The sequence below is a fragment of the Ascaphus truei genome, chromosome 2 (assembly GCF_040206685.1).
Source record: "Ascaphus truei isolate aAscTru1 chromosome 2, aAscTru1.hap1, whole genome shotgun sequence".
Lineage (NCBI taxonomy): Eukaryota > Metazoa > Chordata > Amphibia > Anura > Ascaphidae > Ascaphus > Ascaphus truei.
Window position 1 is genome coordinate 19,548,836 of NC_134484.1, and position 278,482 is coordinate 19,827,317.

Genomic DNA, 278,482 nt, shown 5'->3' on the forward strand with positions numbered 1-278,482 from the left:
GAGAGCGGGTTTGCATGTTTTTTGTTTTGAAATCCATTAGATTTAGTCCTGTTCTACAATAATGTTGGTGGGAATTAAAAGTATACTAAGCGGACATTGGACCCAAGCTGCAGTAACGGTACCAGTACCACTGCATAGTCTGCTGCTTGAGAGGAACCTTTGCATTGGCTCTTTAATAGCGTTGTGATTTTGATCTTGAAACTCTATGCAGACGTCAGAAACATAAAGTAACGTATGTAGTTTATGGAAATGGAGCTTTGTAAGCAATGATACACAGGAGAACGGATCAATTGTCACTATTGTCCCTTTTCTAAGAAAAAGCTTTCCAACTTAACCCCAATTACTGGAATCACCAGAGCATTTTTACTGTTGGTTATGAGCACCCTAAGAAGCCTTTTAATAAACACAGTATTTGTATAATCCAAATTTCTTGTGCATTTTTTTTTCTGGCTTCAATTCAAATGGCAGTGAAACCTCTTCTGTTACTCATGGTAAATATTTTAGAGTAATGCATGGGTGTTGGATTCCAACAATGAGTATGTGTTTTACGGTTACACCTTTTTTTTTTTTTTTAATGAACAGACTTGAGTTCTGTATAGATACCATTATAGTGTGCCTGGCATTGGGAACTTCGCAGGTTTCTTCTTCATGGAGTAAACATAACATCCAAGTGTTTTCCATGATGAAGAGACCTATGAAGGTTCAAAAGCGCTATACACTGCAATGTCTCATCAATTATTCGTGTTTGTCCATTACATGGTGTTACAACCTACACAACAAGTGCAAATACGTCTAATGAAACGATTTATTAAAAAGTACCTCTCAAACGAAGAACTTTTACGAACTGTCATTTGATACTTTAACCGTTGCTCCGATTTATCTATTTTGTTCATGGACACATGGCTAAAATATTGGTGCATACTAAATACCAACAATATTACAATATTGACGAGCCTTTTAAAGTTTGGTGTTCTACATGGCTTCTCTATTACTTGGGGCAAAAGGGCATCTCCTTTAGTTAAACATCTGTGCAGTATGTAGAGCAGTACAATGGGCTAAATACAACTACAGTACCGGTACATATTACATGTCATATCTAAAATAAAAAAAATCACAATTAGCAGAGGCCAATGTGTAACTTTTTTGTATTCTCCCCCCCCCCCCCCCTGGTTGCCACATTGAAAATATATGTAATGAAGATTTTTTTAGTTTCCTTTAAAGCTCTGTAGTTATAAATGTAAAAATGGCTGTATTGAAATTAACTTGGATTTGCCATGTTTTTTTTTTTTTTACAATATTTTACTTAAACCCATTTGATTCTATTTGCTTTTGTTCCAAAGACTTTAAAAAAGTGACCTTTATTACACAATTACGAATTTTTTTTTTCCCCCCAATTAAACACAAGCTGCACAGTATTGTAACTAGGCTGTCTTCAGTGAGAGCTGTAGCATGTTGAGAAACATTTAACTTGGCTTCACGTTCGAACAAAACAAATCCCAGTTATTTTTCACCGGTGCAAAATTAAAAGTTTTTAGTTATTTACAGACCGAATTAAAAAAAAAAAAAAAGGTTCTAAAAACAGATGCAGCAGAATGAAGGTTTGTTAATAACCGTGTGTCACAAAGATGCGAAGTGTATTTAAAAATGGGTGCACAGCTCCGTCAGATAAGTATGAAAGCGCCAAGCCGTAGACTAAAATGCTTTGCTTTTAGTGCACATTTTCTTGTCGCCATATGGTTTTCCGTTACCTACCAATCAAACGGCAAAGGAGATCAGAAGAGGACTTCTGGAAAATCCTGCATGGAAGTTAACTGAGTGATTTGAATGCACAAAGTTTTAACCTGTTCTAAGTAGGGAACGTGTGTTGTTGCTGTGTCCCCTCTGGCACTATTAGGGTTGGACTATCCAGGCCTGTGTTGTGTGTGGTATCAGCTACAGTACATGAGTCTTCCATCACTTAATCTCCTGACCTTTTTTTAAGGCTTTCCCCTTACTGTTGCTTTTTTCCCCTGGAGCTCTGATCCGGATCCTTACCTAACATTCTTCCTCTCCTAGAAGATCATTAAGCCTGTAAAGTAGCTGGACATCTGGTGAAACTTGAGCCATGTCATGTAGGCATCTGATGCAGCCCAGCCTCCATTCTGGTACACACATTCAATGCCCTACGGTTGCCTTCAGACGAGAAAAATCAAACCCAGAGATCGATGTAACTTTGGTCTCCAGTAGTTTTTTTTATTTTATTTGGATATTTATTGTTTTAGTATTGGGGGAAAAAACTGAATTATTTTTTTTGACTATATTAGAGCAATAATGGATCAACCTTTATTGCCGGATTACCTCCTAATCTGTACCGGGAGCACATGTACTGTATGGCCAGGATAGCGTTTAAATGTTCACTGGGTAAACCCTTCAGTCACAGGTCTTGATGACCATGCTATAAATTAGGTATGTGTTAAAAGGTGTTCTAGGGCAGAGGTTCACAAGGCAAGTCCTCAAGGAGCAGTAACAGTGCAGGTTTTAAGTGTACCCCTGCATGAGCACAGGTAGTTCAGCCAAAATTATTGACACAGGTGGCCCCATGAGAGGATAGCCTTAAATCCTGCACTGTTCATGGTCCTTTAGGACGAGTTGGGAACCTCTGTTCTAGACTATTTGCTTGATGGTTGCTCTTAGGTTAAACTCGAGGCTGTATTTTGCTGCTTATGTCATAATCCATGTATATTGCTTTTAGATCATTGGACATGGAATATAGCTGCATTTTCTGTGCTTTTTTTTTTGTGCGTTGAATAATTTCATTTGAACTTTTTTACCATTTTTGACAGTTTTGGAAAATAAAACCACAATATTTTGTCTGAGCCATCTCTAAACCTGTACTTTATCGGTAAACAGTGTCACTTTGAATATGCAAATAAGATGTAGGATTCTATCACTAACTTTTTTAAATGTCTAGCGCGTCTTCTGTACAATTATTTTTTTTTATTGTTTAGTAATTGCATTTGTGTTTATGGAATCCTTAATTGGTAGTACTGTAACTTGATTTTTGCCTAAAATAAAAAAATAAATTCACGGTTTTCTATACTCGTGCTGTCTTTATTTTTTTGCTTTTTACATTGCAATTAACTTTTTGGGTTAAAGCATTAAAATCTTATGTTGTTTTTTTTTTGTATGTTTTTTGTTTTTACATATTGTTACTTTAGTTCTGCAATATAGTATTAGATAATGGTGACTTTTTTTAAAATTTAATAATGCCATGGGGCATTGAGGTTTAATATACTGAGCACTCTATGATTTCTATAGCCGGTTTTAGCACACATACCCAGCAGTGCAAGATCTTTGTAACACTTTCTTGCTCGTGAAAAATTGTGGCCAATATTTCCAGCTGTTTTAGCTGCAAACGGTAAAAATAGATAGTTACCCTAACCATTTTAAGGATACATTGTAGCTGCTGAGTTACACTGACAAGGATTGATTGAAAGTGAAAGGCGGCAATTTCGGTAGGCACAAAATCAGGATTTAGAACCAGAGCACCAAATGATTGCCAGCTTAGGTAAGAATGTAGCATTATACACGTCACATGCTTTACATACAGAAATGGGTGGGGCAGGGAGGACAGAGAAACGTTGGACATTTGCACTTTATTTTGAAGTGTGCAAGGTAAATATTGTTCGGGGAAAAGGGAGACCAAAAAGCGCACCAGCACAAACGGAGCAGGAAGAAACCAGGACAAAAAAATGATTAAAAGGGCACTTTAATGTGGCAAAAGACCCATCCAATGCATTTCGAACGTCGCAGCGTTCTTTTTCAAGGATAAAACACAATGTGATAACATCCATTATATACCCTCCTTGAAAAAGAACGCTGCGACGTTTGAAATGCATTGGATGGGTCTTTTGCCACATTAAAGTGCCCTTTTAATCATTTTTTTGTCCTGGTTTCTTCCTGCTCCGTTTGTGCTGGTGCGCTTTTTGGTCTCCCTTTTCCCTGTATTGCATTGAGTAGCTGCACAGCCTGCCTGCCTGCCCTACCAGGATGTGAGTATTTGCATATTTTTCAGGGGAACCTGCCAATGAGACTGATGGTGAGTGGGTTGCACCACACACCACCTGTCTTCAGGAGGATAGTACCCATTATATGACACAATAGGTACTATATCAATTGTTAGTACCCTGGTACAGTGGTCTGGCTTATTATCATTTTGAGATATACCTGCATTTGAGCGCTTCAGCTATTTTCCATATATAAATATTGTTCGGGCCTGGCGCTAGCGTATTTGCAGTCACGTGACCAGGTTTTGCCCCCCCTCCGCCCCTCCCTGACGGTAATGGAAGAGAAACCCCTCCATGTCCACAGTTCTCAGAGTGCTACGGAGTCGAGCTACTGCACCCGTGCTACAAATGATTAAGCTGTTCGAAGAATGGCACTATATGGGGCACGAAGAGGGTAAAAGTCCTCCCCATCATTCGTTTCTTAGGTCCTAAGTGGAGCTGGCCACTTAATTTTGAGATATGGACTGTACTATTGTGCAAAGACCGTGCCATCAGATTTAAAGCAGCCATTCCCTCCATAAACCTACAGGAGATTCACCCCCTAATGTTAGCACCTTCCTCCCTGGGCATGTCCTGCTCCTTTACGTACTTCTAAAAGAGATAGATACTGTATATCTCTATCTTTTTTTTTATTATTATTTTTAGCTTTTGAGGTTATCAGGGTAACCTTTTAGACTGCATTGGGCTCCAGGGAGCGCTCCATTTTATCCTCCCGGGTATGTAATATTTCAAACGCTTGTATCTGCTGAACAAACCATCAACTTGGAAAAATAATTAATTTAAAAAAAAAAAAGAAGCTTGGGAAAGATCTCAAAAAAAAAATAGCGACTAGTGCGCATTACTGTTTTACGTGATGAAACGGCAGGTAAGGGGATAGGACGCAAGACTGCATTTCAGTCCAATTAACTTTCAGAGCAGCCAAACTACATTTCACAATGAGATCGTCATCCTGTTTCATGATCCCTCTTGCAACTACTCATCCCAGAGAGATTGACTGCTGTATTGTCATTTTTAGCAACTGCCCTAAGTTTAATTAAGAGTTTGTTTGAATAAAAAAAATTCTGCCCTAGACTGAAGGCTGCCAACAACGAATACCATTCTAACCCAAGAACCACATCTGTCCAACCATAACACAGGCTTATTATTATAAATCTAACATTGGTGCTGTCAAAAGTGCATGTTCCCACTGGAACCCAGCCTTGGTTACAATGCAACATTCTGATTTTGCAAGTATGGTAAAATACTCTCCATGTGTTGTTGATGCTATTTGTTTAAGGAACCGCCCCATTCGATAATTTGCATGCTTTTAAATAGTTTATTTGTTTACATCCAACTCAAACAAGAACCTTCCCATCTGTTCGGATAGGTGTAATTCCATTGTGGTTAGAAACCTCATGCCAGAGGTTTCCCTTCAACCTCAGAAGAGGAAGTACAATAGTTCTGTGTAATGTCGTGTGTACATTCCGCGCGTTTGCTTCTTGCCATATCAAAAATAGGTTTATAGGCCTGGCTTAAAATAGTTGTGGCAATTGTCCCAGGAGGAAACTTGTGTATAATTAGTATTTCTTCATTATGCACGGCCTATATTCACCCTCCGAAACCCAAGGCCTCAATCTCCACTTCACATTCTACATCAATTTAAAATAAAATAAGGCACCTGGGTTTTCTAAATGATGGGAATCCCTGAAAGTCTGCATTCTTTGTGCAGCAGGACATACAGATGCAGTGGTCATTATTGAAACACTTCACGCGGTGCATAATAGGGTGACCAGATTATCAAAATGAAAAACCGGGACACATTTATAAATACATTTTTTTTTTAAAACAAATTGCATCACGTGACGCAACCCGTTGCCATGACAACGCGACACTGACGTTAGGCGGTAACATGTTGCCATGACAATGTGGCATCACGTGATGCCTCGGCGCCATAATGCGTCCCGTTGTCATGTCAACTTGACGCCGCGTGACGTCATGGAGCGTCTCGTTGTATGGCAATGTGCATTACGTGACGTCGCGCAGCCATGTTGATGGAATTTGGAGGGGAGGATACAGCCAAAGGCAAGATAAATATATAATAAAAAGATCTAAAAATTGTTATCTCCGGGTTAGCCTTCAATAGAAGGTGGCGTGTGTGTGTGTGTGTGTGTGTGTGTGTCCTGCAGTGTATGTTTGTGTGTGTATAGAGGTGGGCCCTGCAGTGTGCGTTTGTGTGTAGAGTTGGGGGCTGCAGTGTGTGTTTGTGTGTATAGAGGTGGGGGCTTTGCTTGGGCCCTTCAACTCTTACAGCTAGGGCATTATTGGCCAAGAATGCCCAGTTCGGAGGGGATGATTACTACTTCAAAAATGTATTTATTGTTGATTCTTAACATAACACAAACTCTCGTCTCCCCCCCTTCCCTCCCTTTCTCGCTGTCTCTGCTCCCTCACCGTGTATGTGTGTATGTGTCTCTAAAACAGTTTTAAAAAAGAATGAAAAGAAACATATTATTTTAAATTATTTTTTATTATTTTCTGGACTGACCTGAGGTCTGTATGGATCAGTGGTGGTTTGTCAAAACGTGTCCTCGTGGCTGGCACGACAACATCCGTGAGTGCCCACGCTGCAGGAAAAAGGGTGCACAAATATGAATTTGAAATCAGCATTTAAATGCAATACATTTACATTTCTAGAGAGCAGCAGAAAAAAAACCACAAACCACCTTTTTTAAAGTTTAACTTCAACATAACAAATTCTATTAAGTAAAGGGATTTCACTATCAGAAATAAAACAAACCACTTTGCAGCCTGAAATCTGAAATGTACTTTCTCTACTCTACTTTAATTGCAATTAAATAAATATTGAAGACATTAAAATAATGAACAAATTAAAATCAAATAATTAATTGACATAAATTAAAATGTAAAAAAATGTAGGCATTAATTAAAATTAAGAGATTTAAAAAATGTGACATTCCTGACCTTGTGTGTGTATATTACACTTTGCAAAATAGGGTCTCTTGCTCTCCTCGTGGCAGTCAGTGACATCACTGCCATGCAGGGCCGCAGACAGCATTCCCGGGGCCCAGGACCAACGTTTCCACTGGGGTCCCCTACCCACGTTACAGCGGCCTTGCGAGAACCCCCCTTCTCACACACCTCCTCACTCTCACCAAACCTCACATTCCCCAGTCTCCCTTTCCTCCCCCCTCTCTCTCTTACACCCCCACCCGATGTATTTTTCTCCCCTCCCCACACTCAACCTCCCTTCCCAATATACGTGCACACACAGTGACACACACACAGCCACTTACCTACACACAGCCCCTCCCCTCCTCATATTTCCCCCTGCCCTCCTCATATCTTCTTCTCATGTCATATCTCCCCCTAACCGCCTCATAACTCCCCTCATATCTTCCCCTCCCCTCCTCATATCTCCTAATATCTCCCCCATCCCTCCTCATATCTCCCCCTCATACCTTCCCCTCCCCTCCTCATATCTCCCCCTCCCCACCTCATACCTCCCCTCCTCATTTCTCCCCTCCTCATATCTCCTAATATCTCCCCCATCCCTCCTCATGTCTCCCCCTCCTCATCTCCTAATATCTCCCCTTCCCCTCCTCATACCTTCCCCTCCCCTTCTCATACCTTTACTTCCCCCTCTCCCACCCCTCCCCTCTCAATACCTCCCCTCCCCTCATACTTTCCCCTCCCCTCCTCATACCCTCCCCTCCTCATACCTTACCTCCCCTCCTCATACCTTCCCCTCCTCATACCTCCCCCTCCTCTCCTCCTATGACACATTGACAGGACACACACACACACACAAAAACTCTGAGAAGCAGCTCAGCTCACAACATCCGCCCCCCCCTCCCCCCAGCATCCTCTGACTTCCAACCAATCCCCTGCTTCTACTCTAAAGTCCAACCCCCGGCATTCTACCATTGAAAAAAATACTCAGCGGCTGCCGCATCCTCCTCACCACGCCGCCGCCTCCCCTACGCACCGCAGCCGACTCGCGCACGGGGCATGGTGCACAAACCGGGACATTTCCAGGATGGACCAGCAACCGGGACATTTCCGGTCCGGAAAAAAACGGGACATCTGGTCACCCGTTGTATACCTCGGAATACCCATGTCGTGGCGCGGGATTTCTTCCAACCGTACCACCTTAAGACGCGAGTGCAGGCGAGTGCAGAAAATGGCATTTTAGTGTTCTGGCTTTTAAACACCTGGAATTGACACAGTAGCACAGTACTGTACACATTGCAATTCATTCATTGCATTGCACACAGTCCATGAAATTCAAACAAAGCAACTGCGATAAACACGTGTGCCTGGGGTGATTGGCGGCGTTACTGCCGCGTGGAGTACAGCAGCGCACACGAAAACAGCACCGTGATCTGTACCAATTCACAATAGAGTAGGGTTTCTAATAATTAAAGGGGAAATCCTGGGAAGAAAGAAGGTGGTCTTGCAAAAAAAAGGTTTAAGTAGAACAGAAGTACACAGATCAACGTTTCGGTGCTTGTGTAGACCTTTGTCTTGATATGTCCACACTAGGACCGAAATGTTGATTTTTGAACTTTTGCACTAAAACATTTTTTTGCCTTGACCACTGGAGCAGCATCTTCTTTCTTCCCAGGATCTGCTATACGCCCAACTCACAGGGGCTTTCTGAGCACCTGTGGTAGCTCTTCACTGGAATTGTGACTCTACCTACCTTTCTTCTTTAACTGAAGGGGCCACATACCCATGAAAATCGTTCCATTCAAGCTATGGTTTATACTGCTGATGGAGTGACACACACACACTCACTCACTCACTCTCGCACTCGCTGTCCAGGAGGGATGTATTCTCATTTTCTTATGTCTTTTCCAAATAAGATGAAGGATTCTATCACTAACTTTTTAAATGTCTAGCGCGTCTTCTGTACAATTTTTTTTTTTTATTGTTTAGTAATTGCATTTGTGTTTATGGAATCCTTAATTGGTAGTACTGTAACTTGATTTTTGCCTAAAATAAAAAATAAATTCACGGTTTCCTATACTCGTGCTGTCTTTATTTTTTGCTTTTTACATTGCAATTAACTTTTTGGGTTAAAGCATTAAAATCTTATGTTTTTTTGTTTGTTTGTTTTTTGTTTTTACATATTGTTACTTCAGTTCTGCAATATAGTATTAGATAATGGTGACTTTTTTAAAATTGAATAATGCCATGGGGCATTGAGGTTTAATATACTGAGCACTCTATGATTTCTATAGCCGGTTTTAGCACACATACCCAGCAGTGCAAGATCTTTGTAACACTTTCCTGCTCGTGAAAAATTGTGGCCAATATTTCGAGCTGTTTTAGCTGCAAACGGTAAAAATAGATAATGTTACCCTAACAATTTTAAGGATACATTGTAGCTGCTGAGTTACACTGACAAGGATTGATTGAAAGTGAAAGGCGGCCATTTCGGTAGGCACAAAATCAGGATTTAGAACCAGAGCACCAAATGATTGCCAGCTTAGGTAAGAATGTAGCATTATACACGTCACATGCTTTACATACAGAAATGGGTGGGGCAGGGAGGACAGAGAAATGTTGGACATTTGCACTTTATTTTGAAGTGTGCAAGGTAAAAATTGTTCGGGCCTGGCACTAGCGTATTTGCGGTCACGTGACCTAGGTTTGCCCCCCCCCCCCCGGTTTGCCCCCCCCCCACCCCCTGACGGTAATGGAAGAGAAACCCCTCCATGTCCACAGTTCTCAGAGTGCTGCGGAGTCGAGCTACTGCACCCGTGCTACAAATGATTAAGCTGTTCGAAGAATGGCACTATATGGGGCACGAAGAGGGTAAAAGTCCTCCCCATCATTCGTTTCTTAGGTCCTAAGTGGAGCTGGCCACTTAATTTTGAGATATGGACTGTACTATTGTGCAAAGACCGTGCCATCAGATTTAAAGCAGCCATTCCCTCCATAAACCTACAGGAGATTCACCCCCTAATGTTAGCACCTTCCTCCCTGGGCATGTCCTGCTCCTTTACGTACTTCTAAAAGAGATAGATACTGTATATCTCTATCTTTTTTTTTATTATTATTTTTAGCTTTTGAGGTTATCAGGGTAACCTTTTAGACTGCATTGGGCTCCAGGGAGCGCTCCATTTTATCCTCCCGGGTATGTAATATTTCAAACGCTTGTATCTGCTGAACAAACCATCAACTTGGAAAAATAATTAATTTAAAAAAAAAAAAGAAGCTTGGGAAAGATCTCAAAAAAAAAATGGCGACTAGTGCGCATTACTGTTTTACGTGATGAAACGTAAAGGGGATAGGACGCAAGACTGCATTTCAGTCCAATTAACTTTCAGAGCAGCCAAACTACATTTCACAATGAGATCGTCATCCTGTTTCATGATCCCTCTTGCAACTACTCATCCCAGAGAGATTGACTGCTGTGTTGTCATTTTTAGCAACTGCCCTAAGTTTAATTAAGAGTTTGTTTGATAAAAAAAATTCTGCCCTAGACTGAAGGCTGCCAACAACGAATACCATTCTAACCCAAGAACCACATCTGTCCAACCATAACACAGGCTTATTATTATAAATCTAACATTGGTGCTGTCAAAAGTGCATGTTCCCACTGGAACCCAGCCTTGGTTACAATGCAACATTCTGATTTTGCAAGTATGGTAAAATACTCTCCATGTGTTGTTGATGCTATTTGTTTAAGGAACCGCCCCATTCGATAATTTGCATGCTTTTAAATAGTTTATTTGTTTACATCCAACTCAAACAAGAACCTTCCCATCTGTTCGGATAGGTGTAATTCCATTGTGGTTAGAAACCTCATGCCAGAGGTTTCCCTTCAACCTCAGAAGAGGAAGTACAATAGTTCTGTGTAATGTCGTGTGTACATTCCGCGCGTTTGCTTCTTGCCATATCAAAAATAGGTTTATAGGCCTGGCTTAAAATAGTTGTGGCAATTGTCCCAGGAGGAAACTTGTGTATAATTAGTATTTCTTCATTATGCACGGCCTATATTCACCCTCCGAAACCCAAGGCCTCAATCTCCACTTCACATTCTACATCAATTTAAAATAAAATAAGGCACCTGGGTTTTCTAAATGATGGGAATCCCTGAAAGTCTGCATTCTTTGTGCAGCAGGACATACAGATGCAGTGGTCATTATTGAAACACTTCACGCGGTGCATAATAGGGTGACCAGATTATCAAAATGAAAAACCGGGACACATTTATAAATACATTTTTTTTTTAAAACAAATTGCATCACGTGACGCAACCCGTTGCCATGACAACGCGACACTGACGTTAGGCGGTAACATGTTGCCATGACAATGTGGCATCACGTGATGCCTCGGCGCCATAATGCGTCCCGTTGTCATGTCAACTTGACGCCGCGTGACGTCATGGAGCGTCTCGTTGTATGGCAATGTGCATTACGTGACGTCGCGCAGCCATGTTGATGGAATTTGGAGGGGAGGATACAGCCAAAGGCAAGATAAATATATAATAAAAAGATCTAAAAATTGTTATCTCCGGGTTAGCCTTCAATAGAAGGTGGCATGTGTGTGTGTGTGTGTGTGTGTGTGTCCTGCAGTGTATGTTTGTGTGTGTATAGAGGTGGGCCCTGCAGTGTGCGTTTGTGTGTAGAGTTGGGGGCTGCAGTGTGTGTTTGTGTGTATAGAGGTGGGGGCTTTGCTTGGGCCCTTCAACTCTTACAGCTAGGGCATTATTGGCCAAGAATGCCCAGTTCGGAGGGGATGATTACTACTTCAAAAATGTATTTATTGTTGATTCTTAACATAACACAAACTCTCGTCTCCCCCCCTTCCCTCCCTTTCTCGCTGTCTCTGCTCCCTCACCGTGTATGTGTGGATGTGTCTCTAAAACAGTTTTAAAAAAGAATGAAAAGAAACATATTATTTTAAATTATTTTTTATTATTTTCTGGACTGACCTGAGGTCTGTATGGATCAGTGGTGGTTTGTCAAAACGTGTCCTCGTGGCTGGCACGACAACATCCGTGAGTGCCCACGCTGCAGGAAAAAGGGTGCACAAATATGAATTTGAAATCAGCATTTAAATGCAATACATTTACATTTCTAGAGAGCAGCAGAAAAAAAACCACAAACCACCTTTTTTAAAGTTTAACTTCAACATAACAAATTCTATTAAGTAAAGGGATTTCACTATCAGAAATAAAACAAACCACTTTGCAGCCTGAAATCTGAAATGTACTTTCTCTACTCTACTTTAATTGCAATTAAATAAATATTGAAGACATTAAAATAATGAACAAATTAAAATCAAATAATTAATTGACATAAATTAAAATGTAAAAAAATGTAGGCATTAATTAAAATTAAGAGATTTAAAAAATGTGACATTCCTGACCTTGTGTGTGTATATTACACTTTGCAAAATAGGGTCTCTTGCTCTCCTCGTGGCAGTCAGTGACATCACTGCCATGCAGGGCCGCAGACAGCATTCCCGGGGCCCAGGACCAACGTTTCCACTGGGGTCCCCTACCCACGTTACAGCGGCCTTGCGAGAACCCCCCTTCTCACACACCTCCTCACTCTCACCAAACCTCACATTCCCCAGTCTCCCTTTCCTCCCCCCTCTCTCTCTTACACCCCCACCCGATGTATTTTTCTCCCCTCCCCACACTCAACCTCCCTTCCCAATATACGTGCACACACAGTGACACACACACAGCCACTTACCTACACACAGCCCCTCCCCTCCTCATATTTCCCCCTGCCCTCCTCATATCTTCTTCTCATGTCATATCTCCCCCTAACCGCCTCATAACTCCCCTCATATCTTCCCCTCCCCTCCTCATATCTCCTAATATCTCCCCCATCCCTCCTCATATCTCCCCCTCATACCTTCCCCTCCCCTCCTCATATCTCCCCCTCCCCACCTCATACCTCCCCTCCTCATTTCTCCCCTCCTCATATCTCCTAATATCTCCCCCATCCCTCCTCATGTCTCCCCCTCCTCATCTCCTAATATCTCCCCTTCCCCTCCTCATACCTTCCCCTCCCCTTCTCATACCTTTACTTCCCCCTCTCCCACCCCTCCCCTCTCAATACCTCCCCTCCCCTCATACTTTCCCCTCCCCTCCTCATACCCTCCACTCCTCATACCTTACCTCCCCTCCTCATACCTTCCCCTCCTCATACCTCCCCCTCCTCTCCTCCTATGACACATTGACAGGACACACACACACACACAAAAACTCTGAGAAGCAGCTCAGCTCACAACATCCGCCCCCCCCTCCCCCCAGCATCCTCTGACTTCCAACCAATCCCCTGCTTCTACTCTAAAGTCCAACCCCCGGCATTCTACCATTGAAAAAAATACTCAGCGGCTGCCGCATCCTCCTCACCACGCCGCCGCCTCCCCTACGCACAGCAGCCGACTCGCGCACGGGGCATGGTGCACAAACCGGGACATTTCCAGGATGGACCAGCAACCGGGACATTTCCGGTCCGGAAAAAAACGGGACATCTGGTCACCCGTTGTATACCTCGGAATACCCATGTCGTGGCGCGGGATTTCTTCCAACCGTACCACCTTAAGACGCGAGTGCAGGCGAGTGCAGAAAATGGCATTTTAGTGTTCTGGCTTTTAAACACCTGGAATTGACACAGTAGCACAGTACTGTACACATTGCAATTCATTCATTGCATTGCACACAGTCCATGAAATTCAAACAAAGCAACTGCGATAAACACGTGTGCCTGGGGTGATTGGCGGCGTTACTGCCGCGTGGAGTACAGCAGCGCACACGAAAACAGCACCGTGATCTGTACCAATTCACAATAGAGTAGGGTTTCTAATAATTAAAGGGGAAATCCTGGGAAGAAAGAAGGTGGTCTTGCAAAAAAAAGGTTTAAGTAGAACAGAAGTACACAGATCAACGTTTCGGTGCTTGTGTAGACCTTTGTCTTGATATGTCCACACTAGGACCGAAATGTTGATTTTTGAACTTTTGCACTAAAACATTTTTTTGCCTTGACCACTGGAGCAGCATCTTCTTTCTTCCCAGGATCTGCTATACGCCCAACTCACAGGGGCTTTCTGAGCACCTGTGGTAGCTCTTCACTGGAATTGTGACTCTACCTACCTTTCTTCTTTAACTGAAGGGGCCACATACCCATGAAAATCGTTCCATTCAAGCTATGGTTTATACTGCTGATGGAGTGACACACACACACTCACTCACTCTCGCACTCGCTGTCCAGGAGGGATGTATTCTCATTTTCTTATGTCTTTTCCAAATAAGATGAAGGATTCTATCACTAACTTTTTAAATGTCTAGCGCGTCTTCTGTACAATTTTTTTTTTTTATTGTTTAGTAATTGCATTTGTGTTTATGGAATCCTTAATTGGTAGTACTGTAACTTGATTTTTGCCTAAAATAAAAAATAAATTCACGGTTTCCTATACTCGTGCTGTCTTTATTTTTTGCTTTTTACATTGCAATTAACTTTTTGGGTTAAAGCATTAAAATCTTATGTTTTTTTTGTTTGTTTGTTTTTTGTTTTTACATATTGTTACTTCAGTTCTGCAATATAGTATTAGATAATGGTGACTTTTTTAAAATTGAATAATGCCATGGGGCATTGAGGTTTAATATACTGAGCACTCTATGATTTCTATAGCCGGTTTTAGCACACATACCCAGCAGTGCAAGATCTTTGTAACACTTTCCTGCTCGTGAAAAATTGTGGCCAATATTTCGAGCTGTTTTAGCTGCAAACGGTAAAAATAGATAATGTTACCCTAACAATTTTAAGGATACATTGTAGCTGCTGAGTTACACTGACAAGGATTGATTGAAAGTGAAAGGCGGCCATTTCGGTAGGCACAAAATCAGGATTTAGAACCAGAGCACCAAATGATTGCCAGCTTAGGTAAGAATGTAGCATTATACACGTCACATGCTTTACATACAGAAATGGGTGGGGCAGGGAGGACAGAGAAATGTTGGACATTTGCACTTTATTTTGAAGTGTGCAAGGTAAAAATTGTTCGGGCCTGGCACTAGCGTATTTGCAGTCACGTGACCTGGGTTTGCCCCCCCCCCCCCCCCGGTTCGCCCCCCCCCCACCCCCTGACGGTAATGGAAGAGAAACCCCTCCATGTCCACAGTTCTCAGAGTGCTGCGGAGTCGAGCTACTGCACCCGTGCTACAAATGATTAAGCTGTTCGAAGAATGGCACTATATGGGGCACGAAGAGGGTAAAAGTCCTCCCCATCATTCGTTTCTTAGGTCCTAAGTGGAGCTGGCCACTTAATTTTGAGATATGGACTGTACTATTGTGCAAAGACCGTGCCATCAGATTTAAAGCAGCCATTCCCTCCATAAACCTACAGGAGATTCACCCCCTAATGTTAGCACCTTCCTCCCTGGGCATGTCCTGCTCCTTTACGTACTTCTAAAAGAGATAGATACTGTATATCTCTATCTTTTTTTTTATTATTATTTTTAGCTTTTGAGGTTATCAGGGTAACCTTTTAGACTGCATTGGGCTCCAGGGAGCGCTCCATTTTATCCTCCCGGGTATGTAATATTTCAAACGCTTGTATCTGCTGAACAAACCATCAACTTGGAAAAATAATTAATTTAAAAAAAAAAAAAGAAGCTTGGGAAAGATCTCAAAAAAAAAATGGCGACTAGTGCGCATTACTGTTTTACGTGATGAAACGTAAAGGGGATAGGACGCAAGACTGCATTTCAGTCCAATTAACTTTCAGAGCAGCCAAACTACATTTCACAATGAGATCGTCATCCTGTTTCATGATCCCTCTTGCAACTACTCATCCCAGAGAGATTGACTGCTGTGTTGTCATTTTTAGCAACTGCCCTAAGTTTAATTAAGAGTTTGTTTGATAAAAAAAATTCTGCCCTAGACTGAAGGCTGCCAACAACGAATACCATTCTAACCCAAGAACCACATCTGTCCAACCATAACACAGGCTTATTATTATAAATCTAACATTGGTGCTGTCAAAAGTGCATGTTCCCACTGGAACCCAGCCTTGGTTACAATGCAACATTCTGATTTTGCAAGTATGGTAAAATACTCTCCATGTGTTGTTGATGCTATTTGTTTAAGGAACCGCCCCATTCGATAATTTGCATGCTTTTAAATAGTTTATTTGTTTACATCCAACTCAAACAAGAACCTTCCCATCTGTTCGGATAGGTGTAATTCCATTGTGGTTAGAAACCTCATGCCAGAGGTTTCCCTTCAACCTCAGAAGAGGAAGCACAATAGTTCTGTGTAATGTCGTGTGTACATTCCGCGCGTTTGCTTCTTGCCATATCAAAAATAGGTTTATAGGCCTGGCTTAAAATAGTTGTGGCAATTGTCCCAGGAGGAAACTTGTGTATAATTAGTATTTCTTCATTATGCACGGCATATAGTCACCCTCCGAAACCCAAGGCCTCAATCTCCACTTCACATTCTACATTAATTTAAAATAAAATAAGGCACCTGGGTTTTCTAAATGATGGGAATCCCTGAAAGCCTGCATTCTTTGTGCAGCAGGACATACAGATGCAGTGGTCATTATTGAAACACTTCACGCGGTGCATAATAGGGTGACCAGATTATCAAAATGAAAAACCGGGACACATTTATAAATACATTTTTTTTTTAAAACAAATTGCATCACGTGACGCAACCCGTTGCCATGACAACGCGACACTGACGTCAGGCGGTAACATGTTGCCATGACAATGTGGCATCACGTGATGCCCCGGCGCCATAATGCGTCCCGTTGTCATGTCAACGACGCCGCGTGACGTCATGGAGCGTCTTGTTGTTATGGCAATGTGCATTACGTGACGTCGCGCAGCCATGTTGACGGAATTTGGAGGGGAGGATACAGCCAAAGGCAAGATAAATATATAATAAAAAGATCTAAAAATTGTTGTTATCTCCGGGTTAGCCTTCAATAGAAGGTGGCAACCTTGGCTGCAGTGTGTGTGTGTGTGTGTGTGTGTGTGTGTGTGTGTGTGTGTGTGTGTGTGTGTGTGTGTGTGTGTATAGAGGTGGGGGCAGCAGTGTATGTTTGTGTGTATAGAGGTGGGCCCTGCAGTGTGCGTTTGTGTGTAGAGTTGGGGGCTGCAGTGTGTGTTTGTGTGTATAGAGGTGGGGGCTTTGCTTGGGCCCTTCAACTCTTACAGCTAGGGCATTATTGGCCAAGAATGCCCAGTTCGGAGGGGATGATTACTACTTCAAAAATGTATTTATTGTTGATTCTTAACATAACACAAACTCTCGTCTCCCCCCCTTCCCTCCCTTTCTCGCTGTCTCTGCTCCCTCACCGTGTATGTGTGGATGTGTCTCTAAAACAGTTTTAAAAAAGAATGAAAAGAAACATATTATTTTAAATAATTTTTATTATTTTCTGGACTGACCTGAGGTCTGTATGGATCAGTGGTGGTTTGTCAAAACGTGTCCTCGTGGCTGGCACGACAACATCCGTGAGTGCCCACGCTGCAGGAAAAAGGGTGCACAAATTTGAAATCAGCATTTAAATGCAATACATTTACATTTCTAGAGAGCAGCAGAAAAAAAACCACAAACCACCTTTTTTAAAGTTTAACTTCAACATAACAAATTCTATTAAGTAAAGGGATTTCACTATCAGAAATAAAACAAACCACTTTGCAGCCTGAAATCTGAAATGTACTTTCTCTACTCTACTTTAATTGCAATTAAATAAATATTGAAGACATTAAAATAATAAACAAATTAAAATCAAATAATTAATTGACATACCTAAATTAAAATGTAAAAAAAATGTAGGCATTAATTAAAATTAAGAGATTTAAAAAATGTGACATTCCTGACCTTGTGTGTGTATATTACACTTTGCAAAATAGGGTCTCTTGCTCTCCTCGTGGCAGTCAGTGACATCACTGCCATGCAGGGCCGCAGACAGCATTCCCGGGGCCCAGGACCAACGTTTCCACTGGGGTCCCCTACCCACGTTACAGCGGCCTTGCGAGAACCCCCCTTCTCACACACCTCACTCTCACCCCACCTCAGATTCCCCAGTCTCCCTTTCCTCCCCCCTCTCTCTCTTACACCCCCATCCCCATGTATTTTTCTCCCCTCCCCACACTCAACCTCCCTTCCCAATATACGTGCACACACAGTGATACACACACACAGCCACTTACCTACACACAGCCCCTCCCCTCCTCATAACCTCCCCCTCCTCTCCTCATATCTCCCCCTCCCCTCCTCATATCTCCCCCTCCCCTCCTCATATCTTCTTCTCATGTCATATCTCCCCCTAACCACCTCATAACTTCCCTCATATCTTCCCCTCCCCTCCCCTCCTAATATCTCCTAATATCTCCCCCATCCCTCCTCATATCTCCCCCTCATACCTTCCCCTCCCCTCCTCATATCTCCCCCTCCCCACCTCATACCTCCCCTCCTCATTTCTCCCCTCCTCATATCTCCTAATATCTCCCCCATCCCTCCTCATATCTCCCCCTCCTCATCTCCTAATATCTCCCCCTCCCCTCCTCATACCTTCCCCTCCCCTTCTCATACCTTTACTTCCCCCTCTCCCACCCCTCCCCTCTCAATACCTCCCCTCCCCTCATACTTTCCCCTCCCCTCCCCTCATACTTTCCCCTCCCCTCCTCATACCCTCCCCTCCTCATACCTTACCTCCCCTCCTCATACCTTCCCTCCTCACATCTCCCCCTCCTCATACCTCCCCCTCCTCTCCTCCTATGACACATTGACAGGACACACACACACACAAAAACTCTGAGAAGCAGCTCAGCTCACAACATCCGCCCCCCCCTCCCCCAAGCATCCTCTGACTTCCAACCAATCCCCTGCTTCTACTCTAAAGCCCAACCCCCCGGCATTCTACCATTGAAAAAAATACTCAGCGGCTGCCGCATCCTCCTCACCACGCCGCCGCCTCCCCTACGCACCGCAGCCGACTCGCGCACGGGGCATGGTGCACAAACCGGGACATTTCCAGGATGGACCAGCAACCGGGACATTTCCGGTCCGGAAAAAAACGGGACATCTGGTCACCCGTTGTATACCTCGGAATACCCATGTCGTGGCGCGGGATTTCTTCCAACCGTACCACCTTTAGACGCGAGTGCAGGCGAGTGCAGAAAATGGCATTTTAGTGTTCTGGCTTTTAAACACCTGGAATTGACACAGTAGCACAGTACAGTACACATTGCAATTCATTCATTGCATTGCATTTAATTGCACACAGTCCATGAAATTCAAACAAAGCAACTGCGATAAACATGTGTGCCTGGGGTGATTGGCGGCGTTAATGCCGCGTGGAGTATAGCAGCGCACACGAAAACAGCGCCGTGATCTGTACCAATTCACAATAGAGTAGGGTTTCTAATAATTAAAGGGGAAATCCTGGGAAGAAAGAAGGTGGTCTTGCAAAAAAAAAGGTTTAAGTAGAACAGAAGTACACAGATCAACATTTCGGTGCTTGTGTAGACCTTTGTCTTGATATGTCCACACTAGGACCGAAACGTTGATTTTTGAACTTTTGCACTAAAACATTTTTTTGCCTTGACCACTGGAGCAGCATCTTCTTTCTTCCCAGGATCTGCTATACGCCCAACTCACAGGGGCTTTCTGAGCACCTGGGGCAGCTCTTCACTGGAATTGTGACTCTACCTACCTTTCTTCTTTAACTGAAGGGGCCACATACCCATGAAAATCGTTCCAGTCAAGCTACGGTTTATACTGCTGATGGAGTGACACACACACACACACACACTCACTCGTTGTCCAGGAGGGATGTATTCTCATTTTCTTATGGTCTTTTCTTGCTTTGTACTAGTCATTTCCATTTTTTTCTTTCAAATGGCTTTGTCGGCTGCATTCACATAACCGCATCACCATTTCCCTATTTGTATTTCTATATCCTTCCTGTCCTCAAGGCCAGTGTCACGCTGCATGTCAGTGCATGACCCGGAGAGCCGGGAGGGAGGCTGCTGTAGTCTTGCAATGTTTTGCCATTAGTGGTGGAACTCTGCCTCACAAAGGAAAATGGAACAACTGCAGTCTTATGTGCAAGGCATTAAAAACAGAATGAGGTTAAACACACTCTTTGTAAACACATACTATGAATGAAAAAATGTATAACTTAGACCATGTATTGTTAACAAGAAACCAGGTGCACAATGTTTTGGAAATACACACAACCCCTTCCTCAGTGTTGACACACTCTCTCTCTCTCTCTCTCTCTGGAAACTCACACTCTCACATTCTCTCTGACTGACACCGGCACCCACTCACTGTCTGACTGGCATTCACTCACTCTCTGGCACACACTCACTCTGACTGGCACACTCTCTTACTGGCACACACACACAAACACTCTCTCACAGACATGCACACACACTCATGCACACTCTCTCTCTCTTGCACACTCACTCTCTGACTGGCACACACACACGTGCTCTCTGACTGGCACACACTCACTCTCTCTCTCTGACTAGCACACACACACACACCCTCTATCTCTCTGACTGTCACTCTCTCTGACTGGCACACACACACACACACGCTCTCTCTGACTGGCACACACGCACTCTCTCTCTCACTGGCACTCTCTCTCTCTGGCGCACACACACTCTCTCTCTGACTGCACAAACACTCACTCTCTGACTGGCGCACACACACCCTGTTACGCCGGTGCTGCCCGCAGACCAGACCCGTCCCCTGTGCTGAGGTGGGACGTAGGGATACACGCACCCGCAGCAAAGGGAGTGCGTCCAGAGTGTGGTGTTAGTGTTGCCAGGCCAGGTATAGTAAGGAAGACAATACTTGCCGGTACCGGTAGTAGAGGAGGAGTAGTTATTGCCGTTGCCAAGATCAGGGATTGGAGAGTTGCGGATGGTCGAAGGTATAAGCCGTGTTACAGGGATGCCAGAAGTCACAAAGTCCAAGTAGAGCCGAAGTCGAGAGCCAGAGGGGGTAGTCGTCCAATCCGCGTCAATACCTGAGGAGTCACTGAGAGAGTAGTCAAATGCTTCCATACAGAACTATGTCGAGCGACAAGTGATGGGAAGCACAGGCATAATAAAGCTGGGCAGGCCAATGGGAAAAGGGGGCAGGCCTGGAGGACTGCAAGGAGTCCTCCCTGATAGGAGGGAGGTGTTACAGCCCAGCTGAGTGTAATCATTGATTTGCATGGAACTGTGTGATGCTTGGGGGCGACGCCTCACTGCAGGAGCAGTGGTTAAAAGTGCTCTGTTAGGCGTGTGCTCTGTAAGCTGGGAATGCATGCACATAACGTCTGGGGCTGGCGTGCGTGTGTGCGTGGATTCGGTGACTGATGCGCGTATGCGCATGGGGACAGAGACAGATGCACGTGTGCACATACAGCGCGGAGCTGGGGACACACGCAGAGGCTGCGGTTCAACAGGCACCTCTTCGGTTGGTGCAATCCTGTGATGGCGAGGAGCCAGAGTGCCAGTGGCAGACAACGGAGGTATGTGGGAATTGCGCTGCAGACGCTTGGACGCCTGAGTACCGACGGGAGGTGAGTAATGGTCGCGCTGACGGCACTTAGACACCAGATTCCTTACAGTACCCCCCCCTTCAGGAACGGCCTCAGGATGGTCCTTAAATGGTTGGTTTGGAAACTTCTTCCTGAAAGTCTTCAGAAGAACCGGAGCGTGGATATCACGAAGTGGAACCCAAGACCTTTCTTCTAGGCCGAAACCCTTCCAGTGCACGAGGAACTGCAGTTGACCCCTGGATATGCGAGAATCGAACAGGGACTGGACCTCATATTCTTCCCTATTCTGGGTAATAACCGGATCAGGCCTACGGTTATGGTTGGGGAAGAAATGACTGGATACGAATGGCTTGAGTAGAGATGTGTGAAACACGTTTGGTATCTTCATGCTGTCGGGAAGTTGAAGCTGGAATGCTACCGGATTAATCTGTTCAGTTATCGGAAAAGGGCCCAGGAACCTCGGCGCCAATTTTGGGGAAGGTACCTTCAAATAAATGTTTCTTGAGGACAGCCATACCATATCCCTTGGCTTGTATCTGGGTGCCGGACGGCGGTGGCGATCTGCCTGATGTTTGGCCCGTTGAGAGGCGGTAAGAAGAGCAGACTGAATCTTGGGCCATGCTGATTGCAGAGATTTGACACGGTCGTCTACAGCCGGGACTCCGGAAGGAATGTTGGAGACGGGAAGACATGGGGGATGAAAACCGTAATTGATGAAAAATGGCGACTCTCGGGTGGACTCGTTGGTAGCGGAGTTAAAAGCATATTCGGCCCATAGCAAAAGTTGTGCCCAATCATCCTGAGAATTGGAAATGAAACACCTCAGGTATTTTTCCAGGGACTGATTGACCCTTTCTGTTTGACCATTGGACTGAGGATGGTAAGCTGAGGAAAAAGAAGAAGAGATCCCTAGTCTTTTGGTAAAAGTTCTCCAAAATCTGGATACGAACTGTGACCCTCTGTCAGACACGATGGACGAAGGAATACCATGAATGCAAAAGATGTGATCAGTGAAGATATCAGCAAGGGCGGGTGAGGTGAGAAGTCCTTTGAGCGGGATAAAGTGAGCCATCTTAGAAAAACGATCCACCACTACTAAAATCTTATTCATCCCTTTGGACCTTGGCAACTCCACAATAAAATCCATTGATATGTGTGACCACGGACGTTCTGGGATGGGCAGAGGAAGGAGAAGACCGTGAGGCCTTTGATGAATTGTCTTGTTTTGCACACAGACCGGACAAGCGTGCGTATATTCGAAAATGTCTTTGGACATCTTGGGCCACCAAAAGTTGCGACGTATAAGGTCCAAAGTCTTTTTGTAGCCAGGATGACCAGCTGCTCTCGAGGCATGTCCCCAATCCAGAACCTCGGGTATGAAATTAGGTCTCACGAAGAGCTTGCCCCTGGGGACCTTCAGGTTTTTTGGAATGGACCTTTGTGACTTGACGATCTTGTCAAAGCTTCTGAAGGAAGATGCGGCGAAAATCTTCTCGTGAGGTAAAATGGTCTCCATGGAATCTTCTGGTCTCTCTTCGGAAGAATGTTGTCTTGAGAGAGCATCGGCTTTGACAGTTTTAGTCCCAGGAATATATGACAGTTGGAAATTAAATCTGGAAAAGAACAAAGACCAGCGGGCTTGCCGTGGACTCAGATGGCGAGCGTTCTCTATATATAATAAATTCTTATGGTCTGTGAGGATGGTGAACGGTTCCCTCGACCCTTCCAGGAGATGCCTCCATTCTTGAAGTGCCATTTTAACGGCCAGTAACTCTCTGTTCCCCACGTCGTAATTCCTCTCCGCTGAGGTAAATCTCTTCGAAAAGAATGCGCAGGGATGCAATTTTTCTTGGGGTGAAGGTCTCTGGGATAGAATGGCACCGGCGCCAGAATCAGAGGCGTGCACCTCCAACACGAAAGGGAGATCAGTGTTGGGGTAATGGAGAACCGGTGCGGACACAAAAGCCTCCTTAAGTGTGTTGAAGGTGGTATTGGCCTCTGTTGACCAAACCGACGGATCGGCCCCTTCTTCGTAAGGACTGTGATAGGTGCAACAATTCTGGAGAAATCACGGATAAACTTGCGGTAGTGGTTCGCAAATCCCAGAAAGCGCTGGACGGATTTAAGAGAGTCGGGTCTAGGCCAGTTAGTAACGGCTTTTAATTTGTCCGGATCCATCATGAAACCATCGCTGGAAATAATGTAGCCTAGAAACTGGGTCGAAGTCTGATGGAAGGTACATTTCTCCATCTTGGCATATAAGCGATGTTCACGAAGGCGAGAGAGCACGTAAGATGTATGAAAGATGTGGTCCTGTAAATTCTTCCAAAAAATCAGGATATCATCCAGATAGACTATGACGAAGTCGTTGAGTACTTTGCGGAAGACATCGTTAATGAAATCTTGAAAAACGGCTGGAGCATTACACAGTCCGAAAGGCATCACAAGGTATTCGTAGTGGCCACTACGCGTGTTGAAGGCCGTTTTCCATTCGTCTCCTTGATGTATGCATACAAGATTATAAGCTCCCCTGAGGTCCAGCTTGGAGAAGACTTTGGCACCTTGCAACCTATCAAAAAGTTCAGTGATAAGGGGGAGTGGGTAGCGATTCTTTACGGTGATGCGGTTAAGCCCTCTATAATCAATACAAGGTCTTAAAGTTCCATCCTTCTTCTTTACGAAGAAGAACCCTGCTCCAGCTGGTGAAGTAGATGGACGAATAAAACCTTTCTTCAGGTTCTCCTGGATGTACTCGTCCATAGCCTTAGTTTTGGGGAGAGACAGATGATAAGTCTTGGACTTAGGTAATGTGTAACCAGGAATCAGGTCAATAGGACAGTCATATGACATGTGTGGGGGTAGAAGGTCAGATTGTACCTTATTAAATACGTCCAGAAACTGGTGGTAAACCGTAGGGAGGTTCGTCTCAGGAACGGTGGTATTCGCTAGGAGTCGCTGTGGTTCACCTGACCTTGGTTCCCAAGTGATGGGGTTGGTGGATGTCCAATTGATCCGTGGGTTGTGTAGTTGTAACCATGGCAAACCTAGGGTTATGGGTGTTCCCGGAGCCTGAATTACGTCGAGGGTCAGGGTTTCCTTGTGATTATCAGAGGAAAGTACAACCGGAACCGTCTCTAATGAGATAAATGCCGGCGTGAGTGGATGCCCATCAATTCCGACCAAGGCGATGGGGATCTTTTTCTCCACGAGCGGTATCTGGTAGTGTTTGGCGAACTCTTGATCCACGAAATTGCCTCCGACTCCGGAGTCTATGAAGGCTACTGTGGAGACGCGGAACTTACGGCCTGAGAGGCACACGGGTATAGTGAGTTTCTTAGGGAATCCTTTTTGGGGAAGGGGACGAGGACACCCACAAAGAGCCCCTTCATACTCACTGGGTGTTCCCGTTTTCCTGAGATGGAGGACATTCTTGGGTCAGATGTTTTTGCAGGTCCGCAATAATAGCACAATTCCCCGGCGAGGCGGAATTGCCGTATTGGTGTGCGAACCCGTTGAACCCCCAACAGCATCGCTTCGGACGAGTCCAAGGAAGGACGGAGCGGTGAAGTGGACCTGGGGACTGTAGTAGTGCTGAGAGAGAGAGACAAAGAGGTTACCGAGCGAGTGCGCTGGCGCTCCGTGCGACGTACCTGAATACGTTGGTCCACTCTAATCGTCAGAGTGATGAGATCCTCCAAAAGACCTGGCCTGGGTTGGAGAGCAAGTACATCCTTGATGCTGTCTGACAGTCCTTGCCAGAATACGGCGACGTAGGCCTCCTGTTCCCAGTTGGTCTCTGCTACAAGGGTCCGGAACTCTATGGCATATTCAGTCACCAGTCTTCGCCCTTGAGTAATCTGTAAAAGAGAAGAAGACGCCACCTCCCGACGTGCGGGGGAATCAAACACTTGCCTGAATTCCGTCTTGAAGGCTGAGTAATTCTGGGTAAGGTCATCTCGCCGCTCCCAGATGGGGGAGGCCCAAGCCAGTGCGCTACCCATCAACAGATTATAAACGTAGGCCACCTTCTTTCGGCCAGTAGAAAACTGGTGGGGGGCCATTTCAAATTGTACTTCACATTGATTAATGAAGCCCCGAAAATCTTGAGATTCACCTGCGTAAGGTTTGGGATTAGGAATCCTCATATCTAATTCAGTCTGGTCTGCGTCTTGTGGGCTCGACATAATGTTATGCCGGTGCTGCCCGCAGACCAGACCTGTCCCCTGTGCTGAGGTGGGACGTAGGGATACACGCACCCACAGCAAAGGGAGCACGTCCGGAGTGTGGTGTTAGTGTTGCCAGGCCAGGTATAGTAAGGAAGACAATACTTGCCGGTACCGGTAGTAGAGGAGGAGTAGTTATTGCCGTTGCCAAGATCAGGGATTGGAGAGTTGCGGATGGTCGAAGGTATAAGCCGTGTTACAGGGATGCCAGAAGTCACGAAGTCCAAGTAGAGCCGAAGTCGAGAGCCAGAGGGGGTAGTCGTCCAATCCGCGTCAATACCTGAGGAGTCACTGAGAGAGTAGTCAAATGCTTCCATACAGAACTATGTCGAGTGACGAGTGATGGGAAGCACACGCATAATAAAGCTGGGCAGGCCAATGGGAAAAGGGTGCAGGCCTGGAGGACTGCAAGGAGTCCTCCCTGATAGGAGGGAGGTGTTACAGCCCAGCTGAGTGTAATCATTGATTTGCATGGAACTGTGTGATGCTTGGGGGCGACGCCTCACTGCAGGAGCAGTGGTTAAAAGTGCTCTGTTAGGCGTGTGCTCTGTAAGCTGGGAATGCTTGCACATAACGTCTGGGGCTGGCGTGCGTGTGCGCGTGGATTCGGTGACTGATGCGCGTATGCGCATGGGGACAGAGACAGACGCACGTGTGCGCATAGAGCGCGGAGCTGGGGACACACGCAGAGGCTGCGGTTCAACAGGCACCTCTTCGGTTGGTGCAATCCTGTGATGGGGAGGGGCCAGAGTGCCAGTGGCAGACAACGGAGGTATGTGGAAATTGCGCTGCAGATGCTTGGACGCCTGAGTACCGACGGGAGGTGAGTAATGGTCGCGCTGATGACGCTTAGACACCAGATTCCTTACACACACTCTCTGACTGGCGCACACACATACACACTCTCTCTCTCTCTGACTGGTGCGCGCGCGCACCCACACACTCTCTCTGACTGGCGCACACACACTCTGACTGGCGCACACACACACTATCTCTGACTGGCGCACACACACACTCTCTGGTGCACGCACTCTCTCTCTGACTGGTGCGCGTGCGCACCCACACTCTCTCTCTGACTGGCGCACACACACAATCTGACTGGCGCACACACACTCTCTCTGACTGGTGCACACACACTCTCTTTCTCTCTCTCACTCTCTCTGACTGGCACACACACACACTCTCTCTCTCTCTCTCTCTCTGACTGGCACACACAAATTTTGACTGACTTACTCAGACACACACTTTGAAAGACTCTCTCTGTCACTCTCTGTCACTCTCTCTCTCTCTGTCTCTCTGTCACTCTCTCTCTCTCTCTCTCTCTCTCTGTCACTCTCCCTCTGTCACTCTCTCTCTCCCTCTGTCACTCTCTCTCTCCCTCTGTCACTCTCTCTCTCCCTCTGTCACTCTCTCTCTCCCTCTGTCACTCTCTCTCTCACTCCCTCTCTCGCTGTCACCAACCAGTACACCTCACCTAGTGGGCAGCCCTGTCTCACACGTGGGTGGGGGACTCTTGGTACACGGTTTTGGGGGAATAAGGTGGGCGATCGAGCAGTTATATATATATATATATATATATATATATATATATATATATATATATATATATATATATATATGTAGAGGTATCAGTACCGTGTTAGCCGAGCTTCAATAATCAAAAAATAAATAGATGATACCGTTCTGTGGCTAACGAAATGCTTTTATTTGTGCGAGCTTTCGAGATACACTGATCTCTTCTTCCGGCGATGTTACAATGAATGAAGCAAGGATAACTATATACTATATATATATAATACACTCTGGTGTATGTAGTTACTGTGTATGAGGTCCTGTCTCAGGAGTTATTCTACACTTAGAATCCTGCACAGGTGGAGGCACTGTTATTGTGAAGATCGTTCCAGGATACACCCCAGGTTCCCATCAGCGGAGGCTCAGGCCTCCTGTGAGCCTGACAGGTTTTGCACCACAGACGACAGAGAAGCCCAATGCTACATCCAACATGACAAAAATACACAGTAAAATACTTATATATTCTCTTGAAAAAGGGTCATTATTATTAAAGAGAATATATAAGTATTTTACTGTGTATTTTTGTCATGTTGGATGTAGCATTGGGCTTCTCTGTCGTCTGTTTCACTCCTTTTTGACACATATACACATATATTGTGACAGAGTCACTGACTCAGTAGGCTGTGACAGTGAATGGAGAGATGCTGCAGCCAGATCACTGAGTGTTAATCTCCTCAGACAGAGAAAGCACAGCTGCAGTCTAATTAAAAAGGGGCTGAACTATCAGTGAAACAAGTGCTTTAAAAAGCAGGAAGTTGCTCACACAAGGTGAGCTTGTTTTTCCACAGGAAGGTGGAGAGAACTCTCCCGGCTTGGAAGCCGTAGCAGCTGCTGCTTCTCTGGTCCCGCAGTCCTGCGAGGAGCTCTGCTGCTGGGACCAGCTGGGACCCCAACCCAGGGTAAAGATACAGATTGCTGCGAGGCTGGACAAAGCCTGCTCCCCGGAACCGTGTTCCTGTTTGCTGCTGGAGCTGCTATACAGATAAGACTTTATTCTTATACGTATCGGTTAACCTTTGTGTAGCATGTTTTGGGCATGACCAGATAAGCTGGCTGTCTTGTTAGTAAGGGCTCAAGAAGTGAGTTAGTTTCCCTAAAGGGAACAGGCTTTAAATTTCAAGAAAGTAGTTTCTTAAAGGGACAGTGCACCCGTACTTTATTTTGGTTGTGGCTAATAAACCACTATAGTTGAAAGTTTCCCATCGTGTCAAGCGTCTTACTGACCCCGCCGCGAGGCCGTCCTGCCACAATATATATATTTTGTGGGGGCTCAAGAGTTCTCAAAAAGAGCTTGCAGGGTTTTTTTGTTGTTATTCTGAAGCCAGGGTCACGTTGGTATGAATGGCTCCCGATAGCATTAACACAGTTCCCTTTTAAATCACTCCAAGTCCTGTAATATTTCCTCCACTTTATTGGGAAAAGGTAGCAGGGTACAGATGCTTGTGGATGGTGTGTATTGGTGATTATTAGTTAGGAACCGGTAAAAAGAGATGGCCTCACCAAGGGGGATAAACAGAGAAGGGTTCTTTACTCACTGTCTCCAGGGTTGAAAAGGAAGTGAGGTGCTGTGTGGGCAAAGGAATAGTCTAGGGGCAGACCATGTCTGAACAAACAGGAGGGGGGCAGACTAGCCCATTCTGGTGAGGATCTCAGAAACTGCTGTAGCAGCTCACTGATGTCATGCTCGCAGGCAAGGAATGCAACATTGTTGCAAGCCACACAGGCACAGTATGTGTCTGCAGACTCCATGCAGCTGGGAATAAAATCTGACAGGCAGAAACTGCAAAGGAGAGAGGGGGGTGAGTCAGAAATGTGGCTCTTGTTCCATAACACTCCCCGTCTGGTATCTGTAGATACCACTATATAACAAGCTATGTGGAACATATGTGCAATACATACAACATAACGATATACTGCAAAGGTCCATATTTCCATAGCAACGTGATACCGGCCGGTACCACTGGCATCAAAGTCCTTTGGCCAGGCTTTCCAGTAAGGGAAGCCAGGTGGGTGCACAGCTCTTGGTTAGCATGACGCACCACAATGTCTCTTAAAAGACCACGGCACTGGTAACCAGTTTTTCCCCATCACAGTCCGATTTGGGCATTAGAAGGATAGTCTCTGTAATGGGTCTTAGGAAGGTTTTAACGATCCCATTCTGGGCCACTCGTACTTCCACTTTGCGAACCTTTTCGTCTTCGCTTGGGATAGTTCTGATTATAAGTCCCATGGGCCATTCATTTCTTGCCACCTGTTTATCTTTCAACAAGACCACATCCCCCACTTGGATATTTGCTTTCACTGTTTGCCATTTGTGGCGTTCTTGGAGTGTCACCAGATACTCACGTCTCCAGCGATCCCAAAATGTGTTGGCCAAGTACTGCACCTGTCTCCACTGTCGTTTGTGCATATCCTTAGAGTGGAAGCCTTCGACAGGGGTGGGGACGTTCCCTACTTTCTGGGTCAGCAGCATTGCTGGTGTCAAAACGCTTGGCGATTCTGGATCTGTTGACACTGGGATTAAGGGCCTAGCATTGACTATTGCTGATATTTCGGCCATGAATGTGGTTAGCACTTCGTGAGTGAGTCGAGTCAGGTCGGTTTTTAGCATTATAGAATCCAAGATACGCCTAACCACTCCGATCATGCGTTCCCATGCTCCGCCCATGTGAGAGGAGTGAGGAGGGTTGAATGTCCACGTGCACTCTTGGTCGCGCAGGTATCTTTGGATACTATTGTCTCTATTGTCCTTAGTGTTTATTTGTATTTCCTTGCATGCTCCAACGAAATTGGTACCACAATCGGAGCGTATTTGTTTAACTGGTCCTCTGACTGCAAAGAACCTTCTGAGGGCATTTATGAAGCTTGAAGCATCCATAGATTCTATAACCTCGATGTGTATCGCTCGCATACTCATGCAGGTGAAGAGTACCGCCCATCGTTTGCTATTTGCTAGTCCGCCCCTAGTTCTACGCGAGATGACCATCCAGGGCCCAAATACATCAAGTCCTACATAGGTAAAGGGGGGTTCTGTATTAAGTCTGTCGACAGGTAGATCCGCCATCCTTTGATCTTGGCTTTTGCCTCTCAGCATTCGGCACCTAACACATTTGTGGAGATTACTGGCCACTCACCTTTTCATGCCAACGACCCAAATGCCCACTGCCCTAATAGCGCCTTCGGTGAAGTGTCACCCCTGATGCATGACTTGTTCGTGGTAGTGGCGCACCAACAAAGTAGCGATGTGATGCCGGCCAGGGATGATGAGAGGGTTGCTTTCCTCCCTGCTCAGTTGGGACTTATTGAGACGGCCTCCTACTCTCATGAGGCCGTCGTTGTCGATGAAGGGATTCAACTTCCAGAGTGGACTGTTTTTGTGAACACTCTTCTTTCCGCGAATGCAATTGATCTCTTCCGCATACGTTTCTCTTTGAACATGACTGAGAACAGTTTCCTTAGCCTTTGTAATTTCCTCTACGGTGCGCAGCTCTCTACAGATGTGCCAGCCGTGGCAGCCGGTAGTTTTACCATCTGGTGTCTGGCGGAAGGTGGAGGCTATATGCCCGAGATGGGCTACTGCCCGCAGAAGGGCCGTCCATCTTGAGAAGCGTTGGAATCGGTGTGATCCGAATGCGTTTTTGTGCGATACATTGGTGAGTACCACGGATACTTGTGGGGGCCTTATCTCCGTATCCTTTTCGGGATCCACGAGTTCAAAATCGCCAACTGGGGTTGGTAGCGTTTCCGCAGGCTGCGCAAGAAACGTTGGTCCTGTGAGCCACGACGTATTCTGCAGTTGAGATGCGGGTACTGATCTGGTAGCATGATCTGCGGGATTTTGATCTGTGGGCACGTGGTGCCATTGTTCTGGTTGAGTTGATTTCCTGATTCTTTCTACACGGTTAGCTACGTATACGTAGAATCTCCTCTTCTTGTTGTATATGTATCCCAGCACCACCTTGCTATCTGTGTAGAGTTTGACGGCATCTGGTTTGCTGTCCATCTCATTCTCGATAAGCTCCACCAGTTCTACTGCTAACACTGCACCACACAGCTCTAGTCTGGGTATAGTATGGTCGGGTTGTGGCGCCAGCTTAGCTTTGCCAAGGATGAACCTGATGTGGCAACTTCCATCCACGTTCGTGGTTTTTAGGTAGGCCACCGCTGCTATAGCTTTGGTGGAGGCATCTGAGAACACGCAAAGCTCTTTGCTGTGTGCGGCGGTGAGAGATATAGGTGAATAGGGGCGTGGGATTTGAAGTTGCTCGAGGGCCTTCAAGGAGTGTTTCCACGTTTCCCACTCTTTCCGTTTTTCTGGAGGTAGTAGGGTGTCCCATTCCTGTTTTTCGAAGGACATTTCTCTGAGGAGAGACTTCCCTTGTATAGTGACAGGGGCCACGAATCCTAGCGGGTCGTAGAGACTGTTAACGGTGGACAGGACTCTGCGACGTGTGAAGGGTTTTTCTTCGATGGCTACCTGGAACGTAAAGGTGTCTGTTTTAAGGTTCCAGCTTATCCCTAGGCTCCGCTGTATGGGAGGCGTGTCGGTCCTCAGATCCAAATTCTTGAGATCTGGTGCTTGATCATCTGCGTGGAACGCCTTCATCACTGTGGCACTGTTGGAAGCTATTTTGTGCAACCTTAGGTTGGCCTTTGCTAACATCTTTTGTGTCCTCTTGAGTAGATCTACGGCTTCTTCTTCGGTGGGAACTGATTTTAATCCGTCATCCACATAGAAGTCTCTTTCGACGAAGCTCCTGGCGTCTTTCCCGAACTCTGCTTCTCCGTCTTGGGCCGTTCTTCTGAGGCCGTAGGCTGCCACTGCAGGTGATGGGCTGTTCCCGAAGACATGTACTTTCATGCGGTACTCCGTGATTTCCTTTTCTATGTCGTCATCTTGGTACCACAGGAATCTTAGGTAGTTACGGTTGTCTTCTCGCACAAGGAAGCAGTGGAACATCTGTTGAATGTCTGCGGTTACGGCGATAGGTTCCTTGCGGAAGCGGATCAGCACTCCCAGAAGACTGTTTGTCAGATCCGGCCCGGTGAGGAGAACATCGTTTAGGGAGACTCCCTGATGCTGAGCGCTGGAGTCGAATACCACTCGGATTTGGCCAGGTTTCTGGGGGTGGTAGATGCCAAACGACGGGAGGTACCAGAATTCTTCGCCTTCTTTCAGTGGGGGCGCCGACTCTGCATGGCCACTGTGGAAGATTTTTTGCATGAAGGCCACAAAGTGTTCCTTGGTCTCCGGTTTCCTTTGTAGGTTACGGCGGAGCGAAGCGAGCCTAGACATAGCATGGTCTCTGTTGTTTGGGAGGCGTCTTCTTGGCGAGCGGAAAGGTAGTGGGGCCACCCAACTGCCCAATTCGTCCTTGAAGAGCTCCTTATCCATTAACCTCAAGAATTCTTTGTCTTCCATTGATGGCGCCTGTTTGTCGTCGTCCTTTGTTGTCTGGAACACTGTACTCCCTAGGTTGTTGGGGTATTTTCTTGCCACAGGCACGTCTCCATAGTTTGAAGTGGGATATACGACCGTTCTCCAACGAGTTTGTCCGTAGGGCGCCTACGTTGTCGGGTCCTCGTATCCTGTCTATGCATACTTCTCCAACTACCACCCATCCTAGATCGAGCCTTTGAGCGCTTGGGCCGTTGTGGTCCCCATTTCGCTGTTCGCGGATCTTGTGTGCTCTCATGATGTCTCTGCCAAGTAGCAGCAGGATCTGGGCATCTTCGTCTAGTGGTGGGATATGATCGGCAATGGTTTTTAGATGGGGATGGTGTCGCGCCACGTCTGGCGTGGGGATCTCAGTCCTATCTTCTGCCATGTGATTGCACTCGATGAGTGTGGGAAGGGGCATGCTCACTTTGCCGTCTATTGAGCATATGGTGTAGCCATTCACTCTTCTCCCTGTAGTCTCCATTCGCCCTGCGCACGTTCTGAGAGTGTAAGGAGAAGTACTGTCTTGTATGCCGAACATATCGAAGAATTCTGACCTGACCAGCGATCGGTTGCTCTGGTCGTCGATGATTGCATACATCCGTTTGGCTCTCTGGGGTTGTCCCTCTGGGTGCACTGCTACCAGACATATTTTAGAGCAAGATCTACCGTCGTTTCCTTCTCCGCATACTTCTGTGCATTTGGATGCTACTGACGTCGGGGGGGGTGTGTCTCCCACTTCTTCCTCCCCGCCCTGCTTTGTCGGAGGGTTAGGGGCTTTGCTTGCTTTGGGCTTCATAGCTTCCGGGTGTAGAGCGGCTATGTGCCTGTCGCTATCGCACTCTGTGCATTTCATAGCTTCTTTGCAGTCCTTGAATAAATGAGTTGTGGAAGCACAACATTTGAAACAGGCTCCCCATTCCCTGAGTAGGTTCTTTCGCTCCTCTATGGGTTTCATCCTGAATCCGAAGCACTTGTTAAGTGGATGCGGCTTTTTGTGGATAGGGCATTCTTTGTTAAGGTCCCTTGGTTTTTTGTCCCTGTCGGCCGTCTGGCTGGGACTCGCGTGCGTCGTAGGGGGCACGTCCGTCCTGTGGACCGAGATGGGTGTTCTGGAGTCCTTGTGCCTTGCTGTTGGCCTTTCGTTCCTCGGGTGGCTGGCGCTGGATGTGGTTTGTGCCCCTAAGATGAAGCTGGGGTCGTTTCTTGTCCTTGCCGCTTCGCGGATGAAGCTCACGAAGAATGAGAATGGGGGGAAGACAACCTGCTTCTCCCTTTTGTATTTGGAACCTTGTGAAAGCCACCTTTCTTGGAGGTTGAAGGGTAGCTTCTCCAGGATGGGTCTCACTCCACGAGCTGAATCTAGGGCATTGAGACCTATTAAGGAGTGGTCTTTCCTTGCGAACTCCAGTTCTTGCAGCAGGTCTCCAAAATCTCGTAACTTCGAGTAGTCTTTATTCGTGATCTTGGGGAAGCTCTCGATTCTTTTGAAGAGTGAATCCTCGACTGCTTCGGGGCTGCCATAGGACTGTTCTAGCCTTTCCCACACTAGGTCAAGACCTACTTGGGGTTGATGCGCGTTTGCCGTCCGAAGTCTCTGCGCTTGCTCCCTGGATACGTTCCCCAGGAACTTGACTAACAGGTTGAGCTCTTCCCTTGCTGAGAAGTCCAAGCTGTCGATTGCGTCTTTGAACGTGAACTTCCATGTCCGGTAGTTCTCAGGGCGGTCGTCGAAGCTGATGAGTCCTGCGTGCATCAAGTCGCGCCGGATCATGTACTTGGCTATGTCTGTCAGACCTGAGACATCGCCGCGTTTGTCCCGTTCTGAAGTAGTTGCTGGGAGGGTCCGTGCGGTCGCCTCTTCCTTGGCGTGGACGTGTGATGACTGCTGGCCTGTGTGAGGGGCTGTTTTCTCCCGCGTGGGTGTACCTGGATTGCGAGCCTGTGGTGCTTCCGTGTGCGCGCTGGCGTGTGGATCACTATTGTGGCTGTGGCTATCCCAGGCAGCATGTACCATTGCAGGAACGGCATTTTATCCTCGTGGGCCTAGCAAGTCTTCGTTGTCTGTGGAGTCGCTCCATCCGTGTTGCGATGGTGCACTGGTGTTTGCACTGAAGAGGCTCCTTACGTAGTCTTCGGTGCGTTGGGCTGGATCCTCTGAGGCAATCCGTCTGTACGGTTGCTCCCCGCCGTCCTGTTGCGCGGCTGCTTCTAGGACTTCAGCTTGGGCTATGGCGGCGGCGGCTTCCTTCTCTTGATTAAGCGCCTCTAGTTCCGCATCAAATTCGGCTTTCCTACGCGCAGTGGCTGCGGCAGTAGCGGCGGTAGCAGTGGCGGCGGCGGCATTAGCGGCGGCTGTCTGTTCCTCCTCCTCTATGCGCGCTCTTCCTGCTTTTATGGCTGCCTCTCTGCGACTATATTCGGCCCTGGCACGTGCGGCCTCTGCGGTGGCTCGCGCCTTAGTAGCGTTTGAGCTTGCGCTGGACACGTTGGATTGCGCTGATTTTGCTGACCTTGATGAGTGCCTGGATGTGCTTGAGCGCTGCGATGCAGTCTCCAGGAGGAGCTCTTTTCTCTCGCTTTGGGCGTCTGAGATGGCGGTCTGCACGACGCCATCGCGCTCCAGGTCAATCGCCTTTTGCAGATCGCGTTCCCGCGTGCTGTCTTCTGTGTTAGTTCTTGTCAGATAGGTGAAATATGCCTGTGACAGCGTTACGTAACGTCTATGGCTTGACTTAATCTGAGTGATAGCTTGCTTAATCTGGGTTTCTTGATTGCTAGCACTTGCGACATTACTTATCTCACGATCAGTGTCCTCCCAGGCCTTCTCTAATTTAGCGCGGTGCACTTCAACGTCAGTTTCGTATTTTTCGCGGGCCTTTTGTGTCAGTGCGACTGCCCGTTTGGGCCTTGTGCCTGCCTGCGCCTGTTGCAGTTGCGCGGCGGTCTCTGTGTCTGAGTGATCGCTCTCCTGCGTGATGTCTGGTGAGGTTCTGAGTTCTGCCATGCTGTAGGTGTGTGTAGGCCTTTGCCAGTGCGTGTGGCGTGCGGTCTTTTACCTTGTCAGCGAAGGGCGTCTGTCTCTGATGGTGCCGAGCGGTGTCCTGCAGCGTGCAGCGTTGGGGTAGCTGTACTTACAGGTGTCCGTGGGCTCCTCACTGTGGGGCTGAGCAGCGGGTGGACTCAGACAGAGAAAAAGGCAGTTAGTAATTGTGAGAGAAGCACTGTTTGTTGCAAGGCTGCTGTGCAGTTTGAGCTACTGGTTGTCTGTGAAAGCTGCAGACTGTTCGCAGTTTTAGCTACTTGGTGCTTCCTTTGTGTACTATTAGCAAAGTAAGGCTGCTCACTGTCTTTGCATAAAGCTGTGGTAGTTTGCTGTGTAGAGGCTTGTGGCTCTGTGTAGCAATGTGCTTGTGCAATGTGGTGAGAGACTGCTGATTATTTGCTATGTAAGCTGCTTGCTTGTTTCTTTAGCATAAAGGCTGTGGGTAGCAGCTCCTCTGTGTGTATTTCCCAAGGCACACGGTCCTCTTTTTACTATTCTGAAGCCAGGGTCACGTTGGTATGAATGGCTCCCGATAGCATTAACACAGTTCCCTTTTAAATCACTCCAAGTCCTGTAATATTTCCTCCACTTTATTGGGAAAAGGTAGCAGGGTACAGATGCTTGTGGATGGTGTGTATTGGTGATTATTAGTTAGGAACCGGTAAAAAGAGATGGCCTCACCAAGGGGGATAAACAGAGAAGGGGTTCTTTACTCACTGTCTCCAGGGTTGAAAAGGAAGTGAGGTGCTGTGTGGGCAAAGGAATAGTCTAGGGGCAGACCATGTCTGAACAAACAGGAGGGGGGGCAGACTAGCCCATTCTGGTGAGGATCTCAGAAACTGCTGTAGCAGCTCACTGATTCCATGCTCGCAGGCAAGGAATGCAACATTGTTGCAAGCCACACAGGCACAGTATGTGTGTGCAAGCTCCATGCAGCTGGGAATAAAATCTGACAGGCAGAAGCTGCAAAGGAGAGAGGGGGGTGAGTCAGAAATGTGGCTCTTGTTCCATAACAGTTGTGTTAAGGTATTTCACCACAACTGGTAATATGTGTAGTACTCACACAAAGGTCCCTAGATGAGATCAGGGGGGGATACATGTGTTACAATTAGAATTAAAATTTTGGTATCACTCACAACCCCAGCAATCTCAGAACTCAAATCCACCACTAATATATATATATATATATATACTGTAAGGAATTGGGGAACACTTCCTTGCGACGTGTTCCCTCCTTACCTGTCATATCTCAGACCTCCACTCTGGCACCAGCGCGTGCCCGCACCCCCGCTCTGCTTACAGAGCGCGCGTGCACGCACATGCAGCTCTTCTAGTGTGCCACGGAGCTTAGCTCTGCCCACTCGGACGCGCCGCGCTTCTCGTGTGCGGCGCACACACGTGAAGACGTGCACAGCTCCCCAGCTGCGTGGCAAGTACTTGTTTAGCCCACTTGTCTCCTGCAGCCAATCCTTGCCTCCGCGGAGGCCGCACCTCTGCTCCGCTTCCTGTTCCTGTTAAATACCCTTTAGTTCCTCTCATACCTTGCTGAGCATAACTTATTGTAGTCTTGAGCTCCTACGTCTGTTGTGCCTTGCTCCTGGTCCTGTGTTTTCTTGCAGTTAACCCTTCGTGTACCGACTCGGCTTATCTTTGGAATCTCTCTGGCTATTGACCCCGGCTTACCCTTGACTCTGCTGATTTCTCCAACCCAGACTACGGCTATACGGACATCTACTATTCTGACCTCTCCAACCTCAGACCACGGCTATACGGACTCCACGATTCTGATCTCCCCAACCGCAGACCACGGCTATACAGACTTCCACGATTCTGATCTCTCCAACCCCAGACCACGGCTAACGGACTTTGACTATTCTTAACTCTATACTCCAAGACCTCGGCAAGTATCGACTAACCCACTCTCTCCAACCCAGACCCGGCTACGTTTGACAATCCGCCCGCCAGGAATGCTTCCGCTGCTGTGGGTGCGTGGTTTACTTCTTGCCCATCTCAGTACCGGGGACCTGTCTTGCTCGTGGGCAGCGCAAGCGTTACATACACACACCATAAGGAGTGCTACTGGGTGTGTGACCTCATTTATACATCAAGAGACAAAAAGCTACATCCAATATGACAAGTTAAATACTTCTCTGTCTTTTCATAACTGATGGTCATTTAGCCAGATTTTTTGGCCAAAGTATTTTTATGCCTGTAACCCCGCCAAAGTGTACCATTTTTGCAGGTCCTAACACTGTCAATTTCAATTGGTAAACAATTTGGAAGTTTGTGACACCTCCTCCCTGGGGTTAAGTTCGCCCAGCCCACTTTTAAATAGTATGTCTTGTGATGCACCTATGAATGCCAGTCTATTAAGACTTCTTCCTCCATCAGAGACGTGAGGAGAACGTTTAGAGATAGTGTTAGGGCCTGTAAAAATGGTTCACCTTGGCGTGATTACAGGCTTAAAAATACTTTGGCCAAAGAATTTGGCTTAATGACCCTTACTTATTAGAAGAAAGATAACTATTTAACTATATCATTTGTCATATTGGACGTTACATTAGGGTTTCTTGTATTTAGTTTGAATCTAATTGTAATGCCTGTGGCACAGGGAATTTAAGAAAATTGCCCAATATCACAAGGAGCAGAGACTGGGATTTGAAAAGCAGGGGAAGTGTGTGTGTGTGTGTGTGTGTGTGTGTACGCGCGTGCACGCACAAAAGACAGGAAAAAGAATAAATGGGGTTGAAAGCAAAAAAAATAAATCAGACATATTGCAAGAAGAAAGGACCATCGTTGGATTAAGATGCACCTCAACTGAATTCCAAGGCTGATTAAAAGACCAGAGACAATGGGAAAAAGTAAGATGGGAGGATGAACCAGAACATTTGTTGGAACAATGTGGAGAAGAGAGGCTGCAACCACTATACCAGGAAGATCATTGGGGAGGCATGTCCCAATTTGAACATCTCAGGGGAGTGTCTCTAACTCTGACTCATTACAAGCCAAAGCCGGATACAGATTGGCCCACACACTGCAGGGGGCGTTCCAACCAATATCCACCCCTTTGATTGACAACCTCAGAGTTGCAAGGCCCGCCCTCGAATATTGCTACAACATTCAAGGCTGAAATACACATACAGACCTCTTGAATGAATTAACCTTTCCACTGCCATCTCTAACAGGACTGACAGAGGAAAAGCCCAGAAAAAGAAGTAACTGCCGGGAGGCTATGTTACACGTACTTACAGTATATTGATCCAGAGGAAGGCAAACAAAAATCCTGTGACATATCATCCAATGATATCTCATAAAGGGAAGAATAAATTCCTACCTGACTCCAAGAATTGGCAATCAGATTACTCCCTGTATTATACTGTATACTGTACAAAGTAAGCAATATCCCACATAGAGTACTGTACGAGGTATATAGTATAACAATAAGGAGAACTGCTAAGTTCAAACTTATAAAAGGTACATCATCCAATCAGTGAGAATAAAATCACATAATAATAATAATAACAACACAATGACGTGTATATAAGAGGTATTCTTCTCAATATGTGTCCCACATCGGCAACAAGCTGATCTGTTATTGCCTGGCAATATAGGGTCCATTCCTTATTTAAAAAGATATTCATATAGTATGGAGAGAAGGGTGGGTATATATACACTTTCCTCATCATGAGTAACCCATCTCAGGACCAGGATAATGTTGTAGTTGTCGGGCCAGGTGATTGCCCATACTTTTATTAAGAAAATAATGTCCATTTGTTAAAGGGTATATATAATCGTGTAGCACACATAGTTATTGAGTTAGTGAGAGCGCGCCCTAGGAGTTAAGTGTAAAAATAAGACAAAGTATCTTTTAAAATGAAACAACTTTAGGCACCTTAATATGTTAATATAACCCATGCAATATTTTTCGGTCATTATTTCGCTTTGGTCATAAATATGTATGTATGCCTTTATTTATATAGCGCCATTAATGTACTGTCACGCTGTGCAGCCCGCAGACCAGACCAGTCCCCTGTACTGAGGTGGGATGTAGAGTATACGCACCGACAGCAGAGGGGGCGTGTCCGGGATGTGGCAAAGTAGCGTGGCCAGGCCTGGATGTAGATAAAGAATGGTCAAGTACTTGCCGAGTCCGAGGATATAGAAAGTTCCGTAATCAAAATTCGTAGCTTAGTCCGAGGGTCTTAGAGGTTAGAGTAGCCTGTAGGAAAGCCGAGTTCAGGAGCCAGATGGGGTATTCAGACGAGCCGGGTCAATAGCTGTAGGAAATAAACACAAAGAGAGCACGACACAGGTTCCAGGCAACACAGGTAGCACGGAGTTATGCAAAGCAAGGAAGTGAAAGCAAAGCAGGATATTTAAAGCGGCAGTGACCAATCCGGATGAGGGGCATGGCGGAGACGTGTCGAGGAGCTGCTTGTGAGTGGCTGAGAGACCAGGAAGTAGTAGGGCACAGCTGAGAGTGCTGGAGACGTGGTGAAGACTCCCACGCCGAGCGGGGAGCGGAGACAGGCAGAATGCGTGCGCTATAAATCCTAGAAGGAAGCGCACGCTCTGTAACACCAGCGCCAGAATCCAAGATGGCGGCTGCGGCGGAGTTCAAAGTATGCGCTGGGCGGCGGCATGGGTAGCGATGGGGGGCGGGGACAGCAGCCGCTGCAGTACTGGTAGTGGGTAAGGAGGGGTCACGCCGCAAGGGACGTGGCCCCCAATTCCTTACATGTACATAGTGCTTCACAGCAGTGATACATGTGACAATCATATAAATAACAAATAATACAAATAACAGATAATGGGTATAAATGCTTCAGACATTAAAGTAACATTTAGGAAGAGGAGTCCCTGCTCCGAAGAGCTTGCAATCGAATTGGTAGGTAGGAAGAACGTACAGAGACAGTAGGAGGGTAAGTGCGTCTGCAGGGGTCCAAGCTTCATGTATCGTGTATAGTATTAGCCACGGTCCTACTCACATGCTTCTTTAAGCAAGTGGGTCTTGAAGGTGGGTCCTTCGAACCTTAATTCCCATGGACCATATGGAGAGGGCAAGATGTTCACTGTAATACAGACGGCTCTGACAGTGAAAGGATTCCATTTACAGGCAAGCGAACTCCATCCTTTCCGTCATGGTCAGGATGCTTTATGTGGGATTTAAAGTGTATAATACGCAAATAACGGAATACTACATAACAGGTTCCCATACTGATGGGAGCCATCTCTGTATTAGGATGCGAGCAAAGAAAACGAGCCTCGCCCTTCTCATGGGAAAATAACCAGACCGAACAGAAGCGCCTGTGACTGAGGGCGACCTGACCTCAATCTTCCTTTCAAGAAAACATTATCCACGTAGGCAGCAAGGGAACCTCCCGTCTGTGGGGATAACACGTTGGATTCTTGGCAAGTCAGAGCAGTTGTGGTTTTCGGTCTAAAAAGGTCATGATCTGTCATCTGTTTTATTTATGTAACGGGGGTTTAAAGGAGCAATCCCATGTAGTTGCCAAGTGACATTTCTTGGGGGCATCTGAATGGGTAAGTGTTTGTCAATCAAGTATTTTCCTTTCCATTATCCCAGCCTGTCCTTAGAAGAGAACTAACCAAGATAATGGGAGGTAGGTAGGGAGAGGGGTCTCTGGCTGTACACACAGTGACATCATACACAAAAGGGAGCAGCCAGAGCGAATGAAACCCCTCCCAAGTCTAACTTTCATTTTTTATTTGGGTCAGATTTTGGTAAAATGTTTCAACCATTGCCCAGATGAGAACCCCTTAAAAAGCACAGGAATCATTTTACTTTGGTACTAGGATGTATTGTCTCTTTGAGACCCCACGGTTAACCTCTTCAGTGCCAAAGTGGCCTGCAATGCATTACCAGCCCATTTGCCGGGTTGATTTTCCTGATTAACGGGGTCGAATTTCTATTGTTGAAGTCACTTTATCTTGGTAGAAAGTTGCCACATCACATACTTTCTTGAAGTTGCATTCTTTGAATCTTCAGTCAAAATGGATATGAATCAAAAGGTGGCCCTGTGTGCTCCTTTGCTTGTCATTTCCCAGAATCCCTTGCTGCAGTGGAAGCACTGTATGCTAGGAGATAACGGTGAAAAGCCGGGTTGCAGGCCTGTGCTCACAAGTGATATTTTTATTTGCTACGTTCAGTGACAAATTGGTCCAACATCTAGTAAACAGCAACTTGACCTAATCTCAGTATACGTAGTCTGTTATTATAAAGTAATATTGTTTAGAAAGTCTTATCAACACATCTGTAACGAACACGTTAAAAAAAAGAAACGAATACAAAAGCAGACAACATTCACAACACAATTAAACATATACAATCTTGGCAAGATCAAAACCCAGACCCGCAATATTATATATTTATATATTTGTTCGTGTCAGTTAGGAGGACCACTGGGAAAGTGACCACGTTCTGTATACAGGAGGGCCCGGGTATTTTTTGTTTATTTATTTATAAAAGTGTTTTACCAGGAAGTAATACACTGAGAGATACCTCTCGTTTTCAAGTATGTCCTGGGCACAGAGTTATAAAAAATACATGGTTACAATAAAAGAACAGGGTTATACAGGGAATTCACAGACATTTCATGGACAGATAAAGTAGGAAAATTGGGTACAGGGGATAAAGGGCTTGTGAGTTTCAGATAGAAATAGAGCAGCTTTAACATCAACTAACATAAGCGAAGGGCAGCAAACGGCTCACGCCCTTTGGCTGCGCCAAAGGCTGTGCGCCTTTGGGGCAACACAGATGTACGCTGGAGTGGGTGAGGTTGAATCTGATGCATCTGTGAACAAAAAGATCTTTCCTTTGTGTCCCCATGGCTCATTAAAATTCCAGTGGGAAAATTGCCAATTCAACAAAGAACAAGCACATGTTAACCCTTAGCACGCTGGTCCTGTACAGAGGGGAGCAGTTCTTGGAGGGGCCCCATCAGGCTGTGTGCCTTCCGGGCAACGCAGATGTACGCTGGAGTGGGTGAGGTTGACATGAGAGAATGCAGCAGATATTTGGGACATCAGAACATACTGTCAGACCAGGACTGTCCCCGGGCAAACGGGTCAGCCTCACACAGAGAAGCTATAGCCCATAACGGTATACGGCGGGTTCCGTTCCAGGGGCCCGCCGTATAGTGAAAATCGGCGGATAGCGGATCCGGCGATTTTCATGTTATGTGCATGCGCAGACCGGCGGTCTCGCCTTTCTGCGCATGCGCGGCCTATGGTCTGCGCATGCAGGCTACAGTATGCGCGCGCAGACTATGGTCTGCGCATGTGCGCTGGGTGCACCCGCCCGTTCTGCTCATGCGCGGCGTATTATCCAACATGGCGGCCCCCTTCTCGGTGCCGGCGGATCGACGATAAGCGAAGCGGCGAGAAGCGGTGCCCTGCTGTACTACAATGAACAAAGAAACCCCAGTGCACATCCAATATGGCAAATAATTTAGTACAGTGCCATGTATTTTTTTCTTGATAAGTATGGGTCATTTAGTTCAAACATTTGTCCGTAAATGACACGTCTGCAACCACTTCATGTGCAGGTGGTCAATGTTTCCGTATTGGACCCACTAGAGCATTAATCCTCTCTTGCCATGCCCACTCGTGGTCAGATAATCGCGGTTGGGCCTGGCACCGAAGACAGTTTGTGGAAGCCCAAACAAGCCAGCTCTCATACAGCATTGCAAGCCACAGATGTGACATCCATGTTGGTACAGTTCTGGGCGTGTTCCATGTATGTCCTGTTTTATCTGTGACACAAGTGTGTGAGAGAGAGCCCATCGATATACAGTATTTATTTGATTGACATTTTTCCCCTGTAAATAACTTGTCATTGTACAGGGTACTATGTTTTGTGTGACTGTTGTCAATGCAGCAGGGCCTGGTGGGGGAAATTAAATTAGAAGTGAGAGTCTGATGGAGACTTACGCGCTAATCTGTGGGTAGCTGAGCTGACTGACTGAATCAGAGTGTCTCTTTCGCTCCTCTCCCCAGAGCATGTCTCTCTCTTTCTCATCTTCCCCACATGTCTCTCTCCTCCCCACTGCATGTCTCTCCCTCCTCTCCAACCAGGAGGTCTCTCTCTCCTCTCCCTCCCAGCATGTCTTTCTATCTCTTCCCTCTCCCCAAGCATGTGTCATCTCACCCCTGCATGTCTCTATCCTCCCCCATCATGTCTCTCCCTCACTTCTTAACTCCCCTCACCCCTCCTGCATGTCTCTCCCTCCTCTCCCACCAGCAGGTCTCATCCTCCTCTCCCCCTCCCCCTGAATGTCTTTCTATCTCTCCCCTCTCCCCCAGAGTCTCATCTCCCTCTGCATGTCTCTCTCATATCCCCTCTGCATGTCTCCCCCTCTCCGCCCATGTCTCTCTCTCCTTTCCCCAGCATCTTTACTTCTTCCCTACTTGAATGTGTTTATCGATTTCATTTCCCTCTTATCTATTTCTTTTCTCCAATGACTTTATCTCCCCCTCGACTCTCTTATTTTCCCCTTCATGTCATTCTCTTTAACCTTCAAGTTTCTCTATCTCAAATCTCTCTCCTCTCCCCCAACATGTCTCTCTCCACTCCCCCCGCACATCTATCTCCTCTTCCCTAAGCATGTCTAACTCCCCTTTCCACTGCATGTTTTTTCTTCTCTCCAACAGCATGTCTTTCTCTCTACCCACCCCTCCAGCATATCTCGCTCCTCTCCCCCAGCATGTCTCTCTCTCTCACCCCAGCATATCTCTTTCTCCTCTACCCCAGCATGTCCGTTTCTTCTCCCTCCCAGCATGTATTGCTCTCTCTCCCCCCCCCAGTAGGTCTCTCTTTCTCCTCTCCCCCACAGCATGTCTCTCTCTCCAATCCCCTCCAGCGTGTCTCTCCCCCTCCCCTGCATTTCTCTGTCCCATCCAGCTTGTCTCACTTCTCCTCCCCCAGTATGTCTTTCTCTCTCTCCTCTCCCTCCCCCACATGTATCTCTCTCTCTTCTCCTCCAAGCATCTTTCTCCTCCCCCTTGCATGTCTCTTTCTCATCACCCCAGAGCATGTCTCTCTCTCTTTCCCCCCAACATGTCTTTCACTCTTCCCCAGCACGTCTTTATCTTTGCCCCCAAGCATATCTCTCCTCTCATCCAGCATATCTCTCCTCTCCCCCCACCATGTCTCTCTCCTCTCCCACACTGCATGTCTTTCCCTCCCCCCCAGCATCTCTCCCCCTCAGCATGCCTCTCTCTTCTTACACTGTTCATCTCATTCTTTCTCTCTGTTCTCCCCTCATGTATTTATCTTATTTCCCCTTTATGTCTCTTTTCCTCCCTCTTTTCTCTCACATGCCATTCTCTTTACTAGACCCCCCATGTTTCTCTCCCCTCTCCCCCGTGTATTTTCCCATGTGTCAGCCTCTCTCTAACAATCTGATGTATCTTCTCCCCAGCATCTTTTTCTCTTTTCCTTTCCCTTTGTCACTATTTCCCCCTCATGTCTTTCACTCATCTCTCCCCCTCATGTCTTTCACTCATCTCTCCCCCTCATGTCTTTCACTCATCTCTCCCCCTCATGTCTTTCACTCATCCCTCCCCCTCATGTCTTTCACTCATCTCTCCCCCTCATGTCTTTCACTCATCTCTCCCCCTCATGTCTTTCACTCATCTCTCCCCCTCATGTCTTTCACTCATCTCTCCCCCTCATGTCTTTCACTCATCCCTCCCCCTCATGTCTTTCACTCATCTCTCCCCCTCATGTCTTTCACTCATCTCTCCCCCTCATGTCTTTCACTCATCTCTCCCCCTCATGTCTTTCACTCATCTCTCCCCCTCATGTCTTTCACTCATCTCTCCCCCTCATGTCTTTCACTCATCTCTCCCCCTCATGTCTTTCACTCATCCCTCCCCCTCATGTCTTTCACTCATCTCTCCCCCTCATGTCTTTCACTCATCTCTCCCCCTCATGTCTTTCACTCATCTCTCCCCCTCATGTCTTTCACTCATCTCTCCCCCTCATGTCTTTCACTCATCTCTCCCCCTCATGTCTTTCACTCATCTCTCCCCCTCATATCTTTCACTCATCTCTCCCCCTCATGCCTTTCACTCATCTCTCCCCCTCATGTCTTTCAGTCATCTCTCCCCCCATGTCTTTCACTCATCTCTCCCCCTCATGTCTTTCTCTCATCTCTCCCCCTCATGTCTTTCACTCATCTCTCCCCCTCATGTCTTTCAGTCATCTCTCCCCCCATGTCTTTCACTCATCTCTCCCCCTCATGTCTTTCTCTCATCTCTCCCCCTCATGTCTTTCACTCCTCTCTCCCCCTCATGTCTTTCACTCATCTCTCCCCCTCATGTCTTTCACTCATCTCTCCCCCTCATGTCTTTCTCTCATCTCTCCCCCTCATGTCTTTCACTCATCTCTCCCCCTCATGTCTTTCTCTCATCTCTCCCCCTCATGTCTTTCACTCCTCTCTCCCCCTCATGTCTTTCACTCATCTCTCCCCCTCATGTCTTTCACTCATCTCTCCCCCTCATGTCTTTCTCTCATCCCCCTTGCATGTCATCTCTATCTATCATGTCATGCTCTCTTTTCTCCCCCTCATGTCTTTCCTTCTTTTCTCCCCCTCATGTCTTTCCTTCTTTTCTCCCCCTCTTGTCTTTCTCTCTTTTCTCCCCCTCATATCTTTCACTCATCTCTCCCCCTCATGTCTTACACTCATCTCTCCCCCTTATGTCTTTCTCTCTTTTCTCCCCCTCATGTCTTTCCTTCTTTTCTCCCCCTCATGTCTTTCCCTCTTTTCTCCCCCTCTTGTCTTTCTCTCATTTCTCCCTCTCATGTCTTTCCCTCTTTCCCCCGACCCATGTCTTTCCCTCTTTTCTCCCCCTCTTTTCTTTCTCTCTTTTCTCCCCCTCATGTCTGTCTCTCTTTTCTCCCCCTCATGTCTTTCTCTCTTTCCCCCGACCCATGTCTTTCCCTCTTTTCTCCCCCTCTTGTCTTTCTCTCTTTTCTCCCCCTCATGTCTGTCTCTCTTTTCTCCCCCTCGTGTCTTTCTCTCTTTCCCCCGACCCATGTCTTTCCCTCTTTTCTCCCCTCTTGTCTTTCTCTCTTTTCTCCCCCTCATGTCTGTCTCTCTTTCCCTCGACCCGTGTCTTTTCCTCTTTTCTCCCCTTATTTCTTTCTCTTCTCCCCTCTCAGGTCTTTCTTGTCCCTCTTATATGTTTTTCTCTCTTGTACTTTATTTTCTCTTTGTGTTCCTCTATCTTCCTTTCTATGTCTTCTTCCCTTTCATGTCATTTTTTTATCCCCATGATTTAACCCTTCCCTCTCCCCTTTCTCAGCCTGTCTCCATCACATGCTGCAGCTCCAGCCCCACGTTGCTCTCCTTGATGCCCCTGCCCCCACCTGCAGAGGAAGGGATTTCCCTCTGCCTGCTTCCTGCATTTCAGAGCCCCCCAGAGAATTAATGTGCGGGCAGAGTGCCAGTGTGAGGATTGGGCTTTGCCCCGCCCCCGTGAAGCGTACTGTGACGAGACGGCTGACGTATGCCACACTACCAGGCTGGGGGACACCATGCGCACTGCACATAGGCTCCACCCCTGTGATGTCACGGGTGATGTGCGTCAGACGCAGGCTACGCACAGGCGCCGCACGGCTCTGAGAAGTCTGGCTCTAAATAATTATTCCTCACCTGCCCTTCTCCCCGCCACTGCCTATCAGTGGACTGAATATGTCTGAGGGGGCGGTTCTCATTCCTCACCCTGCAACCTTGTACTAACCAGCTATTGGCTACCTGTTCCTTAAATGCTCAGTCAACCCTGCTGCAAATTGGCTGAGTATGTGATGAAGTGCTTGCCCGAAGCATCCTGCTGCTTTGCTATTGCCTTGTTAACCCTTGCCTTCCTTGTTCCGGAATTCTATGTTCTCTACTCCTGGACCCCGTCTCTACACTATGACTATCCAATTTCTCCAACCCTAGACCACGGCAAGTTCCACGACCATCCCGACATCTCCTACCCTGACCTGGCTACACGACCTTCACTCTGCACTCGGGACTTGGTTGCTCGGTTGCAGGTGGGTGGTTACCATCATCCCCACCACAGCCTCGCGGTCCTGTCCTGTTTGTGGTGAGCACCTGTTAAAGCAGGGACAGTAATCCTGGCTGTCCTCTGCTGTTAGGGGCCCTGAACTCCAACCTTTTAGAGGGGCCATACTTGTTGCAAAGCGGAACTCCTGATAATAGTAGAAGATGCAGTTATGCGTCTATTAAGAGAGGGTATTAATTCTAACTCAAGCCAAGGCATGTGGAAAGGCCATGATGGTGGTGTTACTAGAAGCTAAGGTAGGTCTCTCCGGGACATGTTGCCACATTATGGTTTGGTGCAAGAGAGGTTTAAGAGAGGAGGTGAAGCAAGATAAGCTAACATGGTGTGGGCAAAAGTGAATGACAACTTATGACTGCCCTAACTCTGACCGTCTAAATTACTGGGTGAACAAAATAAAGAAATAATGCCTGAGCAGGCATTCGGGGCATCACAATACATTAGCTGGCCATCACCCAGCATTCTATCTAAACGAGTTTCAGCACCGCTGGATCCATCATAATAGGTCGTAGAATAAATCGGTATTGTAGCAGTTTAGAAAAGGCTTACAGCACATTCATTAAAATGAATGAACACCTTATTTGCCAAGACTATGTTATGCCGGTCTCCATGTCACCGGCTTCCGAGAAGGAAGCAAATTAAATCACACGTTATGTGTAATTGCTGTTTTGGACTACTGTAAGTAGATTCCAAATGGAATTAGAATTGAATACCTGGCTGGTGGTGTGCTGAGCTTACTGAAGTGACAGGCTACCAGTACCTTCCCAGCCGTGGCATATTACCACCACCCACTAATATCTGCCACCGCTGCTGCTACAACAGCTCCTGCAGTGAGAGAAGTAAAAGCCAGGCACAGACTTACAAGCTGAGCTACCTCTGCTGACTGAGAGAAAGAGGACTCTCGTGACGAGTATTTTTCTAAATCTGGACAGGTGTCAAGCTCTGGGTGTGCAAGGGCACTGGCAGAACAAGTTGTGAGGGAAGGGTCAAAGTCAAGGACATATTTCTCAGCAAAACGTTCAGGGAGGAATGCTGAACTGGCTCTTATACAGCAAGGTTCTCTGTGGAGGTGTTGGCTGTGGTTGTAGGAGTAGATAAGGGAGAGATTGTTTGGTGCAATATTATAATGTATCACAGTTTACATCTGTAATTTCAGTTGTTGTTTGTTTCATTTTCTGTTTCCATTGTTGAGTGTTGAGGAGGGGATGGCAGGGCTATGGCCTAGGCCTGGACAGTTGTTCAGTAAAGGAAGTACAGTACAGTAGGGATGGCGAGAACTATGGCTGCATCAGGTGGATTTTCTAGTGAAGAAGACCCCTCAGTGCCCAACAGTTTGGGGACTATAGGAGCAGTTAGCAAGTTATAGAGAGTAGCTATAGGAGCAGTCGGGAGAAGCAATACTATAGTTAGGGGTTATAAAAGTAGATAGGGGAAGGATTTCTGCCTGCAGCATAATAATAAATCACAATCTGTAAGTGCCGCTGTTTACCAGAGCCCCCAACAGCATCGCTGTGGCTCGTGACTTCCACTACTACCCATATCCATAGTTGTTCCAACTAGCCCCAATGAGGACATCATTATAGCAGGTATCCTTATACCTCTTAGTCTCTCCAAGCCTGGCAGGCCCACCACCGGCCACGCCCAAGGACATCTACTCCCTAAATTGTCCTGGGCACCACCATAGCAATAGCCTGCTCTATGTCCTTCTGCTTGTTCATGTTAAATATATATCGTTGCCTGATATCCGACAGGTGTATCCAACTTTTCTAAAACCAATCTGGTAGTTCCTTATGTAACTCAAAGTGCCTTACCCCACCACAGAATAATTTCCGCCACGTGTATGATCGCCCCATCTGTCTTGCAACGTACCTTCAGTTATCTTACCAGTTTCGGCATCCCTTGGCTCTGACACCAAACGTTGTTGACCAACTTGCCCTGTGTGGAATCTGAGCCAACAGTGATATAGTCGCTCCTGTGACTGGCCCAGAAGGCTAGACAATGCCGCGGCATGCCGCTCCACTCCCTACTAGAACTAAAGAAATAACAGTTAACACAAACCCGTGCCTGTTATCTGATGCCCGTTATGTCGATGGCCAAAAAACCCCAGCCAGTTCACATACCATGTTGCCTTAATAAAAAAAGAGAGTATGGGGAGAGCAAGCCCCTCCCATGCTAGCGTTCCGCACACCAATGGCGTGACTCCATTAGTCCACTAACCATATCTGGCGCTATCCCTACCTAAGGCGACGTGGGCACGTTAGACCTGTGGCATTTGCCTTAGGCACGTCTCGCCTAAACGCTGTCCAATTGAAATGCGATACGGCGTCCACTATCACTTTTAATCTCCCTGGAACATGTTTGGCTTTAATGTTTATGCTGCTGCACATGCAGAACAGCACCAGCCTCCACAACAGCCGTATCACCGGGCTTGATGTTGCTCAGAGGCTGTTCACTGCTCTTACCACCCCCAGGTTGTCAGACCAGAATATTATGTGCTTGTTACTGAGCTCCTTAGCCAAAAGATCTACTGACACTATGGTGGGGAAAGCTTTATGATCAGATTGTGTATGGGCAGTGAGTGAAATGGCCCTGCCATGCGTCCCAGGCTTACCTCCTTGTGGATTTTTTCCCGAACGACGTGCGAGTAGGTAATGGCTGACTTAAGATTGTGACCCGCCCGTCCAAATTGGACTCAACTGGGATGTCACCTGCAGCCTTTGCTTCTTTCTTCGCCAGTGACCCTTCAGTAGAAAGGTCGTTTACGTCCGTGAACTTTCCTTTTATTATTGCTTTTCTCACTGTGGACGTCACCCGACTGGAGAGAGAGGTCATAGTGCAGGCGTACGTGTCCTTCCCTTTCATCGTCACGCTGGCGCTGATGCTGTCGGCCTTTATAGTTGGGCCCTTACTCTCTGCTGCTGCCTCCCACGTTACCCCGCTTGGCCTAGCTTTAACTGTAGGTTAATCAATGCTTGCTGTTTCTTTAGGAATGTATATAGTGGGTTTTGTGTAATTGCGCCTTGCTCTCTGACTCCGAAATATCACTGTCACTGGCCGAATCACTATCATCTGTACTCGAAATAGGATTTACTTCCTTACCAGGTATCTCATCGCTCAGGTCGGCACCCGGCACTGACCTGGAACAAAATGCCCCCTGAAAACCACAATGGCCACTTTCACCATCCATCGTTTACGAACCTCGGCTAATTTAATAACCATTAACATCACCAGCTCTTAGCATACGGCTTCCCCTCAAAATAGATTTGCCAGATCCTTCATTCTCTGAAAATCCAACCTGGCGTTTAGTAAAATTGTATTTGGATATTATAAAAAGGGGGTCATAAGCTAATACATTCTGAGCAATTTAGCTCTATAGCACCGCCGCTGCTTTTCAGGCGGGTGACCTTATTAATATCCCATTCCTTCACTATAAATTAGGGCTGTGGCATATTGCAGGATACATGCCTCATGTCAGTGCAATGAAGCACAACAAAATTGGTAAAATGGCTGCTCATTGAGGGATGGAATATACCTCTGGTTGAAGTATAGTCCAGTCTGCCAGCTGATCCCATGGATCACACATACATTTAACACCCATTACATCTGTATATAGAATTTTATGGCAGCATTGCGCTGCATTGCTACCAGCTATAACTCCCACCTTTATCCAAGGGATCCCTTCCTCTCCCTGTCAGACATGGAGTGGCATTAATGTGTGTGCTTAAAACAAAATGGGGTACTACAACTACGCGTGCTGCTGTCACCTGTGAGGCTAACAGGAGGCCTGAACCTCCGCCACTGGGAGCCTGGGGTATACTTATACACGGTGCAGCTCCTCCACCGATGAGGGATCCCAACGTGGTGGGAGTGTTTCCTCACAAGAACCCACATACACAGTAAATACACTTGCAGTTGAATAAGAACAGTATTTACTAAGCATAATAATAATAACCTCTTTACATAGACATCATTGCATCATTCATAATGTTAACCATGGTACCACCCCACTTATCAATCATTGTAACACCCTCAGTCCTTTCCGTAGCAATGTGCTTGGGCACTTAACCTCTGAGTGTCCACAAACAATAAGGTGAGTGTGAGTGTGAGGGACAGCGCTTCCCTGTGTTGGGGCCCGGTGGTGCACTTATTATAATACCTTCCTGGTCATAGTCCTGACCAGGATAATCAGCAACACTCAGCAACACTGCAATGTGGTCCAGCTGCGCGACGCGCTGCTCCTTGCAGGAATGATTCCACTGTCTAACTCCTCTGGGGAGGGATCCCCAGCCAGATGATCCTTTAAGAACAGTCTCTACTCTTGAGTCCAGATCTCATTTCAACTACCAGCTGCACTGGCATTCAGGCAATGTCCTGCAGCACATCTCTCTCTCTCTGTTGCTATAGTGAAAAGATTCCTATCTTAAGGCCTTTCCCTATCATGCACATAGAACACTTCTACAGAGGCTCAGGGAACTAACTGGGCCCTGGGGGAAGTACCTCTGGAGCACTGCTCTGTGGACAAATCTGCACCTTTAGGGTCCAGGTCTTGACTCTCTGCTTCCTGTCCCAGCATGCAGTACTCTTGCCTCATCCTCCAGAGGAATCTTGCAGCCCTACTGGCTCCCTGGTGTCAGGTGATATATCTGCCCCTGAGAATCATGGGGTTTGTAGTCCTGTCTGCACCCTCTAACATAAGCAGCCTTGTGCACTCCCTCTAATGGCCGCCGCTGTGCCCCTAGCTCTTGCGCAACCCTGTAATGGCCGCTCTGAGTCCCACTGTGCATATGTGAGCCCTGCGAGCGCATGTGCAACCCAAAATGGCGGCACCCTACGGAGGGAGCCGCCGGCGAACCCGTCGCCCTGCCTGCAACATCCCCACATGAGAAAGGGTGAGGAGCGGGAAACGGGAGAGCGGGGAGACCGGAGGGGACCTGGATACATCCTCCCCCTGGTGAAAACCTCAACGCCCCGCTTGAAACAACACATGCACACACAACAGTATATAATAAAAATGCAGTTTCTATGTATAACTTAACGACCAACTTTAAACGAGATTGTACATTTCTACAAACATATTTATCACTGAGGCTAGCTTAGCTTTTGCTGGCTGCTGAGACTCATAATGAGGTGCCCCTAATGAATCTAGTTGGAGGGCGTCTCACTCTCTGGCTTCTGCGAGTATCAGTCTCCATCTCTTCATCTTGGGAGAGACCATCATAGGCTTGGGGCCTGGACTCTCGGACAGAGGGTGAACCATTTTGGGGAAAGTCTAAGTGACTGAACATTGTCTCTGTCTGGCACAAAACTCGGGCTATGATGATTTAATGGTTGACTTGGTGACTCGCCTGCTGCCGGTACTTGAGGCGCAGGCCCTTTACCCGTTGCTCCTTCGGGAGGTCCCCACCAATCTCTGTTGGAAGTTCCTTCCAGAGGATCTTGAATCATCTCAGCTGTTGAATCTGAATTCTCTGTCCTCTAAAGGCTCACTATCGTTTACTACTGTTTCTGTATCACTTTCTCCCAGTTGTGGGATAGGCAACAAGTGGTTTCGGTGCCATTCACGTCGCGTATGCGATAGACAGGGAGGCCCGGCATGTGGGACTCTACTTGGAAGGGTTCCTCACTTCAGCGATCAGCCAGCTTGTGCTTGCCGGGAATCCCTAAGTTGCGTAGGAGAACTGCGTCTCCAGGTCGGAACTCTCGATAACGTACTTTGTGGTGGTATCTCCTCTTGTTTTTGGCATTCAGTTTAGCTGTGGCTCCTTCTGCTTGCTGATAGGCGCGGTGCAGACTATCTTGGAGTCTTCTCACATATCAATAATGAGCTATATTGGGTACCCCATCGGTAGATACCCACAGGCGGATGTCGACCGGCAATCTGGTTTCTCTCCCAAACATCATGAAGTACGGCGCATACCCTGTGGACTCGTGCATAGTGCAATTGTAGGCATGCACCAAGGCCTCCACATGTTTGCTCCATTCTCCTTTTTGGGAATATTTCAGAGTGCCTAGCATATCTAGCAATGTACAATTAAATCTTTCAGGGAGCGCATCTCCCTCAGGATGGTAAGGGGTGGTCCTTGATTTCTGAATATTAAAAGCGTTAGCAATTCTTTGATAAGCTTGCTCTCGAAATCTCGTCCCTGATCAGAGTGCATTCTATTTGGTAGACCATAGTGCACAAAATACTTCTCCCACAGCACTTTGGCCACGGTGGTAGCTTTCTGATCTTTGGTTGGGAATGCTTGTGCATAGCGTGTATAGTGGTCTGTCACTACTAGCACGTTGCCTTGAGTCTGGCTCTATACACAAAAAGTCCATGCAGACTAAATCCATCGGGCCAGAGCTTTTGAGATGGCCCATTGGGGCAGCACGGGTGGGCAGTGTCTTTCTCTGAATACACCGTACGCACTTCTTGCAATGTTGTTTCACTGACTCTCGCATTTTAGGCCAGAAGAATCGATCTCTTACTAATCTGAGAGTCTTATCTACCCCCAGGTGTCCGTGATCATCATGTAAGGATCGTAAGACAAGTAGTTGTAGGTGCCTGGGCAGGAACAATTGTCGTTGATCAGGATGATTGTGGTATGGAACAATCCGGAATAAAGGAGGCCACGATCAATTTCAAATTTGTCCCATTCTCTCACGAGGATTGCAAATATGTCTTTAGGGACCGTTTTCATCATAGAAGGGTCATTTTTGTGGTGAGCCTCATGGACCGTGTTAGCCACTGGATCACTGGTTTCAGCTAGAACCATTTCCTTCCAAGTGAAGATGACATTTTGAGTAAGACCCATGCCATCAGGGTGGCAGGATGCATCCGGAAGGGCCTGGGGTCGGCATCCTAATGTATCCACTACTCGCAACTCTGAGAACGCCACCTTATCTTCCACTATCGCTGCGGTAGAGCACATTACCTTCATTCTTGGTCCTGGAATCTCTTCCCAAGGTCCATCATCAGACATGGTGCTCAGCCCCGGTCTTCTAGATAGTGCGTCTGCTCCTATGTTCAGAGGCCCGGGTTTGTATTTTAAGATGAACTGGTAGTGGCATAATATGGCCAACCACCTGTGACCAGAGGCATCCAGCTTGGCAGTTGTTAGGATGTAAGTCAATGGTTTGTTGTCTGTTCTCACTTCAAAGGAGACCCTGTACAGATAATCGTGGAGCTTTTCCACTATTGCCCACTTGAGGGCGATAAATTCTAATTTGTGAACCGGATAGTTCTTCTCACTAGGAGTTACGCTTTGACTGACATATGCCACTGGATGCAGACCAGCCGGGTACTTCTGATGTAACACCGCTCCCAGCCCACTGAAGCTAGCATCCACATGCAGGACGTAGGGTTTCTCTGGGTCAGCATAGGCCAATACAGGAGCTTCCGTCAGACTTTTCTTCAGTCCCAGGTACGCCTTCACACAGTCGTAGGTCCATTTATCTCAAAAGGATGTTCGGGGAGACGTAGCTTTCTGTCGAGGCTCCTCTGGGTAGATCTTGAGTAGACTATTGAGAACCTTGGCTTTGCTAGAGTATCCTTTGACGAATCTTCGGTAATAGCCACAGAACACTTAGAACGATCGTAACTCCATCACATTGTCGGGTCTGGGCCAGTTAACCACGGCTTCTACCTTGGCAGAATCGGTGGCCACTCCTTCGACAGAAACTATGTGGCCTATGTAGGAGACGGAGGTTCGGCAAAACCGGCACTTACTGTATCTATAGATAGCTTCAGGCCTTCCTTACCCAACCTACCCAAAACCTTCAGAAGACGGGCCTCGTGTTCTTCAAGGGTCTTCCCAAACACGATTATGTCATCCAGATAGACGAGACACTCGAGCGGGTTCATGTCCCCGATCGTCTTCTCCATCAGCCTCTGGAACATCGCAGGAGCACCACAAATACCTTGAGGCATACAGATGAACTGGTAAAACCCCAGAGGGCAGATGAAGGCCGTTTTTTCTTGGTCAGACGGGCTCATGGGGACTAGATAGTAGCCTGAGCGCAGATCCAACACGCTGAACTACTGGCTGCCCGACAGCGCATTAAGGATCTCCTTGATCCGGGGTAGTGTTTACTGATCGGGGATGGTACGTTGATTCAAAGTACGATAGTCAACCCACAGGCGGACAGATCCATTCTTCTTCCTTAATATCACTATTGGAGAAGCGTAGGGACTTCGTGACAACATCACTATGCCGGCCGTTTCCATCTCGTTGATGATATTCCTTACATCATCCACGTCCCTGGGTGCAATTTGCCTGGACCGCTCTCGGAATGGAGTGGCATCATTCAATCTGATCGTGTGTTGAGCATTATGGCTACAGCTCACATCCAACTCACTATTAGAGAACACTTCTCGGCGTTCATTCAGCTGGGCACTCAGCCGCTTCTTCCACTCTTCAGAGATGGTTGAATCTCTAAAATCAAACGGCAACCCTTCGGGCTCTTCCTGGGCGGTAGCAGCCTTGACATGCACTACTGTCTCCATGGTTGTCACCGGGTATATCCTGCCCAGTCTCTGTCCAAATTCAAACGGCACCAGATGTAGGGAGACGTTTTGCATGGACACCGTGATTTTCTCAGGAATACCAGCCCCAGTATCTGACCACGGCGGTCATGTGTCTCACTCCCCCTTGTGGAATCTCTATTAATCCTTTCTCGTGATTAAAGATCTCCCTGTTTTCTTCCTGGGAAGCGACTCATAAGCATTCATCCCTGAGGGCTGGAGGGAGCTGCAGTTTAGACAGAGGTAATTCACCTGTCTCCTGAAGATAGGTTTGGATCACTGACCTTACTACATCCGAGTTCTCCCAATATGATGGGAGAACTCAGGTGTTCTTGGGGCTCGGGACAGACCAAGGCTTCCACTCATTGGGTGAGTCCAATTGGTGTTCAACTGTGATATGTTGATCTGCACGGCTATCACTCCGTCGATGGGATAATCCTCATTGCTGAGGCCCCACAACTTCATCTTTTCAGCCGACTGTAGGGGCAGATGGCTGAGGTGGTGGTTGTAGAATGTCAGATAAATAATGGTTACCTGAGACCCAGTGTCCATCAAAGTTGAGGCATAGACGCCTTCCACGACGACTCTTATTATAGCAGTGGGCCCTACCCTGCTGTAGGCATCTGGTGGAAGGGCCTCTTCCATGGGGGTCTCCGATTTTTCTTCATCTGCCTCGGGTAGAGGATGTAGATGGAGATCCTTGGAGTAGCGTGCACCTGATAATAATCACGATATGATGAGTGGGGATGTCCCCTCGGAGAAATTGCTTGCGTCGGTATTCATCCCACCGTGGAGGTGAGGATGAGATCCCGTGTTCGCATCTTCCACAGCACCAATTGAATCCTTTGCAAGAAGTCAGACACATCTTCCTGATCTTTTTGTCTAAGACCGAAATACTTGAACCACAGCTCACTTTCTTCTTCATCCTTGCTGTAGATCTGTACTAGTAGATCCACTATCTGATGAGCGGAAAGATCAGGGTCCTGATCGCGCTGCGCACTGATCATGGTGGAGGCCGGAGGTCTAAGACTTTCCATTATCCACTGACGTCTTACTGATTCGGAGCAGGGCCATTCGTCAATCACCTTGAGGGTGTGTTCCCTCCAGGACTTTATTCCTTCTTCGCCCACAGGAATAGGTAGTGTTCCTGAAAAGGCCTTCAGCTTCCTATAATTTTTGTGCTTGTGAGGCCAGGGTTAGTGCTTCCACTAATTGAGGCATGGTTGACCCTCCTATTGCATTCCCTGGGTGTTGACTGGGGTGGGAATCAGGTCTAGGCGTAGGGATGAGTTCTAGCCTGGCCCGACCCTCTGCAGGAGAGTAAAGTGACCGTGGAGCCTCAGTTCGTAGAGGGGGCTGCTGCGGAGTCTCAGGGCTGAAAATCACTCTGGGCAAGAGCGGGTCAGAATAGAGTAGCGAACTCCCCGAGAGTAGAGCGTCATACTTCCCTTTGAAGTGGGAAGAACTCAGAGTTTCTGCTGGTGAGGGCACTTTGTATGAGTGTGTACGGACAGGAATTGCTACTGGCAGTGACATTTCAGGTTAGACAAGCGGACAGCCTGGAGGTAGGGCTCCAGGAAGGTGAAAGGCCCTAGGGGTTTCGTCTTCTTGGACCTCATGGTCCGAGCGGGGGGACCGGAGGGGACCTGGCTACAAATAAATGTGACGCAACTACACACTGACCCCTATAAACTTCTGATTGGTCAAATTAAACTAAGGGGCAGAGCCAAAATGAAGTTCTGCATGCAACTGCACCACACTGATATATAACACCACTGCATATTACCATGTCAACATATCGGTGCATGAAGCCTACAGTATATATGCCCCACATAATGCACTATAATAAATTATTCTAGTAATCTTCTTATCTATCATGCCCCGGAGCGTACAAAATATGGCACCTTAATTCTTTGTTTAGCAATATTACACATATAGCCCATAACTGTAGAGGTATATTGTGTCATATGTCATATTTGGCAAGTCATAGATTTTGTGTATCATTTATTTGAAGCCTATCTCACTCCTTTTAATGATCTTATATCTGGATATGTAACCAGAAATGGTATATGACTTACTAGCAGGCTTATCTGAATCACTCAGTCCTTGATCCCTTATATCTCTCTGTCTGTCCTGTGGGGACCCCAGCTGAGCAAGGATCATGCTGTCTGGGTGCAGAATCAATCCTGGCTACAGCAGTTCTTTAATCTTATGTACTTTAACACATGTATCCTCCACCCTCCGTGAGGTGATGTGACTACAGTGTGTGTGGTGCAATACCTGTGACTCACATGAGATCGGAGCCTTCGCTGCAGGGAGCCTGAGGTGAATCTGTAAACAAGGTTCGTCAGCGCCTCCACCTGTAACGGATCCTATGATGTGGATTTGCCCGTTACAGGACCCATATGTATGTACATATATATATATTCACACAATAACCACACTCTTGGTAACATACAGTAAAATAACAGTTTACTATAGCAATTATATGTTCTGGCTACTGGTTACAGCTACCCACTGGCCTCACATGGCCGTAACCACCCACCAACTTTCCCCACTCTTGTCCACAGTCCCCACAATACTTTATGAGGCCCTTGGGCACTCTACCACCTTAGTGTCCACAAGGTTCTAGCCCCCACCCTTTATATGTGGTCAGCACTGCCCCTGTACAGTGTGTGTTGGTGCACTTGATGAAGGTACCTGCCGGGTGTGTCCACACCCGGGCGCGCTGATGCTATCTTGGGGATGATGGAATCCACTGATCCTGGTATTATAACCCGCGACGCCTCCGCCTCCACGTTAGGTGGGTCCCGCGTGGATGGTGCCACCTTAGTAGTGTCTTTGCAATAGGTGTCTGGTCCCAGATCACCTGTGAACAGGAGACCGCTGTGTCCTGTCTGTGTCTCTCACTTAGACTGGTACTACAGGACCGTGTCACTATACTATGGGCCGGTCCCTACAGCAACCACAAGCTGAGAGGGAGTCAGGGCCTAGCTGTGGCCTAACAGGCTGATCCTGGCCTAGTGCAGGAGTCACAGACCCCTGCACATACCTCCTACCCTACCTGTGTCCCAGCACCAACTGCCTTGGCTTCCCCAGTGCGCCAAATGTATCTATCTCCTTGCAGGAGATCTCTGCAGCCCTATTGGCTGATACATGCCATGTGACCTCTTGCCCATATGCCTTTGGGGGCTGTAGTTCCCAACAGAGCCTTGAACTGCTTCTGCACATGCGTGAACTCTGTAATGGCCACCGTGCTAGTCATCTCCATTGCGCATGCGCAACATACCAAAATGGCGGCGCCCTGACGGAGCACCGGAGAGCTCCTTGCACTTCTTGGAAACTTGCCCGACTAGCCTGGCACTCCCGAAAGCGCGCGCACCCTGCGCCGGCACACACGTGCCCCCGCAACAGGCGCAGAGATAAGGGAAATACTAGGAGCCCCAAGGGGGACTGGGGCTACATTTATTTTAAAAAGTGCTCCATTATTGAGGGCTGCCCCTGCACTAAGAGGGACCCCCAAGCCCCCTATGCACTTTATTCCCCTTATTGCTCCACTGTGGAGCAAATAGAAGGTCCACTTACAGTATCTTCTCTGCATCACCATCACTATTTGGGCTGCTGGGTCCTATTAAATTCTACACAAAAGTTACCTGCCCCAGGATAGGAAACCGGCACCTCACACACAGAGCAGCTGCACTAGCTGATGAGCCACCAAGAGTCGATACAACTGCCCTGCTCGCTGGCGATTTCAGCCGCCATTTGCTTCTGGAGCTCCACTGAGAGGCACACACCAAATGACTCCCACAACCAGGTCCACTGCTCCGTCCCATCGGGTAGGAGCTACAGCACAGAAGAAGATTACACACACACGGGGTTGGTGATTTTTGGAAGTTGTTTCTTATGTATCCATGGCTGCTCCAGCTACCTCTCTGCCCCTGTCATGGAAGTCCTTTCTAGCTACAGACCCTGGCAGGCTATGCTGGGGCACTGCTCCCCCCTCATGCTGACTCTCTGAGTTACCGAAGTGGTGGTGACTCGGGGTCTGTGTGCAGCCAATCATGGTAGAGACCTTGTGCCCTCCCCTTTTGGAGTCTCAGAGAGGAAGTTCTAAATTGTAGTGAGTCCAGGTCTCCCCCTCCAAGGGGTGAGACGTGTGAGTTCTGCTCCTCCCAGCTGGGAGTGAGCCAGGCCAGTCAGTCCCTCCTGGGCTGGCATAGCCAAGAGAGATCAGAGGCCTCAATATAACAGAGAGCCCAGCACCATCCAGAGGCCTGGGACCCTCTGTTATCAATCTGCATCCGCTGTACACCATCTGCAGTGACTGCCAAATAAAGCATCCCTTTTCATATACTCCTGCCTGAGTCTACAGTCTATTGGGCAGGGGTGTGAAAAAAGTCTGCTTTGGTGGGGACTGTCTCTGGGAATACTGGAGCCCACTGAAGCTAGAGGCACTGACAACTTGCGCTGAACATCAAGATCATCAAAAGCCTGTCCTGTTTTCCACACCATCACGGACCACTCAGCTTTCCTGGACGCTCACAGGTATGACCACACCACAAACGGCAGTAACCAGTAGTACATCTTCCAGAGAGGGCGGGGGGGGGGGGGGGGGAACTGTGTTATACTTAGCAGATGGATTTGTCCTGCTAACCAGGGCTGAGACTCTGACATCGCTAAGGGGGCTCAGAAATGCTGGGTCTAGTATTCCCACATTGTACAGACCATGGACTCACACACTGAAGTGACACGTCTAAGTCCATGCCCAGCGACGTGGGAAAGACCTGTGAGACCAGAAAAGGTAAAAAACCGTCAGGTATGTTTAACCCCATCAGTAAAACGCTGATAACTCTGCATGATCTTCACCCTCCGGTGGGTCACGTGGAAAGAGGCCCACTGCCCAGCAAACCTCCTTCATATAGCCTCCCTCCATTATTACATCACTAGCTCCTTCTCTGGGCTTAACTCCATGGCTGCCGGCGGGGAGGAGTGGAGAACAGGGAAAGTCCCATCAAAAAACGGGACAAATGTCGCCCACACAGTCATGATCGTCAAGTGCCAACTACGCATATGCGAACGGCGGGTGCCGACTACGCATGCACAATGAGCGCTTTCCGGTCGCTTATGCGCATACACGTTCAACACTTGCTGACTGCTTGTGCGCAGATGTCACCGGAAAATAAAATATAAAAACACAAAAATAGTGCAGATAGTCTGGAATCTGTGGTTAATTTGCTAGAGATGATCTATGAGATGGGAACCCACATTTCACTGATAGATTAAAGCAGTTCCAAAGACTCTGTTTGGTAAGCTGGTGTTGTTGTGATGGAATGTGGGTTGATCAGAAAATGTAAAATGTAAAACAAATGAGTGCACTCACAAACAACTATCTTGAGTTATGTGCAGGTAAATACAATGCTATTCAGCAAACCACTGCTTGTCCTCCTCGTTATGTCGGAGTTCATGAGGGGTTGGTAGATGGATCAGTCCCGTTTTTCCACCTCTACAGGTCTTGGGGGCACTGATCCCCTCCCCTCAACTTCAAAGTTAGGTGTCACGAAAGGTGCTTGGTGTTTTTTTTCTCTTTGCTAGCTCCGAAGAGGCTTTTTCTCTTTTTCCTTTTTCTCTCCCCTGATCTATGCACCAGAGAATATCTTCTGCATTTCTTCAATATAAGGACTTGGAAAACCCTTCGAACTCCGGCTGCAAGATTGGATAACTCTTTTTGGAAATTTTTTTATTCAAAACATTTGGGACTTCCTGAGACACCATCTGTAGGCACAATATTAAAGCTTTAGGCTTTTCACGTTGTATACACATGTAACGGGTATTCCCCCCACCCCCAATCGCAGATAGAGTGCATGTGAGGGGGAACCTATATGTTACCAGGTGTGGTGCAATATACCTATTAGGCTCACAGGAGGCCTGAGCCTCCGCCAGTGAGAGCCTGGGGTGAATCCTCTGGAACGATCTTACTTACAGCGCCTCCACCTGTGTAGGATTCTAGGAGTGTAGAATTTTCCCTACACAGGACCCACATACACAGTAAGCACATACACCGAAGTGTATATATAAGAACAGTTTACTGTATAGGAAACATAACCATAACATCACATGTCATCAACAGTACTTCAGTGTCACCCTGTAACACTGCTCCTCATGGGTGATAACCCCAGGCCATATACCAAAAGTCCCAAGTGTCCCCAGAGTCCCCTCCCACCCAAGTGTGAGACAGCGCTGCCCACTAGATGAGATGAGGTTGGTGCACTTGGTGTATGATGCAGATACCTGCCGGGTATGTCCACACCCAGGCGCTCAGATGCTTGCTTGGAATCCCTTGCTTCAGGAGATGATCCAAGACGCCTCCGCCTTTTCCTCAATGGTGGGTGGCTCCCACATGGAGTGATCCACCTTAAGACAGTCTCTTATCTCTGCAGCCGCAGAGAGTGATTCACTATTGCTACCAAGGGCCAGGATGTAACGCTTCATGGCTGTAACCCACACTATGCTGGTTCTAAAGGACCCTGTCCCTATCCTAAGGGGAGTCCCTGCAGCAAACCACAAGCTGAGGTGAGTAGGGCCTAGCTGGGGCCTGGGGGAAACTTCTGGCATAGTGCAGAAGGCTACTTTCCTTCCTGCACAAACACACCCTCCCCTCTCTATGTCCCAGCTCCTACTGACTGCCATGGTCTGTGCGCAACATTGTATCTTTCTCCAGCAGGAGAAGCTGCAAACTCTACTGGCTGTCTGGCTGCATGTGAACACAAAATCCAGGGGGAGCATGGGGAAGAAACAGAAATAAATTTAAGTGCAGCAGAATAGCAATGTGGAAAAAATGTCTCCAAACGACTAGGCTCTTATAGAATGACTACTTACAGGATGTAAGAGTCAAAACAGCGGGGTTGACTCACACAGTCAGTGGTTTAAAAAGTGGTAAAGTTGTCATCTGGGTGGATCAGGTTCTCAGAAGGATTTGGCCCGATAACAAGAGAAAGAAACTGGCATAGCGCAGATCAACCAAGGTATAAAAAGTTTATCACAATAAAAGTAATGTACTCACAATATAACAGTAAAAAACGGGCATGTCACACTGCAATAGTGTAAAAGAGGATATCTGCAGCAAGCTGGCTCACCGTCCCACAACTCTCCCCACTCGTCTGTCTCTGCCTCCGGTCAGCTGTGACACTGCTCCGCCCGGCGTCTGACGTCAGATCCGGGTCCGTCGCTGGGTAACGGCTGGACATCCTGGGACTCCTCTTCTGATGGCTCCGCTCAGGTAAGACTCCCACTCTACGCGTTTCGCCACGTGTTAGCGTCGGCTTCGTCAGGAGTGTGGAGTCTCAGGGTGCAGTTCTAACTTAAATAGCTTGGTTGCCTAATTGGTAATAGGGAACATACTATTCCTTAAAGTGCTACTGGCGTGAATGATAATAAAGGTAATGCTGTGTTTCACTACAATAGGAATACAGGCGTTAGTGGGTTTATGTCCCAAATGGACAAACTGGAATAAACAAACAGAGGCAAACACATATATAGAAGCATAGAATCAAAATCAACAAATGTTGAAAGGGGAACCTATTAGAGGGACAATGTATCACCCTGTAATACATATAGAGTACAGGCATTAAGGGATTAGTGTCCCAAATGGACAGATATCAATGAATACTGGGATATACACATATAAAAATATTAAAAGAAAGACCCATTCAAGGAAAATATACTCAATAACACAGTTCATGATAGACACATGGCCTGTGGGGGAAGGACCTGGGGCGGACCTGGTACTCTGGCACCGTTTCATCGATGATGTGTTTTTAATTTGGAAGGCAAGTGAACAGGACTTGAATTTATTTTTTGAGTATATTAACATGAACACATGCAATCTGAACTTTACAAGTACTTATAGTACAAATAAGATCAATTTTCTAGATCTTGAGATATATATAGAGGAAAATCTAATAAAGACTAAAACCTTCTTTAAAGAAATTGACAAAAACAACTATATTTTGAGAACCAGTGGCCATTTACCCCGATGGATGGACAATGTGCCACTAGGGCAATTTAGCAGACTCAAAAGAAATTGCACAGATCAAGATAAATTTTTGGAACAGGCAGATTTTATTAAACATAGATTTTTGGAGAAGGAATATGATGAGAGGTTGTTGGATAGAGCTATTGCTGAAGCAGATAGTAGAAATAGAAGTGATCTGCTGAAACCTAAAATCAAGAAGAAAAAAGATCAGTCAGATTTTGCATTTATTACAGGCAAAAAAGATCTTAAAGATTCTTAATAAACACTGGGTTATTTTAAGAAATGATTCCATACTAGGAAAAGTAATTCCAGAAAAACCCAATGTATTGTTTAGAAAAGCCGACAATTTGAAAAGTAAACTGGCACCCAGTGCACTAAGACAAAGAAAACCGAGCCAGAATAATTGGCTGAGTCAAAATATGGGATTTTACGGGTGTAAAACCGGCGGGGCGTGCCAGTTTACATCTCAAAATGCTGTGAATTTCAGCTCTAATGTCACAAATGAAAGCTTCAATATAAAAACTAGTCTCAACTGTAGATCAGACCACGTCATATATTTATTAGAGTGCCCATGTAAATTACAATACGTGGGCAAAACTGCTCGACCCATCAGAACCAGGATCCTAGAACACCTTAGCAGCATTAAAAGACAAAATTAAGACACATAGTGGGTCTGACCATTTCTCATTATTCCATAAAGGAGATCCTACAGGTCTGACTTATACAGTCATCAAACAGGTCAAACAACATTGGAGAGGGGGGGGGACAGAGAGAATGAGCTACTTAGGAGGGAATCTTTTTGGATTCACTGTCTAGGGAGTCTTACACCAAGGGGGTTAAATATGGAGTTGGACATTATGCCATTTTTGAAATAAATTTGTTCCTAACTTTGGCTTTGTCTCCCCTCTAGGCATTTTCTTTGCTCATCCAACTTCTCTTTCCTTTGCAAGTGTCCTTACATTCTGTGCTATTTAGGTCTTATGGTATATTCTTTCTTTATTAATTAGTTCAGTCAGCATGTGTCATACATTCACTCCCATATCCTTTGGTATTATCACCATCCAATTATAGGATTTTATAATTAATTTGTATAACTTTCTGCTAGTTTGCTGCATGTATTTTATAATTAATTTGTATAACTCTCTGCAAATTTGTTGCATGTATTAACAACCAGATATTAAGTATCCAGTGAGTGTGTCCATTGAGTTTGTTTCCATATAAGATATTTGCGATGACAGATTGGATCACATTCCCACTATATATTTATATATCCATATGTATGCATCCATGTGTCTATCATGAACTGTGTTATTGAGTATATTTTCCTTGAATGGGTCTTTCTTTTAATATTTTTATATGTGTATATCCCCATTATTCATTGATATCTGTCCATTTGGGACACTAATCCCTTAATGCCTGTACTCTATATGTATTACAGGGTGATACATTGTCCCTCTAATAGGTTCCCCTTTCAACATTTGTTGATTTTAATTCTATGCTTCTATATATGTGTTTGCCTCTGTTTGTTTATTCCAGTTTGTCCATTTGGGACATTAACCCACTAATGCCTGTATTCCTATTGTAGTGAAACACAGCATTACCTTTATTATCATTCACGCCAGTAGCGCTTTAAGGAATAGTATGTTCCCTATTACCAATTAGGCAACCAAGCTATTTAAGTTAGAACTGCACCCTGAGACTCCACACTCCTGACGAAGCCGACGCTAACACGTGGCGAAACGCATAGAGTGGGAGCCTTACCTGAGCGGAGCCATCAGAAGAGGAGTCCCAGAAGGTCCAGCCCTTACCCAGCGATGGACCCGGATCTGACGTCAGACGCCGGGCGGAGCAGTGTCACAGCTGACCGGAGGCAGAGACAGACGAGTGGGGAGAGTTGCGGGACGGTGAGCCAGCTGGCTGCAGATATCCTCTTTTACACTATTGCAGTGTGACATGTTACAGTGTTACAGTTTTACAGTTTGCCTCGGGAGAGGGGGCGGGGGTAAGAAGTTGCATTAATTCATTAGGATGACAAAAGGCTTATGAAATGATTTGGTGGCGTGGCAGTCTTTTCTTCACTCATTCAATGGGAGGACCTTGTGGCTGCAGCCAGAAGTGCCAAACAGCACTCTTTGTACGGATGTGTCTGGATCTTGGAGTTTGGGGGGATTTTTTCATGGTTGGTGGTGTGCAGAGAGCTGGTCTCAAGTGTGGGGGGAGGAAGGATTAGTCTGTAATGTGACATTTGAAGTTTTTTTCTGGTGGTGGGGGTCAATCTGGGACAATTGTCTTGTGAGCCTTTTGTAGGCCCAGGAGTTCCAAGGTTTTCTTCTCCCAGTTGTGGGGGTCACTGCTGCGCAATGAAAGGGTATTATTAAGATCTGATAACATGGCTGGAGGGTGGAGGCGGGGAAGGGGTTGATGGCCAGCTTTCCCCTGGGTGTGCATTTGTTGAGAAGATTAGTGCTACTCTGTCTAACAGGGAACATCTATTTTAGGGCCAAGGTGGGGTTGTTGGCACAAAAAGCAGATGCAGAGGGGCGCATGTGCCCGGATCATTTATGGACTCTGGGGTTAGAGGAATGATGGATGTAATAAGAAAGTCTTTGAACCCAGCAAATTGGACGTGATACGTGGGGGCTTGAGGGGAGTGGTGTGAATTTATTAAATACTTGGGAGCACTGCTGGTGTATGAAGATTAAGTTAGGAGTATGGTGGTATATGTGTGGGGGCTAGCGGCTCCATGATTGGTGGATATATTCTTTTTCTTTAAATTATATGAGGTATGGCAGGTAATATATATATATATATATATATTTATTTTTTTATAAAACAGATGCTTTTGGAATGGAGAAGGGTAACGTTTTCTGGGGGTAGAAGACAGACGGGCATCCTTCTTGATAGCATTGTTTGGGGAACTGAGGGTTGGAGAGTTCATTCCGGCTTCAACATTGAGGCATAGGGGTTTGTGGTGCAATGTAGTGGTGCTTGAGCAAGCAGCTGTGAGGTTTTTGGAGATCAGATTGGATGGATCAGCTGGGGTCTGTTTTTTTGGTCTTCTTAGCGGCTATAAGATTTGTCCAGTAAGTGTTGGTAGGTATTTTATGGTTAGTAGGTCACAGTTCCAGGGTCTGTTTTTTTATTAATTATGATGGTGCCCTCCTTACGCGCTTCCAGTTCACCCAAGGTTTTAGGAAAGTTTGCAGCAGTTAGGAATTGACTTGGCGGGGTTTGCGCCTCACTTTTTTAGGATAGGTGTGGCTAGGCTGGCTTTAGGGGACCAAGTGATGAGGAAAAGTGGTAGGTGGGAGTCGCAGTGCCTTAAGAGTTACATTTGTGGTGACTGGGAGGTGTACTAAATACTCGTAACATGTTGTCCCTTTGTCTAGGTTTTTTTCTCCTGTAGAGTCTGGGTATGCAATGACTCTTACTTCAAATTGGCTGAGCAGAGCGTGGCTTGTAGGCCATAAGGAAAGCAGCTGGTCTATCAGGGTCTTTGGCTGTGGTATCATGGTTGGGCCTTTGGGTAAAGTATGTATTGGACTCAAACGTTTCTGGAGCTGCTAAGGAGGAAGAGGTCACTTGCAGATTTAGCTGTGTTAATATTACATGCAGTGGGAAATGATCTGGTCAGGGATCAGACGTGTTGATTTTGTTTTTCGCAAAAAAGAAGGACATAGCTCAGATTTATTTGGAGTTTAGTCCTTCAGTGGTGGTTTGGTCTAAAGTAGTGGCTAGGCAGGTGTGTCAGGGAGCAAGGGAGGTCAGGCATGTGGAGAAAGGAAGGAGGAAGTTGAATAAAGGGGTGGTCAATTTTGTCAGGAGTTTGGGGGGAATCTCTTTGAGGCACAGGAATCTGGAGAGCGAGTGGTCTGGTTTGTACAGGGAGGATGGTATTCATCTATCGGACATAGTCCTTGACATCTTTAATATGGGTCTCCAGGATAGGGTGGAAAGAGCTTTGGGTTTGGTGGAGGATCAGGCAAATTGTAGGGGTTACAATTTCCCAGCATGTGGCGATGGGGTAGTGCTCAGATTGCACGTGGTAAGGCTGGGTCAGCGATCCAGTTTAAAAAAGGTGGGGAGCGTGTTGCTGGACTGTGCTAAGGCGGCCAGCCTAGTAATGTCCTTCTGGTTTGGCTGGTCATATTTATATATATTTCCTGCTAGGCTTGTATGGCCGCTGGGTTCGTGTGCGTGATAGGCAACGCACGTGGATTATCAGGTGTGGGTGCAATCTGACGCTGCTCTTATTTTGGCTATGTTATTCAATAAAAGCTGTGGCCATTTTATCGCAATTTTCGAGCGCATTTTATTGGGTTGCCGATTAGGTGGTTAAGGGACCTGTGAGAACTCGAGACGTCATGTACTGTAAGTAGACTAGCTTTCTATTAATACCCATAAGCATAACCTTAAATGTATCTATAATAAACCCTACCTTCTATCCATATGCCTAGTGATCCTAACATATTCATATTCTTTTGCAGAGAAATTGCATCTAGCTTTCATTCTATAACCTTACACTGTGTGATCAGCCAACGATGAAGGTTCTTGATGCTCAGTTATTAACAAACAAGTTAAGGTAGACAACCGTATGCCATCGCATTTACAACAGTAGCTCAATCTAAATATGGCCCATTAATGACTACTTTCTGATACCTATCTTGCCTAGCCATATCTTAACACGGTGTAAATATTTGCACCCTGGCTAATGTAAAACCTCTTTTTATAAAATCTTAATTATATCACTGAATCAAAAGCCTTTGCAACATTCAAATGAGTTACATCTACTGCACTGCTTCTGTATGTAAAATATGTCATAAAATTCTAGCACTGCCAATGCCTCCGAAAATATATTATGTCATGGGTGTTTACCAAAGTGTATTATTGGCAGTGACATGTATAAGTGGTTGAATTTTGGCGATTAACGCCTTTTTTTTTTTTTACACTAAAATCCAATACCTATATGTATTTATAATTATTTTTCTTAAAGTTAGCTTTAATAATAAAAACACAAGACCAAAGTACATCCTAATTCCCTGAAACTCAACATTTCATCATTAAAAAATCCTTTCTTGTTACTTAGAAATAGCAAGAAAACTTTGTAATGATAAAATGTTGGGTTTCAGTAAATTTGAATGTGTTGATAGGGTTTATTTATTATAAAAAAATTTTATCACTATTTTGGTCACTTCTCAACAGCCCTCCAGTAAATCAGAAACGTGTATAATTGCAAGTGCTGTTTGTGCAGGGTGATCTCTAAGGCCTCGGCCAGGGTTCCTGCTGGTGTGCGGAGGCGCGCTGAGGCTCAGGGATAGCGAGTGCTTTCCCTGGCCTTAGACAGCACGCCGTCCGGGGGCGTGTCAGGGGCGTGTCGGCGGGCGGGCCAGTGACGTCACGGAGCTGGTTTGCCCTCTTGATTTTAAAATTTACCTAAGACCTACGCTTCTGCGCGCTTGCGGAAGCGTAGGCGAGCCCCTACTAAAGCCGCTCTCATTGCGGCTGTAGGGGCTCACAGGTAAGTACAAGCACGCCTGAAGCACGGTTACGCGCTGACCATGCCCGAGGCCTTACAATAACACATGGAACTTGATTACTATTTTTGGAAGAATGGAGACCACCTTTTTAATGGTTTAAGTTCCCCACCCATCTACTTCCGGGTATTCTGCTAATAGCAAGGTATAAAAGAGACATCATTTGGTAAGTCAGAGAGTCTTCCGCCATGAAAGTGAAATAGAGAAGCAAAGGGGTATTTCATTTCAGGGAACATGGTGAGAAAAACTAATTCAATTATAAGTTAGGACTTGACTGATTTAAGGTTACCTAAACCTAAAACCCCAATTTACATGAAATATGAGAAATAACAGAAAAAGTGCATGTCTTTATGCAGCATGATATAAGCAGTAAAAAAAATTATACAGTGGAATGTCAAGTTCAGATTAATGATTTTGTATGTGCATTGATCTTCTATTTTTGGCTTCTTTAGTCCCACCTCAACACCTCTCCAGTAAATTATAAAGAAGTAGTATTTGTGCAGACATGTTGAGTTACCTTTATTGGCTAACTGATCTGGACAGGCTAAGGTTAAAGAAAACACTTCATTGACAAACACTCCCCCAGACCGAGAAGTAAAGGGAAGTAAAGGGATTTGTACTTCATTTCCAAATCGGTCAAATTTTTTGCTTTAAGTATGGTTACATTTGCTTAAGGAGACCATGAAATCAGAGTCAGATAACCCGAGCAGTTTCATCGTTTTTCAATACTAAAACCAAACAAATTACATTTTGGCAAATCACACACACACACACACACCTTTCTACTGTAACTCACAAAAACATTGTTTCTAATACATAGCAACCAGTTTCGTACATGAGCCTAATACTGTGTGATCTAATCACAGCAAAAAATGTTCTAAATATTAATCTTTTTTTTTTTTAAACCGGTTTGTTTAGTTCACACAACGTTCCATTACTAGACATATTGTATTGCATTTCTACTTCATGTTGGGTATGAAGATGATGCCTGAAGAAAAGAAACCAGTGATATTGGAATGCTTGTACAGAATACTAGTAACAAACTTGTTGTTGGTCCAATAAAGTATCAAACTATCTATTTCTCTTAGTTCTCTTTCAAATGCAAATTGTGCATGTCATATCTCAATGTGAATTTTCTTCTTTTGCTATAAAATTAAACTCATTTTTTAAATGAAAAAATGAAGACATCAGTGTATTTTAAGTAGGGTATATTTCTTAAGAATGTGTTTGAAAACTCCTTTATATTCAAGAGTTAACCTTTTGAATCTGAAGAGAAAATCCTTTCAAAGTGCAAGAAAATGCCAAATTGCCTCCACCCCCCATTACAAGAAGCTGATGCCAAGGAAACAGGGATACAAAGGAGGAGTTAGAAAAGTCTAGCCAGAGCCAGGGCTGATGTGTCCCCACTGATTGGACGTCTGTGTAAATAGAGTGAGAAAAAAAAAAGCTGTTTCTACCTCCTACTAAGAGAGAGGGAGATAGAATTGACATCAATCACACAGGCAAACAGCTTAAGTGAGAGACGGGCAAAAATATATATACTGTATAGAACAATAATTCAGCATGATCTCACTTTCCACCAGGACAACTGGGTGAATTGGGTAAAATACTTTACAAAAAAAACAAGGGTAAAAAAAATAAAAAATCCAGAAGATGTCAGAACTGGAGAGGAATTCCAGCAATAATTTGGATTGTGGCAGTAAAATCGTGCAGCTGGCCAGCAGAGGGGACTGGATAACACTGGAGCAAACGCTTAAAGGCATCGAGAGAGGGGATCTTGGCACCTTGGAAACTGATCAAGTGGGTGATGTAACTAACCTTTTACTAAATGGATTAACGTAGCGATTATGTCGCGTTGTTCTACCGTTTGGCTGTAACCTGTATGTGGCTTCTGAGAATAACCACTTATGCTACGGGAGAAACCTGCTAACAGTTTATTTTATGTTGAACATAAATAGTTTGAGGTTTCTGGTATTTTTTTAAATCTGTGCATTAACAGTTAGTAATGTCTGGAAATTGTATCACTTTGCTACGGCAGAGAGAAGGCTTTTCCCTTTTTGTTACTCACCTTGTGTTGAGCAACTTCTTGCTGGTGTGAGTGGGGGGGGGGGGGGGGTACTGAAAAATGGGGGTTAGGCACGAGAGAGCCATCCTGAGGAGCGCAGGGGCCGGGCGGAGGAAGGACAGGAGGTAGCCACCCAGAAGAACAGAGGGTGGGCAGGAGAGAGAGCAATCCGGAAGAGGTGAGGGGCGAGCGGTGGGTGACAGAGAGACACTCAACTGGAGGAGCAGGAGAGAAAGAGCCATCCACAGGGCAGGGGGCTAAAGGGAGAAAGTCATTTGGAGGAGTTGGGGATGAGTGGTAGAGAGCCATTTGAAGGAGCTGGGGGTGAGTGGTAGGGAGCCATTTGGAGGAGCTGGGGATGAGTAGTAGAGAGCCATTTGGAGGAGCTGGGGGTGAGTGGTAGAGAGCCATTTGGAGGAGCTGGGGATGAGTGGTAGAGAGCCATTTGGAGGAGCTGGGGATGGGTGGTAGAGAGTAATTCGCAAGGGATAGGTGAAAGAGAGCTATTCGGAGGAGCTGGGATGGGTGATTGAGAGCCGTCTGAAGGAGTTGCGTGTGGTGGCTTTTTTGGTTGTCTGATTGAGTGTGACTGGGGTTATGCCATTGGTAGAGAAATGGAGATGTCTGCCGTGTGCCATTTGTAGAACAAGAGAGGGGGAGTAGAGCTTTGGTAATTTTTGTATTATAACAAATGACAAAATGTTGCCTATAATAGTAATAATTCCTTCCGGACATGGTATGATGTGGCCATTAATGCCAGGGTTGGTTAAATGCCCGCGGTAACCTCCACCATCCTGGGCTTTAATGGCATACCTCTGTCCTGCGGGTTTATTACTTAATTAAAAAGTCTTTAAAACCAGAGACAGAACATAAAACACAGACAAAGCTCAGTTTTAGCACATCCAGTGAGACTCATACACGGTACAGTGCCTAAATATATATGTATAAATATCTAATAAGTAAAATGGTCTTTTAGTTTGACATTTTTGGCCAAAATTGTTGTAAGCCCCTGAGCCAACGGCACGGCAGACCACATTTCAGGGGTTCCTAACGCTAATATAAATTCTTAATAACCTGTGTAATAACAGGAAGAATGATTTATTGTAAATCTGTCAATATTAGTTGCAAAGTTCTAAGTTCTGACTGAAGCTTTTATTAACCTGTACATTACCAGGAAAAGCACTCTGTATTAGAGATGTCACAGCCAAACTGCAAGCAGGCAAGTTCCCCTGAGTGGAAGATGCTATGGAGTGAGCCCATAACCATTTAAATGTGGGAGGGGGTGAGCTTCAATTAGGAAGGAGGTTGCCACCCTCCAATCAGCCATGACTAGCTGGACAAGAATTGTAAAACATACTGGACACCTAACAAGCTCCTATTAAACCCCCAAAATAACCACAACATATATATATAAGCATATGAGTGTCACAGAGGAGTGCTACTGAGCATGGCAATATATATTTAAAACCAGAGACAGAACATAAAACATAGACAAAGCTCAGTTTTAGCACATCCAGTGAGACTCATACACGGTACAGTGCCTAAATATATATGTATATGTTAGGTGTCCAGTATGTTAATTAAAAAGTCTACAGGTTTCAGAATGCTCGAAAAATCTCAAAGCTGTAAACTCCAACTCAAGTAGCAGCAAAAACAGGACTGCAGGTAAGGAAGAAGCCCTAAAACTTTTCAATTTCAGATTCAGACTCAGAATTTGCATCCGTAATAACATACAGTAATATTAATTGAATTGCAAGCCTTTTGTGTTCAGTGTACAGTTATTAGTTGACGCATACAGTATATGTGATCTCTAATGTCCGGGGCAAACATTACCTCTTTGTATATGTTTGTACATGTCCGTCCTCATTTGTATGTGACATACATAACTCTGTACTCCCATTGTACCGCACTGCGGAATATGTTGGCGCTTTATAAATAAATGATAACAATATTTGACATACTCCTTTGCATGTATGTTAACATAACTGGGCTAATAAACACACAAAATCCCAGCAAGCTCAAGAAACCCCAAAACCCACAACATAATATATGTGTCCAAAAGGAGGGCTACAGAGTGTGGCCAAATGTATACAACAAAACACGAAGAAGCCCAATGCTACATCAAATATGACAAAATTACACAGTGAAATACTTAGATATTCTCTTGAAAACGGATCATTTAGTTAAACCCTTTGGCCAAAGCGTTATAAGCAGGCAAGCCACATCAAAACATGACCATTAGCAGGCCCTAACACTACCTGATCCCCCCAAATAGAGGTAAATGAGAATTTTAATCAGGTAGTGTTAGGACCATGACCAATGGTCATGCCTTGATGTGGCTTGCAGGCCTATAATGCTTTGGCCAAAGGGTTTAACTAAATTACCCCTTTTCACGAGAATATATAAGTATCTCACTGTATATTTTTGTCATATTGGATGTAGCATTGGGCTTTTCTGTCTTTTGTTGTAAACGTAACTGTGCTGACAGCAAATATGACCGGCGGTTTAACATCAATTTTGTTGTTAGGTAAACACTGTTCAACCAACCACTGATCGAAAATGTTTTTTATTCATACGGTGTGTGCTGGACGCGGAATGCACAGGGGCAAAGATTCCTGGAACAGACGGCTATTGTGCTGGGAGGCTGACAATAGATAGGGTGAGGGAAAAATTGACCCATTCAGTTATTGTAATCGGACCTGAAGAATATAATTTTTTTTGGTCCTTGGAGTCTAGCCATTTCCCATTGCATTAAGCTTAGCACCTTTTGCGAGCTCCGCGGAATCCTATTGTAATTCGTTTCAGGGCAAGAAGCCCATGCAACATGTTGCTTTATTCAACAATGCATTGCACGCCCATATATATTGATCCTTGCCAATGCATAACAAATAGAAGTGAATATTTATGGCTTGTGCAGAATCATGGAGGTGAAGCTTTCATATAAATATTTGTTTTACTCTGTGCCCAGGACATACTTGAAAACGAGAGGTAACTCTCAATGTATTACTTCCTGGTAAAATATTTTATAAATAAAAGAAAGAAAGAAATAAAAATATATATTTTCAACCTGTGTTTCTGTGGAATGCAGGAGGTTACGAAAGGTTCCCTGAGGGAAAAAAAGATAATGTCTGACAATTCAAGAGACAATCATTGTATTGTTTCCTCATAACTTTTCGAAATGGTTAAATTAAAAATAAAAATAAAACTAGCAAATGTTATACTAAATTGTTAGCTAGTATAGAAAGCTGTTACAGTATAAAAATAATATCAACTATTAGCACAGCATTAGTATTTCTCCATGCATAGGAGAAGCAGGCTGGGGGTCTGCAAAGTCACACTACATTTTTAAGGCTGTAGTGTTACTACAATACATTTTTAACCCTGCGAGTGCTGGCAGCACTTTTTGACCAGAATGTCACGCTGTGATGCTGCATAATGTAACTGTTACACAATAGGAGGGGAGAGTCTACGAGCCTATCCCAACACTTGTAAAGGTTATACTGGGGTGCCTCCTTCTGAAACTAATAGGGGAGACTGCATTTAGAAACTGGGTCAAAGATACCCTCTGTGAAATCCCAAATGTACCTGATTTCTATTCTTACTCTCGCATGACATAATACAAATCTCTATGTCAGCACCTGTAGGTGATAGAGCTAACATTGGGAATGTGGTTTAAGATGAGGAAATACCCTCTTTCAATCCGCCCCCTTCCCCTCTCCCCTCTCCCCCCTCCCCCCCAATTTTTTTTTTTATCATAATCCCTTTCTGGTATAGTATTTTCCCCATGGAAATGTAAAAACTGCCACTGGCTCCACAGATAGAGGTGTCACTGACAATGACTTCAGGCTTTGGAATGGTACACGGTAAGGCTGCGTTTATTGTGTCGGCGCCCGTGCCGAAGAAGAAGAATGGGGTGCACAGTCGGAGATAATACACAGAAGGCTAGTAAGTTTATGGGCACATGTGGTACAGGGTAAAACACACTCTTACGCGTTTCACACCGGATGATAAAGAGCAACCCGGCGTGAAACGCGTAAGAGTGTGTTTTACCCTGTACCACGTGTGCCAATAAACTTTTCATGGAGCTTAGTTACTAGCCCCCTGTGTATTATCTCCGACTGTGCTCCACCATTCTTCTTCTTCTAAGCCGAGAAGGTGCTCATCCTGCTTTAAAGATCCAGTCGAAGCAATACATATTGGAGTTAGCATAAAGCAAAAGACATGCAGGAGTGTAGCACCTGTCCCACCATAACTACCATTTGTTTCATAGTTTATAGCGTTTTTAAGCTACAATTTCAAGACAATATTCTGCATAGTGCCTGCTGATTTTGTCAGCGGCTGTATAAACGAGCCATATAAAAATGACGGAAGAATGCTGCCGTGTTTGCAGGGCTGATGTGCGTTTGGATTGGGTTATAAGGCATTACTGGGAAAATTAGCAACATTAGGGAGAGCCTGCACAAAATGGTTTGAAATGAATATTACTCTTAGATTGAATAGTATTTGACAGGAATGTACACAATTAGGATTATATATATATAAAGGAGAATACGATGTTGGTACTTTGTCTTTCCATACAGTAGGTTGTAGCCTGACTTATTTTCCTCGCTGCTGGGGAACGCTGCGGGAACCTGAGCGCAGAATCCCCTCACGCTGGGGATTACATAGAAACATTGACGGCAGATAAGAATCACTCGGCCCACCGTCTTGTCCCATTTTGATCTGCTGTAAAACCTCAGACCCTATTTGATACTTTGCTTTCTTTCATATTTAGGATATCCTTATGTGTACCCCAAGCATCTATAATTTCCCTGACTGTATTAGCCCCTACCACCTCTGCTGGGAATCTATTCCACCTATCCACCACCCTTTCCTTGAAGTACTTCCTTATCTCCCCTCACCATGCCACCCTCCAGTATTAGAGCATGGCCAGTGGATCTAGCACTACCCGTTCTCTGAAATATGCTTCCCTCTTGTACTTTGTTGAACCCCCTTTATATATTTGATAGCCCCTATTATATCCCGCTCTCCCTCCTATCCTGTAAGCTGTACATATTAAGGTCATGTAGTCTTTCCTGGTAAGTCTTATGCTGTAGATCATACACCATGTCCTTCCAGAGGCATGGTCTCCAGAACTGAACACAGTAATCTAAAGTGGCATCACCATCCTCTCTTTATGCTGCTAAACCTCTCCCTATATTGTACAACCTAACATCCTGCTGGATTTCAGCATTGCTTTGTTATATTGCTTGCCTACTTGTAAGTCTGCTGAAATAATGACCTCCAGGTTCCTATCCTGATAGTACCATTAATCCTGTATTCTGCTTTAGGATTTTTGTCACCCAAATGCGTTATTTTGCACTAGTTGGCAATAAATTGTAGTTGCCACACTCTTGACTATTCCTCTAACCTACCTAAAATCATTAGTCTGTATGTATGTCTTTATTTATATAGCGCCATTAATGTAAATAGCACTCCACAGTAGTAATATACGTGGCAATCATATAAATAACAAATAATACAAATAACAGATCATGGGAATAAGTTCTTCAGACATAAAGTAACATTTGGAAAAGGAGTCCCTGCTCCGAAGAGCTTACAATCTAATTGGTAGGTAGGAAGAACGTACAGACACAGTAGGAGGGAGTTCTGGTAAGTGTGTCTGCAAGAGGCCAAGCTTTATGTATCAGGTGTATAGTATCAGCCACAGAGCTACTCATATGCTTCGTTTAGCAGGTGTGTTATAAGGTGGGTCTTAAAGGTGGATAGAGAGGGTGCCAGTCAGGGTTTGAGGGGAAGGGCATTCCAGAGTTGTGGGGCAGTCAGTGAGAAAGGTTTAAGGCGGGAGAGGGCTTTAGATACAAATGGGGTAGAGAGATGATATCCTTGAGCAGAACGCAAGAGTCTGGATGGTGCATAGCGAGAATGTCATGTTGTCTATCTCCCCCTTCCTCTCCCCCCCAGTAAATAACCCTGTTGCTGATCTTGTGTCATCTGCAAAAGGCATAATTCCCCTCAAAACAATTTGTAACGTCACTAATACAGGTATTAAAGAGCATCCCTTCATATATCTAAAACCTACGTTTTTGTATGGTATGAATGTCTTTATACTAAACCAGTGTTCCCCAACTCAAGTCCTCAGGGAACCCCAACAGGTCAGGTCTTAAGGATATCCCTGCTCCAGCACAGGTGAGCCAATCAGCGGCTCAGTCATTTTGACTGAGCCACCTGTTCTGAAGCAGGGATATCTGTAAGACCTGACCTGTTGGGGTTCCATGAGGATTGGAGTTGGGGAACACTGTACTAAACCATACTAATTGATGATGACTGGAATAAAAGTTACATCTGATACTCTGTCCTCTTTGGTATTGTATTATTGTATTGTATTTTATTGTATAACAAAAAGAACGATTCCTGCGCTCCTACCAATTAGGCTAAAATAAAATATTCTCATGAAAAAGAGTATTTTGTTAAACCCTTTGGCCAAAGCATTTGTAAGCTGCATAAACGGGTACCTACACTATATATATATATATATATATATATATATATATATATATATATATATATATGTAGCCAGGTTCCCCCCTTGCGCACTCGCCCCCTCCTTCTGGTATGCGAGCGCGCGTTGTTAGTTGTTAGAGTGAGTTCCTGTTGCTGTGCTGCCTCTGTCAGTAAGAGGCACCTGGAGGTCTGCAACATTGTTGCGGTAGTCTGAGGCAGAGCTGTGAGTCTGGCAGCACAAAGCAGACAGAGAAAGGCAGTGGGTGACTGGAGCTGCTAGGGGAAGGAGGTAGGGTGCAGGGGTCTGTGACTCTCTGCACTAGGCCAGCAAGTCCCCTAGGCCGCAGATAGCCCTGAGTCATCCCAGCTGAGTATTGTAGGGACAGGCCCTAGGTTAGGGACCCTGCCCCATTATATATTTGCTAGGAGTGTATCACGGCCATTGCTCGGATTGCTAAGAGGGAGCTGGACTATCTCCACGGAGGCCCAGCTAGCGTGACTGCGGCCTGCTGGCAGCAGACAGACCCTAACTAAGGTAGAGACGGTGCGGAGCTGTATGGTGATATTATCCGCGCTGGAATTCACCCCACGCGTAGGAGCATATCCCGGCGGATCCAACCCCAGTGATATAGCGGCACCCGTGGCTGGAGCCCGGGCAGGTAACCTACACCCTCATGTGCACCAACAAGGCCTATCAACAGACATAGTGACTGCGCAGTCCCACACACATATTGGTACAGGTTCTGGGTGTGCGAGACATTGGGTTGGAGCACTGGACACGGGGTGGGATCACTCTGGGGAGGTGGTAGCGTCCGCCGTGACGCCTATGTGTTGATGTTGTATTCATGCTATGCCGGTAGTAAAGGTATTAGTCATTATCAATTCCGTTGTATGTGGTTATTGAATGTCCTGCGAGGAACTACTCCCCCTCTGGTGGGAGCCATCGCAGGTGGAGGTGCTGCACCCATTGTACGTAGTTATCCATAGTATTGTATTGCCCCAGGTTCCCCGTGGCGGAAGCTCGGCTCTCCTAGTTACAAACCAGGTACAGCACCACCCTAGTCCGTAGTCAGATACACCTGCCCACCTAGATCTCACTTAGGGTGGGGGTAGGAGGGCTACATTTGGAGGCGCTGCTGAGATTCAGACCTGGGGTGCCCGAACTCAGTGAAAATGTCGTTAGGTTACACGTTACCTTCCAGCCAAGAGGTGTACGCGTGGGCGGTAAAAAGGCAAGTCCCGCCCTCACAAACCCTTGCTGTAGGACAAGTTCCCGCCAATGCCTCATCCTATGAACTATGTTTAATCCTAATGCAGTATCCAGGCTTAGAAGATGCCAGAATCTTGGGTCGCCGCTCCGACCCAGACGGGTCATGGTGCACCGTATTAATCACTGGGGGATGTGAATTGTCGCCAGAGCAAGGCCCATCCAACTTGCGGTTCCACGGGGCCCTCAGCTCAGGGTGTCCTGTTATATATCCTGAAATGCCGATAAAACCCGAACCCTGTAGCCCCATTACAGACTTGCTAGAGACTAGTATGTGCATGTCCCCGTCCCCACCCGAAAGTATATGCGGGGATGAGGCCAGTGTATTATCCTGTGCTAATTGTTGCTCCAGCAGACGGAGCTCCAGTCCCAACCTCAGCCCCAGTAGAATGGGAGAAATCCAATTACTAGCCCAGGCCATCCAACAACTGGGTGGGCCCAAGCACGAATCCCTTTCTTCTCAGCCATACCGCAAGTTAAAACTCTTTTCAGGGGTAAAACCTACCCCCACCGGTGAAGAGGCTTTTGATGTGTGGAAGGAATATGCTTCACAGGTACTGGAAGAGTGGACCTGTCCTGATGAGGTGAAAAGACAATGAATCATGGAGTGCCTGCGCCCGCCTGCGTCCACTACCATCAAGATGTATAAAGATCAGCATACTGAGGTTACCGCACACCAGATGATGGAGTCTCTTACCCGAGTATACGGTAAGGAAGATGATGTGAGTGAGTTATGGACTAAGTATTACAATCTCCGCCAGAAAGAGGGGGAAGACCTATCAGAGTTCATACAATGGATCCAATTGCTCTTGTGGGATCTACGTTCCCGCCAAGTCATCAAGGCCTCAGAAGTGAATGAGTATAGGCGCACTCAATTCCTGCGGGGAGCCATACCCACTCACCATATCGTAGTAATGATCAGATGCGCGCTACAAAAGGGGGACCCCCCTACTCTAGAAGACCTACTGGATGAGGTGAAGAGTCATGAGGCCTATACTAGGTTGCATATGCCCAAGAAGGCCAAAGACCCTCGCAAGGAGGAGACCAAGGAAGCAACAGTGCCCAAAGCAAAGGGAAGCAAGAGCGGTAAGGATACGGCCACCCCGGAGGTGCCTGGGTCCGCTCCTAGGTCGCCTGACAGTCCGGGTCCCCGCCCAGACTTCCATTGCTTCAACTGTGGCGAGAAGGGCCATGTTGCAAGGAGCTATTCGCACCCCAAGAGACCCACTAAGGCCCAGACCTACACCGTAACCGTGCGGAAGGCAATCTCGTCCTTATCAACCGTACCCGAGGATGTTGCCGAAGAGTCGGGGAGGCCTCCAATAGAGGAGACGCCCCAACCAGATGCTTACTGCCGAGTAGGGCCCACCGCTGTAATAAGAGTCGTCGTGGAGGGGATCTACTCTTCAGCACTTCTGGACACTGGGTCACAAGTGACCATCATCTACCGTCCATTCTACGACCAGCACCTCAGCCATCTTCCTTTGCAGTCAGCCGAAAAGATGAAGTTGTGGGGACTGAGTAAAGATGATTACCCCATAGACGGAATAGTGGCGGTCAAGCTGGATATCTTGCAGTTGAACACTAACAAGTCACATCCCATGCTGGTGGAAGCCTTGGTCTGCCCGGAGGCTCGAGAACATCCCAGTGCCCCCATCATATTGGGCACGAATGCAGATATTGTGAGGTCTGTGATTCGCTCATTCCTGCAGGAAGCCGGCGAGCTACCATTGTCATCCCTGAAAATAGCCCCTGGCCTACGGGAAGAATGCTATAGAGTGGCATATGAAGAAGAGTGAGGGTTATTGAATAATCAAGAGTGAGGGTTATTGGAGATTCCACCAGGGGGAGTGAGGCATGTGACCGCGCTGATCAAGTACCCCAGTCGGCACGAAAACAACAGATACTTTTCGCTGGAGACTCTTCCCGAGTCTGAGAGTCATTGGGGATACGGAATGATACCTGAAGTACGGGATTGGCCATCTAATGTCCCCAGGAAGATTACCGTGTCTATCCAGAACATGTCTCTACATACCGTGCCGCTTGAAGTAGGACAAAGGCTGGGTAGAATTTATCCTGTGGATCCTGTGGATGACACAGTGACCGTTCACACTGCCCGTGTGGGAGAAGAGCCCGAGGCACTACAATTCGACTTCGGAGAGTCTCCCCTGGAGGAAGAATGGAAGCAGAAGCTACGTGCTCAGTTGAGAGAGAGACGAGATGTGTTCTCTACTAGTGAGATGGACGTGGGATGCAGCAGAAACGCTCAACACACGATTCGTCTGAATGATGACACGCTATTTAGGGAAAGGTCTCGCCGTATAGCTCCCAGAGATGTGGAGGATGTGCGTGGTGTCCTGAACGAGATGGAAACGGCCGGTATTGTGACCGAATCTCGAAGTCCATATGCCTCACTGATTGTGGTGGTACGAAAGAAAAATGGGTCTGTTCGATTGTGCGTGGACTACAGAACATTGAACAGACGTACTGTGCCTGACCAATACACGCTACCACGAATAGAGGAGATCCTCAGCGCACTGTCCGGAAGCCAGTGGTTTAGCGTGTTGGACCTTCGATCTGGGTATTACCAGGTTCCAATGAGCCCAGCTGATCAAGAGAAGACGGCGTTCGTCTGTCCTCTGGGATTTTATCAGTTCACCCGGATGCCCCAAGGTATCTGCGGTGCTCCAGCCACATTCCAATGGCTTATGGAGAAGACGATTGGAGATATGTGTCCTCGTGAGTGTCTGGTATACCTAGACGACATAATTGTGTTCGGAACCACACTCGAAGAACATGAGACTAGACTGATGAAAGTGCTGGATCGCTTAGGGAAAGAAGGCCTGAAGCTCTCCTTGGATAAGTGCCGCTTCTGTCGAACATCGGTCACTTATGTGGGTCATATAGTGTCCGCAGATGGAGTGGCCACCGACCCGGCCAAGGTGGAGGCGGTGGTGAATTGGCCAAGACCAGAGAATGTGATGGAGCTGAGGTCATTTCTCGGGTTCTGTGGATACTACAGACGGTTTGTGGACGGATACTCCAAGAAGGCGGCTGTGCTGAACAATCTGCTGAAGGTCTATCCAGAGGAACCCAAGCAGAAGAAGACCACCCCAAGGACCACCTTCGGGGATCGGTGGACATCCGCTTGTGAAGAAGCATTTAAGGGGCTGAAGAATAGTCTAACCGAGGCTCCCGTTCTAGCCTATGCTGACCCGGAGAAGCCTTACATTCTGCACGTGGATGCCAGCCTCCACGGACTGGGAGCCGTGCTACACCAGAAGTACCCCACTGGGCTTCGTCCTGTGGCATATGCAAGTAGAAGTTTGACTCCCAGTGAAAAGAACTATCCAGTTCACAAATTGGAGTTCCTCGCCCTCAAATGGGCCATATCTGACAAACTACATGACTACCTATATGGGGTCACCTTCGAGGTCCGAACAGACAACAATCCGCTGACCTATGTACAAACCACGGCCAAGTTAGATGCGACCGGTCATAGATGGTTGGCCACCCTCGCCAATTACCAGTTTTCTTTGAAATATAAGCCTGGACCTCTCAATATAGGGGCCGATGCTCTATCTAGGAGATCGGGACTGGGTGAGACCGCCGACGATGGCCCTTGGGAAGAAATTCCAGGACCAGGAATGAGAGCTATGTGTTCCACTGCTGCTATTGTAAACGATCGAGTGGCATTCTCCGAGCTACAAGTAGCGGATTCTTTAGGGTGTCGACCTCAAGCCCTTCCAGAAGCTTACTGCCACCCCGATGGCATGGGTCTAACCCAAGACGTTATCTTCACGGTGAAGGAACTGGTACTAGCACAGACACATGATCCTGCGGCTAAGGCTGTCCGAGAGGCTCTGCACAAAAATGACTCTTCACTGGTGAAACGGGCTCCTCCCGATGATGTGAGCCTCCTCATGAGAGAATGGGATAAGTTTGAGATGGATAACGGCCTACTCTATAGGGTTGTTCAATTCCACAATCATCCTGACCGTCGACAACTATTTCTACCCCGGCGTATGCAAGGTCTCGTTTTAAGATCACTACATGATGATCATGGACATTTGGGGGTGGATAAGACCTTGGGTTTAGTGCGAGACCGGTTCTTCTGGCCTAGAATGTGGGAGTCAATTGAACAACATTGCAGGAAATGTCTACGGTGCATTCATAGGAAGACACTTCCCATCCGTGCTGCCCCAATGGGCCATCTCAAAAGCTCCGGGCCTATGGATTTAGTTTGTATGGACTTTTTGTGCATAGAGCCAGATTCAAAGGGTATAGGAAATGTGCTAGTAGTGACAGATCACTACACTCGATACGCTCAAGCCTTTCCCACGAAGGACCAGAAGGCTACCACAGTGGCTAAAGTGCTGTGGGAGAAGTATTTTGTGCATTATGGTCTGCCCAGCAGGATGCACTCTGACCAGGGACGGGATTTTGAGAGCAAGCTGATCAAAGAGTTGCTAACACTGTTGAATATTCAAAAGTCAAGGACTACTCCCTACCATCCCGAGGGAGATGCGCTCCCTGAAAGATTTAATCGGACATTGCTGGACATGCTAGGCACTCTGAAAGATTTCCAAAAAGGAGAATGGAGTAAACATGTTGAGGCCTTGGTGCATGCCTACAATTGCACTAGGCACGAGTCCACAGGGTACACCCCATACTTCATGATGTTCGGGAGAGAAGCCAGACTGCCAATCGACATCCGCCTACGGGTATCTACCGACGGGGTACCCAACATGGCTCATTATCGATATGTGCAGAGACTCCAGGACAGTCTGCACCGTGCCTATCAGTTAGCCGAAAGAGCCACCGCTAGACTGAATGCCAATAATAAAAGAAGGTATGACCACAAAGTACGCTATAGAGAGCTCCAACCGGGAGACGCAGTTCTCCTACGCAACTTAGGGATTCCCGGCAAGCACAAGTTAGCTGATCGCTGGAGAGAGGGGCCTTTTCAAGTAGAGTCCCAAATGCCGGGCCTCCCTGTTTATCGCATACGTGACGTGAATGGCAGGGTAAAAGTCTGGCACCGAAACCACTTGTTACCTATCCCACAACTGGGAGAAAGTGAACCCGAAACAGAAACAGTAATAAACGACAGTGAGCCTGAAGAGTCTACTGAGAATTCAGGGCACACAGATGAAACAATTCAAGATCCTTTGGAGGGAACATCCAACCGAGATTGGTGGGCACCTCCCGAAGGAGCAACGGGTAATGGGCCTGCTATACAAGTACCTTCATCAGGATTATCACCAAGTAACCAACCGTTAGATCCTACGACTCCGAGTTTTGTGCCCCAAAGAGACAGTGTTCAGTTACAAAGAGACTTTCCCCAAACTGGTTCACCCTCTGCCAGAGAGTCTAGGCCTCAAGCCTATGATGGTCTATCCCAAGATGAAGAAATGGAGACTGAGACTCGCAGGAGCCAGCGAGTGAGACGCCCTCCCACTAGAGTGGCTTATGATTCATTAGGGGCACCTCACTATGAGTCTCAGCAGCAAGCTAAAGCCAAGCTAGCCTCAGTTATAAATATGTTTGTTGAACTGTACAATCTCGTTTAGAGTGATCGTTAAGTTGTATTTTAACACTGTATTTTTATTATATAATATTGTTATGCATGGGTTAGGTCAAGCGGGGACGTTGATGGTTTCACCAGGGGGAGGATGTAGCCAGGTTCCCCCCTTGCGCACTCGCCCCCTCCTTCTGGTATGCGAGCGCGTGTTGTTAGTTGTTAGAGTGAGTTCCTGTTGCTGTGCTGCCTCTGTCAGTAAGAGGCACCTGGAGGTCTGCAACATTGTTGCGGTAGTCTGAGGCAGAGCTGTGAGTCTGGCAGCACAAAGCAGACAGAGAAAGGCAGTGGGTGACTGGAGCTGCTAGGGGAAGGAGGTAGGGTGCAGGGGTCTGTGACTCTCTGCACTAGGCCAGCAAGTCCCCTAGGCCGCAGATAGCCCTGAGTCATCCCAGCTGAGTATTGTAGGGACAGGCCCTAGGTTAGGGACCCTGCGCCATTATATATTTGCTAGGAGTGTACCACGGCCATTGCTCGGATTGCTAAGAGGGAGCTGGACTATCTCCACGGAGGCCCAGCTAGCGTGACTGCGGCCTGCTGGCAGCAGACAGACCCTAACTAAGGTAGAGACGGTGCGGAGCTGTACGGTGATATTATCCGCGCTGGAATTCACCCCACGCGTAGGAGGATATCCCGGCGGATCCAACCCCAGTGATATAGCGGCACCCGTGGCTGGAGCCCGGGCAGGTAACCTACACCCTCATGTGCACCAACAAGGCCTATCAACAGACATAGTGACTGCGCAGTCCCACACACATATTGGTACAGGTTCTGGGTGTGCGAGACATTGGGTTGGTGCACTGGACACGGGGTGGGATCACTCTGGGGAGGTGGTAGCGTCCGCCGTGGCGCCTAAAGTGTGGGCACCCGCCGTGGTGCAAGTTAGCGGTAGCGTCCGCCGTGACGCCTATGTGTTGATGTTGTATTCATGCTATGCCGGTAGTAAAGGTATTAGTCATTATCAATTCCGTTGTATGTGGTTATTGAATGTCCTGCGAGGAACTACTCCCCCTCTCTCTGGTGGGAGCCATCGCAGGTGGAGGCGCTGCACCCATTGTACGTAGTTATCCATAGTATTGTATTGCCCCAGGTTCCCCGTGGCGGAAGCTCGGCTCTCCTAGTTACAAACCAGGTACAGCACCACCCTGATCCGTAGTCAGATACACCTGCCCACCTAGATCTCACTTAGGGTGGGGGTAGGAGGGCTACATATATATATATATATATATATATATATATATATTAGTTGTCCCATGGACTGGTGAAAAAAGTGTAAAAGCCCTGAAGGGGTTAAATAAAGCTTATGTGAGTAGTGCAATTAAAATCTGGCTAAAGCCAGTATCATACTTACCTGTACTTAGAGGTAAACTGGGTGCACAAATTCCCAGGTGTGAATATAATAAAACTTACACATATACATCTCTCTGTCAGCCTTACACATTCACCCATCATTCAATGGAGGGTGATGTGCAGACTGACACTGGGGTGTATTATACCTGCACTAATTGGAAAATTGGTAGGGGCTCAGTAACTGCTGTGTAAACTCAGTAGCAGCTATGTAAGCAGATGAGCAAATTGGTAGGAGCGCAGGAATCGTTCTTTTTGTTTTTCTACATGTAATAAGGCTACGGCCCCAGTGTCGGCTCCTGCACGCGCGCCTGCAGCACGTGAATGAGTGCAAGGCGCGTTCTGCGGTCTGTGCTGGAGCTGCAGGGAGGAAGCTTGTGATGGGGGCGAGGGGGGGTGGGGCGTTGCGGGGGCATGGCCATGATGTCACGCGGCTGGTTCACCCTCATTGCCTGAATCGGCGCCGTGAAGTGGCCAGCGCTCCGTCGCCACTAGTACGCCATAAAGAGCGCTGCAGCTGACACTGGCGAACTAGCCTAATGCAGTTCAGCTCTGCTGGTCACATCCTGTTCCAATGCTGCAATAAAATAAATGAAAGAAAACAAAACAAGAGCAGCTAGGATTGTCGCTTTTAAGTTCTTTACCAAACAGTTGTTTACTGGCTGGCTATATGGGATTGCACCTTTAATAATGGGAGCCTAATGCGGGTCTCTCAGTTATCAGTTATCAGTTTTCGGATGTTGGAAGTGTGTAGCCATGATTAATATTGCTTTAGTTTGTTTCATGTTGATCTTTTAGGGGTAGAGGAGGAGGGATGGAGAACAAGAACTTGTCATTGGAATCCACTTCGAACTTACTTCGGACATAATTGATCATACAAACCCCCTGACATAACATTTGGGTTCATTTATTGTCTTCCAGGAATCCGGCTTATCTCCCTTTATGGTTGCAGTGAGAGAAAACCGACTCTCCATTGTTGAGAGGTTCCTTGAGCTGGGTGTCAATCTTTATGATAGGACAAAAGTAAGTAATTACGAATAATAATAATATTTTCCCTTGTATATCACTTGCAGTGTACACAGTGCTGTACATAGATTTCCCTAACTCATCTGAAAGATGTCTTTCGGGCCATGAATTGGTTAAGGAGGTAGTCCCACCTAAAACTGATTACTAATCCTACAGTACCTTCTGTTTAAATGCTTTAAAAAAATAATGAATACCATAATAATATTTTTTGTTGTTAGCAATGACAATGTATGCAGTACTGTACTTTCAAGACACAAGTCTAACCCCATGGAGCTTACGCTCTATTTTGATGCCTGGGGCACAGGGAGATAATGTGATATGATCAAGGTCACAAGATGCTGACATCAGGATAACCCCAGACTTCACACATCAGCACTAAAATATTGCTGTGAAGCCATACTGTATTTACTATTTATATTTGCTGTGACCTCACTTCATCTCAAAGTATGCACTTCTTTCTACCAGCCACATGATGTCTCTAAATCTATTCATATATCTCCATCTCTCCTTCCTTCACCACTTGTCAGTTGACATGAACTCCTTGATTCCCTGAAGAAGTAGTTAATTCTACGAAACTAGTTGGATGTAACATTCTATTGCCTTATATCTGCTTACATTGGCCTTTGTCTATGTGTTGGCCTGTCCTGTTTTTATTTCATCCTGTGTGCTGTTTTGGACACTTGTGAGAGACTTTGTAAGACTGTTCAAACTTCCCTATTGAATCCACCACTGCTGTGAAGACAGCAGCAAGCTGCGTTTTAACCTCTGTGCAGAGGATACACCTGCCGAGGTACAGGAGCAGCTTCATATCGGCTAGGAAGCAGGAGCGATTTCACTGAGCCCCAGTACCAGCTGCTGAACCTGGCTGCATGAAGGGAAATCCCCTTGGGAGTGAAAAGACTGACGTCCTGCCCCAGAATCAACTGAGCTGCAGCAGCAGAGGGAAGCAAGCACCTGAATCTACAGCTAACAGCCGAGTGGTAAACAGTGTGATACACACTACATGCCTTTTACCAACCTTTTTTTATGTACGCAGATATATTACCCCCTTTTTAATTTTATAATATATTGTTGAATTTGCTTCACTATTTGGCGTTGTGCGCTGTTTTCTTTTGTTTCCTTTCTTACCTGCGCCTTCTGTCACTACACAGCTATACCCCCTGCACTAAAACACACCCCTACAAATCATCCTCACACATTCTCTTTCTATCCATGCTTCTCCTCATTGCTTCTGGGGATATCTCTCCCAATCCTGGTCCCTGCCTTATTTCTACTTGCTCTCGTCCTCGCTTGCCAATTGCAACCTCTACTCCTTCTGGTGTCAACCCCTCTAACCTCATATCCATCCCGTCACCATCGCTCCTCTCTCCCTTTCTCCTGTACCCTTTGGAATGCTCACTCCCTTTCTATCAAGTTCCTCTCTGTGCATGACTTCTTTTTCTCTCACTCTCTGCTCCTCTTTGCTATAACTGAGACCTGGCTCACTCATTCTGAGTCTGCACTGAAAGCTGCCCTCTCTTATGGTGGCCTTTTTTTCTCCCACACTCCATGCCCTGTGGCAGGGGTGGAGGTGTGGGGCTCCTGCTCTCTTCTGTCTGCCGCTACCAAACCCTTCCTACTCCTCCCTCTCTTGCTTTTCCCTCCTTTGATGCTCACACTGTCCAGATTTTCTCTCCTCTCCCTGTCTACATGGTGGTCATATATCGCCCACCTACCTCTACTCATCCCCCTTCTGCCTTTCTCTTTCACTTTGATACATGGCTCTCTTTCTTTCTCTCCTCAGACTCCCCTGTTCTTCTTCTTGGGGACTTCAACTACTATATTGATGACACCTCTCTCCCTTGGGCCTCCAGCTTTCTCTCTCTAACCGCTTCTTTTGGCCTTCAACAGTGGACTGCAGCCAGCACCCACAAGGATGGCGACAACCCATACCTGGTTTTCACTAAAAACGTTTCTCTCTCTGATTTCTCCATTTCCCCCTTTCCTCTCTCTGGTGATAATCTCATCTCATTTTCTCTCTCTATAACTTGTCCCCTTCTCCATCTCCCCCTCATTTCTGCATTAACCTACCAGCTTTTGATTCCACTTTACGCTCCTCCCTCTGCTCTCTCAGCTCTGCTCCAGACCCTGAAAACCTGGTCAGGAACTACAACTTTGCCCTATCCTCTTGATCTACATGCCCCGCTTTCTCTCTGCCATTCTCGCCCTTCTAACACCAGACCCTGGCTAAACCTTGAAGACCCTTCTTAAAAAACACTTGCTTAATGAAGGATATGAGTTGCACTGTGGCTACTACTATACACCTGATACATAAAGCTTGGCCCCTTGCAGACGCACTAACCATAACGCCCTCCCTCTGTCTCTGTACATTCTTCCTACCTACAGTACCAATTAGATTGTAAGCTCTTTGGAACAGGGACACATTTTCCTAAATGTTACTTTTATGTCTGAAGCATTTCTTCCATTATGTGTCATTTGTATTATTTGTTATTTATATGATTGTCACGTGTATTACTGCTATGTACATTAATGGCGCTATATAAATAAAGACATGCTTCCAAATCAGTGTAACTGTTTACAAAGGCAGTGCCTTTACTTACTGAGAAACTTCAGTGGTGCAATTGGTTATTGTGTGGTATGTACATTATACATTACAGTATCTTAGTATGTGGAAGAGCTTGCTTAGAAAACAATTAATTTTTAATCTCCTATGTGATTAGACTGTCAAAACAAATATGCTACAGCAGGGGTGTGCAAACTTTTCTCTTTGCTCCCCCTGCCTTCTCTCCCCCCATGCTCTGGCTTCCCCCCACGCCCCCCCCCCCCCCTTTACCTTATCCGACATCGGCGGCGTCATTTGACATCACATCATTTGGCGTCCAGAAGCCGCCGGAGACAAGGTAAGGGATATACAGAGGTCTCGCACGCACCCCCGGCTTTTTATTTAAATGTTGTGAGGAAGAACTCTGTAAGCGCCGCGCCCTCCCCCCCCCCAGAAAATCTTGCGCACCCCGGTTTGTGCACCCCTGGGCTACACCACGTTCAACATTTTTGGATAGGTGGATAGTAGATAATTGATACTGTATTTAATATGTACTACTTATACAGGCAGTCCTCGGTTATCCAACCGAATCCGTTCTGGAAGTAGCGTTGGATAGTGACACCGTTGTAAAGTGAGTCCCATGTTAATCAGTGGCGGGGAGCATTGGATAACGCATTCCGGCGTCCGATAGCGCATTCTTGTGTCGAAAAACGGCCCTTAGGGTGCATTGTAAAGCGTTGGATATGCCATTCGTTGTAAAGTGAAACGTTGGATAGCGAGGACTACCTGTACTCTCCACAAATTGATACATTTCTTATATATCTACTGTACACCCTGTTCAGGAAAAAAGGGACCCCTTTCACTTTATATCATGCAGTATTTGATATATTTCCCGCTCACTCCGCATGGAAATTTGCACAATTGTAGATTAACGCTATATAAAAAGCACAATGTAGGCAATCAACTGATGTTAACTTAATTGATGTCACTGTATTATGACAACAAGTACCAGGTGCACTGCGGGAGGTTCTTGTTCATTAAACGAGAAAGTTTTTCCTTTGTACTGTATCTTATAAATGTGTTATCTAATCTGAAACTCTAGGATTACTATAAAGTGTGAGTTCAAAGTGAGTGTTCAAAATGTCCTACTTCTGCTGAAATGCGCGCCCGAAGATGAGAACGCCACTGTCTGTTTGCATAATCGATAACGCGCTTAATCCGGCTGCTAACACTCCTGAACGATACTGTACATTGTTATACAAATTCGTTTTTTTCAGTCGTCCCAAGCGTTTTGTCTCGAGCACTTTATAACGTACTTACAGTATCTGCTTTGCGAAACACCATTTTGTAATTATGCGCTTGGTGAGGTCATCACGCTGTCACCAATTCCAAAGAATATTTATTAGATATTCCAATAATTCTAAAAGGTAATATAAGGGCCCCGTATTTTTCTGAACATTTTATATATAATATGTGCCATACTAAAGAGTGATAGTAAAAGTGTTAAACATCTGGAAACAGTCAAAGACGCCCAATATAGAGATGTGGACATCTAGGGTGTGGGAAACATACACACTTAGTTCAAGACACACTGAGGGGCATATTCTAGCAGCTGCGAGTTGTGCTCAGCCATAGCCTTTCCACTTGCATTTGCATGTTTTGCGGTTCTGTAAATGGGGCAGCTTGCGAGCTGTGTATTAACTCTTGTCATGTATGCAGGTCACATGCTCACAGGTGTGCCGTACTTGACAGGCCTCATCCCACCCCACGTGTTGGCGGCCTTGCGAACCCCCCCCCTGCCCTTCTCCTTCTCCCAGAGCCCATCTCTCCCCACACCCCCATCTCTCCCACCTCCACAGCTCTCTCCCCCACACAAAATACCCCTCTCCCCCCCACACAAATAATACCCCCAAACCCCCTACATAATACACCCCCACACATAATATCCCACCCCACACACATAATACCCTCCCCCACACACACACAATACCCCTCACCACACACTCCCCTCCACATAATACCCCCCACCTCATTACACTACACACCTCTTAACTGGAGGCTTTCAGTGCCGCGCCGAACAGCCTGCCCAAGCACAACTTCCGGCACAGGGGCATGGCCTACACTGGAGGCCACCACAACAGTAGAGAGAGGCCTGCTGCACAGGAGAGCTAGGGCCCGGCAGCCAGACGCGGATGTTGGCCTGGCTGCCGGCCATGGGGCAGTTCCCATTTGCCAGCGACAGCCGGCCAGGCCTACCACAAGCCTCTGGGCCCAGGACAATTGTCCCGGCTTTCCCCTCCTCTCGGCAGCTTTAGATATTTGGGTAGCTCTTGTGGGTGTGATGACTACCTCTTATTCCTTTTGTATAGAGTGCATAGTGTGTAATACCTGCAGTGTTGTGTTTATAACTGTTATGTTATTTTGTTATTGTTATGCTAAAATGTCCAACGTATTGCACTTGAACAATTGCTCGAGGAGAAACAATAAAGAAAGAATGGACAACAAAAATCTAGTGTTATACAATTATGCAGTGTTGGTTGTAACTCCAGTTGCCATCAAGTGTTTACTGCCACACTGCACCACGTATCCTGCTTTTGAACGCAGAGGAGATGATGGAATATAAATCGTTGTTATTTGTGCGTATGAGTTGTGGATGTCTGGTACTTTCCCATTACCCAGTTATTGGACTTTTAACATAACATGGATGTGGGAGGTTCTGTATTCTTTCCATGGCACAAAGCTAATCAAGCTGTCTTTTACTCCTGGCAACGTGATGGGAATTCAAATGAATGGTTGATACTTTGAATTTGTGAGGGGAGAGTTAAGCAATGTAAGCAGTCTGGTGCTTGGTGATGACCTTTCAATGCAATTATTACCCTTGAAGACACTTCTTTTGAGATGACCTCCTACTGCTCCTACAGGAACACAATAAGGGGACCATTCCTTATGTAGAGCATTTCCCAACTGTGTTCATTTAATTGCCATAGGATTTGATTACAGCTGTAAATCCCTTTACAACTGTTTCTCAAGAAGCATGCAAGTGTAAGAGAGATTGCTTCTTTACAGTGGTAAATTCCACATTTAACCATGCAAACATATAACAATACTCACATCTCAGTCGTTACATTTTGCTGGATAATGTCATTTTGAAGGCAATGCATACTGTATGCAAACGCTTATATCACTTGCATTTCTGGGTTTATTGTTAAGGCACCAACCTTTAATGTTTGACACCAACATTAACTATGTGTAAACTTAAGCCAAATGACACTTGCCCCTATTCAATATGCTGTGAAACCACTTCCCAGTGCTGGAGAAGACTTCAGCTTCATTTAAATACACAAGACTAAAATCTGCCGCATTAGTAGCTTAGTGTGAAACTACGGGGGTGAGAAAAAGTTTGAACCCCAATGATAATTGCGAAATTCCATAGTTTTTTCTATGAGAACCTTCTTGAATCAAAACCTTTTCTTAAATATTCAATAGGGTTTATATTAACCAATTCCATGTCTTTTGAAACAAAATGGTGTATGAATTAGACAAACAATGAGTAATTAAGAGTCAGAGTATGTGAAAAAGTAAGTGAAACCCTGGTTTTATCAGTTAAATTAAAGGGGATAATTAGAATCAGGTGTTTTAATAATTAGGTAGATCTTAAGGTATACGTTTGTGAGGCCTCAAGCTATATAAAGATCATAAACATTGTGAGTTTGGTCTTCACCATACAGGTGTGTGGAAACACGTAATGCCACGATCAAAAGAAATCTCTTACAGTAGGACCTCAGAAAACAGCTATTGATGCTCATCAGTCTGGAAAGGGTTACAAAACCATTTCTAAGGACTTGAGGCTCCACCAATCCACTATTAGAAAAAGATCAAGACCACAGTCACTCTACCCAGGAACGGTCGTCCTACCAAAATCTCTCCAAGAACAAACGGGCAAATCATCCAGGAGGTCACAATGAGAAATGTTATGTTTGGCGAAAACCTAACACTGCGATCGAACAGAAGGACCTCATGCCAACCGTCAAGCATGGTGGTGCGAGTGTGATGGTTTGGGGCTGCTTTGCTGCCTCAGGACCTGGACGACTTGCCATCATTGACACAACCATGAATTCTGCATTGTATCAGAAAATTGTAGAGGAGAATGTCAGGCCATGCGTCTGTGAGCTGAAGCTGGAACAAAAGTGGGTCATGCAGCAAGACAATGACCCTAAATATACATGCAGATCTATAAAAAAAATGGCTGCAGAAGACTAAATTCTGTGATTTAGAATGGCCTAGTCAAAGTCCAGACCTAAACACCAACGAAATGTTGTGGCAGGACCTGAAGCGAGCTCGCCATACAAGCAAGCCTCAAATGTCACTGAGTTGGAACAGTTCTGTAAGGAGAAATGGGTCAAAATGCCTCAAAACCGATGTGAGAGAATGACCAACAGTTACAGGAAACGCTTAGTTGATGTTATTGCTGCTCAAGGGGGCGCCACCAAGTACTGAATGTAAAGGGTAACATACTTTTTCACACATGGATATTGAATGTTGAATGCTTTGTAGATAAATGTTGAAAAAGTATCACGTTTTTTGTGTAATTTGTTTGATCAGGTTATCCTTATCTAATAGGACGTAGATTAAAATCTAACAACGTTTTAGGTTTGAAATATGTGAAAATCCCAAGGGGTTCACAAACTTTTTCTTGCCACTGTATAAACTTATTGAACTTCAAGTCAATTCTCTCTTTGATACGAGACCACACGAGTCTCCCCAAACAGGTCTCCTCACCATGCTCCCCCTTCACTGCTTCTGTCCTCCAAACCAGTGCCGACAGAGTTAATTTCATTAAGAAAGGACAGACACAGCTTGTAAAACCTGAAATTTGTCACCTTCTCCTCCCCTGCATTTTTGTCGGGGTGTGTTTACCCACATTTCTACCAAATAATCCATGGGACATAACACCTGAGTCGCCCCAAGGGCATCAGCCAAAGGGTGTCACCGTTCGCTGCCGTTTTCCGATGTTTGGAAATGTTACAGCTGCTCTATTCTGAAACTCACCGGCCTTCCCATCCCCAATGTTTCAACGTACCACCCTGCCTATGGATTGCAAGCTCCTTGTGGCGGGGCCTCTTCTAATAACACATTGTAGGCCTATCCTACCACTCATAGCAATCTTAATCTTGTCTGTCATTGTTACATATGTCCATAATCCTATCTCTAACTGCCCATGAAATATCCGTAAATTAAATGTATAACCTCTGTTCATTGAACGCAACCACGCATTATTCCAATAATGGCTTTTCCTGTCTGTGTAACAAAAGAATTATATTTAATTGTAGTTCGCAATACTTTACAGTCAGTTTTAGATGTCCCCTTAAGTGGAGGTGATGATAATGAAGATCCCGTCATCTGGTCAGATTCCAATGTCATCTGTCCTTGTGACCATGGCCAAGTGACTTTCTCCCTATGCCTCAGGCAGCAAAATTAGATTGTAAGCTCTGCAGGTCAAAGGAAATGTTACATGCAGTGTTTTCCAGCGCAGAAAAGTAAGTTCACATGTAACACTGTGTTTCTGGTTCTTACATTCCAGAAACGGGAGAGGAAGAACCGATCCTTTTTGTCTGTATTGTTCTGTTAAGTCCAGTGCAATTCACAGTCCTAACATTCAACATTAGTAAATGGAAAGCCTTATGCTGAAGCGCAATATATTCAGCATGTAATATATACTGCTTTTGCTGGGGACTAATTATGGGTAATACTGTACTGAGGCTAGAAATTATGGGGTAATTAGAAAGGATGATATTTCTATTGTATAAGAAACTTCCGTCTTTGCACGTCCCAGACTTACACTACTGGCATATTGCTTTTCAGTTCTATAAGCTTGGGAACGCATTTTAGGACTGATGTAGGACATGTTGTTTATTATTTGTACATAAAAGAAAGGGGGGAGAGGGAGTAGGGGGGTATGATACTTTTTATTGCACCAGCAAGTAGTTGATATGCTACAAGCTTTCAAACCTCTCGGGGTCCTTCCTTGGTTATGGCAGAAATACAACTACTGTATGTAATTGTAACACACCTATCCCCACCCCCCATCCCCACCCCTTCCCACCCCCTGGCATGAAGGATAGGGTGTATTGTCAGAAATAGATCAGAAAGTCCCAGAGTATTACTACTGTCCCCTTGAGTAGGATTTCTGCCTTAAGGCTGCAGTTCAGTCTTTTTTTTTTTTTTTTTTTTAATTCAATAGTTTCATGTGGGCAATCTCTAATTACCTAAACAACTGTATAGCTGCCGGTCAATTCGTTCTCCATGTATTGATCGGTGAAATTTGGCGACATTTTAGATATGGCATATGTTTTTCATCTGCTTCTGTCAGTCAGTGGAAGCTCATGAATATTCATGAGCACTCCAGCACTGACATGTGCTAGAGGGAGGGCAGGGCTGACAAAGGGGTGTGCCAGGGCTTGTGGCAGGACATGAAGGGGCAGTGCCTTAGCAAATGCTTGTTATTTATTTATTTTATTTATTTATAAAATATTTTACCAGGAAGTAATACATTGAGAGTTACCTCTCGTTTTCAAGTATGTCCTGAGCACAGAGTAAAACAAATAATACATGGTTACAAGTACAGTTACATAAATGAACAAGGTATACATTATATACAAGACATTGCGTGCACAGTTCAAGAAAATATATATTATGAGCGTATGAAACAGTTACAGACCAGATTAAAGTGTGAGACAGCCTTAGATTTGAAAGAACTTAAGCTGGTGGTGGATATGAGAGTCTCTGGTAGGTTGTTCCAGTTTTGGGGTGCACGGAAGGAGAAGGAGGAACGTCCGGATACTTTGTTGAGCCTTGGGACCATGAATAGTCTTTTGGAGTCTGATCTCAGGTGATAGGTGCTGCATGTGGTAGGGGTGAGGAGCTTGTTCAGGTAGCTGGGTAGCTTGCCCAGAAAGTATTTGAGAGTGAGACAGGAAAGGTGAACTTTGCGCCTAGACTCTAGTGATGACCAATCTAGTTCTTTGAGCATTTCGCAGTGATGTGTGTTGTAGTTGCATTGGAGAACAAAACGACAAATTGAATTATAGAGGGTGTCAAGTTTGCTAAGGTGGGTTTGAGGAGCCGAGCCATATACTATGTCTCCATAGTCAATAATTGGCATTAGCATCTGCTGTGCAATACGCTTTCTGACCAGGAGACTTAGGGAGGATTTGTTCCTGTAAAGTACACCTAGTTTGGCATAGGTCTTGGTTGTCAAGGTATCAATGTGCATCCCGAATGTTAAGTGGGAGTCAAACCATAAGCCCAGGTATTTAAAACTAGTGACAGGTGTTATAACGGGTGGTGTTAGCGTTGGTTCTAATCAGGAGCTCAGTCACTGGAAGCTTTACAAATTTAGTCTTGGTCCCAAATACCATTGTTACAGTCTTGTCAGTGTTTAAAATCCAGTTAAAATAGAATACAAGAAAATTGGTCTTTCAAAGTTGTTTTTTTTAAAACAGAAAATGCTAAAAGTATTTTTTCTTACTACAGAACTGATTTATTAAAAAAAAAACACACATGCAGGATATTTACGGAACTGCAGCTTTAAGGGTGTATGGGTGTATGGGTGTATGGGTGTAAGGGTGTATGGGTGCTGTGCTGTTACTTTGGTTGTTCTCAGGGGTGCTTGTGGATCCGTGCTGGCTCTTGACAAGGAGTATAGGAAAAGAAAAAAAGAGCGCCAGGGAGCTTTAAATTGTTTATTAACTTGCAAACAGGACCGGTTTTTAGCATATTGAAATTTGTATTTTCAGTCCCTCTCACTATGGGGGCGATTCACAAAGCAGTGATAAAATCAGTGCTTTTGTGTCCGAATATGATTTTTTTTTATCACGCTTTAAAACATGAAGCCAAAAGCGGGATTCAATGAGAAGTGAATGGCATATCCCAGCGGGCCGATAAAAAACCTGCACTATCGTGCATCCTGTTTCTGGTATCAGTGCTATCGTGCTATAAATTCTATCGCGCGATAGCTGTAGAAAAAGCAGCTCTTATAGGCGATCGTACAGTAAAAATATAGATGTTAATAATAGTGTACATGGGCAGGGGGTCTCCTGAACTGAACCGCATTGTTTCAGCCTCAGGGACCCCCTACTTCCCGAAATACGGGTCCTGGGCCCCGGTATGGGGTGCCGGTATCCCCTGTACTTTTAAATCTCCCGCGCCACGCGACCGTGGGATTTAAATACAGCATGGGGGAAATTTTAAGTTACAAAAAGAAAAAAATTCTGCAGGGGGATACAGGCACCACATAACGCGGCCTGTATCTCAGGAAGTAGGGGGTCCCTGAGGCTGAAACCAATGCGGTTCAGCTCAGGAGACCCCCAGCTGTACCATCTGACCCTAAAACGTGACGTTACAGGCCATATATAAGGCCTTGACGTCTCATTTTACATCAAGAAGCCGACGAGACAACATCGTGTTGTGGATTTACCATGGGGCTATGGATAGAAGATTACAGAAAAGAAAGACATAATGACAGATGAAGAAAGAAGACGGTGATAGAAGATAAAAGAGAGAAGAATTTTGTTACCTGTTCCGGATCTTCAAAGTGGATTAAGGGGTTAGGGGCCATTAGATTGTATTTTTTCTTGTATTCTTTCTGGCAACAGAGGACATGGCCCTGTAGTATGCTGATGAGGACTGCCCTACTCCTGGCAGTAAACCCTGGTAAATACAGGCCTGCCAGGACTAATCCTGGGTTTTCCCCACCCCTAGCAGCTACAGTGAGTCACAGGGGAGGTGGTGCAACTAGGCATTGTGTCCAATCAGGGACTCAGACGTGGTTCCTGCTTTTCCTGTACTTAAGGGGCTGTACTACCAAATTCAGCAGTTGTGCCTCTACCCTTGAGAGAGGCTGGTCTACCCAAATAACTGTGCAGGGCTCTGCTAGTTGGTACTCCCTCCCTTAGGGGAGTTGAGTGGGAGACTATTCCTCTATAGTCAGGCTCTTGGCTGTGTGGCCTGCCCCTCTCAAGTGGGTAGAGGCACTACAGAATTTGGAGCGGCACTGCCCTTAAGTACAGCCAGGAGGAGGGCACAAGGTCTGTCTCATGATTGGTCATGCCCAGGCCTGATTTCACCGCCTCCCGCAGTCACTCAAGTGTAGCACCAAGGAGAGGGAAAACCCCCAGATCAACTATTGGCAGCCTGATTCTAGCAAGGCTTACTGCCAGGAGTAGGGCCGGACGATGGCGATGCGACGTCGCCCAAAAATAAATGCATTGCTGCCGTGTGCGCTTATAGTAAGCACGACGGCGACAATGTGACCCGAGCGACGTCGCGTCGCGAATTTTGGAAGCTGGCAATATTTGATTTTTCAAGGGCTGTTGCCTCATGTGACAGCCCCTGGACCAATCAAATGCCAGTAAGCCCGCGCCGCCGCCGCAAAGTGAAATATAACTTTCGCTAGCGGCAACGGGTAACGTCACCTGTCCCGTCGCCCGTCGCGGGCACTATATGCGCGGCCTTAGGCAGGTTAGTAGCCAAAGTTGGCATGGCTACACATATATACAGTACATACACTAATTTGGTTAACAAAAAAAATCAGTTTAGCCAAAATATGAAAACCCAACACAATTTACAAAATGGATATTCTCATTTAACAAGGGTATATTGTAGGTTGAACTTGATGGACGTATGTCTTTTTTCAACCTCATCAACTATGAATATGTAAGGGCTGGTTTCAAATCTTATCTTATATTTTAGAAACTATCTTGTATAAATGCTTTAAAACTATGTATTCAGTTACAAATGATTTTATGCGGACATACTGAATGTTTACATGTATACCCCTCATTCAAGTTGGGTCACTCCAGCATAAACCAAAAATAAGAGGTCAAAGAAAGGCGAAGGCCGAGGAATAAGAAAAAATGCAAGTGGCATTGAACTAACATGATCTATCGATTTACCTTTCAAAAGATGAAGCGTTGTTGGGGAGTTCAGCTTGATTGTGACATGTGCTGTAGTTAATGATTCTGCCTGACTTCATCAGAGTGCCAGGAGAGCATGGTGTGCTGCCGATGGTGCCCGAAGCCTGCTATACACAGGCACTTTTTTTGACATTTCAATCTTTGTGGCAACATTTGATGTGAAATCAATGAACTAAGATTTTCTACTTCAACTTTAGCACCCTGTAAATACCATTGGAAAGGAATCATTAACTTTCTTTCCTTTCAAATTCTAGAGACCGTTTGATTACAAAAGGCTGGATGGATTAGACATTCCAGACTCATAAAAACTCTTAATTGTTTAATATCTTTTGTTTTTTGCTTTTGCCGTCATCACAGATACCTTTTCTTGTACTGTCTGTATCCCCCTCTTGGTTGGCTACAGGTTGCTATAAGGGATTAATTACTTGAAAGGGCTAACTATGTGGGCTCACTCAGGTTTCTCCCCTCCCTCTAGCTACCTTGTGATCAGTGATGTCAGTTTAAAAGTATAACTAACCGCCCCCCTGTTCCAGTAGTAGGTTCGTCAGGGTTCTTACTGGGGGCCTCATGTAAGTCCTGTAAATATGTTGTATATGTGTCTAGTCTGCAGCTAGTTATGTCCTGTCACTATTTGCTATTTTACAGTTTAGTAACGTGCCCTGTTCATTAGTAAGTGCCTGTAAGAGGATCAGGAAGCTATTTACTCATGGGAAGAGTATGCAGCATCGTTCTTATAGGGTTAACCCCACTGTAACCTGAATGCATGTTCAACCGGCCACTATAGACGGTTCTTATTGCATCACTGTCTTCGATAAGAGTTGTTTCCACTTCAGCCTTTCGAACGGGTAACACATAGATAAGGGCCTGCTCTGGATAGAACCGGAATCTACTAGAGGATAATTCCCTGAAGCTTTTATTTGTCACGTGTGTGGTGTCGGCCTAGCAGTGAATATCTATGTGAAGTGTTTCCGGACTGCGTTCAAGGAACTCACTTTGTTTGATAAAAGTTCCTGGCGCCTTTCCTATTTTTGCTTTCGTACACGCCCGGCCTTCACCTACCCAGCACCCATTTATTTGGCATGATAGACTAAGTATTATATGGTGGTAGAAAAGGATATATAAGGGCGCTAGATAATATTGATCTACAATGGTGTAGGTGGGGCCTAATTACATTGACTTACCACGAATTTCTGCTGCTTGGGTAAATAGTGGAGGATTCTCAGGTCCCCAAGGACAGATAGTGAAAAGGAAATAGCATAAACCCTAGCGCATGAAATTAGTTTCTCAATTCACCAGAAGCATATACAGGCATACCCCGCATTAACGTACGCAATGGGACCGGAGCATGTATGTAAAGCGAAAATGTACTTAAAGTGAAGCACTCCCTTTTTCCCACTTATCGATGCATGTACTGTACTGCAATCATCATATACGTGCATAACTGATGTAAATAACGCATGTGTAACAGGCTCTATAGTCTCCCCGCTTGCGCACAGCTTCGGTACAGGTAGGGAGCCGGTATTGCTGTTCAGGACGTGCTGACAGGCGCATGCGTGAGCTTCCGTTTGCCTATTGGGCGATATGTCCTTACTCGCGAGTGTACTTAAAGTGAGTGTCCTTAAACCGGGGTATTGTATAGTGGTAAAGTGAAATAAGGCGCAAACAAATAAAAAGTGAACACTAATAATAAGTGACTAATCAAAATCTTAAATAGGTGATAATGTGATAAAATTTAAATGAATACAGCTTCACCCCCTGCTCTGGAACCCACTGGAAGGGGTAGTCTTCACTCTTCCCCCACAGTAACAGCAAAACACACAAAATCAACAGGGAGCATGGGGAGGAAACAAAAATAAATTTAAGTGCAGCAAAAAAAATTTAAGTGCAGCAAAAAAAGTTGCCTTTTTTTGCTGCACTTAAATTTATTTTTGTTTCCTCCCCATGCTCCCTGTGGATTTTGTGTGTTTTGCTTAAACCGGGGTATGCCTGTAGTATCAAGGTTTCCAAGGACACAACAATTATTTGCATGTAACACAAATTTTAATAAAATATGCTTAAAAAACAAAATAAATGCAAAATAGATATAAAGTAACCACCAAAATAAATAACTTGGTGTACGTAGACTGTGTTCAAGCTTGAACTGTAAACTAGCAACAGCAATAATAAAATACCCCAAAACTATATCTCAATTCTCAGACCATACCAATATTGCTGGTATTGTAGCATAAAAATATAAATGAGAAAAAGAAAACAATCTCCAGCATATGCTGAAATGCCTGAGAAGGGATATATAGGTTATAGTGACGCAATAATCGGCTGAAAACTCCAGCGCCTCCGCACGCCTGCGGATGCTCGCGAGAGCCCCCTCTCAAGGCATCCTCATTGAGGATGCAGGGGCTCAGCGCGGAGCGTCCGCACGGCTCAGCGCGGCCTGTCCGTCTATGGACTCGGCCTAATGGAGGGTTTTTGATGGTATAATTGTTTGGATGTTGTTAGGTTGAAGTTCCTTCAATTAGTATCTTTGTGAGTATGTACTGTATGTCAACAGAGTATTTGTAACAGTCTTACCCTTCTGATATTTTTTCGGATCTCTCACATCCACGATTGCCACATCTGCTAGGTGCTGTATTCTGCTAGGTGCTGTATTCTGCTAGGTGCTGTATTCTGCTAGGTGCTGTATTCTGCTAGGTGCTGTATTCTGCTAGGTGCTGTATTCTGCTAGGTGCTGTATTCTGCTAGGTGCTGTATTCTGCTAGGTGCTGTATTCTGCTAGGTGCTGTGTCCTGCTAGGTGCTGTATTCTGCTAGGTGCTGTGTCCTGCTAGGTGCTGTATTCTGCTAGGTGCTGTGTCCTGCTAGGTGCTGTGTCCTGCTAGGTGCTGTATTCTGCTAGGTGCTGTATTCTGCTAGGTGCTGTATTCTGCTAGGTGCTGTATTCTGCTAGGTGCTGTATTCTGCTAGGTGCTGTATTCTGCTAGGTGCTGTATTCTGCTAGGTGCTGTATTCTGCTAGGTGCTGTATCCTGCTAGGTGCTGTATCCTGCTAGGTGCTGTATTCTGCTAGGTGCTGTATTCTGCTAGGTGCTGTATTCTGCTAGGTGCTGTATTCTGCTAGGTGCTGTATTCTTCTAGGTGCTGTATTGTCGTCTATTCCATTTTCATTACATTGCTATTTCATTTTCATTATATGGTGTTAGCGATGTGACTCTCTTTGGTGCCGTAATATGCTGGCGTGCTAAAAATAAATGATAATACTAATTATGTGGGAAAGTATGATTTGACTCTTGAAATATATATATATATATATATATATATATTTCACACGTATATTAAACGTGTGGAGAGAGAGAGAGAGAGAGAGAGAGACACAGACACAGAGAGAGAGAGAGAGAAAGACACAGACACAGACACACAGGCACAAATATTGCTATATAATAAAAAATAGAACATAACTTAGATTGGGAACAATGGCTGATATCTTTTGTGAAATCTCTGAAATGAATAAGAAAGAGGCAGAATATGGTGAAGTACGTTTTGTATTCTTATACTGCGCAAAAGTAGAAAGCTACTTACAAAGTAGCAGATGATTTAGGCATGTAGGATACAAAGTATCCTCTCCTTCCGCTCTGTGTGGCAGTCTGCCTCATCACCACGTGAAACGCCAAGATTCTCCGTGCTCTAACAGATCCATCTGCAGCTACCTTCCAGTTCTCTTGTGTTGCTCTTCAGGTCTCGCGAGATAGCGATCGTGACGTCACTCGGCTTGTGTTTGTATTGGAGCGCCAGGGAGTAATGTCCAAAGTATAGACTATACTATATCTGGAGGTCAAAGTTTGACAATTCTGGGGATAGGGAGAGCTTATTTCTTATTAATTCTTATTAAGAATAATATATTCTTAAGCTTCCACCCTACGCGTTTCGTCCTGGTACTAGGACTTCATCTTTCCCCTCACTCTCTGTAGGCAGGGAGGGAGAGTAATCAGTGCCTTCTGTCCAATCACCTCCTCTGTCTAAGATCAAATTTCACTCTTATATGTATGTATATATATATATATATTAATTGAAAGATTCAACAGCGCCTGGGTGTGTACTAGCCCCAGAGTAGACTCCTGACAACAAACAAACCACAACAAATGTTAGCACAGATGACCCGTATAAAACAATTGTACAAATGTATTATTATAAAATATATATAGGAACTCAGATGGTGGTCATAAGTATTGATGGTGAGTGTGTGTAAAATGTAAAAAATTTAAAAATTGTATATGTATAATTGTTGTGTGTTAAAAAATATTGAATAAAAAATGATGAATGATGAACTATTATTGCAAAAAACACTAAAAAATATGATTATCAAAATATAATCTGATTAGGCGAAATGTATTAACCAAAAAATGAAATTGTTAAAAAATGTAAAATAAAAAAAAAACCGTGTAAAAAATTAACTAAAAAAATATATATGTGTATTCCACAAAAAAAGTTGATGATTTTGTATGGAGATTACAACGTCCGGGCTGCTTCTTCTTTGGGGTCAACAACCTCCCAGCAAATTCTATAGGAGAAACAAGAGAAAAAGCGCCCGATCCATGTGTAAAATCTGGTAACAAAATTATAATAAAAAATCACAAGACAAATGCACACTCACAATTTGTCAATGCAAATTAAGCATTGAATCGGTAAACCCATGCGCCAACAAGTAGCTGCTCGCCGAATGTTTACTTCAGTACATCAGACCTCACTGCTACCGGTGCATCACAGTCAGATGTCCCTCCGGAAATTCAGGTATACAGTCTGTTGTTCCAGCATTAGATGCTGTGTGTGGCTCAGGGAACGTCCTCCCTCTCCTGGCAGCAGACGCACGAGCTATTCCACCAAACATAGCTCCTTGAAACCACGTGCCCTACGTGTACGCGTTTCTTCCGATTGATGGATTTCATCAGGATCCCCAGGAGAAAGAGGACGTTCCCTGAGCCACACATATATATATATATATATAATCACAGATATATTTCCGTCTAATACACTATACATTGATGGAAAATTACTTGCAAGCATTTTGTGACAAATGTTGGAATTTTTAATTTATATACTTTGACCCAAACTCTTAGCCAATTGTGTTTGAGTTTCCAGTCTTCCAGCATCAGACTGTGTTTATTCCATTGTCCGTCTCTGGAAGTCTTATACTGTAGGTGACTTCAAGGCTTCCGATATAAGCATGGTACTAACTGTACAAAGTACAGGGTGTTCGTCCAAAATTTGTATCACTTGTGTTACATGTCATACGGGATGTATGCAGGCGGTGATATTTTAAAGGAATAGGGGTGACAAGGAGAAGACAACAGAGGATCGAAGCCTTTGCTTGGGGTAGGATTGTCACGGGAGACCAGGCATTTACACCTTTTATACCGGGATCATAACACTAAGCAAAACAAGATGGTAAACAAATTATCATTTAATCACTTAAAATAGGCTAACACAGAGTGACACACTTACTGGGGATCTGGGGCAAAGAACTAGCCTTTCCTGGTTGAAATAAGCAAAAAAAGTTTAGTTGACCGGAGTTGGCCCGGAATGTCCTGGAACTTAAATAGGCATGAAGTTATCGGCATGAAGTTATCGGCATGAAGTTATCGGCATGAAGTTCCTGATGCCACCGCTCCCTTCCGGAGGTACTGAAATCCCTTCACTGGGAGTTAGTCCCGAATGTCCTGGAACTGTTTTCGGCTTGCAATCCTAGCCGCGACCACTACATTCAATTTGTAAAACTTGGTCCTGAAAAGTGGGACTTAGAGAAAATATTAGCGTCTCGCTGCTATTTCTCTGAGAGCATCTTTTGGTTGTTTCAAATTTGACGCTGCTGTTCTCGCGCTTAGAATCTGACCTCCGGATTGGCTGAGGGTTTCTTATAGTATTTCAAAGTTCATTTATGAAATACTACAGCCAATCCGAGCGTGTGAGATTTCCTACCAGCCAATCAGAGCGAAGCCCGTCTACTGAAACCGGGCAAGCGGGACTTCGGAATCAGCCAAGGGCATGCGCCAACCTGGCCCTTAAGCCACTTGCTATTCAGAAGCCACCCGCTTGTTTAGGCTCTGCACAGTCTGGGAAGGCAAATGGTAGCCCGAGGACTTGCCATTCATCCCAGGACGTGGGGGCTCAATCTAAACGTCCTGCCCAAATGCTCTTCACACCTCTGGCATCCTCTGAGGCTTTCATGTCCGATGTCTGGGTAGACACAGTGGCACCAAGCTGGTAGCCCAGTGACTCACTCAGAACATCGGTCCGGAAAGACCCAGCTTATAATACCGTGCACAAGCATATATGTACTTTAAACACACTGTTTAATAAAATATACATTTATATACTTTTCTAAGTCTTATGATTATGGGGAATAGAATAAGAATCCTGCACTTTATTCCTACTACGTGTTTTGTGAAGGTGAAAAGAAAGGCGCTAACTCTACTAGTGTACACTTGTAATATACAGTGAGTGATAATAATCAAATGATTAAAAAACAGTGATATCGTGATATACAATGTGGAAAAATTGAATTAAAACCCCCCTGCTCAAACCCAGCTGGTAGGGACTGGTTCCACTAGTCCCACATTTCGACGTATTCCTACTAGCCATATTCCCCATACACTATACTGGACTTAGACTTTTACAGCTCCTTGCAACCTTATGCATTCTTGGAGCACCCCCAGAAGCCCTATACCGGGTTCTGGGTGACATGGGCATTAACTGGGCATCCCCTCTTAAACTAGGGACCCCTTTACCGTTCCACGGACACCACACATCCCCACGCCCCATTTACCTTTCTGGCCTGTGCTGAAGCAGGGAATCCTAGCAGTGAGTCGCGCAAGCGTTTTCAAGGGGAGATTTTGCAGAGCAATGTGTCTCAATGTATCCGGGAATCCGACCTGATTTTTGGGGTCTCCAGCAACTCTGGAACCCGGCTAGCTAGACACATTCTGACAACACATTCTCCGTAAAAAAACAAAAAAATTGAAACTCATAGCCCAGCAACCTCTGCTTGCTGGCACTCCTGGAAAGGTAAAAACACATCAATTCTTTATTGTCGCATAATTTCATACAATGCATTTACAATCACTAGGCTCAAGAGCTGACACTCTCGAACCCCGATACATGGATCAGAGGTAACCAAACGGCTTAAATCTTTATTAGTGAGCCTGGTTACCCCCTCATCGTCACAAGGATATATCACAATGACGCTGGAAAAAATATAGGGAACATAGTTACTGCATCTGTTGGATAACGATGTGTATGCACTAAAAGTGTGGTAGATGCTTGGATGAGATGCCCAGCAAAGGCAGTAAAAGCAAATAAAATTAAAAAATACATTAGAAAATGTTTTGAACAGAAACATGTACTGTAAATATCTGATATGTTTATCTAAATTCTACTTTTTTTTATGTATTCATTATTGATGTTCATTAACCAAAATATTTCAAATAACAATTATTTCTAAAACAGTTAACGAGATAGTGCGTCTGATATTTGTATTGAGCTTGTGATAACATTCTATTAAAATGCCTTTTAGGACCAAAGTGACATCTGTACAGTAAGTACTGTATTTAGAAAAAAAAATTCAGGTTAGTTTGAAACATGGCGAGCTGAGACTAGTGTAGCCAGGTCTCCCCAGCGCTACCGCACCCCCCTCACCTTGCTGCCGATCGCGGGGGCCGCCGCGTCCAATGGCGGCTCCGTTCGGCAGTGGCAGGGGAGAGGGCAGTCAGGTCCCGGCTCGGGGGTTGCCGGGGACGCGTGCGGCCGGTTGCCAAGGCCGCACGCGCATCTCAGGGCTCCCGGCGCTCCCGGAGCCGGGCGAATAGGGCGCCGCCATGTTGCGCCGGGTCGCGCATGCGCAGTGAGTCCCTGGCGGCCCGAGATAGTCGCGCATGCGCAGGGAGAACCCTAGCGCCAGGGAGCAGTTGCGTGAGGGCAGGGAAAGCGCAGGAGAGTCGCGCGAGAGTAGGGACAGAGCAGGAAACAGTGAGGCGGCCATTAGGAGCTAGTGCAGGCATAGGAAAGGCGCGCACACGGTACCTATGTGCTTTTAGGCTCCATGGGACTACAACTCCCATGGGGCATAGCGAGGCAGGCACCAGGTGCCTGATAGGAGCCAATAGGGCTGTAGGACTGCCCTGGAGGGAGATAGATACATTTCCCGGGCTTTGGTCATGTCAGTTGGAGCAGCGGAGCTGAAGGGGAAGGAAGGATGCAGGGAGTGAGTGCAGCTCCTGCATCCAGATAGGTACCCTCACCTCCAGGTAGGCCCCAACTCCCCACCAGGTTAGTGGGTAACTGAAAAGGGGCGGCCCTAGATAGGGAGGTCACCCTTAGTGTATGTAAGGTGCAGGTTTGGCAGTGCCACAGCGGGTAGTGCTGTGCGCACTGGCAAATAGGCACAGCGTGCGAGCAGTGTGTTTGCTGCGGGTTCCAGGTTACTGTGTATGAGTGTTGCATGTTGACGCTGCGTGTACTGAGTGCAGTGTGTGTTACTGTCTGCAGGCGCGTTAGGATTAGTGAGTTAGGAACTAGTGGTTAGTGAGTAGTCTGGACTTGGGGTAGTAGGGGAGGGGGGTAGGTAATTAACCCCGCAGGCCCTAGGAGTTTTCCCCATGTCACCTCAGGTTGCGGTTACTCAGGGACAGGCCCTAGGTTAGGGTTCCTGTCACGCTACTGCCCGTTAGATAGATAGTGAAAGTGCGGCGGTTGCTGTTCCCGGAAAGCAGTTGGACCCACGTTGGGGTCCACAGAGACTGTGTTCCCGAGGGGACCGCCCTAGCGGTCCACAAGTGCAGGAGTTCGGTTGGAGGAGTCCTCACCGACTGATCCTTTGAGAAGACTGTTGCGGACCCGAGCACCGGAGTGCTCGGCAGGTATTATACCAACACATGTGCACCAACAGGCCTAGAGGTTTTAGTGACTGCGCAGTCACCCATTGACTATCTCCGTAGGAGTACGGGACATTGGGTGTGGGGGTTTCACTGGACACTGGGTGGGATCACCTAGTGTTGGGGAAACGTCCTGCGAGACGTCACGGGTAGTGTCTCCTCGTGAGAGGGACACAGGTTATGAGGTTATGTAAATGATTATGATATTCTTCATGTTCATAGTAAAGCCCTTAGTTATTATAATCACTGACTGTATGTGTGGTTTCTAATTGGGTTCCTATGTAGGGTCATTCTACACGTCCATAGAATCCTACATAGGTGGAGGCGCTGTAAAAGAAGATTCGTTCCAGAGGATTCACCCCAGGCTCTCATTAGCGGAGGCTCAGACCTCCTGTGAGCCTGCAGGTATACGCACCACACCGGTAACACCGCATGTTCTACTCACCCACACTATATATGAGATTGGGTGGGGTGGAATACCCGTTACATTTGGAGGCGCTGCTGAGATACACCTGGGGTGCCCTGTCCATTTTTTCTAAATTGTCCCGTTCCTATTTTTGTCGCCATGTTTGTGAAGTCCAGAGACGAGGTCCTTGCCTGGGCTTTGCGGCAGTATATGGAACCTGGCCAGGTAGTGGCGGTAGGAGGCGTTCCCGCTCTTATACCCGCGGTTAAAGTCCGGGAGTATATGTGTAAAATTCCTGGGTGGCCGTGGGCATGTGTCTTAGAGGAAGAACAAGATCCCACGTCCACATGGAAAACCATACTTTTTGTTGTAACTCACACTGAGGATATATGCCTGGCAGAGGCACCGTCCGCGCTGTTCATGCCCGGGGGGCCCTCAGAAGGGTACCCCCTAGTCTATGCCGACCCAACAAAATGGCGTCTCCCGACAAATCAGGAGAGCGCACGTGCTGCTGACTGCAAGCCTGCACAGAAAGATGTCGCAACATTCTGTCCAGGTTTGGCGCGAAAATCAGAGCCCCTCCCCTGTGATGTGAGTGACTCAGTGCCGAGCGAAAAACAATTCCCTGTAAAAAGTGCCCTTCCTTTAGATTCCACCAGGGGGAGCAAGCACGGTTATCTTCAACATTACGTGGACGCTGTGATAGACACTCTGATCTCTGAGGATGAGATGATGCATGAGGATGAGATGATGCATGAGGATGAGATAGACTGTCAGGGGATACACCCTAATGTGTATGTGCCCTGGCGAGTGCCAGGAATAGATCTCCTTATGCTACTGTGCCCCTGCTTGCAAGAAGCCTATGACGAGGGAGCCGTCATGTCTCAAGTGCCACTAGACTTCAGGATCACCGAGGTAGATGGGGAGCCGTGTACGCAGTGCTTTAGCCCCACCTGTGACTGTCCTAGAGGTGCACTGGCGTGGGAACCTCAATGTGATTGTTGCGGTGCAATTTTCTTGATGCCTATTGTACCCCAGCCTACAGAGCCAGCTAAGGAGCTAAGTGAACCCTTGGCGGAGAAGAGCGCGACTGCAGTGGAGGTACTGGAGCACGCCAGCTTCGTACCCACAACCACTGGCTGCATTTCAGAAGAATCTGGTGACTACCTTGCGGAGGATTCGATCATGATATCTTCCGGGGAAAAGGTGGAAGTCCCATCGGTGGCGATGCGCCTACCGGCGAACCACCCCAGCGGTAATGCAGAGGATACAGAGTCTGCTGTGGGTCCGTGTACCCTAGAAGAGGTGTATTCCGATGTTGCGGACCCTGCTGTGGGCCCGTGTGCCCTACGATGGTCAGTCAGACCTACTACGGAGGTACCATCGGTCCTAGGCTTGGGACCAGTACCTACAGACGACAAGGGTGAGTCGACTGCCCCAGGGGTGTCGGGGGTGAGCCTCCAGGTGACCGCGGAGCACGATGGCTCCTTAAGTCTGGTCGCCCGGGCGAAGGGCTCCCCTCTTCATCGCGTCCTGGCGGAGGTGTCCTCATTAGAAGTAAGCTGTCCAGGGAAGAGAGTGGACCAGTGTCTACCGCCGATCCTTCCGGAAGAAGGGAAGCCTATCGTCAGCCAGCCGAGTGGTAAGGAACCCCCTTGTTCCCCACAGACTCCGATGGAGGTGGCCGTGAAGAAGGCCAAAGCTACGGTTCCTGAGCGGAGTGTGAGCCCGTGTGCTCCGACACAAGTGGTCCCAGTACTGGGATCCAACGCTCCCGAAGTTCGAATCAGTGAGTGGACTGTCCCAGAAGAGTTGGGGACAGGTCCCGATACCACCAAGGTGGGAACTGACAGCGTCCCCGAGGACCTGTTGGCCACCGTGAGTCACCGCAGGGGTAAGGTGTCTACTTTTTCCCCCCTGCCAGGTGAAACCGAGACATTGTCCAGTGCTCGCTTCTCAGTGGAAGCCTCGCAAACTTATGGGGACAAAGACTGTGTGGAGAGAGATTCAGGGAAAGCTGCCTCCTTCAAGCCCAAAAAGGAGCGCCCCATTCCCCAGGTAGTGGACCGCGGGAAAGGTCCTGGCCTCCTGGTCTACCGCATCCCTGCCGCAGATGACCGGGTAAAGGTGTGCTTCAGAGACACTGTGCTACTCCTTCCACCAGGGGGAGGAAGTAGCGAAGAGCCAGTAACTGTCGCTTTAGAGTGTGCTCTTCAGAAAAATTTTCTGGGGGAGGCTCACGGACGCAAAAGTGAGGAACCCCCACGTGTTCAGTTCGGGGCATCCCATCAATGGTCTCAGCTGGTCTCGGTTACTGGGGGTGATGTATCATGTAACCTGATGTGCAAAATCGATATGTTATGTGTACGGGTTATGCCACGAAAATATTCAGTATGTGAAATTGTACCATGCTATGTCGTTCCCCAAGCGAGGGCGTTGGGTGTTTCACCAGGGGGAGAGTGTAGCCAGGTCTCCCCAGCGCTACCGCACCCCCCTCACCTTGCTGCCGATCGCGGGGGCCGCCGCGTCCAATGGCGGCTCCGTTCGGCAGTGGCAGGGGAGAGGGCGGTCAGGTCCCGGCTCGGCCTTGGCAACCGGCCGCACGCGCATCTCAGGGCTCCCGGCGCTCCCGGAGCCGGGCGAATAGGGCGCCACCATGTTGCGCCGGGTCGCGCATGCGCAGTGAGTCCCCGGCGGCCCGAGATAGTCGCGCATGCGCAGGGAGAACCCTAGCGCCAGGGAGCAGTTGCGTGAGGGCAGGGAAAGCGCAGGAGAGTCGCGCGAGAGTAGGGACAGAGCAGGAAACAGTGAGGCGACCATTAGGAGCTAGTGCAGGCATAGGAAAGGCGCGCACGCGGTCCCTATGTGCTTTAAGGCTCCATGGGACTACAACTCCAATGGGGCATAGCGAGGCAGGCACCAGGTGCCTGATAGGAGCCAATAGGGCTGTAGGACTGCCCTGGAGGGAGATAGATACATTTCCCGGGCTTTGGTCATGTCAGTTGGAGCAGCGGAGCTGAAGGGGAAGGAAGGATGCAGGGAGTGAGTGCAGCTCCTGCATCCAGATAGGTACCCTCACCTCCAGGTAGGCCCCAACTCCCCACCAGGTTAGTGGGTAACTGAAAAGGGGCGGCCCTAGATAGGGAGGTCACCCTTAGTGTATGTAAGGTGCAGGTTTGGCAGTGCCACAGCGGGTAGTGCTGTGCGCACTGGCAAATAGGCACAGCGTGCGAGCAGTGTGTTTGCTGCGGGTTCCAGGTTACTGTGTATGAGTGTTGCATGTTGACGCTGCGTGTACTGAGTGCAGTGTGTGTTACTGTCTGCAGGCGCATTAGGATTAGTGAGTTAGGAGCTAGTGGTTAGTGAGTAGTCTGTTGCGGACCCGAGCACCGGAGTGCTCGGCAGGTATTATACCAACACATGTGCACCAACAGGCCTAGAGGTTTTAGTGACTGCGCAGTCACCCATTGACTATCTCCGTAGGAGTACGGGACATTGGGTGTGGGGGTTTCACTGGACACTGGGTGGGATCACCTAGTGTTGGGGAAACGTCCTGCGAGACGTCACGGGTAGTGTCTCCTCGTGAGAGGGACACAGGTTATGAGGTTATGTAAATGATTATGATATTCTTCATGTTCATAGTAAAGCCCTTAGTTATTATAATCACTGACTGTGTGTGTGGTTTCTAATTGGGTTCCTATGTAGGGTCATTCTACACGTCCATAGAATCCTACATAGGTGGAGGCGCTGTAAAAGAAGATTCGTTCCAGAGGATTCATCCCAGGCTCTCATTAGCGGAGGCTCAGACCTCCTGTGAGCCTGCAGGTATACGCACCACACCGGTAACACCGCATGTTCTACTCACCCACACTATATATGAGATTGGGTGGGGTGGAATACCCGTTACACTAGCAAGAGGTTCATTTCCTCTGGCTACTCCTATGGTGTCTAATGTCACTATATGTTCACCAAGCGCCAGCACCCTCTCCCAGTATTCCTCTGATAGGGACAAAACGGGCTAAAGGGTAAAAAAACAAAACAAATGGATTGAAAAATAGCGATATATCTTCTTTTAGCAGGGTTAGAAGTGCTTAAGTTAGAGTAGCCAAATAAAGATGTGGGGGTTTTTTTGGTCGGCTATATGGCATTGCTCCTTTTAAAAGTTGAATTTTCAGACAGGACTTGAGGATGGTCAGAGTGTATTTGATATGAATGCGATGAAACCCTTGTTACACGTCTGTAACATGTTCCTCTCTCTTTCCTGTTACACTCCAGGACAGCCGCACCGTGTTACACGTGGCTGCTGCTCACTCTAAAGACGAGATCGTTCGACTCCTGCTTGCTAAGAAAGCAGACCCAGCCATCCCTGGAGGGGTAAGTGCATGTGCTCTTTTATTGTGGGCTACAGAGTTACAAAGTAGGGGAGGTTGAAAAAACACACATACGTCCATCGAGTTCAACCGATGTTAAAGCAGCAGTCCAAGCTGCCGTGCAGTCCAAGCTGCCGTGCAGTCCAAGCTGCCGTTGTAAAAAAAAAAAATATTTTATTTTTGTTCCCTTTAATATGTGCATCAATACAATCCACACAATGATAAGTAATTAGCTAAGTTGCCGGTCGATCCATTCTCCTGTGATCGTTCGGCGAAGACTCGGCTCGGGGGTTCAGTAAATGGCTGTCAGCGCAGCAGAAGAGGACCAAAGATGCAAAGTTCTGTGGGGAAGATCATGGGACCAGGCAGTCACTAGATACAATTGGTGCACTGCTAGAGAGAGGGCAGGGCTCAAAAAGGGGTGTGCCAGAGCCTGTCTTAGAAGAGGAAGGGGATGTGACTTTGTAAATGGTTGCTATAATACTAATAATAATAGCATGTTCTTGTATAGTGCTGCTAGTTTTACGTAGCGCTTTTACAGAGGCACACGGAGATAAAGTGACTTGCCCAAGGTCCCAAGGAGTCGACACCAGGAACTGAACCAGTTTCCCCTGCTTCGAACTCAGTGCCAGTCAGTGTCTTTACTCACTGAGCCACTCCTTCTCCACAATATAGAAACAAAAAATGCTTGTTACATTATAATACATTCAAAATGTCATTCAGAGTTTGAGAAAATAACTAGTAGCATTTTTTTTTATAGTACAGCACTGATTTATTTAAAAAAACACAGAACTCAGTCTTCAATTGAGCCACTGATTGAGCCACCTGTGCTGAAGCAGGGATATCCTGAAAAGCTGACCTGTTTGTAGCCTTTGATGACTGAGTTTGGAGACCCCTGGTCTAGCAGAATCTCATTTTTTCCCAGTTACTACTGTATATTCAGATTTATATTTTCATAAAACAGATGTTCAGAAATGTTACATAGTAGACCAGGGGCGGTCAACGCCAGTCCTCAAAGGTCACCAACAGGTCAGGTTTTAAGGTCATCCCTGCTTCAGCAGTCAATGACTGAGCCACCTGTGCTGAAGCAGGGGTATTCTTAAAACCTGACCTGTTGATGGCCCCTGTACTAGACCAAGTCAAACTTCCTCCAGAAAGTTTACAAAAGGGATTTCAAGAAAATGGCAGTAATAATTACAATGGGACTATTTGACATTGATATGACGTCATTCTGTTCATAAGCGGAGTTACTGAAGGACAGCACTGGCGTCACGTGCTCTCATTTCCAATGCTCGGGACTGAAATGAGGCGATCCGAAATGAATGGTCGTTCAGTGGCGGCGGCCTGTTTGGCGGGAAAGCCCTGTAAGATTAGACTTAATTACTGAACCGATGCCAATGGGAGTTTTTGTAATTCTCTGCACAGTACAATGATTCTATTCACTCCAAGCCAGCCCCTCTCCCGAGATGCAGACGGATTAACCAAAGGCAATATTAAGTGGATGTCTATGAAAGCTTGTTGATTGTTACTTTATGTATAATCAGTGGTCAAAGTGCTAAAAAAATAAAAAAAAATAAAGCAGTATTATACCTATTTTCATGAAATTCTAAACCTGTGAAACATTTCAGCATAGTTATTTTAACCACGTTGAAGGCGTATTTAAGCAATATATTTGCTATATAGAAAGGGAAAAATAAATAAATGGTTGTTTAAAAAAAGATAAGACGATGTAAGCTCTAAAATAAATCTAGGGATATACTGTGACCTCACACTCTGATCACTGTGTATATTTATTTTATTAATGCATTTTTTTTAAAACAAATATTTGTATATTGCGTCATTTGCCGTACAGTACTTTAAATATTGAAAATAGAACAGTAATTCTGTTTACAATTCATGTTTTCACCCCCCAAAAAATGTAATTGGTGTTTGTTATTAGTTGGAGTGGGGACCGACGACATAGTGGGAAGCTAGTTAGGAGGAGATTACAGTAGCTGAGACGGGACATTAAGAGGGGGTAAATTAACACTGGTTAAATCTGAGGTCAGGATTGGTACAGATTCTGGCAATGTTGAGGAAATGGAAGTGGTACAGTTTGGTGAAAGGCTGAATTTGGGGATTGAAAGAGAAAAAGGAGTAAACAAAAAAAAAGTATGGGGTATGTATGTATATCTTTATTTTTATAACGCCAGCTATGTACTTAGTGCGTCACAGGAGTAATAAATGTGACAATAATATAACACATAATGGGAATAAATGCTTCAGTAAAAGTAAAAGTAACATTAGGAAAAAGAGTACCTGCCCCAAAGAGCTTACAATCTAAGTGGTAAGTAGGAAGAACGTACAGAGACAGTAGGAGTTTGTTCTCCGGTAAGTGTGTCGGCAAGTATGAAGTGTATAGTATCAGCCATGGAGCTACCCATATGCTTCGTTAAAGAGGTGGGTTTTACGATGGGTCTTAAAGGGGGAGAGAGAGGGTGCTAGTCGGATGTTGAGGGGAAGGGCATTCCAGAGGTGTGGGGCAGTCAGTGAGAAAGGTTTTAGGTAGGAGAGGGCTTTATTTATAAAAGGGGTAGAGAGCAGAACGCACTAGTTTGGACGGTGCATAGTGAGAAATTAGGGCTGAGATGTAAGGAGGGGCAGAAAAGTGTATAGCCTTAAAAGTGAGGAGGAGAATTGAGTGTGTGATATGAGATTTGATAGGAACCCGGAGAGGGATTTCAGCGGGAGAGACGCCGAGACAGATTTAGGAGAGAGTAAAGTGATTCTAGAAGTAGTGTTTAGGATATAAAGTACAACAAAACACAAAAAGCTACAATGCATCACACAAATTATAAAGTATATAGTAAAATACTTATCTGTTGTCATCTCATAAGTAAGGGTAATTTAGTTAATCTCTTTGGCCAAAGCATTTATGCACCTGTTGAAAAATGGTCTATGACATTTCTCCCTCCATTACAGAGATACATGAGAATTTTCACAGTTAGTGTTAGGACCTGTAAAGCGGTCATGCCATGACGTGGCTGCAAGCTTATAACTCTTGGGCAATGGGTTTAACTAAATGACCCTTACTTATGAGAAGACAAACAGATAAGTATTTAACTATATACTGTAAGGGTTCCAGTCCAGGGTTTTGCTGGAACTTGCCCTTACATGGCTGTTGTGGCCATCTTGGTTCCTGCCAGATCTCTTTCTGGACTTGGTAATTGGCAGTACCTGTTCAAGGGCTTAAATAGCAGTCAGTGACTCCCAGACCCTGCCCGAGCATTGTATGATTTTCCTTGTGTTCCTGGCCCCCATTGTGCCCTGTTCCTGGGCCTGCCCTGTTCTTTTGGACTCCCTGTAGCCTGTGACCATGACCACCGCTCCTGTGCCGCCTGCCTTGACCCCAGCCTGTGTCCTAACTTTGCACCGTTGCCACCTGCCTTGACCTCTGCCTGGATCACGAATACGACTACTCTAACTGGATTCTATCCCCTGGCTGTGGTCGGTGATCATATACCCCTACCTCAGCCCTGCGAGTCCGCCTCCTATCGGAGATGAGCACCGTTATACTGTACAATGCTCGGACCAAACAAGGACCAAGCTGAGGTAGGGAGAGTGTTGTCGCTCCTACAGATGCAGCCACCAGTATTAGAACACTTGTACCTGGGAAATTCTGGGAGCTTCTGGGGCAGTCTCACAGTAAATGCCTCAACATTTCTGTGAGATTCTTAATGACACATCAGATTAACAGTGGGGGGTCCCTGCAGTCCCATTCAAACTAAATGGGACTGCAGGGACCCCTGCTGTGTTAATCCCATGGGCCATTACGAATCTCACAGAAATTCTGAGGCAATGTTGCAGCAATGTTGAGGCATTTACTGTGAGACTGCCCCAGAATTTAAAAGGCAAGAGCTCTAATACTCGTGGCTGCACCTGTACTGTAGTTAACACCTAGTTACATTAGGATGGAAGATGGCCACCATCTCTGCTATGCTGCAGTCCCTCTGCAGTCAAGTCTGCGCTTAACCCACTTGGGGTACACCATTTTGTTTACTTGGGGGGCCCCAAGCTGACCTTCCATTCCAGGAGCCAAAAGATGAATTCTCCACGGTTCCTTTTTCAAAGTCAAGTACACCTCTCACTGTTTCCTCGTCAGCAATTGCTGTAACCCTTGATGGGTCCAAAGCCCTAGATTTAAAGGCAACTTCCCCTTTCTTTGACTCCCCTGCCGTGCGGGATAAACCTATTACTAATTCTAAGACTCCTGCTTTAACATCTCGTTTCCCTTTCTGCGACCCCACTGCAGTGTCTGAGGTCTCTATTACTGAATGTAAGGATCCTGTTTCAAAGTCAGCTTCCCCTTTCTCTGCCTCTCCTGCAGTACCTGCTGTAACCCTTGCTAGTTATAAAGCCCCAGATTTAAAAGCAGGCTCCTCTTTCTCTGACTCTCCTGCACAGTAGTATTTGATATACCTATTATTAATGCCAAGACTCCAGCTTAACTTTAAAGTCAAGTTTCCCTTTCTCTGATTCCCCTGCAATGTCTGAGGTCCCTTTGACGGATTCTAAGGTTCCTGCTTTAAAGACAGGTTCACCTTTCACTGAAGTTAAACATATTAAACATGGTTAAAAATACCTGTTTCTGATTCTTCTAAGACGAGTTCCCCTACTGCTGGGTTCCCTGCAATGTTTGATACATCTATCCTTGATTCTAAGGGGCTTATTCACTAAACTTCGATAAAATCAGTGCATTACTGAGCGACTTTGTATTGTTTTATCGCGCTATAAATCGTGTGAAAACGGTATTCACTAACAAAAAACACTATTTTTTTTCAAAGTTCGTTAAAAAAAATGCAACATCGCACTGCTTGTTTTTTTTGTTCTTTTTTAAGTGTTATTGCGCTATAAGTATTTGTTTAAACTGCAGCCTGGAAGCGCTGCACGGAGACGCTGCGTCTGAGCCATGCCCGGCTCTCACAGGCGATCGTGCAATTTAAATATTCATTCTAATACTAGTGTACGGGAGCAGGGGGTGTCCTGAGCTGAACCCCATTAATTTCAGCCTCGGGGATCCCCTGTTTTCCGAGACAGGCCCCGCTTTGGGGTGCCGGTATCCCCCACCATTTTCAAATCCTCCGTGTCACGTGACCGGGGAATTTAAATACTGCAGGAGATACCAGCTCCCTTTACCGAGCCCTGTAACTCAAGAAGCAGGGGGTCCCCGAGGCTGAAATCAATGCATTTCAGCTAAGGAGACCCCCTGCTCCAGAACACTAGTATTAAAAAAATAAAATAAATCATTATCTTAGCGGCTAGCTACAACAGATAACAGATAAGTATTTTACTATACTGTATACAGAACCTGAGGAAGCTTGGTAACGAGCGAAACGCGTTGTTCTATTCGGCGTTGGATTTTGGACCTCCGAGGCCACCATAGGAGGGGAGCAGGGCCTGGGTTCCAGTTTCATGCGTTCCAAGCGCCGCCCGGACGCGGAAGTGGCGCATGCACGGATTGAACGGTGAGATGTGAATGCTACCAGAGGAGAGGGATCTTATACAGAGGAACCATATTACCACAACACCACCCCCGGCTAGGAGAGGGTTAATCCGGTGACCCAAGAGGTACTGAAGACTACACACGAAAACAGCAGGCGGAGGAGAAGTGACTCGACCCACACTCCAAGAAGAGACCAAGTACCCCGTGATGTACTTGTGCTCACACAGGCCCGTCCATGTGTGGAATACAAGACATTATAAATGTATAAGGTAATTGACTTGGGTGCCCAGACATCCACAGATCACGGCACTCTTATAAAATAGCAACAGTTCACACTCTAGAGGTCTGGAAAAACATGTGAAGGTTTAATATAGTATCTAAGGAAGGACTGAAACATTGATCCTACTGTAGCCATGCCTGGATTGGCTATTAATCTACCCTGCCTGACATGTAAGTCCTGGTATCAGTGCAGGCAGTGTTAGGCCCAATCCAGGGGTTGCCCCACCAGCAAGCACATCCCTTGAGTGACAAGGGTGGAGGCGTGCTAAGGCCTATGTTCTGCCCATTAAGGGTATCAGACCTTGGACCCGCCCCCTCGGTACTTAAGGGGCTGCACACCTAAATTTTTTCAGTGTTGTCTCTCCCTTGAGAGTGACTGGTGTAACACTGTTTCTCCCCTCCCCCCCCCCAATCTCATATAGGGACCACAACTGTGGATCTACACGTATTACTGAGTGTGTGGTGCGGTACCTGTTAGGCTCACAGGAGTACTGAGTCGTCTGCACAGATGGTAATGAAACCAGGACAGGCTTAGGTGGATCTCTGTGTTCTTATCAGTGGTTCAGCGCCTCCAGCGGTGATGAGACCCATGGTATATGGATGTCAGTCCCCGACACTGGACTCTTTACCCCTCCTGCCCAGGAACTGACACCAGGCAGAGGTATAGTTGAACAGGGTTTATTGTTGTGCATAGCTGCAGCAGCTATTCATAGCAGCAGTATGTTGTCTCCTGAGGCTGGAGACCAGTGAATTGCAGTTGTGGACTGTCATGCTGTGCTCTTTATTGAGAAGAATAAAGACTGTTCCTGTTACAAATATACTCCTGCCTGAGTCTGCAGTCTATCAGGGGGAGTGTGAGAGAGTTCTTCCGCAGTAACTTCAGCACTTCTGGAGTCTGCGGCAGATGGAGGCGCTGACACCAGAATGAAGGGTAACCAGCTATCACCCCCAAAGCCTGTCCTGTTTCCCCAACAACATCAGCGGGATTTCAGACCTTCTGTGAGCCAGCAGGTATGCAGCATCATCACACACCTGGTAGCCAGGAAATTTCCCATAGGGTGGGGGAAACACCACTACTCTGCATTAAACCTTCATGTGTTTATTCCAGACCTCTGGAGTGTGGACTGTTATTATTTTATTATAAATGTATAAGAAAGGTATTGTAACTGGACGTTCAATCATTTAGTGTTGATATTAGTAAGAGTCAGTTATTAAACCAAGCAATCCTCACCATGGCATCACCCGGCAGTGAGAAATGGAAGGATGGACCTCCTGCCGGCATGGACCTCCCGCCGGCATGGACCTGCCGCTGGCATGGACCTCCTGCAGACATCAGCCTCCCACAGGCAGTCGAAGGCTTTTACTGTATCCAGAGCAACAGCATTGTGCTTTTCTGCCCACTGCTCCGGGTACAGTAAATTGGGATTGTTCTGTACATATCGCTGGCCATAATGTATTACTTCATCCACTAAGTCACGTGACGTCCACACACCCACACCCACACCCACATACACACACCCACACCCACATACACACACTCACACCCACACCCACATACACACACACACCCACACACACACACCCACACACACACCCACATACACACACCCACACACACATACACACACCCACACCCACACCCACACACACACACACACACACACACACCACTTTTTATATAAAATCATACAGTAGGTAAACTCCTTGCCTCACTCCTTAAATAAATCCGTTCTTTTTTCCTTTTCCCATACAGGATTGATGCAGGGGGCCTCCGGAGCTGAACCCTGTGAATTTCAGCTCCGGGTACCCCCTGCTTCCTGAGATGCAGCCCTTCGAAGTGGGTGCCAGTTTCTCCTGCATCACATGGGCCAATAGGAAACCGCACCTGATGACGTCACGGCTTCCTATTGGCCCACAGTCTGTGGGAGCTTTAGTGGCCATAATGTGAACCCTGGAGAGGCTAGCGGCACCCAATACGGTGGTATCTCTGGAAGCAGGGGCTCCCCAGAGCTGAAATTAATGGGGTTCAGCACTGATGACCCCCTACTTCAATCCTGGTCTTTAAAAAAATACAGTATGGATTGCTGCTTTAGGGCGATGATAGTTAATATGGGATCACTGAGAGAAACCCCACATAGGGGCACTGAACCCTGGTATGTGTCTAAATCAGGCCTCCAGAACTCCAGTCCTCGAGGGCCCCAAACAGGCCAGGTTTTTAGGATATCCCTACTTCAGCACAGCTGGCTCAGTATGACTGAGCCACCAATTGAGCCAGCTGTGCCGATTTAGGGATATCCTGAAAACCTGGCCTTTTTGCGGCCCTCGAGGACTGGAGTTGTGCAGGCCTGGTCTAAATGGATGGTAATGCTTTTTGTAGCCTTGCATTGTATCATGCTTGGTGAGCCCTGCCCTCTGTTGGTCATATTAGGTAGTACAACTCGATGGATTAACTGAGACACTAACTTTGTTCAAAAGATTAACTGGGCCCACAACACTGTGTATATAAGACTTTTAAAAGTCAACTATGCCATTCTTTGGCTTAAAACCTGAATCAACAGCAAATACTGCACAGTGCCAAACAGACTTCCACAATAACATGTCAAATACCATATTAGTGCAACAAATATTTGTAAAATATTTAAAATTACCCAAATACATTACAGGGAAATAGATGATACTGTAGTTCATACAGTATTTACATCCTGCACTTGTACTGTAATTATACCTTCTCTAAGGAAGAAGCGTAAAAACAGAGAGCCCAAATAGTGCGGCTTTTACTTAGATATCAATAAAACAATAGAAAATATATCACTCACTAGCAATGCCAAATCAATAGACAGATTGCTACAGCAATATCAGCCGTGGAGGTGGCCCTTCACTCCTTCCCCTCCGCCATACTCTGTCCAGAGCTTGTCACGTGTTATCCAACGATGATGTCATGAAGCTACGGTGAGTGGGTTGCAACACAGCCATACCCACTCTCCATAGCGCCATCATCTGGAGGACGTGAAGAGGTCTGAGGTTATCTGCACAATAAGAGGACAAACCAACTCTCCATAGCGCCATCATCTGGAGGACGTAAAGAGGTCTGAGGTTATCTGCACAATAAGAGGACAAACCAGAGGATTATACTAACTGAGATAGGACCCATTTATTGATTTACTAACAAAGGAAGGAGTTACCTGGATGCTGGAATTCACTTTTGAGGATTATGTACCCTAATTGACCAAACCATTAACAACTTTATGTATGTATGTCTTTATTTATATAGCGCCAAATGGTACATAGCGCTTCACTGCAGTAATACACGTGACAATCATATAAATAACAAATAATACAAATAACATATCATGGGAATAAGTGCTTCAGATATAAAAGTAACGTTTAGGAAGAGGAGTCCCTGCTCCGAAGAGTTTACAATCGAATTGGTATCTAATTTGGATATCCAATCTAATTGGTAGGTATGAAGAACGTACAGAGACAGTAGGAGGGAATTCTGGTAAGTGCGTCTGCAGGGGGCCAAGCTTTATGTATCATGTGTATAGTATTAGCCACGGTGCTACTCATATGCTACTTTAAGCAAGTGTGTCTTAAGGTCGGTCTTAAAGGTGGATAGAGAGGGTGCCAGTCGGGTATTGAAGGGAAGGGCGTTCCAGAGGTGTGGGGCAGTCAATGAGAATTATTATTATTATTATTATTACTGTTGAATTAGCATTTTTGCCATCTATTCACTTTTTACGGTACAGCTTTTATGTTTAGGCTCTTTGTCTTAATATAGGTGAGTGTTTCATACATAATTATTTAGGGCAATTTGAGTAGAGCCCGTCCCACCTCTCTCTATACATTCTCATTTTCACGTAAACATAATCCACAGTACATGTATAACGCCTTTCTTTTTTCAGCCTAGGGATCAGCTTCCGCTTCATTACACTGCTCTTCGTCCCAGTGGGGCCATCAATGTAATCCAGACACTACTAAAAGCATCGCACAAGGATGCAAGACTCACCCAGGACAAAGTAAGTGGGGAACATTAACCCACAAAACCCAACAATGCATCAAGTACTGTATGTTCAGTGATTTCATTTGAAATGTATATATACACATATAAAAATATAAGAAAAAAAGAGTGAGAAGCGCAAGCTCCTTAGCATAACCCTGTGTACAATTTATTAAATGGTTAAAAAGAGATTGTCTGAAGGACCTGCTCTCACAAGGGGAGATAAAACCCGACCATTGAGAGAAAATCTCTGCACGAGTGAGTCACCAGATCGGAGTCGAGGTCGAGAGCTGATATAGCTGGATGCACGGAGAGTTAGCCGTCTGATTCCGTCGGAGCTTGCCTCAGGGTAGATCCACTTCAGGGTGTGTGAAGCTGTGGATGAAGATCACAGCGCCCTCAGTACCGGCAGTGTGCGGCTTGTATCCAGGAGTATAGCGTTTGCAATCAGCTGCTGTAGTGTAGAGACAATTTAAACCTCCACGCGTTGTCACCGTCTATGTGGTGACGTCAGTGAACGTGCACATATATATATATATATTATTTTTTTTATTATTATTTTTTTTTTTAATGGCATCTTTCCCTCAAATCCTTATCGCACTGCCTCAAAGTGGGAAAGGTGCTTGCCTTATTCCCCAAATATAGAGCTCACTGAAAGGCAATGCCCTCATTCTCCAGAGGTTGGACTATCCCTGGGCGCGTTCGGGATGAAGGCAGGGAGTGCTAAGAATCCCCAGAGGTTAAACAAAAGCTGTCATTTAAATCTAATCTGGCTAACTACAACTCCCCGGACACTCTCCAGTAAAGAACAACTGCAAGACGAATTTGAAAAGAATAAATGGGATGTTCTTGGCTTTGGTGAAGTACTGTAAGAAGAATAAGATGAAGACCTCACTGAATTAAAAAGTGGACACCTGTTATATTACATGTATAACCCAACCCTACGGGATATTCTGCCATCACTGGTCGTGTGGTGCATGATACCTGCTGGGAACAGGAGGGCTGAGTCATCCGCCGATGTTTGTGGGGACACATGACTAGGCTTCATACCCTACATATTCATACCCTACATTGACAAAACGAGAAAAAAAGACAGTGCGCAACTAAAACAAGACCCGCGTGAAAAATGGCAAAAGTAACAAACTAATTGCCTTAATAATGCAAATATGTGCAAACTGGTCAATAAACCTTACAATATTTGGTGTAATGAATTGCGTCTGCAGCCGTCGTATGGGGTGGCTCAACACCCCTGGAACTAGGAGAGTAAGACAAGAACACAGCGCACAACGCAAAATCGTGAAGTATGAAATAAATTGAGTATATATTAAAACATTAAAGGTTCTGCGTACATCAATAAAAAAATCAGTAAGCAATCATCGAGGCATAATAGGGTTACCACTCGCCGGATCAGGAAACCGTAGATGATATTGACACCAGAAGAAGTAGCGTCCGCGCTACGAAAGCGTTGGATTTATGCCATATACTGTTTAAATAGTTATCTATCCATTCTTTGCCTCAGTTGCATTAGTTAGCCCCTTTGATTTGCCCCCGCTTGGTCATACTTCTCCGTTACACTCCTGGACTACCATATCAATTGGACTGTCATCTAGCCTGTGAGAGAGGCTCATTACGCGCGTGACGTCATCAGCGGGCGCCTGCTGCGCCCCAGTCACTTGATCGGAGGTGCGGTTCACGGAGTTTGGAGCAGGAACCAGGCGGACTCACGGGACTTCACTCGGGGGAGCATACCTACGGCCCCTTCCGACATCGTTGCTACGAGTGCTGTTGGACTCCAGAGGAGCTTTTTGAACGGCGCCTAGGAGGTTGCACGCTGCCGCTGCAGGATTACTGGTGTCAACATCATCTACGATTTCCTGATCCGCGAGTGGTAACCCTATTACCTCGATGATTAGCCTCGATGATTGCTTACTGATTTTTTTATTGATGTACACAGAACCTTTAATGTTTTAATATATACTCAATTTTTTCATACTTCACGATTTTGCGTTTTGCGCTATGTTCTTGTCTCACTCTCATACCCTACATATCTCTAGCAGTGCAGCGCCTCCATCTGCCGTAAGCTCCAGTGAACCGAAGATGATCTCCCACGGTAGAACCGATAACCTCTCCCCCCAGTAAGATCACACACCAGGCCAGAGGTATAATAACAAAAACAGTTTATTGTCTGTACACCAACAGCAGTACATGGCAATCTTCTGCCCAATGCACACTCACTCTCCCCTGAAAGGAAGAGGACCAGAGAAGGCCCAATAGTCAGGCTTTTGGTTGTGTGACCTGCCTCTCTCAAGGGGGTAGAGGCACTACTAAATTTGAGGTGGCACCACCCTTAAGTACAGCTAGGTGGAGGGCATCAGGTCTGTTTCATGATTGGGCATGCTCAGTCCTGATGTCACCGCCACCCTCTGTCACTCAAGTACAGCACCAGTGAGTGGGGAATTCCCACATATTGCCTACTGACAGGCCTGCTTTACCAGGGCTTACTGCCAGGAGTAGGGCAGGTTAGTAGCCATAGGTGGTATGGCTACATACAGATGTACGGAAATAAGAAGAATCTGTGGAGTAGGCGTCATTGTTAACAAGAGATGGAGAAACAGCATAGTGGAGTATGAAAGCTCATCAAAAAGAGCAGCAAAAATTTTCATTCAGTTCAAAGAGACACAGGCTTGAAGTAATTCAAGTGTATGCTCCAACATCACAGCACACAGACAATGAAGTGGAAGATTTCTACCATGAAATGAGTCAATTTAACAACACAGGAAATTGTCACTTTAAGATAATTATGAGATATTTCAGTGCAAAGATTGCTGACCAGCAGAAATACTAAGCATCACTTGGCAGTGGCGGATTTCCCATGAGGTCCGATAGGCCTGGGCCTAAGACCGCCAAACTTGGGGGCGGCAGAATTTGGAGGCAGCACGCGTGACCTGCATGCGTGATCGGTGCTTGCCGGCCGCTCATGCGCATGTGAGGGCCGGCAAGGGGCGCGATCGTGCTTGAGCGTCTGGCAAGCGCCGATCATGCATGCCGGTCATAAATGCCGCCTAATCCTGCCAAATTCTGTCACCCCAGCTCTTGCTGGCCGTCCGTAGGCATTATTGGGTAATTATAGTTACAGTAACTGGAATGAACAGATTGCTCCAACTTTCGGGAATGAGAAAACTTCTACATCAGGAATGAATTCCCCAAAAAGAATCCGCATAGATAAAGGACGTGAAGAGGAACCTACGGAATCAATAATTAAATATTCTAGCTGACAAGAAACATGTGATTGAAGACTGCACAGTCCTTTACCATTTCGACACAGGAGCCTAGAGTAATCAAACTGCGTTAAAACCGACTTAATATCCCGCCCAATAAAAAAGAACAAATATTGGGTGCATTTACCACAATTCTTTTGACCCAAGTCATGAAGATTGCGCTCATATTTTACCTGGTGCAATATTTTAAGTGGAGTAGCGATGCTGTAATTAACGCAACTGATGATTAGGAATAATTACCGCATTGTGATAAAATAGGAGAATAATGTAATATTTGTACTGTATTATTACATAACCTTATGGTAGAAAATACATTAACTAGGCACCACAGGGATTCATATTACCGTTAAACTGCACTGCCGTGCAATGGTTTACTACGGCAAACAAGAGGTTAACCCCTACCACCACCTCCCAGGGGTCCTAACCACCCTTCAATAAACACACCCATACTGTACCACCACCACCTAAAAAAAATTATCCCCCCTTTCGAGTAATGACCAGTAGCCCTATTAGCCAAATGTACTCTAGAAGTACACAAATATTACAATAATATACATAAAACATACATTCACATTAATAGCGCAATGTATCAAAAATAAATTGTAAACATAAACCCATTGATTGTCACTGTGGCTACCTTGGCCAACTCAATGGGATCCTAGATAGCCACATTGGCACTCAATGGCAACCTGTAATTTAAGCTTCACGTCCTATCCCTGATGAAGGCCATCCTCCTCTTAAGGGCTGGGCCCCCCGGAGGAACTAACCTTAAAAATGGGCCAATGTCCAACCTTTAAAAAAGCCGTACAATTAATCTAAGGCCTGATGGCCACCCCCCTCCCCCCCCAAAATGAAAAAAACAAATTAATTAGTATTATATTAGGTTTTTCTTTCCATGTTTTTTTTTTTTAATGTAAGAGAATTGATGGTATAATGGCTGTTAACATTAAATGAAATACCATTAAATATCTTTATTTTTAATTTGCAGGATGGCTGCATCCCTTTGTTTTTAGCGGTGGAAGCAGGTAATCTTGGAGTGTGTAAGGAGCTATTGTCAGCACACACCGAAGCCCAACTAAAAGCTATTAGCAAAGTAAGATGCTAAATCATTGTGTTCTCATCTCACAACAGACATGAAGCAATGTCCCGCACATAACATTTATGGAGCTTACGGGAGCAGGTCCTCGTCTTTGTTCTGGGCGCTGTAGAAGTTCTTCTGCCAATCCTACATGTTGTTCTTTACATAGTGAATGTTGATCTTCTCATTGTACATGGTTTTTGAACATTAAGCATCAAACCGAGGCTCATTTTTGCTTGAGACCTTGGGAATGCATTTCATTTTCTACTTATGTTACATCGAACACCATAAAATTCTGTATGAGATTGGTATTCCTTTCTCAGGCTTCATTAATGCCAGCATGGCATCATCAGATCATCTCTTGAAGTCTAACATAGGCTAGTTTCATACAGTTAATCCAAACAGTTTTCTTTTATTCTAATACACCAGTAATAAAATGCAGACGTGACAGCTATTAGTGTAACACATTAAGGTGGGAAATCCATAATGCCACACTGCCACATGACAGTGTCCTGACTGTATGCTGATGCTGTACTGTTTGTTGATGCTGTATGACTGTATGCTGATGTATGACTGTATGCTGATGCTGTATGACTGTATACTGTATGACATTATGCTGATGCTGTATGACTTTATGCTGATGCTGTATGACTTTATGCTGATGCTGTATGACTTTATGCTGATGCTGTATGACTTTATGCTGATGCGGTATGACTGTATGCTGATGCTGTATGATTGTATGCTGATACTGAATTACTGTGTGCTAATGCTGTATGGCTGTATGCTGATACTGTATGCTGATGCTGTATGCTGATACTGTATGACTATATGCTGATGTATGACTGTATGCTGATACTGTATGACTGTATGCTGATACTGTATGACTGTATGCTGATACTATATGACTGTATGCTGATGCTGTATGACTATATGCTGATGTATGACTGTATGCTGATACTGTATGCTGATGCTGTATGCTGATGCTGTATGACTATATGCTGATGTATGGCTGTATGCTGATACTGTATGCTGATACTGTATGCTTATGCTGTATGACTATATGTGATGTATGACTGTATGCTGATGTATGACTGTATGCAGATGTATGCTGATACTGTACGACTGTATGCTGATACTATATGACTGTATGCTGATGTATGACTGTATGCTGATGCTGTATGATTGTATACTGTATGACTTTATGCTGATGCGGTATGACTGTATGACTGTATGCTGATACTGTATGACTGTATGCTGATGCTGTATGATTGTATGCTGATACTGAATTACTGTGTGCTAATGCTGTATGGCTGTATGCTGATACTGTATGCTGATACTGTATGACTATATGCTGATGTATGACTATATGCTGATGCTGTATGATTGTATGCTGATACTGAATTACTGTGTGCTAATGCTGTATGGCTGTATGCTGATACTGTATGACTGTATGCTGATACTGTATGCTGATACTGTATGACTATATGCTGATGTATGACTGTATGCTGATACTGTATGCTGATACTGTATGCTGATACTGTATGCTGATACTGTATGCTGATGCTGTATGCTGATGCTGTATGACTATATGCTGATGTATGGCTGTATGCTGATACTGTATGCTGATACTGTATGCTGATACTGTATGCTGATGCTGTATGACTATATGCTGATGTATGACTGTATGCTGATGCTGTATGCTGATGCTGTATGACTATATGCTGATGTATGGCTGTATGCTGATACTGTATGCTGATACTGTATGCTGATACTGTATGACTATATGCTGATGTATGACTGTATGCTGATGCTGTATGATTGTATGCTGATACTGAATTACTGTGTGCTAATGCTGTATGCTGATACTGTATGCTGATACTGTATGCTGATACTGTATGCTGATACTGTATGACTATATGCTGATGTATGACTGTATGCTGATGCTGTATGATTGTATGCTGATACTGAATTACTGTGTGCTAATGCTGTATGGCTGTATGCTGATACTGTATGCTGATACTGTATGCTGATACTGTATGCTGATACTGTATGCTGATGCTGTATGACTATATGCTGATGTATGACTGTATGCTGATACTGTATGCTGATACTGTATGCTGATACTGTATGCTGATACTGTATGACTATATGCTGATGTATGACTGTATGCTGATACTGTATGCTGATACTGTATGCTGATACTGTATGCTGATGCTGTATGCTGATGCTGTATGACTATATGCTGATGTATGGCTGTATGCTGATACTGTATGCTGATACTGTATGCTGATACTGTATGCTGATGCTGTATGACTATATGCTGATGTATGACTGTATGCTGATACTGTATGCTGATGCTGTATGCTGATGCTGTATGACTATATGCTGATGTATGGCTGTATGCTGATACTGTATGCTGATACTGTATGCTGATGCTGTATGCTGATGCTGTATGACTATATGCTGATGTATGACTGTATGCTGATGTATGACTGTATGCAGATGTATGCTGATTCTGTATGACTGTATGCTGATACTGTATGCTGATACTGGATGCTGATGCTGTATGACTATATGCTGATGTATGACTGTATGCTGATGTATGACTGTATGCAGATGTATGCAGATACTGTACGACTGTATGCTGATACTGTATGCTGATACTGTATGCTGATGCTGTATGACTATATGCTGATGTATGACTGTATGCTGATGTATGACTGTATGCAGATGTATGCTGATGCTGTATGACTGTATGCTGATACTGTACGACTGTATGCTGATACTGTACGACTGTATGCTGATACTGTACGACTGTATGCTGATACTATATGACTGTATGCTGATACTATATGACTGTATGCTGATGTTGTATGACTGTATGCAGATGTATGACTGTATGCTGATACTGTATGCTGATACTATATGACTGTATGCTGAGACTGTATGACTGTATGCTGATGCTGTATGACTGTATGCTGATGCTGTATGACTGTATGCTGATACTGTATGACTGTATGCTGATGTTGTATGACTGTATGCAGATGTATGACTGTATGCAGATGTATGACTGTATGCTGATACTGTATGACTGTATGCTGATGTTGTATGACTGTATGCAGATGTATGACTGTATGCAGATGTATGACTGTATGCTGATACTATATGACTGTATGCTGATACTGTATGACTGTATGCTGAGACTGTATGACTGTATGCTGATGTTGTATGACTGTATGCAGATGTATGACTGTATGCAGATGTATGACTGTATGCTGATACTGTATGACTGTATGCTGATACTGTATGACTGTATGCTGATACTATATGACTGTATGCTGATACTGTATGACTGTATGCTGATGTTGTATGACTGTATGCAGATGTATGACTGTATGCAGATGTATGACTGTATGCTGATGCTGTATGACTGTATGCTGATGCTGTATGACTATATGCTGATGTATGACTGTATGCTGATGCTGTATGACTGTATGCTGATACTGTATGACTGTATGCTGATACTATATGACTGTATGCTGATACGGTATGACTGTATGCAGATGTATGACTGTATGCTGATATGGTATGACTGTATACTGATGCTGTATGACTGTATGCTGATACTGTATGACTGTATGCTGATACTGTACGACTGTATGCTGATACTGTATGACTGTATGCTGATACTATATGACTGTATGCTGATACTATAAGACTGTATGCTGATACGGTATGACTGTATGCAGATGTATGACTGTATGCTGATACGGTATGACTGTATACTGATGCTGTATGACTGTATGCTGATACTGTACGACTGTATGCTGATACTGTATGACTGTATGCTGATACTATATGACTGTATGCTGATACGGTTTGACTGTATGCAGATGTATGACTGTATGCTGATACGGTATGACTGTATACTGATGCTGTACGTCTGTATGCTGATACTGTACGACTGTATGCTGATACTGTATGACTGTATGCTGATACTATATGACTGTATGCTGATACTATATGACTGTATGCTGATACTACTGTATATGACTGTATGCTGATGTTGTATGACTGTATGCTGATACTGTATGCTGATACGGTATGACTGTATGCTGATACTATATGACTGTATGCTGAGACTGTATGACTGTATGCTGATGCTGTATGACTGTATGCTGATGCTGTATGACTGTATGCTGATACTGTATGACTGTATGCTGATGCTGTATGACTGTATGCTGATACTGTATGACTGTATGCTGATACTGTATGACTGTATGCTGATGTTGTATGACTGTATGCTGATGTTGTATGACTGTATGCTGATACTGTATGACTGTATGCAGATGTATGACTGTATGCTGATACTGTATGACTGTATGCTGATACTGTATGACTGTATGCTGATACTGTATAACTGTATGCTGATACTGTATGACTGTATGCTGATGCTGTATGACTGTATGCTGATGCTGTATGACTGTATGCTGATGCTGTATGACTGTATGCTGATGCTGTATGACTGTATACTGATACTGAATTACTGTGTGCTTATGCTGTATGCAGATACTGTATGCTGATACTGTATGCTGATGCTGTATGACTATATGCTGATGTATGACTGTATGCTGATACTGTATGGCTGTATGCTGATACTGTATGCTGATGCTGTATGACTATATGCTGAACGTATGGCTGTATGCTGATACTGTATGCTGATGCTGTATGACTATATGCTGATGTATGACTGTATGCTGATGTATGACTGTATGCAGATGTATGCTGATACTGTACGACTGTATGCTGATACTGTATGACTGTATGCTGATGTATGACTGTATGCTGATGCTGTATGATTGTATACTGTATGACTTTATGCTGATGCGGTATGACTGTATGCTGATGCTGTATGATTGTATGCTGATACTGAATTACTGTGTGCTAATGCTGTATGGCTGTATGCTGATACTGTATGACTGTATGCTGATACTGTATGCTGATACTGTATGACTATATGCTGATGTATGACTGTATGCTGATGCTGTATGATTGTATGCTGATACTGAATTACTGTGTGCTAATGCGGTATGGCTGTATGCTGATACTGTATGCTGATACTGTATGCTGATACTGTATGCTGATGCTGTATGACTATATGCTGATGTATGACTGTATGCTGATACTGTATGCTGATGCTGTATGCTGATGCTGTATGACTATATGCTGATGTATGACTGTATGCTGATACTGTATGCTGATGCTGTATGCTGATGCTGTATGACTATATGCTGATGTATGACTGTATGCTGATGTATGGCTGTATGCTGATACTGTATGCTGATGCTGTATGACTATATGCTGATGTATGACTGTATGCTGATACTGTATGCTGATGCTGTATGCTGATACTGTATGACTATATGCTGATGTATGACTGTATGCTGATACTGTATGACTGTATGCTGATACTGTATGACTGTATGCTGATACTATATGACTGTATGCTGATGCTGTATGACTATATGCTGATGTATGACTGTATGCTGATACTGTATGCTGATGCTGTATGCTGATGCTGTATGACTATATGCTGATGTATGGCTGTATGCTGATACTGTATGCTGATACTGTATGCTTATGCTGTATGACTATATGTGATGTATGACTGTATGCTGATGTATGACTGTATGCAGATGTATGCTGATACTGTACGACTGTATGCTGATACTATATGACTGTATGCTGATGTATGACTGTATGCTGATGCTGTATGATTGTATACTGTATGACTTTATGCTGATGCGGTATGACTGTATGACTGTATGCTGATACTGTATGACTGTATGCTGATGCTGTATGATTGTATGCTGATACTGAATTACTGTGTGCTAATGCTGTATGGCTGTATGCTGATACTGTATGCTGATACTGTATGACTATATGCTGATGTATGACTGTATGCTGATGCTGTATGATTGTATGCTGATACTGAATTACTGTGTGCTAATGCTGTATGGCTGTATGCTGATACTGTATGACTGTATGCTGATACTGTATGCTGATACTGTATGCTGATACTGTATGCTGATGCTGTATGCTGATGCTGTATGACTATATGCTGATGTATGGCTGTATGCTGATACTGTATGCTGATACTGTATGCTGATGCTGTATGACTATATGCTGATGTATGACTGTATGCTGATGCTGTATGCTGATGCTGTATGACTATATGCTGATGTATGGCTGTATGCTGATACTGTATGCTGATACTGTATGCTGATACTGTATGACTATATGCTGATGTATGACTGTATGCTGATGCTGTATGATTGTATGCTGATACTGAATTACTGTGTGCTAATGCTGTATGCTGATACTGTATGCTGATACTGTATGCTGATACTGTATGCTGATACTGTATGACTATATGTTGATGTATGACTGTATGCTGATGCTGTATGATTGTATGCTGATACTGAATTACTGTGTGCTAATGCTGTATGGCTGTATGCTGATACTGTATGCTGATACTGTATGCTGATACTGTATGCTGATACTGTATGCTGATGCTGTATGACTATATGCTGATGTATGACTGTATGCTGATACTGTATGCTGATACTGTATGCTGATACTGTATGCTGATACTGTATGACTATATGCTGATGTATGACTGTATGCTGATACTGTATGCTGATACTGTATGCTGATACTGTATGCTGATGCTGTATGCTGATGCTGTATGACTATATGCTGATGTATGGCTGTATGCTGATACTGTATGCTGATACTGTATGCTGATACTGTATGCTGATGCTGTATGACTATATGCTGATTTATGACTGTATGCTGATACTGTATGCTGATGCTGTATGCTGATGCTGTATGACTATATGCTGATGTATGGCTGTATGCTGATACTGTATGCTGATACTGTATGCTGATGCTGTATGCTGATGCTGTATGACTATATGCTGATGTATGACTGTATGCTGATGTATGACTGTATGCAGATGTATGCTGATTCTGTATGACTGTATGCTGATACTGTATGCTGATACTGGATGCTGATGCTGTATGACTATATGCTGATGTATGACTGTATGCTGATGTATGACTGTATGCAGATGTATGCAGATACTGTACGACTGTATGCTGATACTGTATGCTGATACTGTATGCTGATGCTGTATGACTATATGCTGATGTATGACTGTATGCTGATGTATGACTGTATGCAGATGTATGCTGATGCTGTATGACTGTATGCTGATACTGTACGACTGTATGCTGATACTGTACGACTGTATGCTGATACTGTACGACTGTATGCTGATACTATATGACTGTATGCTGATACTATATGACTGTATGCTGATGTTGTATGACTGTATGCAGATGTATGACTGTATGCTGATACTGTATGCTGATACTATATGACTGTATGCTGAGACTGTATGACTGTATGCTGATGCTGTATGACTGTATGCTGATGCTGTATGACTGTATGCTGATACTGTATGACTGTATGCTGATGTTGTATGACTGTATGCAGATGTATGACTGTATGCAGATGTATGACTGTATGCTGATACTGTATGACTGTATGCTGATGTTGTATGACTGTATGCAGATGTATGACTGTATGCAGATGTATGACTGTATGCTGATACTATATGACTGTATGCTGATACTGTATGACTGTATGCTGATACTGTATGACTGTATGCTGATGTTGTATGACTGTATGCAGATGTATGACTGTATGCAGATGTATGACTGTATGCTGATACTGTATGACTGTATGCTGATACTGTATGACTGTATGCTGATACTATATGACTGTATGCTGATACTGTATGACTGTATGCTGATGTTGTATGACTGTATGCAGATGTATGACTGTATGCAGATGTATGACTGTATGCTGATGCTGTATGACTGTATGCTGATGCTGTATGACTATATGCTGATGTATGACTGTATGCTGATGCTGTATGACTGTATGCTGATACTGTATGACTGTATGCTGATACTATATGACTGTATGCTGATACGGTATGACTGTATGCAGATGTATGACTGTATGCTGATATGGTATGACTGTATACTGATGCTGTATGACTGTATGCTGATACTGTATGACTGTATGCTGATACTGTACGACTGTATGCTGATACTGTATGACTGTATGCTGATACTATATGACTGTATGCTGATACTATAAGACTGTATGCTGATACGGTATGACTGTATGCAGATGTATGACTGTATGCTGATACGGTATGACTGTATACTGATGCTGTATGACTGTATGCTGATACTGTACGACTGTATGCTGATACTGTATGACTGTATGCTGATACTATATGACTGTATGCTGATACGGTTTGACTGTATGCAGATGTATGACTGTATGCTGATACGGTATGACTGTATACTGATGCTGTACGTCTGTATGCTGATACTGTATGACTATATGCTGATGTATGACTGTATGCTGATGCTGTATGATTGTATGCTGATACTGAATTACTGTGTGCTAATGCTGTATGGCTGTATGCTGATACTGTATGCTGATACTGTATGCTGATACTGTATGCTGATACTGTATGCTGATGCTGTATGACTATATGCTGATGTATGACTGTATGCTGATACTGTATGCTGATACTGTATGCTGATACTGTATGCTGATACTGTATGACTATATGCTGATGTATGACTGTATGCTGATACTGTATGCTGATACTGTATGCTGATACTGTATGCTGATGCTGTATGCTGATGCTGTATGACTATATGCTGATGTATGGCTGTATGCTGATACTGTATGCTGATACTGTATGCTGATACTGTATGCTGATGCTGTATGACTATATGCTGATGTATGACTGTATGCTGATACTGTATGCTGATGCTGTATGCTGATGCTGTATGACTATATGCTGATGTATGGCTGTATGCTGATACTGTATGCTGATACTGTATGCTGATGCTGTATGCTGATGCTGTATGACTATATGCTGATGTATGACTGTATGCTGATGTATGACTGTATGCAGATGTATGCTGATTCTGTATGACTGTATGCTGATACTGTATGCTGATACTGGATGCTGATGCTGTATGACTATATGCTGATGTATGACTGTATGCTGATGTATGACTGTATGCAGATGTATGCAGATACTGTACGACTGTATGCTGATACTGTATGCTGATACTGTATGCTGATGCTGTATGACTATATGCTGATGTATGACTGTATGCTGATGTATGACTGTATGCAGATGTATGCTGATGCTGTATGACTGTATGCTGATACTGTACGACTGTATGCTGATACTGTACGACTGTATGCTGATACTGTACGACTGTATGCTGATACTATATGACTGTATGCTGATACTATATGACTGTATGCTGATGTTGTATGACTGTATGCAGATGTATGACTGTATGCTGATACTGTATGCTGATACTATATGACTGTATGCTGAGACTGTATGACTGTATGCTGATGCTGTATGACTGTATGCTGATGCTGTATGACTGTATGCTGATACTGTATGACTGTATGCTGATGTTGTATGACTGTATGCAGATGTATGACTGTATGCAGATGTATGACTGTATGCTGATACTGTATGACTGTATGCTGATGTTGTATGACTGTATGCAGATGTATGACTGTATGCAGATGTATGACTGTATGCTGATACTATATGACTGTATGCTGATACTGTATGACTGTATGCTGATACTGTATGACTGTATGCTGATGTTGTATGACTGTATGCAGATGTATGACTGTATGCAGATGTATGACTGTATGCTGATACTGTATGACTGTATGCTGATACTGTATGACTGTATGCTGATACTATATGACTGTATGCTGATACTGTATGACTGTATGCTGATGTTGTATGACTGTATGCAGATGTATGACTGTATGCAGATGTATGACTGTATGCTGATGCTGTATGACTGTATGCTGATGCTGTATGACTATATGCTGATGTATGACTGTATGCTGATGCTGTATGACTGTATGCTGATACTGTATGACTGTATGCTGATACTATATGACTGTATGCTGATACGGTATGACTGTATGCAGATGTATGACTGTATGCTGATATGGTATGACTGTATACTGATGCTGTATGACTGTATGCTGATACTGTATGACTGTATGCTGATACTGTACGACTGTATGCTGATACTGTATGACTGTATGCTGATACTATATGACTGTATGCTGATACTATAAGACTGTATGCTGATACGGTATGACTGTATGCAGATGTATGACTGTATGCTGATACGGTATGACTGTATACTGATGCTGTATGACTGTATGCTGATACTGTACGACTGTATGCTGATACTGTATGACTGTATGCTGATACTATATGACTGTATGCTGATACGGTTTGACTGTATGCAGATGTATGACTGTATGCTGATACGGTATGACTGTATACTGATGCTGTACGTCTGTATGCTGATACTGTACGACTGTATGCTGATACTGTATGACTGTATGCTGATACTATATGACTGTATGCTGATACTATATGACTGTATGCTGATACTATATGACTGTATGCTGATGTTGTATGACTGTATGCTGATACTGTATGCTGATACGGTATGACTGTATGCTGATACTATATGACTGTATGCTGAGACTGTATGACTGTATGCTGATGCTGTATGACTGTATGCTGATGCTGTATGACTGTATGCTGATACTGTATGACTGTATGCTGATGCTGTATGACTGTATGCTGATACTGTATGACTGTATGCTGATACTGTATGACTGTATGCTGATGTTGTATGACTGTATGCTGATACTGTATGACTGTATGCAGATGTATGACTGTATGCTGATACTGTATGACTGTATGCTGATACTGTATGACTGTATGCTGATACTGTATAACTGTATGCTGATACTGTATGACTGTATGCTGATGCTGTATGACTGTATGCTGATGCTGTATGACTGTATGCTGATGCTGTATGACTGTATGCTGATGCTGTATGACTGTATACTGATACTGAATTACTGTGTGCTTATGCTGTATGCAGATACTGTATGCTGATACTGTATGCTGATGCTGTATGACTATATGCTGATGTATGACTGTATGCTGATACTGTATGGCTGTATGCTGATACTGTATGCTGATGCTGTATGACTATATGCTGAACGTATGGCTGTATGCTGATACTGTATGCTGATGCTGTATGACTATATGCTGATGTATGACTGTATGCTGATGTATGACTGTATGCAGATGTATGCTGATACTGTACGACTGTATGCTGATACTGTATGACTGTATGCTGATGTATGACTGTATGCTGATGCTGTATGATTGTATACTGTATGACTTTATGCTGATGCGGTATGACTGTATGCTGATGCTGTATGATTGTATGCTGATACTGAATTACTGTGTGCTAATGCTGTATGGCTGTATGCTGATACTGTATGACTGTATGCTGATACTGTATGCTGATACTGTATGACTATATGCTGATGTATGACTGTATGCTGATGCTGTATGATTGTATGCTGATACTGAATTACTGTGTGCTAATGCTGTATGGCTGTATGCTGATACTGTATGCTGATACTGTATGCTGATACTGTATGCTGATGCTGTATGACTATATGCTGATGTATGACTGTATGCTGATACTGTATGCTGATGCTGTATGCTGATGCTGTATGACTATATGCTGATGTATGACTGTATGCTGATACTGTATGCTGATGCTGTATGCTGATGCTGTATGACTATATGCTGATGTATGACTGTATGCTGATGTATGGCTGTATGCTGATACTGTATGCTGATGCTGTATGACTATATGCTGATGTATGACTGTATGCTGATACTGTATGCTGATGCTGTATGCTGATACTGTATGACTATATGCTGATGTATGACTGTATGCTGATACTGTATGACTGTATGCTGATACTGTATGACTGTATGCTGATACTATATGACTGTATGCTGATGCTGTATGACTATATGCTGATGTATGACTGTATGCTGATACTGTATGCTGATGCTGTATGCTGATGCTGTATGACTATATGCTGATGTATGGCTGTATGCTGATACTGTATGCTGATACTGTATGCTTATGCTGTATGACTATATGTGATGTATGACTGTATGCTGATGTATGACTGTATGCAGATGTATGCTGATACTGTACGACTGTATGCTGATACTATATGACTGTATGCTGATGTATGACTGTATGCTGATGCTGTATGATTGTATACTGTATGACTTTATGCTGATGCGGTATGACTGTATGACTGTATGCTGATACTGTATGACTGTATGCTGATGCTGTATGATTGTATGCTGATACTGAATTACTGTGTGCTAATGCTGTATGGCTGTATGCTGATACTGTATGCTGATACTGTATGACTATATGCTGATGTATGACTGTATGCTGATGCTGTATGATTGTATGCTGATACTGAATTACTGTGTGCTAATGCTGTATGGCTGTATGCTGATACTGTATGACTGTATGCTGATACTGTATGCTGATACTGTATGACTATATGCTGATGTATGACTGTATGCTGATACTGTATGCTGATACTGTATGCTGATACTGTATGCTGATGCTGTATGCTGATGCTGTATGACTATATGCTGATGTATGGCTGTATGCTGATACTGTATGCTGATACTGTATGCTGATGCTGTATGACTATATGCTGATGTATGACTGTATGCTGATGCTGTATGCTGATGCTGTATGACTATATGCTGATGTATGGCTGTATGCTGATACTGTATGCTGATACTGTATGCTGATACTGTATGACTATATGCTGATGTATGACTGTATGCTGATGCTGTATGATTGTATGCTGATACTGAATTACTGTGTGCTAATGCTGTATGCTGATACTGTATGCTGATACTGTATGCTGATACTGTATGCTGATACTGTATGACTATATGCTGATGTATGACTGTATGCTGATGCTGTATGATTGTATGCTGATACTGAATTACTGTGTGCTAATGCTGTATGGCTGTATGCTGATACTGTATGCTGATACTGTATGCTGATACTGTATGCTGATACTGTATGCTGATGCTGTATGACTATATGCTGATGTATGACTGTATGCTGATACTGTATGCTGATACTGTATGCTGATACTGTATGCTGATACTGTATGACTATATGCTGATGTATGACTGTATGCTGATACTGTATGCTGATACTGTATGCTGATACTGTATGCTGATGCTGTATGACTATATGCTGATGTATGGCTGTATGCTGATACTGTATGCTGATACTGTATGCTGATACTGTATGCTGATGCTGTATGACTATATGCTGATTTATGACTGTATGCTGATACTGTATGCTGATGCTGTATGCTGATGCTGTATGACTATATGCTGATGTATGGCTGTATGCTGATACTGTATGCTGATACTGTATGCTGATGCTGTATGCTGATGCTGTATGACTATATGCTGATGTATGACTGTATGCTGATGTATGACTGTATGCAGATGTATGCTGATTCTGTATGACTGTATGCTGATACTGTATGCTGATACTGGATGCTGATGCTGTATGACTATATGCTGATGTATGACTGTATGCTGATGTATGACTGTATGCAGATGTATGCAGATACTGTACGACTGTATGCTGATACTGTATGCTGATACTGTATGCTGATGCTGTATGACTATATGCTGATGTATGACTGTATGCTGATGTATGACTGTATGCAGATGTATGCTGATGCTGTATGACTGTATGCTGATACTGTACGACTGTATGCTGATACTGTACGACTGTATGCTGATACTGTACGACTGTATGCTGATACTATATGACTGTATGCTGATACTATATGACTGTATGCTGATGTTGTATGACTGTATGCAGATGTATGACTGTATGCTGATACTGTATGCTGATACTATATGACTGTATGCTGAGACTGTATGACTGTATGCTGATGCTGTATGACTGTATGCTGATGCTGTATGACTGTATGCTGATACTGTATGACTGTATGCTGATGTTGTATGACTGTATGCAGATGTATGACTGTATGCAGATGTATGACTGTATGCTGATACTGTATGACTGTATGCTGATGTTGTATGACTGTATGCAGATGTATGACTGTATGCAGATGTATGACTGTATGCTGATACTATATGACTGTATGCTGATACTGTATGACTGTATGCTGAGACTGTATGACTGTATGCTGATGTTGTATGACTGTATGCAGATGTATGACTGTATGCAGATGTATGACTGTATGCTGATACTGTATGACTGTATGCTGATACTGTATGACTGTATGCTGATACTATATGACTGTATGCTGATACTGTATGACTGTATGCTGATGTTGTATGACTGTATGCAGATGTATGACTGTATGCAGATGTATGACTGTATGCTGATGCTGTATGACTGTATGCTGATGCTGTATGACTATATGCTGATGTATGACTGTATGCTGATGCTGTATGACTGTATGCTGATACTGTATGACTGTATGCTGATACTATATGACTGTATGCTGATACGGTATGACTGTATGCAGATGTATGACTGTATGCTGATATGGTATGACTGTATACTGATGCTGTATGACTGTATGCTGATACTGTATGACTGTATGCTGATACTGTACGACTGTATGCTGATACTGTATGACTGTATGCTGATACTATATGACTGTATGCTGATACTATAAGACTGTATGCTGATACGGTATGACTGTATGCAGATGTATGACTGTATGCTGATACGGTATGACTGTATACTGATGCTGTATGACTGTATGCTGATACTGTACGACTGTATGCTGATACTGTATGACTGTATGCTGATACTATATGACTGTATGCTGATACGGTTTGACTGTATGCAGATGTATGACTGTATGCTGATACGGTATGACTGTATACTGATGCTGTACGTCTGTATGCTGATACTGTACGACTGTATGCTGATACTGTATGACTGTATGCTGATACTATATGACTGTATGCTGATACTATATGACTGTATGCTGATACTATATGACTGTATGCTGATGTTGTATGACTGTATGCTGATACTGTATGCTGATACGGTATGACTGTATGCTGATACTATATGACTGTATGCTGAGACTGTATGACTGTATGCTGATGCTGTATGACTGTATGCTGATGCTGTATGACTGTATGCTGATACTGTATGACTGTATGCTGATGCTGTATGACTGTATGCTGATACTGTATGACTGTATGCTGATACTGTATGACTGTATGCTGATGTTGTATGACTGTATGCTGATGTTGTATGACTGTATGCTGATACTGTATGACTGTATGCAGATGTATGACTGTATGCTGATACTGTATGACTGTATGCTGATACTGTATGACTGTATGCTGATACTGTATAACTGTATGCTGATACTGTATGACTGTATGCTGATGCTGTATGACTGTATGCTGATGCTGTATGACTGTATGCTGATGCTGTATGACTGTATGCTGATGCTGTATGACTGTATACTGATACTGAATTACTGTGTGCTTATGCTGTATGCTGATACTGTATGCTGATACTGTATGCTGATACTGTATGCTGATGCTGTATGACTATATGCTGATGTATGACTGTATGCTGATACTGTATGGCTGTATGCTGATACTGTATGCTGATGCTGTATGACTATATGCTGAACGTATGGCTGTATGCTGATACTGTATGCTGATGCTGTATGACTATATGCTGATGTATGACTGTATGCTGATGTATGACTGTATGCAGATGTATGCTGATACTGTACGACTGTATGCTGATACTGTATGACTGTATGCTGATGTATGACTGTATGCTGATGCTGTATGATTGTATACTGTATGACTTTATGCTGATGCGGTATGACTGTATGCTGATGCTGTATGATTGTATGCTGATACTGAATTACTGTGTGCTAATGCTGTATGGCTGTATGCTGATACTGTATGACTGTATGCTGATACTGTATGCTGATACTGTATGACTATATGCTGATGTATGACTGTATGCTGATGCTGTATGATTGTATGCTGATACTGAATTACTGTGTGCTAATGCTGTATGGCTGTATGCTGATACTGTATGCTGATACTGTATGCTGATACTGTATGCTGATGCTGTATGACTATATGCTGATGTATGACTGTATGCTGATACTGTATGCTGATGCTGTATGCTGATGCTGTATGACTATATGCTGATGTATGACTGTATGCTGATACTGTATGCTGATGCTGTATGCTGATACTGTATGCTGATGCTGTATGCTGATTCTGTATGACTATATGCTGATGTATGACTGTATGCTGATGTATGGCTGTATGCTGATACTGTATGCTGATGCTGTATGACTATATGCTGATGTATGACTGTATGCTGATACTGTATGCTGATGCTGTATGCTGATGCTGTATGACTATATGCTGATGTATGGCTGTATGCTGATACTGTATGCTGATACTGTATGCTGATGCTGTATGACTATATGCTGATGTATGACTGTATGCTGATGTATGACTGTATGCAGATGTATGCTGATGCTGTATGACTGTATGCTGATACTGTATGCTGATACTGTATGCTGATGCTGTATGACTATATGCTGATGTATGACTGTATGCTGATACTGTATGCTGATGCTGTATGCTGATGCTGTATGACTGTATGCTGATACTGTATGACTGTATGCTGATACTGTATGCTGATGCTGTATGCTGATGCTGTATGACTATATGCTGATGTATGGCTGTATGCTGATACTGTATGCTGATACTGTATGCTGATGCTGTATGCTGATGCTGTATGACTATATGCTGATGTATGACTGTATGCTGATTTATGACTGTATGCAGATGTATGCTGATGCTGTATGACTGTATGCTGATACTGTACGACTGTATGCTGATACTGTACGACTGTATGCTGATACTGTACGACTGTATGCTGATACTATATGACTGTATGCTGATACTATATGACTGTATGCTGATGTTGTATGACTGTATGCAGATGTATGACTGTATGCTGATACTGTATGCTGATACTATATGACTGTATGCTGAGACTGTATGACTGTATGCTGATGCTGTATGACTGTATGCTGATGCTGTATGACTGTATGCTGATACTGTATGACTGTATGCTGATACTGTATGACTGTATGCTGATGTTGTATGACTGTATGCAGATGTATGACTGTATGCAGATGTATGACTGTATGCTGATACTGTATGACTGTATGCTGATACTGTATGACTGTATGCTGATACTATATGACTGTATGCTGATACTGTATGACTGTATGCTGATGTTGTATGACTGTATGCAGATGTATGACTGTATGCAGATGTATGACTGTATGCTGATGCTGTATGACTGTATGCTGATGCTGTATGACTATATGCTGATGTATGACTGTATGCTGATGCTGTATGACTGTATGCTGATACTGTATGACTGTATGCAGATGTATGACTGTATGCAGATGTATGACTGTATGCTGATACTGTATGACTGTATGCTGATGTTGTATGACTGTATGCAGATGTATGACTGTATGCAGATGTATGACTGTATGCTGATACTATATGACTGTATGCTGATACTGTATGACTGTATGCTGATACTGTATGACTGTATGCTGATGTTGTATGACTGTATGCAGATGTATGACTGTATGCAGATGTATGACTGTATGCTGATACTGTATGACTGTATGCTGATACTGTATGACTGTATGCTGATACTATATGACTGTATGCTGATACTGTATGACTGTATGCTGATGTTGTATGACTGTATGCAGATGTATGACTGTATGCAGATGTATGACTGTATGCTGATGCTGTATGACTGTATGCTGATGCTGTATGACTATATGCTGATGTATGACTGTATGCTGATGCTGTATGACTGTATGCTGATACTGTATGACTGTATGCTGATACTATATGACTGTATGCTGATACGGTATGACTGTATGCAGATGTATGACTGTATGCTGATATGGTATGACTGTATACTGATGCTGTATGACTGTATGCTGATACTGTATGACTGTATGCTGATACTGTACGACTGTATGCTGATACTGTATGACTGTATGCTGATACTATATGACTGTATGCTGATACTATAAGACTGTATGCTGATACGGTATGACTGTATGCAGATGTATGACTGTATGCTGATACGGTATGACTGTATACTGATGCTGTATGACTGTATGCTGATACTGTACGACTGTATGCTGATACTGTATGACTGTATGCTGATACTATATGACTGTATGCTGATACGGTTTGACTGTATGCAGATGTATGACTGTATGCTGATACGGTATGACTGTATACTGATGCTGTACGTCTGTATGCTGATACTGTACGACTGTATGCTGATACTGTATGACTGTATGCTGATACTATATGACTGTATGCTGATACTATATGACTGTATGCTGATACTATATGACTGTATGCTGATGTTGTATGACTGTATGCTGATACTGTATGCTGATACGGTATGACTGTATGCTGATACTATATGACTGTATGCTGAGACTGTATGACTGTATGCTGATGCTGTATGACTGTATGCTGATGCTGTATGACTGTATGCTGATACTGTATGACTGTATGCTGATGCTGTATGACTGTATGCTGATACTGTATGACTGTATGCTGATACTGTATGACTGTATGCTGATGTTGTATGACTGTATGCTGATGTTGTATGACTGTATGCTGATACTGTATGACTGTATGCAGATGTATGACTGTATGCTGATACTGTATGACTGTATGCTGATACTGTATGACTGTATGCTGATACTGTATAACTGTATGCTGATACTGTATGACTGTATGCTGATGCTGTATGACTGTATGCTGATGCTGTATGACTGTATGCTGATGCTGTATGACTGTATGCTGATGCTGTATGACTGTATACTGATACTGAATTACTGTGTCCTTATGCTGTATGCTGATACTGTATGCTGATACTGTATGCTGATACTGTATGCTGATGCTGTATGACTATATGCTGATGTATGACTGTATGCTGATACTGAATGGCTGTATGCTGATACTGTATGCTGATGCTGTATGACTATATGCTGAACGTATGGCTGTATGCTGATACTGTATGCTGATGCTGTATGACTATATGCTGATGTATGACTGTATGCTGATGTATGACTGTATGCAGATGTATGCTGATACTGTACGACTGTATGCTGATACTGTATGACTGTATGCTGATGTATGACTGTATGCTGATGCTGTATGATTGTATACTGTATGACTTTATGCTGATGCGGTATGACTGTATGCTGATGCTGTATGATTGTATACTGATACTGAATTACTGTGTGCTAATGCTGTATGGCTGTATGCTGATACTGTATGACTGTATGCTGATGCTGTATGCTGATACTGTATGACTATATGCTGATGTATGACTGTATGCTGATGCTGTATGATTGTATGCTGATACTGAATTACTGTGTGCTAATGCTGTATGGCTGTATGCTGATACTGTATGCTGATACTGTATGCTGATACTGTATGCTGATGCTGTATGACTATATGCTGATGTATGACTGTATGCTGATACTGTATGCTGATGCTGTATGCTGATGCTGTATGACTATATGCTGATGTATGACTGTATGCTGATACTGTATGCTGATGCTGTATGCTGATGCTGTATGACTATATGCTGATGTATGACTGTATGCTGATGTATGGCTGTATGCTGATACTGTATGCTGATGCTGTATGACTATATGCTGATGTATGACTGTATGCTGATACTGTATGCTGATGCTGTATGCTGATGCTGTATGACTATATGCTGATGTATGGCTGTATGCTGATACTGTATGCTGATACTGTATGCTGATGCTGTATGACTATATGCTGATGTATGACTGTATGCTGATGTATGACTGTATGCAGATGTATGCTGATGCTGTATGACTGTATGCTGATACTGTATGCTGATACTGTATGCTGATGCTGTATGACTATATGCTGATGTATGACTGTATGCTGATACTGTATGCTGATGCTGTATGCTGATGCTGTATGACTGTATGCTGATACTGTATGACTGTATGCTGATACTGTATGCTGATGCTGTATGCTGATGCTGTATGACTATATGCTGATGTATGGCTGTATGCTGATACTGTATGCTGATACTGTATGCTGATGCTGTATGCTGATGCTGTATGACTATATGCTGATGTATGACTGTATGCTGATTTATGACTGTATGCAGATGTATGCTGATGCTGTATGACTGTATGCTGATACTGTACGACTGTATGCTGATACTGTACGACTGTATGCTGATACTGTACGACTGTATGATGATACTATATGACTGTATGCTGATACTATATGACTGTATGCTGATGTTGTATGACTGTATGCAGATGTATGACTGTATGCTGATACTGTATGCTGATACTATATGACTGTATGCTGAGACTGTATGACTGTATGCTGATGCTGTATGACTGTATGCTGATGCTGTATGACTGTATGCTGATACTGTATGACTGTATGCTGATACTGTATGACTGTATGCTGATGTTGTATGACTGTATGCAGATGTATGACTGTATGCAGATGTATGACTGTATGCTGATACTGTATGACTGTATGCTGATACTGTATGACTGTATGCTGATACTGTATGACTGTATGCTGATACTATATGACTGTATGCTGATACTGTATGACTGTATGCTGATGTTGTATGACTGTATGCTGATGTATGACTGTATGCAGATGTATGACTGTATGCTGATGCTGTATGACTATATGCTGATGTATGACTGTATGCTGATGCTGTATGACTGTATGCTGATACTGTATGACTGTATGCTGATACTATATGACTGTATGCTGATACTATATGACTGTATGCTGATACGGTATGACTGTATGCAGATGTATGACTGTATGCTGATACGGTATGACTGTATACTGATGCTGTATGACTGTATGCTGATACTGTACGACTGTATGCTGATACTGTATGACTGTATGCTGATACTATATGACTGTATGCTGATACTATATGACTGTATGCTGATACGGTATGACTGTATGCAGATGTATGACTGTATGCTGATACGGTATGACTGTATACTGATGCTGTATGACTGTATGCTGATACTGTACGACTGTATGCTGATACTGTATGACTGTATGCTGATACTATATGACTGTATGCTGATACGGTATGACTGTATGCAGATGTATGACTGTATGCTGATACGGTATGACTGTATACTGATGCTGTATGACTGTATGCTGATACTGTACGACTGTATGCTGATACTGTACGACTGTATGCTGATACTGTATGACTGTATGCTGATACTATATGACTGTATGCTGATACTATATGACTGTATGCTGATGTTGTATGACTGTATGCTGATACTGTATGACTGTATGCTGATACGGTATGACTGTATGCTGATACTATATGACTGTATGCTGAGACTGTATGACTGTATGCTGATGCTGTATGACTGTATGCTGATGCTGTATGACTGTATGCTGATACTGTATGACTGTATGCTGATGCTGTATGACTGTATGCTGATACTGTATGACTGTATGCTGATACTGTATGACTGTATGCTGATGTTGTATGACTGTATGCTGATGTTGTATGACTGTATGCTGATACTGTATGACTGTATGCAGATGTATGACTGTATGCAGATGTATGACTGTATGCTGATACTGTATGACTGTATGCTGATACTGTATGACTGTATGCTGATACTGTATGACTGTATGCTGATACTGTATGACTGTATGCTGATGCTGTATGACTGTATGCTGATGCTGTATGACTGTATGCTGATGCTGTATGACTGTATGCTGATGCTGTATGACTGTATACTGATACTGAATTACTGTGTGCTAATGCTGTATGCTGATACTGTATGCTGATGCTGTATGACTATATGCTGATGTATGACTGTATGCTGATACTGTATGACTGTATGCTGATGCTGTATGACTGTATACTGATACTGAATTACTGTGTGCTAATGCTGTATGCTGATACTGTATGCTGATGCTGTATGACTATATGCTGATGTATGACTGTATGCTGATACTATATGACTGTATGCTGATACTGTATGACTATATGCTGATGTATGACTGTATGCTTATACTGTATGCTGATACTGTATGCTGATACTGTATGCTGATGCTGTATGCTGATGCTGTATGACTATATGCTGATGTATGACTGTATGCTGATACTGTATGGCTGTATGCTGATACTGTATGCTGATGCTGTATGCTGATGCTGTATGACTATATGCTGATGTATGACTGTATGCTGATACTGTATGACTGTATGCTGATACTATATGACTGTATGCTGATACTGTATGACTGTATGCTGATACTGTATGACTGTATGCTGATACTATATGACTGTATGCAGATGTATGACTATATGCTGATACTATATGACTGTATGCTGATGTTGTATGACTGTATGCTGATGTTGTATGACTGTATACTGATGCTGTATGACTGTATGCTGATGCTGTATGACTGTATGCTGATACTGAATGACTGTATGACTGTATGACTGTATGACTGTATGCTGATACTGTATGACTGTATGCTGATGCTGTATGACTGTATGCTGATACTGTATGACTGTATGCTGATACTGAATGACTGTATGACTGTATGACTGTATGCTGAGACTGTATGACTGTATGCTGATGCTGTATGACTGTATACTGATGCTGTCTGACTGTATGCTGATGCTGTATGACTGTATGCAGATGTATGACTGTATGCTGATACTGTATGACTGTATGCTGATGCTGTATGACTGTATACTGATGCTGTATGACTGTATGCTGATGCTGTATGACTGTATACTGATGCTGTATGACTGTATGCTGATGCTGTATGACTGTATGCTGATGCTGTATGACTGTATGCTGATGCTGTATGACTGTATGCTGATGTGAGGACACTCATGACAAGGACACTGTAAGTGCTTGGGATAAGGCTTGATAAAGGGCCAGGATTGGCTGGAAATGTTGCATTCCCCCAAAGACGTATTTGTTCTGACACCAGTGCGATATTAGAACATGTGTGACTGCAGTGAGAATATGCTGTACTCAGTGAGAATATGCTGTACTCAGTGAGAATATGCTGTACTCAGTGAGAATATGCTGTACTCAGTGAGAATATGCTGTACTCAGTGAGAATATGCGGTACTCAGTGAGAATATGCGGTACTCAGTGAGAATATGCTGTACTCATTGAGAATATGCTGTACTCAGTGAGAATATGCTGTACTCAGTGAGACTATGCTGTACTCAGTGAGAATATGCTGTACTCAGTGAGAATATGCTGTACTCAGTGAGAATATGCGGTACTCAGTGAGAATATGCTGTACTCAATGACAATTTGCTGTACTCAGCTGTGTCATGTGGAACTTCTGTATTTTTTTATTCAATTTAGCAAGTTACTTTTTGCATAGCCTCTGTTGCTTAATTTTCCGATGTGAGTGCTGCAGAGCCTCTTATTAATACTATAGTATTTGTTATATTTTTGTGGGTACATAGGGAGATATCCATTTCCTCAAAACCCTATTTTGTCCTGTAAAATATAAATAAAATAAAAAATACAAACCAGTGCTGTCTGGACCAACATATGTTTTCCCATAATGCAATATTTAGGTTCCGCTCTATTAAGTGAGCCCCACATGAGGGAAATCACATTTTCTCTGATCTCTAATAATATTACTAATATAAGCAGATTCCATGTGAAGCGTTGACAGCTTGTTGGCTAAAACATTTAATTCCATGTTACATTGCAACAACTAAGCTGTACATCATAGGATAATCTACCCCTGTTTCTAACTTACTGTCTGTCCGTAACAGAAATGTGGTGATTCGGCTCTCCACGCATGCTGCAGGAAAAGAGATGTGGAACTTGCCAAGCTTTTGGTGGAATATGGAGCCGCTTCTGACTGTCAGAATGTAAGTGTGTTACAATCTTCTTCACCAGCGCACCTTTGCATGTGTAATAGTTAAGCAGAAGAGATGGGCACATTTTATTTTTATTCGGATTTGCCTCGGATTGGGCTGTTGTTCCTTTGCTCGGCAGATTTACGTCAAACAGTCTCAAAAAAGGCGATTTCGTCTCTTTACGGATTTTTTTCCTTCATTATCACTGATAATCAAACCAGTGGATTTAAAAAAAAAAAAGGGATTCTGCAGGTTGAGATCTTAAAAATCTGTGTGGATTGTATCCAATGGCGTTTTTTGGATTCATCCGCGCGGATTGAAGCTGGAACAATCCGTCGACGGATTTGACACCGGGGAATGGATTTTGAATGGAAAGCTCGGGAAATTCCCGGGAAACTGATTGTGACGGTTTCGCCCGTCTCTATTGACGAGAGCCTTTAACCGCATGAAATACTGCAACTGGGTTGTAGTCTGTAAGATACAGTGGTAATGCAATGGCTTTAGCACACACTTGTAAATGTCACATCTATTGCACAAACACTATGCACAAGGACACACACTGCTATTATTCTTCACAGCTACATACTCTTCATGTCAATGTGCTATTGATTTGTTTTGCGTTATTAGCTTCATAGATATTGTGGCCAACCAAAAACCTTACTTTTGGATGTGCTTTGTTGAACATTAATGTACAGTAGCACAGCAATGTCCTTTACCAAAATAAATATTGTGCAGAATCAATTACCCTGGTAATATTTGTAGTGCAAGATACATATATATATATATGTATACACATACACACACACACACGGTCCGACGGTCTTCTTTCTGTAGAACGGCTTATCCGACACTGCATAATGAAGTCCACTGGATGCATTATCCGACATCGGAACCGCTTACGCGACGCTCACCGCCGCGTATTAACATGTACCCGCAATCCGATGGCGGTTTGCGGGTCGGATTCCGGCGGATAAACCGGAATATATAGCAATGTAACGCTTATATTACAATTGAACACCTTTATGTGTGGATGAGTTGAAGGCCTTCCACACCTACGGCACATATGATATTAATATGGTATAGCTGATAGTTAATTCGGCAGGAGTTTAATTGTTGTCTGTGAAATCAATTGTTTCAGTATGTTTTGCTTATATACAGGAGGAAGGTCAGACTCCCTTACACATTGTGGCCTGGGAGGGTGATGAAATAATGCTGAAGTACTTATATCAATGCAAAGCCAATCCTAACTTAACAGACAAGGTAAGTATGAAGGTTTTGTAAACCTTTAATATACTGTAGTGAGATTAAAAGAATTGCATTCAAATGATCGGGATGAGATTAGGAGGAATATGATAGAAAAGTGCAGTGACAATGATACTCAGCTGCTAAATGACCAGCATACAAATTCTTCATAGACTCTCTTTGTACATTAGTCTTTCACATCTTTAAAGTCATTTATTCTTCTCATCCTCTCCATTGAGAAGTAAAGATCTAGTTTTCTGAAGAGTTAGATGCAGATTATAAATCTGTGCACTATAGTATGTTAGAGCACGATTGTGAATACCACCATCAAATTGGGGGCCAATTCTTATATCCGACTGCAAGACTTGGGCTGCATCATCAGAGGGGCGGGAAATAAAAATAAAGTAACATACAGGCCTAACTAATTTGCATGGTCAGTATAACCTACATGTACAATTTTGTCTTGAGCATTCCTTATTAAAAATATGTAAAACATCACTTGTATGTTTCTCCCCCCTATTCCCCCCCCTACAACCTCTCCCAACCCCCCCATCCCTCCTCTCTCTCCTCTCTCCCACAATCCCTTTTTCTCTTCCCCCAGCCCCCTATCTCTCTCTTCCTCATCCCAATCCCCCTCTCTTCCAACACGCCCTCTCTCCATCGCTACCCCCTCATTATTTTCTACAACTAGTTGCTCGGAGTTTAGTACAGCACGGACGGCAAGACAGAACCGGAGAGGGCATCAGTATCTCCTAGGTCCAAAATATACCAATGGCAAAATAAATGACTACCCACAGTACACTTACATTACTGGGGCCTTCTCTAGACAATGAACTGTGTAAAGCTTGTAGATGAATAATTGTTCACAGTGTTTGTTGGTCTTCTTGTCTGCAGCTGGACCGTTCCCCGTTGCACATTGCTGCTGAAAGAGGCCACACTATTATTGTGGACATTCTCACTGAGAAGTTCCGGTCCAATGTTTTAGCTCGGACTAAGGCAAGTGGATTTAGAATGGTCTTTGTATTAGTAGCTCAGGGGGAGCATCTAATTTTGTATCAGAAAAAATGTTAAAGAATAAATACAAAAAAAAAATTTGGCTTGCAATTTATTAGTGAAATGTAACATTTTTGATCTGAAGTCTTTTAACAAGGAAGTCATTTGGTTGCATCTTTTGCTCATGCTGCTTACCCCATCAAGGTAGACTTAATTTAAGCAGGTACCTACACTAAACACATACAAAGATAAAGAATGCCATCTGGAATCATTCATAGAATGTGCATACTGGCTAATCTTTCTCTGTGTTCAGTTGTCCAGGGTTATTCCCAGATTGCATACAGTCGTACAAATACCGTGATAACGATGTTCAATCAGAAATGGCTATGAAATAGTTCCATATTAATGTTAGTCATCTATTTGATTAAACAGAAAATGGATCCAGACATACTGTACAGTATATAAGCAGGGAGGACCCCAACCTCCTCTCCCCCAAAAAGACACAACAATAACAGTGTTGGAAGAACAAGGCCATTGAAATGTATACAAAATAAATCATTTTAACAGTATAAGGATTGCCTGTCAGACTGCTCATTACCGTTAATGTGAACCTATTCTGTAGCCACAGGGTATATGCTAGATATAAGTATGGCCAGATAGCTGAACTCGTCCCCCTTTGAAAGCACAACAAGTCCTTATGTCTTTTCTTAACTTTATTGAGGGAGTCACAGAAATGAAAAGGGTTCTTGTGGATGTTGTTGTGCGGATAGAGAGTGCTTCTCTATGTGAAGTGCTTCTGTATCAAGGGATGGTCAAACAGATTGCTTTGCAAGGGAGTAGGTAAGAATGGTAGTACTCACTCAGTAGCTTGGGTAAAAAGGAAGTGTGTAATGTTTGTCACACAGGAATAGGGACATGACTAAACTACCTGTGAATACAGACAGGGGAGGATGGAAAAGTCCACTTTAGCAGACTGGAGAGAGGAAAGTATCTAAAATTTATCAATTCCCACATGCACTGGGAGTTACAGCTGCAGGGAAAGCTTACATCCATAATTGAGAAGGCTGGCAGTCAAAACTGCAAAGGGGGGAACAGAAACAAACAATCCTGTTCCAGGACAGAACCCAACAACCTTGCCCTGTCTAGTTACTCCATGCTGCTCTACCCTTGCCAGCAGAGTTAACTTACTGTAACTTACAAGTACTCTCCACAACAAATTGCCCCTTGTGGCATATAACCATGTCGAGTGAAGCATAAGGGATCCAGTCTTGCAGGCCTCCCTAAACACTGTTAAAGGCCAGGCCATTGACATCTTCCAATTGTCTTGGTCTCCACCAAGAATTGGCCTACTTCCAGGCTATTTTGTAAGTTTGAATTTAAAATATCCTTATTAATTTCTGAAAGGTGAGTACCATCAATCTAAATAAATCTGCATCCTAATAAATAAAAATCGAAGTGTACTGGCATGGGACCAAATTCTGACTGTACAGTATATATGTTTTGCTAAGAGAGATCTCCCGACCAACGACATTGCATCATAAAATAAAGCATACCTCAAAGACTGCCATTGACTGATGCCCGGGAACAAAAAGGTGCTGAATTAATATTAAGTCTCCGGATCCTTTTTTGGAACAACCCTGAGTAGACATATACAAAGACCCTGAATGGGAGTGTGGATAAATTGTATTGTATTGTATTGTATGTCTTTATTTATATAGTGCCAAAAGTGTACTCAGCGCCTCACAAAGAATACAGTATAGGGAATTATAATTATACAATAAGTGCAGCAAAATCAGACAATAGGAAAGGACATCCCTGCCCCGAAGAGCTTACAATCTAAGAGGTTTAAAGGGAAACTTACAGAGACAGTAGGTGAGGGAGTAAGTGCTGTAGATGGCAGTGCTTGGTCACAATGGGTGGTGGGAGTGAGAGTGTGGGACAATAGCCATGAGTGCCCACTGATACTTTGTGTAACATACAAACAAAAAGAAAAGAAAGCGCAAGACCCCCATAGTGTAGTATTTAAAATATAGTGTAGTCATAAAAAGGGGACATATGCACGTAGAAGAAAATAGATTCAAATAGGCATGTAGGTATAATAACCACTGTGAAGGAGACGGCCACACATCACTCAAGACTTTGTACAAGTCTAAATAACGGCTCCTTTTGGGGTAATACATTGGACTGCTACATGACCCCTGTAAGAGGCAGGTGCAGACGTGCACACAAGGAAACAGTTTGGGGAAATTAAAACACGGCTTTATTTAGCCTGTGGTTTGAAGGGTAATGCTGCACTCCCCAAGGGGAAAAAATGATATAAATACCGGTGCTCCTGGTTCAGGAATCTCTGCTAGGTACTCCCAATATCATGTATGAAAGGAAAAAAACCTTGGCACTGCGGATTTCTGCATAGAAAATAGTTGACTTTTCGGCCTCAAGGGCCTTTCTCAAAAGGAAATGGCATAATTCTGCCATTTATTTAGCCTGTCCCTTTAAACAATGTACAGCAAACAAAAATATACAAAAGAAACAAACACCTATCCCTGTGTAAGGGCTAACTTACTTCCCCAGTCCCTGCCTACAAGACTGTGAGGAAAAGCCCCTTACCAGCCTATCCCCCAAAGTTTCAAGCGCTACCTTAAAGGGGGTGGCCCTTCGGGTGAGTGGTGTCCGGGTGTCTTGATCTCAGCACAGCCTTTGTGCTCAAGACTTAATCTCCCTATGTTAGGTCAGTGTGTCTATGCTAAGGAGTCTTCCTGGTCTGTGCCCAGCAGAGTTTTTTTACCCTCCTCTAAGACCCATCCACAAGTCCATATCTTTGTCATCCCATGTAAGCTGGATGGGATTTCGCACTGACCTATTCTAGCTAAACACCATGAGCCAATTTCCAAAAGGTTTGGCAGGCTGTTTCTTATACTGCTCATCTTACTTTGGATAATAACACCTTTAGTGTTATTGGGGATTCTTTAACTGCTCAGCAAAGATAATATACTCACAAACTCACCCGTCCAGATCTTCCCTTTCACAGACATGGGCAAGTGCATACCCAGAGGACTGGACATACACACATGCAGTCACATGAACTCCCTGAGCCCAAGGAGGAGGGCGGGTCACCTCCAGTCATAATGCACCCTTAATGGAGTGGCCACCTTGGCATAAAACAATGTGGCCCATATCTAGTAAACAGTGAGAAGATACCTTTTACATGAGTGGACACTGGAAAGCATACTATAAAATAGCACTGCTTAGTACCCTATATGCTAGATCCATCCATTGATATGCTATTGTTACTGCTTGTTGCAGGGTACATGCAACCACACACGCGGGTTCTCTTGATAAGGCTTATTTATTGAGCCTTAAAAACATACAGCACACAAAACAAAATAGCTTCTCTTCAGCATACAAAAACAAAATAGCTTCTCTTCAGCAAACAAAAACTAAATAGCTTCTCTTCAGCATAGAAAACAAGGCAGCTTCTTTTCAGCATGCAGGACACAGACAGTTATCACACATGTATTTTGAAAAACAGACCTAATAGCAGTAATCTCTTCAGTATTTCAGTCCTGTCTCCTTACCAGCTAGCTTGCATGTGTGTACAGCCTGGGGGTTTTAAAACACCTTGATTATGCAGCTGGGGTCAGACTAATTAAGCAGCCCTTCTCAACTGAAACTTAACCTTGTCACTGCTGCACTGCAAGCCTAAACATAGGTTTGCAGGTATATGGCTGGTGACGTTCATTCACCCTGTCACACTGCTGTAAAGAGATATGTACCTGTACATGGGTGGCGCTATATACACTGTAAATAAAGATATACATATATAAGGTTAAATCATGTTGACCTGTTTTGCAGATACAGTTTTGCACTCTGCGCCATTGATGAATCAGATTATATTCACATAAACTAATGTGAATAAGAATCTATTCCATCCCGGCTTTACTTCCCTTTCCCACTCGATAGAACGCTATTATTTCCCATCTATTAAAGCATTTTAGACGTGCAGTCTTGTGTTGGAATCAGCTGCCACTATATACGGGGTATGGCCTTACTCAAAGAAATCCTATTCAATTTTGCGCAACTTGATTACCTATCGATATTTAAATAAATCAATAAATAAATCTTCTTACAAACTGTAACGCGTGTTTCCCTTCCTGGGTGGGTAGGATGGGAGTACTCTTATGCACATCGCCTCTCAGTGTGGGCATCCAGAAACAGCCTTGGCATTTCTGAAGAAAGGGGTGCTGCTGCATATGCCCAATAAGGTAAGCTATTAGAAATGGATATGTGCACTTGCTAATGGTTGTAATATAGAGCTTTAAAGTGTGTATTCATCTGGCCAATCTGCAAGCCGCAAGGGGTTTCGTCACATTTAATTTGTAATTGGTTGCTTACTTAAGAGTGTCACTTTCTGACTTCAGCATACTTAAGATGCCTTTACTGAAGAGTGTCACTTTCTGACTTCAGCATACTTAAGATGCCTTTACTGCAGAGTGTAACTTTCTGACCAGCATACTTAACATGCATTTAAAGTCCAGGTACAACTGGAAGCCAACATGAAATAAAATCTCTATTTTCTATAAACCTCAACTCTACAGTAATGCCAGTGATCTTATTGTGAAATATGGATAGATGCGAATCTCGAGTTCAGAATCATTGCAGAGGTGCGAATTGTAAAACCATGAAGATCCACAGCAAAAAATACCCTCAAATAACTTAATCTGAAATTGTGCTTACGTTCAGGTCATGGTGCAGTATGAAACCAAACCAAAATACCCAATGTGACAAAAAATATATAGTTGAATACTTATCTGTTTGTCTTCTCATAAGTAAGGGTCATTTAGTTTAGCTCTTTGGCCAAAGCGTTATAAGCCTGCGGCCACATCACGGCATGACCAGTATGCAGCAACGTCACGTCATGACCAGTATGCAGCCACGTCACGGCATGACCAGTATGCAGCCACGTCACGTCATGACCACTATGCAGGTCCTAACACTACCTGTGAAAATTCTCAGTTACCGCTGCAATGGAGGGAGAAATGTCTCAATAGACCTGTCTTCCACAGGTGCAGGAAAAAAGCTGCTACTTAAAAAGTGGGGAGGAGTGAGCTTAAACCTGGGGAGGAGGGGTCACTAACCTCCAAACAACTGTTACTAGTTGACATTTTACAAACACACTCAATCCCTGCAAGCTCCAAGCCCAACACCCACCATATCATATACAGAAAGGACATTTCTCCTTCCATTACAGAGGTAAATGAGAATACATTAGGGTTAGGTAGCGATGGGTGAATCTGCCCAAATCTTTTCCCCGAATTCTCGCATTTTCCCCCAAAAATCCGTTTTGCGGTGAAAAATTCGCGGACGGATTTGTTCGGTTTTAACTTGCACAGATTCACCAAAATGGATACAAACCGTGGACGGATTTGCACAATCCAATCCGCTGATTCAGCAATCCGTTGACGGGTTCTTAAAAATCCGCTAATGGACGGCTGAGTCTGTGAATTGGATTCTACAAATCCGTCCACGGTTTGTGGAACCCGCGGAGTGTATTGGTAACAATAATAAAAAAAAATCCGCGATTCGCCCTTTTTGAGATTGATCCGTGGAAATCTGCGGACCAAATCCACCAACAATTCGCCCATCATCTCTAGGGTTAGGACCTGCAGAGTGGTCATGTCGTGACGTGGCTGCAGGGTTATTATGGTTTGGCCAAAGGGTATCTAAATGACCCTTACTTATAAGAACAGTTAAGTACTTAACTATATACTTTGACATATTGGATGTAGCATTGGAAATTGTTGCCTTCTGTTGTATACATTTGGTCACACCCAGTAGCTCTCCTTTTGACACAACCATATATGGTATGGTGCAGTGGGTGCTGGGGTTAGAGCGTGCAGGGATTGTGTGTGTGTATCAAACCAAACCACCAACATTGTTTACTGAAATGCTAGAAGATAATATTTCACCTAACCGTTATTGTAACTCCCTTCAGCTAGCTTCCAGGCCTGCTACATATGCTGTGTTCTCTCCTCATGTGCCACCAATACAATGTACAGACAGGGAAGTTACTTGCTGTTTGTGGCTATGGAACATATTGTATTCCCCGTGACTAAGCTACCCCTAAACAATTAGTGCCGTATATTCATTATTCCTGCTTTGTGCTTATTGTTCCATAAATAGCAGCTTTATCAAAATGTTGCATAACATTTTTTATTGATTAACACCAAATAAAACCGTGACACTCATTGTTTTGTCCCTTAAGTCGGGTGCAGTGTGTCTCCATGCAGCAGCCAAGAGAGGACACACTGCGGTGGTGAAAGCCCTTTTGCAAAAGGGCGCTCACGTAGATGCCCGGACCAAGGACCACTACACAGCCCTACACATTGCCGCCGAGAACAGCAAACCTCAAGTTGTACAGACTTTGCTTGGCTTTGGAGCTCAAGTGCAGCTGAAAGGAGGAAAGGCAAGTTTCCCAGACCCATGAAAATGTGGAGACTCAAATATCCCAAACCAGGGATCCACAGGTTCAGTCCCTGGGAGCAACCAACAAGTATACTTTCAAAATTAACACTTACCCAATTAACTTACAGTAGTTCTAATTATGACTAAGAACTTGTTTAATTATAATGCCCTGAAAATATGACTTGTTGGTTTCTGGATTGATGAACTTTTGGGAGCCCTGTACTGTCTCGGCCAAGTTTATTTGAGCATTTACTTGGTCTCGGCCGCGACAGTAACCGGGCGCGCGCCGTGGTGTCCCGGGCGCGCGCCGAAGCCTCGGAGGAGCGGCCCTCCGATCGGGGCTTCCCCCTCCCCTCTCCGGGTCCGCCGGGTCCCCTGGAACCCCCCACCGCCGTCCCCCACATCGCGGGACACCAGGGCTCCCTCGGGGAGCCCTGGGCACGCACGCAGGGGGCGCAGGCACCCGATGAAGCGTGACCGCGCATCGGTGACGCGCGGCACGCCGGGGGGATTCGGCTAGCAAGCCGGGACATCTCCCGGCTTGCGGAACTAGCCGAGTTCAAATAAAACGTGTCGCCTCTGTATGTCATCCTTATTCTTTTGACATGGTATACACCGCACGGCCACCGGGTGGCGATAAAGTCACGGTCTACTTTGATGGAAAAATTCAATAACCCATAGTGTTAATATTTAATCTATATCACAGATATGGGCCTGTTTGGTTTTAATGTGCTTAAAAGCAATAAAGAAAATGTTGAAATGCTCTATTGCTTTAGATATATTAAAGAAGACATTTATAGCGTAGTGAATTTAAAAATAAATATAGTACGAAAGATCATACAGTATATGCAGTGTGATTATATCCACCATAGGGCGTTATTCGTTAAACTGACACCTTCAAGCATGGCTTAGCAATCTTGACATCTTTCAGCCTATTCAAGTGGATGGGCTTTAAAGTGTCTTTTAGCATGGAAGGAGTCCTATACATTAGCACTTAGAAAATAGACATAGAGGCTGTATTATATTAGTGACTGTCTGCTTAAATAGATTAATGTTACTGCAGGATTGCTGTTGTGAAACGCCTCATTGGACCAGCTGTAAAGGGCAGAAGGTCATCAGTAACTCCTCACCCCAAATCCTGATCCCTGCAGTTAAATACACAACCCAGCCTATTCATTTTTAAAATGCAGCAAGGCCCCGCTTCTCGGCGCCCCGCTTTTAAGCAATCCACCGATACGTAGGCACTGAGAAGGGGGCCGCCATGTCTGCGCATGCGCAGAATGGGACAGTCCGATGTCGCGTATGCGCAGAACAGGCCGGTCCAAGATCACGCATGCGCAGAACGGGCCGGTCCGAGGTCACGCATGCGCAGAACGGGCCGGGGTCGCGCATGCGCAGAATGGGGGGGTTGCCGAGATTGTGCATGCGTAGAACGGCGCATTGCCGGTCTGCGCATGCGCACACACCAAAAATCGTCGGTTCCGCTTTCTGGCGATTTTCGCTTTGCGGCGGACCCTTAGAACGGAACCTGCCGCATGCCCGGGGCCCTCCTTTATCATCAGACACAAGGGGTCTCCAAATGCATGATGTTATTCAGCATTGGGCTGCCAGATGGTAATTGCTATTTCTACTAATGGCGTACCGTATGCTACATGGGCTCACATTCAATGTGCAGGGAAATCTACTAAATAGAGTTCATAAATCCAGGTTCCTTAACCTTTGTATTTTATTTTTTTAGTAACAAATAAATAAAATCCCCTTGGTTTTTCTCAGTCACAGGTTGAAGGAAGACTATTTTTCTGTGTAAAATAAGCTTGTCTTGAATTCTCCTTAATTGCAGTATATAAACTTGCCGATGTTCCCCATGGTCGTTCCAACATCAGAAGTCACATAATCCTAGGCGTTCCATTTTATGTGGGTGTAGTGATTGTGAGGTCTGGTGTTATTTCTTTAGGCACAAGAGACTCCGCTACACATTGCAGCCCGCATAAAGGATGGAGAGAAGGTGGCCGAGATGCTATTGAAGAGTGGAGCTGATGTCAATGTCGAACAGGAGGTAGAGGAACTGTTGAGCCTCACGTCTGCTTATTTATCAAGTCAGGGGTACTCAAGACCCCCCCCCCCCGCCCCCCTAACAGGTCAGGTTTTCAGGATATTTCTGCTTCAGCACAGGTGGCTCAATCAGTAGCTCAGTCGAAGACTAATTGAGCCACCTGTTCGGAATCTGGGAAATCCTTAAAATGTGACAAAGTTTGGGGCTCTTGTGGACTGGAGTTGAGAACTTCTGCACTAAGTTAACATAGCATGGTCTGTCTCCATCACTGCTGTACATGATCAACTTGTACATTGAATCTGCTTCATTGAAACAAATTAAATAAATGTTGTCTTTATTTCGCCCAAAGCTTTAACAACATAAAATATTGCTTACATTCAGCATATAAGCTGACTACACAGAACATAGTCACTAGCTATGGGTAGGCGGGGGGGGGGGGGGAGGGCTAAGCCACATACCAACAGTAAACCACAAGGTCCGTCTGAGGTAGGTCCCATGCATTCCTCCTGGTTGGGGTGGTGATTGTGAAGGTTCAAGCAGGGTGATCTCTCCTACACGGTCCAGATCCAGTACCTTACAGATCAGAGAGAGCAGTGTGGTCCCTCTTGTACGGTCCAGGTGCATTCAGCTTCCTTGCTCAGAGAGTCTACCTGCAGTCACTACTGCAGGGTTTTTAAAGTCTGCTAATGAGCCAGGTGGAAACTAATTAATTGCCTCAAGCTGCAGATTAACCAGCTGCCCGGCGGTCTCTGTAGCTATAGATAGGGAAAGTACCCTTTCACAAGAGCCAACAACACTTTCCTGCTGCATACTGTTTGCAATTACTACATGAATGAATTATTCTTTATTAATAGAATGGGGAGACAGCAATGCACATAGCAGCTCGACATGGCAACCTAAAGATGATCACTGCCCTGATTGAAGAGGGAGGGGAACTCACTTGGCAGTCAAAGGTAACTCTTACATAACTATTCTCTCATTGCTTGCTGCAGTAACCATTTCCTGCTATCTCACTAAAGCCCCACGTCTGCTCCCAACGAGAGGCAATATATGTAACATTACATCCAATCAAATATGTTACATTACTTCTGCATTGGCTTTAAATAAAATATACAGGTGGTAAAGCGACATTGTTCCCCAATATAACCCCACATATCCCTGCATCAGAATATCCCTACGTTTCTACAGGATTTAATGGTAATTCTGGTACGAAATATTGCAATACAATATATCCAATCCTAACACCAGAGAGAATAGAGAACTCCATCTGTAGTTGAGGCCAATCAGAATGCTGTAGTTGAGGCCAATCAGAATGCTGCTTAAACATTCAGAACAATTTTTACTTGTACTAACTAGAGATTCAGGTAGGTGAAAAGAGTATGTTTTTTGTTAAGGCCTGGAAAATAGTCTCAGAATTAAATTCCTTCATATCAAGTGAATGTGCCATAAAGGGTCATATTTATTTACCATTATTACTCCACAAGACACCTTCCACCTTCCACCTTCCATGCCAGAAGACACCTGATGGGCTATTAAGGACCATATTGTCTATGTTTTGCTGGAGGGGCGCTGCTTAGTAATTACGGCCCTTACTATGTTAACGTGACATTAGTTACTCGCATGCTGATACAATACAGCAGACAGAAAATGTTACAAGATGTTCCGCGGCTAATCGTGTCCTATATGAGCATGACAGTGATGTGTTTCTAATCTCCATGCTTCACCAGGAGCTCAATTTGTTTTTTCATCTCTGAGTCAAATCATATATGTTTAAGATTTTTGTATATATCAGTGCTGACCTGTTCACAATATTGTGCGTCTCTGTGCAAACTGTAATTATTAATCAGCAGAGTCAAGTTATTACAGGCTCTTATGCTTTTATAAGTTTGTTTGTAACTGTTTAGTATTCTGTGTGGTACTGTGATTGGAAGTAACACTAATACCTGTATATGTCCATGTTGATAACTGGGAGCGCACCTTGTGTTGTAATTTTCCTTCTGCAGGCGGGGGAAAACCCTCTCCACACTGCGGTGCGACACTGCCATCTGCCAGTTGTAAAAGCGATTGTTAACTATTTGGCGAATGGAAAGAGCAGAGAAGATGCTGTTGTGTGTGTCAACCAGGCGAACAAGGTGAGAAGGCCGTCGTTGCGTATTTGTTTGCCCTGGCATTTGCACTTCTAAGAAAATATGCAAGCGAAAGCGTACCAATGCCTTTAAAGATAAAGACCTAATAAACGTCTTTAGTGCCCTGTGGACGAACAGTGTACATCATGAGGGCCGGCCCACCCTGTACGTCAGGGGTGCTCAACTCCAGCCCTCAAGCCCCCCACCCCACACACATATACAATTCTGTATGTTTACATTAAATAGTCAGTACAAGTGGCACTTACTGTACATTATTTTTTTTATTTATTGTATGCAGCCTTTAATTACCTTTATTGAAAACGAATGACCTAAGGGGGCGCTCAACTCCAGTCTTCAAGCCCCCCCCCCAACAGTTCAGGTTTTCAGGATATCCCAGCTTCAGCACAGGTGGCTCAATCAGTCAAAGACTGAGCATCTGATTGAGCCATCTGTGCTGAGGCAGGGACTAATTGAGTCACCTGTACTGAAGCAGGGACTGTGTGAGCGACCTGTGCTGAAGCAGGGATATCCTGAAAATCTGACCTGTGGGAGGGGCTTGAGGACTGGAGTTGAGCCCCGCTGCTGCACATTACGACACTATGCTCCTTTCGCTAAAGGTAGATCGCGCTGGAGCGTTGACCATGATTGGGATATGGGGGGGGGGGGGGCCACCACTTCTGTTGCCGTCACTGAAATGCGATCACATGATCAGGAAGTGCCGAGGTGCTCTGGCACCTAAGGGGTTACAGCTATTTTCATGCCGTGAAATACTACAGACACATGGTAGAGAAGTAGGAAAGGAAAGTGGAACTGTTCTGTGTTCACCAATTGCTACATTGGCATGTGTACCAAGGCAAAGGGATGCAATTATGGACTAAACAAATCATATGTATCAATGGGAATAAATTCCTGTTGTAAACAATACGACTTTTTTCTTTGATACATCCATGGTAATTTAATTGCACAATTTTAGTCTTGGTATTCTACATAGACTTCAAAATATATTAAAATGATGGTGGGCAGGCGGCCCATTATGTTTATAATATAATTCAGTATGTCAAGAAACCATTATCATTTGACTACATCCTAACATTATAAAAGTTTGGATGTGCCAAAAATATTATCAGCACCCATAATACTTTCTTATAATACAATTAACAGGTGATATCATCTTATAGAGACAGTCCTTACATCTAAACAAAAAATACAATCTTCTGAATTGCAATCATTTTTTGTGCCACATGCAACTACTGAATTATAGTACATGTATGAAGTAATGACAAAGCCATCCATGGCCCACAATTCTGCATTTAGGAACGTTTAGCTCTTTTGGATTATTTGATTAGGTGTTGCAATACATACATATCATTCATATGTACAGTCATTTCTGCATCTTCATTATGTGGGATCATACTGCCCAATTAAATGTTACAAGCATGGGAAAAGTGAATTTCAAATGACGTTAAGATTGTTTACTGATCATTTTATCTTTCTGAACATTACTCTTATAGTGTTTTTAAGTTTACATCTGTATCTGTTATATCTAAACTATTATTTCTTGGACTTGCCAACTCTACACCGCCTTCATTATCCCCCCCTATGTAGTGTAGCCTGGGCAATACACAATTACATTAAATATAAAGAAGGAAACATCTATGTTATACTAAACTAAATGACCACAGTAGCTAAGAGGTGCTGTGCCATAAGATACAGTATATTACAGCCTATTCACTTCAATAGATAGAAAGGTGTTTACTGGCGCCAGGTGGTCTTATGGCATGGCTATGCTTAGTAAATATGGCCCCAAATCTGTCCCAAGCAACTTATGGTTTTCCATTTAAATCCCTGAGACAGGCAGCAACCAACCAATGAGCTATTCATATTAAATGAGGTGCATTCCCCTTGTTTGCCAATTCATTCCTTAAACCTGACGGGGCTGGCGATTCCCAATGGAGAGGTTTCGGAATCGTTGAATAGGAGACTATAATCCTTTTACTGTCATGACGTTGTGTGTATTTCAGGATGGCGAGACCCCATTGCATTTGGCAGCGGCAGCCAAGAAAGACATGGTCCACTCTGGAGAAGAGGATGTTAAAATCATTAGAACCCTGATAGAATATGATGGTGATTTCTCATGCACCACAAAACTGGTAATAACCACACATGTGCACTGTGACTTTTGTTATTATTTTGCGTGTATCAGACAATGAAGGATTCAAAATCAGCAAGATTTCTTATCACTCTTGTATCTCCGATTTCACATTTTTTAATATTCCCATTTAAAAACCAACAAACTAGAGGCAACATTTTTCGAACTCCAACGAATTTGTACATTTTCAAAAATGCCAAAAATATATATACTCTGCAAATTCAAGGAAATAATTTGCCTATCTCTATTCGCTATAGACAGGGCTACTGGGTACTGGAGCAATGGGATAGTAGTGCTGGTGTGCTTTACAGAACGAATGTCAGTACCTCAGGGTTTTGAGGCAGGGTGGCGTAAAGAAAGGGGAAGATCAGGGCTTCATCTTCTCTTAGAAGAAGGGGTCCCGGGTTGCTGGTCCAGGGTCCCTGCCATGTTACAGTGGCTACCCAAGTGGAGGCTTATACCGGAGCTGGACTAGGGCGATCTCTTTAGCTTATGTGAAAGCAAGTGCCTATTCCCTTAGGATCTTTTCAGGGTCAATCCACCTAGGTTGGTCCTTAGGACCGCAGACCTGTCTATACTACGCGGGAAACTTAGGGGCCTATGCTAGTAGCCTTCATAACCCAATTATCAAGGCTTTTTAGCTGTTACCGTCTAAAAATGCCTACAGTGATTGAATAAGCCCTCGATAAGTGGGTTGAATCGCCATTTTTTTCTGCCGTCAAAAACAAATCGCCAAGTGAGTGGCGATACGCCATATATCACCAGTTTTGAAACTCGTGCAATTGTAGTATCCTCAAAAAGGTTATCGAGGCTCTAGAATGGCGATTTCCTCCCAAAATCCTCTTGCCAAAAAAGTTGGCGTGGACCTGCTAAGAAGCTTAAGAGGCGGCGGCAAGAGAGGACATAGAAAACTATCATTACCATAGCGGTTCCCACCCCGGAGCTACTGCCACCTTTATCCACCCACTCTGCCCCCAATAAACAGGCTATTGCAGTTGAACCCCTTAATTGCCTTAGCGGCTACCCTCTAAGGTAATGAAGCTGTTTTAATATACATTTTAAAACAAGTGTACGTGAGCAGGGGGTCTCCAAAGCAGAACCGAGTTGATTTGAGGTCTGGGGACCCCCTGCTTCCCGAGATACAGGACACGTACACTACAGGCCCCGTTATGTGGTGCCGGTATCTCCTCTGCATTTAAATGTCTTGAGTCACATGACCATGGGATTTAAATGCATAGCAGATACCGGCACAGCGAGTTAGTTTATGAAGTCTACTAGCATAGGCCCCTTACTCTTTCAACCATTTGGGTCTCATCAGTGTGAGGCTGGTTATATACTGGCTTTGCAACGTGAAGCTGGGATAGGTTTCAACCACACATTCTATAAGTTATGTATATGCTTTTATATGTTTCCTATACAAATTTAATACGTTTTTGCCTTTTTTTTTTTTAAGTCTGCTGCTCTTGTTTCTATTTTTAGCTAATTCTGGTGGTATCATAATTACTGTTAACATAATTACAAACATAGTAGAAAAGAATAATAAAATAACAAATTCAACTTTTGTTTTGAGGATTGATAAACGGTAAAAAAAAAACCTCCAAAGTATTTAGGTTTATGTTTTCCCTTTCTGCTGGTGCACTGAATTCAAGCATATCAGCTACTTTGTGTTTATCTGTTTGAATAGTGATGATACCAACAAAACAAACAGCAAATACAATTCACAAATGTTTCTTACAATAGACCAACAGTTTTATGACCACAAGACACCCACCAAAGCATTGGTTTACCAAGAAAACCCCCTTAAAAACATAGCCGCCCGACCCCCATTAAACAACATGGCTTCAAGATATTTACACCTGCCTGATTAAAAGCGAAAAAGAGAGAAACTCCAAACACCTACATTAAAGTATGAATCAGTGATTCCCAACAGCTAGGAAATCCCTAGGAGTTTGAGGGGTGTCTCCAATGGGGTTTCCCCCAAAAAATATGTAACGAAGGATCCCAGGCAGTATAGTGGGGTTCCTGAGCCCATGGTAAGGCCCAAACTGCACCTTAGCAGTATAGCGCTCCCCACAGTGACAAAGCATTGTGGGGTGTGACTTTGGAAGCTCGCCGAAGTGATTGACCACCACACCACCTATGCTATCTACACACAATGCAGCTGCAGTTTGTGGCCTTATTAAATGTGGGTTCCCCCCACAAGCTCAGGACACTACACTGCCTGGGATCGGTCACACCATTTTGGTTGCAATAGTCTGACGAGTAGACAATAACATTTTATTAATTAGGGGTTCACTGAACAAATATTTTCCAGTAGGGGGTACACAAGGTAAAAAAAAAGTTTGGTAACCACTGCTATTAACCATGTCACTGCTAAATACTCTGGTCTTTGGAGAGTCAGCACCTTTAACTTGCCGTTAAAAAAATGCAATGTCATTTCTACGAGGCCCATTGTCTGTTAATGTTAACGGTATAAGAAAAATCTTTGGCAGACTTATGGTGTTTAAAATGCTTGTTGATTCTTTACAGGATTTGTGGTTAAAACAAGCGATCTAACCTCACATCCTCTCATTCCGTTCCTTTTGGACAGTACAAATGTCCCCACTAAGACCCAAATGTTTCAATTCCTTCTGTTTATTTTAAAACGCTGCGCTTTGTAAACTGTGTTCAGGATTTGGCTCCGGCATCAGTTTTCCCCAAAACAGTGTTAATACATAAAAGCTTTTGCCTTTCAAAACTGCCAAAAACCCGGGCTGTGGCTGAAAATATTGTTTAAAAGTATTGTGTTTTAAAAAATAAACTTAGGGCAAAGTGCCGACATGTTACCTTGCGAAACCACCATGAATACAAGGTAACATATTGCCCTGAGAAGTATTCAGTAAAGTCTTGAGTTATGTCAAAAGGAAGTTAACATACATCCAGGGCCATATTTAGTAAATGGTGCTATGCCATTAGATATCATGATCCCGATTCAGAGGTTAGATACAATGGCAATAATAGCAGCAGCGTTAAAATGTTAGCCCTGCGGCATTGCTATCTCTGGAATTAGGAGCCGAATTACAGTTACTGTAGGTATTACAGAGTTGTTAGCAGGTTGTCTTAAAATGTGATAATGACTTCTTAGATTAGGACAGGGGTGAGCAACTCCAGTCCTCAAGGGCCACCAACAGGTCAGGTGGTCAGGTGTTCAGGTTTTAAAGACTGAGCTACTGATTGAGCCACCTGTGCTGAAGTGGGGATATCATGAACACCTCCTCCTCCTCCTCTATCGATCTCTCTGTGGGGGTACCCCACGGCTCTGTCCCGGGACCTCTTCTCTTTTCTCTGTACACACTCTCTAGGTTACCTAATCACATCTCTTGGATTTAAATAGCCTCTCTATGCTAACGACGCACAAATGAACTTTTCTACCCCTGACCTTATACCTGCTGTACAGACTAAAGTTTCTGAATGTCTCTCTGCGATATCATCCTGGATGGCCCTCCGCCGACTTAAACTTAACATGGCAAAAACCGAGCTCCTCATACTTACTCCCAAACCTGGCCCTACTACCTCCTTCCACATTACTGTTGGAAGTACTATCATTCACCCAGTAACCTAAGCACGCTGCCTAGGGGTCACAGTCGACTCCTCTCTCACATTCAAAATGTATCTAAAACCTGTTGCTTTTTCCTCCGCAATATCACAAAGATACGTCCTTTCCTCTGTTGCTCGACTGCTAAAACTCTGACTCAGACCCTCATTCTCTCCCGTCTCGATTACTGTAACCTCCTGCTGTCCGGCCTTCCTGCCTCTCACCTTTCTCCCCTACAATCTATCCTAAACGCTACTGCCAGAATCACTCTATTCTTTCCTAAATCTGTCTCAGCATCTCCTCTCATGAAATCCCTCTCCTGGCTTCCTATCAAATCCCGCATCTCGCACTCAATTCTCCTCACTTTTAAAGCTTTACACTCTTCTGCCCCTCCCTACATGTCAGCCCTAATTTCTCGCTATGCACCAACCCGACTCTTGCGTTCTGCTCAAGGAAGCCTTCTCTTTACCCCCATTGTAGCTAAAGCCCTCTCCCACCTTAAACCTTTCTCACTGCCCCACACCTCTGGAATGCCCTTCTCCTCAATACCCAACTAGCACCCCCTCTATCCACCTTTAAGAGCCACCTTAAGACACACTTGCTTAAAGAAGCATATGAGTAGCACCATGGCTAATACTATACACATGATACATAAAGCTTGGCCCCCTGCAGACGCACCTACCAGAATGCCCCCCTACAGTTTGTACGTTTTCCCTACCTACCAATTAGATTGTAAGCTCTTCGGAGCAGGGACTCCTCTTCCGAAATGTTACATTTATGTCTGAAGCACTTAGTCCCATGATCTGTTATGTGTATTATTTGTTATTTATATGATTGTCACGTGTATTACTACTAGGAGGGATGAAACGTCGTGTTTATGGGCTGAAATAAATAGTTTTTTCTTATAAAATCCGAAGTTGCCCTGGATCTCTCTTCTTTTGCTCAACATTGGATGTCCCAGGCATATATCCCTGAACCAGGAGCACCGGTAGTATCATTTATTTATTCAATTTTGCATTGGTGTGCAGCTCTACATGTTTTTTTACATGTTTTTTTGCTATATAAATAAAGACATACATACATACATACATACATACATACATATGTAACCCTCTTTCCTGCTGACTAGACAGGCTACTGATGCTGTATATACCTGCTGGCTCACCGAGATCTGAGCCTCCGCTAACTGGGAGCCTGGGGCAACAATTGTAAATGGCAGCGCCTCCACTTGCCCAGGATCCCCTAGATGTGAGATTCCCCTGGACAAGAACAATAATAACAAACCACAAGTATATGTAACAGTTTACTATATATATATTTGTCTCATATATATATATATATATATATATATATATATATATATATATATATATATATATATATACACGTTGGGCCTAATAACACATATACATGAAATAACATTAGCGAACATACACACTTATATGGCAGTTATAAGCTTGAATGGCATATACACATATAAGAATGATATAGCTGTATACCAGTAGTTCAGAGTGCACCCACTGTGCAAGTGTCCCTTCCCCACCACCGTGTGCACCCCACACCGTGTCCAATGTACTGGACCAGTCCCTTGGTCACTTAACCTTTAGTGTCCCCAAGAAACCCACCCCCCAAGGCGGGATCAGCGCCTGTAGGTACCGGTGTTGGTGCACTTTATAATAATACCTGCCGGGCGCTCCAGCACCCGGTCGCTGATACTTCGAAAAGGATCCACTGATCCAGCGTCGTCTCTCACGAGTAGTTCCTCACTGTCAGGGAGGTCTCTCACGAGGCTTGACTCCGCAATGCAGTCTGATCCCAAACTACAGATCACCTTGTAGCTCAGGAAGATGCTGTGTCCCTGACTGCTACTATCAGTAAATGGTAAAGTCCCTATCTAGGGCTGTTCCCTGCAGTACCACCAGGTGACTCAGGGCCTGCGCTGTGGCCTAGGGGAATATTCTGGCCTATGCAGTGGGTCACTGACCCCCTGCACTACGCACCTCCTCTCCCCTTGCCTCCCAGCACCAACTGACACCAACTGCCTGTTTTCTCCAGCACGCGGAATGTTTCAGAATCAGAGAGCAGAGAGTACTGACAACCCCATTGGCTGCTGTGACCACCTGGTATCCCAACTCCCTGGGGCTCATGGGACTTGTAGTCCCACACAGAGCCTTCCTTGGTAATGGCCGCCGCTGGGGATGCTCCTATCTAAAATGGTCACCTCTCCTGTATCACTGTGCATGCGCAACTCTATCTGTAGGGGCCGCCGCAACTATCGCGCTACTGAGCATGCACGAATCGCGCATAACATGGCGGCGCCCTGAGCCAATACCTCCGGGAGTCTACGGCGCCGCGGCCACCCCGGCAGCTCCCACTAGCACCAGGGTAAGAAGGGGTGGTACCAGAGGACCTGACTACACATACATACATACATACATACTGGGCCTTGTGGATGGAGTTGCCCACCCCTGGATTAGCACCATTGGTACGCAGATTTTTAACATCTCGCATTCATAGTATGTTTAGTGCCCTGAATTTACCCTGTAACACAAAAATGCAGTACTGCCAATAGTTTGCTCATTGGAGCTGTTATGTGTATTTTAGGCTCTAGATTAGCCTAAATAATTTCCATAATGATGAGAGCTGTTACTTCTAGAGTACCTCATCATCAGGCATGCCAAATGCATTACCTCTAGCCCTAATCATTCTTTTCTTTCTTCTACGGGATCTTGGTCTATTCTCAGGGATAGAAAGGCAGCATCTGCGCATCAATAGAGCAGCAGCAACTGCAGCCAAAGCACCATTAAAATGTACCTTGCGAATGTTGAATTTTTACTGTGCAATCTGATTTCTAAATATTCATAATTAAGAAAAGGCGTTTGTAACGGGGATCCCCGTTTAAGAAAAACTGCCTCTAAATCTAGCAGGGAGCTGGTTGATTGCAGCCATGCAATTGATCAGACTCCACCTGACTAATTTGAACTCTAAAAAAGCCTCCTGGGGCAAAATGCCAGAAGATTTCCTTAGCAGCCACGGGTGCTGACCCAGGAGAGCAGAGAGGCCTTCCCCTACAGCAACAGAAACAGATAGACTTTCTTGTTGGACTGGTGTATGAGTACATGTTTTGGGTCAGCAACCAGCTTAGCTAGCCACCCAGTTAGGAAGAGCTGGAGTAAATATTTAGTCAGACTCCTGACTAGGAGTAGGTGTTGGTTTATTTTGTTTCTTTTTGTATGTTTTGCCTTGTTAAAGGAACAGGCTCAATAAAGCCAGGATTAAATTTCACCCCAATCGTTTTCCATTAAATGTGCCTCTGCACACATCTCTTACAGCGTTAAATTAAGAAAGTTCATTGATCCATCTCTAAATTGGACACTATATAGTAGAAACAAAAAGAATGGGTGAGCAGAAAAGAGGAGATAATAACTAAAAGTGCAAAAATAAATCAATTTATGATAACATAAAATAACAAGTAGAAGACTTACAATAAAAAATAGGATCATGTGGATACAAGTACACCGAACAGCCAATTAACACAAACGGAAAGTCCGTGGTCCAGGCAGATTTCCCCTCTCCGGATCGCAGTTGGCATGTGCTGAGGGGAAGTCCTAAACCGGCATACACGCGTGGTGATTCCTGCACTCGTGTAGGCACTGTTGGGCGTAATGCGTGATCACGTAACTGCCCAGCATGCAATGGCTCTCCTACGCGTTTCGTGTCACGTGGGAAACCTCCTGACGAAGTGTCCAACTTGACATGAAACGCGTAGGAGAGCCATTGCATGCTGGGCAATTACGTGACGACGCAATAAGCCCAACAGTGCCTACACGAGTGCAGGAATCACCACACGTGTATGCCGGTTTAGGACTTCCCCTCAGCACATGCCAACTGCGATCCGGAGAGGGGGATTCTGCCTGGACCACGGACTTTCCGTTTGTGTTAATTGCCTGTTCGGTGTACTTGGATCCACACGATCCTATTTTTTATTGTAAGTCTTCTACTTGTTATTTTATGTTATCATAAATTGATTTATTTTTGCACTTTTAGTGATTATCTCCTCTTTTCTGCGCCCCCATTCTTTTTGTTTTTATATGTGTGAGTGTTCTCAAGCCCGGCTGATCACGGGAGACGGGGAGCAGCACTGAAAAGGGATTGCAAAAGGAGACTTGTGACGGCCAGCGCGCACTTAACCCTTTACACTATATAGTAGAAGACAGATCAATTTCACGTATGTACGCCCGAGTTGAGCTCGTTTAAATAAATTTAGTAATCGACACACACCTCCGCTCTGGGTTTCGAGTCGTTAAATTAACTAGCCCTACGCAAGCTGTCGTTAGCGCCTGGCCAACTCTTCTGTATACCGGGATCTTATTTGTGCAAGTCGCAACCTGACTATCCAATGAGTTTGCGCTTTTACTCCACTGTTGTCACCCGACCCTAAATTCGTCCCCCTTGAGTCTCATTCACTTGTGTTTCCCACAGAGTTTTGCAGTCTCTGGGGTTTAGTTTCATCTCTTGCCAGAGAATCAAAGCGACATGCTGTGAACTTGTTGCCAGGGGAAGAGGAATCCCCCTGTGATTAAAAGTGCAGTCTCGGCAAAAAAAACAAAAATGAACTGGGTTCAGTTTTAATAGTTGATGCCTATAAAATAGTATTCTAAATCAGCCTTTGACATTTGAAAGATAAAGTGCAGTCAGAGTCTTGTTTATCCTGTCTTCTCTGCCCCAATGATCATGATACTCAGATTTATTACCACCCTTCCCTATGAGAAGACCCACTGGGTCGTCAAAAGAAGGTAACTAAATACGCAATCAGAAATTAGAGAGATAAATAAGTGTTTACGAAGATTTCCATGGGAACCTCCACAGAGAATTAAAAAAATTAAATATTGCTACTCGTTAAAAATGTGATTGGCATTTGTTAACTTGGACTTTTGTGTTGTCCTTAATTTTTGGTTGGTTAGGGAGGGGTTCATGCCTGAAAAAAGGACATCTACAGGGCTGTGTACAGTACAGGGCTACAGACTATGCTTGTCTCCTGCGCACTACCTACAACTGTCTCCTTTCCACCCCTTTCACCTCTATTGGTTTCTCTGGCTTTAAACCCCTTTCCCTCACTGCAAACCCCTTTCCCTCACTGCCCCTTACCTGTGAAGCTTACTCACACATCGCATCCACCCAGTACCTTCTCTCCCCACTTTTAAGTCAAACCTTAAAACTCCCCTCTTAAATGAACCACCCCAATAGCTTGGCTTCATGGCTACTGTCCACTCCTACCAGCCATTGTGGCCAAGCACTGCCATCTACTGCACTTGTTCCCAACATACCACTTAGATTGTAAGCTCTCCAGGTCAGGGATTTCCTTTCTGATCTTATTTGTTGCACTTATTGTACTATAATTACCTGTACTGTTTTGTCTCTCTTGTAAAATGCTAAGTACAGCTGCGGGCGCTATATAGATAAAGATATACGTATGTAGCCAACGTTATTTCACCTGCTGGTGGCTCTTGTGCGCTTTTGCGATTGAAAACAAGCTTCTCCCCCTGGTGCGTTGTCTGTCCCACTGCCGGGCGCCAGCAGTTGCAATAACGTTGGCTACATGTGTGGGGGAAAAAAGAGAGAAGTTATTCGAATCTCGATATTGAATTTTATGGAAGGTATAGTACTTTGCCGTTCATGACGTCTTGATTGGTTTTATAGCACAGTGTTTATACATGGTATAAACTTGTAAAGGAACGTTGAAATCCATTCTCTTATTTTATGGGCATATAATATCTTCAGTTTTATTGTGCTTTCACTCTCTATATTGCAGACATTTGAGACCCCATTTCATTACTGCGCCCGAGTGGGAAATGAAGATGTTCTACTGGAAATAATTAGACAGATAGGTTCCAACAGGATGCAGCCGGCCGTGAACAAGCAAGCAAAGGTGTGTATTGCGTGCTATTGTCTTCTGTAATTAATATCCGGGCGTCAATTGAACACACACAATTACATTTGTGATGCCTAGTACAGATGAAGCAAGATGGACTGTTCTCGGTGCCACGGTGGCGAGCAGCGGTGGCCTGGTGGCCATGCCGATGGCGGCCCTTGGAAACAGTAAGTGGCCCAGGAGGATGCATGCCTCTGAGTGGGACCCCTGCAGCGTAAATACTTCCAAACCGTCAGCCAGCCAGCGACCAGGCTGGAAGAGCTGCACGGAGGGACAGGAAGCAGTCTCTCTGCGTGTCTCCCCAGAGCGGCTGAGAAGGTTGGAGGCAGTGAGAAGCCGTCTCAAATGATTTTAATGTTCTGTCCAACACCCCTTGATGATGTAGACCAGGGGTTTGCAAAGTTTTTTCTCTGCGGCCCTCTGCCTGCTCTTCCCCCCATCCCCCCTCTCCTATACCTTTTGTCTGGCGTTTCTGACATCATGATGTCGTGTGACGTTGCGACATCCTGTGACCCGCTTTGTCATTTGATGCCGTGTTGCAATGGAAACGCTTCGCCAGAAGCCGCCGGAGAGAAGGTAAGGGATATACAGAGGCCTTACGCACTCCCCCGGCATTTAATTTAAATGTTGTGGGAAGAGTGTGGGGTCTCTGTATGCGCCGCCCCCCCCTCCCTGAAAATGTCACCCCCCCCCCAGTTTGCGTACCCATGATGTAGACGACCGAATATGGTCCTATAGTATTCACCCCTCATAATGTAGATATCCATATTTGGGAATCTACATCATCAAGGTAAAGAACAGACACGGAGACTGGTTCTGACTGCTTCACTGCTCCTTATCATCTCGGGGAGACACAGAGAGAGACTGCGTCGGTCTGCACAACTCTTATAGACTGTCTGGCCCGGGAGGAATAAAGCTGCAGGGGTCCCATTCAGAAGCAGAGGCCCCCACAGCATTAATCCTCCCCGGCCGCAAAATGTACTGTTTTTGGTGCTGTGGATGCACTGCGGATTTCCGCATCTTGGTCTGCGGCACCAAAAAACTGTACATTTTGCTACCTCTCTACCTAGCTTAACAAAGTAAGTGTGTAAAAATTCTCTCTACATAACTTAGCAAAATGACTGCATATTTCAAATGTTATTTTCCTCCTTTTAAAAAGAAAACAGGTTTCCTAATCCAAACGGGTGCTTGATATAGTACATGTAATCTTGCTGAAAGTCAGCTCCCTATGAGACTGTGGACCAGATTCAATATACTCCAGAGCTACAGCATCGGCAAAACGTTTGGTCCAAATCGTGTTAAGGAATTGAAATATGAAAATGCACCATCTTTCCTAATAACTGGGTGGCCTAATTTGCAGTTAGCCAAGGCTGGCATGTCCACGTGGATGCTGGACCCTTGGTTAAACGTGTGGCGACTGCCCATTGGTTGATAGGGCTACTGGGCAGTTGCTGATTGGTTGGGGGAAATTGAAATGCTAACAATAAATTAGAAGATAACATCACTGCCAGCTGGGCCCCCGGACAGAAAATCATCAAAATAATGCAGTAAAAAAACGTACAAATTCGTCTCATATTTTATTGCTGATTCAAAAAAACTACGTAGATAAAAATCTCACAATGAAAACAGAATAATGAACAACCCCAGGGTAAATATTTATCAAAATAAATACTACCCTCAAACTGTCAATTCAATAAATTTAAACAAGTCTGGTTGATCGGCAATAATCGAAAAACTGCCTCAATATCAACCTTTGCCATTAATGCGGTGGTTTCCAACCTTTGTTTTTTGGTTAAGGAACCCCAAGTGAAATTCTGAGGAACCCCAACCATCTCCAATAGCAACTCTGTGATCAGATGCATTGTAAATTCATCAACTGGTCAGGTTTTCTGGATATCCCTGCCTCAGCGCGGGTGGTTCAATCAGTGGCTGAGCCACCGTGCTGAGGCAGGGATATCCAGAAAACCTGACCTGTTGGTGGCCCTTAAGGACTGGAGTTGGCCTTCCCTGGTATAGAGCATGCAAGACCTCACATATCTACACTTCACTTGCCACTTAAGATAATCCACAAATATTCCAACCAGATTACAATGAAAGTGCAGATCGTGTGGCTGAAACCAGTTTTCTTTCCTTAGAACGGGTGGTCTCCACTTTTAACGGCAGCAGAACAAGGTCACACTGGGGTCGTAAAAATCCTGTTACAAAACCACGCACGTGTTGATGTATTTGATGAGGTAAGATGGACTTTATAATCTATACTGCTGCTCATATATAATGTACTGGGTACGATTTATTAACAGACGGTTTCATCAAAATGGAAAAAGCACATGCTTTGTAATGTACAGTATGTTTGCTTTTGGGTGAAACATTCTGGATGTTAATCATTTATACTTATACTGCTAATAAATCTTTTGAAACAAAATAGACCAATTATATATGTATATGTATACTGCTAAAAATTAGTTTTTTTTAACAAAATAGACAGATATACTTTTACTGCTAATAGTTTTTTTTACAAAATAGACCAATAATATATATGCATATTGCCAATACTGTAAATAGTTTTTTTTTACAAAATAGACAGATAATTTATACTTATACTGCTAATAAATAGTTTTTTTCTTACAAAATAGACCGATAATATATATGTATACTGCTAATCAATAGTTTTTTTTTTTTTAACAAAAAAGACAGATAATTAATATTTATACTGCTAATAAATGGTTTTCTACAAAAAAAGACTGATACTGATGTAAGATTTAGGACCTTTTTTTCATTTTTCTGTTTAATTAATAAAAATGGCAAAGAGTAAAAGGGAATGTTTTAACGATATTTTTTGATAACTAATAATTCCTTAACGTAATACGAACTGTGTAACACATCAGTGTGACATTTAATATGAAGATAAATGTTGAAGTGTCAAATTATATTGATTAATTCTCCTCACTTCCATAACTCTAGAGCTGCTTCTAATGAAACTGTTAAATTCAGGGAGGGAATTCAAATTATATTGCCCAAAATATATGCAAGAAACATACACAATCCTGCAGGTTTACATTAGAAAGGCAGTGCAAGCGGCACGTACAAAAATACATCTTGTTTTTAATATACAGTATGCAGCCTTGGATTACCTTTATTGAAAATGAATTACCTAAACAAGGGGTGATCAACTCCAGTCCTCAAGCCCCCCAACAGGTCAGATTTTCAGGATATCCCTGCTTCAGTACAGATGGCTCAATCAGAAGACCAGTTAAAGACTGAGGGACCTATTCCAGTAGTTTCGACCTTGTGTTTTATGCTTTTAGTTCTTTGGTCCCACATCAGCAGAACTCCGGTAAATGATACCAAAAACCGCCGGTATATTTTGTATTGGGCCGGCTTCCCATCACCCCGGAACTCTCCCGTTTCAGGGCATGGCCTCTCGCTCTTGCACTATCCCATCGTACTCGCCACAAACCAGGACCGGACCGTGGGGCTGAGGTGGGGTTATATAATCACCGACCTGAGACCACGTAGTCGGATCCGGAGTGCGCAGTTCATAGTCATACATAGCAGGGTCAGGTTTGGAGAAGGCAGCATCGTCGTTATTCAAGCAGGAGTTCGGCAACGGGTAGACAGGAGCTCCCCGCTTCAGCGTAGGAGCGTGAGCGACCTCTGTGCGAGGAGCGGCCTCGGCCCATGATGCCGGTGTCTGTAGGAGGAGAAAGCAGGTTGGCCGAGGAACACCGCAGGGCAGCGCTGGGGAAAACCAGCGCTTCAGCACAGGAGTCCAAAACAGGCATCTGCGTGGAGAGTAGCAGCAGACCTCAGGAAATGAAAGGTACCTCTGCTACAGGAGAATGCAGCAGGTACCAGGAACCAGTGCTGGCAAACCAACGCTTCAGCACAGGAGTCCAAAACAGGCCTCTGCATGGAGTGTAGCAGCAGACCTCAGGAAACGAAAGGTACCTCTGCTAGGGGAGAATACAGCAGGTACCAGGAACCAGTAAAAACAAAAAACAAAACTGTGCGCTACTACCTAACTACCTATAAAGTGTAAATGTATAAATATATACAGTGCAGTGACTATACCATCAATTTAGTGATAAAAAAATTTAAAAAAAAATTAAACCACAACTCCCACAGTGAGATAATTATACATTAAATAATAAGTGCCACATAACCGTGTTGGGGATAATGGCGTCTGCAGCTGTAAACGCAGGGGTGGCTCAGCACCCCACACACACTAAGAGAATGGAAACAAAAGAAAACAGCGCACAACGCCAAATAGTGAAGTAAATTCAACAATGTATTATAGAATTAAAAAGGGGGGATTAAACCCTGAAGAAGTAGTTAATTCTACGAAACTAGCTGGATGTAACATTCTATTGCCTTATATCTGCCTACATTGGCCTTTGTCTATGTATTGGCCTGTCCTGTTTTCATTTCATCCTGTGTGCTGTTTTGGACACTTGTGAGAGACTTTGTAAGACTGTTCAAACTTCCCTATTGAATCCACCACTGCTGTGTAGACAGTGACGTCACTACACAGCGTCCCGCGACGGAGCGGCACCGCGGCACGCTGAGGGCACCCCAGCAAGCTGCGTTTTAACCTCTGTGCAGAGGATACACCTGCCGAGGTACAGGAGCAGCTTCATATCGGCCAGGAAGCAGGAGCGATTTCACCGAGCCCCAGTACCAGCTGCTGAACCTGGCTGCATGAAGGGAAATCCCCTTGGGAGTGAAAGACTGACGTCCTGCCCCAGAATCAACTGAGCTGCATCAGCAGAGGGAAGCAAGCACCCGATTCTACAGTTAACAGCTGCCGAGTGGTAAACAGTGTGATACACACTACATGCCTTTTACCAACTTTTTTCATGTACGCAGATATATTACCCCCTTTTTAATTCTATAATACATTGTTGAATTTACTTCACTATTTGGCGTTGTGCGCTGTTTTCTTTTGTTACCAGGAACCAGTGCTGGCAAACCAACGCTTAAGCACAGGAGTCCAAAACAGGCCTCTGCTTGGAGAGTAGCAGCAGGCCTCAGGAAACACAGGAACACAGGCCTCTGCATGGAGAGTAGCAGCAAGCCTCTGGGAACACGAGAACACAGACCTCTGCATGGAGAGTAGCAGCAGGCCTCAGGAAACACAGGAACTAATAACAAAAACTAGAGAGGTAAATGCATGCACAAGGCAAGCCAAGCAGCTTGTGGCAGAACACAGTAACGTCCAGTGAAGGATTATGCTCGGCCCTGAGTCAGTGCTAAAGCCTAGTATATAAAGGGCAGTGAGCCAATCACAGGAGGGATGTGTGTGAGAATTCCTCCAATGACGGAACACCGGCTAGGGCAGAAGGATAGTTAGCACAGGTGCTTATAGATTGCCAGAGGGAGTAATTAGAAACTGCACAGTTCTGCAAGGCTATAACCAAAAGCAGAACCGGATTCCTTACATTTATATGGCTGTTTTATCTTAACCATCTGTTTTGTTTACAGCATGGCAAAGCAGCCTTGCACTTGGCTGCAGAGAATGGTCATGACCAGATTGCAGATATTTTGCTGTGGCACAAGGCATTCGTTAATGCTAAAACCAAGCTTGGTCTGACACCACTTCATCTTTGTGCTCAGAATGGGTTTAACCACCTTGTCAAATTACTGGTGGACACTCACCTTGCCAGTATTGATGCCATGTCCTTGGTAAGTAGCCATCCTTGTGACCAATGCAATGAAACACTTAATTGATGCAATTAAAAAGGAGTAACAATGTTCATACTAATTCTGCAGGTTTTGAGATGATATGCTTAGAAATATGTATCTTCCGTTGTGTATTGAACAGCATGACATGAAATGTAGTTACTTCCCATTAGATTCTTGTGGGATGACTGAATAGGAAGAGTTTGTATCAGCTCTTCCTCAAGAGTTCTGCAAAGTATTCCTGTCCTTTCAGAAGCATCAGATTAAGGTGTCTTCACAGCTATTTCTGAGCATGAACCTGAATTACCCTTTGGAGGTTGTTGGTATTAAGATTAGCACTATTATACAGAATAAACTATTCAAAAGCATCTTGTCCTTAGTCCAGGAGTTCTCACCTCCAGTCCTCAGGACCCCCCAACAGGTCAGGTTTTAAGGATATCCCAGCTTTAGCACAGGTGGCTCCATCAGAGGCTCAGTCTATGGAGCCACCTGTACTGAAGCAGGAACTGATTGATCCACCTGTGCTAAAGCTGAGATATCCTTAAAACCTGACCCGTTGGGGGGGCTTAAGAACCCCTACCTTAGTATATAGTGTACCACCATTGAAAGGGAGTGTTGGACATTCATGTTGTGTGTGTCTCTTTCTTCTCCAGACCAAGCGAACACCTCTTCATATGGCGGCCCTGAGCGGCCAGCTGGATGTGTGCAACAGCCTTTTAAATATGAAGGCGGATGTGAATGCAACAGACATTGTAAGTGGTGACCATGCTGCAGACACGCTCCACTCATCGATGCAGAACAATACGCGGCAAACCGAAGATTGCATCCATGCAGTGCAGCAGAAATGTGCCCAATCTATAGCCAAGTTTTGATATTGCCAGAGGTTCCAATACATCGTTTAGACTTTACATTTTGCTAGATCACGCTATTTGGACCAGGAAGTATTAAATGCTTAAAGCAAGTTCTAAGTCAAACTATTGATCAATAAACGAGGAAAGCAGGAGGCGAATATTTGGTACCTATTTACGATTATTCTAGAAGACTGAAATGAAAATGCTGATACAGTAGAGGCAACTCTTATTCTAACAAAAACCAGTGGCAATTCCCCAAAAAACCCAGGAAACACCCAGGTACATTCTGAATACATGCCTTAAACTTTCCTTAAACTAGCCCCAGGATTTCTGCATTGATTAATGGCCTATCAGATTAACAGCGGGGGTCCCTGGCAGTCCCATTCAAACTGAATTGGACTGCCAGGGATCCCTGCTGTGTTAATCCTATGGGTCGTTAGTCAATGCAGAAATGCCTTAAACGTGCCTCAAACTAGCCCAGAACATACCCAGCACATACCCAGCACATACCCAGAATGTAACCCGGCTAGTTTACGGCAAATGTTAGAATAAACGTTGCCTCTACTGTATATGTTTTCCAGTGGGTGCTACAGTGACCAGCGGCTGGTGATCCATTGTACAGTACTAGCTGCAGTCCACTTTTAATGTGTGATTAAAATCTTTACTTCTAATGGACCTATTCAATACGGACTTGGATAGGCGTTCAGAGATGAATCAATAAGCCCCAAAGACAGGGGTGGGCAACTCCTGTCCTCAAGGGACACCGACAGGCCAGGTTTACAAGATATCCCTGCTTCAGCACAGTCTTTGACTGAGCTACTGATTGGGCTAACTGTGCTGAAGCAGGGATATATTGAAGGACTGGAGTTGCCCACACCTGTGCTAAGAGGTGACTAGATATAACCCAAATGACGTTCTTCACGACTTTTGGGTTTTCTGTGATCCAGCTTCCCCAGCAAACTGCAGGCAGAGAGACGTTGTTAATAAACGATGTCTCGCTCCACATTCAAATAAATTTGCTGCAGTTCACCGCAACATAACATCTGTTTGTACCAGGGTATTATTGGAGTAAATAGAGGGGTTTTTGGTTTTCGTTTGTTTGAGTCAAGCATCAAGTTATTTTGCTCCAATGTGCAGGAGATTACGATGTGGGAAGTTTCAATAGGAAGCGTTACTCAGCGGGCATATTATCATAGGATGTATTAACCTCTGCATCTAGATGTTTCCTTTTGCATTCAAAAAAATATTCCAAAAGTGGCTTGGTGTTCAGTTTCAGCACCGAGAGTCACTGAGAGATATACTACTTAAAGCGACAATCCAAGCTCCTTTTAAAAAGAAAAAGTTTTTTTTAATGTTTTATTTTTACCCAGGATTGAAGCAGGGGGTCTCTGGAGCTGAACCCCATTTATTTCAGATCCAGAGACCCCCTACTTCCAGAGATACGTACCGTTGGTTGCCACTCCGGCTGAGCTAGCTGGACATTAACGTTTAAAGTTCCCGCGTCACATGGGCCAATAGGAAGCAGAACCCAATGACATCCCAGCTTCCTATTGGCTCGCAAGTTGCGGGAGCTTTGAACAGAATTACGTGATCCCTCATAGTAGAGGAAAGTGGCAACTGCCAAATATTATGGAGGTAAGTATCTCTGGAAGCGGGGGGTCCCCGAAGATGAAATAAATGGGGTTCAGCTCCAGAGACCCCCTGCTTCCATCCTGGGTAAACAAAACATAAAAAAAAATCTTTTCTTTTTAAAAGGAGCTTGGATTGTCGCTTTAAGTAGTATATCTCTCAGTGACTCTCGGTGCTGAAACTGGACACCAAGCCACTTTTGGAATATTTTATAATCCCAGCACAAAGTTGTACCTGCAGGAAACTCAAAGCGGCAAAACGACATTTTGGTTGTTCTTTTAGTTTGTGAATGTGGAGTGAGATGTTAAGTGTGTGCATACATTATCATCGCTGTAACTGATGACTCTAGTAGTCCAAACCAAAATATGTGTAATAATCACACTGACGGGCACTGAGATTGCTGCAGGGGAACCTGGTTCAATACCCAGTGTCGGCTCCTTGTGACCTTGGGCAAGTCACTTTATCTCCCTGTGCATCAGGCACCAAAAACATAGATTGTAAGCTCCACAGGGCAGGGAGCTGTGCCTGCAAAATGTCACTATACAAGAACAAACTATTATTATTATTGTTGTTCCTCCTGTTCTCCTCAGAAATCATGCGTGCCCCTTAAAGCCTCTTTCACCTCCCACTTTGCAAAGGACGGTCTACAAAAAGGTTCTTTCACGTGAACGTTACATAATGTTAAATATTGAATGTATCTTTTTTTATTATTATTTTAGCAAGGACAGACTCCTGTCCATCTAGCAGCTGAAAATGATCATTCGGAGGTTGTAAAACTGTTTTTGAAGGATAAGCCTGAGCTGGTGACATCGGCTAACATGGATGGTTCAACCTGTGCTCACATTGCAGCTGCTAAAGGTAGTGTAGCTGTGATTAAGGAACTTCTCAAGTTTAACAAGACTGGGGTAATCACAGCACGCAACAAGGTGAGAACAGAACATCCCTCTGGTACAGCATTGAAGATGTCTAATTCAGAGAATGTTTTCACTATTATCAATATTATTATTACTTATTTAGGATGCACTAAATTGTTCCAGTGTGCCGTACAATAAGCGTGGAAGACCATAACAAACAGATAAACATCAATTTACGCACGATAACAAAGGGCAGGAGGTTTCTGTTCCAAGGAGATTAGAATGTAAGAGGTCAAAATAGGACACAAAAGAATAAGTGGAGAGAGAGAGGGCTGATGTTCTGAGGATGTAGGATGTGAAGGTGTTGGAAAGGCCTCTGGGAAGAAGTCAGTTTTTAGGGATCTGTTATACATGAAAAGGGTAGGGTAGAGTGTAATAGTTTGGGGGAGTAAGATCCAGTCATAACATGTGGCTTGGGAGAAACCTTGGAAGCCAAAGTGGGAGAAAGGAAGCAGCGAGGAATACTGAAGGTCACACAGTAAGCGTGAAGACTAGAGCCTGTGTGGGTGTACCCAGCTGTGAGGTCTATGACATAGGTAGGAGTGGTGGTGGCAGATAAGGACCATTTTACTCCATACAGTATTTCCCCTTAGGCATTACTTGATTATAGGTTTTTATTCTATAGATCCAAGTCTCACATGGTTGGTTCCCTTATACCTAACCCAAACATTTCAGTGTTATTAGGTTGAATGTATAGTTGTATCTGAGATCTGTATTTTATGCTGTAATTCAATTTGATGTTAACCCTGAGTTGTTATAATTAAACTTTCTATGAACCATTTCTAACTGCCGCCCTACATATTTCTGAAGTTTTGGCCTCCAGGACTAGACACATGCTTTATAATAACGATCTGTAAACTGGTATCCTTCTGATTATTATGTGTAATACTCCTTTTGGATTACTAGGACCTTACAGGGTTAACTGTGTGTGCCCACACGGAGGTAACTCCCCTTCCCTATCACATGGTACTGGGGTGAAATAGCAGAGGTTAAGCCCTGCCCCTTTCTGCCTGAAGATCGTGACATCATACTGGGCGATAAATAGAAAGGGGGAAGCTTCTGAAACTCAGGTTCCAGAGTCATGGCAGCTAGTCTGAAGATGGCCACTCCAGTAACAAGCCTCAGTACCGCCCTAGTGTATTAAGATAAGGGTACCTAGGGAAGAAGACACAAGGACAAGCCCTGTCTATTATATGTTAATGCGAATAGTGGGAAGAATGTCTAAGAGTGAAGAGCATTGTCAATGGCAGTCAATAAAGCTCCTGTATTTGTATTACAAAAGTTCCTGGCCCCCATCATTATTCCACCCGCATACAGACCCAGCCTGTGCAAAGCCTGCACCCTGAGTAGCCATAACATAGACACAGGTGTAAACACCCTTAGAGCCAGGCAGGGAGAGTTACATACAGTATGCATCAAACAATATAGCATAAACTGCTGCTAGTCATCCACACTGCTTTTATTATCTACTCTGTAGATTTAATTAGATATTCTAACCCCAAGGCCCTTGTTCACAGAGACCCATTGACCCTCAAGATCACAATGTTAGAATGTATTCTTTTTATTCTATCCTGATAATGCTTTTTCCCTTTCTTTTAATACTGTTGATCCTACTAGAGTTATGGTGACAGCTCCCGCCTAATACACAATTGACATGTTATAGCTATTATTCTAGAGTGCAGGTATGTACACCTTTCTGTAGTTTAAGAATCTTTCTCTGCTTGGCATTTCAGACTAATGATTCCACGCCTCTGCATCTGGCTGCTGCGGGGGGCCATGCAGAAGTGGTAAAGGTGTTATTGGAGACTGGTGCTTCGGCATCTGATGAGAATGGGGTATGTAGCCTGGACCTCATTTCATTTTTGCTCTCACATATTCTTTTTACTCAACCTCCAGTTTCTCCTCGCTATTCCCACAACCTGTCTTCCATTGACCTCCAGTTTTTGGAATTCAGTTTAAAATGTAACCTTTCCACCCTCCTATGACCCATACCACCTTTTCAGAATTTACATTGTCCTTGCCCCCGCACCCTCCTCACTATACCAATACTCACAGCGCTCCAACCCCTGACCCTGGCTAAAAATGCATATTGTACTTATTCTTGTACTCATTCTGCTGAATGCCTCTGGAGGAAGTCGCACTCTATATCGAATTCCTCCTGTCCTGCTTTAAGCTCTTTTTCTTGCCAAAATCTAACCCTCGCCCTGCTCTTTTCTGCCTTCAAATCCCTTCATCATCCTCCCTCTGTAACCTATGCTCCACTACTGGAAACACAGAGCAGGTGAGCGCTAACTAGATGGTAGTAACACCCTATGTAAATACAAGGTAAAACCTTGCAAAGTTAATTGGACTCTTTGCAGGGGCTGCCTACATACTAAAACTGACCCCCTGGTCAGAATGAAATACAAAGTGAAACAAATGTATTATAGGCGCCAATATGATAAAGGATATATCACACCAAATGCAGGGCCAAGGTGAGGCTCAGGATAGATGAGTTGTGCTTAAAAAAGAAGAAGACAAAAATACAAAACATAGCGTGATACTGTAGGTATATGGGACAAACAACACTCAATATTAAAAACTAACAGCTGAGATCAAGGTGAAAATTATCAAAAAACATTTAATAAAACATATAATCAATTACTATGACAATGGACATAAGAAAAATAAAAAATAATAAAAATACACAGACTGATAAAAATGACCAAATGGTTAATGGTGAGGACCACCTCACTGCGACACCGGGTGAACTGCCCACTCACCGGACGGAGGATGGTAACGAGCAGTGGATAATTTTGAGAGTATCCCCTCTCAGCTGCTCAAACAGCTACTGCACCGGAACGGATCTGCAGAGGAGGCGCTGCACACGCCAGCCGGCGTGTGTGTGTGTGCTCTCACTGCCTGCTCGCGGGATGGATGTCGTGCAGCGTGTTGGCGATTTCTCAGCAGCAGATTCGTCTGTCAGAGTTTTCAGCTGATTCACCTCCAGGTCAACTCACGGGAGCAGCGGCAGTCTCGGCGTCACTTTTAGGGGTCCTTGCAAGCCACCCTACGCGTTTCGAAAGCAACTGCTTTCTTCCTCAGGGGTTTATGCAAGAGTGTCCGTTAGTGTCCCTTAAATAGGTGTCTCAATCATTTTTTTCTCTCATTTCACCTGTAGCACGCTCGCACATGCGCAGTTAATGTTGCAAAATAGTCAATCAAGTTCGACTTGCACATGCGCGGGTGCTGCTATCTATTAAAAGTCAATGCTTTTCATAATATACACAAATGTATACAAACAGATCTCAGCTGGACAAATAATTATAAAATAAGGAATATATATATATACATTCTTAAAGCAAGTGATATATAACTAATGTGAAGTGAAAAATTGTGATGTGTAAGGAAATATTAAATTAAATAATTAATAATAAAAAATATATATATATATAAAACATTAATTAGCTTTTATTTAAATATATAACTGTGATAGTGTAGTAATTATAAAATATCAAAAACTACTAGATAGATATATTTTATATTTTGTTAGGTGTGTGGTATTTTTTGTGTAATAATATATTCTTAGTGATATAATTTTAAATAATGAAATATAATAATAACATACAAAATCTAACGTGATGGTGTGTATGTGTAGTAATAAGTCCCCTATATCTTAAGGGGATATTAACATATTTAGGCAATATATATATAATTAAACATATTAAATAAAAATATTATAACCCATATATCATATACAGTAAATTCTATATTTTATCAGTTATAACCCAAACATCATACATGGAAAATTAAAAAGGTTAATTAAAAAACAACCTGGATAAACTTCACGGAAAATCAAGTTACCAAAAAAGGTTTCAAATCGAAGTCAACGTTGAGGCCCATTGGGGATAGGGTACGGAGTTCATATATCCAATAGGATTCCCTCCTCCCCAATAGGCTCACAGCGTTTCCTCCTCTCCAATTTGGGGTAATGGTTTCGATAGCCTTGCATTTTAAACCTATAGGATTTTGTGCGTGCACCTGGAGAAAGTGATGTGACACGTTGTGCGTGGTTAGCCCTCTCTTAATGTTATATATATGCTCATACAGACGTCTTTGGACAGATCTAGTAGTCATACCCACATATTGCAGACCACACGGACATTCAAGCAAATAAACTACAAAAGAACTTTTGCAAGTAATGTGATGTTTAATGGAATAATTTTTTGAAGTGTTATTGGATGTAAAATTGAAAGATTTAGTACTATATTTGCACGCAGTGCACCTATTGCATGGGAAATACCCCTTATATGTGACTTCGTTACGTGGAGTGGCCTGTAGAGTTGGACAGCTTGGAGCTAATTTACGTCCGATGTTGGGGGCTCTGGTGAATATAATCTGTGGTTGTTCAGGCAAAATGCACTCTAGCTCCTTGTCTTTTTTTAAGATGGGCCAATATTTTTTAAAGATTTTACAAATATTTGGTGCCATTTGGTTGTATTTTGTAACAAAGGCTAAGTTAGCAGAATTGTTCTTTTGTTTATTTTTATATTTCAATAGGCTGGATCTCTCCATTTTTGCAACTTCCATGATTGTGTTGTCAAGGTCTTTAGAGGGATATTCCCTTTCCAAAAATTTTTTCTTCAGAATTTCTGCTTGAATATGAAAAGTTTCAACACTAGAGCTATTTCGTTTTAGTCTGATAAATTGACCCTTGGGTATATTTTTTACCCAACTAGGGTTATGGTGACTGCGTGCATGTAAATAATTGTTTGCTTGTACCGGTTTGAAATATGTGCTGGTTTCTATGTTATTATTTTTGATTGAAATATTCAGATCTAAATATTCTATTGAGGAAGGGCTGGAATTGAAAGTGAATCCAAGATTGTAATTATTACTATTCATGTAGGTTTTAAATTCTTCTAATTGTGACAAAGTACCAGACCAGATAAAAATAATATCATCTATGTAGCGTCGCCATAGGACCAAACTTGCTCCATATGGACAGCTGGACCAAATATGGTGTTTTTCCCAGCTGCCCATAAATAGATTTGCGTAACTTGGAGCAAATTTGGTACCCATGGCGGTGCCACATATCTGTAAAAAATAATCCTTATTAAAATGAAAAAAATTGTGAGTGAGTATAAATTTTATACCTGTAACTATAAATGAATTTAATTCTGCAGATACGGATGGATCATTATTTAGTGTTTCTGAAATGGCAGCCAACCCTTGATCATGTTTGATGACAGTATATAGTGAATTGACATCGGCCGTTACAAAATAATAATGTGGAAGCCACTGAATGTCTTGGAGGGTCTGCAATATGTGGGTAGTGTCTCGTACATATGAGGGCAACTGCACAACGTATGGTTGTAATATATTGTCTATATATTGAGATAAATGAGATGTTAGGGACTGTATACCCGAAATTATTGGACGGCCAGGGGGAAATTTTAAACATTTGTGTATTTTTGGTATTATATAAAACAAAGGTATACGGGGATGTATGTTATATAGAAAATCAAATTCGTGTTTTGTAATGATATTGTGATTTAAACCTATTGATAAAAAATTGTAAAGTAACTTTTGATAATGTATAGTGGGGTCAGAGGGGAGGGGTTGGTAAGTGGACAAATCTCCCAAAATTCTCAAGGATTCTTTAATGTAATAGGACTTGTCCATAATTACCAACCCCCCCCCCTTATCAGCCGGTTTGATGATAATAGCATCATTTTCTCCAAGTGCACGCAAAGTATTTTTGTCTTCTATACTCAGGTTATCATGTTTAATCTTAAAATTACGGCTTTGCGTTTCCAGGTCGTCCGTAACCATGTTTGCAAAGGTGTCAACGAAAGGCCCGCTAACGAATTTGGGGAAAAACGTAGATGGATTTTTAAATGTTTTATTAACTGAAGTAGTTGTTGAGATAGGCAAATTACTATTAGTGTCTGCTTTGGACAACGCATCTCTGAGGAAATATTTTTTAAGGCACAGTTTTCGTATGTACCTTTGGACGTCTATATAAAGTGTAAAACTATCTGGGCCTGTGACTGGTGCGAATGATAAACCCTTAGAGAGTACTTTGCTTTCCTTATCGGAAATGGGGTAATTGCTAATATTAAAGATGTTATTAAATGTTGTTTTGGATTTTAGTGTTTTGTTACCTTTTCCATTCTTTCGCCCTCCTCTCGTTCCTCTAAGGTGTTTTTTCTTTTTTTGTTGTGTGATTCCCTTGTAGAACTCTCTTTTCCCAATAGGTCCCTTATTGCTTCCTTGGCATTTTTTGGGTCCCTGGATTGTCTCCAATCTAAAAAAGAGAATGTGGCCCTCTCTTCCTCTCGACTAGATGTGGCTGTATGACGTTCTTTATCTAAATCAATAAGTGGTTGGTATTTATTATGATGGTTATATTGATCAAAGACATTTTCCATCTCTTTCTCTAATTGATTTAATGATGGCATGGGGGGAGCTACAACGTTAGACTTAGTAGGTTGGTTGGCCACATTGGTTTTTTGCTGCATAGAAATTTTTCTTTGTGGTTTTGGGGACACAAATTGTACCGGCTCAGTAGAGTTTTGTCTGAGACTAGAGACACTTTTTCTATAATTTGATGGTATTTTGTGAGAATAATCCTTTGGATATTTCTCCTTAGTAGATTTATATCTCTCAAAATCTTGTTTCGGTTTTTTCCAATTTCTATAGCAGCCTGTGGCGTAATCAACTTTGTCGCGTTGGAACTTAATTTGTTTTGAGGTAATGGTATCCTTTTGGAGTTTATCCATTTTGTTCTTAATTCGAGTTTCTAATACAGGTAAATCACTATGATCTTTATATTTCTCAAAATAACCCTTCATGTCATTTATTTCTTTGTCTAAAGTCTCCAGACAAACTTTACGTTTTGAAATTAGCAGACGCATCAGTTCAAAAGAACAGTTGTCAAGGATGCGATTCCATTCAAGAATAAATGATTCACTCTGAAAATCAGTAGTGGGTTTTTTGAATAGCCTTAAACCTCGTGGTATACGTTTTTGTTCCACATATTTTTCAATGGTAATCGCATCCCACAACTGTTTATTTTCATTGATAAGCAGTTTCTCCAATTGGTCTGCCATTTCTTGTATATCAGTTTGAGCATTGTCTGCCACAATGGGAACATTCTCCTCAGAAAATATACGATTAATATCAATGTTTCTACTGACTCGCTGAGCGAACAGTAGAGACATATTACACTAGAAAGCGGCTCACTTAAGGGGAAAGAACAATTGGAAACACAGAGCAGGTGAGCGCTAACTAGATGGTAGTAACACCCTATGTAAATACAAGGTAAAACCTTGCAAAGTTAATTGGACTCTTTGCAGGGGCTGCCTACATACTAAAACTGACCCCCTGGTCAGAATGAAATACAAAGTGAAACAAATGTATTATAGGCGCCAATATGATAAAGGATATATCACACCAAATGCAGGGCCAAGGTGAGGCTCAGGATAGATGAGTTGTGCTTAAAAAAGAAGAAGACAAAAATACAAAACATAGCGTGATACTGTAGGTATATGGGACAAACAACACTCAATATTAAAAACTAACAGCTGAGATCAAGGTGAAAATTATCAAAAAACATTTAATAAAACATATAATCAATTACTATGACAATGGACATAAGAAAAATAAAAAATAATAAAAATACACAGACTGATAAAAATGACCAAATGGTTAATGGTGAGGACCACCTCACTGCGACACCGGGTGAACTGCCCACTCACCGGACGGAGGATGGTAACGAGCAGTGGATAATTTTGAGAGTATCCCCTCTCAGCTGCTCAAACAGCTACTGCACCGGAACGGATCTGCAGAGGAGGCGCTGCACACGCCAGCCGGCGTGTGTGTGTGTGCTCTCACTGCCTGCTCGCGGGATGGATGTCGTGCAGCGTGTTGGCGATTTCTCAGCAGCAGATTCGTCTGTCAGAGTTTTCAGCTGATTCACCTCCAGGTCAACTCACGGGAGCAGCGGCAGTCTCGGCGTCACTTTTAGGGGTCCTTGCAAGCCACCCTACGCGTTTCGAAAGCAACTGCTTTCTTCCTCAGGGGTTTATGCAAGAGTGTCCGTTAGTGTCCCTTAAATAGGTGTCTCAATCATTTTTTTCTCTCATTTCACCTGTAGCACGCTCGCACATGCGCAGTTAATGTTGCAAAATAGTCAATCAAGTTCGACTTGCACATGCGCGGGTGCTGCTATCTATTAAAAGTCAATGCTTTTCATAATATACACAAATGTATACAAACAGATCTCAGCTGGACAAATAATTATAAAATAAGGAATATATATATATACATTCTTAAAGCAAGTGATATATAACTAATGTGAAGTGAAAAATTGTGATGTGTAAGGAAATATTAAATTAAATAATTAATAATAAAAAATATATATATATATAAAACATTAATTAGCTTTTATTTAAATATATAACTGTGATAGTGTAGTAATTATAAAATATCAAAAACTACTAGATAGATATATTTTATATTTTGTTAGGTGTGTGGTATTTTTTGTGTAATAATATATTCTTAGTGATATAATTTTAAATAATGAAATATAATAATAACATACAAAATCTAACGTGATGGTGTGTATGTGTAGTAATAAGTCCCCTATATCTTAAGGGGATATTAACATATTTAGGCAATATATATATAATTAAACATATTAAATAAAAATATTATAACCCATATATCATATACAGTAAATTCTATATTTTATCAGTTATAACCCAAACATCATACATGGAAAATTAAAAAGGTTAATTAAAAAACAACCTGGATAAACTTCACGGAAAATCAAGTTACCAAAAAAGGTTTCAAATCGAAGTCAACGTTGAGGCCCATTGGGGATAGGGTACGGAGTTCATATATCCAATAGGATTCCCTCCTCCCCAATAGGCTCACAGCGTTTCCTCCTCTCCAATTTGGGGTAATGGTTTCGATAGCCTTGCATTTTAAACCTATAGGATTTTGTGCGTGCACCTGGAGAAAGTGATGTGACACGTTGTGCGTGGTTAGCCCTCTCTTAATGTTATATATATGCTCATACAGACGTCTTTGGACAGATCTAGTAGTCATACCCACATATTGCAGACCACACGGACATTCAAGCAAATAAACTACAAAAGAACTTTTGCAAGTAATGTGATGTTTAATGGAATAATTTTTTGAAGTGTTATTGGATGTAAAATTGAAAGATTTAGTACTATATTTGCACGCAGTGCACCTATTGCATGGGAAATACCCCTTATATGTGACTTCGTTACGTGGAGTGGCCTGTAGAGTTGGACAGCTTGGAGCTAATTTACGTCCGATGTTGGGGGCTCTGGTGAATATAATCTGTGGTTGTTCAGGCAAAATGCACTCTAGCTCCTTGTCTTTTTTTAAGATGGGCCAATATTTTTTAAAGATTTTACAAATATTTGGTGCCATTTGGTTGTATTTTGTAACAAAGGCTAAGTTAGCAGAATTGTTCTTTTGTTTATTTTTATATTTCAATAGGCTGGATCTCTCCATTTTTGCAACTTCCATGATTGTGTTGTCAAGGTCTTTAGAGGGATATTCCCTTTCCAAAAATTTTTTCTTCAGAATTTCTGCTTGAATATGAAAAGTTTCAACACTAGAGCTATTTCGTTTTAGTCTGATAAATTGACCCTTGGGTATATTTTTTACCCAACTAGGGTTATGGTGACTGCGTGCATGTAAATAATTGTTTGCTTGTACCGGTTTGAAATATGTGCTGGTTTCTATGTTATTATTTTTGATTGAAATATTCAGATCTAAATATTCTATTGAGGAAGGGCTGGAATTGAAAGTGAATCCAAGATTGTAATTATTACTATTCATGTAGGTTTTAAATTCTTCTAATTGTGACAAAGTACCAGACCAGATAAAAATAATATCATCTATGTAGCGTCGCCATAGGACCAAACTTGCTCCATATGGACAGCTGGACCAAATATGGTGTTTTTCCCAGCTGCCCATAAATAGATTTGCGTAACTTGGAGCAAATTTGGTACCCATGGCGGTGCCACATATCTGTAAAAAAATAATCCTTATTAAAATGAAAAAAATTGTGAGTGAGTATAAATTTTATACCTGTAACTATAAATGAATTTAATTCTGCAGATACGGATGGATCATTATTTAGTGTTTCTGAAATGGCAGCCAACCCTTGATCATGTTTGATGACAGTATATAGTGAATTGACATCGGCCGTTACAAAATAATAATGTGGAAGCCACTGAATGTCTTGGAGGGTCTGCAATATGTGGGTAGTGTCTCGTACATATGAGGGCAACTGCACAACGTATGGTTGTAATATATTGTCTATATATTGAGATAAATGAGATGTTAGGGACTGTATACCCGAAATTATTGGACGGCCAGGGGGAAATTTTAAACATTTGTGTATTTTTGGTATTATATAAAACAAAGGTATACGGGGATGTATGTTATATAGAAAATCAAATTCGTGTTTTGTAATGATATTGTGATTTAAACCTATTGATAAAAAATTGTAAAGTAACTTTTGATAATGTATAGTGGGGTCAGAGGGGAGGGGTTGGTAAGTGGACAAATCTCCCAAAATTCTCAAGGATTCTTTAATGTAATAGGACTTGTCCATAATTACCAACCCCCCCCCCTTATCAGCCGGTTTGATGATAATAGCATCATTTTCTCCAAGTGCACGCAAAGTATTTTTGTCTTCTATACTCAGGTTATCATGTTTAATCTTAAAATTACGGCTTTGCGTTTCCAGGTCGTCCGTAACCATGTTTGCAAAGGTGTCAACGAAAGGCCCGCTAACGAATTTGGGGAAAAACGTAGATGGATTTTTAAATGTTTTATTAACTGAAGTAGTTGTTGAGATAGGCAAATTACTATTAGTGTCTGCTTTGGACAACGCATCTCTGAGGAAATATTTTTTAAGGCACAGTTTTCGTATGTACCTTTGGACGTCTATATAAAGTGTAAAACTATCTGGGCCCGTGACTGGTGCGAATGATAAACCCTTAGAGAGTACTTTGCTTTCCTTATCGGAAATGGGGTAATTGCTAATATTAAAGATGTTATTAAATGTTGTTTTGGATTTTAGTGTTTTGTTACCTTTTCCATTCTTTCGCCCTCCTCTCGTTCCTCTAAGGTGTTTTTTCTTTTTTTGTTGTGTGATTCCCTTGTAGAACTCTCTTTTCCCAATAGGTCCCTTATTGCTTCCTTGGCATTTTTTGGGTCCCTGGATTGTCTCCAATCTAAAAAAGAGAATGTGGCCCTCTCTTCCTCTCGACTAGATGTGGCTGTATGACGTTCTTTATCTAAATCAATAAGTGGTTGGTATTTATTATGATGGTTATATTGATCAAAGACATTTTCCATCTCTTTCTCTAATTGATTTAATGATGGCATGGGGGGAGCTACAACGTTAGACTTAGTAGGTTGGTTGGCCACATTGGTTTTTTGCTGCATAGAAATTTTTCTTTGTGGTTTTGGGGACACAAATTGTACCGGCTCAGTAGAGTTTTGTCTGAGACTAGAGACACTTTTTCTATAATTTGATGGTATTTTGTGAGAATAATCCTTTGGATATTTCTCCTTAGTAGATTTATATCTCTCAAAATCTTGTTTCGGTTTTTTCCAATTTCTATAGCAGCCTGTGGCGTAATCAACTTTGTCGCGTTGGAACTTAATTTGTTTTGAGGTAATGGTATCCTTTTGGAGTTTATCCATTTTGTTCTTAATTCGAGTTTCTAATACAGGTAAATCACTATGATCTTTATATTTCTCAAAATAACCCTTCATGTCATTTATTTCTTTGTCTAAAGTCTCCAGACAAACTTTACGTTTTGAAATTAGCAGACGCATCAGTTCAAAAGAACAGTTGTCAAGGATGCGATTCCATTCAAGAATAAATGATTCACTCTGAAAATCAGTAGTGGGTTTTTTGAATAGCCTTAAACCTCGTGGTATACGTTTTTGTTCCACATATTTTTCAATGGTAATCGCATCCCACAACTGTTTATTTTCATTGATAAGCAGTTTCTCCAATTGGTCTGCCATTTCTTGTATATCAGTTTGAGCATTGTCTGCCACAATGGGAACATTCTCCTCAGAAAATATACGATTAATATCAATGTTTCTACTGACTCGCTGAGCGAACAGTAGAGACATATTACACTAGAAAGCGGCTCACTTAAGGGGAAAGAACAATTGGAAACACAGAGCAGGTGAGCGCTAACTAGATGGTAGTAACACCCTATGTAAATACAAGGTAAAACCTTGCAAAGTTAATTGGACTCTTTGCAGGGGCTGCCTACATACTAAAACTGACCCCCTGGTCAGAATGAAATACAAAGTGAAACAAATGTATTATAGGCGCCAATATGATAAAGGATATATCACACCAAATGCAGGGCCAAGGTGAGGCTCAGGATAGATGAGTTGTGCTTAAAAAAGAAGAAGACAAAAATACAAAACATAGCGTGATACTGTAGGTATATGGGACAAACAACACTCAATATTAAAAACTAACAGCTGAGATCAAGGTGAAAATTATCAAAAAACATTTAATAAAACATATAATCAATTACTATGACAATGGACATAAGAAAAATAAAAAATAATAAAAATACACAGACTGATAAAAATGACCAAATGGTTAATGGTGAGGACCACCTCACTGCGACACCGGGTGAACTGCCCACTCACCGGACGGAGGATGGTAACGAGCAGTGGATAATTTTGAGAGTATCCCCTCTCAGCTGCTCAAACAGCTACTGCACCGGAACGGATCTGCAGAGGAGGCGCTGCACACGCCAGCCGGCGTGTGTGTGTGTGCTCTCACTGCCTGCTCGCGGGATGGATGTCGTGCAGCGTGTTGGCGATTTCTCAGCAGCAGATTCGTCTGTCAGAGTTTTCAGCTGATTCACCTCCAGGTCAACTCACGGGAGCAGCGGCAGTCTCGGCGTCACTTTTAGGGGTCCTTGCAAGCCACCCTACGCGTTTCGAAAGCAACTGCTTTCTTCCTCAGGGGTTTATGCAAGAGTGTCCGTTAGTGTCCCTTAAATAGGTGTCTCAATCATTTTTTTCTCTCATTTCACCTGTAGCACGCTCGCACATGCGCAGTTAATGTTGCAAAATAGTCAATCAAGTTCGACTTGCACATGCGCGGGTGCTGCTATCTATTAAAAGTCAATGCTTTTCATAATATACACAAATGTATACAAACAGATCTCAGCTGGACAAATAATTATAAAATAAGGAATATATATATATACATTCTTAAAGCAAGTGATATATAACTAATGTGAAGTGAAAAATTGTGATGTGTAAGGAAATATTAAATTAAATAATTAATAATAAAAAATATATATATATAAAACATTAATTAGCTTTTATTTAAATATATAACTGTGATAGTGTAGTAATTATAAAATATCAAAAACTACTAGATAGATATATTTTATATTTTGTTAGGTGTGTGGTATTTTTTGTGTAATAATATATTCTTAGTGATATAATTTTAAATAATGAAATATAATAATAACATACAAAATCTAACGTGATGGTGTGTATGTGTAGTAATAAGTCCCCTATATCTTAAGGGGATATTAACATATTTAGGCAATATATATATAATTAAACATATTAAATAAAAATATTATAACCCATATATCATATACAGTAAATTCTATATTTTATCAGTTATAACCCAAACATCATACATGGAAAATTAAAAAGGTTAATTAAAAAACAACCTGGATAAACTTCACGGAAAATCAAGTTACCAAAAAAGGTTTCAAATCGAAGTCAACGTTGAGGCCCATTGGGGATAGGGTACGGAGTTCATATATCCAATAGGATTCCCTCCTCCCCAATAGGCTCACAGCGTTTCCTCCTCTCCAATTTGGGGTAATGGTTTCGATAGCCTTGCATTTTAAACCTATAGGATTTTGTGCGTGCACCTGGAGAAAGTGATGTGACACGTTGTGCGTGGTTAGCCCTCTCTTAATGTTATATATATGCTCATACAGACGTCTTTGGACAGATCTAGTAGTCATACCCACATATTGCAGACCACACGGACATTCAAGCAAATAAACTACAAAAGAACTTTTGCAAGTAATGTGATGTTTAATGGAATAATTTTTTGAAGTGTTATTGGATGTAAAATTGAAAGATTTAGTACTATATTTGCACGCAGTGCACCTATTGCATGGGAAATACCCCTTATATGTGACTTCGTTACGTGGAGTGGCCTGTAGAGTTGGACAGCTTGGAGCTAATTTACGTCCGATGTTGGGGGCTCTGGTGAATATAATCTGTGGTTGTTCAGGCAAAATGCACTCTAGCTCCTTGTCTTTTTTTAAGATGGGCCAATATTTTTTAAAGATTTTACAAATATTTGGTGCCATTTGGTTGTATTTTGTAACAAAGGCTAAGTTAGCAGAATTGTTCTTTTGTTTATTTTTATATTTCAATAGGCTGGATCTCTCCATTTTTGCAACTTCCATGATTGTGTTGTCAAGGTCTTTAGAGGGATATTCCCTTTCCAAAAATTTTTTCTTCAGAATTTCTGCTTGAATATGAAAAGTTTCAACACTAGAGCTATTTCGTTTTAGTCTGATAAATTGACCCTTGGGTATATTTTTTACCCAACTAGGGTTATGGTGACTGCGTGCATGTAAATAATTGTTTGCTTGTACCGGTTTGAAATATGTGCTGGTTTCTATGTTATTATTTTTGATTGAAATATTCAGATCTAAATATTCTATTGAGGAAGGGCTGGAATTGAAAGTGAATCCAAGATTGTAATTATTACTATTCATGTAGGTTTTAAATTCTTCTAATTGTGACAAAGTACCAGACCAGATAAAAATAATATCATCTATGTAGCGTCGCCATAGGACCAAACTTGCTCCATATGGACAGCTGGACCAAATATGGTGTTTTTCCCAGCTGCCCATAAATAGATTTGCGTAACTTGGAGCAAATTTGGTACCCATGGCGGTGCCACATATCTGTAAAAAATAATCCTTATTAAAATGAAAAAAATTGTGAGTGAGTATAAATTTTATACCTGTAACTATAAATGAATTTAATTCTGCAGATACGGATGGATCATTATTTAGTGTTTCTGAAATGGCAGCCAACCCTTGATCATGTTTGATGACAGTATATAGTGAATTGACATCGGCCGTTACAAAATAATAATGTGGAAGCCACTGAATGTCTTGGAGGGTCTGCAATATGTGGGTAGTGTCTCGTACATATGAGGGCAACTGCACAACGTATGGTTGTAATATATTGTCTATATATTGAGATAAATGAGATGTTAGGGACTGTATACCCGAAATTATTGGACGGCCAGGGGGAAATTTTAAACATTTGTGTATTTTTGGTATTATATAAAACAAAGGTATACGGGGATGTATGTTATATAGAAAATCAAATTCGTGTTTTGTAATGATATTGTGATTTAAACCTATTGATAAAAAATTGTAAAGTAACTTTTGATAATGTATAGTGGGGTCAGAGGGGAGGGGTTGGTAAGTGGACAAATCTCCCAAAATTCTCAAGGATTCTTTAATGTAATAGGACTTGTCCATAATTACCAACCCCCCCCCCTTATCAGCCGGTTTGATGATAATAGCATCATTTTCTCCAAGTGCACGCAAAGTATTTTTGTCTTCTATACTCAGGTTATCATGTTTAATCTTAAAATTACGGCTTTGCGTTTCCAGGTCGTCCGTAACCATGTTTGCAAAGGTGTCAACGAAAGGCCCGCTAACGAATTTGGGGAAAAACGTAGATGGATTTTTAAATGTTTTATTAACTGAAGTAGTTGTTGAGATAGGCAAATTACTATTAGTGTCTGCTTTGGACAACGCATCTCTGAGGAAATATTTTTTAAGGCACAGTTTTCGTATGTACCTTTGGACGTCTATATAAAGTGTAAAACGATCTGGGCCCGTGACTGGTGCGAATGATAAACCCTTAGAGAGTACTTTGCTTTCCTTATCGGAAATGGGGTAATTGCTAATATTAAAGATGTTATTAAATGTTGTTTTGGATTTTAGTGTTTTGTTACCTTTTCCATTCTTTCGCCCTCCTCTCGTTCCTCTAAGGTGTTTTTTCTTTTTTTGTTGTGTGATTCCCTTGTAGAACTCTCTTTTCCCAATAGGTCCCTTATTGCTTCCTTGGCATTTTTTGGGTCCCTGGATTGTCTCCAATCTAAAAAAGAGAATGTGGCCCTCTCTTCCTCTCGACTAGATGTGGCTGTATGACGTTCTTTATCTAAATCAATAAGTGGTTGGTATTTATTATGATGGTTATATTGATCAAAGACATTTTCCATCTCTTTCTCTAATTGATTTAATGATGGCATGGGGGGAGCTACAACGTTAGACTTAGTAGGTTGGTTGGCCACATTGGTTTTTTGCTGCATAGAAATTTTTCTTTGTGGTTTTGGGGACACAAATTGTACCGGCTCAGTAGAGTTTTGTCTGAGACTAGAGACACTTTTTCTATAATTTGATGGTATTTTGTGAGAATAATCCTTTGGATATTTCTCCTTAGTAGATTTATATCTCTCAAAATCTTGTTTCGGTTTTTTCCAATTTCTATAGCAGCCTGTGGCGTAATCAACTTTGTCGCGTTGGAACTTAATTTGTTTTGAGGTAATGGTATCCTTTTGGAGTTTATCCATTTTGTTCTTAATTCGAGTTTCTAATACAGGTAAATCACTATGATCTTTATATTTCTCAAAATAACCCTTCATGTCATTTATTTCTTTGTCTAAAGTCTCCAGACAAACTTTACGTTTTGAAATTAGCAGACGCATCAGTTCAAAAGAACAGTTGTCAAGGATGCGATTCCATTCAAGAATAAATGATTCACTCTGAAAATCAGTAGTGGGTTTTTTGAATAGCCTTAAACCTCGTGGTATACGTTTTTGTTCCACATATTTTTCAATGGTAATCGCATCCCACAACTGTTTATTTTCATTGATAAGCAGTTTCTCCAATTGGTCTGCCATTTCTTGTATATCAGTTTGAGCATTGTCTGCCACAATGGGAACATTCTCCTCAGAAAATATACGATTAATATCAATGTTTCTACTGACTCGCTGAGCGAACAGTAGAGACATATTACACTAGAAAGCGGCTCACTTAAGGGGAAAGAACAATTGGAAACACAGAGCAGGTGAGCGCTAACTAGATGGTAGTAACACCCTATGTAAATACAAGTTGATTACGCCACAGGCTGCTATAGAAATTGGAAAAAACCGAAACAAGATTTTGAGAGATATAAATCTACTAAGGAGAAATATCCAAAGGATTATTCTCACAAAATACCATCAAATTATAGAAAAAGTGTCTCTAGTCTCAGACAAAACTCTACTGAGCCGGTACAATTTGTGTCCCCAAAACCACAAAGAAAAATTTCTATGCAGCAAAAAACCAATGTGGCCAACCAACCTACTAAGTCTAACGTTGTAGCTCCCCCCATGCCATCATTAAATCAATTAGAGAAAGAGATGGAAAATGTCTTTGATCAATATAACCATCATAATAAATACCAACCACTTATTGATTTAGATAAAGAACGTCATACAGCCACATCTAGTCGAGAGGAAGAGAGGGCCACATTCTCTTTTTTAGATTGGAGACAATCCAGGGACCCAAAAAATGCCAAGGAAGCAATAAGGGACCTATTGGGAAAAGAGAGTTCTACAAGGGAATCACACAACAAAAAAAGAAAAAACACCTTAGAGGAACGAGAGGAGGGCGAAAGAATGGAAAAGGTAACAAAACACTAAAATCCAAAACAACATTTAATAACATCTTTAATATTAGCAATTACCCCATTTCCGATAAGGAAAGCAAAGTACTCTCTAAGGGTTTATCATTCGCACCAGTCACGGGCCCAGATCGTTTTACACTTTATATAGACGTCCAAAGGTACATACGAAAACTGTGCCTTAAAAAATATTTCCTCAGAGATGCGTTGTCCAAAGCAGACACTAATAGTAATTTGCCTATCTCAACAACTACTTCAGTTAATAAAACATTTAAAAATCCATCTACGTTTTTCCCCAAATTCGTTAGCGGGCCTTTCGTTGACACCTTTGCAAACATGGTTACGGACGACCTGGAAACGCAAAGCCGTAATTTTAAGATTAAACATGATAACCTGAGTATAGAAGACAAAAATACTTTGCGTGCACTTGGAGAAAATGATGCTATTATCATCAAACCGGCTGATAAGGGGGGGGGGTTGGTAATTATGGACAAGCCCTATTACATTAAAGAATCCTTGAGAATTTTGGGAGATTTGTCCACTTACCAACCCCTCCCCTCTGACCCCACTATACATTATCAAAAGTTACTTTACAATTTTTTATCAATAGGTTTAAATCACAATATCATTACAAAACACGAATTTGATTTTCTATATAACATACATCCCCGTATACCTTTGTTTTATATAATACCAAAAATACACAAATGTTTAAAATTTCCCCCTGGCCGTCCAATAATTTCGGGTATACAGTCCCTAACATCTCATTTATCTCAATATATAGACAATATATTACAACCATACGTTGTGCAGTTGCCCTCATATGTACGAGACACTACCCACATATTGCAGACCCTCCAAGACATTCAGTGGCTTCCACATTATTATTTTGTAACGGCCGATGTCAATTCACTATATACTGTCATCAAACATGATCAAGGGTTGGCTGCCATTTCAGAAACACTAAATAATGATCCATCCGTATCTGCAGAATTAAATTCATTTATAGTTACAGGTATAAAATTTATACTCACTCACAATTTTTTCATTTTAATAAGGATTATTTTTTACAGATATGTGGCACCGCCATGGGTACCAAATTTGCTCCAAGTTACGCAAATCTATTTATGGGCAGCTGGGAAAAACACCATATTTGGTCCAGCTGTCCATATGGAGCAAGTTTGGTCCTATGGCGACGCTACATAGATGATATTATTTTTATCTGGTCTGGTACTTTGTCACAATTAGAAGAATTTAAAACCTACATGAATAGTAATAATTACAATCTTGGATTCACTTTCAATTCCAGCCCTTCCTCAATAGAATATTTAGATCTGAATATTTCAATCAAAAATAATAACATAGAAACCAGCACATATTTCAAACCGGTACAAGCAAACAATTATTTACATGCACGCAGTCACCATAACCCTAGTTGGGTAAAAAATATACCCAAGGGTCAATTTATCAGACTAAAACGAAATAGCTCTAGTGTTGAAACTTTTCATATTCAAGCAGAAATTCTGAAGAAAAATTTTTTGGAAAGGGAATATCCCTCTAAAGACCTTGACAACACAATCATGGAAGTTGCAAAAATGGAGAGATCCAGCCTATTGAAATATAAAAATAAACAAAAGAACAATTCTGCTAACTTAGCCTTTGTTACAAAATACAACCAAATGGCACCAAATATTTGTAAAATCTTTAAAAAATATTGGCCCATCTTAAAAAAAGACAAGGAGCTAGAGTGCATTTTGCCTGAACAACCACAGATTATATTCACCAGAGCCCCCAACATCGGACGTAAATTAGCTCCAAGCTGTCCAACTCTACAGGCCACTCCACGTAACGAAGTCACATATAAGGGGTATTTCCCATGCAATAGGTGCACTGCGTGCAAATATAGTACTAAATCTTTCAATTTTACATCCAATAACACTTCAAAAAATTATTCCATTAAACATCACATTACTTGCAAAAGTTCTTTTGTAGTTTATTTGCTTGAATGTCCGTGTGGTCTGCAATATGTGGGTATGACTACTAGATCTGTCCAAAGACGTCTGTATGAGCATATATATAACATTAAGAGAGGGCTAACCACGCACAACGTGTCACATCACTTTCTCCAGGTGCACGCACAAAATCCTATAGGTTTAAAATGCAAGGCTATCGAAACCATTACCCCAAATTGGAGAGGAGGAAACGCTGTGAGCCTATTTGGGAGGAGGGAATCCTATTGGATATATGAACTCCGTACCCTATCCCCAATGGGCCTCAACGTTGACTTCGATTTGAAACCTTTTTTGGTAACTTGATTTTCCGTGAAGTTTATCCAGGTTGTTTTTTAATTAACCTTTTTAATTTTCCATGTATGATGTTTGGGTTATAACTGATAAAATATAGAATTTACTGTATATGATATATGGGTTATAATATTTTTATTTAATATGTTTAATTATATATATATTGCCTAAATATGTTAATATCCCCTTAAGATATAGGGGACTTATTACTACACATACACACCATCACGTTAGATTTTGTATGTTATTATTATATTTCATTATTTAAAATTATATCACTAAGAATATATTATTACACAAAAAATACCACACACCTAACAAAATATAAAATATATCTATCTAGTAGTTTTTGATATTTTATAATTACTACACTATCACAGTTATATATTTAAATAAAAGCTAATTAATGTTTTATATATATATATATTTTTTATTATTAATTATTTAATTTAATATTTCCTTACACATCACAATTTTTCACTTCACATTAGTTATATATCACTTGCTTTAAGAATGTATATATATATATTCCTTATTTTATAATTATTTGTCCAGCTGAGATCTGTTTGTATACATTTGTGTATATTATGAAAAGCATTGACTTTTAATAGATAGCAGCACCCGCGCATGTGCAAGTCGAACTTGATTGACTATTTTGCAACATTAACTGCGCATGTGCGAGCGTGCTACAGGTGAAATGAGAGAAAAAAATGATTGAGACACCTATTTAAAGGACACTAACGGACACTCTTGCATAAACCCCTGAGGAAGAAAGCAGTTGCTTTCGAAACGCGTAGGGTGGCTTGCAAGGACCCCTAAAAGTGACGCCGAGACTGCCGCTGCTCCCGTGAGTTGACCTGGAGGTGAATCAGCTGAAAACTCTGACAGACGAATCTGCTGCTGAGAAATCGCCAACACGCTGCACGACATCCATCCCGCGAGCAGGCAGTGAGAGCACACACACACACGCCGGCTGGCGTGTGCAGCGCCTCCTCTGCAGATCCGTTCCGGTGCAGTAGCTGTTTGAGCAGCTGAGAGGGGATACTCTCAAAATTATCCACTGCTCGTTACCATCCTCCGTCCGGTGAGTGGGCAGTTCACCCGGTGTCGCAGTGAGGTGGTCCTCACCATTAACCATTTGGTCATTTTTATCAGTCTGTGTATTTTTATTATTTTTTATTTTTCTTATGTCCATTGTCATAGTAATTGATTATATGTTTTATTAAATGTTTTTTGATAATTTTCACCTTGATCTCAGCTGTTAGTTTTTAATATTGAGTGTTGTTTGTCCCATATACCTACAGTATCACGCTATGTTTTGTATTTTTGTCTTCTTCTTTTTTAAGCACAACTCATCTATCCTGAGCCTCACCTTGGCCCTGCATTTGGTGTGATATATCCTTTATCATATTGGCGCCTATAATACATTTGTTTCACTATGCTCCACTACACCACAAGACTTTGCTTATTATTTGCTGCACATGACACATACATAGAGAGTGATGAGTACTGCCAAAACACATACACGAGCTTTCACAAGCCACGCTTCCAGGAAACCAATCCTCCCATCAAGGCTCAATTCTACATACACCTTAAATTTCTAACTTAACACACTCTAAAAAATAGATATATTGAGTCTCTGAAAAAATGAAAGTTCTGATAAAACCGGGTCTTAGCCTGGTGTCTTATTTTCCTCGTTGGTTAATAGTTAGAGTTTTGACTCGGCAAGACGTTAACTTGATGCGGCTGTGCTTTAGGTGACTTTGGTCTTTGGTGGCGCTGGAACGTCTGGTGGAGCTGGAACGAGCTTTACGTGCTTTGGGTCCAGGAAAAGAACTCTGCCACTTTAATTGCTTTATTGGTGGTTACTTTAGGCCTTTTCACCTGGGATGAAGAGCATGCTTGCGCAGGAAATATGTGACTATTAACCCCATCTCAAGTAGGTCCACTTTCAACTTTGCCTAGAGAGACTCAAAAAAAATGTATTAGTTGCATACAACTTATTGTTTTATTACCAATAACATGGTCCTTAATTCGTTCCTTTGGACTGCTGATAGTCACAAGTCATCCCATATGTGTCTCATAGGGAGATAATTTATACCTAGGACTAAATTCTTGTATCAATGTGTTTACTCCTGTCTTAGCATCCGCATATAGACAGATGTACTCCCTATTACTGTTCCTAATTCATTTCTCAAATTAAAACTAAGTAGCCAATGTGAACCTGACTTTGATACAATCTTAGTTCCTGAAACTTTGGGGCCTCATCCCTTGCCATACCACTTGCTTCCATAATTCCTGTCTGCAGGCCATATCCCTAAGACCTGGGAAACTGCCAGAGTTTGTCCCAATATTCAAAAGTGGTGACAAAAAAACACTGTCCCAAACTACAGGCCAATCTCTCTTCTCCCAATACTATCCACTGTTATGGAAAAATATTCCCTCCCAATTAAACAATTATTTTACCCATACAAATTTCCATAGCCCATCCCTATCTGGCTTTTACCCAAACACTCCACTGTAACTATTCTGCTAAAAATTTTGAAATGCCTTGTATATAATGCATACCTTAGTCACTTATGTAACTGCTTTTGCAACTTTGACCCTATATTTAACCCTATGCACAAGACACACCCACAAATGAGAGGTGACTCCCAAATTCACCCCTTCCTGGCAAACCCATTCTAGATTACCCAGCACTTTTTGACAATAACCACTGCTTACGGACACCTTTGGAAAAAATAAATGGTTAAAAGTTATAACATACATCACATTCAGTTAATAGACAAATGATTTTTGTATAAGACTTCACACTAATGTCTTGCTTTATATAATCTCTTTGCACAGTGCTGAGCACACGGTCAGCTTTATAATTCTTAAGACACTCTGCATATTCATCTGACTAAAGAAAAAAATTATTCTATAAGACTTGTTTCCGGGCAAAGACCCATTTTGTTTCTGGGCGTTTCGCCAATTGACCCTGAAAAGATAAGATAACGGCACACCACGGCTTCTTCCTGAAAATAATAATTATTGGATTGGAACTTTTGCTTAAAGTTTAAATACATGGAGCTTTATCCAGAGCCCTAAGAACTACATTTTTGATGGCCTCTCAAAAATTAACCCACGGGCTTTTATATAGCTGAGGTTTATATAGCTTCTTAACACACAAATAACTCCACACGCTCATGCTATCTCCCTACACTCAGTTCTTTTTAATGCCTTCTATTTGAACTTTCATAGTTTCACTGACTTCCTTCACTACAAATTTATGCTATCCTGTTGCAATTCTGTCCTTTCTCAAGCTACACAAACCTATTTCTCTCCATTAATCAACACTCACAAGTCTAACCCACACAAACTCTTCCTTCATCTCACCTCAGGACTTTTGCTGACTATTTTAAGAAAGAGGTTAAATCCATACACCAGAACATTCCTCCTGTTTCCTCCTATCCTACTCCGCTTCCTACTCTCTTCCTGCTTTCCTTGACTCTTTTTCCACTGTCTCAAAAGAGAGTGCCACCATCACTGTTGATCTCCTTTCTCCCTCTACTCTGCTACATTTCCATTCTCCTTAAAACATGTAATAGTTATACCATGACTCAAAAATAGCAAGCTTGACCCTACCTGTCTTTCTACTTTAACTACTGAACTTGTCTACTAACTCTTGCTTGCTCCATTTTCTCAACACCCATTCTCTCCTTATCCCTCTACAATCTGACTTCTGTACTGCTTCCTCCACGGAGACAATTCTCATTAAAATAACTGATGACCTATATGCTGCCCAAGACAGAGGTCATTACACTCTGCTCCTATTACTCCCTGCAGCATTTAACTCTGTGGACCACACTCTTCTCTTCTCTCTGTACACACTCTCTCTAGGTGACCTAATAACATCTCTTGGGTTTAAATATCACTACTATGCTGATGACACCCTCATTTACTTTTCAACCCCTGACCTTACACCTGCCATACAAACCTAAGTTTCTGAATGTCTCTCTGTTATCTCATCCTTTAAGGCCCTTTTTCGCCTTAAATTTAACATGGCAAAAACAGAGTTCCTCATACTTCCTCCCAAACCTGCCCCTATTATTTCCTTCAACATTACTCTTGAATCTTCCATCCAGTAGCTCAAGCACGCTGCTTAGGGGTCACTCCCAACTCCTCTCTCATATTCTCCTCTTTCATTCAAAACATTTCTATAACTGTCGCTTTTTCCTCCACAATATCACAATACACCTGTTCCTCTGTTGCTCAACTGTTAAAAACTTTGATACAGACCCTTATTCTCTCCCCTCTTGATTACTGTAATCCCCTGCTATCCCGCCTTCCTGACTTTCACCTGTCTTCCCTACTATCTATCCCAAACGCTGCTGCGAAAATCACTCTACTCTTTAAACTCTGATTCTGCGTTTCCCCTCCTGAAATTCCTCTCCTGGCTTCTAATCAAATCCTACTATCTCTGTATGCTCTCCCTACCTACCAATTAGATTGTAAGCTCCCTTGAGCAGGGACTTCTCTTTCTTAATGTTACTTTTATGTCTGGATCCCTTATTTCATGACCTCTTACCTTTACCATTTGCTACCTATATGATTACGACGTGCACCACTCCTGTGAAGCGCTGTGCATATTAATGGTGTTATATACATAAAAACATAACACACAATACAAAAAACTTCTCTCATACACAGCCAAACAACATCACAAAAATAACGAACAAATAAAAGAAAGACATTTCTCCCCTATTACCCCACAATTTCACCCTGCAACTATATTAATAAAAGTTCCCTTCTCTCTTTTTTTTTTTATTCTCATAAATAACCTGAATTTAAAACTACTCTGATGCTCCGGAGCTTTTTGAGTTAACTTTCGTATCTTAGCACATTCCTCACGCTGGAGAAAAAGGTGGGGGCACGCTCTGTGCTGCTTCTCTTTCTTGCAGACATTTGATTTCATTGTGAGCAAACAATATTCATGTTTTTGTACGTACTTGCAAGTTTTTGGATGGTGATTTGTGCACATAGGTGATACTTAGCATGGTTTATCTTTCACACAGGTAATCATTCAGGAATAAATTCATTAGGGTATCAAATCCATCTGGCAACTCTCCATTAAGGGCGCAACTATTTTACTTGCCGGCACCGAAACTTGAGTTTATATCAGGAAATGATTTATAACCACTTATTGCATGTGGGGAAATGGAAGGAAAAGCTTATACGTTCATAACTGATTTCTGCGGCGTCCGCTAGCCGGTCACGCCATGCTTGACTTTACCCACAAAAACCTCATAAAATCCAAAGATTTATACTACCACAGACACACAGGGATTACTGAAAGTTAGAAGGTTTCACTATGAGCCCTTGCGTTCGCATTCTTACGGATAAGAAAACCGGTGCGGCTGCCCGTAGTTTCACGCTTCCTTCCATAGTAATTTATTGCAAACAAACTTTTTTCATTGGGGTGGCATGTTTATTTTCATTGGCCTTGCATTTGTTTTCATTGGCCAACAAAACATATTTATATTGTCTCTTCTTGTTCTCTGTATCCATTCTTTATTATTTTTGTCTGCAGACACACAACCTCTAACGGCAAATTTTTAGAACTTTGGTTTCCAATTATTCTCCTGTTACAGTAATCACATTTAATTGACCTGTACAATACACCTGATACAATAATCAGCGCAAGCTGATTGCGTACAACTCTTTTGGCATATTATTGTTCTGATTTTTTCTCACCATAACTATACCAAAGAAAACACTTGAATTACTTCAGCGGGTCCAACCCAGTCCTGATAAACCTTATACTTCTATAACATGGATACAGATAAGACCTTCTAAACAGATATCCATAAATAAACTCACTTGGTATGTTAATGACAAGACAGAGCAAATGTACAATCAGGGACCCTTCCTGCTCAGACAACAAAAATATTTATCACAACCCAGGACAGTCTGAAAAACAATCCCTTAAGCATACAAACACTCACCTTCATCACCAAAACACCAAAACTTTTACCGGGACTCTCACCTTAATCCCAATAAAACTTAACATCTATAACACTTTAAAATGGATACAGGAACAGACAAATAAACTTATTTGACACTGCTAGGTAAACCCGTCAACACAGATTGAGATACCCTTCAAAACACATCTCTCTACACACCACTCAAAACAACTTTTTAAACTCAGGCTTTCCTCACAAGGTGCCTTTTACCTTGATTCTTACGAGCGCTCAGATTTGAGTGACGAGGAGTGTTTTTTTCAGGTGCTCAGCTTCCGGTATATCTGAGTTTCTATTCGGAGCGCCATCTGTAAAAGTTGTGAATAACAAAACACAAGTCTGAGGATATATTTTGCAGAATGACAAATAAGTTTATTGCATTGTGCGGTGCACACGCAGAGGAGAGTTTCAAAATAAAACCCTCCCAACGACATGGTGGCATACAGGCCTTATTTATACACAAAATACTAAACCCACGCCCACTATACAAGGTTGCGTGTCATCACTACGTAAACAAAATATGAACATGAACACATGGAGTTAATGACATTATTATGGGATGCATAAATGAAATGAAATGACTCAGCTAATATTCCTTATACAAGCTGGTGACTTTTACTCTACATACAGAACTCATGGCCCCCCCACCTTCGGAATGAGACACTGTGCCTATCAGTCTCGTATTTTCATAACATTGGCACTGTGCTCTTCTTCTCAAGGTTTTTATTCAGTTAGCTGCTTGGTTTATTTTCACTTTAAAAATTGAAAGCAAAAATCCCTTTCAAACCCGTTCATCTCATAACCCGTTCACTCAGACAAAATCTAAGATGGATGCTGACTTAAAATGGTTGCTTAGATCCCAGTGCTGTTATGTCAGACCCCCCTTACATCATATTCTCACTTTGTCAGTCTATAATAATGATACAGTATCTACAATGTCTTGCCTAGGGTTACATTCAATATAATATAAATGTTGTTACTACATCTTGCCATTTATTCCCTTGCAACATTGCAAATATATACCATTTCCTCTAGTCCTCAACTACTAAGACACTTATGCATGTCCTCGTTTTCTCTCATGTCGATAACCGAAACAGTCTTTTATCTGGCCTCCTTGCCTCACACCTCACCTCTCTTACAATCTATTTAAAATGCTGCTCCTAGAACCATCGCTTCTAGAATCAATATTCTAGACTTGTATCTGCTTCTTACCTCCTGAATTCTCTGCTGGCTTCCTACTGTATATATCTTTGTACAAACTACGAAATGACCTCCATATACTGTACCTCAAGTCTAAACTCATTACATCTCCACTCACCTCTTATGCTTGCACCAAAGATGTTGTCTCATTTTTTCACCAGCCCTCTCTTGTCATTTTTCCCCTATAGAACTCTCTTCCTCCTAATATTCTTCATGCCCCTTCGCTTTCCATTTTTAAATACCAAATGAAAAGAGGCATTGCATTAATTTATTAATGTCGATGCTACTGACTCCAAATGCACTTGACCTACCTGATTTGCACTTAAATGCCCTTTTACTCCTACTGTATAAATATATTTAAATTGTAAGCTCTTCGGGGAAAGTGGATCCGTTTGCCTTATGTCCTCATTTACTGGCTGCTCTTTCCCCCATTGTTTGCACTTTATTCTGCCTCTATTGTCCTTTTGTAACATGGCTATATAAATATGCATACAGTCGCGGCTAAGCTTATTTTAAAGCTTACCCGCAATTGTTCGGGGCTGTTTTCTTCAGCAGCCGAACTTGGCCGTGCGCCAGCCGCATCTCGCGGCCGCGCGCGCCAGCCACATCTCGCGGCCGCGCGCGCCAGCCACATCTTGCGGCCGCGCGCGCCAGCCACATCTCCATTCAGCGCTAATGGCGCTGAACAATGGAAGCGCCGCAGGCGCCGAAAAAAAGAAAAAAAAAGCCCACGTCTGCACGCGGTTTAAAAATTCCCGTGGTGGCGGCCGCTTTAGGTTAAAGGCGGCCGCGACTGTGCATGCCGTTGGTGTTTATGTATCAAGGCAATTTTGGAGCATAACCGGGGCATTTTCACCGTCTGCCCTACAGGTGCGCCAACGAGTATTCTAAAACTTGCCTTAAACTTGCCTTGGAAAATCTGGGGCTATCACCCACAAGACCCAGGTGCATGCTGGGTACATGCTGCAACATTTCAGTGACATTTCTGCATAGACTAATGGCCCATCGGATTAACACAGCTAGGGTCCCTGGCAGTCCCATTCAGTTTGAATGGGACTGGCAGGGACCCTCGCTGTTAATCTGATGGGCCATTAGTCTCTGCAAAAATGTCACTGAAATGCTGCAGCATGTAACCAGCATGTACCTGGGTCTTGTTGGTGATTGCCCCAGATTTGTTTTAGAACTCGTCGGCACGACAGTAGCTTGCTCAATGGGGATTTTCGGTAGGAGGAGTCGGGGACTAGTTATATGTTTGACACAATCTAATGAGATGTATCACAGTCTTCGTCTCCCTGCACCGCTCTCTTTGCCTTTTATTGGCACCCCAAATCCTCCACATCTGTAGTGGCGTGAGTCAATCCTACTACACACTTTTCTCTACATTGATATCCTAGGTAGACCCCATAGGCTGATGTGCAAGTGTTGCGTGTGAAGAAAATGCATCGTCATCCTATTATATACAGAGTGCTCAGTTAAAACACGGACGCTGGGAATCACTGAGCATCCGATGCGTGGTACAGTATTGCACCATGATCTGGAGTTAAGTACCATCGACTTGGATAGAAGTTAATGCTTGATCATGGTGTCATACTCCACATAGGTATTTGGGGAACCATCTCCTAAGTACAAAATTCAGACCTTTGGTCATTACATGTCATCTAAACGCCACCATAGTTGTATAGAAATGAGGATTTTCTTATATCTGGTTACGTTTTGGATATGCACTAACACACGGGTGCTAATCGCCTCAATGACCTTTCCCCTCCCTCCCTCCCCCCCACACACAGGTCAGGTTTTCAGGATATCCCTGCTTCAGCACCGGTGGCTCAATCAGTCCCAACTTCAGCACAGGTGGATCAATCTCTCTTTTTGAGTCACCTGTGCTGAAGCTGGGGTATCCTGAAAACCTGACCTGTTGGGGGGGGGGGCGCGGACTGTAGTTGAGCACCCCTGCACTAACACATGACTTTTGTCACAATTACATGGGGCTTTTCAGGTTGAACAAATATGTAGAGGAACAAAAATATTTCGAAAGATGTTTTCTTCATCTCACATATTTAAATATCTCTCGTCACATAAATAAATGCAATTTTTTTAAATTATTATCATGAGTTTTGTAAAAGCCATGTAAATATGCATTGTAATGCGCGTGAAATAGAACATTCCTGCAGAAGCCACTCATCTGTTTTCTATACATGTGTGAACAGGAAGGGATGACCGCGATTCATCTGGCCGCTAAAAATGGGCACATCAATGTTCTTGAGGCATTAAAGGACCGTGTCTCATTCAGGATTACGAGCACCAAGGTAAGGACATGTGATGTCATTTTATTGCATCGACCCAAAGAAAGCGGAAATGGTACACACCACTAATAAATGACATAGTAATATATAATTGCATGTTCTTGTATAGTGCTGCTAGTTTTACGTAGCGCTTTACAGAGACATTTTGCAGGCACAGGTCCCTGCCCTGTGGAGCTTAAAATCTATTTTTTTGGTACCTGAGGCACAGGGAGATAAATTGACTTGCCCAAGGTCACAAGGAGCTGACCCCGGGGAATTGAACCAGGTTCCCCTGCTGCAAACTCACTGTGCCACTCCTTCCATACATGATTTGTAGCCAGTAAGGACTTTCATACAGTATTTACATTATGAAGATCTCTTCCAATACTTTTCAAAGAATCCCTTACAGCCTTTGTGACTGTTTATAGGATTGTTTTGGGGGGATGTGGTTACATCCTAAGCTATGCCGGGTACAGTATGTAGCTACATGTTGTTTTATTACATTGTGTGCAATATGATATCATACTGAAATCCAAACATTACTAGGATAGGCGTACACACAATTAACCCATGGGAAGGAGGGTTGATTCAGCCATGGATTTTCCGTATCCAATAATTCCATACATGTGTAACCCTTATTTCCCCCCTCCCCCCCCAGACTCATCTGACATATCTAGGGTGTGTGAGGGTGGATTACATGTACTGGGTGGTGCGTACCTGCGTGGAACAGGAGGGCCTGAGTCTCCCGCGGTGATGTGGGGGATCACAGGACCAGGCTTCTGGGGTAGTAGCCTCCATGCTTTCAGTGGTGGTGCAGTGCCTCCATCCTCTATACCTTCCCAGGGTATGGGGTAGGACCCGTATAGAAGAGTGACCCCTGGTCCCAGGATGTATGCTCCAGAATCACACAACAGCCTTTAGTAAAAAGGTAATGTCTCTCTTTATTGGTCCGAGCCACGCCCGGCAGTAGTGGCGACAAGCAGCCACAACAACAACAGCAATGTCCCCAATTCACACGACAACTCCACTCAGTACAGGCCTCTCCTCTCCTTCCCTCCAAGTGTACATTCCGACAGGATGAGCTGGGCTGGGGCCTCAATACCCCGCTGCCCACCTCAGAGGGTATCCTCTGGGTGGGGGATGGATTCTCCCCATCACCCCATCATCGGGGTGAGGGGCATTGGTCCACCTGAACTCGGCTCGCTCTCCAAATGTCATAGGCCAGAGTTCTCTCTCTTGCTGCTCCCAGGATGGAGCTAGGTATACTCCTCTCACTCCCAGGACAGACTCCAGCATAGACTGCAATAGAACTAACTGTCACTTACAGGAATGGGCTGCTAAATAGGCTTAGCCCCACCCCTAATGATGTCAGCAGGACCTCCCCTCTGTCTCATGCCTGCAGCAGAGTCAGGGGCCTGCATCCATCACTCAGGGCAGGGCTTGAAAGGGGGAAAACCCATGATTACTACTGGTGCCTGCCCGTAGCAGGACTTACCTTAGTAGGAGAAAGATATGTATAGCCTGTGATGTTTACAGGGGGCTACACTCTCCCTCTGGTGGAATCCAATGGTCCCCACTTGGACCTAGCTCTAGCAGCACCATCCTGCGGCGAACAACCTGAGAAACAGCACATATTATGGCAGTGTTAGCATAACATTGGTATATGAGGTAGTTCAAGAAAACAAACACGGTTACTCCCAACGTGGAGAACCCTACTAATAATGTTTTGGATCTGGCTTTCTCACTCTTCTGCCATTGTGATCCGTGACGGTCACAAAGAACGATTGCACCGACCCATGCTATGGGCGATACATCACGCTGTGTATGTATATGCACCTCCCTATGCTCCAGTTCCTAACCAACTCACTTATTTTGTCTTCGTTATGATAACCTCCCTGACCAAACTTGGTCCGAAGATATTCCTGCACAGCCTCCCGGAGCCAACTATCCCGATTTTCTTCTATTTCCCTCATGATGGGCTTGGGCACATAAGGGTACTCGTATCCATGTGACTGCCTATACCTAGCCACTATGGCTCTATCGGCACGGCTCAATTTAGTGAGCTTCCAGTGACCTGCCCTGCTCGGCAGTACCCAAAACTTCCGGAGCAATTTCATCATACAGTATACTAGGACCTTTGGGTTGAATGAGTTTCTGCTCGGTCTCCCTGAACCTATGGTCTATCTCATCCTCCACCTCCTGAGGAGTAAAGGCACCTGTCGCCCACCAATGGTCAACAATGTTGCTCTTTATGAGCAGGAACCGTGTACGGTCCATCCCCTCATGGTACCCAATAAACAGGGGTGTCCACCATTTGTCACGGTGCTCGTATTCTGTGGAATGACTAGGGCTCTCTACCTCAGATTCTGCCTGCGATGAGGCACCGGACGTCCCCGCCTCCGTAGAGTGCGAGCAATCTCTCCTCCCCTTGGCATTGAAGTACCTGGTAGGGTTCATCTTATGAACCACCTCCCGAACAGGCCCAGCCTCTGCTGGAGTATGTTACCCTCAGGCTCTCCCTCTAGCTGTAGGAGAAAACGGCACAGGGTTAGACACAGGTATCACACTGGAGTAAGGTATTTCCCTATCCGACCCCTCATCGCTCAATTCCCAATCCCGCAAGTCCTTGGAGTACTTAGGGTATTTGCTTAATTTATCCCCGCTAGGTCCCGGTGGCAACACTCATGACTGGGCAGGGGCAGTGGCCGGGGTGATGGAGCTAGGGGCTGGGGCAGGGGCAATGTTCATGTCATTGTCCAGCAAAATTAAAATTTCAAGTTCACAGATTTAGGTTATGCCGAAAGGTACGCAGAGAAACAAAATTGTATTTACATGAATATCATAAAATGAAAAAAAAAAAAAGGCAAGACCGATGAGAAAAGTAGAATGAAAATGTAAAAAAACAGCATATATCTATATAGGGATGCTTTCTTGGGTGCTTTCTCCGCCATACTTCGCGCCTCTCTCGATGGACCTTGGCTCTTCAGGGTGGCCATTGCAGCAGCCATGGCTACTCTCCGGGAGGAGAATAGTGCTTCCGGGCCACGTTTTCCGGTGGAATCGGAAATGACGTCATCAGCGGTGCCTGTAGAATCTCCATACGCTCCGTGGTCACGCACCGGAAGTGCGTCGAGGACCGGCATGGGCGTTGGCGGAGCATCCGGTTCACGGACGGACAAGTAGGCCTCAAGCCTCTCCTTCTCGTCCTCCTCGGTTGCTGCTTTCACCTGGCGGAAGTAAGGGGGGCAGGGTCTCGATCAAAGGCCTTACCGCTCCGCTGCTGTTTGTTGATCTCGGGGTCCTTCGAGGTCATCTCGGCCGCCGTTTCCGCCGCACTGGGAGTCACCACGGCCGTGGGACTCTTACGGGCCTCCGGCCGCACCAGCGCTCACCGTCGGAAGGTTTCCGGACTCGTCTGCTCCTTCTTGGTACCGCTGGGGTGGTTCGCCGGTAGGCGCATTGCCACCGATGGCACGCCAACCTCTTCCTCCGAGGATATCAGGATCGGCTCCTCCACTAGGGAGTCACCGGGTTCTTCTGCGATACAACCAGTGGGTATAGGTACGAAACAGTCTCGCTTCGGTACCTCCACTGCGGTCGCGCTCTTCTCTGTCGCCAGCTCGCTCGATTCTGCAGCGGGCTGGGCCTTGGTTCCTCCCGCTCGGTTGCAACGGGGAACCATGGCAGTCTTGTCTTTACCTTCCGCCACCTCCGTTAACGTTCCCGGAGAGGCACCCTGCAGGGTCTCGATCAAAGGCCATGGCTCGTTCGGCCACAGGTAAAACGTGCCACATTGAGGGCATCGTGCCTTGGCGCTTGATACCGCGCCCGGTATCCCGCAGTGAATGCACAAACACCGGAGGTATTCGTGCTCCGCTACCTTCACTACCAGCAAGCCTCCTGGTAGCTGATAGATCGTGGTGCTCATCTCGGACATGGTTAGCTCAGGGGTGGAACAGTTCAGTGTTTCAGCTCCTTGCTCCTCGAATGCCAGACAGAAGTGAAGCTCCTCGCTCTCTCTTCCTGTCCCTCCCTTTGCAGAGAACGCTCCTGATTGGCTCTCCTTGTGCCCCCTCCCTCTGGTGGAAACAAGAGGCGGGGCACTCCTTTCAGTGTGACGTGACCTGGTTTGTTGACCAGTCACAGCACAGGTGGGTGGGCTTTCGGCTTTCGCGCTGCTCCGCTCCTCTTGCAAAGTATCTGGGTTTGGCGCCAAACCCCTGCACATTTCCCGCCACATTTCTCGTACAGTTCTTTTGCACGATTCACGTGCGCGCTCCAGGATTGGCAGGAAACGCCATTTTAGATCGGCTGCTATCTGCTGGGCCGCTGATGGCGCCTTGGTCGCCATTTTGGAGGGTTGTTGGATCCTCGGAGCACATGCAGTGATGGCCGCCATTTTAGATGCGCCCACCACATGTAATTGTGTACTCTCCTCAGTGTCTAATGTGTAATTTGCTCCTAGATACTGACTGATCTCCTCGACACCTTCTACTCCTGTCTGCATGCCTATTCTGGTACCCACTAATATGAGGTGGCCTACCCCAGGCTAGGCAGAACTCCTTCTGTGTGTGTACTGTGCTCGATGTTTGTCCCGGCTAGTGCTCTGTGGTGCATTCTGTGGGTGCTAGCTAGCGTACCGGGCATCTCCCTAGGTACAGGTGTCCCTCTATTGGCCACTCATAGTGCGGGCCCTGGGCCATGGTCCCTGGACTAGTTAGCAGGCTGACCCCCCCATTTGCCTCACACTATCTGCCTCAAGGGACTAGGACAGCAATAGCTATGCACCCCTCTTACGCCACCCGCTTAGGGCGCCCAGGGCGTACTGTGCGGGAGTGGCGATCCACGCTCCCCTGACTACCCCAGTGTGCAATTGCACCCTACGTTCCTCAACACTGGACTGAAAAGTGCACATCACTCTTTCTGTTCTGCCTTGCGGTAAGCCTGTCCTGTATCTCTCAGCAGCGCCTCCAAATTTAACCCTAATTCCCCGCCCCTAGACTCATCTGACATATCTAGGGTGTGTGAGGGCGGATTACATGTACTGGGTGGTGCGTACCTGCGTGGAACAGGAGGGCCTGAGTCTCCCGCGGTGGTGTGGGGATCACAGGACCAGGCTTCTGGGGTAGTAGCCTTCATGCTTTCAGTGGTGGTGCAGCGCCTCCATCCTCTATACCTTCCCAGGGTATGGGATAGGACCCGTATAGAAGAGTGACCCATGGTCCCATGGTGGATGCTCCAGAATCACACAACAGTCTTTGGTAAAAAGGTAATGTCTCTATTTATTGGTCCGAGCCGCGCCCGGCAGTAGTGGCGACAAGCAGCCACAACAACAACAGCAATGTCCCCAATTCACACGACCCTCCACTCGGTACAGGCCTTTCCTCCTCTCCTTCCCTCCAAGTGTACACTCCGACAGGATGGGCTGGGGCCTCAATACCCCGCTGCCCACCTCAGAGGGTATCCTCTGGGTGGGGGATGTATTCTCCCCCATCACCCCATCATCGGGGTGAGGGGCATTGGTCCACCTGAACTCGGCTCACTCTCCAAATGTCATAGGCCAGAGTTCTCTCTCTTGCTGCTCCCAGGACGGAGCTAGGTATACTCCTCTCACTCCCAGGACAGACTCCAGCATAGACTGCACTAGAACTAACTGTCACTTACAGGAATGGGCTGCTAAATAGACTTAGCCCCACCCCTAATGATGTCAGCAGGACTTCCCTCTGTCTCATGCCTGCAGCAGAGTCAGGGGCCTGCATCCATCACTCAAGGCAGGGCTTGAAGGGGGGAAAACCCATGATTACTACTGGTGCCTGCCCGTAGCAGGACATACCTCAGTAGGAGAAAGATATGTATAGACTGTGCTGTTTATAGGGGGCTACACATGATTCAAACATCTACTATTGCAGTCATTGTTTGTAGAACTCTGTAGAGTTCAGATGTAGCAGCGTTATTGTTCCCGCACATTGAAGGGGTGCAATAACTCCTGCTACATCTGTACTGTATGTCCAAAGTTTGCAGATCTTTGTAATATAAGTTTTAACAAATGTTTCCATTGTTTTGTATTTTAAGTGCAAAGTTTTAGTAACCGTATTGGTCCTGGAGAAATGGAAATTGGTTGAGATTTGTGATGCCTTTTATGGGACTATTACTAAGGTCCAAAATAATTTCATTTCTAAAAGGTATCTCAACCTACAGTCTACATCTTTATATATTTCAAGTAACTTATGCCGAGGGATATATCTGACTAAATATATAGGATTTTTGTTATAATCTTACTTACTGTATAAGAGTTATAAAGGTTATAGAAATAGAAAATGAAATCGGAATTCCAAACATTGCAAATTGTGGATCGATGAGATCGAAAAACAAACGCTGATATGGGGTGAGAGTGTACAAATCTAAAACGAAATGCCAGGCGGAGGCAAAATGGACCAGCGTTAAACGTGAAGACTGGCTATGGGAAAATACATGAGACAACACTAACTAAGGCTGAGTCCCCTGTGAGTTGGTGACGTCACCGCTCTCCATGCATGAGCGCGCTCAGCGGCACAGGGGACTCAACATAACATAACCTAAAGTGGCATTAAGGGCGCAAAAAGAGTGAAGAAACACTAGGGAAATGGAGTGGCCTATGAAATGGGGGAAGTGTTGTGTTAGGATAACTATATCCTTAGCATTTTCAGAATGATACATGTATTCTGATGCAAATGTGTACATTTAAATTCAATATATGTGTCTATTCACTCTTAAATATTTTAAATGGCATCCAAGTATACAGGAATTATTAATGGCCTATTCGTCTATTGAATCTGATTTTAACCCCCTATTTTTTATGATTTTGTTTTTATTCCTCCTCAACCCCCTCCATAGACTGGACTCACTGCACTTCATGTTGCAGCGCATTTTGGGCAACTAGATTTTGTCAGAGAAATCCTAGCCAAGGTTCCAGCCACGATGCACAGTGAGCCACCAAAATCAGCACATGACTTATTACACATGAAAGAACAAGGCAGTGAGGTAAGACTGGACCTCCGTATCATACAGTATTGTAACAATGTCCGTGTCATAGTACATGTTTAAACAAAGTAATGTCACAGGTAGAACATCTGGTGTTTTTACAGATTAATTAACATGTTATATATATATATATAACTCCTGCTATGTTTTATATATATATATATATATATATATATATATATATATATATATAGTGCGGTCTGGCGGTTCTGTTCCCTTAACCCTTACCCGCTCGTCTGGTTCCTGTGGCACTCAAGAAAGGCAGCCTAACGGTGGTGCTCATGCGTGATGCGCGGGCAGTGCATGGGTTCCGTCAGTCTCTGGCATTCCTGGGTCCAGGGTGCACACTCTGGCCTCTGGCACTGCCGCGCGACGCATGCGCGGTGCTTGGTCTCCCCGGCGGTCTGCGGTTCCTGCCTCTCGTTCCCGCCCCCCACCCTGACGTCAGAGCTACGTGGTGCAACAGTACCCCGCGCTCCTTCTCTGTCTCCGCGGGCCCCGCCTTCGTTAGAACTTTGAACTTTGCTCTGCGACTCCCACAAGGAACTGCAGCCTTATATAGCAGGCTGCCAGTACTCAAAATGGCCACAGTGAGCAGAAAGGGCAGGTGACTTGGAAAACCCGAACCGCAGCAAAACCTGGCACGGATCGAGCAGAATCCTTACAGGGGCACTTTAACAAACAATTATGAAAAAATTTATGAAGATTATACACTTGAAGGCGCAGAAAGAACTGGAGGAATCGCTAACAAAAACAGGATAAGAAAATATCAGATGAGACAAAGCAGTTGCTGATGAGATTACCAGAAATGGTGCAATCCCAAAACACAAGAATTGAATATGCAGAGCTGTGCAAGGCAGTCCTCAAACGTATACTGTAACTGAACATGTAAGAACATATTACTGTTATATGGTGAAAAATACTATCGAAGATAACAAAGGCTTAAGAAGAAAAGGCAGAAACTTATGGTTGGTAAGAGGCAAGTCATTTCACTCAAACAAGACAATGAATCAACAATTAAAGACAGTGCATTTATTATAAAGAGTCGTACAAAAGGCGATTTCCCGAAGTAATAAATATAATCTACCACTCAGTTTAGGATTCATAGATTACGAAAAAGCATTTAATTCTGTTTTACAGCTGTAGCCATGTATAAAAATGGTATACAGCTCCTTCTCGTGCTGGCAGTAAACCTGGTAAGTATGTAGGGTTGCCAGCAACAATCATGGAGGTTTGTCCTCACACCCTGGTGAGGTGTCATGTATGTAACAAGGGAAGTGACAACATGTATGTAACAAGGGAAGTGACAACATGCTCTGTGTCCACTGTTAGTGACACAGAGGGCTGTCTTTTCTCAGTCTATATAAGACACTGCACTGCCTAAAGTTGTGTGTTCAGTCTGTGTTCTGACTGTTCTGTCAGTCTGTTCAGTGAGAGTCATGTGGAGTGTCTGCAACACTGTTGCAGTGTCAGAGAGGAGAGCCAGACAGTGCATTGTCTGATGCAAGAGCTGTGAGGTTGTGCCGCTGAAGTGGCAGAGAGACAAGCTGCTTACCCACTGTATCCAGGGACCTGGTACAGATGGTGCTCTCCCTTAAGGGAGATGTGGACAACCAATTTAATTAGGAATAGAGGAACCTTCTGAAGGGGGGTACCTCAACAAGATGAGCGGCTGAGCACGACCGCGATGAGGGGCAGTCTGCCTAATCAGATGACAATAATGATGCCCTTGTTCACTACATCCCTTCTGTGTGAGTGTGGAGTCATTCTGCAGAAGGAGGTACCACAGAGGAGTTCCCCATCAGATACATCCCCCAGCGGCCGCAGAGATCCTGATGGGGTGGAGGCGCTGCATCGTATGTGAGTAAGACTCAAGCACACTACCTCAGATGCTTGTCATGCTGATATCCCCATACCAACCTAGCGGGAGACTCAGGAGTCCTGTAAGCCAGCAGGTGCACCACATATCACACATCCACGTAATTGGGGGATTTTCTTACATATGGGTCAGGATCAGAAGGGCCCAGGGGAAACACCGTTGCACACCTTAGTGATTTTAAATTAGTTAAGAAGTGTTGAAGACGCATACATTGATATCATAAGAATATTTATGAGAATGCCACATCAAACAATTAGATTACACGAAGATGCAAGTAAGATCAGGATCAGCAAGGGAGTGCGACAGGGAGACACCATGTCACCAAAGCTTTTCACAGCAACATTTGAAGAATTTTAGCAAGACATTAAATTGAGAAGAAAAATAAATCAAAATCAATGGTGAATACTTGTCACCTACTGAACAATGTGGCAAAAATAATGTCATCTGCAAAAGTCGAAAAAGATCTCTAGCAACAAATCAGAAAGTGGTCTTCCATAGGCTTCTCAGCAACACCAAAGTAATGTTCAACAAATGTGTCCACTCTGCAAAAATGGAAATAAATGGAATAGAACTAGCAGTTGAAGACTATCTACATTGACTGGTAGGTAACAATGGAGGGGAACCTTTTGAATTAAACCAATAGGAGAATGAAGATGGGATGGAGCGCATTTGGAGTAAACAAAGACAATCTTTGAAGGGTACCTTCCACTTTGACTTGCCAACCAGTGTATTCCACGCTTGAGGCTTGGCAAAATGTTTCACAATATTTGAATTTCAGGTGAAAAACACTTAAAATATTTGAAATACAGTGTGGATAGTTTCTCACGGCTCTGCTTACCATGCCAATAGGAAAATAAATATCCTTTAGGCTTTGCCCATAGAAAGGGTAGTAATAAGAACTATGGGGCAGGATGAGAGGGAAGAGAGGGTGAATGACAAGAAACGAGGTGACAGAGAGAGGAACGAGAACAAAGAGCAAAGGTGTTAAAAGAAGAGCAGAAAGGGGGAGCTAGAACCAATGAGTACATTGCAAGGAAATAAATAATATACCAGTGGGTAAAGCATGAAGTTGAGAATTAGGAGGTGTGAGTGCAAATACAGGGAATAAAAAAAAGGAGATGGCCTTTATTTTTACATGCTTACGGTATGGTGGAAATTCTTTCCAAAAAAAACACTTCCCCAGCATTATCTGTTGAAAGAGTTCTGATGCAAGAATCCAAGCATTCTTGGACTAATATCTCACACAAGCATTAATACATACACCACAGTAATGTATATATCATGTACAGTAATGGTGTACATATGTTTATTACCAGTCAGAGGCTTTACAAGGACATTATATTTAAACACTTGATGAATTGCATTTATTTACAAGATACCAATTTTTGTTGGCCTGAAATGTCTTATTTTTTGTAACAAGAACCGACAGGGATTTAAAATACCTGTAATATCCCCACAAGAATAAAGCAACATTATAACAATAAAACAAAAATAGGTAGCGCTATTATATTATAACAATGTAAAAAAAAAAACATTTTTTTGTTTGTTTTTTTCTCTTTTTAGTCAGGATATACACCGTTGCATTTGGCTTCTCAATCTGGCCATGAAAATTTGGTCCGGCTTCTACTGAACTATCCTGGTGTGCAGGCAGATTCTCCAACCAATCTACAGGTAATTATAATGTAAAGTACTTGCAGGTAATAACATTTAAAATATCACTATTACTATTGACATCTGAATTGTAATTTTTTTTACTTTATGTCACTTAAAAATCAATAATCCTTGTACCGACAAAAAGACAATATGGTTGCTGCTATTGCGATGTGTTTCTCTCTCATTGGGCAGAAAAGGGGTGAACATTGAGAACGCACATCTGTTGATGCATGAAGATGATAATGGATCAACTAAATAAAAGGCTTTACAAATATACACAAATGTTGGCTTGCTGTCATTGTTTTAGAAAAACTAAATGTCCCTGTATTGTGACCGATTATAAAGGACACTGTGTGTGGCTACAGTAATTGTTTTTATGTTGGTTGTGATACTTTTAAAGGGATCAACATTAACGCTCCTTAGAGATGAAATTATTACAGGGTCGAGAGCTAACAAAAACTCACAAGTTTGTTCTTCAAGTGGGCTTATTAATCATGTCAGCTTTTTCAAAGCTAATTCAACTCATACTGTATGTAAGATGTAGTAACTCCCCTGTGTAAAGTGCTGAAGAAATGTAGACCATTGAGTTTTAAATAATTGTATACAGTACATTCTTTTGGCGCAATGTATCTTTTTATTACTGAAAAATGGAGCATATTGTAGTGTTATTGTTCAGCATATTTGTTCTTGTCTCCAAAGAGACTATTTCAGCGGTGCGCAAACTGGGGGGCGCGGGGTTTACAGAGGCCCCGCGCGCTTCCTGAAGGCACTTAATATAATATAAGGCACTTACCTTGGCTCCGGTGGCTTCTTAGACGTGTCGCCGTGGCAACGCGCCGCAAGGTCATGTGACATCACGTTGCTATGACAACGCGACGTCATGACACCGGAGCCGTGGTAAGGGCGTGGAGAGAGAGGAACTGCCAGTAGGGGGGCGCAGGGAAAAAAGTTTGCACCCCCTGGACTGTTTCATGCATAAGCAATATCCATATTTCCCAAATTACAGCAAAATAAATTGTATTCAAGAACAATATCATAAAAGGCTACCTTATATAGAAAAATAATAACATCTAATGAAGTTTTTAGTGTAGTCCCGTACTAATAGAGGTAGAAGCTCAGCCAGGTAAGTAAATATATTTACAACCAAACAATTAACCTAATGTCATTTTTATTTTGCCGGTTACGTTTGTATTAACAGCTTAATTTCCTCCACAGGGTTCTACTCCGCTACACCTTGCAGCACAGAATGGTCACACAGCCGTTGTTGGCCTTCTGCTAAGTAAATCAACATCCCAACTGCATTTGAAAGACAAACGAGGAAGATCCTGCCTCCACCTGGCTGCGGCCAACGGCCACATTGAAATGATGAGAGCACTCATTGGACAAGGAGCCGAAATCAATGTGACTGATAAGGTGCAGTACTGTTATTACCTCCATGAAATCATTTTGAAATCAACTGACCGCAGAAGGGAGTGGGACTTTAAAGAGGGCGAGCATTAGAAGGGCAAGGGTGGGACACATAAGATCGCTGTCCATTAGAAAGATGGCGGACTGGACAAAGGAGACAGGGCATTCCGCCAGTCTGCTATTGCTCATTAGTATAGAGGGTGGGTGTTAGGTTTGTTGGTGGTGGGTGGTGGTAGGTTACGTGGGTGAAGGGGGTAGTTTCCCCAGGGAGGGTGGTTAGACCTTCCGGGCTGTGTTGGTAGGGGTTAACCCCATGGTTACCTTATCAGTGCTTTACTAGCCACCAAAATGTCCAAGAGGGTAGGTTGTGTATTTTAATTTTGATATAAACACCTTTTGTAGCTGTTTGTGGTCAGCAAGTCATGGTACCCCATAACTATTTGGCCACTCGGGCTACAAAGAAGTTAACATTTATTGCTATGTCTTAGAAGTAATAATTTATCACCTATGTTATGCTAGTTTAGCTTATCTTGCCTCTGTATATAATGGCCAATATATTGGCCACTATATACATAGGAAATATAGAGCTAACGTCAGCCTGGATTAGGTGATAAAAGATGGTGTCTCCGTTAATACCAAAAAATGCAGTATTAGGCCTATTTTTTATCGGATCAGATAAAAAGTTTGTTATTTTTAGCGGTGCAATGTTGATGTATTGCACTATAAAAATAACACTTGTTAGAAAAATAACACATGTGGGAAAACCGCATTTTTTGGTTACTGCCGCTTGATGTACTGTATCCAGGCCTTAGGATCAAAATGTAAAAGTTCACAGATAAATTCCAATCTATTTCGGAGGAGCACAGGATTTCTGTATTTTTTTACCTTATCTTCGATATGCTCTATTTAATCAATATTCTCCTTTTTGCAGAACGGGGGTTGTCCTTTGCACTTTGCTGCCAAATCTGGTTTCCTAGATACTGTCCGATTTCTGGTTGAATGTGGTGCCAATCCAACCCTTGAGTGCAAAGATGGAAAGACCCCTATCCAGTATGCAGCGGCTGACAACCACCAAGAAGTTGTGAGCTTTTTATTGAAAAGGAACAACAACACCTTGAAGCTTACTGAGGACCGAAATGTAATATAGGCCATTCCTCTTCGGGGATATAATAGGATAAGTGCATAGATTACATATTAATAGCAAGATAATGAAGTCAATCATTTTAAACTATTCAATATGCTTGTGAATGTACAGTATGTTGAGTTCTATCATATAGTAGTTTGTATAGCAGGGGTTTCCAACACCAGTCCTTTAGAGCTATGGTACCACTTGTCAGTAGCTGTTGAGGACTGTAGTTAGCTACCACTGGTGTACAGTATAGTAGCATGTAATCCACTTAAAAAACTTCCAGTTACAGTTGAATCTGGCATAAAGATATTTCTGGCAACTAAGCTAAATGGCAGTACTGTCGAAATCCATTTATCAGACCGCAATGTTGTTTTCCCACCGGAATATGTTATTTTCACATATTAAGGATTTTGTGAGAACAACTCTATCTGTACAGGTGCCTCATTTATTAGGAGCATTGTGAATGTTTAAAGTACAGTATATTTTCCTGTATGTATGTATGTATGTATATCTTTATTTATATAGCGCCATTAATGTACATAGCGCTTCACAGCAGTAATACACGTGATAATCATATAAATAACAAATACAAATAACACATGGAAGAAGTGCTTTAGACATAAAAGTTACACTTAGGAAAAAGAGCCTTGTCCCGAAGAGCTTACAATCTAATTGGTAGATAGGAAGAACGTACGGAGACAGTATGAGGGCGTTCTGGTAAGTGCGTCTGCAATGGGTCAAGATTTATGTACTGTATGAGGTGTATAGTATCAGCCACAGAGCTACTCATATGCTTCGATAAGGAGGTGTGTTTTAAGATGGGTCTTAAAGGTGGATTGAGAGGGTGCTAGTCTGATATTGAGGAGATGGGAATTCCAGAGGTGTGGGGCATTCAGTGAGAAAGGTTTAAGGTGGGAGAGAGCTTTAGATTCAAAAGGGGCAGAGAGAAGAAGACATCCTTGAGCAGAACTCAAGAGTCGGGATGGTGTATAGCGAGAAATTAGTGCTGAGATGAAAGGAGGGGCAGAAGAGTGTCAAGCTTTAAAAGTGAGGAGGAGAATTGAGTGTGTCATCCGGGATTTGATAGGAAACCAGGAGAGGTATTTCAGCAGGGGAGGCGCTGAGACAGATTTAGGAAAGAGTAAAGGGATTCTGGCAGCAGCATTTAGGATAGATTGTAGGGGAGACAGGTGAGCACAGTGTGTCTCACAACTCTCTTCAGGAACCACAACAGGTTTTAGGAATAACCAATAAGTTTGTAAATACAACGTTTTAAAACACAAATGAGAATGAACCTAATTTACATATCAATAGGATATTTACTGGTCGCCCAAAAGTATCGGATCAAACTCAGGGCCACAAGGAGAGGTAAGTCGATGAATGTAAAGTAAAGTAACAAAAAATGGTAGGTTGTCAAATTAGGGAAACAGAGGAGATGAAACGTTGTGATATTTCCATCTGCCCAACCTTCTTTTGTACATCCTGATGTTATCAAATACTCCAAGATTTACACAATATTCATTACATCCTTTTAATGTACTTTATCTAATGCATCGATCCATTTTACTGCACTAAAAAAATCCCACACACAAGCATTGCCTTTTATAATTTGACTGTTTTTCATCTTATTTGTTTTTTGCACATTACATACCGTATGAATTGTCGCATCACTCTCCCCTCACTCTACCAAGTGCCAGTGATAACATGCATTAATTGGAAGGTAGTCTTTCTTATTCCTCTCATTTCAAACAAATAAGACTTATATTATCCTGGAGCAGATGTACCTTTTAAAGCCTCAAATGACCATTGTATCTTTTCTTTCAGTTTGTCTTTGATCTGATGGTCTGTGGGAAGCTAAACAACAACAAAGTCATTGAGGAATACGTTCTTCATTCCACTGCTCCTTTGGACACTGCAGTCAAACTTTCTAGAGCTCTCAACATTGCCGCCCTAAAGGAAAAAGAACGTTCAGTAGACCTTCTTAATGCTGCCAAATACAGCGAGAACATGGCCACAGAGCTCCTTACAATAGCCTCTGGAAGTAAAAACGCTGGATATATACTTAGAGCAGTAGACCACAGAGGCACTACTATACTGGACTGTTTAATTGAGTGTGAGCAGAAGGATGTAGTCGCACACCCAGCTGTTCAAAAATACTTGACTGAAGTCTGGTATGGCAGTTTAGACTGGTCAGCATGGAAACTAGTCCTTCTGTTTTTTACCTTTTTAGCATGTCCACCTGTGTGGCTCGTCTTTTCCCTACCTCTCAAGCACAGATTTAACAAAATCCCCATCATGAAGTTTATGAGCTATTTGGCATCCCATATATTTTTGCTTGTGTTGTTCATTTTGACAATTGTCTATCCTCCACTGAGCCCTATTTATGAAGGGCGTATGATACCATATGGGAATGAGTGGTTGCTGTTAGCTTGGTTATCGGGGACGCTCGTCTCCGAACTCACGCATCCTGGAGAAAGAGCAGGCCTTGCCTGGATACGAGTATTTGTCCTGGGATTTTCTGCTGTTGCTTTTTTCTGTCATTTGCTGGCTTTTATGTTTGCTGACAAAGACCGCTTGCACTGCCTTTTTGCCAGGAACATTTTCCTTGGTGTTGCCATGACTCTCTCATTTGTTCAGTTCTTGGAGTTTCTCACCTTCCATCACCTCTTTGGACCATGGGCTATTATCATAAGAGATCTCATCAAGGACCTGACTCGGTTTGCGGTCATCTTGGCCTTGTTTCATGTAGCCTTCACCATGCAACTCTCTGCAGTCTATCAGCCTGTATACCCAGAGTCTCAAGTGAATCAGTCGCTTGTTAATGAAACTGGAACAGCAAGAAATGATTCCAATATCCAGGATCCTGTTGACATTACAGTCCTTCTATTTTTCTCATTGTTTGGTCTTGTGGACCCAGGGTGCCTTCCACCTCTCAGCAGAACTCCCCAATTCACCTTTGTAATTGTTCGCTTTGTGTTTGGCGTTTACCTTATTGTTACATTGATTGTACTGATCAACCTCTTGATTGCAATGATGAGTGACACTTACCAGAGGATACAAGCGCAGTCTGACACTGAATGGAAATTTGGGAGAGCCACGCTGATACGGGACATGATCAGGAAGTCTGGAACACCGTCGCCCTTCAACCTCTTCACCAACTTGTTTTATTATATCAAATTACTCTGCAAACACAACGGTAAACCTTGGAAGTTTTTGTACACTTAAAAATACCTGATAGAGTGTAGAAAGGTGCACTCAAAATCATACTATAATATGTGACAGAGTTATTGATGGGTTAAACGAATAACCTAATTGCTAGGAGCAAGTGCTCACTGTTTATCAGGGGCTCTTTCCCTCAGTCCTAGTCAGGGTTGGTGTCCGTGGGGTGCATCCTCTAGTGGGTTCCCAGCGCTGCCGGGTCCTGGAATAGAGGCTCAAGCATTAAGGAAGAGTGGGCTGACAGAGAGAGATTCCAACTATCCAGACTCTCTATTCCAGGACACGGCAGTCCTGGGACCCACTAGATGATGCACCCCACGGACACCAACCCAGACAAGGACTGAGGGAAAGAGCCCCTGAAAGAGCCCCAGTCATCTACATATGCCACAGCTTTGGAAATGCCTTCTTACTCTGCTGGTTTGTGAGTATAACCATTGAGTTTTTTCAGTTCTTATTGGCCATTTTACTGTGATATACTACCCTATGTCCATTTCTCCTTCTCTCCTCGGTACATGTCCCCCGCTCCCCTGGTTTGTGGATTCGAGACGATTTGGATATTGGAACATATCTGGTTCAGAGTTTGAGTGGAGGAATTTATTTGTATTCACTATTGTATTGTGTTCACAGTTGTACCCACCATTTACACATCTTGTATCACTAGATATCACTATTCATTAGACACATAGTGTTTTATGCAAGGTTCTGTCACTCATTGGAGAAAACCGATATTTGTCTTGCACGAGGGTCCTGTTAATAAGTACCCACACTTAATCACTATTATTGCACTTACGTTTGAGCGCCACCTTTGATTTTTTTTGTAGTGATACATTATTTCCAGACTCCCATAGACATAACAAGATGGATGTTGGTTTCTGAAGAAAAACGCCAAGCTTTAGCAGATAGTTGTATGTCCACACGTCGATAGATAGTATAGCCGGTAGGGAAAGCACCCGCTAATGGCTGGGTGTTGTAAACAGTCCTGTTAGAGTTGGAAGAGAGAGGCACAAGTCCAGCCTCACATGACCCGCAGTCACGATCACTCCGTCACGGTGCGGCAGATTAAGATCAGCTCCGGTAGGGAAACCCGCTCCTGGTCTTCCGCAGTGAGCTCTGCATTTCTCCGTCAGCTGAGCATAGATGGGCGTGGACAAAATCACCTGCACTGCTACCACAGCTGAGATAGAATAGCTCAAGGCAGCAGCTTTGCTTGGGCAGCCGGCAGCCAATGAGGCAATTGATACTGATATAGCTAACCAGCAATAGTATGGCAATAAAGACATAGCTTAGAAAATGGTCAAGGTGACCAATGGAGAATAGAAAACAGCACACAATCTATTCCAACGCGTTTTGTAGCTGTTGGTACTTCATCAGGGAAACGTTCCCTAATGAATTAGCAACAGCTACGAAACTTGTTAGCTATAACAGGTATCAATTGCCTTATTGGCTGCCGGCTGTCCAAGCAACGCTGTTGCCTTGAGAGTGAACTCGCCATTTCTATCTCGCCTCCTTGAAAGCGAGTTGTTTGAAGCGGTTTAGCCTTTTGCCGTTTCTGGAGCTGATTTGGGATTCTGGGTAATTACATGCAAATGAGCACTCACAGTGTCACCTTTTACTTCATGTCCATGTTAACATGGATCTATACAAGCTTATGCCTGCCGCATTACACTGCTTTTCAGCACAGCCTGGGGTTAAGAAAAGCATAGCAAGTAACCTTACTCCTCACACAGCTGTTTCAACCTTTAGGGTCCAAATTCATTGGCTTAAGATTCCAAACGGTGATGACATATAATAGGGGACTAGGAGATATTTTAGCAATGTTCCCTCACAGCAAGAGTGGTGCCTAATGCAGTCACGCATCATATGTATCGAGGATTTATGTATTTTTCCTGATTTGAGGGAGATCCATGACTTTGAAGCTTGCATTGTAAGCCCTTCTAGCCCTTAAGTGGTTAGGTAAATGGGAGTACGTTTCTGCCTCAGGGGTAAATTCTTTATATGGAAAACAAATACCAATAACCTGGGCTAATTTCCAAATCGGCTGGCCATTTATTAGTGATTTGTTTTAACCTACGGGGGCTATTCTAGTAGTTGTGAGTTATGCTGAGAGAGTCCTTTAGGATTGGATTTCCATGTTTTGTTATTCTGTAAGCCCTTCTCACATGTCCAAACCATGCGGAAAAGGAGTTTTCTTTTTTAGAAGCGTTTTCATACGAATGGAATGACCAACGTTGTATTTTTTGATAAACTATCTGCAATCAGCTTTGGAAACTGCAAAAGGCTAAACCGCTTCAAACAACTCGCATTCAAGGAGACGAGATTGAAATTGCGAGTTCCCTCTAGAGGAGACAACTCTGGCATTGAACGAAACCAGATGCTGGGAAGCTGCACCGTCACATACAGAGGCGGCCAGCTTTATTCTAAAGCGGCGGACTCCGCGGGTTAGAAATAGCCGCGGACGGCGGCGGGCAATCTTCGGCCGTTTTCGGCCGGTTTTCCCGCGCCTCGGGCGCTTTCAATAATAAGTGCCATTAGCGCTTATCTATTGAAGCGGCCGCCGCGCGAGAAACTCCGATTCAAATCGGAGAAAAGCCCCGCGGTTGGCCCGCTTTAGAATAAGCTTGGCCGGGACAGTATCTCTCAGATACGTTTCTGCTAGTGATTTAGGGAACTTGTTCCTGTGCCTGATAATGATTTCCTCTCTTCGTGAACTGTTCAGCAGTATCGGAGTATTTTTGGATGGCCTAGATCAAGCTAGTCCTCCAGCATTGAGGTTTAAGAGCAGTGGCAGAACTAGTGAATGGGGGGCCCTAGTGCAAGATGTAGGGATCATATTTCCATGGTCTTTATTAATACAGTACCAAGAAGATTTGTTATGTCTAGCAGCCTAGACATGGCTTTTGTGGTATATTAAAAGCCATATTTGCAAAGCGGAGCTTGGTCATAAAAAGGGTCATATTCTATACGGTGCTAAGGGACCTTATAACTTAAAGTGAATGCACTATGAGGTGCCTCATGGCTTAACACTGCTTAGTAAATATTCCCAAAGGTGTTACCAAGAGGTGTTAAGGTTAACCACCTCTTGGTAAACATGGCCCTTAGTGCCTTAACAAATAAAAAGCAAACCAAATAATTTCGAGAAGACTACTTGGTTCACATGAAATCTCTAAAATTCAGGAGGTTCATGAAACAAACAGCACGAGTGAATAAGAGTTTGGTTTTCAATCATTCATATATTTTTACATTGTAGGCAAACTGTGCTCCACCAATGCGAGAGATCTTATGGGTGAAGAGGATGTAGATGGCTTCTCTGACGCGCGCTCTATTGACTTACTTGCTCACACATCACTTGGTTGGATTAGAACCACTGCCAAAAGAACAACGCATGTGTCACCAGAAGGTAAAACTTCACATACTCTTGTTTTCCAGTTGGACTCAGTGGTAAGATTGCACATGGAAAAGCCAATAAAACGAGAAGAAAGTGACCGCAAATCCCTAAATGGTGTAAGATACTACTTACACAGTTCTTGTTCGAGTTTTCAAAACTATTGCAGGAAACATAGGGAGACAGCAGCAATGTTTCAGGTCCTTCATGGACCTTTCTCAGGACATTTTTTCGTCTTATTGTGCATTTTGTGTTAGCTACACGGACAGTTTCTTTTCCCCTCCATGAATTTTTGTGTCCCCATTTTTCTCATGAACATGGAAAAAATCATCTATTGCCGATAAACCTGATAAAGTGTAAGCCATGAAAATATCACTTTTTGCTTAAAAGATTTCACTACCAATTACATGTTTTAAAACACTCAGAAAATGTATATGTATTTATAAAATGTTTTACCAGGAAGAATACATTGAGAGTTACCTCTCGTTTTCAAGTATGTCCTGGGCACAGAGTTAGATGACAAATAAAACATGGTTACAAATACAGTTACATAAGTAAACAGGGTATACATTATATAAAAGACATAGCATGCACAGTTAAAGATAATATATATTATAGACGTATGTAGCAGTTACAGACCAGGTTAAAATGTGAGACAGCTTTGGTTTTGAAAGAACTTAGACTGGTGGAAGCTGTGAGAGTCTCCTGTAGATAGTTCCAGTTGTGGGGTGCACGGTAAGAGAAGGAACAGCGGCCGGATACTTGCTGAACCTTGGGCCCATGAACAGTCTTTTGGAGTCAGATCTCAGGTGATAAGTGCTGCATGTGGTAGGGATGAGGAGCTTGTTCAGATAGACGGGTACTTTACGCAGATAGTATTTGAAGGCAAGACAGGAAAGATGTTGGCCTATTACAGTATATTAAAACATAGTCTTTTTTTTCGGTGAATCGTCAGGACTTTACAAACATTCTGGTTTAAAACCTATATATGTCTTATTACCATATATAGTCACATTCATCACAGCCAATTACAATGACTCCAAGCACTAAGTGGTCTCTACTCCTCCCTTGAATTACCATTAATGATTGTCTCAAACAGCTATTGAATTTAAGTTTCTTTAAATCTAGAGATGTGCTAGTGTTCTTTCTTTTAATCTCACAAATCTTCCAAAATTCCTGACCGACTTCTAACTTCTTGAGAACATAGTGTGTGCATCATGTTCCTGGTAGGACACATACAACAACATCTACAGGGAAACAAAAGATTAACATGTAATGTATCAAAGCAGCATGGTCATTTGGGAGAATCTTCTGGCATACGCTCAGACAAAAGGAAAACTAAAAATACATTTGTGTGCAAACCAGAAACACTGATAGATTCGCCTCAGCACATTTGTGTCATTACATTTGGAGATGACCACAGATTAGTGTAACTCATTCAAAGAAAATTTCAGAAACAGAAATATTTCTTGTGTAATCGTATTACTTTCCAGAGGAAATAAAGCATACAAAACATAAGAGATTGCCGAAGTCTTCTTGCTAGGTTGTTCTGACCTTCGGTGGTTAATGAGAGGGGAACATAAACTCATAATCTAGACAAATATGGGATGGAATTCTGTGGAAGCCTTTAGTAGCAGGATCCAACGGGTGTATGTATTGTGTGCAAAGCTGTAAATGATGGTGGCAGGAATTAATATCGTGAAAACCTTGCAGAACTGTGCCTTTAAATAGTAGTGTTCAATCCGTTTTGAAAATCAAAACAAATAAAATTAATTTAAAGTAGTATGCCATACGTACTGTACCATGAGATGCTTTATTAGCCTTTCATATGATTCATTATCAATCCAATCCTTGTCATTACAGCTTTAAAGCTGTCCCATAAGCATTACATACCAACAGTTTCAGTTGCTGATAAAGTATTTTAGCATTGCAATGCTATAGCCTTATGTGGGTAAATACTACTGTATTTATTGATTGATTGAATATGTAAAATATAGATATGATCATCACCCTTACAAATGATGTATTGCATACACCATGTCAGTATTACATATTCGTATTGCTGTAATATTTTGGTATGCTATATTACCAGTGTGGCCAATGTCTCCTGCAGACTAAGATTAATATTATACTGTATATACCGGTAATATTAAAAAAAGTATATATAATGTTTCTAATAATGTCGCATATTGCAATAGCGCCAATTATTCGTTTTTACAGTCACTCTACTGTAGGGAAGTAGCAACCCAGAAGGTTTCGAGTTTGAGAGGGACGTGTGAGGTTTAGAATGTTCTCTAAGCCTCTGACGAACTCTCGTTACTCCCCACCATAAATGGTATCAAAATCTACAATGGATCCTACTGTAAATCATGAAACAGATTCTTTTATTTTATTTTAAAGCTGTTAAACGAGTACTTTCACTTTATTGTAGCTCATATAGATGTTGGTAAGTAGTACTGTCATGTGATCCTTTCCATGAGATGAGGCATCACTATGCTCTATGTTTTTCTTTACAGGGGGAGAATTCCGGGATCAGCGTTCCGCTGGACCTGTGCACATTGATGACATTATAAATTGGCACACCGTTGTCCTCCGTTATCTTTCTCTAAAAGGGCAAATGGACACAGCACTTTTTGAAAGGGAACTTTCTCACGGGACAGAGGCGGCCGACAAGCCACTGTTTCATCATCCACTTGACACAAAGCTACAGAACGGAGTGCTATGATGTTCACACAAAGATGTCAATCTTGGACTGCTAACGCAATTGGCATCAGCACTGATTGTGCGGCTTAATACACACCTTCAAGATGAAAGGTCAGGGGAGGCCAACTCCAGTCTTTAAGGGCCACCAACAGGTCAGGTTTTAAGCATATCCCTGCTTCAACACAGGTGGCTCGGTCAAGGACTGCTGTAGCAGGGATATCCTTAAAACCTGACCTGTTGGTGTCCCTTAAAGACTGGATTTGGCCGCCACCTGGGATTGGTGAAGGTTCCGTCGCTTAAAGCACGCCCCGGTCTCAGAAATAATACAATGAAACACCTCTCAATTCCATCACTATATTACCCGCTGGATTCCCAAGTCTGTAGATAATGAGCATTGACATTGAAACAACACATTAAACTGCATTTAGAGCTATATTCGTATTATGGTCTCACTATATTCGACGAGCCTTTTAAAAAATATAAACGATTTGTGAGTAATTTCATTTTGTTTGGCTCCTGGGATTTCTGTGGCAGTCCCTGGCTGGCCATTTTAGAACTAGAGAGAGTGCAGAGAAGAGCCACCAAATTAATAAAGGGGATGGACATTTTAACTTATGAGGAGAGACTAGCTAAATTAGATTTATTTACATTAGAAAAGAGGCGTCTAAGAGGGGATATGATAACTATTTACAAATATATTCAGGGACAATACAAGGAGCTTTCAAAAGAACTATTCATCCCACGGCCAGTACAAAGGACTCGGGCCATCCCTTAAGGTTGGAGGAAAGGAAATTTCACCAGCAACAAAGGAAAGGGTTCTTTACAGTAAGGGCAGTTAAAATGTGGATTTCATTACCCATGGAGACTGTGATGGCAGATACAATAGATTTGTTCAAAAAAAGGTTGGACAACTTTTTAGATGGGAAAGGTATACAGGGATATACCAAATAAGTATACATGGGAAGGATGTTGATCCAGGGATTAATCCGATTGCCAATTCTTGGAGTCAGGAAGGAATTAATTTTTCCCCTTAATGGGGTTTTTTGTTTGCCTTCCTCTGGATCAATAAGTAAGTATAGATATAGAATAAAGTATCTGTTGTCTAAATTTAGCATAGGTTGAACTTGATGGACGTACGTCTTTTTTCAACCTCATCTACTATGTAACTATGTAACTATGTAATCTATCCCTAGGATCTTGTTTTTTTTTTATTCTATGAGGGATCAGCTATATGGGGGTTATTCAGTAAATACCTGCAGGGCCTATCATGGGAATATCGCACTGGGAGGACAATGGGAGTTTCTGTAAGATAGTGCCCTGATCAGCCTGATCACAGTTTAATGAATAACACCCCTATGTAGCTGCAGAATGGCAGAACCTAAAAGAGTATTCAGGAGAGTGGGACCAGACGTTTTAAATGTTTCCAAAATAAATCTGCTTTCGAGTAAAGGTTGCAGCGTTAAGCTGCCTACGGATCCTTACATATTCTAAAGTACTGTACTTCCCATGGGAGGGTCACAGACACAGCCCAATGCATACAGATTCATTTCTTTTCTTGTGATTGTTTCAATGTATTAAACCGTAATGTGCTCATTTGAACCCACCACTCTGTGTTAAGTTGTGGGAAATTCTCCAGTGTAAGTTTAGACATCCTGTTTGATCACAGAAATATGTGAGATCACGTCAGGACACACTTTTGGCGGGACCTTGAAAAACAACATTGACGGCAGTATTGGGGAAATTGTATGGTTTTTTTTAATGCCGTTTTATCTTAAAACATTCAGTTAATTTCATCTTCATGTTTTTTAGCTGTGTTTAAATTCAAGTATAGCAATTGTGAGAGTGAATTGGTACTTGTGACTCTTTGAGGCAGGTGAGGGTAATAATAATGATTGTTTGTTCTTGTATAGCACTGCTAGTTTTACAGAACATTTTGCAGACACAGTCCCTGCCCCGTGGAGCTTACAATCTATGTTTTTGGTGCCTGAGGCACAGCGAGATAAAATGACTTGGCCAAGGTCACAAGGAGCCGACACCAGGAATTGAACCAGGTTCCCCTGCTTCAAACTCTCAATGCCAGTCAGTGTCTTTACTCACTGAGCCACTCCTTCACCCATGTAGCACTCTCATTATAATTAACTTATAATGGCTGTAAAGCAGCTATCATTTAGTCTGTAACCAATTAGCACAACGCCTTATTGAACCTGGGGATGAGCATATTGTTTCAGCTTCTGCTGACTGATGTTCTTTAGTGATGTAATAATACAGGAGCGGCCAACTTCAGTCCTCCGGTGCCACCAGCAGGTCAGGTATTAAGGATGTCCCTGCTTCAGTATAGGTTGCTGGGCTATCCTTAATAGCTGACCCCAAAGATGGCCCTTGAGGACTGGCGTTTGCCACTCCTGTAATAATACACGGGAAAGATCTACAGAAGCAACTTTGTTGTCTCAAAAGCTAATAAATGACATTATACAGAAAAAGATTGTGCAGTAGGGTTAAAAAAAAATGGAGATGTGGAAAATAAATCCAACATTCACTTCTGCAGGTGGTCTTCACTTCAAAATCACAACATCTCTGAAGATCATTTGTAGCAAAATGTATGACATTTACAGGATTTGTATCCTCATCCTTACGGTTTACACCATAATATGAACTTAGCTGCATGTCTTAACGTCAAAGTATTAAGGCACTTTGCTCAAATGTTTAGCCCATGTGTGTCAGCTTGCCACTTGAGGAGTGTCACTGGGATTAGTTAGGGAAGAATGACTTGATACACATATGCTAGGAATAGGGAAATAGAGAGTAACACTGTTCAACAGGATTTAAGAGTTTAATTAAGTTGATTCACATGTAATATTATGCCGATTTGTCACAGGTGAGTGGCAAACAAGGGGTGCTGCCTGTGCAATGTAAGTAATACAGCAGCAAGGTCACTAAATCACTGGAAAGAGGTCACAGCGACCTTCAATGAAGATTGGACTTATGGAGCACACCCTGGGTAAACTGAAGGTTTATTAATAATGTATATATAATAATGTATAATAAAATAATATACATGTGTTGACATAGAATCGTGCTAAGGCTAAAAACAAGGAAGGGAGAGCAGGCAATAGGGTGTCTGATAGAGTATAGAAAGGGGGGCTGAGAAAAGCGCTACTACCAAATTGTGTCAAAAACACAACCCATCCTAAAAATGTATATAAAGGCGGAGCTCCCTGGGGCGAATAAAAATGAACAGCAGAAGAAAAAGCAAATCCCAAGAGACAGAATTTGCAGAAACGCCATAACAAGGCACTCGGGGTTGGTGAAAAATATTACAAATTTTATTATTACCTTGACGTTGGTATGCAGGCTTATGACACTTTGGCCAAAGGGTTTAACTAAATAACCAAGTAATTATTATTATTATTGAAGTATTTAAACTTTATACTTATTACATATATGTTTTGTCAATTGGATGTAGCATTGGGCACCCCTGTCTTTTGTTGTATACATTTGCCACGTCCAGTAGCACTCTTTTTTGACATAAATATATATTCATGATGTGGTGGGTGTGGGAGTTTGAGCTAGCTGGGAATGTGTGTGTTAATCAATTTCTGACTGGCAACAGTTGTATGGAGGTAGGTGGCACCTCCCCCCCCAGAGCTCACTCCTCCTCACCTTTTTAACTTGGAAAGTCTTTTCACTTTGCTGCAAGAACAGGATCTACTATGGTTCTTTCCCCTCATACAGAGAAAGGGAAAAGGAAGGGTTCACAGTGTAGTGTAGGACCTGCATTCATTTGGTTATACCTTGATGTTGGTATGCAGGCTTATGATGCTTTGGCCAAAAGGTTTAACTAAATAACCAAGTAATTATTATTATTATTGAAGTATTTAAATGTTATACTTATTACCATATATGTTTTGTCAATTGGATGTAGCATTGGGCACCCCTGTCTTTTGTTGTATAAATTTGCCACACTAAGTAGCACTCTTTTTGACATAAATATATATTCATGATGTGGTGGGTTTAGGAGTTTGATCTAGCTGAGAATGAGTTTCTCTCTCGCGAAAATAAATAAATCAATTTTCACCGCAGATTTAAACTTTGGCGCAAAGTTATCCTGTCTCTATATAACACAACCCAGCTCTGGGCTGTAAAACGGGTAAGAATACTTTAATTGTCTTCTAAGGCCCAGAAATGCTTAGCTCTGCAATTTTACAATGGCCTAGATATTGGCCTTCTTACAGATATACATAGATACGATTAAATTTCCATTGTAATATTTGGTATTCCTATCTTCGCAGCGTCCTGTGAACTGAACTGAAATGTTACACAGCTTGGGGAGAGACAGCATCACGGCATTTTGAATCGGGACCAAATAGGATAATATATCCTAATGCTTTATATCATTAGTGTTACAACAGTTTTACATCTAACTTATCAAATGACAAACTCCTAATTACTTCATTTTTTCATAATGCAAAAAGTGCAGCCAGAAAGGAAGATTGCTATTTTCCTAAATGATATGCAGATGTTAAAGCATGTTGAAATGATTTGAACTTTATTAAAGCATAATTTTATCCCGTAGGGGGTAAAAAATGCAGCGTATGCTCCGTGAAGCACGTCCAGCAATAGTGAGAGTTGGCAAAGTTTGGACAAAGTCAGTCAGTGTGTCAGACCACTTCTACTAGTGAAAGTGAACCTCATATTACAGGCTTATTTCATCATGCCACCTGTTTTCATCCTCTTACTGTATGTTTGAGGAACGGCCAGACATGCTTTTCTGCAGAAATTTGTATTTTAATCCACCCTCCCTTACCACCCCCTCCCATAGAGTGCAAAGGCGTTAATAACTATAGTAGCCGACTCACTAGCCCAGGGGTGGCCAACAACGATCCACAAGGGCCACGAGCCAGTCAGGTTTTAAGGATGTCCCTGATTCAGCACAGGTGGCTCAATCATTGACTCAGTTGGAACCTTAATTACCTGGCCTTCAACACCTATGAACTTCGTCCCATCTAGAAGCTAGTGCAAGGTTGCGCAAACTGGGGGGCGTAAGATTTTCCTGTGGGGGAGCGCGGGCGATTGCAGGGGCCCCGTGCTCTTCCCCAATGCATTTCATTTAAGGCCTAGGGATCGCGTGAGGCCTCAGCAACTCTCAACTTACCGGGATTCAGAAGCGCGGTGACGTGTCGCCATGGCAACGTCACATGACCCCGCGATGTCATTTGATGCCGGAAAACAATGAGATGGATGAAGGGTTTTTATCGTGCCAGGAATTAATTGCAGTAAATATTGACAGCAGAGTTAACTTCGGTTTACCTGAAACACCAGTCGATAACTTAAGACTTGTGGAAAGATCTGAGGAGACATTTGAGATCTGGTAACTTGTATATAGGCTGCTGTGGTAGTGAAGAGGTAATCATCATGTCAATTTGTCTATTGTACTTTATTCTACATTCTTTAGACTAACATTACCACACCACAATGCAGTAACCATGACAGCGCTCTGATCAACCCTATCATATACTGTGCGGCATGCTAGCGCATTGCTTGTGTATAGGTCAAGGTGCCACTGCCACAATTGGAATGGAAAAGGAGGACATCTTCCGTTGCTAACATTGAGGACCGATGAGTATGGTCTCTATCTTCCCTACATTAACGTCCCGGGAACGTCAGTAGCAGATATTCTAGCACTGGAAAGCTGGGGTGATGGCACGCTTGCAGGTTTTTAAAATGAATACCAATGTGTAGGCCCCGATCCTGTGTCAATTTGAAAGTTCTGCTAAATCTCTTTACGGTCATGATTGCAAAAGTCGTAGATTTCATGCAGCTTCCGTCGTTCCTTTTTTGGATAAACTCAGTGTGAACGCACTGGCTTTTGTTGTCGGAAACCGGTTTCTCTTCCAGATCTTTAGGAACAGAGAAGGACCTGGTTTAAGATATATGATTTATCTGAGCTCTACACAAACAAAATAACCTGCCTAAGATTATTTTATGGCACTGGGACTTTACAGCACTTGATTTTGCAATGTTAAAATGAAATACCTTGCGCATATTTCCCCATTTACAGCACGGATGTAGCAAGACTTACTGTCTTCGGTACCACTGCAACGAGGAGTCATATGACCGTGGCAGTCGCGGTACCAAAGGAATAACACTGCAGTGGTTCCTATTCAGAAGCATGGACTCCTTGCATCTCCATCGCGGCAGACACTGTCGTCAGGGATAATAAGGCTACGGCCCCGCTGCCTGTGCGCCTGCGAGGCTGGCGGGGAGCGTGCAGCCGAGTTCCCTGATTTGCAGTGAGCTGCAGGGGAAAAGACGGGGGAGGGGGCGTGATGTTACCTGGCAGGTTCGCTCTCATTGGCTGAACCGCTGGGGGGCGTGGCCTAGCGCTCCATCGCTAGTTCCAATCTCAATTTTCATGTCTGCCTCAAAAACTCGCCTCGCAGCGGGCCCGGCCCCATTGAGGGGCGGCTCGTCCCCGCAGCGCCTGCCGTAGCGAGCGCTGCAGCAGCCAGCGGGGACCAAGCCTAAGTCTTGCTACTGTATCTCACAAAAAAAACTTTAATGAAAAGCCTAAAGAAGTGGGTATTCCTTTTAAAGTGGATGCAGTAGTTTGTGCAGAGCTTTGAAACTGCACACAAATAAAACTCTTGATGGTCTACTGAAAGAGGTCACTGCAAGAGGTCACTGCTGAAAACAAATCAACACTTTCACAGGACTCAACATTTTGTAAACTAGCTGTATTGAGCCACTGCACAAAGGAATTCAACAGATAAGCAAACGTTATCACCCTTAATCCAAACATTCAGAGATGAAAGAGATATTGCTCATTTTGATCACCTACCACGTGGCTTCATTGGAAGAGCTAAATCTCAGTGCAACAAATGTGTGAGACCATACTCTAATTTTAGTAAAGACCAACACTGAAGCCAGGTTTATTTAATGGTATTAACAGATTTACCATGGGATTTGACCAAAAAGAAATAAAAAAAATCCTTGCTGCAATGTTCTTAAAGTTGCTCGTTTACCAAATATACTTTTTTTGCCTCAATATATATTGGATGTGTGAAATATATACCATGGCATTAGCCTGGTTGGTACACAGTCAATGTTACATTAAGTGGTGTATAGAACGATAAACGCAGAATAGGGCCTGTCAAGATGAGATCATTCTTTAACCTGCAACTAGATATTAGCCAAACGGATCCTAGCACATTCAGTATTCATACACGCAACACTGACACAGCCTAGCACACAGCACCTGCCAACTCACCACCGCCTGTCAAAGTAACGTTTGGAACAATCCTGGTTCACCTCATTGGGAATTCCTCTTAGTTTTTGTTCTGTTTGTAAAAGAAAGTCAGGATTCCAAATGGTACCAAGGCTTATATATGGAAGTTTAAAAGCAGGTGCAGGCAAAACTGCCCCGGAGGAATCGTTTTTAAATAGCCGGCAGTTGTACAGTATATACAGAGTAGTTGATGAAATAACTCAAACACTACACATGCTTATTGTTACATATACACTCCATGGCTACTTTGTTCCGAGGATCATCCTACACAGACTTCCTTTCAAATAGTTTTAAAGATACTAATCCTTCCCATTGTTCTGAAGATTAACTCACAAAATTTGTGTTCGAGGACAATTTATACTTATAATACAGATAAGCACATGACATTGTTCCTCCAGATAAAATAACATCCCAAAAGTACTGGGCTGGTGCAAGCACCGAAATACATTCTTTAATGGCGCAAACCCAACAGATTTTTAAATGGATCAATTAAAAATATATTTTTTTAATAATAATCTTTAAAATAGTGGAGACTAGAATTTAATCCACAAAGTATTCTGATTGCTAAAGTGGATACAAGAAAATACTGTACATACACAACATTTGCAACACAAACCTACCGCTAAAGTGAAAACATCAAGTGATTTAACATCATAAAATCCGCCAAGCCTCTGGTACATAGAAGTCCTCAAGTTTGCAATGGCCGTTGTTTTGCTAAGTTTATTATGGCAAAAAATGTGGAAATATATATGAAACGGTGTTTCCCTCCCCTCCCCCCCCCCCCTCTCTGGGAGGATTGGCCATTACACGGTGTGGTGTATACCTGCTGGCTTACAGTAGATCTGAGTCTCCTGCGGTGTTGTGGAGGAGAACAGGACAGGCTTCTGGGGTAGTAACTTATTCTTGCACATGGTGACAGCGCCTCCATCTCTTGCAGGCCCCCAGGATGTGGGGACAATCCCTGCAGGAGAACTTACTTCCCCTCCCCTGATATATTGTAGTCTCAGGCAGGAAGATATCTTTGAACAGGATCACTTTATTTAGTGCACTGGCAGATGAAACAGCATACACTGCATACTTCACTTCGTGGGGCTTCACCCTCAGGATGCACCCTGGACCTCCACTCCAGGCCAAAGGGCCCTGAAGCACTCCTTGCTCTTCCCTTACTCCCTGGTGGAGTAAGGGGAATAGTCTCCCATCCACTCCCCTAGGGGAAGTTATACAGATTGGCAGAGCCCTGTACAATTGTTATGGTTAGACCAGCCTCTCTCAAGCAGGTAGAGGCACTGACTAAATTTAGCCGTGCATCTCCTTAAGTACAAGGGAAGAAGGTACCAGGTCTGAGTCCGTGATTGGACACTCAAAGCCTAGTTCCACCTCCTGCCCTGTCAATCAGGGAAGCTGCTGTGAGTGGGGGAAAACCCATGATAACTCCTGGCAGGCCTGTTCTTACCAGGACTTACTGCCAAGGACGGCAGACTGGAAGCCAGAAACCAGTCCTGGCTACATATATGTACAAAGTGATCTTAATATCCTCTGTATTATAATAATTAATCTAGTAATTGAGACTTTGCTTTGATGCCAGCCTGACAAATCCTGCAATAGTAGCACAAAGTTAAAAAGCATATCAAAGAGAAAAGAAAGAGAGGAATATATTGGACATATCCCAAAGCAGAATTTCAGTTAAAGATAATAGATGTTACAAGCGTATGGAACAGTTAAAGACCAGATTAAAATGTGAGACCACTTCAGTTTTGAAAGAACTTAGACTGGTGGCAGCTTTGAGCGTGTCAGGTAGATTGTTCCATGTAAGGAATCGGGGAACACGTCCCCTGCGGCGTGTTCCTGCCTTACCTCTTGCTGCACAGCATCCCGCTGCAAGCGGTCGGAGAGCGTGTTCCTCGCAGCGCACTTCCTCCTTGCCTCCTGCTGTACAGCCTCCCGCGCACCTTACAGAGCGCGCGTGCCCACGGAGGACTTTCAAGGATCACGCAGAGCTTGGCTCGGCACCTCCGCTGGTACCGTGTGGCGCGCACACGTGACACGCGTGCATTGCTCCCCAGCTGCACGTCAACACTAATCTCTCTCCCACCTGTCTCCTGCACCTTGCAGCCTATCCCTGCTTCCGCGGAGGCCGCGCCTCCGCTCCTCCCCTGAGGCCTATTCGTCCAGCTCTCCTATATATGCTCAGCCTTTCCTTTCATTCTTTGGCTGAGCACAGTTCATGGTAGCCTTGTGTTCCCACGTCCCTGCCATGCCTTGTTCATGTTGTGCTTTAACCCTCTGCTGCTTATCTCTTCTGTGTACCAACCCAGCTTGACTTTATGACCTCTCTCTGGATTACCGACCCCAGCTTGCCTCTGACAATCCGCTATTCTCCATCCCTGACCACGGCTATCGAACCAACTACCTTTCTACTGGCTCCAACCCCAGACCACGGACACTGACTACTCTCCTAGCACCTACCTACGACCTCGGCAAGTATTAAGACCAACCCACTCTCTCCAGCCCAGACCCGGCGATCTTGACTATCCACCCTCGAGACGTGCCTCTGCTGCTGTGGGTGCGCAGTTTTATACTTTCTCACGTCAGTACTGGGGTCCCGCCTTGTTCATGATGAGTGCAAGCGTTACGTTCCAGTTGTGAGGTGCTTGACAAGAAAAGGAGGAGCGGCCATATACTTTGTTGAAACTTGGGACCGGGACCGGTCTTTTGGAGTCAGATCTCATGTGATAAGTACTGCATGTGGTAGAGGTGAGGAGCTTGTTCAGACAGGTGAGTAGCTTGAACAGAAAGTATTTGAAGGCAAGACAGGAAAAATGAATTTTGTGCTAGACCAGGGATCGGCAACCTGCATTCGGCTCTTTCCGCTGCTACTTGCGGCTCCCTGCAGGTTGCCGACACCCAGCTGCTGCCTCTCTCCCTCACTATCCTACTGGCAAACCTAAGCTGGCCTGGTCCGCTGAGGTGGCCTGCTGGAAGGTGTCCGTGGACGTGCCTGTCCAGGCAGCTTGCTGTAGACTGGTAGAAGGGAGGTTCCCCTTAAAGGCACTTCCGTGGGCATCTTTCAGCAGGCAGCTTGGCAGGGCCCCTCTATACAAGTTTCTAACAGGCAGGGCCGCCAACAGAAATCGTAGGGCCCAGGACAAACATTTTAAGCAGGCTCCCTCTCCCCCGTGTGTTGGGGCTATAGGGGTTCACTGAGATTGAGCTTCATATTTGTAGTTCAGGTTACGCTTTTCCAATAGGAAAGTAGCACACCCCACAAAGTATTCATTGAATGTGTTTGCAATGTCAGTGGGATTTGTCAGAATAATATCATCCTTAATGATAGATGGCTGTTGATGACTAGAACAATGAATATATTGTCGATGACCTTTCAGAAGTTAGCCGGATTTTATGTATTCTGGTGAAGATTGTCAGAGTAATATATGGCTTTTGCATATCTTGTTTGCCTTGTGCACATATTTAGTAGGAATCTGAAGATATTATGATCCTTGGTAGTGCCAGTTACTTTGTAGCTTTTCCACAAGGCATCCCTGAAATGGTAGAGCGCTATAAGGTCAGTTGTAACCCACGGAATGTGGGCACTTGTACTTTTATTCTGCGAAGAGGAGCATGGATACCACAGAGTTTTAAGAACTCTGTTTGGAAATAGTTGATCCTAGAAATGGGGTCAAGTATTAAGTCGATTCTGTACCAAGGGTAAGATCAGCCAGAAACTGTTGTGGGTTAAAGTTTCTAAATATTCTAGTTCGTAGAACATAAGGGCATGATTGGGGGTTTCTAATTTTCCTTACACAGTACACTATTGCATAGTCACTGAAAATGTCAGGTAGGAACCCAGAGGATTGGATTCTGTTGGGACTAGAGGATAGAATTCAGTCTAGTGTAGCACCTGTTCCCCCCTGCCATTGAAGATCTGGCCACTACATGGGTGTTTCCCTCGGTGCTGTAGCTCACCTGCTTGGTACAGGAGGTCTGAGTTGCTCCGCGGTTGTTATATGAGAGCAGCAACAGGGCAGACTTTCTCCGTCTAATAGTGCAGTGCCTCCATCCCATGGGGATCCGGCTGAAAGCAGGATGGTCTCCACAGGCAATTCTTCCTCCCAATAATCACACAGCATGGTTGGTTCAACGGCAGGTTTATTGTGCAGACAGCATGGCATCATCTCCATTCCCTGAAGCAGACCCCAGGGGCTTGAGGCCCCAAGTGTCTCTCCTAATATCTTTTACCCCCTTATAGGGAAGAGGGTATCACTCCATACCTCACACCTTAATCACAGCACATCCATAGACCAACTCAATTTGTCAGCTTTTATACCCGGGGGGAAGGGCTTGTAACCCCGCCCAATAACAGGGCAGGTCTAGGTACTGAAAGGCATCACACCATATAGAGAAAAACCTAAAAAAAACAGCACACAATGCTCATAGTGCATTAAATGAAATATTAATGGGTTACACAATACATGATAAGTAATCTGCGTACATCAAGGAAGAGTTATAAAAGCATTTCAAGGGATAATGTTACCCAAGCGCCAACCAGCAGGGACATGTATCTCCAGCAGGATGTCATCTGGTGTGTCCGCAGATATTAGACTGGCAGATCCAGAATCCTCACACTGGTGCCTTTGGTCAGTGCCTAAGGTAGGTCCATAGCTTGGTTGCCTATATTGTTCCACACTAGGAGTGTGATACACATCAGGGTCACTGGCCGTCAATGACGTCACCCGGCTGCGACTCCGTGTGTCGCGTGCCCCAATTCTCCCCGATCTCAAATCACCTCAGCAGCAAGATGGATGTTAATGTCCTTGGATCACTGAGATCTCTAGTTGTGATATTATCCAATGCGTTTCGAAACCAAAAGGTTTCTTCATCAGGGAATAGTAACCATTAGAACTATAGACACTGAAATACCCCCCGCTCACTCCCGATTGGTCCGGGGCTCGAGTCCTCCAGCCAATCACGGGAAGAGTAGGGAGGAGTCAGCATCTCTAGCACAACATAGAGTGTATTCTGCCTAAAACTTTAATCATAAACTGAAACATAATAATTAAAACAACACAGCAAATGGCATATGAAAGCCCTAACTGGCACACATTTTGCTGATTGAGCTGGAACGGAAGAGAAATAAATGTTAAAACCACATAAAAAATGTGAGTCCAAAATCACAGTTATAACATACCATAGCATGCTAATTATATCGAGATTTATCAGAACAAAGCACAAAAAAGTACATACTGTATATACACGTATTTGGTCAAGATATTTAATGATGTAAAATAACAGTATCTAGACCATATGAAATCTACCCTTAGGAATGGGAGAGAAAATAATGGCTGATCACAGCCTGTCCTGATACCTGTCCCTGCTGGTTGGCACTTGGGTAACATTATCCCTTGAAATGCTTTTATAACTCTTCCTTGATGTACGCAGATTACTTATCATGTATTGTGTAACCCATTAATATTTCATTTAATGCACTATGAGCATTGTGCGCTGTTTTTTGTGTTTTTCTCTGTTATAGTTTTGGGGGTGTTTGAGCCACCCCTGTCTCTACAGCTGCAGACGCTCTCTTCAATTCACATTTGGGATCACGTAATTAGTTCATCATTGTGTACTACCACAACCTCACTTGGGTTTTTGTGTGGTTGATTATTGAGTTTGATTTTAGTAGCACACTTTTACCACTTTGTTTCACCTATCACAGCGGTGCGCAAAGTGGAGGGCGCGACCCCCAGGGGGGGCGGGAGATTGTGCTGGGGGGGCACGGGCAGTTGCAGAGGCCCCGCGCTCTTCCCCCCGGCATTTAAATTAAATGCCGGGGGATCGTGTGAGGTCCCTGCAACTGTTCACTTACCGGGATTCAGCCGTCTGTGTTGCGTCACCATGGCCGCGGCACCATGTGACCTGACACCACACACCCACGCAGCGTCATCTGACGTGGATGAAGGTAAGCAGGGGGCGTGAGAGCCGGGGGCAGAGAGACAGGGGGGCGCAGCACAAAAAGTTTGCGCTCCCCTGACCTATCACACCATATACATGTGACCCAGTCAGTACCCTCCCCAGGTATGACACTCCCTCTGCCGGTTTAGGCCTGCCCCTGGATAAGGCAACATAGTACCCATCCAGGCTGCAACTGCAGGCTAGGCCCTGTGCAGGAGATTAACCCCAACACTGCCTGTTCCTATCAGGACTTATAGTGTTGAGGCCAGTAGAAGGCTATAGCCAGGGGCACTTGGTTACACTAGCAAGGAATGTTTGTGAGATTTTAGGTTTGTCCATGTGGGTTGGTAAATTAGTTGGATTAGCTTTAGTGACTTCAGTTGTTTTCTGGATTTTGTTGTTTTTAGGGTCAAGCCTAATTGTAGTTGAAATCCCCAAGAACTAACAGCTCACACTTCCTATTCATAGGGGATATTGAGCCAAAAAAATCAGTGTTATCAGTTAGGGATTGTAGTGGGGCTTTAGGTGGGGGGTAGATGCCACCAATAAAAACAGAAAAAGAAGAGAAGGGGGGGAAAATTTTGCCAACTAAGATTTCTAAAGAGGGTGGTCTTGGGGGGCAATTTAGCAGCGTAAATTATAAGGTGTCTTAAATATAAAGGAACACCCCTCCACCTCTCTTTGACCTGTCTTTCCTTGAAATGGAATATCCCAGAATGGTGATATTGGCAAAGGGCTTTAGGATTGCTTCATACCATTTTGAACAGAGGCATTTAGGCATGTAAAGTTATTACAGTGTGTTAAATAAATTTGTTTTTCAGAGGGGGGCAAAAGATTGTCATGACAATGAATGCAACAAAAAACTATCTTCGCATCTCCAGCGCTACCACAATGCAAATGAACTCACAGATTATCCCTATCTCTGCTGGTAATTCACTTTCCTTCTCTGTGACCATACATGGAAACTTTAAGTGTGCAGGGATGTTACATGCTAGCTAGCGTGTGATAAATGAAAGAACCCAACTTATGATAGACATTCAACAAATTGTGAGCCAATAAATGTTTCTTTTTACAGACTGTTACAAAGTTCTTCAGAAACAAGATGCCTTTTGGCCCCCCTGCTCAGAATGTCTCTATTCTCTTTCTGTTACTGTTGAGTTGACGGACTGCAGCTGGCAGGATTAGTTTTACAAATCATTGTTCTGTTATCAGAGTTTGGGCCAAAAAAAATTCTTATCCTCTGTCATGCATCAAATTGGACATCATTGTACGGTACAAAAAGAAAAGAGCTTTTGATGTATTTTTTTTTTTTTTAAAACCGCTGTTTGCAAGTTCTGATGCTCCACAATGAGGACTTAAACTCCCAGACTGAGATTAAAGCAGCAAAATATGCAACATCATATAGGTTTTATTTTAAATAAATCAGTTCTGTTGTATTAGATAATATTGTCTGCATTTTTTATTTTATTTTTTTTAACTCCTAATGCAACTTTTTAATTTTTTGTTTTAATATATTGATCATCCTTTGGTTGCTACTGCAGCCATTTAGAAAAGTCACACCCACTTCCTCGTTTGAAGCAGGCTCTCACACACACTCACCTTTTTGTGTTCTGACCTTTGGCAAAAAAGTATCACAAACAGATCTGTTGCTGTGTTCCAAACAGCAGACTATTGATACAGCTTTCAGAGTAGTATACAATGTGCTACACTTCGTAAAATATTGTTACATTGCAGCTGTAGCATTTCACAGACTGCAGTACAGAGTCAAAAAGAGGCCATTTAGATAGGCACACAAGCAGGATATTGGCAAACTGATCACAGGAGAAGGGATTGATCAGCAAATTATGTAATTATTTCCCATTAAAACTGCATATAGTAAAACAATGAAAGACAGAAAAAAAGTGAAACTAGGGCTTCTGGTCTAAGAAAGGGCAGAACAAGAGAAAAAGCAAAAAGGTTCCCTTCGACATTATTCCATGAACTCATAACAGCATTTGTGAGCTTCCTATGCACAGATAAGTTTATTTGCCATTTGCAATATATTATGCAATAAATAATTATAATATAAATGGGGTTTATGAAGAACAAGATGTGCAATAAGTAATTTAGAGGAAGAATTTCCAAAACCCTGGTTTGGCCGATTTATTATTTTCTCCAAAGTCTGGTCTGGGACAGGTCAGATAGTGGAGGTACCTCTGCTTACCTACCCAGTATTTGTCTCTGCCCCTCCTTGTGTGTCTCACTCTCTGCCGCTTCATATCTCTCTCTCTCTCTCTCGCTCTCTCTCGCTCTCTCTCGCTCTCTCTCACTCTCACTCTCTCTCTCTCACTCTTGCGGCTCTCATTTTCTCTGTGTGCCTCACAGCCACATCCCTTTACTTGCCAATGCCAACGTGAACTATAAGGGAGCGGCAGCTTTAAAGTGAAGCAAATGCAGTGACCACTCTCTCTAAGCTCAGTAATTTATTTTTTTAAAGACCCCACGATGTCGCCTATTTTTTGGTCCGTACCCTGGCACGTGCAGATGTAGCAGCAATTATTACTCCCCCTAACCCACAGTAACGCAAGTAAAAACGCAAAACAATGCGTATGTCTCATGGAGATGGTGCACTTATTAACATTGTTTTCAATAGCAATGCAATAAAAATGGTGTTAAATACCGTAATAATATAGCCTAGCTGCAAATATGAGCCGGGGTCCGGATAATTCGAAATCTGAGGATCAGGGGGGGGGGGGGGGGCGGATTTCAAAACCTGAGCTCGCTCACTTCGAGTTTTTATTGTACATTTTATGCACTTTTCTTTTATTGTAGTATTTTAACTAATTGCATCCAAATGTCTGTTCTATAAAGTAAAAGACAGGCACTACTGTATGTAATAGAATGGGGGGTGGGGGGGCAATTCCCTATGCAGAAAAGCACATACTGTATGATAACATATTAGGATATGTTCCTGTCTTAGCCAATGACTTGCAGATGGTCCTATACAGCAACTTGTTTAAATAATCGACCCTTTGAAGACGAGGCACTTTAATGCATAAGAATCCCTACAATTTAGTTTCATTCTGGAAATCAAGATGGATATAACAGAGTTGGAACTTTTAGCTTCTGTAACAAATCTCTCCCACTCTCCTTATCTGACACCCAAGACAAGCTTAATGATGTTACATATGTATATCTGTCTCTATTTATATAGCACCATTAGGAAAAGGAGTCCTTGCCCGCAGAGCTCACAATCTAAGTGGTAAGAAGTGAGAACTTACAGAGACAATGGAGGGTGTTCTGGTAAGTGTGTCTGCAAGGGGTATTTATCAGTGCATGCTGTATGAGATCAGGAAGTTGCTATGTACATACAGTATGTGGTGTTTAGTAAGCATGCAGATATTTATACATTCGTTTGGTATATCTTTTTATGGACAACACCAATGTATTTAATGTAGAATATGCGTTGGCTCAGCATTCATTTGCAATGAGTAAAATACAATGATATAACTATAAACAAAGTCATGGCTTTGCAGGTATTAATCAATACAAATTCAAAGCACACTGTTGAAAAGGAATAACCACTCAGCCATTGTTTTTAGCATAGATGTAAAAATAAGATACAAATACAGTACATTTATTAGGTTTAAATATAAAGTTTCAGTAATTGGTTTAACATTAAAAAAAAATGTATTTGGGCTTATGTATTAATAATAATTGCATGTTCTTGTATAGGACTGCTAGTTTTACAGAGACAGGTCCTTGCCCTGTGGAGCTTACAATCTAAGTTTTTGGAGCACAGTGAGATAAAATGACTTGCCCAAGGTCACAAGGAGCTGACACCGGGAATTGAATCACGTTCCGCTGCTTCAAACTCAGTGCCAGTCAGTGTCTTTACTCACTGAGCCACCCTTCCCTGTGGATGGTAACTATGTATGTATGTATGTATGTATGTATGTATGTATGTATGTATGTATGTATGTATGTATGTATGTATGTATGTATGTATGTATGTATGTATGTATGTATCTTTATTTATATAGCGCCATTAATGTACATAGATCTTCACAGCAGTAATACATGTGACAATCATATAAATAACAAATAATACAAATAACACATAAAGGGAAGAAGTGCTTCAGACATAAAAGTAACATTTAGGAAAAGGAGTCCCTGCTCCGAAGACCTTACAATCTAATTGGTAGGTAGGAATAATGTACAAAGACAGTAGGAGGGCACACTGGTAAGCGCATCTGCAAGGGGCCAAGGTTTATGTATGAGGTGTAAATGATCAGCCATGGAGCTACTCATATGCTTTGTTAAGGAGGTGGGTGTTAAGAAGGGTCTTAAAGGTTGATAGAGAGGGTTCTAGTCAGATATTGAGGGAAAGGGCATTCCAGAGGTGTGGGCAGTCAGTGAGAAAGGTTTAAGGTGGGAGAGGGCTTCAGATACCAAAGGGGTAGAGAGAAGACATCCTTGAGCAGAACGCAAGAGAAATTAGCGCTGAGATGTAAGGAGGTGCAGAAGTGTGTAAAGCCTTAAAAGTGAGGAGAAAAATTGAGTGTGTAATACAGGATTTGATAGAAAGCCAGTAGAGGGATTTCAGCAGGGGAGGCGCTGAGACAGATTTAGGAAAGAGTAGAGTGATTCTGGCAGCAGCAGGTTATGAGGTTACAGTAATCGAGATGGGAGAGAATGAGGGTCTGTGTCAGAGTTTTAGCAGTCAAACAACAGAGGAAAGGGCGTATCTTTGCAATATTGTAGAATAAAAAATGACAGGTTTTAGCTACCTTTTGAATGTGAGAGGAGAATGTGAGAGAGGAGTCGAGTATGACCCCTAGGCAGCTTGCTTGGGTTACTGGGTGAATGATAGTACTTCCAACAGTAATATCGAAGGAGGAGCTCTGTTTTTGGCATGTCAAGTTTAAGTCGGCAGATGGCCATCCAGAATGATTTAGCAGAGAGACATTCTGAAACTTTAGTCTGTAAAGCAGGTGTAAGGTCAGGTGTTGAAAAGTAAATTTGTGTGTCATAGCATAGAGGGGATATTTGAACCCAAGAGATGTGATTAGGTCACCTAGAGAGTGTAGGGAGAAAAAAAAGAAGAGGTCCCAGTACAGAGTCTTGAGGTACCCCCACAGAGAGATCGATACAGGAGGAGGTGTTAGCAAAAGAGACACAGAAAGTACGGTGGTAGAGATAAGAGGAGATCCAGTTTAGAGCTTTGTTACAAATACCAAGATTATGGAGAATGTGAAGAAGAAGAGGATGGTACACAGTATCAAATGCTGCAGAGAGGTCAAGTAATATGAGCAGAGTGTAATGACCTCTCTCTTTGGCAGCATGGAGGTCATTAGTTATTTTAGTGAGGGCTGTTTCAGTGGAGTGAGCTGTGCGAAAGCCAGATTGTAGAGAGTCTAGGAGAGAATAGGTGTTGAGAAAATGGAGCAAGCGAGAGAATACAAGATGTTCAAGGGGTTTAGAGGCAAAAGGCAGTAGGGAGATAGGTAAATAGTTAAAAAGACAGGTAGGTTCAAGCAAGCTGATTTTGAGTAATGGTATAACTGTTGCATGTTTGAAGGAAGAGGGAAAGGTTCCAGAGTAGAGGGAGGAGTTAAAAACATGTGTGTATAGGGATTATTGTAGGAGCAAGAGGTTTTAGGAGATGGGGGGAAATGGGTTCAAAAGGGCAGGTGGTAGAGGTAGAAGTGGAGATCAGAAACGACCCACCCTCCTCTGTGACAGCGTAAAAAGAGAGTCAAGGAAGGCAGGAGGAAAGTTAGGAAGAGGTGTAGGATGGGAGGAGGAAACAGAGGGGATGTCCTGACATATGGATTCCACCTTTTCCTTGAAATAGTCGTCAAAGTCCTGGGGTGAGATAGAGGAAGAAGAATAGGAGGCAGCTGAGGGTGGTCTGAGTAGGGAGTCAAAGACAGAAAAGAGTTGGCATGGGTTAAACTTGTGCGTGTTGATTAGTGAACAAAAGTAGGTTTGTTTAGCCTGAGAGAGGGCAGAGTTGAAACAGGATAGCATAGATTTGTAGTGAAGGAAGTCTGCAAGAGTGTGAGATTTCCTCCAGAGGCGCTCAGGGGAACGAGTGCAGGAACGCAGCATGTGATTACTGAATGTAATCAGTTGCAATCACTTGAAATCATTAACATTGTTGATACAGTCCAGATTAACTACAGGGCAAAAATGTAACTGCCATTATCCATAGTGTTAACATAAACAGTTAACATTTAACACATCTTTGTAGATAAATCTGTAAAGCTGTGTAATGTGAACTAATGGATACAGATAATCGAGTCCTGTTCTTATTATTAAATGTAAGGATGTGTATATATATTAAAGGTTCCGCGCTGTCAATTACATAGGCAGCGCCATATTGTCCCTGTTTGCCAGCGAAGTTACTGCGTACCAGTTGGGCTGCGCATGCGCGAGGGAAGCGCGCGAAGGGTAATCATAAGTAGAGACTTGGAGGGGGTTTTGAACTATGAACTCTGACTGTGAGAAGGTCAGCTGAGGCTGAGGACCAATGGGATGCGAGACTGTGTATGCAGGAACCGGATGCGTGTGGGCGGTGGGTCAGAGCAGCGAGGGAGGTGAAGGAGGAGGTTGGCGGAACCTCGTGTGCGAGAGCAGAGGGTCAGTGACCCGTCTGCTTAGGTAGGGTATGCCCACAGCCCCAGGAGTCTTTTCCCTGCCATCGTAGGGTGCTGTATTTGTAAGGACGCCCATAGTCGTCAGGGACGTTCCCCTTTAGTGAGGGTTATCTGCGGAGCTGCGGAGCTGCGGCCGCCATCTTGGATTTCCCATCTGACGGTGCTGCAGAAGGGAGAGACGGCGCAAGGCTGGATTAACACCAGGACCCCCTGTGGAGTGTCAAGGTCATCGTAGTGACCGGAAGGTATCCTTATCTACAAGTGCACCTACACCGGTCACCAGGCGCTGATCCCGCCTCCCACTAACTAATTGGGTTTCCTGACAGAATGCATATGGTACCATACTTTACTAGTTATGAGACATACTCCTAAGGAGAGTGGCAGAGCCACCTATGTACAGGACATTATCCCTAATAAGGTGTGGCCGAGCCACGTTGTGTGTGTGTATGTAAAGGTTATATGATAAGTCTGCATATCATTTGTTATTCATGTGTGATATAAAAAGGTTGCTGTTGCATACTGCTGTTGTTAAGTTCTTGCTCAGGGTATAATCTCTATAATGGGGATCCTGGGTAAGTGGAGGCGCTGCACCACAAGTGATAAAGGTATACCCCCAGGCTCCCAATATGCGGAGGCTCAGAGCTCTTGAAGCCACAGGTTTATGCACCGTAGTCCCTTAGTTCAGGCGTTCACAAAAAGGGCTACATAAGAATAAGACTTTGATACAGTTTCTTTTAGACAAATGTATGTAGTGGCCGTTTATGAAACTTTCCTACATGCAGCAGTGCAAAGTAAATGAGTACTTCAGTATTAGGTGATACCTTTTTTATTTGGCCAAACAATTCATACTATGACAAGACACCCAAATAAGACAAGCTTTCGAGAGTTCTCCTCTCTTCCTCAGGTTGGCAATACTGGTTTATAAAGATTCCATGAGCTTAACAATCTAAGGCAGATGATGCAGAGAAGGAATAAACAGACAGGGCAATGCATGGATGAAAGGACCATACATCCATTAGCAGTCTGCAGAGGGGTGAGGAATTGGGGTGGGGGGGGGGGGGTGGAGAGGGGTTTCATTATAAAATTAACAGAGTGGCAGGAAGAAACATTACAAAAAATGATGGTAGGGGTTAAAAACTCCATATAAGAATTAAGTCGTCTTGTTTTATTGTAGCAAAAAAAAAAGAAAAGATTTTTGAAATGGAAAAATCTTGTTGCCAAAGTTTTTGCCTCATTATCACTCAATAGTGTGCCTTAGGCTACGACCCCAGCAGTCACGGCTGCACGCGCGCCGGATCGCCTGGGGGCGTGTGCACCAGTTTCAGCCACGACCTATGGTTTGCAGCTGTGCTTGAAATGAAGAGCAGGAGATGGATGGGGGGGCGTGGTGGGGGCATGACGTCACGCGGCTATTGTTCACCCTCATTGTCCTAACCACCGCCTTGATGTTACCAATGCTTGGCTTCCAAGGTGGTCGCGCATCGCGCCTTGTGTGCGCATGCGCACACGCCGACTGGGGCCTGCCCTATAGAGGGCTGTTCCTTGTGTCCGGTGCGTACGCTGTCGCGCAGGCAGCCATGGCCACTGGCGACCTAGCCTTACACCAGGGGTTCGCAAAGTGGGGGGCGCGGGATTTTTTTTGTGGGGGTGGGAGGGGCGTGGCTGTTGCAGAGGCCCTGCGCTCTTCCCAGAGGCATTAAAATTAAATGGCGGGAGATTGCCATGGCAATGTGGTGTCAAATGATGCCGCGCTGTCATGTGACATCACATACCGTTGCCATGGCAACGCGGCATCAAATGACGCCGCGGGGTCAAGTGACGTCGCATCACATGACCCGCAGGGGTTTCACCTCAAAAACTTTGCACTCCCCTGCCTTTCACCACCCTAACGGGGCTGTAACATTGAGTACATCCGTAATAGTATTATTTTTTTCGCCACTACACTGGCGTCTTTTCTGCATCAGTTTTAAAGTAGAGGTTTTTATATGTAGTATCAAGTACTTTTAGGTATATAATTCCACACAATACCTTGGAAATTGAATTGGCAGACCTGAGACACAAGGATGAATTAACGCAGCTCTTTGATACTGTAGCTGCAGGCAACTAGAAGAGTGACCACAGCCACCATACATAGCTATAACTGTTGCCGCAGAGGTGGTGGAATAATGACTCACAAAGCCACAGCAAGCATCCGGCATGGACTGCTAACTCCATGCTCCTGGAGATGTAATGCCTTAGGTCTTATTTGACTATTTTATCATTTGAAAACGTTCCTATTGACAATTTCCTTTCGATCCAGCAAAGCAGATGGAAATACGTTGTTTTCAAGCAATTCTCTACTACTTCAACCCGTTACCGTTACCGTACTGCACTGAAGGATAGCAAAGTTTGTATATGCGTTCTTACACTCTTCTTTATAATTCATAACCAATGAGGTATAGAAATGAAAAACCAAACGGGATTCTCCCTACTAAAACCTCAGACCTGAACCCCTTTGAGCTTAGTAAGTAACCTTTAGTAAGGCACCATATCCAGCTGAAATCATAATTAACTCCTTTTTCTCCACACCTCCTTGGGGAATGCCGGCCACAGTCTGATCAGCTGCAAGTAAAGTCCACAGATGTAGAAAATAATTAAAGTTTCACACAGCCAAATGGAGTTAGGGTCAAGTTAAATTTTAAAAATTCTGATTATACCATGGCATAATAGAATATATATTTTTAATGAAATTTGACCCTGACTCCATTTGGCTGTGTGCCTTAGGCTAAGACCCCAGTGGGGCTCGGGAGATGGTGGGAACTATGAGTCTTCCCCATTGCGGGGTAAGCCTGTTCACTTGGCTGGCTAGTCAAGACCACCTGGAGCAGAGTGGAAGTAAGCACCATCCAGAAGTCCTGGGGCGTATGCAGAAATCTGTACTGCTAAGCTGTGTGACATGATGTATGCTGTGAATAAAGATCCTGCAATTATACTTCAGCCTATGGTGTCAGTCCCTGGGCTGAGAGAAGGAACGTGTGTAGTGGTGGGTGCTGACGCCTACACTGTGGGAGCCATCACTACTGGAGGCGCTGAACACCAAGACGAACCAGAATCCTGTAAGATCCAGTCCTGTCAATCTCTCATAACATCTGCAGACACTGAGACCTCCTGCAAGCCAACAGGTGAAGCACCAAACAGCGAGGTAACGCACTCCTTTCCCACACACTGGCCTCTAAGTGAGGTGGGGGGGGGACATGGGTTACATATAATATTAGCGCTAACACCCATTATGATTAATGCAATGCCCTTTCCAGCTGAAAACAGCACTTAACAATGCGTTAGTGAGCTTTGAAGATGCATGTTAGCACTTAATGAGGTGTAAACGTAGGTTAATACCTCATTAGGTCAAGTTTGGAACTCTGTGGATCTGGGCCATAGTTGAGATGATATTCACTTTGTGTAAATATGGAACCTGCATGATACGGTATTTCTTTGAATTGCTTTACTTCCACACTCTCTTGTATTATTTAGGCCCCGATCCACAAAAGGGTGCTAAGCTTTAGCATGCCTTTCCTCCCATTCATATGAATGGAAGCTGGGGCGTACGAACGCCCCCTTTCTGTGGATCCCAGCCTTAATGAGCTGGATAATGTAATTGCATTCAACTGAGAAAATGAAAAGAAGAGATGACCTTTCACCGCCCGGGTTGTTTGCTCTGGCCGCCAAAGAGAAAGAAAACCCAACATTACCATGCTCTCCTCTCTGTAACGGGACGTCACAAGAAACTGCTCGTCTAATCAGGAAAAGATTGAAAGGCAACTTCTCCAACTCTGAGTAACAGGAGGCAAAGCTGTGTTAATGGATCTACAGGGGAAGTTGTGCTACAGCATTCATCGTTACAGGACGTAACATAGAGGAAACAGGAAGCTAACGTCTAAATTCATCGCTGCAAAACCACACAACCGTGCACTGCTAAATCATATTTCAATTATTATATTTCATGGCATATTCCCATAACACATTTGCAGAGTTTATTGGATAAGGATGATGGAAAAAAGTCAGACAGGAATAAAAAAAAACTATATACAAGTTGGGCTGTTGATTGCAAAGGATCTCATTAAACTATCACGGCTCAATAAAAGTCCTGCTCGTCCTGTTCGGAAATACAGATGTCTGTCAGTACATGCACATGTGCAGTACATGCTGTTTCTCACTCTTTGATGCTAAGCTAAACTTTGAATCCTTCTGTTCCATATCATTGTGACAACCGGTGTAAGCAGGAAGCAGGTAAACCACGATCTGGAGACAGAGCCACCAAACTTCCCAATCAATCTGTACACAATTCATGAAGTTATGGCATTTTGACAGGACTTTTACTGAGCGGAGAATTCAATTGCTTATAACTGGACATGCACGGTATAAAGCAGATCATGAATAAAATAATAACTGTATCGTATAAAATATTGAGAGGAAGTATGGTATTGCAAAATGTGATTACCTGCTATCAAGTCAGCATCTCGGTTGTGTTAATCCTGCCTGCTATATAATGCATGTGCGTATGTATACACATTTACATGTAGCCCTAGGGCGCAGGTGCAGTCCAGTGTCGAGAACAGGTTGCAGGATCACTAGGCTACGAACTGTAGATTCAGATCTGGACAGGATGTGAAAGGCCTGAGAGCTGACGGCAACTTAACCAAAATTGGGGATATATTAAACAGAATGCCAACAATTAACAGCATTCACCTGGTAAGTCTAGTCATGGGTAAGACTGTCCAAGGACCTAGTCTTTGGGGTTGCTGAGTGGAGACTTACCCTATGGCTTGGACCAGCATTATCGTTTTCTATTAAGTTAAGGCAATGGTCTATTTTTTTACGGTCCCTTTTACTCATGGTATTCATTGTATGTACTGCTCCTCTCATACTGTAGTAGTGGTCAGCTCTATGCGCTTGAGGCATAGATAGTGTCATGGTAGACAAGATCTTTTAACATTTATATTTAAGGGATCAGTCACAGGGCAAAACAAGGTTAAATAAAATGAGGTTTATTTTAGATAAGACCTCGGAAACACACAAGAATACAAAAATATATACACTTATGGGGGTCTTGGGAATGAGATCTACCTTTCCTAGGTGCAAGGACCCACTTCAAATGGGTTTCTCCTGTCCGCTTCTCTGCTTCAGGATATCAGAGTGCTGAGCACACAACAGCCCCTCTGACATGTATCTCCAGCTTGTCACAGCCCAACTCCACACTCCTTTCCAGAGTGTCTCACAGATGGTCCTCTGAGGGAATCTCCACACTCCTTCCCAGAGTGTCTCTCCCTCTGAGTGATAATTAACTCCTGCACTGACCTGCAGTGTTCCTTATATACCCCTTGGTGGCTAACCTTTAACTTGAACAAGGGTAGCCAGCAAAGAGAAACAGTGCCTGGGGCTCAGACCTGGTAAATGATTCTATTAACTAGTGCCCTACCTTTGTTCTTATCATATTTTTTCTATGGAACAGTTCAGCTAAAGGGATTACAGAAACTCCCTCCATAGAAATGATAGGAACAGGCACATAACATCATTTACATTTGCAGGGCTGACATGTTAATTTCATCACCACAGGATACCAGGTATCTAATCTGGTAGGAATTGCTAACACAGGCATAAATACAGACATAAGGAAATTATGTAAAAGACAGGATTTAGAATTACACACAGCTAGCCCAAATCACATCACAAGACAATCCCTGCTTTCTAAACTGGGGGAAGGATTGTCACAAGGAATAAAGAAAACATGCTTTGAAATACATTCTTACAGACATGGGTTACATTTACACATTCCCTGTTCTTCCCCAGATATTAAAGACATTTGGCTTGATAAAATATTACTAGGACAGCCAAGTTACACGTTTTTTTTAGGGGGTAAAAAGCTGGGATTTCTCTTTATTAGGTCCCCCAACTACCCCTACCATCCCAGAACTATGGAGAACTACCTCCTTCCCACAGAAAACACACTATTTTCATCAAGATCCTTGGCCTCCAGGTGCCTTGGGTCTCCTACATGTCTCCTAGTCACTGCAAATAGCCATTAATAAACACATGACCCTGAGTGAAGAGAGTCGGGTCTATCTAACTACATACTTGGGAATATTACCCGCAGTTAACATTCAGTAGGTACCTACACCCTACAGGTGTCAATTCCTCTAGGGGGCCTGGGGTCTCCTACCTCAACATTATCTTAACATGTGGACAGGGCCGCCGACATTTTTCCCGGGTCCCAGGACTACAATTTCGCCTGGGCCCACCCCTCCATGTTGGCGGCCTTGTGAGCCCTCCACTTTCACACCTGTATGTCTCTCCCCCTCTGTCTCTCACTCTTCCTCCCTCTCTTTCTCATTCACTCTCCCTCTCTTACACCCCCTCCCTCCGCTATCACTAAATTATCCCCTGTCACTCAATCCCGCTCCCTCAATGCCCCCTTCTCAGACTAATTTTCCCCTACCCCCCTGGCCACACGTACATTTCCCCCCAATACCCATACAACCCCCCACACACAATAATTACTCTACCACACAGAATAATTACTCCCCAATACACACACAATACCCCGTTCCAATACAAAACAACATTAACATCCCAAATACAGACACCACTACACACCCAAATACAGACACCCCTACCACCACATACAGACACCACTATAGCCCCCCCAAATACAGACACCACTACACACTCCCCCAGATACAAACACCACTACCCCCTGATACAGACTCCATTACCTCCACAAATACAGACACCACTACCCCCTCCCCAAATGCAGACATCACTACACCCCCCAGATCCAAAAACCATTACCCCCGATACAAACACAACAACCACTCCCCCCGATACAATTACCACCACACCCCAGATTCAATTACCACCACCCCAAATACAATTACCACCCCCCCAAATACAATTACCACCACCACCAACAACCTCAAATACAATTACCAACCCCCCCCCCCCACCCAAATGCAATTACCATTTAACTCTGGTTGCTGCCACCGGGCCCCGGTTCTCCCCAGCTGTTGCCTGCCTCTTCCTATGCCGTGCCTGCCTCTCTCTCCCACCAGTGTGTGACAGAACCTGAGGGCCTGACTTCTGGGGGCAGCCAGCTTCTGATGCGCACCGGCGGCAGAGAGAGGATGGGATGGGATGCGGTAGACAGCAGCTGGGGAGAACCGGATGCCGGGGCTGAAAGTTTGCACACCCCTGCTGTAGGAGATGTGTGCAGAGGGTTTTAATGTAGCAGACGGTTTAGGGGAAAATAAATGTAGGCTTTTATTAGCCACAACTTTAACGTAAACAGCTTATAATCCGCCAAACAGGATTTACAGGAAAACAAAACAGCCTAACTCCTGTTGGGAGCGCTCACTACACCTCTCCATACACCCTATCTATGGGTTAGGAGGTTAGGCCGCTTATGAACAGTCAGATTAACTGTTCACAGGTGGAGGTCAGTTACCTTCGGCTGGGGTAGGGTTATTTAAGTCTATGTGCAGGGCTTCTCTCCACAGCGGTCCAGTATCCAGTACCTTCCAGGCCAGAGAGATCTTGCAGTTTGTACTACAGGCTTTTAAAAGGTCTAATGACCTCCTCTAACTGATGAGATTAATGAAGGCAGCCTGCAGTAGAATTAACCTCCTCGGTGTTGTATCAGACTGCACACAGGTTTTCCTGCTTCATTGCATGACAGGGGATTCACCCTATTACAATCCCTAACACTTTATCTTGCATATCCTGTATGTCCTGCTGGACATCCCAGGAGAAGTAGGCCAGAACACTCGCAAGGTACCGCCCCCCTCTTTCTCCTCATCCTTGTCAATATAGTGCTGGCTCCACCTGCAAGTTGAGTCTGGTGGGTAGGTCCTCTGGTTTCCAGATGGATGATGGGAGGGCCGCATGCCAGCCTGAATCTCCACACCACCTCACCTCCTTCGTGGAGCATGCCTTTGTACCTTGCCACTCCAGTTCACCATGCAGTAAAGGAAAGAAGAGGACGTACAATTAACGGCAGCCTGCATTGAGCCCCCCTGCTCAGCAATCTTGATGGCCAGTGGCAAACGTGGTTCTGATTTCATAGTAGCTGTACCTTTAGATATAGGATAAAGTATCTGTTGTCTAAATTTAGCATAGGTTGAACTTGATGGACGTACGTCTTTGTTCAACCTCATCTATTATGTAAATATGTACTCCTTCTGGGACATGGTACTGTACCACCATCTTAGAAGCAGGCCTTATTGTGATACTGTACTCGCGTTCTCGGACAGACATTCTCACTACAGTTGGACACAGGTTAATCTCCATCCTGTGCCCTACAGCAGTAAATTCTATGAGCCAGTTTGCTACCCCATAGATTATGGCACACAACCATTGGGGAAACCCTTACCTTTCAATCTTGTGGTGGCTAGCTAGAGCTCACATGGTTTAAATGAAACTTTGCAAAAGATGTTTCCAAAGCAGTGAACTATTTGTGCACATAGTCCTTGTGGCAGAAAGGTTATTGCAACCACCTGAACAGTCCCAAAACACAATACAAAAGTCAATCAAGTGGCTAAAAAAGGGGAACCACTACCCAATTAGTAAAATACAGCCCTGCTCTTCCTATTTTATCACCCAGATCATGGGTTTCGACAACAACACGTAGCCTTAGGGAGCTGGTGAGGGGCAGTGGCCAGAGCAGATTGCAGGATCACTAGGCTATGAACTGTAGATTCGGACCTGTGCCAGATATGGAAGGAATGAAAGCTGACTCCAACATAACCGACATGATGCAAACAATTATTAGATTCCTCTGGTCAGCCCAGTTCAGGACAAGGCTGTCCGTGGGCACAGTCTTTAGGGTGTCTGAGGGTTGTTGAGAAGAGACTTATTCTATTGGTTGTACCAGGGTTATCCTTTTAAATGAGGTGACTAGCCCCACCCTGAGCGCCCGCGGCTTGGGGTGGTGGCAGGGATACAGTGAGCACCCTGAGACCATCCTGAGGGTGTGCAGTCTGGAGGGAGAGAAGACCCTGTACCTGATACCAGCGTGTTGCTGTGATTACTGCTGCTGTGTGCTGTGCACTGCTGTGAATAAAGAGAGCTGCTGCTGCTTTTAACAAAGACTGACTGAGACTGGAATCTCTCATTCCTGAGTGGGAATTCTCTGTAAGGGTTCCACCCCATATCCCTGGGGCTTCACAGAGATGGAGGCGTTGCACCATTGAGATCAGATGAAGGCAAGAACCCCAGAAACCTGGTCCTGTACTCCCCCACACCATCGCGGGAGACTCAGGCCCTCCTGTTGCCCACAGGTATGCACCACCTAGACATATGTAGCCAGACCTTAGTACACCCTAGGGGGTCCGATCTGCGACCGGGGCAGGGGGTCTGAGGGGGGGGGGGGTCTGAGGGCTACATATATAATTTGGGGTGGACAAAAATATACAATTATTTAAAATATGAAATACTTAGGAGCCAGACAACATTTTTAGGAGCCAGTGAGGAGTGAGAGTTGTCGGCTATCCCCTTCCCCTCCCCACCTGTTGGCGGCTCTGTGTCACTGTGTGTGTCAGTACAGTATGCATCTGTGACACACACAGACACATTGAAACACACATACTCTCTCTTATGCAGACATCTCTCTCTCTCTCTCTCTCTCTCTCTCTCTCTCTCTCTCTCTCTCTCTCTCTCTCTCTCTCGCTCACTTGTCTCACTTCTCTCACTGTGCTGCATGTCAATCAGGTCAGTCATCACTGCGCACAAGCCAGGCGGGTTGCTAGGGACTATCATACACATTAATACAATACGTATGCTATATTTATATTATTGTTATACCAAAGAGGGCTTGGCAGCACCAAAACGCAAAGAAAAAAGGATGATTCAAAAGTATAAAGTGTGTGTGGAGCAGCGGATCATTCCTATGGTTCACAATAAGGTATAAAGAGTCCATATATAGGTAGCTCCAGCCCTACAGTAGACAAGATATGTTTTTACGACAGTGGTCATGTTCTGCAAATCAACCAGGGGGATGACTGTAAAGGAAAGAACATGGGGATGTTTGCAAAATAACCGCCTGCAGGCCTGGGTGACATCTAGAGCAACCAGCAAATGCATAGGCAAGTGAGGGGAGGAGAGCCATGGGCGGACGTTTTCAGCTGCATGGTTAGGAATGTGAGAGAAGGAGAATGGGGGTAAACAAAAGGTGGCATATGAGAGAGCAATAGGTGGGAGAGTGAAGCACAGAGAACACATACAGTAGTAAGGGCGTGGGAAGGGCTGAAAGAGAGCACCTACGAGAGACAGAGGTGACCTAAAAGTGGCACATAAGGAAACAGGGGGAAAAAGGAGAAAATGATGCAATGGCATGCAAATGTCACGCAAAGGACCACTAACATTTTTCAACAACAAATATTTTCTTTAGCGTACCGTGCCACCACCTGTCTCTCTGCAATCTCCTCCTGGAAGTCCCACTGTTGCCTGCAGCTTACCATGTCCAAAACAGAATTAATCATCTTCCCCCCTTTCCACTGCCTCCCCCTCACTGGCAAAAACACCACAATTTCATTAACACATCAATGCCCCAAACCCTATTGGTACCAGTGGTGCGCTGGACTAAACTCTATGCTATACTATATAACACGCCCCAGCATCAACCCCCCAAAACGTTATAGATCCAGCTGTGCAGTTGGACCATACTCCTTCCTGATGTACACTCCATCCCACAATAAGCAGCCTCTCTCTTTACCTGTTGTTTCAACATTACCCATTATCCCCTCTAGACTGTAAGCTGCCAGGATCAGGGCCCTCATTACCTTCTGTATTTGTTTGTGCTTGTTTTCCCTTATTTGTATATCATTCTGTTTATGTCATTGATGTCACTCTGTACCACCACTGTACTGCGCCATGGAATATGTTGGCAATTTACAAATACATGATAAGAATATTAATAATAAGAAGAAGAATGTGTGCTTCAGATTCAGGTAGGCACCAGTTGGTTATGCGCACATTATATTATACATAGTCTAGTGTAGTTAAAGAACATGGGTAGATTAAAGGGGCCAAATGGAGCATATCTGCCTTTCATTTCTAAGTTAAAAGCACTTGAACTCTATGGGAAGTGAACGCTCAGCTGTTAACATGCAATCTTACAGTAGTAAATTAGAGCAAGCAAAACGTCTCCACTTACAAACAGCTGGGTTGTCTTCAAATCTACATCCTATCTGAGTAATATGCTGATTGCCATACTGTGCAGACGCTGGTGCATTTGCCGTATGCAGAGAAATCTGAGAAATACAGTATGCAAGATAGCTTTTTAAACTCGTCATACTGTCGCCACAGAACCTAAATGGGGACTATAAATGGTCATGTTTTCAATGAATTCAGGTGGTATGTTACTGTACGTCGATGAGTGGCCTCCGAGTCCCAGTTGAATCGCACATAAGTGATACTATTATTATATTTGATACTAATGTTGAACCATTTGTCTCTCTGAATATGTGAGCCTTAAGTCAAGTCAGCCGTGAGGTGATTGGCGGCTATGACTGATTATAATTATAATGTGATGGTGCTTCCCTTTCTCTAACCCCTTCAAGCTGTGTCATTGCCTGTTAGGCTTGTTTTATAGTCCTTCCTGCTGCGCGTGTGGGCGTGCGCCCGGCGTTGCGCGTGCACGTGGCTTGCGCGTTTAGTTGTTAGGGTGCAAGGGGTGACGCGCGCGGTTAGGGGGCATGACTCTGATGTCACAGCGTTAGGCCGTGCTGTGATTGGTTCGCGGCATGGCAAGAGCGCGAAAATACAATTTGATTGTATTTTCCCTGGTCTGCCGCACCTCCGCTCACGGCCCTACGCGCGTCCCTCGTATAGAAGCGTCTGGCTAACACAGCAAATTATAATTGACAGGCGCGGTCACGCACACTATATTACACGCCTTAGGAAAGGGCAAGGGGAGGGGAAGGGGTTAGCCCTGGGCATTATATATGGTGCTTTGGGGACTGTACATCTCTCCCTTGACACAACAGCAGCTGTTTTATTCCCGCCCATCCTCCCTGTTTTGGGTTAACACCAATATTGTTTGTTGCATTAGTATGTAGCTCATGGGTTTACGGGCCTTGTCAGTATGCTGTTTCGTGGGTTTATATATGTGGTGCATTTCTCAGTCTGTGCAATATATACATTACCTTTAAAATAAAAAAAAGAAGGAACTAGTGGAAAGAAGTTAAAAGAAACAATGTATGTATGTTACAGTACTTTGGGGTTATGTTCTTAGTTATTACATTGTCACAGATGGTGGGAGTTTTGTTGGGTGCCAAACTGGGTCCAAGGGCAGATGGTGGGCGGATGCCCTGGTGAGTTTTGGGCAAGTAGTGTAATGACCAGTTGGTATATATTACCATGGTGGCTGGGCCATTTATCCAGACAGCAGGGGGGGGGGTGACGAGTTACGTGTATGCGTGGGCTCAAGACACAGCCACGGGCAGTCTGGCACAGTTCGGTTCACGGGTTAAATATATAATGTGTAAATATTTTGAGTTCAATAAAAGCTGTGGCCTTTATACCCCATATACGGTGTGGTGTTTTATATGTGTCAGTGTCTGTTATTATAGGAGGACAGGGACGGAAAATGGGGCATCCATAGGTCATGGGACAGTTGTGATCTGTTAGCTACTTAAAGATCTGTTGGTACTGTTACAGAGTCAGGGAATCTTTATGTCAGCAGAAGGTTAAAGCATGCTTTGTGCCCAGCATGATGGGGTTAACTTCTGCTGGCAGCAGTTTCCAGATGTAACCAATTAGCCTGGGCTGCAAGTTTTAAAGCCAGCCTGAGAACACAACCAGTATCTCATGTAGAGGGTTGAGCGAAGGCTCACACTGTCTGAGAGCGACTAGAAGTCAACCTTGGAAAGCACTGTGCTGGTTGTACTTTACCTGTGTGGGTAAGGACACTGCACATTTTGGCGTTTGACTGGGAAACAGCCTAGCTGGCCAGTGATGTTGGTTAGAAATGCTGTCTTGTTTAGTTAGCCTCCTAAGTGGATGTTCTGACAAGAAAATACTTATTATATGTATGTATATCTTTATGAATATAGCGCCAATAGTGTACTCAGCGCTTCACAAAGACAATACAGTACAGGGAATTATAATAATATAATAAGCGCAGTAAAGTCAGACAATAGGAAAGGAAATCCCTGCCCCGGAGAGTTTATAATCTAAGTATTGTATTGTATTGTATGTATGTCTTTATTTATATAGCATACTGGACACCTAACAAGCTCCTATTAAACCCCCAAAATACCCACAACATATATATAAGCATATGAGTGTCAGAGGAGTGCTACTGAGCATGGCAATATGCATTAAAACCAGAGACATAACATAAAACACAGACAAAGCTCAGTTTTTAGCACATCTAGTGAGACTCATACACGGTACAGTGCCTAAATATATATGGATAAATATCTAATAAGTAAATGGTCTTTTAGTTTGACATTTTTGGCCAAAATTGTTGTAAGCCCCTGAGCCAACGCCAAGGCAGACCACATATCAGGGGTCCCTAACGCTAATATAAATTCTTAATAACCTGTTTAATAACAGGAAGAATGATTTATAGTAAATCTGTCAATATTAGTTGCAAAGTTCTGTCTGACTGAAGCTTTTATTAACCTGTACATTACCAGGAAAAGCACTCTGTATTAGAGATGTCACAGCCAAACTGCAAGCAGGCAAGTTCCCCTGAGTGGAAGATGCTATGGAGTGAGCCCATAACCATTTAAATGTGGGAGGGGGTGAGCTTAAATTAAGTAGGAGGTTGCCAACCTCCAATCAGCCATGACTAGCTGGACAAGAATTGTAAAACATACTGGACACCTAACAAGCTCCTATTAAACCCCCAAAATACCCACAACATATATATAAGCATATGAGTGTCAGAGGAGTGCTACTGAGCATGGCAATATGCATTAAAACCAGAGACATAACATAAAACACAGACAAAGCTCAGTTTTTAGCACATCTAGTGAGACTCATACACGGTACAGTGCCTAAATATATATGGATAAATATCTAATAAGTAAATGGTCTTTTAGTTTGACATTTTTGGCCAAAATTGTTGTAAGCCCCTGAGCCAACGCCAAGGCAGACCACATATCAGGGGTCCCTAACGCTAATATAAATTCTTAATAACCTGTTTAATAACAGGAAGGCTCAGGGGCTTACAACAATTTTGGCCAAAAATGTCAAACTAAAAGACCATTTACTTATTAGATATTTATCCATATATATTTAGGCACTGTACCGTGTATGAGTCTCACTAGATGTGCTAAAAACTGAGCTTTGTCTGTGTTTTATGTTATGTCTCTGGTTTTAATGCATATTGCCATGCTCAGTAGCACTCCTCTGACACTCATATGCTTATATATATGTTGTGGGTATTTTGGGGGTTTAATAGGAGCTTGTTAGGTGTCCAGTATGTTTTACAATTCTTGTCCAGCTAGTCATGGCTGATTGGAGGTTGGCAACCTCCTACTTAATTTAAGCTCACCCCCTCCCACATTTAAATGGTTATGGGCTCACTCCATAGCATCTTCCACTCAGGGGAACTTGCCTGCTTGCAGTTTGGCTGTGACATCTCTAATACAGAGTGCTTTTCCTGGTAATGTACAGGTTAATAAAAGCTTCAGTCAGACAGAACTTTGCAACTAATATTGACAGATTTACTATAAATCATTCTTCCTGTTATTAAACAGGTTATTAAGAATTTATATTAGCGTTAGGGACCCCTGATATGTGGTCTGCCTTGGCGTTGGCTCAGGGGCTTACAACAATTTTGGCCAAAAATGTCAAACTAAAAGACCATTTACTTATTAGATATTTATCCATATATATTTAGGCACTGTACCGTGTATGAGTCTCACTAGATGTGCTAAAAACTGAGCTTTGTCTGTGTTTTATGTTATGTCTCTGGTTTTAATGCATATTGCCATGCTCAGTAGCACTCCTCTGACACTCATATGCTTATATATATGTTGTGGGTATTTTGGGGGTTTAATAGGAGCTTGTTAGGTGTCCAGTATGTTTTACAATTCTTGTCCAGCTAGTCATGGCTGATTGGAGGTTGGCAACCTCCTACTTAATTTAAGCTCACCCCCTCCCACATTTAAATGGTTATGGGCTCACTCCATAGCATCTTCCACTCAGGGGAACTTGCCTGCTTGCAGTTTGGCTGTGACATCTCTAATACAGAGTGCTTTTCCTGGTAATGTACAGGTTAATAAAAGCTTCAGTCAGACAGAACTTTGCAACTAATATTGACAGATTTACTATAAATCATTCTTCCTGTTATTAAACAGGTTATTAAGAATTTATATTAGCGTTAGGGACCCCTGATATGTGGTCTGCCTTGGCGTTGGCTCAGGGGCTTACAACAATTTTGGCCAAAAATGTCAAACTAAAAGACCATTTACTTATTAGATATTTATCCATATATATTTAGGCACTGTACCGTGTATGAGTCTCACTAGATGTGCTAAAAACTGAGCTTTGTCTGTGTTTTATGTTATGTCTCTGGTTTTAATGCATATTGCCATGCTCAGTAGCACTCCTCTGACACTCATATGCTTATATATATGTTGTGGGTATTTTGGGGGTTTAATAGGAGCTTGTTAGGTGTCCAGTATGTTTTACAATTCTTGTCCAGCTAGTCATGGCTGATTGGAGGTTGGCAACCTCCTACTTAATTTAAGCTCACCCCCTCCCACATTTAAATGGTTATGGGCTCACTCCATAGCATCTTCCACTCAGGGGAACTTGCCTGCTTGCAGTTTGGCTGTGACATCTCTAATACAGAGTGCTTTTCCTGGTAATGTACAGGTTAATAAAAGCTTCAGTCAGACAGAACTTTGCAACTAATATTGACAGATTTACTATAAATCATTCTTCCTGTTATTAAACAGGTTATTAAGAATTTATATTAGCGTTAGGGACCCCTGATATGTGGTCTGCCTTGGCGTTGGCTCAGGGGCTTACAACAATTTTGGCCAAAAATGTCAAACTAAAAGACCATTTACTTATTAGATATTTATCCATATATATTTAGGCACTGTACCGTGTATGAGTCTCACTAGATGTGCTAAAAACTGAGCTTTGTCTGTGTTTTATGTTATGTCTCTGGTTTTAATGCATATTGCCATGCTCAGTAGCACTCCTCTGACACTCATATGCTTATATATATGTTGTGGGTATTTTGGGGGTTTAATAGGAGCTTGTTAGGTGTCCAGTATGTTTTACAATTCTTGTCCAGCTAGTCATGGCTGATTGGAGGTTGGCAACCTCCTACTTAATTTAAGCTCACCCCCTCCCACATTTAAATGGTTATGGGCTCACTCCATAGCATCTTCCACTCAGGGGAACTTGCCTGCTTGCAGTTTGGCTGTGACATCTCTAATACAGAGTGCTTTTCCTGGTAATGTACAGGTTAATAAAAGCTTCAGTCAGACAGAACTTTGCAACTAATATTGACAGATTTACTATAAATCATTCTTCCTGTTATTAAACAGGTTATTAAGAATTTATATTAGCGTTAGGGACCCCTGATATGTGGTCTGCCTTGGCGTTGGCTCAGGGGCTTACAACAATTTTGGCCAAAAATGTCAAACTAAAAGACCATTTACTTATTAGATATTTATCCATATATATTTAGGCACTGTACCGTGTATGAGTCTCACTAGATGTGCTAAAAACTGAGCTTTGTCTGTGTTTTATGTTATGTCTCTGGTTTTAATGCATATTGCCATGCTCAGTAGCACTCCTCTGACACTCATATGCTTATATATATGTTGTGGGTATTTTGGGGGTTTAATAGGAGCTTGTTAGGTGTCCAGTATGTTTTACAATTCTTGTCCAGCTAGTCATGGCTGATTGGAGGTTGGCAACCTCCTACTTAATTTAAGCTCACCCCCTCCCACATTTAAATGGTTATGGGCTCACTCCATAGCATCTTCCACTCAGGGGAACTTGCCTGCTTGCAGTTTGGCTGTGACATCTCTAATACAGAGTGCTTTTCCTGGTAATGTACAGGTTAATAAAAGCTTCAGTCAGACAGAACTTTGCAACTAATATTGACAGATTTACTATAAATCATTCTTCCTGTTATTAAACAGGTTATTAAGAATTTATATTAGCGTTAGGGACCCCTGATATGTGGTCTGCCTTGGCGTTGGCTCAGGGGCTTACAACAATTTTGGCCAAAAATGTCAAACTAAAAGACCATTTACTTATTAGATATTTATCCATATATATTTAGGCACTGTACCGTGTATGAGTCTCACTAGATGTGCTAAAAACTGAGCTTTGTCTGTGTTTTATGTTATGTCTCTGGTTTTAATTTATTTATATAGCGCCATAAATGTACATAGCGCTTCACAGTAGTAATACATATCATATAAATAACAAATAATATAAATAACAGATCATGGGAATAAGTGCTTCAGACTTAAAAGTAACATTAAGGAAGAGGAGTCCCTGCTCCGAGGAGCTTAAATCTAATTGGTAGCTAGGGAGAACGTAAAGAGACAGTAGGAGGGAATTCTAGTAAGTGCGTCTGCAGGGGGCCAAGCTTTATGTATCATGTGTCCATGATTATCCAGTGCTATTCATATGCTTCTTTAAGCAGATGTGTCTTAAGGTGGGTCTTAAAGGTGGATAAAGAGGGTGCTAGTCGGGTATTGAGGGGAAGGGCATTCCAGAGGTGTGGGGCAGAAAGTGAGAAAGGTTTAAGGCGGAAGAGAGCTTTAGATACAAAGGGGGTAGAAAGAAGACATCCTTGAGAAGAACGCAAGAGTCGGGATGGTGCATAGCGAGAAATTAGGGCTGAGATGTAAGGATGTTATGTTGGGAGAATTACAGAAACAGCAGGTGAGGGAATTAGTGCTGTAGGTGGCAGTGCTTGGCCACAATTGTTGGTAGGAGTGACTGAGTGTGGGATAGTAGCCATGAGTGCAGGCTATTTGGATGCTTCTTTTGCAATGTGAGTTTTAAGATTGGTTGGTATTAAAATAGATGGGTTACTACCATTAGCAGGGAAAGAGGCGGCAGGGATGCGTGGGCGAGAACACGTGTGTACATGGCTGGGTCCAGGATTAGGAGCGGTATCCCCAGCAGCAAGAAGAAGGAGTAGAGAGAGAGAGGTGAATAGAGGATTTGTGGGGGTGCTTTTTATTTCGGAGTGTAGAAGTTGTTGGGAAAGAGGTGTGCAAATAGTGGTGCAGTGTCTGGACACATGCATAGGTGGAGGGGAGGAGTGATGAAGAAATTTGGATAGGAGGGGAGTGGGGAAGTTGGTGAGATCAGAGAGGTTTACATAGGAGTGAGAAAACAGCAAATAGGGAGGGCATAATGATATGCAGGGAGAGAGGTTTGAAGACAGCGTTCCCAGGTATTGGAGGATAAAAGTAGGAGTTGAAAGATAAGGTGTATAAATCAGGCCTGGCAGTGCAGTGTAGCCAGAAAATTAAGCAGCAGCTTAGAAACTGACTCTATAGATGTGTACAAAATGTCAAAGCATTTAGAAGGTCAAGTTCTTACAGATGCAGGGTTGATGATGAAGTGCAGAGTCCAGTTCTTCTTATATTCTTCACCTGCAATTCTAACTCCAATATTAACTCCGCAGACACTTTATATGTGAAACTTAAGATGTTACACAGCCACGAGATACTAATTTGTATTGTCGATTTCAGCCATGAGTACACCCACGAATAACACCAACACCAATTATTTGTCATGGGGGAGACTCCTGAAGTGGGTAGGACCTTAGTGGCCGGAACAGTGGGGATCAGGCAAGGATTGTTGGGGTCATGGGCTGAGGTCGGTGGTAGGCGTCAAGCAGGGACATTGGGGTCACACACAGAGTTTGGCAACAGGAAGGCAGGAGCAGGACAGGGGAGCAGGAACTGAGACTAGGGAGCAGGGAACAAAAAGGGACAAGCCAGATTACCAGCAAGGGCCTTTAATTAAGGTACAGGACTCCAACATGGAACAGAACAGGTACAGGAACAGAAGCTGTGGCAGAAGCATGGGCATAAGGAGTCTGATACAAAACAAAGGCAAGGTAAAAACAGGAAACAGGAATTATAAGGACAGAGAACAGGAGCAACAAGAAGACAGACAAAAAGACAGAGGAACCCCAGAGCAGCCAGAAAGCAGCAGCACACCCGGTGGACAGATAAAGGAACTATGACTGGGAGCAGGATGTCTAGGAAGACTGACATTATTAGTCAGATACAATTTATTAATCACTTAGCTTTGGGTATATTCAGCATCTTATGGCACTCAGGATACTGCACAATGTCAACCAGGGGACCCCCACCATTTCAGAGATAAAATGCCAGGTAGTTGTATTTCTGTGATCATGTTTGTCCTTTGTGCAGAGCTGAGCACACTCCCGGTTTTCCGCAGGCCACATACTCAGGGAACATATTCAGGCAGCCAGCCAAGGGGCCAGCTAGGGAAATGGGGGAGACCAGCTAGACTAGGGCAACGTATTCGGCTTTCATACACATTTTAGTAAGAGACAAAAAGTTAACCCATTGTACGCCTGGGCCATTAGAAACAGGACAAACCTTATTCTCATTACATTCCACCTATTGGTTCTGAGGCTTAGGCTTAACTAAAGCAGTTAATAAACAAAAACTTTGACAACATATTTGCAAGCATGAACCATCAGAGACAGAAACAGACATCAGACATCAGACATAATTTTCCTTACAATGGCGTAGATTTTATTTTTACTTTGCCTTAAAGTTCTCACAAAATGACTTATTTCTCTCTGTGGAAAAAATAGACCACCGTGAATTACAAAGCTCCTGCTGCAAATTACTTGAAAACGAGAGGTAACTCTCAATGTATTACGTCCTGGTAAAATATTTTATAAATTGTCTTTTCTTACAGATCATTCTCTATCCTGGCACACTACTAATACCGTACATATTGTATGAATGGACACTATTGTTTACATTTTTTGTTTCTTAATACTGTACTTGTTTTATTTATTGGTCATTATTATTATTATTATGATTATTATTTTCTCAGTTTTCGATCTATTTTTACTTTGGTTTGGGACCTCCCTCTTCTACACAACTTTTTTATTTTTTGTTTACAGTAGCGTTAGTCTGTTTAAAAAAAATAATTAAATGTGGCTTATTTACTGTGGTGTATCTGAAGTTTTGCCTTGTCCTGCTTTTCTATGGTGTATGCTTGGCTGTTGCTCACTGGTTAAACATATACTTAGTAATTCTTTTTTTTGTTTCTCCCTTAGGATTCTTGGTGCTATAAATGTTTTTCTTTGGATGTAAATTTGATGCACTACGGATATTTTTTGGTGTGCCGGGTATCACGATTATATTGTTATGTATTTGTCTTATTCCTATTTTATGGCACAGATGGCTGGAATGCTTTGCTATTGTATGTTAGATTGACCTTATGTAGCACTGTTTTGTTAAAATATATTCCTTCTGTCAATTTTAGGCATGATATATTTTAAAAGTTGAGTTTTGGTGCCATAGTGTCCATCCGTGCCGCATGTCTAGGCGTCCATTCTTTGTTTGGGGTCTTTTTATACGGTATGTACTGTAGTGCCGACGAGTATTCTAAAACAAATCTGGGGCAATCACCAACAAGACCCAGGTACATCCT

General features: G+C 43.7%; 2 protein-coding genes across 6 annotated transcripts in view; both read left to right on the forward strand.

Moving 5' to 3' along the window:
* Positions 1-3,078, forward strand: part of PTP4A3 (protein tyrosine phosphatase 4A3) — a 134,309-nt gene extending 131,231 nt beyond the window's left edge. For all 5 annotated transcript variants that reach the window (XM_075581635.1, XM_075581637.1, XM_075581638.1 and 2 more), the window contains one exon: positions 1-3,078. This exon is cut by the window's left edge and continues 3,655 nt beyond it. The gene's annotated coding sequence lies outside the window, so the exon portion shown is untranslated.
* Positions 3,079-71,543: 68,465 nt separating this feature from the next.
* Positions 71,544-238,538, forward strand: LOC142476069 (uncharacterized). Its single transcript, XM_075581639.1, has 28 exons — positions 71,544-71,842; positions 87,728-87,829; positions 113,946-114,044; positions 123,704-123,817; positions 128,065-128,169; positions 152,245-152,343; positions 153,490-153,591; positions 154,468-154,569; positions 158,730-158,828; positions 160,829-161,029; positions 162,983-163,084; positions 163,936-164,034; positions 165,085-165,213; positions 167,229-167,357; positions 176,743-176,859; positions 178,998-179,096; positions 182,344-182,544; positions 183,195-183,293; positions 185,741-185,947; positions 187,669-187,770; positions 215,465-215,563; positions 222,413-222,559; positions 226,002-226,109; positions 227,307-227,504; positions 228,430-228,636; positions 230,452-231,823; positions 235,094-235,243; positions 237,745-238,538. The coding sequence occupies exons 1-28, from the start codon at positions 71,696-71,698 to the stop codon at positions 237,951-237,953; spliced, it is 4,944 nt and encodes a 1,647-aa protein (XP_075437754.1). The 5' UTR covers positions 71,544-71,695; the 3' UTR covers positions 237,954-238,538.
* The last annotated feature ends 39,944 nt before the right edge of the window (positions 238,539-278,482 follow it).

Coding starts and splice junctions, on each gene's coding strand:
- LOC142476069 (XM_075581639.1), top strand. CDS start 71,696: ATGTCAGAACTGGAGAGGAATTCCAGCAATAATTTGGATTGTGGCAGT. Junction 164,035..165,084: donor AACTCACTTGGCAGTCAAAG/GTAACTCTTACA, acceptor TTCCTTCTGCAG/GCGGGGGAAAACCCTCTCCA. Junction 228,637..230,451: donor AGCTTACTGAGGACCGAAAT/GTAATATAGGCC, acceptor CTTTTCTTTCAG/TTTGTCTTTGATCTGATGGT.